The sequence below is a fragment of the Neovison vison genome, chromosome 1 (assembly GCF_020171115.1).
Source record: "Neovison vison isolate M4711 chromosome 1, ASM_NN_V1, whole genome shotgun sequence".
NCBI classification, from domain to species: domain Eukaryota; kingdom Metazoa; phylum Chordata; class Mammalia; order Carnivora; family Mustelidae; genus Neogale; species Neogale vison.
This window is the reverse complement of record NC_058091.1, coordinates 89,126,279-89,382,102: the sequence shown is the minus strand read 5'-3', so window position 1 is coordinate 89,382,102 and position 255,824 is coordinate 89,126,279. Positions and strand designations below refer to the sequence as shown.

At 40.3% G+C, this 255,824-nt stretch overlaps 3 protein-coding genes and 1 pseudogene across 7 annotated transcripts; 2 read left to right on the top strand and 2 right to left on the bottom strand.

The window, feature by feature from the left end:
• Window positions 1–18,276: 18,276 nt before the first annotated feature.
• On the bottom strand, window positions 18,277–18,991 carry LOC122901068 (annotated as a pseudogene).
• Window positions 18,992–49,455: 30,464 nt separating this feature from the next.
• TBCC (tubulin folding cofactor C) lies at window positions 49,456–52,272 on the top strand. Its single transcript, XM_044250964.1, has one exon. The coding sequence runs from the start codon at window positions 49,520–49,522 to the stop codon at window positions 50,552–50,554; it is 1,035 nt and encodes a 344-aa protein (XP_044106899.1). The 5' UTR covers window positions 49,456–49,519; the 3' UTR covers window positions 50,555–52,272.
• Window positions 52,273–70,443: 18,171 nt separating this feature from the next.
• Window positions 70,444–88,469, top strand: PRPH2 (peripherin 2). The gene is made up of 3 exons (XM_044237324.1): window positions 70,444–71,087; window positions 84,716–84,962; window positions 87,846–88,469. Exons 1-3 carry the CDS (start codon window positions 70,507–70,509, stop codon window positions 88,056–88,058), a joined length of 1,041 nt encoding a protein of 346 aa, XP_044093259.1. The 5' UTR covers window positions 70,444–70,506; the 3' UTR covers window positions 88,059–88,469.
• A 3,487-nt stretch (window positions 88,470–91,956) lies between these two features.
• UBR2 (ubiquitin protein ligase E3 component n-recognin 2) lies at window positions 91,957–218,434 on the bottom strand. 5 transcript variants are annotated; one of them, XM_044250942.1, is made up of 47 exons: window positions 218,036–218,425; window positions 209,613–209,872; window positions 178,787–178,865; window positions 176,834–176,947; window positions 167,805–167,935; window positions 165,210–165,348; window positions 164,251–164,313; window positions 159,832–159,952; window positions 158,002–158,109; window positions 157,520–157,608; window positions 156,332–156,430; window positions 144,160–144,323; window positions 143,971–144,070; window positions 141,680–141,808; window positions 140,391–140,574; window positions 137,763–137,824; window positions 137,009–137,119; window positions 135,927–135,992; window positions 134,225–134,347; window positions 134,054–134,117; window positions 132,946–133,070; window positions 129,440–129,492; window positions 128,383–128,485; window positions 126,974–127,022; window positions 126,427–126,581; window positions 124,649–124,751; window positions 121,804–121,913; window positions 121,616–121,696; window positions 121,104–121,282; window positions 120,180–120,379; window positions 118,139–118,232; window positions 117,315–117,476; window positions 115,731–115,831; window positions 114,973–115,051; window positions 112,282–112,430; window positions 111,883–111,938; window positions 108,431–108,527; window positions 108,131–108,198; window positions 106,819–106,954; window positions 105,634–105,724; window positions 104,252–104,382; window positions 102,920–103,028; window positions 101,200–101,256; window positions 98,974–99,051; window positions 97,882–98,052; window positions 95,785–95,886; window positions 91,957–94,180 (listed from the first exon to the last, which is right to left on the bottom strand). In XM_044250942.1, the coding sequence occupies exons 1-47, from the start codon at window positions 218,111–218,113 to the stop codon at window positions 94,039–94,041; spliced, it is 5,265 nt and encodes a 1,754-aa protein (XP_044106877.1). In that variant the 5' UTR covers window positions 218,114–218,425; the 3' UTR covers window positions 91,957–94,038. The 5 variants fall into 5 exon arrangements, with proteins under 5 accessions (XP_044106877.1, XP_044106861.1, XP_044106852.1 ...); XM_044250926.1 differs by lacking the exon at window positions 156,332–156,430 and adding an exon at window positions 156,501–156,599 and having other exon boundaries at window positions 115,731–115,834; window positions 218,036–218,424; XM_044250917.1 differs by having other exon boundaries at window positions 115,731–115,834; window positions 218,036–218,424.
• Between the last annotated feature and the right edge of the window lie 37,390 nt (window positions 218,435–255,824).

Below are 255,824 nucleotides of genomic sequence, written 5' to 3'. Positions count from 1 at the left end.
CTCCCCCTGCTTGTGTTCCCCCTCTCACTTTGTCTCTCTCTGTCAAATAAATAACTAAAATATTTTTAAAAAATTAAAAAAGAAAAATATTAATATAAACATACTTTAATATTTATTTAATCATTCCAACTTGTAATTAGTATAAAATTAATGAGGTAGTTTACATCTTTTTTTTTTTTTTCCCATACAAAGTCTTTAAAACTCTAGGGCGCTTGGGTGGCTCAGTGGGTTAAACAGCTGCCTTCGGCTCAGGTCATGATCTCAGGGTCATGGGATCGAGTCCCACATCTGGCTCTCTGCTCAGCAGGGGCCTGCTTCCCTCCCTCTCTCTCTGCCTGCCTCTCTGCCTATTTGTGATCTCTCTCTGTCAAATAAATAAATAAGAAATCTTTAATAACAAAAAACAAAAAAACTCCAGTGCAGACTTTACACTAGAGCTTATCACAACTGGTGCTAGTCACATTTCAAGTGCTACTGGTCATATATGGCTAGTGGGCACCATATTGGACAGTCCATGTCTAGAGATGTTTACAGAATCTAGTGTAGGTACAACCTTGGCTTGGGGGGTCATTTTCCCCTTGTAAGCTCTTACGGATAGCCACAAAGTGGAAATCTTTAAGAATTAAGAACAGCTGAAGTAGGGGTACCTGGGTGGCTCAGTGGGTTAAGCCTCTGCCTTCGGCTCAGGTCATGATCTTGGGGGCCTGGGATCAAGCCCTGCACCAGGCTCTCTGCTCAGCAGGGAGCCTGTTTCTCCCTCTCTCTCTGCCTGCATCTCTGCCTACCTGTGATCTCTCTCTTTCTGTCAAATAAATAAATAAAATATATATTTAAAAAAAAAGAACAGCTGAAGTTGTATGAGTAATATTTACCCCAATTATTTACATAGGGTTTCTCAGAGGTTTTGTCATTTTTTTGTGTGTTTTTGTTTGTTTTTTTGTTTTGTTTTTTACAGGCCGGAACGGTGGGAGGGGAGTTGCCATAACCTTATTTTCACCTGCCTGCCATACATACATGGGCAGATTTAGTTTGAAATAAGAAAAGAGTTAATCATTAAATAGATAACCCCAGTCTAGCCATTGGACTGAAATAATCCTAATCTAAGAAACAAAGTTAATGTTACATGCCTGTCACACTGTTATATTTGTAAAAACAAGTTATTTCTGGCTCAGTGGGTAGAGCATGTGACTCTTGATCTTGGGGGTCATGAATTCAAGCCCCATGTAAAGCTTACTAAAAAATAAAGTAAAATAAAAATGAGTGATTTCTTTCTGTTTGTGTAAAATGACCATAATTATTCCCTGGGGTAAAAATCCAAAAATTAAATTATTTGAAAATAAAAACAAGCAAACAATTTGTTAGAAGGAAACTAAAGCTGATGCTGAGAGCTGGAGTGTTCTCACAGAAGCCTCACATCTGACTCACATCTCCATTTTTATAAACCAGGAACGAAGACTTGCTCTTATCCAGTGGTTCTCAACCACCTGGGGGCTTGTTAAAAATGCACATTCTCAGGCCCATCCCAGACCTACTGGATCCGGAACTCAAGGGGTGTTAACCAAGCCATCTGCATAATTCTGATATGAACTCAAGTTTGAGAACCTCTAGACCAACACAGAACTAGTACTTAACCATTTGTTTAACTCCAAAAGCTGTGTATCTGTGTATTTTTTTTAGAAGTTTTTTGTTTTTTTTTCTGATGGAGGGTGTACACATACCATAAAATCTATCATCTTAAGTATTTTTTTAAGATTTTACTTACTTGGGTTAAGCCTCTGCCTTTGGCTCAGGTCATGTTCTCAGGGTCCTGGGATTGAGCCCCGCCTCGGGCTCTCTGCTCAGTGAGAAGCCTGCTCCCCCGTCCCCCTCTGCCTGCCTCTCTGCCTACTTGTGATCTCTCTCTCTGTCAAATAAATAAATAAAATCTTTTTATTTAAGATTGTATTTATTTGAAAGAGAGATGGAGCAAGCCTGATGAGGGAGGCGGGGCAGAGGGAGAGGGAGAAGCAGGCTCCCCCCTGAGCAAGGAACCCGATGTGGGACTTGATGACCTGAGCCGAAGGCAGATGTTTAACTGACTGAGCCACCCAGCCACCCCCATCTTAATTATTTTTAAGTGTACAGTTCAGTGGTATTAAGTACATTTATATCATTGTGCAACTGTCCCACCAGCCGTCTTCTGAAGTCTTCATCTGGAAAACCTGTACACATTCAACATTAATTCCGCTCTCCCCCCAGCCCCTGGCAACCACCACTGTACTTGCTGTCCCTATGAATCTGACTCCTCTAGGTACCTCATATAAATGGAATCTAGAAATACAATCTAGTTTCACTCAACCCCTACAACCACAGAAAGTTTGTAAAGTACAGAAGTGCATAAAGAGGAAAATGAAAATTACTTATGATTCCACTGCCTAGAGGTGTCTGCTATGGACTGAACTGTGTCCCTTCCAAAACTCATGTTCGAAACCCTAACCCCCAGTATGACTGGATTTGAAGACAAGGTGTGTGTGTGTGTGTGTGTGTGTGTGTGTGTATTTTTTAAGAGAGGGAGGGAAAGGAGGTCACAGTGGAGGGGCAGAGGGAGAAAGAGAGAATTTATTAAGATTTTATTTAATCATTTGAGAGCAGAGTGACAGAGAGCAGGAGCAGGGGGAGGGGCAGAGAGAGCAGGAGCAGGGGGAGGGGCAGAGGGAGATGCAGACTTCCCACCGAGGAGGGCGCCAGATGTGGGACTCGATCCCAGGACCCTGGAGTCATGACCTGAGCTGAAGGCAGATGCTTAACTGACTGAGCCACCCAGGTGTCCCAAGAGTGAGAATCTTTTTTTTTTTTTTAATATTTTATTTATTTATTTAACAGACAGAGATTACAAGTAGGCAGAGAGGCAGGCAGAGAGAGAGGAGGAAGCAGGTGCCCTGCTGAGCAGAGAGCCCGATGCGGGGCTTGATCCCACGACACTGGGATCATGACCTGAGCTGAAGGCAGAGTTTTTTTTTTTTTGTTTTAAGATTTTATTTATTTATTTGACAGAGCGAGATCACAAGCAGGCAGAGAGGCAGGCAGAGAGAGAGGAGGAAGCAGGCTCCCTGCTGAGCAGAGAGCCCGATGTGGGCCTCGATCCCAGGACCCTGAGATCATGACCTGAGCCGAAGGCAGCGGCTTAACCACTGAGCCACCCAGGCGCCCAAAGGCAGAGGTTTTAACCCAATGAACCACCCAGATGCCCCCCAAGAGTGAGAATCTTAAGCAGACTCCCTGCACAGTGTGGAACCCGACTCAGGGCTTGATCCCAGGACCCCGAGATCATTACCTGAGTCAAAATCAAGAATCAGATGCTTAACTGACAGAGCAACCCAGGCACCCCAAGGCTGGTGCTTTTATAAGAGGAAGGGACATCAGAGCTCAGGTGAAGAAAAAGCTGTCTGCAAATGAGGAAGAGGGCCCTGCCCAGCAACCAAATTGACTGGGATGCAGACGTTGGACTACCCAGCCTTGAGAACTGTGAGAAAATAAACTTCGGTTGTTTAGGCCACCCATAAGCCTTTGGTATTTTGTTATGGCATCCTGAGCTGATACCATAGAACATCATCTTTCAGTCTTCTTCGTTAGTACATTTTTACATTTAAGGCACATTTTTATATGTAAATGAAATCAAAACCCATATGCTTTTTTTTTTTTTTTTTAACTTTACCAGCATTTTCTAAATCTGTGTTCTGCAGAACAGTGTTCAGCAGGACCTTAATTTTGGGCAACTGGGTTTTAAAATGACATTACGTTTCTGCTGCTACATTCCTCAGAAGCTTTTCTGTACTAAGCTGGGAATATCAAGATGGCAATCTGTTAGATTTGATCTCTAAATGTTTTGGGGGAAATTCTGCATTATATCTCCTGCTGTTTTGATATACTACTGGACAACTAATAGGAATTTCAAGGGGCAATGCCCAGTCTTGGACAGAAATACTGGTTGACAGGAATAATTCACTTTAGACAAAAAGTCCACTTCAGTTCCTAAAGGAACCATTCATTCACTGGTAGCAGACATGTCTAATGAAACACTGTTTTAATGTTACTTTTCACAGCAATAATTATTTTAAATAGCAGTGATAGCTGAGACCCACATGGGTCAGGCACTATGTAAACCTTTATATGCATGATCTCATTTGATGCTTACAAACTTCCTTGGAATGGGAAGTTCTCAATCCAGAGGGAGAAACTGGGCACATTCCTTCAGAGAGGTTATATAATTTACTCAAAGACAGCACAGAAAGGAAAAGAGCGAGGGGTGGAACCCCAATCTGTCTGGTTCCGAAGCTATTATTAACTACAATGCTTCTTTCTTTTTAAGTCGCACCAATGCCTTGTTTGAAAACTCTTATTTTTTCAACATGTAAGGGAAAAATTCATATTCGTGGACTTTGCATTTAGTGCATTTCACAAACTGATTCCAAAGTCCCTTCCCAGCCTTCCTTTCCCCCCCTTTCCTTCCTCTTTTACAAACTTCTCACTCCATCAAAGAACTTTCCTCCCTGTCTTACCCCTTTCTTACACTTCTCACCTAATTTAGTTCCTTCCCACCTAACTTCCTCTAAGTATGCCATCTTCTTGTGGTCAAAAAATTCCTCCAGGCTTCAGCTCAAATTCCATTTACTATATGTAACCCCTGACTGTTCATTCTCTTCTGCTCCACATCCATCAAGAAAGCCCCTTGGCTGTACTCCCAAAATAGATCAGAATCTAACCACATACCACCCTCCACTGCCATCTCCCTGATCTAAGTCATCATCATATCCCACGTGATCTGCTTTCATTCTTTTACCCCCTACAATCTATTCTCATCCCAAGCTCCTGAGTAATACCTTTAAAACATAAGCCAAGGGGCCCCTGAGTAGCACAGTCCATTAAGTGTCTGACTCTTGGTTTTGGCTCAGGTCATGATCTCAGGGACATGGAATCAGGCTCCATGCTCAGTGTGGAGTCTATTAAGGTTTCTCTCTCTCCCTCCCCTTACGCCCCAACCCGTGCTGGTTTGCGATCTCTCTGTAAAATAAATGAATCTTAAAAAAAAATAAAATAAAACACAAGCCCACAGCCTCCAATGAATCCCCGCTTTCTTCACTGTAAAAAACAAAGTTCTTTCCTACACTCAACTGTGGATACCCGCAACGCCCTACACAACTACTCTCTCGGCCCCCCAACCCCTCTGCACCCCCGCTCTGATTCTATCCCTTACTGACTTGCCATGCCCTGAACTCACTTGGGATGCTCATGTCTCAGGTCCTTTGCACTGGCTGTTCTCTGCCTGGAATGCGGTTCCTTTGGATATCCCCAGGCTTGTCCCTTACTTCAAGTCTCTGCTCAGATGGCGGATCCATGACCATGACCACCTTCCCATTCCCCAGCACTCTACATTTTCCTTATCTTGACTTATTTTCTTTCCTGTAACTTACTACAATGTTTACCTGGGTTTACTGTCTGTCTTCATATGAGAGAAGGGCCTTGGTCTTTTGTTCACTGAGGGATCTGGGAGCCCAGAACGGCACCTGACCCAGGTTAGCCCAATCATCGCTGAATGCAGGAGCACAATGCTCTCCCACACTTTGAAGGCTCTCCTTTGCTCTCACTCGTACCACTCACTTGGCACTTCCCATATACCATTGTGTCTTTTTCTATGCGCACCTACTATTCACCTAGCTAGATTATGTGTTTCTGTAACCTCTAAGTGCCCTGTACAAAATCAGCATTTAACAAATATTTGATGATGACATCAGTGCAGTGCCTTTTTCTTTCAGAGCAGATAGAGTAATATTTCCTCAAAAGATTCATTTTTGACATTCCATTTAGAAAAGAAGCATTCTAGAAAGCAGTTAAGAAAATTTAGAATATATCCTTTTTAAAATTATTTATTTATTTATTTATTATGCCAGAGAGACAGACAAGCAGGGGGAACAGCAGGCAGAGGGAGAAGCAGACTTTCTACTGAGCAAGGAGCAAGATGTGGGAGTCGATCCCAGGACCCTGGGATCATGACCTTAGCTGAAGGCAGATGCTTAACCGACTGAGCCACCCAGGCATCCCTAGAATATATACTTCTAAATTAATCTTAAAAGGATGTATTTTATTCGCACATGCACACACACACACACACACACACACAAATCCATTTCATGCTCTGAAAGGAAAATATGTGCTTTGTAACTTTTACAGCATCTTATAACCTGAAGACATTCTTTTTTTTTTTTTTTTTAAGATTTTATTTATTTATTTGACAGAAATCACAAGTAGATGGAGAGGCAGGCAGAGAGAGAGAGAGGGAAGCAGGCTCCCTGCTGAGCAGAGAGCCTGATGCGGGACTCGATCCCAGGACCTGAGATCATGACCTGAGCCGAAGGCAGCGGCTCAACCCACTGAGCCACCCAGGCGCCCACCTGAAGACATTCTTGAGAGTCAAGCTTAAGTAATGTTTTCACAGGCAATATGAAACACAGAACATACTTTAAATGAGAATTATGAGTTGGAAAATTATGTAACATGTGACAAAAATAAAAAGTTAATGTCAAATAGGTTTTATGTCATTTTCTGATCTAATGACAGCAGAAACTCTGGCTGGGAGAATTTCACCGTATTGAAGAAAACTGTTCTATAAAATAATTTATCTAAATTTATATTATACGGTTATTTAGAGAACAGAAGTATTCACCTACACAAACACTTGAGCCTACTCTCTACATTGTGCCTGTTGTGCTGCATACACAACATGTGTGTTTCTGAAAACCCCTGGAGACAACTTTGTAACATTAGCTGCAGATCTTTTCCTTAACTTGACTGCAGGGCCTGCACAAGTCCCTCTGTGAGGGTTGGTGGGGAGCTCTGTACACAGACTCCTGCAGGACATATGGTAATTTCTTAATTGACTGTATGACTAATTTAACTCTAAAACTTGAACATGGCTTTGCAAATGAAAAAAGCATATATAGCAATAGATTTGTACTTGGAAAATACCATCAAAAAGATAAGCAGATTTTCTTTGGGATGCATTAGGTGTTTCACGTGGCATAACGTCAACTTCACATACTTAGGTATGTGAAGGTCCTCCCCAGCCCCCCCCTTTTTTTCCAAACGGCAGGGTTACCCAAATTTTATTTCTTTTTGTATTACTCTCTCTGGACATTTACTTTCAGATTGTTTTATCTACATGATATATGCTGTAACAGAAAAATAGTAAGGATATCACAGGTTGTATAAGTCAGATAAGTAAAACAGTTTTAAAATTTAAAAATAAAAAAAGCCATCTTGAGGTCTATGGATAGAAGAATCTCCAAACATATGCAGTTGTAAATACTCATCTTTTAAGTGTGATCACACCTAGAGAAAAGGATTTGGGCTCTCGTGAATCTCTCCAATCCTGAGATTCTCACAGATCTAGAGAATCAGAATACAAATAGGAAAAATAAAGTGACCTATTTCTAAATATATTTCTTTGCACTTCTAGGAAATGCCAGAGTTAAAACCAATCTAAATATAGCAGCATTCATTTTATTTTAAATCCTAGAAGAAGTACTTCCAAATCAAAACCACACAAAAATAACTTTTACTCTCAGTAATCAGGAGAAGAAAAAATCTGATTTTTTTGTGTGTGGGTAACAGTCTCTACATGGAAATTTTAAGACATTTCTCCACTATAAAAAATATATATATATCTAGTATTCTACTTCTTAGGTTACTTCCAGTTTAAAAAAATTTTTTTTTGCTCTAGAAAACTTTCTTCGATGTGAATTCTAACTTTGTATGTAACAAATGTGTTTGTCAAACACAAAGATTTTAATCTCTCGAAATGGCATCCAGGTTTCTTCAGTTCTATTGTTTATTGAGAAATGAATTTTTTTTTAAAAGATTTTATTTATTTATTTGACAGAGCTCACAAGTAGGCAGAGAGGCAGGCAGAGAGGTGGGGAAGCAGGCTCCCTGCCAAGCAGAGAGCCCCATGTGGGGCTCAATCCCAGGACCCTGGGATCATGACCTGGGCCCAAGGCAGAGGCTTAGCCCACTGAGCCACCCAGGCGCCCGAGAGAAATCAATTTTTTTAAAAGGATTTTCTTTTTTTTTCTTTTTTAAAGATTTTATTTATTTATTTGACAGAGATCACAAGTAGTCGGAGAGGCAGGCAGGGGTGGGGGGCAAGCAGGCTCCTGCTGAGCAGAGAGCCCAATACAGGGCTCAATTCCAGGATCCGGAGATCATGACCTGAGCTGAAGGCAAAGGCTTTAACCCACTGAGCCACCCGGGTGCCCTTTAAAAGATTTTCTGAAGTGAATTCTATACCCAGTGTGGGGCTTGAACTCACAATCCCGAGATTGAGTCACATGCTCTACTGACTGAGCCAGTCAGGCACAATGAAAAATGATTTTTGAAAATAAATAAATAAATAAATAAATATATATATATATATATATATATATATAAACTACCCTAATTTATTTTATATTTATAAAACTACCAGTTTTACTGTACTGAAGCTAGACTTATTCAACATCTATGACTTTTTTTTAAAATTCACGGGAAATGCTTAGGGCTTTAAAACTTATTGCTAAAAATACACTGATGGGAGTGGCCCTAGCAGTAAAAAATTTCCTAGGAGCACTAAACAATTCTAAAACAAAAATTTAACCAGAAAAAAGATAAGCTGATTTATCTTTTGTGTTTTTGGTTTTTTTTTAAGATTTTTATTTATTTATTTGACAGACAGAGATCACAGGTAGGCAGAGAGACGAAGGGAAGCAGGCTCCCTGCTGAGCAGAGAGCCTGATGTGGGGCTCGATCCCAGGACTCTGGGATCATGACTTGAGCCGAAGGCAGAGGGTTTAACCCACTGAGCCACCCAGGCGCCCCCCAAGCTGATTTATCTTTTAAAAACAGGAGTCATATCTGAAATATATTGCAAGCAACTTTTTTTTTTAAGATTTTATTTATCTAGGGGTGCCTGGGTGGCTCAGTGGGTTAAGCCTCTGCCTTCAGCTCAGGTCATGATCTCAAGGTCCTGGAATTGAGCCCCACATCAGGCTCTCTGCTCGGTGGGGAGCCTGCTTCCCCCAGTCTCCGCCTGCCTCCCTGCCTACTTGTGGTCTGTCAAATAAATAACTAAAATTTTTAAAAGAAACAAAACAAAACAAAGATTTTATTTATTTGAGAGAGAGAGCACAAGCAGTGGGAGCAGCAGGCAAAGGGAGAGGGAGAAGCAGGCCCCCTGTGGAGCAGGGAGCCCAATGAAGCGGAACTGGATTCCAGGACCCTGGGATCTTAACCTGAGCCAAAGGCAGATGCTTAACCAACTGAGCCACCCAGGCGCCCCTGCAAGAAACTTGAAGGATGGTTGACTCTGATACATAAAATAGCAGTCTTCTTACTCCTTAGTTATAGTCAAAATATTTACAGTCCACATAACAAATTTTGAAATTCTCTCTGATATTACACTTACCACAAGATTTTGAAATTCTTCATCTCCCCATCCGAGGCTTCCCACTAATACGTAGTGCTACTATGTTGGTTCTCATTGGGCAAGGAGGAAAATTCTAGTCAGTGCTTGCAGCCTTGCATGAAGAGCTCACACACTACTGCAAACTGCTGGGTGAGTGGCATGAGGCTCAAAACCTGCAGGTCAGCCCTGATGAACTCAAACCTACAGTGAGAATGTTACATGATCTTTTCACTCCTGCGGCCTCTCAGGGCTAAGCTTTCTTGCACAGTCAAAAAGAAAAAAAAAAAATTACCTTTGACATGTGATCTTACTGGCCCCACTTAGTAAATGTGCCTTACACTCAATCTACAGTATGGCCTCTTTAAAAGAACATTTCCTTCAAGTGAATCACACTTTGAGCGTTTTAAATACTTTCTCCCCCAAATCTGTACTTCTAATTACTGTGCTTACATCGACATTCCAAGCAAGGGAACAACTTGAGCTGCACTGTATCATCTTTAATTAAGGTCCTAAGTGTTCTCTTTTCTGATTAGGATTTTTTTAAGTGAAAGATATGATTCATAATCTCTGATTGCTACCAAATATAGAGCTAAAATGGTCCCCATGTTTGACTCACCACACTATGCAAATAAAAACTGAATAATCTGCAGGAGTAGAATGACTGCTTTGACCTAGAATTTAACTATTACCAGAAGTTTTTTTGTTTTTTTATTATAATTTTATTTATCGATAAAAACACTCCTTTTCCCCATTCTTTCTACTGACCTAACAGTCATCCAATTTTAAGATATTAAAATGTTTAGCAGGAGGGCGCCTAGGTGGCTCAGTGGGTTAATCCTCTGCCTTCGGCTCAGGTCATGAACCCCACATCAGGCTCTCTGCTCAGCAGGGAGCCTGCTTCCTCCTCTGTCTGCCTGCCTCTCTGCCTGCTTGTGATCTCTCTCTGTCAAATAAATAAATAAAATCTTTAAAAAAAATGTTTAGCAGGCAGCCATCTGTAGATTAAATTTATACACAGCTTGATATCAATGGCAAAATGTATGCTGCACGGATCTACGGTTTGTATTCAAATCCTAGCTCTGACCCTTAGTAAAGCAACCTTGGGTAAGTTATTTATCCTTTGTAAACCTCAGTTTTATATCTATAAAATACTTTTTAAATAACTCTCAAAACCCACCTCCAGAGTTACTGTAAGAATTTAATGATATTAAACACCTATTAGGGCCTGAAATAATGTTAAGGTCTAACAAATATTATTTCCCTTTCCCTCCATTTTCTTCCTTATGAAATGTTTCAATTACGGATCAGGACATAAAACATAATTTTTTTTTTTAAAGATTTTATGTATTTATTTGACAGAGAGAAATCACAAGTAGATGGAGAGGCAGGCAGAGAGAGAGGGAAGCAGGCTCCCCGCTGAGCAGAGAGCCTGATGCGGGACTCGATCCCAGGACCCTGAGATCATGACCTGAGCCGAAGGCAGCGGCTTAACCCACTGATCCACCCAGGCGCCCCAAAACATAATTTCTGATGATGCAAGGAAGCATCTTGGATTTTGGCTGAACTGAGATAAGTCTTTTCTAAAAAGATAACACTTTTTCATGCCTCTCATTCCCTCACATTCTCACATTCAGGGTTTTTATTTCAGGTAATATAGGTGATTAATGTGTTTGCAAGGCAGCCAAAGAACCCACAAAACCAGAAAATGTTCAACTTTACAACTTTATTAAGAAGAAATTTATCATTAAGTCACAACCAGATAAAGTCGATGAGCATTAAAGGGAAGGGGAAACTGGATTTAAGATCTGGTACAGTGAGGCCCCAGGATCTCTTCCTGAGTGCAAGCACAAAGGAGGTAAGGAAAAGAAAAAAAAGAGATCAAAGCCCCCATCTGTTTCTCCCCCAAACATCTTCCACTTTCCCATACAACATGTGGACCCACCCTTGAGCTCTCCTGAACTGCACTAAGAGGGGCAAGCCATCCCCAGCAGAGCCACAGCCTGGGCGGTCCCAGGAGGTACCACATACGATTTCATTGTAGGGCCTTCCTTTAAAGTCCACATCCCATTCCTTTTCTGTCAGCACTCCCACTTTCCCACACTGATTTAACAAACCCTCCCTCTCTGCCATCCTCCTCACTTACTGTATTTTCCATTTCTACTCTAGAGCATTAAGGACCACGGAATCTTGCCCTGCAGATGGATCTGGTATGTTACTTAATTCGATGCTGCCTCCTAACAGCCAAGTACTGTTTCTTTTGTCCATTTCCCCCCACATCTGATACACTCCACAAATTTCCTCCTCTCTCCTTAAACTCAAAGCCTTTTGCCTCTGCCCCTGACAAATGACCTTGCTCTCTTCTCAGGGGAGACCGCAGACATCTATACCCTGTTCTCCTTTTCTCTAATTTCACTTTATTGTTACTCTGTAGGCGAGATGGGGAACAGGGGACCTTATGAAAAGGTCAATGACATCACTCAGAGGAAAGAATGCAGACAGGGAGGTTGAGGGGAGTGCTACACACTTCCACTTGGTATTTGAATCTTTAAAAAATGATTTTCCATGGGTCGCCTGGGTGGCTCACTCGGTTAAGTGTCTGACTCTTGGTTCTGGCTCAGGTTTATGATCTCAGGGTCATGAGATCCAGCCCCAAGTCAGGTTCTGGCTCTGAACTCATCTGCTTGAGATTCTTTCCCCCTTCCTTGCCCTTGTTGCATAGGTGTATGCTCTCGCTCTCTCTCAAAACAAATAAAAATCTTTAAAAAATCATTTGCCCAATACTTATTTTCTCCCTCCTTGCCTGTGATCTTTTTTTTTTTTTTTTTTTTTTAAAAATCACCCATAGAGATCAGAATGTATAAGGCCCTGTAGATCTCAACCTATCTGGAAAAACTTTCCCTTTGGTTACTCTACCTGGGTTGTCAAACCCAGTTGACAACTAGTCAGCAAATGTTTATTGAGTGCTTGGTTTGTTTTAAATGCTATGCTGAAGGGCCAGAACAAGTCACTGAAAAGGGAAAGAAAAAATATAAGGTTTTGTGGTCCCACTCCAGAATCTCTAGGTGACTGTTCTGCACACACAAGATTGGGACCATGATAAGTGGCGATGCTCTCCCTAGCCCCAGGAATTTGAGATTCGATTTTTAAAGCTACTTTCTTCTACAGGAAATACAGTATTCTGCAAAGAGTCCAAGGCAGTGTGCGAATAACATCTGTACCTGCCACAAAATGTTTCGATGCTAACTCATTTTTTTTTTTAAAGATTTTATTTATTTGACAGAGAGAAATCACAAGTAGGCAGAGAGGCAGGCAGAGAGAGAGAGGGGAGAAAGCAGGTTCCCTGCGGAGCAGAGAGCCCAACGTGGGGCTCGATCCCAGAACCCTGGGATCACGACCTGAGCCGAAGGCAGAGGCTTTAACCCACTGAGCCACCCAGGCACCCCTCGATGCTAACTCATTTTTATTGTGGTAAAATACACGTGGTTCCCACCTTTATGTGTATGGCTCAGGGGCCTTCTGTCCACTCACCCTGCGGAGCGGCTGCAGCCACTACCTGACTCCAGGATTTTTCAGCAGCTCATCTTGACATTCTGTACCCATTAACTCATTTTTTTATTAACCAAGACTGATCTTCATGGTTTACCCTCATGGCCCCCACCCCCATTCTCTTGATTTCCTACCCAGCGAACACTCCAAGGTTCCTCATTTTAATTGCCCCCTGCAACCACCTTCAGGTCCCTATCTTCTCTCTTCTATCACACCAGGGTTGAGGGGGTAGGGGGATTCCAATTCTGGTCAAACCAATCCCCTGCCTGCTCTTGGCTTCCCTTGTAACAGGTGGATGTCACTGGTGTAAACCACTCAACTACCTGGATGGACTGGTTTGAAATTCAGACTTGAGAGCCTGGACTCACAGCCAGACAGTCCTGTGAGCAACAGTCCTACCTTGTTTCCCAGTGACTGACTTCACAGTTCTGCTGTCCAAGGCAAGGAGTCCTTCTAACCTGAAACCATCCCCATCGCTCCTTCCTTAACTGCTGGCCATGCCTGACTTCATTGAGAACACAGGACCTAAAGCCCTGTCTTCTACCCTCAATTCATACATGTCCTTGCACAGCACCCATGTTCTCTGCCTTCTCTTCTGCTCAAGCTGTCTTGCTCCCACCAAAGGCAAACCTTCTTCTTGTGTTCTGAGTAGCTTCTCACCTCAAGAATTCTGCACCCTTGGTAGTATTCTCTCTCTTCTCTGTAATAGTCTCTCCCTCCCTATTAGATATTCCCATTAGTCTATTTATTTATTAAAGATTTTATTTTATTTATTTGACAGAGAGATAGAGAACACAAGTAAGCAGAACAGCAGGCACAGGGAGAGAGAGAAGCAGGCTTTTTGCTGAGCAGGGAGCTCGATGCAGGACTCAACCCAGGACCCTGAGCTTAAGGCAACCCCTCAACCAACTGAGCCACCCAGGTGCCCCCCACCATTAGTCTATTTAAACGCTCTTCTATTCCCCATGATTTAAAAAGAAGCTCATCTTTGACCCCACCTCCCTCTCCAGCCTCTGCTGTGCTGTCGCTCTTCTCACCTTACAGTGAGACTTCACCAACAAGTGGGCTCCGTTCACCTCACCGCATCCCATTCTCAGTGCATTCCAATTTGGCTTCCAACCCCATATGCCACAGAAATTACTTGTCAAACAGCCACCTCCATGCTGCCAAATCTTAGCGGTCACTTTTTCATCCTCACTGTTCTTAGCAGCATTTGGCAGAGCCCATTCCTTCTTTCTTGAAAAGAATAATGCACTCTTTCACATTCAGAGCTAAACCTTCTCTGTCTCTTTTGTCCAACCTTGAGCCACTGGATGTGTTTTACGGTTTAATGTTAAGGCTTCCCGGATCACAAACGATCTCAACCAGATCTACGACATGCCATCTGTACCACTAGTGACTTCCACAATTTAAGTCTACTCCTATCAGTCCAATTTGTATATCCACTGCCTAGCTGACATACCATTTGGATGCCTTGCAAGTATCTCAAAAACGTAACAGGCTCCACAAGGAGCTCTTATTACCCACCCATCCCTGACTGTTCCTTCAGTCTTCTCCACCAGCAAATGGCACCGTCAGCCACCAAGGCTTAGGCTAGAACCCTGAAGGCTTCCTTGATTCTTCCTATCTCCACAGCCAAGCCATTAAGTAAATACTTCTAATTCTGGAGCCGGCCATCCACTTTGCTCCATTCCCACTGCCACTGTATTTGCCCAAGGTACCATCAATTTTGAACTGGCCACTGCAATAGCCTCCTAACTCCCCCGACTTTGTTCCTTGCTCCACAGAGGGGCAGTGACTGTTGAAAACAAAAACATCGAGGCCCTAAGGAAAGCCCTTCAACAGCTTATCATTTTGAATAACGTAAACCTCCAAACTCTTGTTCAGCTTCATACAGGAAGCCCCGGAGGCGCTCTCAACTTCCATCTCATTCCATTCTCCTCTTACCTCTCTGTTCTAACACCCATGCCCTTCTGGGCCTTCCAGGTCTTTGCATTGGTTCACAGGCTAGCACTGTCTCCCCTCAAGCTTTAAGCCTCAGCTCAAATAATACCTCTTCAAAGGGATGCGTCTTGACTCTCACTAGCCAAGACATCCATTCCACATACCACGCTTTTAAATCTACCACCAACTTATTAACTTTTTACAAGTTTCTTAATCTGTAATCATCTTGATTATCAGTATTTAACTTATTTCCTGTCTTCCCCACTACACCATAAATTCCATGAAGGCAGAGATCTCACCTGTCTTGAATTCCACCAAAGGTTATTTTATTTTTTATGAATTATTTATTTTTAAAGTAACCTCTACACCCAGTGAGGGGTTTAGACTCACGACCCCAAGATCAAGATGGTCTTGATGACTGAGGTCTACCGACTGAGCCAGCCAGGCACCCCCAATAAAGGCTACTTTAAAATAAAGACGCTACACCTCCTGTCTAAGCAGGTTTTAGATTTCCCCTCCTTTCAAGCTTCACTGGATTTTAGTTAAACAATATAATTACTCTGGCATCTACCACGAGACACGATGGGAGAAAAAGCACACAGGACAGTCAAAGCCTCGACCTCCACCCTCCTACTAATCTGGACTGGACTTGGACTGCACACAGGTATTCAACAGGTGTTCCTGATAAAAATTTTCAAATGTGAAAGGAAAGAAAAATGGAGACGTATGCAAAGATAATATAATTTTGTCATCTGCATCAAAAATCAAAGTTTTTAACCATTCCCCCTAGCAATTACTAAACACAACAGGGATTTGAAAACACAAAATAAGTATATATGGTTCTTGCGGCAGAGAAGTTAAAATGATTTCATCACTGACTTCATTCTCTCTCATTTTGGTCAGGTCAGTTATTCATCACCTGCTCTGGATGTTTCTTCCTGACCTTCTGTGTCCTATATGCATACTCTGTTCTTGAAAGAGTCTCACGTTTAGAATAATTTCACCATCCTAGGTCCCGAAAACTACCTTCACAATTCAAAATTCTGAAAAAAATCCTTCCTTCCAAGGACTTACCTCTAGGTTTCCCCCACCCCAGGATCTTTTCTACCCTATTCCCAATTTCTATCTCAATCCTAGATTCAATTCTATTCTTGTTCCACAGCTATCTAGACTAAACTAGATGGCCCAGCTAGACCTAGATGCCTGCGTGCTTAGTAACTTCTCAGCAGAATGAGATACACTTTTGAAAATGTACTGAGATTTCAAAGTCTTAGACTAGGCAAACCTTTCTCTAAGAAAATTGTTTCATAATCTGATTAACAGTGGTGCCTGGGTGGCTCAGTGGGTTAAGCCTCTGCCTTTGGTTCAGGTCATGATCTCAGGGTCCTGGGATCGAGCCCCACATGGGGCTCTCTGCTCAGCAGGGAGCCTGCTTCCTCCTCTCTCTCTCTGCCTGCCTCTCTGCCTACTTGTGATCTGTCAAATAAATAAAAATTTAGAAAAATTAAAAAAAAATCTGATGAATAGCAGCCAGAGAAAAATGAACTTGAGAATGAGCAATAAACTTTGAAACTTGAAACGATATGGGCTTCAAGTCTTACTCCGATTCAAAAAAGAGCCAGCAGCATAGTGTAGTACAGTGATATTCCCAATCCGCATCTGTCACAGTGGAATGACCTGGAGAGCTTTGGAACAACAGACTCCTACTTCGTCAGATTTAGGGGGTGCTGGGTGGGCCGGAATTTCAAAATTGGGAGTTAGGGGCTTGGGAAAGTTGAAAGTCAGCTTAAAACTGAGACTGTCTAACACAAGAGATGTTTTGAATGAACACAAACACACACAAACCCAACTGGCCTTAACAGATAATGGGGAAAAAAGTGATGTTACAAATCTTTATTTAAAAATCTCTCCCCCCAGTTTGCTTCTGAAACTCAGATTTGGGACACCACAGATGCAGAACCAAGAACATGGCTTTTGGAATCCAATGGCAATTTTACCATTTAAAATGGCAAGACCTTGGGGCGCCTGGGTGGCTCAGTGGGTTAAAGCCTCTGCCTTCAGCTCAGGTCATGATCTCAGGGTCCTGGGAATAGAGCCCCACATCCGGCTCTCTGCTCAGTAGGGAGCCTGCTTCCTCCTCTCTCTCTGCCTGCCTGCCTACTTACTTGTGATCTCTATCTGTCAAATAAATAAATAAAATCTTTTTTAAAAAAATAAATAAAAAATAAAATGGCAAGACCTAGAACAATTTGTGTATCTGGGTGAACACTAGTTCCTTCTCTAGTATAAACATAATAAAACCAGTACTGCAGGACTGCTATAAATAGGAGTTAAATAATGCACCAGGCACAATCTTGCAGCAGCGTTCTAAACACGGTAGGTCTTATTACCATGCCTAAAACAGCCACTATATACATTGTGTTTATATGTGCAAGGACACACCTACTGGTGCCACTATGTTACTTTCACCCAATAGAAGTTAACTACTTACTTTCCATCTCTGTAGACTCCTAAAGAGATCAGTTTTAGGGACTTGTTTCCTCCTCCCAATAATCTTTTCAGTAACAACTGCAAACAGTTAAAACCCACACACATCTCTTCATACAGCTCTAAGAACAGATAAATACTTGTATGGGTGGTTTTAAGGAAACACTTAGGGTGTCAGGGAACTGAAAAGCCTTATTATACTCATGGGAAAGAACAGACACAAACTGCAGGGGTTTTTTTTTAGAAAGGAAAAGGGGGAAAGTGAGTTTCAAAGCGAGTTTAATTTTTCCGATCAGAGTGCTAACGAACTGTTCTAAGTCGCTATCATTTGGAATAATTAGGATGAAAGCCAACAAGATGTTTCAAATCACTGGAACCCATAACCTTCCCACAGTTTGATTAGATCAATGTCTCCCAGGGCTGTTTTATAATAATGCAACTAAAGAAAGAAAACTAAGGTAGGGTGCCTATAGAGAACCGTGTCACCAGAAGGCAGACACTGTCCTCGACTTGCAATTTTATGACCTGGTTTGACTTCACTCTTGAAAACTAACTGGAAGAGGATGAAAAGAAAGCCTCCGTGCCCTGCCCCCTGCCAGGTCTGGGAAGACAAAGCCGTCCAATTTCAAGTCCTAGGAAAGAGGACGAGAACACCCCCCCTCCAATTTTGACCAGAGAGGGACGCGGGCTCAAAGGGGGAACCCACCAGCTGCAAGGCCCGACCCCCGGCCCCCTTTTTCCTCAAACACAAGCGCTAAGGCTCCAGACGGCGCCGGACCCGGCCGCCTCGCCTTTTGGGTCTGGGGGCCTGAGGAAGACCAAGGCTACGCGGCCTCGGCCCCATTTACACACTCCCACACCCCGAGCGAAGCTCCCCGTTGCCCCCGACCTCCCCACGCCTCGGCCGGCAAAGCGTCCACGAAGGGCGCCGCCCGAGCCGCCAGGGAAGATGGCGCCCGCGGAGCAACTGCGCCACCAGCCCTGGCGAAGGGCCAGGCCCAGCGCCATCTTAGCGCCTTCCAGCCGCACCCCCCCAAAGATCCCACATTCGGGGCGACTCGGGGGGCGCGAACCGCGTCGGGCCCGCGCGCTCTCTGCCAAAACAGTGTCGCCACGGCCTCTCGTCTCTTCGGCCCGGCCACGCGGGCCCGGCAAGAGGCCCCTGGCTGGGCCTCGGGTCCTCGGCGCGGCGCGGGGGCTCGTCCGGCCCGGCCGCGGGTCCTCGGCGGAGCTTCGGGGCCAGGCGGCGAGGCGACGGGGAAGGGCCCGTCCGCGGCGGGCGCGCGCCGGTCACCGGGCCGCACCGGGCCCCGCCTGGGACGCGCGGCCGGCTCCGAGCTCTCGCCGCGGCCGCCCGCACGAGCGGCGGGAAGAAGGAAGCCGGGATGAAGAAGAAAGCCGGTCCCAGCCGCCGCCTCTCTCCCCACCCTCTCCCCTCCCCCTCCCGAGACGCGGGGTCCATTTTGCCGAGAAGAAAGAAAATGCGATTCACACCCAAAAGCTGCCGAGAGAGAAAAGAAATGAGGGGGGGAAAACCGAGGGGAGGAGATTGGAAAAGCTTATTTTTCTTCCTCGCCCGCCGTCACTCCTGGCCCTCCCTGCCCCCTGCTCGCGGCCTCGCCGCGCCGTCCTCCCCTTGCCGAGCCCCGCTCCCTCCTTCCCGGCTCCCGGCGGCTCCGGGGGGCGGAAAACACACTCACACTCGCGCACACAACTAATTTTAAACCGGCTCAATCAATGAGTCATTAAAAGGCTTCCCTCCCCTCTCCTCCCCACCACCAACCGCCACGCCACCCCCCTTCCCAGGCTCTCCCTCTCCCCGCTCCAGAAATTTGCATCCGCGGAAAAGGAAAAAAAAAAAAAAAAAAAGGCGCCGAGGCCCCCACCCCGCCGAGGCGCCCCCAGCCCGGCCCCGCCGCCCCCTGCCCGCCCGCGCCCCCGCCCGAGACACTGAACTTGGTCTTCCCGGGGCCCGGGCGGCGCTGGGAAAGGCATAAACACTCGATTCCCCTTTTCTCCGTGTCCATTAAACATCCACCCACCACCACCATCACCCACCCACAAACCCACCCCCCCCAAAAAAAAACACAGCCTTAGCCAATAGCTCTCTGGGCTGAAACCTAATATCCTGGTTTTGGCAACTCGGTGTTTAATTTGCTCCTCTTTCTTTTCTGTCTGTCTGGAGATAGATCTCCAGCCCCCCCCTCCCTCGCTTTTCCCCTCCCCGAAGGAAAGAGGCAGAGGAAGGAGGTTGTGTGTGTTTTTTTTTTCTCCTTGAAATTTTTATCACAAAATTATAATACACTCAAAGGGAAACTCACCGTCATGAAAAAGCAGTGCCTTGTCAACGGGGTTTCTGCGCCATCGCACCAGGGGCGGCGGCGGCGGCGGCGGCGGCGGCGGGCGCGGGGCGCGGGGCGCGGGCGCGGGAGCTCCCGGCCGAGCGGCGCCGGCCACACGCGCTCCGCTCTCTCTCTCGCTCACCCCCGCGCCGGGCGGCGGGCGCCCGCTCCCCGCGCCCGCCCGGCCTTCATGCTCTGCGCCCGGGCAAACCGCTCGCCTGCTCGTCTACCTCCAAACTTCGGTTCTCGCCTAGCAAAAAATGTGGAGATTAGGGTTTTTTTAATTAAAAAAAAAATTTTTTTTTTTTTTAATCAAGCTCCCAAGCTGTCAATTCCTGTTTCCTTCGGGATTCTTTTTAACTTCAGAAATGTATTGGTTTATTCAAGAAACAGGTTTATTTGGCTTTTTTTTTTTTTTTTTTTTTTAAAGATCTACAAGATGCGTGCTATTCTCTGCAGGCGCCCTGCACACATACACACACACACACACACACACACACCCCATAACTCTCTCTCTCCAGTTTTAGCTCTACGGGGGATGGGGGGCGCCGGGAGGTTAAAAACAAAAAGCAAAATATTTGTTTAGAACTCTGATAAGAATCAGTAAATACCTTATTTGCATATGCTTTTGAAAAAAGTAAAACACCACTTTTACTTAGTTATTTGGCAAATAACTGATTCATTCTAACTTTTAAATGTACTAGGCTTTCCTTTGCAACACCCTCTCTTTTCATTCCAGAATCGTGAAACCTTATCTGAAATCTGTAAGTCAGCATTAAAAAGAAAAGAAAAGAAAACAGAACTTTAGCGGCCAAGATGAAGGTGAGGAGCTGATTAAGTCACTGGAAACATCCAATTCCTATTGCCTTCTCTTTACTGGATATCCTTTATCACCACCAATATTCCAAATTTGTGGAATTTTCATTACATGATCCCCAGTCTTAAAAACGGAGCTACCCAATCTTATAAAACTCTTTGGTGCAAGTATATAGTTACTACCCATTCTGAATCACAAATCTCAAATTGTTGAGACCTCTCCATAAATCATCCAGCCCTCAAAGTGTTTATGTAAACGCTAATTATGATAGGGTAGATTGGGAGGGGGTGTCTTTGTGTCTAGGTTAATTGTATTTACTTTTCCTGTAAATGCCAAGGAAAATATAGTGGGGGTCTTGTTATCTTTTAAATAAACATCAAGGGCAGGTAAAAGGTGAATTGTTAGGAATATGACTTAGATTTTTAAAAACTACATACGTAAGCTCCAAAAATTTTCTAAAATTATTTTAAACTAGTTTGTAATACATATAGCAGTGGGGGTCCTGCTGATAAACAGAATGTTCAGACCTATATCCCCGAGATAATTGGTGAGTTTTAAATCAAGTAATCCCTAGATTTAAATTCAAGTGAAATTGTTTAGTTTCTATATCCCCTTAGAATTAAACACAGTAGTAGTACACCTTGCTTGCTTTATAAGGATACTGTAACTATGCTGGGTTGCCCAAGATAAAAATGTCAGTGTTGGCATACAATGTTGTCATACTCAAGATAGAAAATCTTTTTAAAAAACAAACCATATCTTGCTCTAGTAACTGCTGCTCTGTCGTTCACAATGTATGCTTTGTATTTGGACATGCCTTAAAAATATATTCAGTGATTTAGTATCACATAGTATCATCGAGGTGTTTTCTCAGAAAATGTGCTTCACATTCAGCCAAGGCCTTCCTGGAACAGTAGTCTCTGCATAAATTAGCATATTACTCTACACTTGACAGTTGGACCAACCAGTTTTCTAATTGGCTTGGGAAATTTTTAAACACGTTTTAAAGTGCTCTTGGATTGGCTGGAATTTAATTATAATACCCATTTTGAAGAATTACATTTCAAAAGAGTTCATGGATTATTCATTGCAATTAGTACCCACCAAGCAAGTTATACAGCTGTTGCTCCACAGCTCCAATGAAATATTAATGGATTTCAGAATGCTATTCTCCCAAGTCGCCCCAAACCCAAAGACACACAAATTTGACTTTAACAGATGGTCAAACAAAATTGAATTAGTATACTTATAAAGAGTATAGGGCACTGCAGGATTTTTAAAAGAACGTCCACATGGAAGAAAAGCACTGACATTTCCTGAATGCCTACTAACCACCTAGATGCTTATATACATTACTGGATGAACCTTCCTACAAACATGTAGAATAAGGTTTAATCAACCTGACTTTGCAGCTGAGGCTCCCAATGGTTTCAGTAATTTGTCTGAGGTCATCAGTCTAATATGGGCTGGTGAGGGAGCCCAAGTCATGTTGATGCTAAAAGTCACCCTCCTCAAGGCCTGAAAAGGATTTAGGGAACAAGCAGTCCTCCCTGTTTTTTTGTTTTTGTTTTTGTTTTTAAAGATTTTATTTATTTATTTGACAGAAAGAAATCACAAGCAGGCAGAGAGGCGGGCAGAGAGAAAAGGAAGCAGACTCCCTGCCGAGCAGAGAGCCCGATGTGGTGCTCGATCCCAGGACCCTGAGACCATGACCTGAGCCAAAAGCAGAGGCTTTAACCCACTGAGCCACCCAGGCACCCCAATCCTCCCTGTTTTAATATAAACAGAGTTCAGTACTGTGGCATAGGCAGAGGGACAACTGTCTGATTTGTGACGATCTAGTTTGAGAATGCCAGCTGTCAAATCTAATTTTAAATTTTGGGGGGTGTTACAAAATCCTGGGACAGCAGTGGGGAGAATCTCAGATTCACCAGACACCACCAAAACTGATACCACTTAATACTATAACAAAACAAAAGCATCTTTACTTTTTTCCCATGTGATTAAAAAAACCTAACATTTTAAAATAAGGGATATGCCTTTGTATATAAAATTTTAAATTATGGTTTATATAAACAGGATTTTGGTATCTGAATGTGATATCAGGAAACTTTTTAAGAGGAAACTTCTTAAAATGGCTTGATTGTACACAAATAACTTTAATATATTTCCTGTAATTATGTACAACTGAAATGGTCATTCCTATGATTCCCATCTGCATGTGTGACTTAGAAAGAAAGAAGGACAAGTGGATACAGAAGAAAAAAAAAGGAAGTAATTAAATTATAATTGAAATGTTCTAGCATGTGTTTGGGCATATAAATAAACAGGTCCAATGTCCACAAAACACAAGTTGAAATATATCTGTTTTTTTGTCTTTTCCCTCCATATGTTCCCCTTGGTTGGTGGGCCATTCTCAGAAGGGCAGAAGGGGAAGAAAGCAGATGCTGAGATTAAGTGATGATGCGCATGACCAGATGTGCCCCCATCACAGAAATGCCAAAATATACCAGATGAGTTAGTAAATGCTCTATATAGTGTGTGTGAAAGAAAAATGGAAAAATTGCCAATGTGCATAAAAAGGTATATACCTTTATTTGTACCTCTAGAGGTACTTATATTCTGGGGCTTAAGTACACTAGCTCTGTATTCAGGCTGACCTGGGTTCAGATCCTACCTTTGTCACAACCAGGTGTGTGGCTTTGGGCAACTCACTTCACCCTTCAGAGCCTCAACTTCCTCATCTATAAAACGGGGTAATTATAATCATGTCTGAGAGTTATTTTAAGGATTCAGGAACTAGTGCATGCAAAATATTTAGCAAGCTACGTGAAACAGGAAAGGTCACAGTATTTAGCTAATATTATATTGTCTTATTTTAGTTATGCATCAGTAATTTATTTTAGTATGTCCCTTGTAATTTCCCAATGGCAAGCTCATATGATTCAACCTAATTATCTCTCTCTTATGTTCCCTCCCAGATAGGGAGCTCCATAAGGGCTTTCTATTCTCTAAGGGCCTACCAGAGTACTCTGTATAGTTAGCTCGCCATCAGTACCTGTGGGATAAAAGAAAACCAGCCCAGTCTGCAAGAAGCATAAGAACACAAGAAATCAAACTGTATCTAGAGACCTATATATTAAGGGAGTGCAGTAAGTCTCCTAGAACCACATAAAACCATTGCCCAATGGATCACAGGCAGAAGAGGCTAATGGTTTAGAGTTCTTCCTCCCCCTCCCCCCACCTCCCTCTCCTTCTCTTTCTCTCTCTTCCTCTCCCCCTTTCTCTCTCTCTCTCTCTCTCTCACCAGTTAAAGCTGTCATTTCCGGATTTTAGCCCTGTGGTCTCTTTGTCTAATTTTTTAAACTTCTCTCACCTCTGTTTCCTTATCTGTGACATGAAAGTAACAATACCTGTATCTCAGGTTGGTGGAGAGTTAAATGACGTTAGTATGACAAAATCCTTGCTTTAGAACTGGATATATAGTAAATATTCAGTAATAGTTACCCTTAGTGTTGTCACTATTAATACTATCATTAGAAGTAATTGTTTTCAAAGCAATGGTAAACACGCAATTTATTGGAGTCCTTACAACTGTTTTCAAAACCTTACCTACGTTATTTGATACACGAATATAAACACCTTAAATCATCTTTGTAGAGACTAAGGCTATTCTTGTCATGACATATTTCAAGCTGGTTATTTTCCTTGACAGATTTTTAAAAGTCTGAACTCCCACAAGCTTCTAGTACAAGGATAAGGAGTATAACAGAACTGCAAAAAAAAAAAAAAAAGGCAGTCAGCACTCCCACTGGCCTTACTGTCTTACACATCTAGCCTGCTTCCCCACAGAGTTTAAGGGGGGAGGGCAGTCATCAGGTTCAGACACCACATGCCTGGGATGCCTGGGTGGCTCAGTCAGTTAAGCACCTGCCTTCAGCTCAGGTGATGATCCCAGAGTCCTGGGATAGAGCCCTGCATTGGGCTCCCTGCTCACTGGGGAGCCTGCTTCTCCCTCTGCCTGCTCTGCCTGCCACTTCCTCTGCTGTGCTCTCTCTCTCCCCGTCTAACAAATAAATAAATAAAATCTTAAAAAAAAAAAAAAAAAAAGATACCACATGCCAGAGCAACTGGAAGGCATGGCTGGGATGTGTCACTTGCCAAGTCCCCACCCAGCCCCTCTGGTGTTCTGGCAGAATGCCTAACCTGTCCAAAACAGAGCACTCCTTCCCCACCACGCCCAAGGCAGAATAGACACTGTAACTTCTGCGAGTACTTTGATCACTGAAGAGCCACATTTTTATTTGAGTTGAGTAAAGTTAATTAGGCATTTTCACAGCCCACATGCGACACCCCTCAGACTATACAATTCCCTCTCACCTACGTCTTTTAATGATTGCCTCCATTCCCAGGTACTCTGAGACTATAAAGGTGACACCCTATGCAAAGAGGTAAGTACTCTTATACCTCACAAAGTGTATATCTCTCTTCACTGTAAATCATACCAGTCAACTAGAAGGTGGGTAAATGAATCAATCTCTTGTGAGTTAAATGACCTGGAGTCAGGTCTAAGGCAATTAGGATCAGAGATGGGCAGTCTGGGCAAAGGACACATATGCTCTGCAGGTTTAGATGGCGTGGGGGCATGGTGAAAGCTTGATGGGTTATTCTTGCCCTGTCCTAGGGCAAAACCCCAAACTCAAGTCATCCTCTCCCCTTCTGAATTTGGTCTTCCCTCTAGTCTCTGTGTTCACCAACCCCAAATATTTTAGGGTTGTCTACGATTCCTTCTTATTCTCTGATTTCCCTTAGTCCATGCAACCCACCTCCAACATCTCCCTCAAATCCAGTCTCTCCTCTCCACCTCACTTCAGGTCCTCATCTCTCCCTTGCTTGGCCTCCCCATTCAATCTTTATCTAAATTACTGCAAAAACCAGCTTTTGCAAACCCAGCTGGTTATGTCACACCTTTGTTAGCACCGCACTGCCCAGGGAAGCTTATCCAAAATATAGATTCCCAAGGCCGGGACACTTGGAAGTTCTGGGGAGAGATGAGGTGCCAACATTTATATTTTCAAGTGGTCCATAAATTACTGCACTTGCCCCCCAGGAGCACCTCTAACCGCTCTTCTCCCAGTACCCTGCAGTGCAATCATGGAGGACAGCCTGTTCCTGAATAAATTTGCCCGCTGTGAGCAATAAGCTTTCCCCTCTGCCTGGAATGCCCTTCCTCCTCTGGGGCAAGTCCACCATTCTCCCAAACCCAGCTCAAATGCCACCTCCTTGGGGTGCCTTCTTCTATCCCCTACAAGTGGCTTTCAGACATCTTTGTCTGAGACTCACTCACTCTCAAGAAATAGATTTCACATTACCATGCAATAAATATCTAATTAAATCAAAGGTTTTGGAAAACAATATCTAAAAACTTACTATGGAGGTTGCAACTTGAGATGCCCTTTGACCACTGAACAACATGGGGTCGAAGTGTGTGGCTCTCCTATATGCAGAATTTCTTATAACACAGCCCTGTTAATGTATTTTCTCTTCCTTATGAATTTCCTTTTTTTTTTTTTAAAGATTTTATTTATTTATTTGACAGACAGAGATCACAAGTAGGCAGAGAGGCAGGCAGAAAGAGAGGAGGAAGCAGACTCCCTGCTGAGCAGAGAGCCCGATGTGGGGCTCGATCCCAGGACCCTGGGATCATGACCTGAGCTGAAGGCAGAGGCTTTAACCCACTGAGCCACCCAGGCGCTCCCCTTATGAATTTCTTAATAACATTTTCTTTTCCCTAGCTTACTTTATTGTATGAATACAGCATATGGGCGCCTGGGTGGCTCAAGTCAGTTAAGCGTCTTCCTTAGGCTCAGGTTATGATTTCAGGGTCCTAGGATTGAGCCCCATGTGGGACTCCCTGCTCAGCAGGGAGTCTGCTTCTCCCTCTCCCTCTGCCCCTTCCACTGCTCCTTCGCTCTCTCTCTCAAGTAAATAAATAAAATCTTTAAAAAAATCAACATATAATACACATGACATACCAAGTATGTGTTGATCAACTCTATGTTATGGAAGGCTTCCAGTCAACAGTAGACTATGAGTAGCCAAGTTTTGGGGGAGTCAAGTTATGCATGGATTTTTGACTAAGCAGTGGAGGTTGTGGGGGAGTTGGGGCCTCTAGCCCCCATGTTGTTCAAGGGGCAAACTTTCAGTCTATTCTATCTCACTTTTAGAAGGGCTGTTAAGCCACCTTGTAAATGGATTTCATGATCCACTAATGGAGGTGACCCTCATTTGAAAATTGCCGCTTGAAGGGAATAAATGCCCCCTTTCCCTATGCATGCAGTACATACCTCTATCATACTATTTACCATATTCCACAGTAATTATCTGTTTACAGTCTGTCTTCACCCCTACTTTCCCTCCCCCAAATATGCACACACCAGAAACAAGTCAACATATCCTTGGGCAGTTACACAGCCGTTGACAAATGCAGAAATGAGAATACTGGAGAAGGAATAATTTAATTGCCTTTTTTTTTTTTTTCCCCTTTTCTGGTTATGGCTCACAGCATAGCCTATCAGCAACTCCCAAGAGGCTGGGTCTAGGAATCGTATTAGCATCAACCCTTAAGTTAAAAGGAAACAGCCATTGTATTTCAGCACCACTGAACCAAGGTGTCAATTCTTCTTGCCCTCAAAAATAAAAACCACAGAGGCAAAAAACCAGAAAATATTTTGTCAGGTTGCAAGCCTGCCAACATAGTGCAAATATGGGCAAACAAATCTCTTTCTTAGATACTTAGCAGCAAATATTCAAAAACCTCAAAACCCTCCTTCCATACCACTTCAGAAAGGAACCACCCCCTCTCTGGGGCCGGTGCAGAGACCTTTCTATCTGTGCTGCCCGAAGCTCCACTTCTCACTAGGCTGTCTCCATCAACACAAACAAATGAAAAAAAGTAGAAAAAAAAAAAAAACCCAAAACCCGAAACAAGAAAACCCCAGAAAAGCTAAAATGAATCGCAGCAAAGAACCCGGGTGGCAAGTTCTAGTGTGAAATGTACCTGAGCTGCATACACCAGGCGAGACAGTGGCCTGCAGGGGAGGGATCCTGTTTCTGTAGCACGTGGCTCCAGCAACAAGAAACCTGCGTGCGACATCCCCCACCTGCCCGCTGCCCGCTGCCTGCCTGCTTGTTTGCAGCACTGTCATTTGCGTGATGCTAATTTGCTCCATGTCTTGGTAAACATATTTGGAGAGCCTTTATGAAAATGCATTGTGGACTTGGGGAACTGGCCCCAGAGCAGGCTGGAAGGCAGGAAGGATAGTCACCAAGTGAAATGCTCTGAGAGCCTCACAATTCTATGCCAGAAGAGAGGTGAAGAGGAGACACTTTAATGACGGGTTTTAAAGAATGCCTAAGAGTTCTCTAAATGGTGTGGGGAAAGAGAGGAGAGAGCTCTGGGCAGAGGAACTTTATGTGGGGCTTCCGCAGCTCTCGGCAGGGAGTCTGGGTGATTCTTTAGACTGCTGCTTTTCACACTGTAGGTCACAATTCAATGGGTTATAAAATTCATGAAATTGTGACCAGCTTTCATAAAAAACGAAAGAGCCTAGAATAGAAAATATCTGAACATATCACAGGTAGTAAAGTACTGTCAACTTTTTTGTGAAATTTGTTTTCATTATGAACGTGTCTATATATGTGTGTGCTGGTTTGTGATATAAAATAAGTAAGACAGGAGGACACAATGTACAGCATAGGAATATAGTTAAAAATATGTAACAACTTTCTCTGACAGATGGTAGTGAGATGTATCCTGGTGATCACTTCATAATGTTTATCAATGTTGAATCATTGTGTTGTATACCTGAAATTAATATAATACCATATGTCAACTACACTTCAATTAAATATATATATTTATTTATGTATATATGTATTTATTACTGTGGTGGTGACTAAATTTTTAAAAAATTTTTATAATTATTTTTATTGCAATATAGTTGACACACAATGCTACTTTAATTTTTGGTATACAACACACTGATTCAACAACCCTCTAGGTTATGCTGTGCTCACCACAAGTGTAATTGCCATCTGTCACCACACCATATATTATAATTATTACTACAATGCCATTGACTATATTCCTTATGCTGTTCCTTTCATCTCTGTGACTAAGTCTTTCCATAACTGGAAGCTGGTATCTCCCACTCTTTTGCCCATCCCTCCATTCTCCTCCCCTCTGCAACCACTGGTTTGTTCTCTGTATTTATGGTTCTGTTTCTGTTTTTTGTTTGTTTATTCATTTGTTTTATTTTGTAGATTCCACACATAAGTGAAATCAGATGGTACTTTGTCTACGCTTAAGTAAAAAAATGAAAAAAAAGGGCACCTGGGTGGCTCAGTGGGTTAAGCCGCTGCCTTCGGCTCAGGTCATGATCTCAGGGTCCTGGGATCGAGTCCCGCATCGGGCTCTCTGCTCAGCGGGGAGCCTGCTTCCTCCTCTCTCTCTGCCTGCCTCTCTGCCTACTTGTGATCTCTCTCTGTCAAATAAATAAATAAATAAATCTTAAAAAAAAAAAAAAGAAAGAAAAAAAAAGTATTTGTTCCTGTGATGGTGATTAAAATTAAAAAAAAAAAAAAAACAAGCAGGGGGGTGCCTGGGTGGCTCAGTGGTTTAAAGGAATAAATGCCCCCTCAGGGCATCTCAGGGTCCTGGGATCGAACCCCGCATCGGACTCCCTGCTCAGTGGGGAGTCTGCTTCTCCCTCTCCCTCTGCCTCTTCCACTGCTCCTTTGCGCACACGCTCTCTCTCTCTCTCAAATAAATAAATAAAATCTTAAAAAACAAAAACAAACACCGCCCCCCAAACACCTGTCTAGGCAAAAAGGGGTACCATTTGAGGGGTTTAAGCAGCCTTTTAGATTGCTATGAACTGATTGGAATTTTATGAGAATAAGTGCATTGGTAGTGTGAAAGACGGCTGCACAGAAGTGAAAAAAAGCTCAGGGGACACATGGCAGTGTGTTTTATAAGGCTTCCCCACACTAGACATGGAGCTCCTCATGGACAGAACCATCACATAGCTCTGAAATCCTCACACCCGGCATACAAGTAGGCACCAAATACATGTCTGACTGAGTACGGTAAGTCCTGAGTATGACTAATCAAGATGACTCCCAAGAAGCCTTACCACTTCGCAGTCTCACCTTTGTGGACCCCTCTCCCACGTGGACCAGGGGTGGTCTGTGGCTAACAGAACAGGGCGGAAGCGACTGTTTGCCACATCTGAGGGTAGGTTATAAAGGCTGCAGATTCCCTTGGAGGTGCTGTCTCTGGATCACTCACTCTGGGGAAAGCCAGCTGCCCCATCCTAGGACAGTCTGTGGAGAGACCCCTGTGGCCAGGAACTGAGGTCTCTAGCCAGCAGTCAGAGGGGCCCTGAGGCTTTTTACCCATTGTGCAAGCACATCACCCACCTCGCCCACACCTCAGTTTACTGCAACCGCAAAGCACAGCTGGATTACAAGCTCCTGAGAGATCCCGAGGTAGAAACTCCCAGCTAAACTATTCCTGGGTTCCTGACCCACATAACTGTGGTGTAATAAATGCTTGTTGCTTTCAACTGCTAAATTTTGGGGGTGCCTGGCTGGCTCAGGAGATAGAGCGGGTACTTTTCATCTCAGGGTTGTGAGGTCCAGCCAAATGATGGGTGTAGAGATTACTTAAAAAATAAATTAAAATTAAAATTAAACTACTAGGGGCACCTGGGTGGCCTAGTCAGTTAAGCATCTGCCTTCAGCTCAGGTCATGATCTCAGGGTCCTGGGATTGAGTCCTGCATGGGGCTCCTTGCTTAGTGGGAAGCCTGCTTCTCCCTCTCCCTCTGCCCTTCTCCTTGCTTGCGCTCTCTCTCTCTCTCTCTCTCTGTCAATTAAATAAATAAAGTCTTTTAAAAAATTAAACTGGGGTGCCTGAGTGGCTCAGTCATTAAGTGTCTGCCTTCAGCTCAGGTCATGATCCGAAGGTCCTGGGATGGAACCGCACATGGGGCTCCCTGCTCAGTGGGAAGCCTGCTTCTCCCTCTCCTACTTCCCCTGCTTGTGTTCCCTCCCTAGCTGTTTCTCTCTCTGCCAATTAAAAAAATCTTTTTTAAAAATTAAAAAATAAAAAGAAATAAAAATAAACTGCTAAATTTTTTTTAGAGATTTTACTTGTCAGTGAGAGAGAGAGAGAGAGAGAGAGCAAGCAGCACAAGCAGGGGGAGTGACAGGCAGAGGGAGAAGCAGGCTCCCTGCTGAGCAGGGAGCCCGATGTGGGACTCGATCCTAGGACCCCAGGATCATGACCTGAGCTGAAGGCAGATGCTTAACCAACTGAACCACCGAGGCATCCCAAACTGTTAAATTATTATTTTTCTTTTTTTTTTCAAAAATTTTTTTATTAACATAAAATGTATTATTAGCCCCAGGGGTATAGGTCTGTGAATTGCCAGGTTTACACACTTCACAGCACTTACCATAGCATATACCCTCCCCAATGTCGATAACCCAACTAAACTGCTAAATTATAAGGCACTTTGTTATATAGCCATACAAGACTAATACACTGGGTTATTCATAAAGTCTGAAAGAGCTGAACATTTATACCAGCATACTAGAGTTACCCATTGTTTAGTATCATTTTGTTCTTTTCTCCAACAATCTATCACCTCACATCTTCAGCCTAATTAGGGAAAGGCCCATGACCCAACCTGGACCAATTGGGCCCTCTCTGCTCATGTTAGTACCTGGGACACAGAAACTGGCTCAGCTGTGGGGAGCAGATGATATGGCTGGAAAGACTAAGGGTCATGGCCGCCATTTTGGAGCAGTTACAATGGGGCCTATGCCAGTGGGTGGAAACAGGAAGGCCACTGCATCAGGGGGAAAGGATTCTCACTAGGGGTGGAGAGAAGGAAGAGGGTTGGAGAAAGTGCCTGCTGATATTCTAAGCCCCACGAGGCCTCGCTGCCTTTCTAGCATTTGGATTGGAAGACTGTTCTTTAGAATTATTCCTCATTTTACTTGCTCTCCTATGAGTGAATTCCCTCTCTTGCAACCAAAAGAGCCTCGGGTATGCTGCCCAGCAGCCTCTCCAGGGTGCTGTCCAGCGTAGCAGCTCCTTCCACTCCAGCAGGCCAAGTATCCCACTAAGCTTCATTATTACTGCTCTACAGTAACGGCTACGGATTGCGTAAAAGGTCCTTTCGGACCATCCAACTCCTTCTGCCTTAGCTCCATTTTCACCAAGTAATCCTCTGATTATTAATGTACTTCAATTTTAAAAGTTGTTTTCTGGCAGCTGACCTAATCACTCCAGTGGTTGGGTAGGTTCATGCCCATTATAAATTCACAGACTGCCTCTTGGGTACAAATCATTCTTGAGTGACCTCCACTTCATTTCCACTGGCCTCGGTCAAGCCCTGTCACTTAGCCAATGAACCATTTCAGTGGCCCCTGCTCCAATCCATTCTCTTCAAATTCTCTTCCTAATACACAAATCCAGTGTGTCACTCCCTGCTCAAAACCGGCCATGGGGCCCTAGTGCCACTGGAATGATGAAAGTGGGCTCCAGCCCATGGTTCACCACCTCCCTCTCTGTTCCCTCTGACAGCTCTCCGCTCTTCACACGTGGTGTTTACGCCATGTTCTGCAAATACTATTGGTAGCTCCCCTTCCTGCTCACTTTGCCTCAGCCCTCTCTCTGGCCTCTTCCCTCTTCCCATTGTACTCCCAAAGAATTTCCTCTTCCTCCTTCCTTTATAACACAAACTGCAGTTGGCTTGACTTGTAATTAATCATCTTCATGTTCATCCCCAGATCATGAGACTCAAGGAGGTGAGGACTATGCTTTCCTCATTTGCAGCACCCCCCAACCCCAGGACCAACCAGAGCATCTTCATCAATGTTCCATGCTAAAGGAACATTTATTGAGCATTTACTGTATCAGGGCACCTAGCTGGTGTTAGGAGGGACCAGGCACTCCACAAATGGCCACCAAATTTGATTATACTCAGTTGGGGTAGTAGAGACAAGTTCTCCCCGGACCTAATCACATTTAGGTAAGGGGCCACCTAGCCTCACTATGCAGAGCTGGGAGAGCAGAAGCAGGCTCCTGGTGACATCTATGGTGCAAAAATGACTGAATCCCAGCCCCCATTTTTTTTTTTTTTTAATAAAGAAGGAGCTACAATTTCCTGATAAACTAACTTGCTTCTCCCCTTTTCCTCTCTTTCCCCATTTCTACCTTGTATCTGTGACTCACAGGCACATTAAAGAATGCTAGCTTCAGGTTGAAACACTGGAGAATAGGGAGGGGGTGATCCCTCCCCACTTCAGCTATCCAGTTTATACCTTTTAGAGAAAGGGCACATGAGTCGACCCATCAGTGACTTTATTGTAATTCTTTCAAAAGAGTCAGCATCCACACATGAAGGCGGAAGCAGAAACTGGTCCTGATTTATCCACTGACAACCCCTGTCCTATCCCTCCAGAGCTGTGTGAAGGCCTCAGCTCTCAGCAAACCAGAGACAGCCAACGTGGAATCCTAAAGAGCATAACCACTTCAGGTTGTCTCAGAGAACTTTACACAGTCATTCCAAAGCCACTGATGAAGAAACCCTGATCAATAAGCAAAAACCAAACATAGCCCATAGAACATAGAATTGTTCCTCTTTTTAAACAAACATGAAAATTCCTACACACTAAGTCTCTGTCTTTCATAGGATATACAGTAAATGAATACCGCCTCAAATCCGTGCTCACCCCACAGGCTCTACAAAGGCAGCAAAACATAGGGCACAGACCCCTGACCACGGCCAGAGTAACCTCCAGAGACCTCCAGGAGTCGCCAGCTTGGGGAACACAAGGACACTTGTAGTGACTCTGGCTTTCTGGGAAATGGCAGCTTTGTCAAGAAGCTGTCTTCCTCGCTGGGTCTTTACATCTCCAGTTACACCAAGCTTCGCCTTTCACTTCATGGTCATTCTCCAGACAGAATAAAATTTTTAATTACCTTATGGGAATTATGCCCTTAAAGAATAGAGGGCCGCCTGGGTGGCTCAGTTGGTGAAGCAGCCGACTCTTGGTTTCGGCTAAGGTCATGATCTCAGGGTCGTAGAATCGAGCCCCATGTGAGGCTCCTTGCTGAGTGGGGAGTCTGCTTCAGATTCTCTCTTTCCACCTCTCCCCCCACAAAATAAAAATAAATCTTGGAAAAAAAAAAAAAAAAAGACCCAAAGAATAGAAAAAATGGAGATGATGGAGGGCAGGGGGTGTGGCTCCCTTATGAGCTAAATAAAGGACTGTTTCTCTACCCACAGGCCAACTAGGATGTACTCACATTCGTGCCTCAGCACATTTCAAGTTACTACACGACAGGGCCCCTTCCAGAGAGTAAAACTCACAACTGTTAGAGGCAGAAATGCTTCACACTGTGGCCTGTTTCACACTCATATTCCCAAACTTTATGTGCCATTGTTCCCTCCTCCAAATTTTTCACTTTTTATGAGCGAGCCTTCCAGCATTTTTCCAAATGGAAGGAGTAGGAAGCACGAGCGGCACCAACAGGTTCCCACCTAAGAAGATGTTTTGTAGGAATTAGCTCAGTATCCATTTTTCCTTACTGCTATCTCTTCATAATGACACAATGTCCCTTCATCCATGCCAAAGTATACTTTTGAACACGATAATGTCAAGGCATCATTCACTAAACCATTTTATCTTTTAAATATATATATATATTTTTTTAAGGCTCCACACCCAACGTGGGACTTGGACTCACCACTGCAAGATCAAGAGTCACAAGGTCTACCAACTGAGCTGGCCAGGCGCCCCAACAAAACCATCTTCTCAAACTTTTTTGACTGTAACCTATAAAAAGAAATACATTTTATCTTGCAAGTCATGTTGTATATCCATAAAACATACACATGTAATATAAACTCATTTATGCAACACAATGCACTGACATCTTTTTGACATTTTAAAAAGATTATTTATTTATTTATTTATTTGAGAGAACATGAGCAGGGTTGGGGGAAGGGGTAGAGCTGAGCAGGGAGCCTGACATGGGACCTGATCCCAGGACCCTCAGGTCACGACCTGAACCAAAGGCAGACGCTTAGCCAACTAAGCCACCCGAGCACCCAACATTTTTTTTTTAAAGATTTTATTTATTTATTTGATAGTCAGAGAACACAAGTAGGCAGAGAGGCAGGCAGAGAATAAGAAAGGGAAGCAGGCTCCCCACGGAGCAGAGAGCCCGATGTAGGGCTTGATCCCAGGACTCTGGGATCATGACCTGAGCCGAAGGCAGAAGCCCAACCCACTGAGCCACCCAGGCGCCCCACCCAACATTTTAATTTAAAAAGATTTTATTTTTAAGTAATCTCTATACCCAACATGGGGCTCGAACTTAGTCACAAGGTCTACCAACTGAGCCAGCCGGATGCCCCTCTTTTGTCATTTTTAAAAGACCACCATCCACTAAATGGATTTCATGATCTTACTGCATTGGAACATATGACATGAAAACAGTAGTTTATAGTATTTCACAGAAAAGTATCATTTTATGGCAAATAATGAAATCCCACTAAAGAAGGGGGCCTTAAAAATTCCAGGCAGAAGAGTTGACAAAGAGTAAACTTTTTGCTTCTTATTTAACTTTTTGCTTCTTATTTAACTTTCAACGTCCAGGACACTTTACAAGTATTTGATCTTAGTAAATGAACACTTCAACAAAAACTTTTAAACAATCTCAAAACCTTGTGAGTCGCACTATTCTCTTTACACTGAAGAAAGAAAGAAACTGAAGCAGAAAAGTTACCTCCACCTCTCACCCCCCCACAGTCTGTATTAAAAACATATCTGTTCAGGGATTACAATTCAGCAATATCTTTTAAACAATCTTAAAATCGTTGCTTCAAATTATGACATACAGCACAAACAGGTCCTGGCAAGGTTACCATGGAGATTAAGGGAGATAATATAAGGGAAGTACATGGTGGCTCCTGCTACCATTCAGGTTCTCAGGTTATCTTTTCTTGGCCATGTCTGATCTCTACATGGCCAGAGGCTCAATCACTCGCTGAGCACCTGCCCTGCTGGGCAATAGAGAACAGGGTCTCTCACAGAGTCTACTGGCTCCATGAATAAAAACAAATACCATTAACAACTTGGATTCTATGCAAACTACTGCAGCCACTCTGGAAAACAAGATGGAGGTTTCTCAAAAAGTTAAGAATAGAGGCAAGCCTGGGTGGTTAAGCTTCTGAGTCTTGATTTTGGCTTAGGTCATGATCTCAGGGTCATGGGATAGAGCTCTAAGTTGGGTTCCATGCTCAGTGGGCATTCTACTTGAGATTCTCTCTTCCTCTCCTTCTTCTTCTTCTTTTTTTTTTTTTTTTTGATATATTTATTTATTTGTCAGGGAGAGAGCACAAGCATGGGGGATGGCAAAGGGAGAAGGAGAAGTAGACTCCCCACTGAGCAGGGAGCCTGATGCAGGGCTTGATCCCAGGACCCTGGGATCATGACCTGGGTCGAAGGCAGATGCAGAACCGACTGTGAGCCAGCCAGGTGCCCCTCTCCCTCTCTTTCTGACCCTCCCTCTCATGTGCACTCACTCTCTCTCTCTACAATAAACAAATACATCTTTCTTAAAATTTTTTAAAAGTAATTAATTAATTTTTAAAGATTTATTATTTATTTGTCAGAGAGAGAGAGAGAGCAAGCGAGTACAGGCAGAGTGACAGGCAGAGGCAGAGGGAGAAGCAGGCTCCCCGCCGAGCAAGGAGCCCGATGTAGGACTTGATCCCAGGACACTGGGATTACAACCTGAGCCAAAGGCAGCCGCTTAACCAAATGAACCACCCAGGCGTCCCATATCTTTTTTTTTTTTTTTAAAGTTAAACCAGAACTACCCTATGATCCAGCAATTGTACTACTAGGTATTTATTCAGAGAATAAAAAAATACTAATTCAAAGTGATATATGCACCCTGACATTTGCAGCAGCATTATCTACAACAGCCAAATTGTGGAAATAGCCCAAGTGTTCATCAACTGATGAAAGAATGAAGATGTGGTATATATACAATGGGATATTACTCAGCCAAAAAAAAAAAAAATGTAAACTTGCCATGTAGGGTGAATTATCGCTAGCAAGTACAATGCTAAGTGAAATAAGTCAGTCAGAGAAAGGCAAATACCATATGATTTTACTCACATATGAATGAGCAAAGGGACAGAAAGAGAGAGAGAGGCAATCCAAGAAACAGACTCTTAACCTTAGAGAACACACTGATGGCTACCAGAGGGCAGCTGGGTGGGGGAATTAAGGAGGGCTTGTGTTGTGATGAGCACCAGCTGTGGGCTGTTGTATGGAAGTGCTGAACCACTATATGGTACACTTGAAACTAATATTACACTGTATGCTAACTAACTAAAATTTAAATAGTAACTTTATACACATACATGATAAAAAATAAATTGGTTTTTCGGGGCACCTGGGTGGCTCAGTGGGTTAAAGCTTCTGCCTTCCGCTCAGGTCATGATCCCAGGGTCCTGGGATTGAGCCCCACATTGGGCTCTCTGCTCAGTGGGGAGCCTGCTTCCCACTCTCTCTGTCTCTGCCTGCCTCTCTGCCTACTTGTGATCTCTGTCTGTCAAATAAATAAAAAAATAATCTTAAAAAAACTAAATAAATTGGCTTTTGGACCTTGAAAACTACAAATAAACCCCTATAATTCTAGAGTGCCTGAGCTGAACAATTCATTTATTCCTCCAACAGATAATTATTGTCAGCCTCCCATGCTAGGCATGGTGCCATATTCTGGGATTATGGGGTCCAAAAAATAGTAGATACAACCACAGTCCTTAGGGTGTCTACAGTCAAAGAGTTTAGAGTTTGGGAAAATATGACACATTCCATTAGTATTACATAACCTACAACTGTTTGACACTCCCTTATTTATAAAGTGAGGTAAGATCAGTGGTTCCCCAAGGTTAAGATTTCATAGATAGAAAGGCTGTCATAAAAGAAAGACTTAAAAAAAAAAGAAAAAGAAAAAAGAAAAATGATATGCTCTATTAATATAATTCTTTAAACTGAATTAATTGTCAAGAAAAAAGAATCACCACATATCCTTATTTTTCCCTTAAACTATAAGCCAGGGTTTTATCCTGATATATTAAAGGATTCGTCAGAGCTTGCGCAGGTTTCTCTTCCTGGGATTCTCTCCTTTTCTTTTGCAGGACTACTTACATGTAGCATATGCCCAAATATCCCCAGAATTGCAGAAACCCTGGACAGTAAAGGGCCCTTTCTGAGACCCTAGCAAATGCACCTAGCAAATTCTGCTTCTACCACTCACCTTGAGGACTGAGAAATGTTCTGGCACAAAGGTCCAGCAACTGGCAGGCAGAAAGAGACCTGGCAATAGCTGACGGTCTACCATAGGTCTGCCCAATAGTTGGTACTCTTCCCACACATTATTTAACATCACAACAATCCTGGGAGAAATATATTTTTCTTTATCTCCACTTCACAATGGGAGGAAACTGAGCTCAGAGAGGTTGTGCATCATGCTCAGTGTCACAGAGCTAGTAATCAGCATTTAAACTCAGATCTGTCCACTTACTACCAACAACTCTACTTCACTGACAGGAAGAGAAAGAAGAGAAAGGACAGATACAGGAAAGTTTTAAGAGATGTATATGCCTTTGCCACAAAAAGAATTTGAAACGATACTCAAAAGACAATTTAGGTAGCTGACTATATGTCCCTCCTTCTACGAGTCAACAGCTTCGGAGCCTCTAACTCAGCCTCTTTCCTGATCAGCTCAGCAAATACCCTTCTCTGGCCCTGGACTTTGTCTGTCCCTTTCCCTAGAAATGAAAACAAGAAGCCCCTTCCAACTTCTAATCACAGTGCTAGGAGAGCTCTTGCTTCTGGCCTGTCTTCAGCTGTTAACTCATCTATTTAACATCTTTCAATCAGGCACTTCCTGTGTAGCTGGCACTGTGCTAGGCAGACAGCTAGAACAGGACACATCCATGCTTGGAGAAGCCCAAGCTGTAGAATACGTATCTATAAATAGATACTGACCTCACAAATGGATAGGCGTTCACCCAGAGCCAATGGAAGGCAGAATCCGGATAGGCTTCCAGGAAGAGGTGTGTAAAATGGGTATGGTGGGAGGCAAGGCCCCCACGTGGAGATTAGAGAATCACAGGCAGTAGGACAAGGAAGCATGAAGCAGGTCCCAAATGGAGTCACCAGCTCTCTCTCCAAACATGCTCTTACTGGTTCACTATCTCTCGCACCAGGATCACCACGGACCCAGCTCCTCAAGCCAAAACCTTCTACAACTCTCTGCCCTCCTTTATCCCTCACCTCCAGTGAGTCAGAGTCCTGTGTAGTCTCCTAAATCTCTCATATGTTACCCCCTTCCTTCTCTCTCTTCACCCCTCATCGTAGCCTGGGACCTCCGCTTCTCCTTGGCTCCAGAGACAGCCTCCAAACTGGTTATCAGGTTACTTTTGTTCCAAGAGAATCCATTCCACATAGACCATCCAGCCCGATTCTTTCTTAAGGGGCGGTGGGGAGGAAAAGTAATCTGCATCTGTCATTATCCTGCCAGAATCCTTCCCCAGTTCCTAGTGACTTCAATGTTAAGTCCAAACTTCGAGCCCCCTGGTGGTCTGGCCTCCGCTCACTACACCAAGCTCAACTCTGATCACTTACAGCTTCAGTGTGCTGCAGGTCCTCTAACAGGGCAGCTTACAACCCTGGCTGCCCACTAGGACCACATGGAGAGCTTTATAAAACACCAGTGTTGGGGCGCCTGGGTGGCTTAGTGGGTTAAGCCTCTGCCTTTGACTCAGGCCACGATCCCAGGGTCCTGGGGTCGAGCCCCCAATGAGGCTCTCTGCTCAGCAGGGAGCCTGCTTCCCCCTCTCTCTCTGCCTCTCTGTCTGCTTGTGGTCCCTGTCTGTCAAATAAATAGATATAATTTTAAAAAAGTCAACAACAACAACAAAAAAACACCAGTGCCAAAGTCCCATTCCCAGGGATTCCTCCCAGGACTACCAATGTGCAGCCAGGGCAGAGGGCACTGTTCTCATCGAACACATCTTTTTCTCACGTCCGGGTTTACTGCCATGTCTCTGTTGCCAGAGGCACTGGAGCTCTCCTAGCTTCTTGGCCATCAGGCTAGGGACTTCTTGTCTTTCTCACTGTTGTATTTCCAGCACCTAGAATGGTACCCAGATCATAGCTGGTGCTCCAGAAATATCCACAGAAAGGAGTGATAAGTGATTTCTTTCCCCCGCTTCTCCAAGTTAGATCTCACTCGTTTTTTAAGATTCAGCTTAGATTTTCTAAAAGACACCCCCTTACCCACCCCATTCCTCTGGTCTGGATTAGGTTCCTGTGGGTGATCTTAGCACCCAGGATTCCCCCCATTAGAGGGTGTATCATCCCACCACATTGTCTGTATCCCTCACTTGGGCTGTAAACTCAGAGGGGGCCCCTGTCTGTGTGTTCAGCACCTTGCAGAGTGCCTAGCACATGGTTGGGTCTGACTAAGTAAGCGCAGCCGAGGAGGTGAGCTGGTGTTATGGCGAGTGTGGTGTTGCACTGGTGGGAGAGGAGGCTGGGGAGGTACACTTGGAACAGGCTGAGAAGGGCCTGGTAACAGCACTAAGGAATTGGAACAGTACTGGACAATAGGGAGGCAGCAGAAGTTTGAAGTGAAGTGACTTCAACAGTTGAGTTTTAGGGCAGTCACTGACTGAGGCTTGGAGGGCTGGGGGAACACCAGGTGGCACTGGGTAGGGAACCAGCTGGGAGTCTAGAACAATAGCCCAGGGAAAAGAAGATGAGGGGGGTGCCCAGAACTGAGAGAGAGACAGGACAGTACTTGCAGCTGTGAGGCCCCAGGAGGGAGAATGAGGCACCGTTACCTTCTGCTTGGGAGCCTACTGATGTGGCGTTGGGAGCACAGTCGGGTGATGTTAAAAGCTTGGACTCGGGAACCAGGATGGCTCGATTCAAATCTTAGCTCTGCCATTTGCTAGGTCTTGGTCCTGAGGAAATCACTGTCATTTCTTCAATTGTTTGTCTGTTAAATGGAGACAGCAGTAGTTCCTACCTCGCAGGAATGTTAAGACTGAATAAGATAATACATGTAAAAGTTCAGCCACTGCCTGGCACATGGTGAATGTCATGTAAGAGTTAGCAGAACAATTTCTATTATATAGCATGGCGGATTACCCTCCAAGATGGTGGCCCATTCCTTCCATCTCTCTCTAGAGGCCTGCGGCCCCACCCACCAGGAGGCGGAGTCTGTTTCTCCTCCCCTTGAATCTGCGGTGGCTTTGTGATTTGCTTTGACCAAAAGAATGCACTAGAAGTCACACTGTACCAATTTGGTCCAAGCCTAAATGGGCCTAGTGGCCTCTGCTTATACCCCTTTGGAAGTCAGGCACCATGCAAAGTTGAAGTTCAACCACCACAGGCCAAGAGACCAAGCACGAAGGAGAGACCACCAGGAGAAGCGAGGTACACCAGGCAGCAGCTAGCACTAAGGCCCCAGACGTGGGAGGAAGGCTATCCTGAACACTCCAGCCCCAGCTGAGCCCACAGAATTGTGAGAAATAATAAATTATTGTTATTTTAAGCCATTAAGTTTTGGGATGGTTATGCAGCAACAAAGACTCGAAACTTACATAGAGGAGAAAAAGAGTATCACTGGGGCACGGAGGATTTCATTTTAGGCCCTCTACTTCAGATGGGGTATTTTTTGTTTGTTTTATTAAGATGAGGTATTTTGGATAGAAGATAGTTCCGAGGACAATAAATAGTGATTGGCAATGGCTAGAAGGGTGCTGGCAGTTCAGGGTCAGGCTTAGGAGAGAGGTGGAGGAGGCAGGGAATGGAGAGGTGGTCAGCATGTGGACAGGAGTCCTAGGAGAAGGTAAGGTGGCCAAGGAGGCGAGAAGGATGAGGAGGGGGTACCGGGAGAGAATCCTGACCTCACGGGTATTTAACGGGTGGGCAGAGAGAAGTCTATGAAGGAGACAAGAAGCAGCAGTGATAAGAGACAGACACGGAACTAAAAACCAGGAGCTGTGCTTCGAAAAGAGGTACTCAGCTCTTCGAGCTACAAACAGCAACGGGTTTGAAGTTAGAGGGGAAGAGAGCAATCTCGCATTCAAATAAAGTGACAGAGGCAGAAGTCAGAGGAGAAGGGGCTAAGGAGGGACGATAATCAAGAAATGTAGATTATGGTTTTAAGACATAGCAAATGTAGACATAACATATGTAGATTATGGTTTCAAAAGTCTGTGGTTAAAACCAAACTCACAGAAAAAGGGAGTAGGCTGGTGGTTGCCAGGAGCAAGGGATTGTGGAGGGATGGGTGAAGATGGTCAAAACGTACAAACTTCCAGGGGTGCCTGAGTGGCTCAGTTGGTTAAGTGTCTGCCTTTGGCTCAGGTCATGATCCTGGAGTCCTGGGGTCGAGTCCTGCATGGGGCTCCCTGCTTAGAAGGACGTCTGCTTCTCCCTCTGCTGCTGCTTCCCCTGCTTGTGCTCTTTCTCTCTCTCTCCCTCTCATTTTATCTCAAATAAATAAATAAAATCTTAAAAAAAAAAAGTACAAACTTCCAGTTATAAGATGAATAGGTTCTGGAGATGTGACGTACAGCACAGTGGCTATAGTTAACAACACTGTATTGTGTACTGAAAGTTGCTATGAGAGCAGATCTCAAAAGTTCTCACCGGACACACACATGAAAGGTAACTATGTGAAATGATGGATATATTAACTAACTCTTGTGGTGGTTACTTTGCAATACACACATATGTATATCAAACCATCATGCTGTATATCTTAAACTCACACAATGTTATATATCAAATTAAATGTCCACAAAGCTGGGGGGAAAATAAACCTAATTACCTATACCCCAAAAACTGTTCTTAAAAAATAGAAGACTGTAGGGGCGCCTGGGTGGCTCACTTGATTAAGCATCCAACTCTTGATTTCAGCTCAGATCACAATCTCAGGGTCATGAGATTGAGCCCCACACCAGGCTCTGTGCTGGGTGTAGAGCCTGCTTAAGATTCTCTCTCTATCAGGGCGCCTGGATGGCTCAGTGCGTTAAAGCCTCTGCCTTCAGCTCAGGTCATGATCCCAGAGTCCTGGGATCGAGCCCCGCATCGGGATCTCTGCTCAGAGGGAGCCTGCTTCCTCTTCTCTCTCTGCCTGCTTCTCTGTCTACTTGTGATCTCTGTCAAATAAATAAATAAAATCTTTAAAAAAAAAAAAAGAGTATCTCTCTCCCGGGACACCTGGGTGGCTCAGTGGGTTAAGCCTCTGCCTTCAGCTCAGGTCATGATCCCAGGGTCCCAGCATCGGCCCCACATCGGGCTCTCTGCTCAGCAGGGAGCCTGCTTCCTCCTCTCTCTCCCTCTCTCTCTGCCTGCCTCTCTGCCTACTTGTGATCTCTGTCTGTCAAATAAATAAATAAAATCTTAAAAAAAAAAAGAGAGAGAGAGAGAGAAGGAAGAAAGAGCATCCACTTAAGTGGATGATGGGACAAAAAGAAAATTGTTTTAAGTTGAGGGAACGAAGAAGAGAGAGGAAAGATCCTGAAGGAAAAGAGGATGAGTGTGGCTGGAGGTCCCAGAAACATGAAGGGAAGGGATATGGAAACTCAGGTGGATGGCTTTGCTTTGGTTGAGAAGGTAAAGACGAAGAGGTGGATCTTCACAGACAAACTATAATTGAGATGGGAGGCAAGTTCAGGTTCCCAACTGGTGAGCTTTTTCCTCTGTGAAGAGGAGGTAAGCTCATCTGCTGACAGGCAGTGGGGCTCCTGGGAAGTGACAGAACTTTCTTTTTCTTTTCTTCTTCTTCTTTTTTTTTTTTTAAGATTTTATTTATTTGAGAGAGACAGAGCACACACAGGAGGAGTGGGGGACGGGAGGATTCAGAGCAGAAGGAGAGGGAGGAGACTCTCCGCTGAGCAGGGAGTCTGATGTGGTTAGCCACCCCCCATGATGACCTGAGCCTGTTAGGCACTTAACTGAACTACCCAGGCACCCCATGATAGAACTTCCTGAAGAGTCTTATGCGGAATGAACGAGGGACTGCAGGTGACAAGCCTCAGACTCTTCTGGAAAAGTTGCTTTACGTGGATTCCCTGCCTTCTGAGGGTCAGGCTCTCGACACCAGCTTCTTTCCTGGGACCTACCCCACACCCCATGTCCCTTCCCTGAGTTGGTCTCTGGGAGGTTCTCAGTCATTCCCTCATTCATTCTCCAAGTGCTGATAATCTACACCACCCATCCTCACTTCTCTGGGCAACATTCTGATCCTCTTCCCACAAAGCTTTCTTTCTTTCTTTCTTTTTTTTAAAAAGATTTTATTTATTTATTAGACAGAGAGAGAGAGACCACAGTAGGCAGAGAGGCAGGCGGGGGAGGGGGGGGAATAGGCCCCCTGCTGAGCAGAGAGCCGGATGCAGAGCTCCATCCCAGGACCTAAGATCATGACCTGAGCTGAAGGCAGAGGTTTAACCCACTGAGCCACCCAGGTGCACCCCCCCCAACAAAGCTTTCAAACCTTACCCACACTTACAGACAAGCCCAACCCTTCCCTCCCATATCCAGCAGAGGACCTCACTGCCTCCTTTATGGAGAACACAGAAACCATCCGACTCAGCTGCTGATTACCAAACATACAAATTTACCTACAGCTGCACCCTCTCCTGCTGATACAGCATTTTTTTTAAATGCAGTTTAATTTAGGGGGCCTTGATTAGTATTTCTGAAATGCAGTAAGTAGAACAGAAAATAATATCTAGTGTACATTGTAAGCGTATTTACTGTTTCTTACAGCCTCTGTTTCCATCACCATGCATCTGTTACTGTGGGCTGAGGTCAAATAGTTTGTGTATATGGGAAAACATGCAACAATAAAAAGTTTAAACAACAACATTGCAATGTTGCTCTATTTAGGATGGATCCTTGTACCCGTGCCTGTGCTTTGGGACCCACTTCCCCCACCTAGCCTTTTCAGGACCCTTCTACTATGAACCTTATGTTTCTTTGTAAAAAACAAAAACCTCTCACTGGCCTCCTCCTATCCCCCAGTTACTGTCCCTTCCCCTTCACAGGAGAACTTCTCCAAAGAGTTATCTGTGTTTGTCACTAGCTCCATTACCACCACCACCACACCCCGCCCAAGTCTACCGCCCACAACAGTCCTCTGGAATTTTTTCCAGAAAGTCAGCAGTGACTCCATGAGCCCATACATATAGAAGATACTTTGCAGTGCTCACTCACTTCTTACGCTTACTCACCCTTCCAGCCTCACTTAAGCCCCACAGAAGTCTTCACTGACCTCCCCAACAAGGTCAAACCTCCCCCTGGCAGCACTCACTGTTCCTCTTTCTTCTGTAACTGTTGTCAGATGTCACTGTTACACTTTTACATGTTTGTGCCATTATTGGCCCAGTTAGTGCTCCTCAAGAAGGAAAGGGACTCTGTCTTTATTCACCTTGGCAGCCTGAAGGGGTCTGTGGGCTCAGCAGGGGGCTCAGCAAGTGCTTCATAAACTGATGCTAGATTCAAAAATGGTCCTGGGTGTACAATGCTGAAAAGCGTTCCAGAAAACTGAAGGGGGTTGAAGGCGAGGAGAGCTAGGGCCAGAGGTAGAAGGAAGGAGCTGCTCCTGTTGGGCTTCCCAGACCAACCTGGAGCCTTTGCAAGGACAGCACATGCCAAGGACATGCTGTCATCTTTCGGGGTCAGGAAAGTCAGCAACTAAGTTGGGAAATTTGCCTAATGTTAAATACTTGGCATGTAGAGCTCTTTAATGAATGCTTTATATCTGCTATATAGTCAATATTTGCTGAAAGATGTTACCTCCTTTTTGGAATGCAGCTACTAGAAAACAGGGCCTGGACCTCTTTGTTTGCCTGGTATCTCCCATCCACACTGGGTCTCTGCTAAAATCCACAGAACAGCAAAAGGCCTTATTCCTGGCTGTCTGGCCATAACTGAAGACTGCTTCTTGTGCTGAAATGTTTTTTCTTTGGCATACTAATACATAAACATTCACTAATGATATGAAAAGATCAAGTGAATACAACAAATACTTAGCATCCAATACAGTATGGAGATGCGACCGGCAACATCCAGACAGGGAGAAACTCTACTGAACAAATGATCAGGCTCTTCCAACGCAACAATTGCTCAGGCATGGGGGTGGCTTTAGAAGAGATTAAAGTAATTGAAGGAACAGATCAACTAGACACATTGTGTGGAACTTTCTGGGATCCTTAGTCAATAAGTAACTTAAAAGGGAGGAAATTATAGCATAATCAAGGAAATAGGAATACAGACTGGAACTCTGATGATAATAAGGAAACTTCACTATGTTTCGGGAATGTGGTGATGGTATGTGGTCATGTTTTAAAAAGGCAGTCCTCATCCTTTTGAGACATATTGAAATACTCACAGATTGTAAAAGATGAAATGATACAATGTCTAGGATTTGCTGTAAAATAATCAGGGGGATGGGGTGTGTAAGTGGCCCGAGTTTTGGAAGAAACCAGACTGTCAGTTGGTAACTTGAAGCTCGGGTGATGAGAACCCACCCCCTTCACTGTCCCTCTTACTAGGTTTGAAATTTTGAAGATGTTAAAAAATCAATCTCACAACAGAATCATAAACCATAGGGACGCCTGGGTGGCGCAGTTGGTTGGACGACTGCCTTTGGCTCAGGGCGTGATCCTAGAGTCCTGGGATCCAGTCCCACATCAGGCTCCCAGCTCCATGGGGAGTCTGCTTCGCTCTCTGACCTTCTCCTCACTCATGCTCTCTCTCACTGTCTCTCTCTCAAATAAATAAATAAAATCTTTAAAAAAAAAAAAGAATCATAAACCATAAATGTTTGTTACATAATTTTTGAAGTCTGGAACACTTTAGGAGTCTTTCAAGATGTCTCAAAGAGAAGAGCAGTCCTTGATTCACAAGCTCTTTGAAATTTTGAAAGTAGGATTCAGAGTTCTTGTGCTGCTTGCTTTTTGCCACATGTCACATTGTTGTCATGAATCACCCTGCCTCCCGGCATTGGAACAGGCCCTCCCCTCTCAGGAGTCGGGATCCCTTTCAAGGATGCACACTGAGCTGACTGCCCTCAAATGTCAGAAGAAAGACCCCAATACAGCCTGGCACCTGCTAGAGATTTTCTGGCTCTCCTGTTACTTTTGAACATAGAAATGTAGCTTCATGTTCCTGTCTTGGCCACCTACCTTGGCTTGCAGCTCTGCTGGGGGCTGTAGGGAACTGTCAAGCCAATGTTTCATGAGGACCACATCACCAACCCCCACCCGTTCCCACTCAGGCTCCACATCAGTCTCTGAAACTGCCTTCAGTGCGGGGTGGGGGGGTGTTGCCAATAGGCTGACCTGTATGTTTTCATCAAAGGACAAGGAAGGGGCTATTCTTTCTCATAAGAGTTTGAACTGGGGCGCCTGGGTGGCTAAGTGGGTTAAGCCTCTGCCTCAGCTCTGGTTGTGATCTCAGGGTCCTGAGATCCAGCCTCGCATAGGGCTCTCTGCTCAGCAGGGAGACTGCTCCCCCCTGCCCTCCACCCCCATCTCTGCCTGCTTCTCTCCCTACTTGTGATCTCTCTGTCCAATAAATAAATCTTAAAAAAAAAAAAAGAGAGAGAGAGAGAGAGAGAATTTGACCTATTCAGAAACTTCTAAAGTCTACTGGCCTTTATGTCAAAACCTGTTTTGGAGCAGAAATGAAGTTCTCGGGAAGGTCTCACGACGTTCAATTCCACTTATGATAACAGACACTACCAACCACCAACAGATTCACTGTGGCTAACACAGAAGTGTTGCCTCATGCACCTGCAGCTCCAGTAAACCTCATTCTGCTACAAACTTTCTTATTCTGAGTGAGACAAGTTCGATTGCTGAAAAACTTAAGGAAGACAGGTCGGTTTTTGTTTTTTGTTGTTTCCCTAGCAAAATAAACCTTTAAACCTTCCTTGCTTAAATCAACTCTTTACAAAATAAAGCGGCTATTGCATTCCTCTGATTTAGACAAGATAACCAGCTACATCTCATTCACCAGCCTCAGAACCAAACCTCACAAAAAGCAAAAAGCCTCATCCAGCTTGCACATAAAACAAAGCGAACGAAAACGAAGAATATATACTACAAGTACAAGCACAGAAAAATTTTACCACCCAGTTCCTGGTTTCCAGCCGCTGCACACAAATACACACCGGACACCCCCACCCCTCACCCTGGCGAGCAATTTGACGAGCGCTGTGATCTGTGCTTGCTTGCAGTGGAGAAATACAGGAATTTATGTGTTGTGTTTTGTTGTTTTAAATGAGAAGGGAAGGAGGAGAGTGGGGCGTGAAAAACTGGAAATTAATTCTCTCGTTTCTTCCCATCTTTCTCTGCATCCAAATGCAGACGTATCAGTGAAATTTCAAGTGACAGTTTCTTGGACAAATACCCCAATTAGAAACGGTGGAGGCTGGGAACGCGGCGGAAAGCAGGGTGAAACCAAAGCCTTGCAGGGCGGGCGGGGTTAAAGACGCGTCCCGCGCTCGGCGGGCTGCACTTAGCACGCGAGGTCGTGGCGGGCCCGCAGCCGGCGGCGTCTCGGCTCTGAGCCGGCCGGTTGCCCGGCGTTTTGCTAGTGACTACGCCGGCTCGGCGGCCCACTAACACCTCCGCCTGATCCTGACTTTGGGCTAGGCTCATTCACTTCCGGTGACAAATCCCTCCCACCACCTCTAGAAATAATGTAACATTTCCCCCAAGGCTTTCCTAAAGACCGACGGCCCCACGGAGAGCTGCAGAGCCGGGGGATGGCAGTCTCACCCCCGCGCCGCCAGCAGCGCTCAGCTGCGGAGGGAGTGACCGCGAAGTGGGGAGGGGGGGGACGTGGGAGGAAGAGGAAGGGGGTGTGGAATCTCACCCTCCCCCGCCCCCACCCCTCCGACCGCAGCAATTGGCCAAAAAAATAGTAATCCGTTTTTAGACTACCCCTGGGCCCCCGGAACCCGGTTGCAATGAGAAACCCAGTCTCTCCCATCCCGGTGCCCCTCGCCTACTCCCACCCCCGTAAGTGCCTGCGGGAATCCAGGAGACCCCAGGCCACGCCGAACTGCTGCGGCTGAGAGGGGAAGGCGGATAGAATAAGGGTTTGGGGACGGCAGGAATGGGCTGGGGGAGGGGGTGGTGGAAAGGAAAAGAAAAAAACAGAGGCATGCAAGCGGCTCCCTAGCCAGCTGTTCCAGCTGCCGCTTCCTCCGGCGCGGGCCGGGCGGTGCAATATACCCCCCCTCCATCTTTCTCACCACTACCTGTCCCCCCACCCACCATACGCACACATTCCCCCCACCAGTAGCGGATCTCCGGCCCGTAAGGGGGTAGTAGGGAGGAGCCGGGGGGAGGGGGAGGCCTGCGAGTTTCTAACCTTGTTCTTATAAACAAACCCACATGTGCAGCTGCCGCTGCTGCAACTCACCCCACAATCCCGGATATAAGTCCTGCCCCTTTAAGAGGAAAAAAAGCTTCCCCCTCCTGTCTCCCACCCCACCCTTCCACAAGGACCTTTGTCTCCCCACCCCTCTTGTCACTCGGCCCCGCCTCATATCCCCGCCCCCTTCGACGCGGAGGGACCAATGGGCGAAGAAAATAAGGCCGGGGCTGACGTAAGCGTGTCCGGCCAATCACAGGACTCGTTGGTGGGCGGCCCCAGGGAGGGCGCGCCCTGAGGAAGCAAGGTAGGAGAAAGGAAACTGGATGTCAAGATGGAGAGCGCTGGTTGCTCCGCTGCCGCGGCAAGCGGGGCCGTGGGTTCGCCTCGGGACCGGAGCATGGTGCCTGAACGGCTTCAAAGACGAGAACAAGAGCGGCAGCTGGAGGTAGAAAGGCGGAAGCAAAAGCGGCAGAACCAGGAGGTGGAGGAGGAGAAGAGCGACTTTTTCGCCGCCGCCTTCTCTCGGGAGCAAGCGGCGGTGGGAGAGCTTCTGAAGAGCGGGGAATCCATGGAGCAGCTAGAGGAGGCGGCTGTTCGGCTCCAGGGCCTGCAGAAACTTCTCAACGACTCGGTTTTGTTTCTGGCCGCCTACGACCTGCGGCAGGCACAGGAGGCGCTGACGCGGCTGCAGGCGATCCTGGCCGAGCGGCGCCAGGAGCTGCAACCCAAAAAGCGTTTCGCCTTCAAGACCCGGAGGAAGGACGCTGCTTCGGGCACCAAAGTCGACGCAGGTCCTGGCGCCCCGGCCGCTGAAGGCGTCCCGACCTCCCCGCCGCCATTGGAGGAGGAGGGAGGCATCCGCTCCAGCTTTGTCTGCGGCTTCTCCAATGTGGAGTCCCAAGCCTTGGAGAAGCGGGCGGAGGAGCTGCACCAGCGCGACGTCCTTTTGACCGATCTGAGCAAATGCACAATCAAACTGTATGGCAATCCCAACACCCTACGGCTGGCCAAAGCCCGAAGTTGCACACTGCTCTGCGGCCCGGTGTCCACCTCTGTGTTCCTGGAGGACTGCAGTGATTGCGTGCTGGCCGTGGCCTGCCAACAGCTCCGCGTACACACTACGAGAGACACCCGTATCTTTTTGCAGGTGACCAGCAGGGCCATCGTGGAGGACTGCAGCGGGATCCAGTTCGCCCCCTATACCTGGAGCTACCCGGGCATCGACAAGGACTTCGAGGGCTCTGGTTTAGATAGGAGCAGAAATAACTGGAACGACGTCGACGATTTCAACTGGCTGGCCCGGGATATGGCCTCTCCGAACTGGAGTATTCTCCCTGAAGAAGAGCGAATGATCCAGTGGGACTAAACAGTTGTCGCTGTGTTCTTCACTCCTACCAAATACTTCCCGTGTGGGACCAGCTCCTGCTAATGGGACCTCAGAGTTTACTTATTGTTTTCATACTTTGTATTTTTTCAGTATTTTAAGGCATGAGATTGTGATAGGCTCCTACTTGTGATTTCCATTAAATTCACCATAGGTCTAACACTTTGAAGCATTTTTGCTGTTTCAGTAATGTGTAGTAGCTTTGATTTGACCATGATCGTTTGAAGCAGCAAGAGGAAGAGTGTGGGTGTGTGTTGGTTATTAGTGGTTTGTGGCGTTTAAAACTTAATGACAAAGTAGGCCCTCAGTAAATATTTAATTAATGAATTTAGTAGTGCTCTGTTAGGAGCCAGTTAATGTAAAGTATGGTATCAAACCTGTGCAAAACACTAGTAATTGAGAGCTCTTGAATTGAAGGTTTGACTTCCACAGGTATTACTCAGCAGGGCAGTGCGCAGACCGGTGTTCAGACTGGTGTTCAGGTGCACATTCGCTTTGGCTTCTGGAATCCAGCTGTGCATCCAGTTGTTTTGATCCAGAGTTTTGGCATTGACCCCAGGAGGCTCATGAGTCTTACCTACTGTAAAGCAATAATAATTATAGCTACCAGTTTTTTTGTGCCCTTAAAAGGTCATAGACAATGTTCTAAGCACCTTACTCATGTAAACATTTCAAAGTCCAGAAAATCTTATGAGGGAGGTTCTCTTAGTACCATTTTTCAGGTGAGGCAGTTGAGTCGCCTGAGTCACACAGCTTCCGTGGACTAGAATTTGAAACCAGGTGGTGTGGCTTCAGAGCCCACCTTCGCAACCCCTACAACATAGTGATTTTGAATAGTGTTAGTTGAGTTGGAAGGAGAGCTTCCAAAGTCATTAAAGAGGGCAAAATGCTTTTCCTGATAGCTCAGGAATAAATATCCTACATATCCTCACACAAAAACCAACTAGCTGAGTCTTAATTTTTTCCACTCACTTTGCTATAATTTTCAACTATTACATATTTGGCATTCTGCCCTGTTATCACCCATTATTCCTAAGTGGAAATTTAAGAGTTTCAAAAGCTTTTTTGGGTCCAGAGGCCTTATATCTGCAGACATGATTTTAATAATGACCACAGGCATTAAAATGCTTGTAGTACTTTAAGTATTTATATGTTCTATCTTGTTCCAAAAAAGAACTTAAGGTAGCTTTTAGGATATGTGAAATGTAGCAAGATAACAAATGAGAAGGAGGAACAAGGATAGAGTCACCCAGGCATAACTGAGGCTGGTAAAAATTGTGGCCTACCAAGCTCTGTTCTAGCTAGAGAAGAGTCTGAAATTTTTTTCCTTCAACTATCGGCTGACTTGAAATAATCCTAATCATGTCACAATGTGCAACATCTACAAAGGAAAGGGGCAAAAATAAAAATCTGTTGCTTCATAGAATGAATTCTGGTAATAAAAAGAGACAACATGTAATGAAATTCTCAACTATGTGTTCACATAAGAAACTAGGACTGGTATTGTAAAGCAATGCTCCTAAAGATGGATAGTTTAACACCAAGTGCCCTTCAGGAAAAAAAACATGCTTATGGCACTGATGGGCTTGTCATTCCTATTTGCGGACGGAACTTTCACAGGACAGTTAAATAGTTGCATCCAAGAAAAAAGTCCCTGCAGTCTGTAGTAGATAATAAAAACAAAATCATGGCTGTTTGAACCATAGTTGGTGCTTGCTAATCTCAGCTGAGCTTTCCTCTAACTTTTGAAGTTCTCTTTCTGACCTCCATAGCTTTGCTCTACCCTATGTCTCTTAGGACAGTTCTTTTCTTTCATTATGATTCCAACAGCCCTTAAATTTGAGTATTACCCAAGGTTTTACCTTTAGCTTCTTTGTATGCATGTTGTCCAGAACCGCAGCTCTGAACCTCTGTGTGCAGTTCTGACAGTGGGCTCACTTGCCTGTCAAATTCATACGTTCTTAAAATCTCCATTTTCACTTCTTTCCCTCCCAAGTTCCATATTTCTTTTTTTTTTTTTAAAGATTTCATTTATTTATTTGACAGAGGGAGAGAGATCACAAGGAGGAAGAGAGGCAGAGAGGGGAGGCAGGCTCCCTGCTGAGCAGAGAGCCCAATGCGGGACTCGATCCCAGGACCCTGAGATCATGACCTGAGCTGAAGGCAGAGGCTTAACCCACTGAGCCACCCAGGCACCCTCCATATTTCTTTCTATGATGTTGCTCTTTTCCAGGCATTCAATGCTTATGAGAGCCAAGCAGGTAAGGTCAGGTTGTTGGGAGAAAGTCATTAGGGAGTGGGGGACCAAGTCACTTGGCAGACAAATTTAAGCATTTTTAAAAAACAACGTACAAACCAAGCAAAACATTTTTTGTGGTCCGCATCTGGTCCCTGAGCTGGCCGATTTGTAATACCAGACTTCCAAATCCCGTCAGTTCCACCCGCAGCAGATCTTGCCCATTTATCCTATCCTCTCAAGTCTTTCTGGCATTTCAGAAGACTAGACATTGTTACATTTTCCCTAGACTTAAACTGTGATGGTTTTTTTTTTTTTTTTTTAACCAAAAAACAACAACAACAAAAAAAAAAAACACCTGAATCAAAGTCATTGATTGGGAGGCGCTTGGCTGGCTCAGCTGGTAGAGCATGCGACTTTTGGTCTCAGGCTGTGAATTTAAGCCCCATGTTGGGCATAGAGAGAACTTAAAAACAAAAAAAAAGGGACGCCTGGGTGGCTCAGTTGGTTAAGCAGCTGCCTTTGGCTCAGGTCATGATCCCAGCGTCCTGGGATCGAGTCCCACATCGGGCTCCTTGCTCAGCAGGGAGCCTGCTTCTCTCTCTGCCTCTGCTGCCACTCTGTCTGCCTGTGCTCGCTCTCTCCCCGCCCCCGATAAATAAATAAAATCTTAAAAAAAAAAAAAGGTTAATTAGAGTTACTAAGTTTTTATTAAGCAAATTTAATAATGTCATTATAGTGAGGACATATTGCACCAATAAATGTGATAACTATATATTTTCATAAAAAAGTCATTGGGGGTGCCTGGGTGGCTCAGTGGGTTAAGCTTGGACTCTTGATTTCAGCTTAGGTCATGGTCTCAGGGCCTTGGGATAGAACTATATGTCTGCTTGAGATTCTCCCTCTGTGCCCCCTTTTGCTCTCTCTAAAATAATAAATCTTTTTAAAAAGTTAAAAAAAAAAACCTCTAAGGAAGCAATAAAATTACACATTAGTCAAGCAGTCAAGTTTATCAAACTTAATTTATGATTGGCTATGTTAGACATAATTCAGTACAGTATTACATAATTGTAAAGTATCTCTCCAGAGTATCAACCCCATAAAAATAAGAGAAATGGTCAATACATATAAATTCTAATCCTGAAGTTCTGACTGCAATGCAGGAGTTATTGACAAAATAGTTTTAATTGTATTAACTAGGAAATGAACTAAAGCAGCAAGATGTAAAGATTCAACTTTCTATGGGTAATGTTACAAGGTAATACAATGTTTTAGAAACATCATGCAATTACTCTAGTATCAGAGAAATTAGATGACTAAATTGCACTTAATTCCAAAGTCTCGGGGCGCCTGGGTGGCTCAGTCGGTTAAGCCTCTGCCTTCAGCTCAGGTCATGATCTCAGGGTCCTGGGATTGAGTCCCGCATTGGGCTCTCTGCTCTGTGGGGAGCCTGCTTTCTGCCTGCCTCTCTGCCTACTTGTGATCTCTCTGTCAAATAAATAAATAAAATATTTTTAAAAAATAAAAAATAAGAAGTCTCATTAACTCGGAAACTTAGTCACACTACTTGACTATTTTCCTTCTCTTATGAAGAAGATAAGTTAGTCATTGCAATCAAGACGAAGGGAGATGAAGGGTCAATTATTTATCCAGGAAGGGCAGGGGCAATATGACACGGAAAGCCATGTTGTTGTTTTTTTTTTAAAGATTTTATTTATTTATTTGACAGAGAGAGATCACAAGTAGGCAGAGAGTCAGGCAAAGAGAGAGAGGAGGAAGCAGGCTCCCTGCTGAGCAGAGAGCCCCATGCGGGACTCGATTCCAGGACCCTGAGATCATGACCCGAGCCGAAGGCAGCGGCCCAACCCACCGAGCCACCCAGGTGCCCCAGAAAGCCATGTTTGATTCAACTGAACAAATACTTGAGCAACTACGAGGCACCTGCTCAGAGCTGGGCACTAAGAATGCAAAGGCCAACAAGCATGTGGTCTTCCTTTACGGAGCATACAGTTTAGGTGAAGATGAATGAAAGAGCAATCCTGATAGAGAAATTCTGAAAGCTCTGAAAGGGCAGTGCCTTATAACCTCTCCAGTTTAGAAAAGACATTAAGTGAAGCATTTATATCAAACACCCATCCAGGGGTTGAATTCCCTGAATGACCTCTCTGCCCACTACCTACTTGGATCAGCAACCGTCACAAAAGGATGCAGTTACTAGTCACAGACCTGTCTTCCAGTTTTTCAGATACTGTACTCACTCTGAACTTTAAGAACTGACAAGACCAGGCAAGACTATTCAAGGCCATTTACTGACTTGGTAATAAAGCTCAACATTCAACAAATGCTGTATTGTGAAGATAATACTATTATTATTTTTAGTTGAATACCTTGCAGTTGTGTTATTTCGCCAAGAAAGCTATACGTAGCCTGATTTTTTGAACTGTTCTCAAGGTAGAGGTTTGAGTCTAAGATGGCAGTGCAGTGAATTTTTTAACACAGGTAATTTATGCACAGGGACAATAAGATTAGAATGAAAGGAAAATCTCCCTTTGTTTTTTTTTTTAAGATTTTATTTATTTATTTGACAGAGATCACAAGTAGGCAGAGAGAGAGAGGAGGAAACAGATTCCCTGGCGAGCAGAGAGCCCAATGTGGGGCTCGATCCCAGGACCCTGGGATCATGACCTGAGCCGAAGGCAGAGGCTTTAACCCACTGAGCCACCCAGACGCCCCAAAAATCTCCCTTTGTTTGATCCTAGCCATTCAGTTCTCTTCAGAGAGCATCCTGTCCCTGTTTCCTTTATTCTGTTTTTTTTTTGCAATTATAAACTTATGTGAAAAATATCCTTTTATCCTCCCACCCAAATAGAAGCATATTATGTAAACTATTAGGCTATCTTCCCACGTGAAGACATAGTAATTTCATTCTCTTTAACTGCTGCACAGTATTCCATTCCATGGACTGTGCTATGCTATACTTCTTTTTTTTTTTAAGAGTTTATTCATTTATTTGACAGATCACAAGTAGGCAGAGAGGTAGGCAGAGAGAGAGGGGGAAGCAGGCTCCCCACTGAGCAGAGAACCCGATGTGGGGCTCGATCCCAGGACCCTGAGATCATGACCCGAGCCAAAGGCAGAAGCTTTACCCACAGAGCCACTCAGGCGTCCCTGTGCTATACTTGTTTACCAGCCTCTAACGACGGACATTTAGGTTGTTTCAAAATTGAGCCATTAGAAAAATGCTACATAGTCTTACATATAAATTATTTAGCATTTGTGCAATGTTGTCTATAGGTTAAGCACCTAAATGAGGAACTGATGGACCAATAGCTTATGATCATTTACAATATTGATAGATATTATCAAATTGCCTTTCAAAGAGGTTTATCAATTTATGCCCTCACTAGTGATGTCTGAGAGTACTGCTTCTCTACATCCTAATCAATGTGCTGTGCTATCAAATCTTTGGCGCTCTGCCAATCTGATAATTACAAAGTGCACATCTTCCTGTAAGAGCAGTTGTAATCATCTCCTAACTTGTCTTCCTATCTCTGAATGTTAAACTCTTCTACATGCAGCTGCCAAATCAGTTTTCTTAGAGCATGTCACTCCTTGTCTAAAACCCTCTGAGGTTCCCATTCCGTGGCCTGGAAGACAAGCCCCTTCACCATCTGTTCTCCGCCTACTGTTCCTACATAATGTTTTGCTGTTTCATCACACAACACTTCATGCTCCAACTAGTCTGAACTAATACCCATTAATCAAACACAGTGCATCAATCAGGGACCTGGCAGGAAACAGATGGCACACTCAAAATGGATAATTTAAGAAGAGCTTAATACAGCAGCTCTTTCAAAGCTGTGGGTAGAGTTTAGGAAGAGCAGTAAGAAATGGTGTGATACCTGTTAGCACTCCTAGGGCCGAAGGGACAAAACCATTACCTGGCAGGAGCTTTGGTGGAGGGATGCCGCCACAGTGGGAATGAAAAAATGCCACTCTTCTGCTGGTGCCTTCCACTGCCTGCACCCAAACGGAAACTGTAGGACAAGGAGGTTTGTTGGTGCAGTCCCTAACTGTCATCTCCCAGGACGCAGAGCAGGGTGGAGAAAAATGAAGAATGGATTTGGAGGAACAAATGGAACATCATCAGTACAAACACCTGCCATACTTCCTGGCCTTTTCTCAAGCAGTTCCCACACTTAAGTCCCTATACACGTGCCAAAATTTTGCAAAAGCCAATTGTCACCTCCTTTGGGAAGTTTTCTGGGATTCCCCTTAGTTTCTTTGAAAAAGAAGCACGATATTTTAAGATAACAGGGCAAAAAAAGAAAAGTGAATGAGCAAGTCTTCCTGAAGTCGAGTTGCATTCTCTGGTAGGCACAGGTTTTGAGGGAAAGAAAGATTGGAAGGAAGTGGGAGTTGCAAGCCAATGCAGCCAACAATCCTGTGATGGCAACACTTAAGAATGCGTGTCCAGCATAATCAGAGACAGAGAAGCCACTATGCCTCTGACTCAAGAAATGATTTCTGCAAAGTCATTGTCCTTTGGAAACGCTTAAGAGATGAGACATCAGAGGAAACACTTCTCAGAAAGACCACAGAATGAGCTCAGGAGAAAAGAACAGGGTGGGGCACCTGGCTGGCTCCCGGTAGAGCATGCAACTCTTGATCTCAGGGCTGTGAGTTGGAGCCCCACATTGGGTGCAGACATTACTTACAATAAAATCTTAAAAGAAAAAAAAAACACAATTTGTAACATTGCATCTCTAGGAAAGATGGGTTAGACTTGAAGCACCCTGATGGTGTATGACTGACCATAAGAAACATTGACCCTGTTCAGTCCAGCAGCACCTACATGACAGCTGGGTCTCCCTGAGGGCTTTGTGAAAAGTGCTGCTTGTGATTATTCATAACAAAAATTTTCTCCTAATAGAACTTTCTATTATTTTTTTAAGATTTTTTTATTTATTTGACAGAGAGAGGCACGCGAGAGAGGGAACACAAGCAGGAGAGGGAGAAGCAGGCTCCCCACCGAGCAGGGAGCCCGATGTGGGGCTCGATCCCAGGACCCTGAGATCATGACCTGAGCCAAAGGCAGACGCCCAAACGACTGAGCCACCCAGGCGCCCCCACTTTCTATTATTTTAAGTAACAACAGTGTAGCAGGGGGCACTGACCACCCATATCTCTCTTTTTCTTATGTGCCGGTGGACTACTGCAGGATATGGCCAATAGCTAGTGCCAGCATGTTCTGGTTTCCAAGACTGTCAATGAAAGCTGGCCAGGAGCTAGTGAATAAATACCTGGGCTCCGTCAGCGCACATGGCACGACTCAGAGGCGATGCCCTCTGGATTTCCCCAGTGGAAGCTGGCTTGAAAGCATCCTCCCTCGTGGCTGCCTTCCCTCCTGTATCACTTCTTCCCCTCCCCATGGATGCCACATGAACTCTCCAAGTTAACTACTTTCTCTCAGATCCCGGTCTTAGGGTGGTGTTTTTCAATGTTTCTTTCATTATTATCCCCCTAAGGAAACTTTTTAGACATTTCTTTCCCTAATCACCTATATAATTCCCTGTCTATATAATTTTAAGACCACAGATGCACTGTAGATTTCTGTGCTGTGCTGTATCATTCATTATGTATATCTATGCTTTAGCCATAAAAAATAAGATTTTTCTTTTGCCCTTGAATTTCTTATATAAGAAAAAAGTCTAAAGATGAATGAGCTAAGTATCTAACTTAAGAAGTTACAAAAAGAGAGGTGCTTGGGTGCTCAGTCGGTTAAACATCTTTAGCTCAGGTCATGATCTCGGGGTCCAGGAATGGGGCCCTAACTCAGGTTCCGTGCTCCGCAGGGTGTCTGCTTGTCCCTCTCTCTCTCCTTCTGCTCCTCCTCCTTCTCGTGTTCTGTCTGTCTCTTAAATAAATAAATAAATAAAATCTTTTAAAAATTACTAAAAGAATAGCAGAAACAGAAGAAACAAAATACAGAAAAGTGGGGCTACTGGAGGGCTCAGTTGGTTAGGTGTCTGCCTTTGGCTCAGGTCATGATCTCAGGGTCCTGGAATCAGCCCCGCATCGCATCAGGCTTCTTGCTCAGCAGAGAGCCTGCTTCTCTTTCTCCCTCTGCCTGCTGCTTCCCCTACCTGTGCTCTCTCTGTCAAATAAATAAATAAATGAAACCTTAAAAAAAAGATATAGCTTTTGAAGTACAGAACCAGAAACTAGATCTGTCCTGAAGAAAGTTGTTTCTTTACTTTCAGAATTATTGAGGAGGACTGTTGAAATAAGAAACCTGTATCTTTGATGAGAGAGTAAATCACCATTATTTCATATCTTAAAAATTTTCCAGACTAATTGAGCTATAATGACTTATACCTAAGTTATAATAGTTTAAGGTAGACAACATAGGGGTGCCTGGGTGGCTTAGTGGATTAAAGCCTCTGCCTTTGGCTCAGGTCACGATCTCAGGGTTCTGGGATCGAGCCCCTCATCAGGCTCTCTGCTCAGTGGGGAGCCTGCTTCCCTTCCTCTCTCTCTGCCTGCCTCTCTGCCTACTTGTGATTTCTGTCTGTCAAATAAATAAAAATCTTTAAAAAAAAAAGGTAGGCAACATAATGATTTGATGTATGTATATGTTGCAAAATGACTACCCCAATCAGTTTAGTTAACAACTATCACTTCACCTAGCTTCTCCTCTTCTGATGAGAACTTTTAAGATCTACTCTCTTAGCAACCTTCAAATATACAATACAGTAGTTAACTATAGTCACCATGTTGTGCATTGTATCTCCGGAACTTTTCTACCTTTTACCTAAAATTTGCACCTTTTGACCACCTTCACCATTTCCCCTACCCACCACACTTCCCCACCCCCTGCCTCTGACAAGCAATAATTCGTTTTCTGTACCTGAGTTCGGTTTCCTTAGATTCCACATACAAGTGACATCATATAGTACTTGTCTTTCTCTGTCTTACTTATTTTACTTAATATAATGGCTTCAGGGTCTGTCAATGCTGTCATAAATGGCAGAATTTTTTTCTTTTTTAGTGGCTGAATAATCTTTCACTATATATATGTAAATATTTTTATATATACATATATATGCCACATTTTTAAAAAAGATTTTATTTATTTATTTGACAGAGAGACATCACAAGTAGGCAGAGAGGCAGGCAGAGAGAGAGAGGAGGAAGCAGGCTCCCCGCTGAGCAGAGAGCCCGATGCGGGACTCGATCCCAGGACCCTGAGATCATGACCTGAGCCAAAGGCAGCAGCTTAACCCACTGAGCCACCCAGGTGCCCCAATATATGCCACATTTTTTATGGAAAAAACTGGACAGATGAAAAGTGGAATATGTAATAATATTTTGACATAATATTAGATATTTACATGTCTTATGTAAATGAATTATCTATTTATGTCCTTTGCCCATTCTTTTATAGGAGTTTTTTTCTTATTGATTTATAAGTGCTCATTACATTTGAAGGTTATTGACCCCTTTTCATATTTTTCGTTGTCATATATTTTGTAATTTTTATTTTTAGCTCATTGTTTCCCTTTCACTTTTGGTTCATGGGAGATTTCTTTTTTTTTTTTTTTAAGATTTTATTTATTTATTTGACAGAGAGAGAGAGAGATCACAAGTAGGCAGGCAGGAGGAGGGGGGAACAATCTCCCCACTTAGCAGAGAGCCTGATGTAGGGCTTGATCCCAGGACCCTGAGATCATGACCTGAGCCAAAGGCAGAGGCTTAACCCACTGAGCCACCCGGGTGTCCCAGGAGATTTCTTTTTATTGACAAATAAAAGTTTTTTTTTATTTTACATAGCCTTATCTACTGATATTTCCTATAATGACTTCTGGCTTTGAATCATGCCTTGTCCACCTTAAAATTATAAAAGTACTACAAGAAAATGTAGGAAATATTTACAGATGAATGTATTTTATCACCTCGGGAACTTGTTGAAGATGCAGTTTTCTGGGACCTGCCTCAGGGCTTTTCATTCTTCAACTCTGTCATGAGGCACCCCATATCTGCATTTTTAAGAGTACATAAAGTTGGGTGCTTTTTTTTTTTTTAATGTATACATTGTTGGGGCGCCTGGGTGGCTCAGTCATTAAGTGTCTGCCTTCCGCTCAGTCATGATCCCAGGGTCCTGGGATTGAGCCTGGCATTGGGCTCCCTGCTCAGCAGGAAGCCTGCTTCTCCCTCTCCTGCTTCCCTGCTTGTCTTCCCTCTCTGTGTTTCTCTCTGTCAAATGAATAAATAAAATCTTTAAAAGAAGAAAAAAACTGTATACATTGTTACATACCTTTATTCATTATATCATATTAAGTGGGGTTCTAGCTTTACTTTTCTCAATTATCACCCAGAGTTCCCATGGCACTCATTTAACAATCTGTTCGTTCTTTGTCATTCACTTCTCTGCTACAAGCACCCCTTGGCTTGGTTCTTGCACTTCAGAGTATGCCTTATTTTTGTCATTCATGGCCAAAGACTTTCACTGGGATGAAATGGCCCTCAGAATTCTTACAGCTTTTGTCTATGGAAATTCACCTGAGGGCACCTAGGTAGTTCAGTTAGTTAAGCGATTGCTTTCTGTTCAGGTCATGTCCCCAGGATCCTGGGATCGAGTCCCACATCGGGCTCCCCCTGCTCTGCTGGGAGCCTGCTTCTCCCTATGCCTCTCTCTCTCTCTGTGTCTCTCATGAATAAATAAAAAATAAAAATCTTAAAAAAATTAAAAATGCAGCTCTGCTCATAAAAGTAACACTAGAAACCATTAAAAACAAAACAAAACAGGGGTGCCTGGGTGGCTCGAGTCATGATCTCAGGGTTCTAGGATCGAGCCCCGCATCAGGCTCTCTGCTCAGCAGGGAGCCTGCTTCCCCCTCTCTCTCTGCCTGCTTGTGATTTTTTCCTCTCTCTCTGTTAAATAAATAAAATCTTTAAAAAACAAACAAACAAACAATGGAAATCAGTCATATATCCACTGACAGAATGGCCCATGCCATATGATCTATATATGCAAATGAACTATAGTGATCTGCAGCAACACGTGTATGTTTTAAAACATAACGTTGGGGTGTCTGGGTGGCTCAGTCGGCTGAGTGGCTGCCTTCGGCTCGGGTCATGATCCCAGGGTCCTGAGATGGAGCTCCACATCGGGCTGCCTCTCGGTAGAGAGCCTGCTTCTCCCTCTGCCTCTGCCTACTTGTGCTCTCTCTATCTCTCTGTCAAATGAATAAATAAAATCTTCAAAACAAAACAAAACAAAACAACAACAACAACAAAACCCCAAAACATAATGCTGAGTGGAAAAAAAGTTCTGAAGGCTATGTATGGCCTGAGTACAACTTTGTAAATCTCAAAAACACTACATGGTTTTTCTATGAGAAAAAAAAAGTTGACATATCCAGAATAACGGCTACCTCTTTAGCAGGAGGGAAGGTGTCTTGGTCAGCTCGGGCTGCTTTAACAGAAGACAACAGACTGGAGGCGCTTAAACAACAGAAATCTATTTTCTCCCAGTTCTAGAGGTTGGAGGTCCAAGATGAAGGTGTCTGCTGATTTGGTTTCTGTGAAATCTCTCTTCCCGCCTTGTTGCTGAGGCCTCACATGGCTTTTCCTTGGTGTGTGCTGGCGGGAAGAAAGTTCTGGTCTCTCTTCCTTTTCTTTTCTTTTTCTTTCTTTCTTTTTTTTTTTTTAAGAGAACTAATATTTTTTTTTCTCAAAGATTTTATTTATTTGACAGAGAGAGGAAGCGGGCAGAGCAGCAGGCAGAGCAGCAGAGGCAGACGGAGAAGCAGGCTCCCCAGTGAGCAGGGAATCCAATGCGGGACTCCATCCCAGGACCCTGCAATCATGACCTGAGCCAAAGGCAGTCACTTAACCAACTGAGCCACCCAGGCGCCCCTAAAGGAAACTAATATTTATTGAGCACCCACTAAGTGCTAAAAAGCCTTAATGTATTGTTTCTTTTAAAAAATATTAAAAATAAAATATTATTATTATTTTTTAAGATTTTATTTGACATACAGAGATCACAAATAATCAGAGAGGCAGGCAGAGAGAGAGGGGGAAGCAGGCTCCCCGTTGAGCAGAGAGCCGGACGTGGGGCTTGATCCCAGGACCCCGGGATCATGACCCGAGCCCAAGGCAGAGGCTTTAAACCACTGAGCCACCCAGGCACTCCCTAAAATATTATTTTTATTTTTTAAATTCAATTAATTAACATATAATGTATTATTGGTTTAAGGTAGAAGTCAGTGATTCATCAGTCTTATAGAACACCCAGTGCTCATTACATCACCTGCCCTCCTTAATGCCCATCACCCAGTAACCCCTTCCCCCAACCCCACCAGCAACCCTGTTTGTTTCCTATGATTAAGAGTTTCTTATGGTTTGTGTCTCTCTCTGATTTCATCTTGTTTTATTTTCTTATAAGAATACCAGTCTTGGGGCGCCTGGGTGGCTCAGTGGGTTAAGGCCTCTGCCTTCAGCTTGGGTCATGGTCTCGGGGTCCTGGGATCGAGCCCCACGTCAGGCTCTCTGCTCAGCGGGGAGCCTGCTCCCCGCACCCCCCCCTGCCTGCCTCTCTGCCTACTTGTCATCTCTGTTTGTCAAATAAATAAATAAAATCTTAAAAAAAAAAAGGAATACCAGTCTTATCAGATTAGAACCCCGTATGTAAGACTCCATTTAACCTGGGGCTTTTATTTATTTATCTATCTATTCCTATGCTATCATTAACCTGGCATGATCTCAGGGTCCTGGGATTGAGCTCTGTGTCAGGCTCCGCACTCAGTGGGGAGTCTGCTTGAGGATTCTCTATTTCCCTCTCTCCTCTCCTCTTTCTCTCAAGTTAATAAACAAATCTTTAAAAAAAAAAAAAGACTTCATTTAACCTAATTGCCTCCCTATAGGTAACACATACAGTCATGCTGGGGGTTAGGGCTTCCACATACGAATTTTCAGGGGACACAATCAGTCTATGTCAGAGATGAGATGAGAAGTGATGAGAAGAATCATATGTAGGTACAAATTACTTGTGAAATTTCATTTATGGAATAGTATGGAATAAAGTATTTAATTTATTATTATGATTTATATACTTACTGTATTCTTTGTATCAAAAATTTATTTAGGGGCACCTGGCTGGCTCAGTTAACGGAACCTGTGCCTTTTGTTCTCAGGGTTGTGGGTTTGAGCCCCTTGTTGGGTGGATATAGAGATTACTTAAAAATAAAGTGCTAAGGGGCACCTGGGTGGCTCAGGCTGTAATCCCAGGGTCCTGGGATGGAGCCCCACATCGGGCTTCCTGCTCAGCAGGAGGCCTGCTTCTCCCTCTCCCACTCCCCCTGCTTGTGTTCCCTCCCTCACTGTGTCTCTCTCTGTCAAACCAATAAAAATCTTAAAAAAAATAAATAAAGTGTTAAAAATTATATTTAGGGGCCACCTGGGTAGCTCAGTCAGTTAAGTGTCCACCTTCAACTCGGGTCACAATCCTGGGGTCCTGGGATTAAGCCCCAATTTGGGCTCTCTGCTCAGCAGGGAGTCTGCATCTCCCTTTCCCTCTGTCCCTTCCCCTGCTCATGCTCCCTTTCTCTCAAATGAATAAAATCTTTTAAAAAATTATATTTAGGGGTACCTGTGTGGCTCAGTGGGTTGGACCTCTGCCTTCGGCTCAGGTCATGATTCCAGGATCCTGGGATTGAGTCCCGCATCGGGCTCTCTGCTCCGCAGGGAGCCTGCTTCCTCCTCTCTCTCTCTCTCTCTGCCTGCCTCTCTGCCTACTTGTGATCTCTAACTGTCAAATAAATAAATAAAATCTTTTAAAAAATTATATTTAAAGATAAAAAAATAATGAACTTAGAGCTATATATTAATGTTGATGAAATTCAAATGAAAAATTTAATGTTGATTGATCAAGCTGTACACTTATGAGATGTGGGCTTTCTGGAGATACAAAAAAATTTTTTTTAAAGTTCATTTTTTTGGGTGACCTGGGTAGTTCAGTCACTGAAGCATCTGCCTTCAGCTCAGGTCATGATCTCAGGGTCCTGGGATAGAACCCCATGTCAGACTCCCCAGTTCAGTGGGGAGTCTGGTTCTCCTTCCGCCTCTCCCCTACTTGTACTCTCTCTCTCTCAAATTAATTTTAGAAATCTTAAAAAAAAGTAAAGATTTATTTTTTTTAAAAGATTGTATTTATTGACAGACACAGTTCACAAGTAGGCAGAGAGGCAGTCAGAGAGAGAGGAGGAAGCTCCCTGATGAGGAGAGAACCCAACTCAGGGCTGGATCCCAGGACCCTGGGATCATGACCAGAGCTGAAGGCAGAGGCTTTAATCCACTGAGTCACCCAGGTGCCCCAAAGTAAAGATTTATTTATTTATTTGAGAGAGACAGACAAAGTGTGCGTACGAGAATGGGGGAGTGGCAGAGGGAGAGAATCTTCAAGCCAACTTCCCAGGGAGCGCGGAGTCCAATGCGGGGCTCAATCTCATGACCCTGAGATCACTACCTGAGCCAAAACCAAGAGTCAGACACTTGAGCAACTGAGCCATGCAGGCACGCCTGGAGATATGAAAAATTTACATGCAATGTTTGGTTGAAGAAAGCAAGAACAACAAAAAAGGAATACTTATATGATTCTATTTATGTGAAGTTCAAAGTCATGCAAAACTAAATGATATATATTGTCTAAGAATACATGTATAGGTGGTGACACAAAAGAAAATAAAGAGAAGGATAAATACCAAATTCAGGTTACCCCTGAGAATAAAGAAGGAGGGGCACCCAGGTTACTTCATTGGTACTGGTGATATTCTGTTTCTTATGTGGGGGAGAGGATATAAATGTTTATTTAAAAATTATCCTTTTCTCTATGTATGATATATTTAACCAGAAAAGTGAAAGAAAGGAAGGAAAAGAAGGCAGAAAGAGAGAAGGAAAAAGAGTAGAGGGAACAGGGAAGTAAGGATGATGATCAAAGGAGAGAGGTTAAGAAAACAAAAGTCAGTTAATTACTCAAAGCACCAACCCCTGCCTCATTGTTCCTTGGTTCCCAGGCCCAGAGAGATGATCTCTTTGGTTCATTCATCATTTTTTTAACTGCATACTTCTGTTATTTTCATTTCATTATTATAATAGCATTAAAGGAATTCTGAAGAAAAATGAGTCAGCCTTAATTCCATTAACCTAGTCTACTGTCTCTATACCAGATTGATGGCATCTAGACTCATCCATTGGTCCAGTGGGGAGGGAGCCAGCTTTCCCCCCATCCTCCATCCTCCAGCAGAGATTCATTATTCCTTTATCTGCAGTCTACTTTTCTCTGCTTCATCCTCACCATATTCTGCCTTGCTTCTTCCCTGAAAGGTTTGGCCAGGGACATTTCTGATGTCTGTTCTTTCTCTTATTCCTTTCAGATAACAGCCCAAAAGGGGAAATCTCCCCTTTTTCAGATACTGAAGCCATTCTATTTCTGACCACCAGGGGGCATCCCCGCTCAGCTCTGCTCTTCCTCATGCTGTACAACTTGTCAACCAAGGAGAGCGAAGTCCCTGGCTAATCGCTTATAAGGTTATCCCTGTAGAAGTATTTTCAAATTTTTGTTTCTGGCTTCTACATCGACTTTTATATCCTGATTTTGTCTTTTCCACGTGCATGTTCCAAAGAAGTTCTTTGAGATAGCTTCATGGTCACCTACACCCTTTTTCTCTCAAGACAATTGTCTTTAAATTCTGGGTATAAGAAGTCTGGGTCTGGTCATGCTTCTGGTTGCCTGAACATTCTGTCTTGGGAAGAAAAACAAAAACAAAGCCAAACTCCAGAAAATGCAGAACATTCTGTTCAATGTTTCTTCTGATGGTGAAGGGTCGAAATTCTTTGAACATCCGAGGTTTCTTAGCAACCAAGGCTTGTTTATATTTTATTTGTTGTTTGTTTGTTTATTTGTTTATCAGAGGATTGAGAGACAGCACAAGCAGGGGGATTGGCAGGCAGAGGGAGAAGCAGTGCTCCTGCGGAGCAGGGAGCCCGATGTGGGGCTGAACCCCAGGATCATGACCTGAGCCAAAGGCCGACACTTAGCTGACTGAGCTACCCAGGCATCCCCAGGTCTTGGCATGAAGAGAGTGAGAACTCTCTTAATACTAATGTTGTTTTTGACTCACAACATGGTGTAACGATAAAATAATAAGACTGGTTTTCCTATATGTGTTAGAACCAGGCCTTGGCCCCTCCCACATTGGAGTCCAAATTTGGATGGAGCAATGAAATAGATGTCTTGTTCTAAGGTGACTGTGCTGGAGTGGAAAAGCTCATTGCTTTGTTCCCATACCTCCTCTATTTGGAGAAATACTCCTTTGATTCTACTTAGTGACTTAGAGATCTTAAAGAGGGACATGCAAGTGGTGGTTCTGGTATCTAATACATGTAAGGGAAGACGCCAGGTTCCAGGTTGGAGACCGGACCCATTTACTGCCTTGAGCTCATGAGCAGCATAGAGACTTCTTAGGCATTAGGTGGACATGAATTTGAGGACACAATTGGTTTGTTCCTAAAACTCCCCGTGTTATAGGCACGGTTCAGCACTGCTGTGAATTTTAAGTTTTAATGGAGATAGATAAATTATTTTCCCAAAATTTACAGTCTAAAACTCCCAAGCAACCCAGTTAAAAAGAGGACAAAAGTACTGGACAGATACCTCACCAAAGAAGGCCTCTAATCATGAAAAGATGTTCCACATCATATGTCCTCAAGGAAATGCACATTAAAGCAAGTGAGATGCTTAAGATCCAGAATGCTAAGAGTCCCACGCTGGTGAGGGTGTGGAGCAACAGGAACTCTCATCCATTGCTGGGGGGAGCGAAAAATGGTACAGCCACTTTGGAAGATAACTGGGAAGTTTCTTGCAAAGCTAAACATAGTCTTACCATATGACCGAGCAATGCTGCTTCTAGATATTTATTCAATGAGAGTAAAACTTAGGTCCACACAAAAACCTGCATATAGGTGTTTATAGCGGCTTTAGTTATAATTGCCAAAAATTGGAAGCAACCATGATGCCCATTAATAAGTGAATTGATAAATAAACCATGGCACATCCATTTTAATGGAATATTTTTCAGCAATAAAAAGACATGAGCAATCGGGGCGTCTGAGTGGCTCAGTGGGTTAAGCCTCTGCCTTCGGCTCAGGTCATGATCTCAGGGTCCTGGGATCGAGCCCTGCATCAGCCTCTCTAATCAGCAGGGGGCCTCTTCCCCCTCTTTCCTTCTGCCTGCTGCTCTGCCTACTTGTGATCTTTTTCTCTGTCAAATAATAAATAAAATCTTAAAAAAAAAGAAGTGAGCGATCAAGTCACAGAAAGACATGGAGAAATACCAAGTACGTATTGCTAAGAGAAACAAACCAGTTTGAAAATGCTGTAATTCCAATTATACGACGTCCTGGAAAAGGTGAAACTGTAGAGCCTGGTTGCCTGGGGTTGGGCAGGGAGGGAAGGAGGAATGACTGGGTGCAACAGCGGATTGTTGAGAGCAGTGAAATTATCCTGTACGATCTGATAATGGTGGGTACATGACATTATGCCTTTGGCGAAGTTCACAGGATGTACAACAAGCAAACCCTAATGTAAACTATGGGTTGTAATTAATAATGATGATGATGATGATAATACCAATATTTGTTCATCAATTGTAACAAATGTACCACAGAGATGTAAGATGGTACTTACAGGAAAAACTGATTGTGGGAAAGGAATATATGGGAACTCTCCGTACTTTCTGTTTAATTTTTAAAGTATTTTTATTTGTCAGAGAGAGCGAGCCAGCACAGGGGGAGCAGCAGGCAGAGGGAGAAGCAGACTCCTCGCTGAGCAGGGAGCCTGATGAGGGAGGGGATCGATCCCAGGACCCTGGAATCATGACCTGAGCAGAAGGCAGACGTTTAACCAACAGAGCACCCTGGAATCATGACCTGAGCAGAAGGCAGATGTTTAACCAACAGAGTTACCCAGGCGCCCCCCATTTTTTTTTAAACGTAGACCTGCTTTAAGAAATAAAGTCTGCTAGGGACGCCTGGGTGGCGCAGTTGGTTAAACGACTGCCTCCGGCTCAGGGCGTGATCCTGGAGTCCCGGGATCGAGTCCCACATCAGGCTCCCAGCTCCATGGGGAGTCTGCTTCTCCCTCTGACCTTCTCCTCGCTCATGCTCTCTCTCACTGTCTCTCTCTCTCAAATAAATAAAATAAAAAATCTTAAAAAAAAAATAAAAAAAGAAATAAAGTCTGCTAAAAAAAAACAACAAAAAAAAAAGAAAAAAGAAAGAAATAAAGTCTGCTAATTAAAAACATTAAAAAGTTGGGATGCCTGTGTGGCTTAGAGTGTTAAGCGTCTGCCTTTAGCTCAGGTCATGATATCTAGATCCTGGGGTCCTGCCCCATGTCCGGCTCCCAGCTGAGGGAGGAGTCTGCTTCTTCCCCAGCTTGTGTTGTCTCTGTGTCTCTCTCGAATAAATTTTTTAAAATCTTCAAAACATAAAAAATTTATAGACTCATCAAGAGTGTACATCTTCGGGGCGCCTGGGTGGCTCAGTGGGTTAAGCCGCTGCCTTCGGCTCAGGTCATGATCTCAGGGTCCTGGGATCGAGTCCCGCATTGGGCTCTCTGCTCAGCAGGGAGCCTGCTTCCCTCTCTCTCTCTCTCTGCCTGCCTCTCCATCTACTTGTGATTTCTCTCTGTCAAATAAATAAATAAAGTCTTTAAAAAAAAAAAAAGAGTGTACATCTTCATTCCTATCTTTGTTTATACATTTGGTGACAAAATTTTGACAGGTGTTCAATCTGATGGATCAAATTTGGTCTTTTATTATTATCTTAATCACATTTCCCTGTGTTCTACTCAGACTGAACATCTTTTCCAGATTGGACTTTCCAAGTTTGCCTATTATAAATCACCTGTTCCTGCCTCTTACCTGTTTTTCCAGTCAATTGTTGATCTTTTGAAAGTGGAATTGTGGAAGCTTAAAAAAAAAAAAAAAAGGTTTATTCTTTTTTTTTTTTTTTTTTAACATGTTGTAAATATTTTCCCACAGTCTGTCATTTCTTTTTCAACTTAGATAATAATGTCTTTTGTCCCGGAGAAAGCTCTGAATTTGAGAGAGTCTGGCCTGGAAACGGGCCTCCAGGGAGCCACGTGATCTGAGCCAGCCCTCAAGGAGAGCCCACTCCTCTGGCCAGTCTTGTTCTTGGTCCTGGTTCTTCAAGCTGAACCCAGAGCTCTCTGCTCCAGGGTGTCCGTTTAGGCTCCTCTTGGCCATGCTCTGAAACTGGCACAGCTTTATCTAATGGGATGAACCTGGCTAATGAGATTAGCGAGATGTCTTGTGGTCCCCACTTTTAATCTGCAGCGTTCAGGCTCTCTCTGCTTGGCCAGGAAGGAAGCTGTAGGAACATCATAGAGACTGGGCCCCTTCCTGAGCTGCGCCTCTGCAGCCCATTACCACGACTACGTCCCTGGGGGTCCCAGGGGAAGGAGCTCAACATGGGCAGCTCCCAGGGTGGCTCCCTGCAGCGTGGGCCATCTGCTCCCTTCCCAAGGCCCTGAGTTTTCAGCCTCCAGGCTCACGAAGGTCAGGAGTGGGAGCTGTGCTGTGGGAAGCTGCCTGGACTGCACTCGGCAAGCATGGCGCTGCTGAAGGTCAAATTTGACCAGATGAAGCGGGTGAAATTGGCCCAAGGGCTCTGGCTCATGAACTGGCTCTCGGTGTTGGCTGGCATCGTCATCTTCAGCCTAGGGCTATTCCTTAAGATCGAACTGCGGAAGAGGAGTGAAGTGATGAATAATTCAGAGAGCCATTTTGTGCCCAACTCCTTGATAGGGATGGGGATGCTGTCCTGTGTCTTCAACTCTCTGGCGGGCAAGATCTGCTATGACGCCCTGGACCCTGCCAAGTACGCCAAGTGGAAGCCCTGGCTGAAGCCATACTTGGCTGTCTGTGTCCTCTTCAACATTGCCCTCTTGCTGGTGACCCTCTGCTGCTTCCTCATGCGGGGCTCCCTGGAGAGCACCCTGGCCCACGGGCTCAAGAATGGCATGAAGTACTACCGAGACACAGATACCCCTGGCAGGTGTTTCATGAAGAAGACCATCGACATGCTGCAGATTGAGTTCAAATGCTGTGGCAACAATGGCTTTCGAGACTGGTTTGAGATTCAGTGGATCAGCAATCGCTACCTGGACTTCTCCTCCAAAGAAGTCAAAGAGTGAGTGGTCTCTGGTCCTGGGGTCAGAGCTAGATGGGGACTCGGAGGCCCATGGGGGTGCTCTGTGTCACAACTTAGTACGGTGTGTGGGAGGCTGGATTCGCTTGGCCTATAGAAAGTTGCCAATATGCTAACATTTTTTACCTATAAAGATGGCGATGTCATATGTTCCACCTAATGTCTGGCTGAGGAATGGCTGTCGGAGGAAGGTGTCGAGTTATAGAAGTTGCTTGGATAGGAGTCTCCAGGGAGGAAGACACAGCCAGGAATGTGAGTCTGCTTCATTCAGTAGGGATGGGGCACTCACAGATCACAAATACTGAGATGTCACTTGGTTCTTCATCTTATTCACTCAAAGTTCATGCATTCAGTCCCAGAACTTAAATTTCCTGGTTAGTTCCCCTTGTTTTCCAACCTTCTGACTCGGAGCATCTCAAGGTGTTTGTCCTTGGGTGTGGTGGAAAGAGCAGAGGACAGGGCAGTCAGGAGGTCCAGGCTATAGTCTAGGATGTGTTGTAACTTAGCTTGTGACCTTGGGTAAGTCACTTGCCACTCCCGACCCCTGCTTGCCCATCTTTTAAATGAAGGCACTGGAATAGATAATCTTGAGAGGTCACCTCCTAGCTTCATCTAGAGCCTGGCATACAGCAGGTGCCTATTAAATGCCTGCTGGTGTGTACTTCTTGAATCACGATAGTGTGACACAATAATGTTTCTAGAGTATTTGCCGTGTGAATAAAAATAAAATCCTGAGGTGCAACGTAGTACTGGTGAGCTAGAGGTGGAGGTGAGAGCGTCTGACTCTGGCCCGCTGCTCTTCCCGAAAGACCCACCATTATGGGTCTCAAGTCATTTTCCAGGGAAAGGGTGGCCTGCCCTGAGCCTGTGGCTCGTCCTCACCTCTTCTTTCCATCCCATCCAACCCATTCCCTGGCTGAGGCAAGGGGTCAGCTGTTCATCCAGGTTGGTCCTGGGTAAGACTGGTGAGTCCAGGGGGACTTGCACACAGGGTGCTGGGCACGCCGGCCGCAGGGCACGGCTGAAGCCCGGACAACACCCAGGAAGCCCAGATGGGCTAGCTTAGCTGCACCTCAGATGGAAGGAAAGTCAGACTGAAGGTCACTGTTGGGGTTTCTATTTTCTCTGTGGCTGGGGATTACTGCTACAAATCTCCAGTCAAGGAGAGGCTGGTAAATCGCTTTGCCCTTCCTAGGTGAAAGGTCTTGCAGGGACAGCACAAGGCGGCAGGACTCACACAATCTGCTGCAGGAGGGACAAGCAGAATTCCTGGGCATGGGCGTGGGAGAGGGGGTGAAGCGGAAACAGCCTTTGTGAGCAAATAAGAAAGGGCTTTCCTTTTTCCTCTTGTTTTCCTTGATTGCCTTCTGCACAAAGTTAGTTGCAGGAGAGATGTACAAAGTCTCTCTGTAATCCCCAAATCTCCTCTTGGCCCGGAGCAGAGAAATTCTCCAGCTTGTTCTACTCCCAATGGCTGGCTTATCTGCATTGTCGGGCAAACAGCAGGCTTGATCCGAACCACCTCAATGCTTCATACCAACTTGCTGGAGTGAAGCTATCCTAACTCGCTGACTTAAAAAAAAGTTTCTCAGCTACACAAAAAAATGCGGTGACAACATTAAGAGAAACAAAAACAGGAAAAAGAATTCAAGCCAGATTCTCACCCACCACAGACTAATGGCTTTAATTTCCTCCCATTTTGCTTTAGTCTTGTTAACATTTGCATAATAAATAGCGTAACCATGGAATAAATACAACTGAGCGCCCCATTTTGTAATATGATCACGTAATATTTGCATAATGTTCAAAACAACTGTTTTCTCCCCAGCTTTGTTTAAATATAATTGACAAATAGCCTAGCGTGTGTTTAAGGCACAGAACATGTTGATTTGACACACTTAGGTATTGCAAAGTGATTACTACGGTCACGTTAGCTGACACGTGCATCATGGCACGTAATGGCCATTGTTTTTTTTTGTGGCGAGAACTCCCTTAGCAAGTTTCAAGGATCTAACACAGTATAGTTAACTATAATCGCCATGTTGTGCAGGAGATCCCTAGAACTTACTCATCTTATCACTGGAAGTTTGCACCCTTTCACCAACAACTCTCTTTCCCTCTCCCCGCCCCCAGCAACCGCAACCACCAGTCTAGTCTCTGTTTCTATGTGTTTGGTTTTTTAGATTTTACAGGTCAGTGAGATCATCAAGTATTTGTGAAAGGGATCATGTTTCAGTGATGCATCATATTACACTCACTGAAAGGACACCCTTAGGCATTTAGGGTGTTCTAATTTGCCTCTTCTGGTAACACTGGAGTAGGCTTTGGCTTTTGTCTCTTTGTCTCTGTCTCTCTCTTACTTCCCTTAAACTAAGTTTCCAGGTGGAAAGTGTACCTGTTGGCTGTAACTTTCCATAAAGCTAGTCTTAAGACAATGTTAGAACTGAAATGCCTTTCTCCTTTCCAAAACCTCCCACGAGGTCACCCTCCTGTGCTTAGGGTACAGTCTCATAGGGTCACCTTCACAGATAGAGGACCACGTCATTGCTTTCTGCAAATTCTCATGTTTGACCAGTGGACAACACCTGTGAGTGTTGTCATTTCCTCCCTTTCCAGATGCTCACATTTTTTTCATGTCTTGACTTCTTTACTTAGGAGAATTATTAGTTTTCCTGACAAAGCTGGCCCCTGAAAATCCTCCTCTGAACAATCAAGTGTACTTGATTTTGGGGAGGCCAAGTGGTGGGAAGTAGGAAACATTTACTTTCTCTGGGTTTTCTCAGCAGCATCCTCAGTGGAGGGATCCGGAGGCAGCAGACCCAAGAGAGGCAGGGGTGGGTCCTGGCCAGAGGGCAGGACCAGGGAGAAGCGGCATCTTCCACCAAGACTTCTTCTTTTTTTTTTTTTTTTTAAGATTTTATTTATTTATTTGACAGAGATTACAAGTAGGCAAAGAGGCAGGCAGGGAGTGGGGGGAAGCAAGCCCCTCGCGGAGCAGAGAGTAGGGCTTGATCCCAGGACCCTGAGACCATGACCTGAGGCGAAGGCAGAGGCTTAACCCACTGAGCCAGCCAGGTGCCCCAAGACTTTTTTTTTTTTTTTAAAGGGTTTATTTGTTTATTTGACACACAGAGAGAAAGAACAAGCGGGGGGAGTGGGAGAAAGAGAAGCAGACTCCCCACCGAGCAGGGAGCCTGATGGGCTCGATCCCAGGACCCCAGGATCATGACCTGAGCTGAAGGCAGACACTTAATCAACTGAGCCACCTAGACTCTCCTTTCACCAAAAAATTTTTTAAGGAATTCTTCACTTTTTTCTCTTTTTCCTCTCCCCACCAAATTCAGATTAGCCAATAAAAAGGCTGGGGTGGCCTCAGTTTCCTCCTTGACCCTGAAGACTCTGGGAGGTAATCCCAGGAGCAGTGAGCTGGTTGGTGGGAAGACTGCAGAAAATGTACCAAGCTCCTCCAGTGACACTGGTCCTGGGTAGGGCAGTGTCTAGTGCCAATGACTTCTGGTCCTTTCTGGAGGCTCTGCCCCTGGGACATCTCTCTTCATTCCATACGATGCACACCTTGCTGGACTGGGCTACAGAAAACATTTCCAGCCTGGGTGCTGAAAGGTGGAACTGGGTTCCTGCACACAGGGCTCCCTGGGACCTCCCAAGCAATGCCCCTCCTCCAATGGTCCCCTGACAAACTGAGCACAGAGCTTGTGGTCCCGGCAAACATGGAGGGGTGCGGTGCCTGGGTGGCTCAGTCAGTTGGGCGGCTGCCTTCGGCTTGGGTCATGGTCCCAGGGTCCTGGGATAGAGCCCCACGTTGGGCTCCCTGCTCAGCGGGAAGCCTGTTTCTCCCTCTCCCTTTCTCTCTCTGCCTGCTGCTCTGTCCGCTTGTGCTCTCTCTGTCAGATAAATAAATAAAATCTTAAAAAAAAAAAAAACACCATGGAGGGGTGGCTGGTGTTTAGAGATTTCTTAGGGGGATCTTTAAGATCAAAGACTTTCCTGAAGGCTCCTGGACTAAACAATATCAATTGAAGATTTTTTTTTTAAAGATTTTATTTATTTATTTGACAGACGGAGATCACAAGCAGGCAGAGAGGCAGGCAGAGAGAGAGGAGGAAGCAGGCACCCTGCTGAGCAGAGAGCCCGATACGGGGCTTGATCCCAGGACTCTGAGATCACGACCTGAGCCAAAGGCAGCGGCTTAACCCACTGAGCCACCCAGGCGCCCCTCAACTGAAGATTTTTTAAAAAGATTTCTTTTTTTTTTTTGAGAATCTTTTTTTTTTTTTTTAAAGATTTTATTTATTTATTTGACAGAGAGATCACAAGTAGGCAGAGAAGCAGGCAGGGGTGGGGGGGGGAAGCAGGCTCCCTGCCGAGCAGCGAGCCCGATGCGGGGCTCGATCCCAGGACCCTGAGATCATGACCTGAGCCGAAGGCAGAGGCTTAACCTACTGAGCCACCCAGGTGCCCCAAAAAAGATTTCTTTTTTTAATCCACTTGAGAGAGATGGTGAGAAAAAGAGAGAGAGAAAGAGAGAGAGAGAATAGGCAGGGGCTCCGGGTAGAGGGAGAGGGAGAAGTAGACTCCCACTGAGCAGAGAGCCTGAGTGAAGGCAGAAGCCTAACCCACTGAGCCACCCAGGCGCCCCACCCCAGATTTTTATGAGTTTAGAATCTCCCCATCTGCCCCACCCTGGCAGTCCCAGGCAAATAGCCTGCTGGCCACACCCCACCCCCAGTCTGCCCTATCACTCTGTTGTCAGGTCCCACATTCATTCTGCACAAAACCCCTCCCTGGGGAGTTTATAATTCTTTTAGGTGTTGTTCTTCTGTTAGGTATTGTTTTCTCTATTTTATAGAAAATATATATCTATTTTTTTCTATTTCTATTCTATTATTATTACTACTACTATTATTATTCTATTTTTATTTCTATATCTATTTTATTTATAGGAAAAATATATCTATTTTATTTCTATATTTCATAGGATGGGAGCCTCAGGTTGAATCTCACAGCAAGAAGCAGGGGTCGATTTTTAAAAACCAGGCTTATTGATATCATTCACATTCCTTACAACTCACCCACTGAAAGAGGACAGTTCAATGGCATGTCCATAGAGCTGTGCTACCAGTCAATACCATAGCTCACTCTAGAACATTTTCATCATGGGGCAGGGATGGCCTGTATCCTGGCCTCCCATGGCCTACCTCTAAAGAACCACTGTCTCCTCTCTGTCTCTGTATTCCTCCCTCTTCTGGACACCTCATTTGAATGAAATCATACAATATTGGTCCTTTTGGGCCTGGCTCCTCTGACTTAGCATAATGTTTTCGAAGTTCAACCATGTTGCTACATTTGTTAGACTGTCCTTCCCTTTTATGGACAAATGATATCCTGTTGGATGGAGGGCCAGGTTGTAATTCTGCTCCTTCCAGACGACCATGCTGCTTGCCAGTGATGTCGAAGTCACCTTGCATAGCTTCAGTGTTAGATGAATCTGTGCCCTTACCGACTGAAACTTGGAATTATCCAGGCCACGCTGTCTTCTCTCATCCTGTCTTTCTCTGTCTTCTTGTCATCAATGTCGTCCTCCTCCAGAGGGACAGTGAAAGGTGTCGGCAGAGATGACCTAGGCTTGAGAAACTTCTGTGGATTGACTGGATTCCAGTTCTTCTGTGCCCAGGTCCTAGATACTCGTGAGGTGGCCGCACAGAAACCAGAGACACTAGCGAGGCTGCCTGCGGCCTGTGGCAAGCGAGGCTTGGGGCTTGCTCTACCCTGTGTCTACCTTCTCACCAGCTCTGGACTGGTGCTCCTGTGGGTGGGGAGACATGCTCCCTTATAACTGGGGGAAGCCCTCGGAGGGAGAAGCCATGTCCAGGGATGCTGTCCCCCTCAGCCCCTGAATCTTCAGGGTAAGTTATCAAGACAGAGGTTTGTAGTTCCTATCCAGTGCTTGTTTTATTTTATTGCATTTTTGATTTTCATCATGGAAAATTTCAAGCATTCACCAAAGTAGAGAGATGATGGCTTTCTACGTACACCTCTCTTAGCTTCAACAGAACACACATTCTTCTTTTCTTGTTTCATTTCTACCATTCTCCCAAACACACATTATCCCCTCTGAGTATCTTTTTTTTTTTAAAAGATTTTATTTATTTGACAGACAGAGATCACCAGTAGGCAGAGAAGCAGGCAGAGAGAGAGGGAATCAGGCTCCCTGCTGAGCAGAGAGCCCAATGCGGGGCTCGATCCCAGGACCCTGGGACCATGACCTGAGCCGAAGGCAGAGGCTTTAACCCCCTGAGCCACCCAGGCACCACCTCCTGAGTATCTTAAAGCAAATCCTGGGCATGGTTTCCTTTCACCTGTAAATACTTGTGGAGGCATTTCTAACAGGTAAAGAGGGTTTGTTTTTTGTCTTTTTGTTTTTGTTTGATATAAGCACAATAGTAATCATGACCAACAAAACTAGCAAGATCATCTGGTCTGTTCAGTCTTCTCTGATTGCCTCAAACTATCTTTTCCAGTTGGTTTGTTCAAATCAGGAGCAAAACAAAGCCCACATCGCGCATTTCGTTCTTTGATCACCTTTGTTTGTTTCTTTTTTTTTTTTTTAAAGATTTTATTTATTTATTTGACAGGCAGAGATCACAAGTAGGCAGAGAGGCAGGCAGAGAGAGAGAGGAGGAAGCAGGCTCCCTGCTGAGCAGAGAGCCTCATACGGGGGGCTCGTTCCCAGGACTCTGAGATCATGACCTGAGCCAAAGGCAGAGGCTTAATCCACTGAGCCACCCAGGCACCCCCACTTTTGTTTCTTTTACTCTAGAACAGTTACTGTCATGCCATGTGTGTATTGAAGGAATGGGGCTATTCGTCCTAAAGAATTCCTTACATTCTCAGCCGGGCAACAGCAGCCAAGTGGTTTCATCTAAGTTGTTCTTATGTCCCCATAAGCCAGTAGTTAGGGCTGAGGTGGGCTTGGATTCAGGTTTGGTTTTAGCAAGAACACTTCCTGGGGTGCCTTGTATATCTTAGTGCATCACATGAAGAGAGTGAAGTCTTCAGCCAGTTTATAGCAATTCCTTCGAAGTGTCCCCTGATTTCAGGATGAGCAGAGCTTTAGTGTCTTGGGGTAAGAGGCCTTAGCACCAGGCACTGTCACATCCAGGAGGGGTTGGCCTGGAGCCCTCAGTCTGAAGGAGAAGTTGGCACCAAGCTCTCTCAGTTTCCTGTCCCACTCAGGGAATCCACAGGCTACAGACTTCTGTTCACTCTTTCTGCACAATTTACAGAGATTTCATGAAGACCAGACCTTGGCTAGGAGCTCCCTGAAGGCAAGACTGAGTTTCCCCTCGGACTGGGATTCCTTGAGGGCTGTGCTGTGTCTCCTCCTCAGAGTGGTGTTCTCCTGAGGGCAGGACTATGTCTCCTCCCATCAGACTGAGGCTTCCTGAGGGCAGGACTGTATCTCCCCACTCAGACTGGGGCTTCTTGAGGGCTGTGTGGTTTCTTCTCCCCTCATACTGGAAATGCCTGAGGACAACGCCCAGAACAGCATAGGGGAGGCAGGTCTGACTTGATAGAGGGTGAAACTTCCCTGGGCACCCAGCCTAGGATCTGTTGGGGTCTCACACCTCTGGAAGTAGGTCCCACACCCTCCTCTCCTCTAGAAGCATCACCTTGTTTACTTACTGCTTGTCCTGGTTCCAACGACAGATTAAGGCCCCACTCACCCTCTTAAGACAAAGCCAGGCAAGGAGAGCTCCTTAGGTGGTGAGCTGGCTATTTATATCAGAGTATTTCCCAGGCTACAAATCTTGCTCTGCTCAGGGCTCACCAGGGCTTGTAAGGGTCTTGATTAAGATAAGACCTGTTTTCTAGCATACTCAGCCACAGCCAAGTCATATATGACTTGGGAAAATCATCATGTCAGAGTTTTTCTGGAAAAACCAACTTAATTTAGGAGGTAAATCAATAAATGAACAAGGAAAGGCATATGGAAATAAACAGTGGAGGGGAGTAGGGAAGGCAGGAATATAACTGATAATGAATCAGTCCCCAACTGGAATGCTAAGTGATACTTGTGGGAACCTTGGCAATTCACCTGGCCTTTGTCAGACTCAGTTATCTCATCTGAGAAATGACATGACAGGGGCATGGTAGAGAGTAAATGGAACAATACACATATAGCAGTTGATATACAGCAGTACAGTATTAGCATTTCCTTAAAATTTTTTTTTTTGGAATGTTACTGGATATAAAGTACTGCAGGTGGTGAGGGAAGACACAAATGGGAAACACAGCCCTGCTCTCAGGGAGCCCAGTGTGAGAAGGAGTCACAGCCCTGCCCTCAGAGAGCTCCAGTCTGAGGGGAGACACAGCCTTGTCCTCAGGGAACCCCAGTCTGAGGGGGGAGACACAGCCCTGCAGTGGTAGCCCAGTCTGATGGGGAGACACAGCCTTGTCCTCAGGGAGCCCCAGTCTGAGGGGAGACAGAGCCTAGTCCTCAGGGAGCCCCAGTCTGAGGGGGAAGACACAATCCTAACTCAGAGAATCCCAATCTGAGGGGAGACGTAGCTTTGTCTTAACAAGGCTAGCAAGGTGATTTTTCCACTTGGGAGAGTGAGCTAGGTGAGGAGGAAAGATAAGGGCTCTCCAGAAGGCCAGCCTGCAGAGTAAGGGTAGCTCAGAGCCTCACTGGCCTCAGCTCACACAACTGCAAGCCTGGCCTTCACTTCAGATACACATGTAATATGTATGAGGCAGGTCCACAGGTTTTACCCCAGCTTAATACGCCTGGAGAGTGCATAAGGAGCAAGAACCTCCAACAGACAGGAAGGACCTAAGAGACTCTGAAGAATCTCTGAGGGGAGGAGTGGGCAACTGCTATGGGCTAGTATCCCACTTCTTGTTCACCACTTCTTCTGTAGAACAATCTGGTGGATTGCAAGGTCCTGCCTACCTGGCCATGGGCATTCTCTGAGGGCCTGTGTCAAGTGCATTCCACACCTTTCCTCATTTAAAGCTCCCCACAGCTCCCAAGAGGGTAATCCCCAACTCACAGAGGTCCAGAGGATGAAGTTCCACAGATCAGAAAGGCAGACTTGGGACTCAAAGTCTGGGTCCCTCTACTATCTTCACTCTTCTCATGGGGATATTGGGAATGGCCCAGGTGGGATGTTGTGATGGTGGGAGAAAGCTAAAGGGACAGCCTGCAGGTCAGGAAAAAGGACAGACAGAAATTGAGCTCAGAGACCCCCAGCATCAAGAGACTGGGGATGGGAGATTACTGTCTGCTCAGTTGGGCAGGGACTGCTGGCTCAAGAGGGGGACAGGAATCCCAAACTGATAGCCTTTCTGCTTCAGTCTTCCCAACTTGGACCACCCAGGGTCCCACCACCAGATGCTGAGCTGGGTCTGCAGGGAGAGAGCAGAGGGGTTTCTGCTCCCACTGTGCTCTCGGTGCACTCAGTTAGACTCAAGGAAGAACTTCAGTAGCAACCGCTTTAGTCAGCGACAAATGTCTAATAGGGCTTGCCTCAGGTCAGCAGTGAGCTGTGCTCTTACAGACATGGTTGCTGTCCCCACAGAAGACTCTCATAGTCTCTTCTTCTTGGTTGGCAGAAACCCTGCCACCTGCTCCTAAGTGTCTACTGCCCAGTGGTGTTGAGTGGTCTGTTCATTGTCACAGTTGTTTCCTGAGAGCACACAGAGCACATGTGAAGGCTCCTGCTCCATCGCCTCACCTAGGCTTGGCCATGAGTCCATGCTTGTTGCGAATTTACTACGTACCAGCCACTCTTCCAAGACTTTTTACATGCATGCCTTCATACAATCTCATATCAACTCTATTTTACAGATGAGGAAGCTGAGGCCTAGAGAGGCAGAGGAACTTGTCCAGAGGAATGGACTGGGAGTAAGTTCAGGTGATCCTGCTCTTACCACTGTTCTGGATCTCCTGTGTACCCAGACCCACCCTTTCTCTGGGCAAGGGTCCTGCCCAGAGCGTAGAGGTCAGGGACTGGAGAGTGTGTGAAAATATGGTCACCGTAACCCAGGCAAGGACTGTTCTGGAACCAAGGAGGCCACATTGTGCAGAACATTCCTAAAGTCTTAATTATACTGATCAACAGACAGTTCACAGAAATGGAACCACACATGACCCTTCAACATAGCAGAAGATACTCAACTTCATTCAAAATGAGGAAAATGGAAGTTAGATACTATCTTCCAGCTATCAGGTTGGCAAAGGTCAAAAATCAAACCTGTGTGGGTATAGCCATGAAGGATAGGTTGTCTCATGCATGTCTGTTGGGGATGTGATTGTACAAACTCCAGAGTGAAATATGGCAGGGATCTAGGGTAATCACAGATGGACCCACCCTTTGATGCAGGGATACCTCTCTAGGAATTGACCCTCTAGATATATTCACAATACCCAAAATGTTTGTATTGACAGGCCACTGGGAAAACCCTAAATATCCAGCAGTAGGGAACTGACTAGTATCCCATGGATCACCTATACAATGGTGATACCATGCAGCTCATTAAAAACCTGGAAGACAGAGGCACCTAGGTGGCTCAGTAGGTTCAAGCCTGTGCCTTCAGCTCAGGTCATGATCCCAGGGTCCTGGGATCAAGCCCCACATCGGGCTTTCTGCTTGGCAGGGAGCCTGTTTCCCCTTCTCTCTCTGCCTGCTTCTCTGCCTACTTGTGATCTCTGTCAAATAAATAAATAAAACCTTAAAAAAAAAAAAGAATGTCCATCACTAATTAAAAAAAAACACAAAACAAAAAAGCTGGAGAACACTCTTCACTAGTAGACATAAAAAGATCTCAAAGATTCTGCTAAAGGAAAAGAGAAAGGTTCAAGACAGTACATTACCATCGGGGTAAAAAAACAGGAAGAATAAGAATATTTGCAGATTCTGTGTTTACTTTTCATGTATGAAGCCTTTTTATTATTTATTTATTGAAAGATTTTACTTATTTGATAGAGAGAGACACAGCCAAGAGAGGGAACACAAGTGGGGGAGTGGGAGAGGGAGAACCAGGCTTCCTGCCGAACAGGGACCCTGATGCGGGTTTCGATTCCAAGACCCTGGGATTATGACCTGAGCCGAAGGCAGATGCCCAATGACTGAGTCACCCAGATGCCCCGTATGAAACCTTTTTAGAAGGACAGACAGTTGGCTACAGCTGGGTGCACCTGGAGGTCAAGGGACAAGAATGAGTGGCAGACTAAACACGGACATTCAGAAGCTAAAAATTGAAATTACCATTTCAATGAACATTGTTGAAAAGAATTTTTTATTAATGTTTTTTGACAATTTTATTTATTTGAGAGAGCGCATAGAGAGAAAGAGAGCGGGAGCACAAGTGGGGGTAGGGGCAGAGGGTGAGGGAGAAGCAGGCTTCCCACTGAGCAGGGAGCCCCATGCGGGCTCAATCCCAGGACCCTGAGATCGTGACCTGAGCCAAAGGCAGACCTTAACTGAGCCACCCAGGCGCCCCTTGAAAACAATTTCTATTATTTATTTATATATTGTTGAGGTATAGTTGACATGCAACATTATATTAGTTTTGGATACAACATACGATTTTTTGTTTGAATAAAATGCAAAGTTATCACCACAATAAATCTAGCTAGCATCCATCACCATATATAGTTAGAGAATTTTTTTTCTGGTGATAAGAAACTTCAAGATTAACTCTCTTGGCAGCTTTCAAATAGGCTATACAGCATTATTAACTATAGTCACCATGCTGTATATTACATCCCCAGGACTTATTTATTTATAACTGGAAGCATCTACTTTGGTCACCAACAGCCATTTTACCCACCTATCTCACCTGCCTCTGGTAACCACAAAATTTCTCTGTATCTATAAACTTGGTTTTTTGGCTTGTTTTGTTTTTAGAGTCCACATATAAGTGAGATCAAATTGTATTTGTTTTTATTATTTCACTTGGCATAATGTCCTCAAGGTCCATCCGTGTTGTTGCAAATGGCAAGATTTCTTTTTTTATAGATTTCTTTTAAAGATTTTTTTTTATAGCTGAATAATATACCACTGTGTGTGTGTACCAAAGTTTCTTTATCCATTCACTCATCAATGGACATTTAAGTTGTTGCCATGTTTTGGCTTTTATAAATAATGCTGGAGTGAACACAGGGGTACATATATCTTTTCAACTTAATATCTTCTTCTTTCAAGATTTTATTTTTAAATAACCTCTACACTCAATGTGGGGCCTGAACTCACAACCCAGAGATCAAGAGTCACATGCGCCAATGACTGAGACAGCCAGGTGCTCCTCGAGTTAATGTTCTCATTTTCTTTGAATACCCAGTAGTGGAATTATAATTTCTATTTTAAATAATTACATGCTTTCTATTCTTGCGTTGTAAGAATAGAATTCTTACAACGTTGAATTGCGTTGTAATGTATTGTTCATGTGCAAATTAAAAAAAACTTGGTACTCAAGATGACAGGCATACACTCGCACAGATCTTAAGTATGAAGCTTGATGATGTCTCGCACATAAGACACCTAGGTAACTGCACTCAGGTCAGACAGGACATACCCAGATGCCTGAAGAGGATGGGGAGAGCCTTTACTGTAAAGATGTCTGCCCCTTTTGAATTCTCAACCCAGATGAATGTATGGTACGCCCTAACCAAATACATAGTAAAAATGGAAGTGCAGAAATAATGTGTACTGCATCCTTCAGGTGAGTAAGGAGAGCCCACCTGGCCACAGGCAGAGTTCACTGTGGACATCAAGCAAGCTGACGGCAAGGACTGTGACTGTCCAGTCTCATTCCCTGCCTGCACATAGACCCGGGCCAGAGCAGGACTTCTGGAAACATCTCTTGAATAGAACAGGTCTGGCCAGAGGGGGCCTTGGTTCCCAGTGACTTGTTATTGGGAGACAGAAGGTTGGAGACGGGGCTGGGGGCTAAAGGTTGTTGGCAAGTCTTGTCCTAGTCACCACCTGTCCTGTTCCTGTTCCTACCAGCTTGACATGGCTCCAAATAATCCTTGCAGGCCAGGGCCTGGCAGTCCACAGGGTGGTTGGATGAATTTCTACATTTCTTACTGACTTGCTTCTTCATTCATCATCTGTCTCAACCCTGTAGGACATTAGCTCTAGGAAGGCAGGAAGATTGCTTTTCTAGGGTAATTTCTCTCTCTCTCTCTTTTTTTTTTTTTTTTTAAGATTTTATTTATTTGACAGAGAGAGACACAGTGAGAGAGGGAACACAAGCAGGGGGCGGGGTGGGAGAGGGAGAAGCAGGCTTCCTGCTGAGCAGGGAGCCCGATGCGGGGCTCAATCCCAGGACCCTGGAATCATGACCTAAGCTGAAGGCAGACGCTTAACAACTGAGCCACCGAGGCGCCCCATCATTTCTCTCTCTTCAGCTCCTAGAACAGTGGCTGGCACATAGTAGATGCACAACAAATATTTATCAAGAATGAATGAATGAACAAATGGATGAATGAATATTATAGATTTTCAGAGTCAGGGGATGGGGGGAGTTGGCTCCTGGTGAGAAATCCAAGAAGCCTCTCTCAAGCCATCTTTCTCCTCTAGTCGCATCAAGAGCAATGTGGATGGGCGATACCTGGTGGATGGCGTTCCCTTCAGCTGCTGCAACCCCAGCTCACCACGGCCCTGCATTCAGTACCAGCTCACCAACAACTCAGCGCATTACAGCTACGACCACCAGACAGAGGAGCTGAACCTATGGGTGAATGGCTGCAGGGCTGCCCTGCTGAACTACTACAGCAGCCTCATGAACTCCATGGGTGCTGTCGCCCTCCTTGTCTGGATCTTTGAGGTAGGCTTTGGGCCAGGTGGGGGTGAGGAAGTGGGAGCCACCTGCTCCATTTGGATTTCATGGGTGGGGCCTGGCCTGGAGTGCTTGTCTCTCTCCTTGGAACCAGCCCTTAGCCTAGCTGTGGGTCAGGCAGGCCTAAGTTTCAATCCCAGCACCTCCATTATTTTTTGTTTCTTTCCTCTGACTCTAAAAATAGTTTATTGAGGTGAAATTCATGGAACATAAAACGAACAATTTAAAGTGAGCAATTCAGTGGCAGTTAGTACATTCACAATGTTGTGTAACCACGACCTCTATCTAGCTCTAGATTTCCATCACTCCCAAAGAGAAGCTCATACCCATTAAGGAGCATACTCCCCATCTCTTTCCCCCCAGCCCCTGGCAACCATTAATCTGTGCTCTGTTCTTGTGTATTTATCTATTCTGGACATTTTATATAAATGTCATCACAATATGTAACTTTCCTGTCTGGCTTCCTTCACTTTGCATGTTTTAGAGGTTCATCCTGTGCCTTTGTTTTTTTCAGTCTGAGGTCGTGGAAAGTTATTTAACCTCTCTGTTATAGGGTGCCGATAGCATTAGCTTTGGGATTCCTGGGGGGCAAAAGGAGATAATACGTACATTGTGTTCAGGAAATGGGAGCTGTTTGGATTTGTGATTCTCTGGAGACTCTGGTAGCAATTTAGCTGTTATTCTAATTAGTGTGTTCATCTGATCTCACCTGTAAGGCTTAATTCCTCTCTGTACAGAAGAGTTTGGGATGTAGCCATTTATTCATTTATTGAAGAGTTAGTTCTTAAACACTAAGGAGTGCTAGGCGCTGTCCTGGGTGCTGAATGAAAGCAAGTATTAGGGAGTGATAAACCGTGGGGGTAGAGAAGGTGGCTTAGGGGCTCCTGCTTTGTGCTAACAGCAGAAAATCCAGACCCCCAGATTCACAAGTACAAAGCAAGAAGCCTTAGGTGGGGAAAGTTTGTCCATTAGAGAAGATTCACTGAAAGTTTCCTTTAAATAAGTTGTTCTCTTAATGCTATGGAAATTCACACTTAGTTTGCCCTTGGCTGAGATGACTGCTTCTAACTCACTACATCACATTAGAGGTACTGTAAAATCTGGGGATGGGCTGGTTGGGAAGGGAGGTCTTCTTTTATTGTTGAGGCACATGAATATCGTTTTATTGGCCATTGACTCCTTGAGGCACAGTCTTGGGTATGTGTGGGTTGAGCTGGGCGAAAAGCTTACTGCTAGAAGGTCAGAAGGTCGTGTCCCCTGAAAACCCATGAAAAGAAGTCTGAAAGGATAACAGAAGTCAGTGGGAAAACGGGTCCCACTGGTTGCCTCTCAGTTTGCTCACCATTCTAGGGAGCTAGAATGAGATGAGGACGGCTCACTGGAAACAGGGAGCCTCTCTCAAGCCATCTTTCTCCTCTAGTCACATCAAGAGCAATGTGGATGGGCGATTGATTTTGTGCCCTTGATTTTTAGATGAGGTCTTTGGTTAGCCAAACTCTGTGATGGGCACAAGGGTGGCTGAACTACTAACGCTAGGACTCTGGCCTGAGTCTTGCCCTGCTGGGCCTCACAATCCAGTTAGGAGGTGACATCTAACTCATGAACCAAAGGGAGAACCATTACCAAGTGCAAAATTCATAATGCTGCAGTAAGCCCCCTTCAGGAAAGCAGGAGGGGATCAGAGTGGGAGCATGCATACCAGAAGGACCCCCTGGAGGTGAGTTTTTCCACCATAAAAATATTTTTATTAAACTTTCAATAGACAACGACAATAACAAAAACCTAAAGCTATTAGTTACTAATGTCATCTACTATTGCAATGATAAAATACTCCTTGAGCATTGATTCAGTAGATGTTTCTTGAGGCCCTACAGCCATGGGGTGCTGTTCTAGGGGCTAGGAGACTGAATGTATGAGATGGATTAGGGGGTGGACATTCCCTGATAGCAGGCCTCACTACCTCACAGTGTGTAAGAGAATAAAACCAGGAATCTGTGTAGAAACAAGTGGGTAACACAATACATTAGAACAGTGGAAACAGTACTTACCACACTAACAACCAACCAAGGCTGACATGTCTATTCATCCTTACTGCACACCACGTACCGCACTCTACGGCTACTGACATGACACAGCATGCACACGCGGCAGAGACACTCCATCTGAAAACCTGTAAACCAGATGAGTAAACTGAGGCTTCTTAGTCACATGGCTGGCCAAGTGCCAGGACTGAGATTTGAACCCACGCATTTTGGCTCCATAGCCTGCTGCAATGACTGCTAGTGAACAAATGCAAACTAATCACCCACTCATCCCTGCACGAATCAAAACAACAGAAGTAGAGGAAACCACATACAGTGGTACTGTTTGCTGAGAAGGGAGTGACTTTAATTCTGTATAGCAAATAGTTACCCAACACCCAGTAAGGGCCAAGCACTGTGCTAGGAATGGGGTGGTTATGAGGAGAAGCCTGGGACTAATGCCCTCAGAATGTGAAACCTGAGAGGAGGAAGGAGAGTGAGTAGTAGGGCCACTCACAGAAGGCTGAAGCTGACTTAACAGGTGAATGTGGAGAGGAACAATGTTCTAGGCAAACAGCAAACGGTAAAAACTAGAGGGAAGAAGTGTGGATGGGACCCTAAGGAGCCCAGAGTGACCAGAGAGAGAGGAGAATGGGGCTGGAGAAGAGGCAGCTATCTTGAGCGCCAGGCCAGGCTGGTGTGCAGGCCCTCAACCGACCCAGACTCCAGAGATCCTGCCACACTTGTGGGGCCCCGGGGTTGAAGAGGCTGGTGGCCTGCACAGTTTCCTAATAGCTCCAGCCCCCAGCTCCTTCTCCCAGACCTCCTCTAAATCTCTTCTCCCCACCAGGTAACCATCACAATTGGCCTGCGCTACCTACACACAGCACTGGAAAGTGTGTCCAACCCGGAAGATCCTGAGTGTGAGAGTGAGGGCTGGCTTCTGGAAAAGAGTGTGTCGGAGACTTGGAAGGCCTTTTTGGAGAGTCTGAAAAAGTTGGGCAAGAGTAACCAGGTGGAAGCTGAGGGTGCGGATGCGGGCCAGGCCCCAGAGGCTGGCTGATGGCCCCGGGGCGCCCTCCCCTCCTGAACACAGAGAAGTAGCGGACTCCAAAAAGTGGATACACCCCCATCCAATCTGAATCTCCCGAGGAGGATGGCCATTTTACAGAGACTCTTCTGGATGGTGGGATTTAAAGTTTAGGAACCCTAAAAGCACTTGGCAAACATTTGTTGAATGACCTAAAAATGAACGAACCCCTACTCAGGCCCACTACTTTTGGATATGCCCTCACGGTGGACTCTTCACAGCACATGAATTCAGTTCCACCCTGAAGCTACTGGCCACACATGAGGGCAGCTCCCCTTTAAAGTGTATGCCATTACGAGCTCCAAGTTGCTTCATTCTGTATCCAAAGCGTCACTCGGTACACAAGCAGAGAAGTCTAAAAAATGTCATGGCCATGTTGTCATCTTTTTTTTTTTTTTTTTTTAATGTCAAGAGCGACAGGTCAGCCATTTTATTTGTGTAATTGTGGAAGGAGGCGGGGGCATTATACTTTTCTAAGAGTAATGCATTCTCAAAGCACTGAGGGCTTCACAAGAGGAAGTCTTCAATCATGGGGCAAAATAACCTAAAGACAGGGGATTACTTTCTCACCAAAAACACAGTTAAAGGCTACTTTTGTGTCACAGTCCCATGCCCTCACTTAGCCTGGAGCGAGCCATGGGCTGAGGAAGTCAGGTTATTTCCATGTTCCGGCAACATCTCACCCCTCAAGTGCCAGCTGACCTCCTTTGGCTTGTCTGCGGAAGCACTGGGTTAGGTGGCTGCCCTTTACTGGAAGAGGAGCAACAATCAGAGAAGAAGAGTCCATCCTTTGGAGACCAGGCCTCACCTCTTGAGGGGCCCAGGAATACCCACACAGGTGACCATGACAGCCTCCATGGACCACACGTATGGTCTACAGTGGAGCGCAAGGTGTCCTCTGGGAGATTCTTCCTGTTTCTTTTCCAAATACCCATCCTGCAAAGCAGTATTTCTGGAATGCCTCTGTATTAAAGAAGATTCCTTGAGACAGTCCATCTTCCTGAGCTAGGGATGGCAAGAGAAATTTTAACTTCTCTCAGAAAAGAAAAAAAAAAAGGAAGCTTTTAGGGGAAGGAGAGAATGACTTTACTGTTACTGTTACTGTTCTGAAGTGTTCAGTGGGGAGAAAAAAACTTCTGGTGCTGCCTGGGGTATGTTCTGGGGCTCTAATTCTCCCGGGCAGAAGATCAGATCAAAGATATTTGGATACTGTCAGACTTTGGTCCCAGGTTTAATTTAATTAGACTTCTGAGTCTCTTTGAGACCAAAGAATGGTCCACATTGAAAATGCTGAGGGAGTCAGCCACCTCTGACAAGGGGCCTGGAACTCTTTCCCCTCAGGAGTGCTAAGAACCATCGTGAAAGTGCTGCTCTAGGCCCATGTGTAACTATGCTGTTAACAGCTGTATGATAGACATTAAAAATTACATTGTGTGAAAATCATTTGTGTTAATGCCTATCTTAGCCTATTCAACAGTATGTTATCACAGCATTCCCAACTCTAGCTAGTATTTGTTAACAAAGCCAAATTGCACTTGACCCTAAAAGGAAGTGCTTCAACAGGGTAGCTATGTTTCAACAAGATTGGTGTTACCTCTCTCCCTCTTACCATTTCCTGTCTGTAAGTACAGTGATTATAAGATTATCCAAATAATCTTGACATTTGCTAGTTTAGACCAGAGCTGAATTCATTTAATAGGTGGAATTTTAGTTTAATGATTTAAGCAAAAATTCCAAACCATCTTTTTTCCTGCACTGGTCAAAACATATTTTCTCAAACAAGGAAATGTGAGTCTCTTGGGCCAGGTAATAGGGCAGATGTAAATCGGAGAGCTGCTGGGAGGACTAAGGGTTAACTGACCTTACAATGAATATTCCTGGTTGGTTAAGAGCAGACTTAGGGCGACCTGCATTTATCAGGTCCTCTCAGGAAGCTGCTGGCAAGACTGTACCAGGACTTCCTTGTGTCTAACCTCAGTCTTTCCTGGGACAGTGTAAATTCATTTTTCCCCAGGGACTCAGCCAGGTTTTTAAGTCTGGCAGGGCTAGCCCTGGGGTAGGATGAGAGATAAAGGCATCACCTTAGGCCTTCTAAAACACTTACCCCATGGTGAAGTTAAGTACTAGTTACTTATTTTTGAACGTTTAGGAAGACAAGTATCCTAGAATCCGCGGCTTTCAGTTTGAGAACCCACAGCCTCTTGCAACACTGTCCAGCGCAGAGCTGAGCCACCAGCAAATAAACCCCAAGTAACCTCAATACAAGTTAATAAGATTAAGTGCTTGCTCTGCATTGCATGGCCCCCTGCCCCTCCTTGTCCCAGCATCTGTAATGCTAGGCCAGCAGGTTTGCAGCTTAGCCAAGAGCTGAGGTGGGGGAAGGGGGAACCAAGACAGGGCCTCTGACCTACTACTGGGTAAGAACAGGGCTCCTGAAGACAGTGTAGCTGGGGATGGGGTGGGTGGGGACAGTATGTAAGTAAGGGGGAGAGGGGATACCTTCCTGGTCTTCAGTGGGCAGGAAACTAGCTTGAAGGGAGGAAACAACAGTCTTTAACTTTCGATGGTACGCTTTGTCCTCCCAAAAAGAGAATGAGTATAAACAGCAAAGTTAGAGAACAGCAAAGTTAAAGATGGTATACAGTCGCTTAAGATAAAGGGGCAACTTTAAAATAATAAAATATATAAACTATAAAATAGTTTATAAAATATAAAATAGTAAAATTTTATTAACTAGGGGCAACCAGTTATTTACCCAAGGAGAATGGAAATGTAGGTCCACACAAAAACCTGTGCATTAATGTTTTCACTTTCTTCATATCACCAAAAACCACCCAAACATCCTTCACACCTGGTAACTGCATAAACATCTGCACAACGGAATGCGGCTCAGCAACGAAAATCATGTGGATGATTCTCCAATGCATTAGTCTTCTTAGTGAGAGAAGCCAGGCTCAAAAGACTACATGGTATGTATTTATAGACCATTCTGGAAGAGGCAAAACAAAGGGACAGAAAGGTTAGTGGTTGGCTGGGGTGAGGATGGGGCAAGAAGGTGACCACAAAGGGGCTTGAGGGAGCTTCGTGGGGACACAGAACTGTACTATTTGATTGTAGCGGTTGTTAAACAAAGTATGCATTTGTTAAAATGCATAAAACTTTCCATTAAAAATTAGGGTGAATTTTACTGTGTGTAAAATAAACCTTAATAAACTTGGCTTGAAAAAAAAAAGAGTACAGACAGAACAAGCAACATTTTCACAGGGCCCATGCTAACATTAGGACCAGCGAAGGGAGTAAGCTGGGAGCTGCATGAAAGGCCAGGAGACAGGGAAAGTGGATGGAAACCTTGATTTCTTAGTTTATACCTTCCACTTTAAGGCAATTTTGAAAAGCACAGCAGAGCTCTTGTAGGTAGTAACTCTCCTGCAAATGAAGGATATATGTGTTCCTACATGGGTCTCTCATAATCAGTGTCTGGGGACTGTGTAATTACAAGGACACGGAGATTACCAGGGGAAGAAAGAGAAAGAAGAGCATAAACCTGGAGACAAGTCTTGTTCCTGAGAGAGACTTTGAGTGCTCTGTTTTCCCAGAGATTTGAGGTTCAAAATGGTTCAGAAAGGTCATGAGTTGTCATAGCCAATGAATACGGAGATTAATCAGCTGAAATGATGATCCAGCTATCTCTGGGAAGGTCAAGATGGTTTGTCTGGCTAATGGCCATAACTGACACTAATAATATAAGCATCTTAATTTTCAAGCTAATACAGACGTCCCACTTTAGTTGTAGCAAGGTGACATGGGGAGAATTTCCATGGCATTTAAATGTGTGAAACAAAACAGAAAGAAAATGTAGGCAGATCCAAAGTAATGTCAACACCTAAAGCATTTATTTTGATATCTTTAAACTTTTTACATATGATACATTCCAAATTTTACAGTTGTCCACAGATATTAAAGTTATAGCCAATTTATTAAACAGATATGATTTTCCCTGATATGGAAAGCATGTTATATAAACATTTCTACAATAAACATAATACATGCGGAACAAATCATAAAAACTAAGATGATTCATTAGGTAAGGAAGACAATTAGCTTAATGATGCACACACTAGAAAATAAAGGGCATACGTGTGTTGCTACTTCACATAAGTTCATCATCTCTCAGACTCCCCGACATTTTCAGAAAATGAAATCCAGGGACACCCGCTGCTAACCAAGGACTTCTATGAAGTCATTCCTGAAAGCCAGAGTATTGCTATGATTTGGTGGAAAGGTTTATAATCCATTTATAGAGGGAGAAACCTGGTTCTATTTTAAATTTAAGCTTGATGAACATATGGAGAAAGGCCAAAAGGTGGGCTTAAAAGCTAAAGGGATGGGGATGTGACAAATGCCAAAATAAACATTAAAATCACTATGCCATCCACAGCCCCAGATCTTGTGAATGGAAGAAAGGCCAGAAGAAGGGGTAAAGTGCTGGGTTCTAATTTGGATTTTCTTCCTGTTGGTCCTCCTCTCAGCTGGTGAGCCAGTCCCAAGCAAGAAGGGTTATGGTCATCCTTTCAGAAGAGGGCTCTCCTGTCACACACTATCTTGAAAAAGCAGCAGTGAATGTGGATTCTTCATTCCCACCACTTATTCTGACCCAAAGTCTGGATTTCTGACATTCCTCCTGGGTTTATTGCAGTGTACGCAAAGCTGAGTGGAACAGAACTATTAGATGCAGTTCAAAAAAACTGAGTGAAAGGGTTACTTGCACTGGTTAAAAAAAAAATCCAAGAGCCTTTTATTATTCATTTGTCCCTCAGTCCCACATTAGAGAGGCTCAGAATTTCTTCCTCCACTAAATCTGCCATCACTCTCTGTGTGTATTCAAGCTCTCAGCATATATATATCAAACGAGAGTGGCTGTGCAGTATACGAGTTAAGTTATTTTACTAAGCGGCTATCATTCTAGGAAGGCACCTCTTAGTAAGAAAAATAATGTTTAAAAATAATAAAAAGCTTGGGCACACAGGCTGTCCCAGGAATATCTAAGTGAGCCAGCAGGTAAACAGCAATTCATCTAGTCCAGGAAATGCTGGAAGGAGTAGGGGAACCTCAAAACTCTGAGTTCTCATTTTTTCTGCTAGTGTTTGACTGATTCTAGATGCATACGAGCTCTCAGTTTAGACTTAGAAATGGGAATATACTGTCTGAAAAATTAGGATACTCTAAGTTTTCAAAAAGCCCTTTAAATTGAGTTTTTCTCTCAAAGCCAAAAGTCTTGCAAATAAAATAAAATAAAATAAAAATAAAAAAATAAAAATCCAACTTCTATAGCCCTGAAAACCACCCAGCATATGAAACAACCAGGCTCTCCCCTTCATCCCACAGGCTCCTCCTGTGCATGTGCCCCAACCCGCTCGTAACCAGTGGAGACGAGGGATAGCCGCTTTCAAAATCCACTGCTTTGCTCTTAGAGGTAGGGTCCTGTCAGCAGAGGGGACAGCGACCTAGTCCCAGTGTTGAGAGTCACTGAAAGGGACCAGGAAGTGTGACCCCAACAGATTACAGAGACTGTCTCCTGCTGCTGTTGAGTCAGCTTCAGGCCTGGAGTTCCTTGTGATCAGTAACGTAACATGGCTCAGACTACTGGGAACGGTCAAACACAGTCAGATGCCCAAAAAGGGCTGTGCTCAACCTGCGAAGAGAAGCTCCTCGCTGGGTCCTAAAGCTCAAGCAGTTACGTTTGAGGGGCACAGCAAACGGTGCAAGAAAATCCACTGATGGAAGATGACTTTCATCAGTCCCTGGAGCCAGAAACTATGAAAACAAAACTGGGAAGAAAAGCTTAAATAGAGAATTTATTTCCAAATTCAGCAGAATTTATTTCCTATTCTCTTTCCTGAAAAGCCAACTGGGTTACAAAAAATCCAAGTTTATGTTTTTGGTGGTGAAGTAATTATAAATGTTGCCAGTCAATGCCAACCAGTGTCTGATTTGCTTCCTGTGCATGTCCAATCTCCTCCGTGATACTGTGCTGGTGCCAAAGCTTCTGAATCTTCTTAAATCGCTCTTTGCACAAATGTAAAGGATTTCCCCGTCTAGAAGGAAGATGCATGTCACTCAGGATGCATTCTGTTTATTCATCTATTATACCCCAACCTTTCCTGATTTAGGAACAGTTACAAGTTACTGGTTTAAGATCCTTTGCACAATTCCTGTTCGGCACGAGACTGTGGCTATTAACACATTAGCTCTGAAGGCTGGCTAGGAGCAGCTGCGAGTAGGTGCTGAAAAGAAGAGGAAAATGTACACGAGCTACACTTACTCAAGCTGGGGTGAGGGAAGAGAGGGTAGGGTTGAGTAGAAAGGTCTGTGTGGAGAGGCTAGAACTATCCATTCACTGTTCACTTTGTTGGTAAAATGTAAGAAAAAAGGGAGAAGGAAGGGGAGAGGATGCAAGAATTGCAAGGGTAAAAAACACTCCCCAGAGTGTTTCAGCCACAAAGTAGAAGCAAAGCAGCCAAGTGTGAATGACTTCCAGGTCTAATTGAACCAGAGAGAAGGTTTTGGTGAGTTCATGCTGATGGCCTTTGCTCCTGATCAGAGCACATCAATCCTCTTACTCTCTTAACCAGGGCTCTTCCTCCTACAGCCCACATTCCTCAGGGCATTGGGAGAGCCATTACCAGGTGGCATATGCCTGTAAACGTGCGGCCGAGCTCATGGGGCAGGCCCCTACTTATCTTGCCTTGGTTTCCAGGTCTTCATTTTCTGCTCCCCAAGGCTGGATGGTTCTACCTAGGTTAAAATTTTCATCTCCTCTGGACAAAAAGATGGTCTAAAAGAAGTTGCTAGTGCTTGAGGGAACTGCCGTTAGCATTTTCTCATGCTATAATAGAAGCAACCAGAGTAGAAGTGATTAAGCCTCAAATACTGTTGTATTGCTCTATATGTTCTGTATCTTTGTCCCCTGACTCTTAAGTTAAAAGGTATCACATCTCTCTCTCTCTTTTTTAAAAGTAGGCACCACACGCAGCATGGGGCTGGAACTCACGATCCTGAGATCAAGGGCTGCATGCTCCACTGACTGAGCCAGTTGGGCGCCCCAAGCACATCTCTTACCAATTAAGATTTGCTCTTTTACATCATCTGAACAATACTGGGTCTCCTCATACAAAGCAACACAAATCACAACAGGCTATCCCTGCAGTGTTCTGATGCTGTCGATGCCATGTGGCCATTTCAATGGTTCCCTAGACTGATAAATGGAAAAAATTGCACTCCCTCCATTTCTTTTCCCTTATCTGTCCTGATGGTCTTCATGACATTAAAAAAATATACATTTTATTTATTTGAGAGAAGATAGAGAGACAGAGTACAAACAGGCGCAGAGGCAGAGGGACAAGCAGACTCTCTGCTGATCAGGGCTTGATTCCAGAACCCTGAAATCATGACCTGAGCCACGGTCAGATGCTCAACCAACTGAGCAACCCAGGCGCCCCCACTCATGACATTCTGAGGGCTGGGTAAGAAAATCCCCAATGAAGCAGACAGGGTGCCCTTCTTGGAAGATCCATCTCTGCCAAAACAGCTCTATAGCTGCCAGACTATTAGCCTCACTCAGGCTGATCACATTCACTGTGTGCTGACGGCTCTGGAGGCCTAAGGTCAGCCAACCCAGCCCCCTAGGATGGGCTCTTACCTGAGTCCCTGGTCAGTCTCCCCATAGTCATCAAGGTAAGGAGGAGAGTAAAAACAGCCTTTGGTTTTGCCAGCTAAGAATAGCACCTGACATTCCCGCACTCTGTAGAGAGACCATTTACACATTACAATTATTAACCGATGCTTGGATTCAGTTCCTAATGGACTGAAATCTCATAAAACTAAACACCAGTGTTAGAAGAAACATTCAAGCAAAGACACTTCAAGTATCAACACATCTGCCCAAGTTTTAAAATAACTAAAATGATTGTACTGTAACCAATAATTACTGCATTGTAAATCAGTATAGCGAGGGTGAGGAACATTTTGGACTACGAACCAATGGCTCATGTAATACTAGCATTTAAAAACATTATGAAGTGTGAGAGAGATAGTTAGCTTTTTTTTTTTTTTTAAAGATTGTTTAAATCTTTTTTTAAAGATTTATTCATTTGAGAGAGAGAGACAGCACAAGCAGGGGGAGGGGAAGAGGGAGAGAGAGAGAGAAGCAGACTCCCACTGAGCAGGGAGCCTGATGTGGGGCTTGATCCCAGAAACGGAGATCATGACCTGACCAAGGGCAGAGGCTGAACCATCTGAGCTATCCAGAAGCTCTGACAGTTAACTTCTAAACATAAAATAGTTACTGACATTTTAACCACTATTATGAAGAAATTGTTCATTTAAAAAATGTACAAAAACACTGATTGATTTGAAACACAAAGTTACACCATACATGACTGAAACGATTTTGAAATATGCTAGATAAGAGAAACTGCTTTTTGATTTCTCCTAAGGGCTATTTAAAAATGTGTCTCCCAATCCCTTTGAGAGGTTTGCCTGACCTTTTTGGGGTATTAATAATTTGGCTCGGCTCCAGGGCACAAAGCTACCTAAGATACAGACCTAATTAATGCCTCAGGTGAGCTCAAACTCTTGTCACTTCTCTCCTTCAAACCCTGAACAAAGTTTTCTCACTCAGAGATGTCACCAGGACACAGCAAGTCCCAGGACTCCCCGCTTTGTGCACACTATTCCAGTGACACGAGTCTCACTGCTGTTTCCTGAACATAGCAGGCACATTCCCGAGCAATTTTCACAATTGCTGTACCCTCCCTAGAGTGTTCTCTCCACTTCTTGCAGTGTTTATTCAAAGGTCACCTTCGTGGTTCCCTAAATAAAATCCAACTCCCCACCTGCCATTTCATATTCCTTTCTCTGCTTTAGTTTTTCTCTTCTGAGTGTATCACTTTCTAAATTCTTATCAGCCTTATTTTTCATCTCCCACACTAGAAAATGAGCTCCACAAAGGTAGAGATTTTGGTCTGTTTTGCTGACTACTGCGTTCTCAAAGTCCAGTACACAGTAGCCACAGTATTTGTGGTTTGTTGTCTAATATAATCACAGTTGACCCTAGAACACGGCAGTTAGAGATGCTGCCGCTGCCGCCATGCGGCTGAGTATCTGCATTTAACTTCTGACTCTCCCGAAACTTAACTATCAATAGCTCACTGTTGACTAAAAGCTTTACCAATAACACAGACAATTTACGAACACACGTCTCGCATGTTTTATGTATTATGTATTCTTTTAATAAAGCAAGAGAAAAATGTTATTAAGAAACTCAGAAGGAAGAGAAAATACACTTGCAGCACTATACTGATATACTGAAAAAAGTCTATGTATGAGCAGACTTGAATATAGTTCCAAACCATGTTATTCAAGGGTCAACGGTATACACATCAGCCAGTGGTATCTTATGGATTCCAAACCATAAGGATACAACTAAAGAAGTAATTTTGACTGATCTGGGCAGGAAATCAAGGACAACTAAAGTTTCACACTAGAATGAGGCACACAGAAAGTCGAACTGAATTGCCATGGAAGTGGGAAGGATGACAATGGAAGAAGCAGCAAAGAGACAGCATGAGCCAAACAGATGTGAGGAGACAAGGCTCCCATGTTCCTTGAATGAGTAAAACAAGGAGAACAGCGTTCTCAAAATTCTCTGCAACACAGTAGTTTCTTGTGCTATCCCTCAACATGCACATACCATGGCAGATGCAAAGTGAACAAACAGCTCCTGTCAGGGTCTTACCTGAGGAAGATGCCCACCCCAGAACCACAGGAGTAGGTGTGAGCTGTGCAGGCTCCCACGTCTTCCCCTTCCAGTTCAGTCTGACAGCAGTAGCTCTGGGAGCACAACAGAGTTCCACACACAAGGCACAGAGTGGGGGCTCTGCTCTTATCACCACCTGATTTGGGGCACCTCCATGGGACAAAAAAAAGCTCAAGTCATTGCTCTAAAAAAGAGTGGCTGAAGAGCTGATGGTGGTAAAGGCACCCTGGACCAAATTCTGCAACATCAAGCAGAGCTGAAGATGCCTCTATCCTACGGCCCAGACAAATTTACTTCTGGAATTAGGAACATCTCACACAAGCACCATGTACTGCAAACATTCGTTCAACAACTGGAAAAGAGGTAATTTTTTTTTTTTTTTTTGAAAAGAGGTAAATTAAAATCAGTAAGAGAAAAAAAACAGTAAATTCTGTTGTGAAGAAATACTACACAAGATGAAAACTGATGAGTTAATAGTTATATATGTTGAAAGTAAAAAAACCCCTGACAAACAGTGCTGAGTGCAAGAAACTATAGAATATGTACAACAGAGTGCCATTTTTAAAGCTTAGAAAGGCAAAATATACTGCTTGGGAATACAAACATTAGTTGCTAACATATAAATGTAGCAGAAGCTTGATACTCTGCGTAGAACAGGGAGTCTCTGCAGGGGGAGGAGGAGGACAAACACTAGAAGCGTAGAGAAAAGGTACACAAGGCAGCGTCAATTGCCTCGGTATTGTTCCGGTTTTTACACTACCCATTATTATTATGCAGTTTCTGCATCAAACGTTTACAAATACTACTAAGGGCTGTTATTACTTTAAAGTGCAAACAGTTATTTAGATAACCTGTAATGAATCCAATCTGTCACCCATCAGCGTTTCTCATACCTTATTCTGAAGCGTTCTGGAATGGTGCTGTTGTTACAAGATGGGTATTGAAAAACACTACCACATTCTAATTCCCCGACCCAAACAAAATGGAACAACAACAAAATCCCCTCAAATCTGTAGAGAACAATTTCTTCCAGTAGTAAGAAATGCTCAACACTTAAATATCAGAACTTACGAGAAATTAGATGCTTGATTAATGAGGCTGCTGTAATCCTCTGGAAGGTCTATTAATTTGTTGGATTCTCTTGGATAGCTAAAACAAAACAAAACGAATACACAAAAAGCCACATATAAAACCAGTCAGAAGTCATAGTACAACAATGACAAGTAACTCTTAGTTGAAACAAATAAAGGAAGACTCAATCTGAGTGACTGGGTATTATCACAGTGGTAAGAAAAGCCACAATAAAAGATTCAAAAGACACTCTTTTTAAAAAAAGATGCAGTATCTTTATTATTAGTATTTTAAAAATTTTTAGGAAAGCTCTATGCCCAACATGGGGGTTGAACTCACAACCCCAAGATCAAGAGTCCCATGTTCTCCCACTGAGTCATCCAGGGACTTCTAAAAAGGCACTCTTAAATAACACAGGACCCTACTGTTTACATTTTTACTTGAAGAGCCCAGAATACATAATAAAGACAGTAGACAGTATATAGTACCTGCCCCATTTAAGTGAAAATCTGGTTGCTCTGGGAAGAAGGGGAGATTCCTCCCTGGGCTTCTATGGAAAAACAGCACAGTAATGGAGAGTCCAACCATAAAACTCAGGGTAAGACAGAGAAGATACACTTACTAAGGGTGAAATGAGTGGGGAGAAGAGAAGGCAGTAGAAGAACAAATAGATTTTCTTTAAATTCGAGACACCAGGCCATGATGATTCTGTGACAAGTTAATTCATATAATATGTAGTTCCAAATTTAACTGTATGTGAGGATCTCTTCTCAGTGTTCACATACGCCCAACACAGGCTCTGTAACATGGCCTGCCCCTTCTTTCCCTGAGGCAAGACGCACAGCCAAGGGGGAGTGACTGAGACAGCAGATCGTTTTAAGGAAAAAGAGAGAGAGAGAGAGAGAATCCTAAACAGGCTCCATGCCTAGTATGTGAACCCAACATGAGGGCTTGCTCTTACAACACTGAGATCATGACCTGAGCCGAAATCAAGAGTGGGACACTTAATTGACTGAGCCACCCAGGTGTCCCTCAGACAGCAGATCTTATAGCAGAGTCACATGGGGGGAACTTGGGGAGACACATATACCAATGTTAGAGAAATCAGATTTGGTAGGTAAGGCCTAGGTATTTTTTTTTTTTTCCCAAGATTTCTTTAAAGTAATCTCTATACCCAATGAGGGACCCAAACTCACAACCCCAAGAATAAGAGTCACTGAGCCAGTCAGGCACCCTTAGGCCTGAGTATTTTTAAAAACCTGATGGAGATGTTAAGTAGAGAACTACTGTTCCACATGAGTTTTCTGACTGCAGAGTTGAACCATAGGACACTGGTGATACTTAACTATTTTTGACTTAAATTAACTGGAATTTCATGTGGCTCAACTTAATAAAATTAGGGTGCTATCATTTCTAGATTTGGGACAGGATGTGTATAAAATCAAAGAAATAAGAGTGCCTGGGTGGCTCAGTGGGTTAAGTCTCTGCCTTCGGCTCAAGTCATGATCTCAGGGTCTTGGGATTGAGTCCCACATAGGGCTCTCTGCTCAGCGGGGAGTCTGCTTCCCCTCCTCTCTCTGCCTGTTGCTCTGTCTACTTGTGATCTTTCTGTCAAATAAATAAATAAAATCTTTAAAAAAAAAAAATCAAAGAAACAGAACAGATCATTTCCTCTAGCCTTCTGAGTTTTATGAGAGATGTATTTGGTAGAACCAAGGAGCGATTAACAGATGAAATACATCTGTTATCACCACGACAGCACACTTTCCTATGGAATCAGAATAGAGCTAACGTCAAAAAGAATGGGGAAAAAAAAAAAGGTCATGATTTGATAATTACTGAAACTGAGTGATAGGAATGTGGAACCTTATCATACAACCCTTCACACTTTTGGACAGTTTAAAATTTTCCACAATAAACAGAAAAAAAACAGCTAAGAAAAAAATCTGAAAAAGGACCTATATTTTTAAAAAAGCAAACACTTCAAAATACAGTAATTTTGTTATTTTTTTTCCTCTGCCAAGAATAATGCACTATACTTAGATTCATAATTCTTATTCTTTAGAAACTCTCATTGTTAGACTAAGAAAAAAGTATGAAGGCAAGATGTTCTTCCTCTCAGAATCACTGAATGCCTGGGAGGTCAATTTTAAAGGAAAGGCATACTTACATCCTGCTTCTTCCCTACTTCCTGCCCAACCAAATTTCTGATAATCTTTAACTTACCTTATGGCATCTCTTTCACCTTCTAGATATCTCTTCACTTCAATGTTATGGCACCAACTTCAATGTGAATGGGAAAAAGAAAACCAAAATTTAACTTTTGGTTAAGAGAATAGAATTTTTTCCTATTTCTCTATCCAGTAAGAAAAAAACAAATCTTCTTGGCTTAATATATTCACCCACATCAAAAGGAGGAAGACATATTTTGCTGTAATTTTTAAATTCAGAAGAATATGACCTGTGATTTCCTAAAAGCATACACTATTATCCCAATAATTTGGGCATTCTGAAAAATGCAGTATGAATTAATGACAAGCTCTTATTATTTGGAGCTAGAATAGTCATTATAAAATATTTTTTTAAAATTGTGGCAAAAAATACATAACATGAAGCTTACTATTTTAACCATTTTAAAGCATATAGTTCTGTGGCATTAAGTACATTCACACAGTTGGGCAACCATCCCTAGCATCCATCTCCACAACTTTTTCAACATTCCCAAATGAAATTCTGTACTCGTTAAACACTAACCCCTTCCTCCTTCCCTCTGGCCTCTGACAATCACTGTTTTCTGTCTCTATGAATTTGACTACCGAAGATACCTCAGGTAAATAGAAACATATAATATTCATTCTTTTGTGACTGGCTTCTACTCAGCATGTTTTCTAGCTTCATCCCTATTGTAGCAGGGACCAGAATTTCCTTCTTCTTTGAAGCCAAAAGAGTATGTCATATAGTATATGTATATACTATATATTGTTTATCTACTCATTTGTTACACAGGTTGCTCTACCTTTTGGCTATTATGACTAATGCTGCTATGAACACAGTTGTACAACTATCTATCTAGTCCCTGATTTCGAATCTTTTGCAATATATACCAGGAAGGTGAACTACTGCATCATACGATAATTCTATGTTTAACTTTTTGAGGAAATGCCGTACTATTTTCCAGAGCAACTGCCCTATTTTCTATTCCTATGAGCAATGCACAAGGACTTCAATTTCTTTCATTTCTAAAAAGCATGTGTTATTATTGTCTGTCTTTTATTACAACCATCCTAATAAGTGTGAAGTAGTACCTCACTGTGGCCCTTATTTGTGTTTTCTTAACGTCTAGGGATGTGAGCATGTTTTCATGTGCTTATTGGCCTCTATCTTCTTTGGAGAAGTCCTTTGCTCCTTTTTAAATGGGAGGTTGCTTTTTTGGTTGAGATGTAAGAATTCTGGCCATATACTCATTCATTCTGAATACTGATCCCTTACCAGATACATGATTTGCAACCCCCCATTCGGTGGGTGAAACAGCCAAATTCTAATCTTAACTCACTAACTTGACATGACTGACAAACAACTTTCTCTAGACTTCAATTTTCTCAAATATAAAGTGAGGGCATTGGACTAGATAACACTCAAGGTTTTTCAGTTCCAAAAATTTATGTAACAGAATCCTTAACAAGTAAGTTAATATGAGGAAATAAACATTCCTATCACTATCCTCCTTCTGAGCAAATTTGCTTATGCTATTCTAGCTTGGCAAAAACCTTTCCACAAAGGTAGATTCTTAACTACCTTAACTAGAAGGCCTAATCCTTACAGGATGAATTATACAGATTGAATTCTGCCAGGCTCCCTACCTGAGAATTCTGTAATATGTGAAAAAACCTAAGTTTGTTTCCACAGAACTATTCAACATAAGGGAAGAAAAGCATATAATCCTTACCTTTCAATCAGTAATTTTGTTATCTCATTATTTTCTTGAAAAAGGCAAATGAGGTTGTTTGGCAGGGAAAGGTAGTTACACAAATGCTCAAAATGGCTTGTTCCAGAAACTGCAAACGGGGCAGAGAAGAGTGGTGCATGTAACAACTGAGAGTGCATCCTGCAGGACAGTAAGCACTAGCAGAACTTAAAAGCATGATGAAAGAGTGTGGATTTACTAGATACATAACTCATAGGAAGTTCACAAGGGGCATATGGAAGGGGTCCGTAGAAAATGGGAGAACTGAGAACAGAACCACGCAGCTCCCACACCAAACTGGTCACGATTTCTTGGTGTCTCAATGTAACCATTTGAAAAATTATGTACCAGACCAGTCTACTTCATTCGAGTTATGTGTGAACAAATAGATGATAATAAAAAGTATGAATGCTATAGAAAAGTATAAAGCAGCACAGAAACAGAAAATGATTTTATCATAGGAGATGGATTTAAGCACTACCCTTAATCATCACTGCAAATGATTAGGAAGTCTACACTGTTAGCTGAACGAAGGTGCTAGTCAACATACTTTAAGAGGACAATCTCACTGGTGGGCACCCCTTGCCCTGTACCAGACACTATGAGGTACAGAGACAAAGTAAACTTTAAGTCTGTCTTGATGCTACAATTTTATGAGATGAATCAAAATAGTACATAGAAAATAACTGTAAAACAGCAAATGAATTTCTAAATTAAAATAATATATGTGCAATTACAGGTATTCTGAACATTAACGCCACACATTTCAAAACATTTCAAGTTAACAAACACCTGACATTACGAGTTTTCCCTTTTTATTACCTGAAGAACCCAGTTGATGAATAACATATAATTGAACACTCTAACTCTGAAGAAAAACTAGTATGTTTTTGTACATAAAAACAATACATTCATGAGAGCTAAATAAAATCAGTCATATATACATATATATGCATTTTTATTCTATAATTGTGTACCTCACAACAGTCAATTAGCTACGTTCTATGTTTTCTTTCCTTCTTTTTTTTTTTTTTTTTTTGAGAGAGAGCGAGAGGGCACCCAAGTTGGGGGGAGAGGACAGACAGAGAGAGGGAGAATCTTAAGCAGGCTCCATAACCAGCATGAAGCCCACACAGGGTTTGATCTCATGACACCGAGATAATGACCTGAGTCAAAATGAAAAGTTGGATGCTTGACCGACTGAGCCACCCAGGTGCCCCCTAAGCTTTCATTTTTGTAAGTAACTTTAATTATATACTGCTAGAGTAAAAGACTACATACATTTCCTACATTTTGAAAGAAATTAGAAATTACCTTGAATTTCAGGTGGGGAAGGAACTCCATTTAAGTAGTGAAAAAACAAAGCAGAACACTTCAGGAAAGGCATGATTCCATTCCTGACATTCCTCCACAGATGCCAGCCAGATGGTGTTTCTTTCAAGGCACTAAAAAGAGAAAAATGGTAATTGGGAAATCTGTGAGGAAAGGTCATTCTAGTTATAGCACATCATGAAAACGGGGAAAACTGCTATTTGGAATCAGTGGCAGAGGCTTAAAAGGAGTGGGGCAGCCCCATTATGGGATGTCAGGTATAAATGGTGCTATAGCCATTATTACGCTGTTATTAAATACAGAATGCTGTTATTAAAATATAAAAAAGTATAACTATGTAAAGTTTGAAAAAAAACAAAACACTATTCTAGAAACTTACCAGCACCATTACTCTAGCTATTTTTATTTTCACACTCATCTATGTCTTATGTAGTTATAGTAGAAACATATGAAATATAAAATTCTTTTTCAGAACATCATAAAACATAACTTTTTATCAGAACTGTAATATTCCAGAATACATCAATCATAATATTCAGAAAATTATTCCCCTATAAGCAAACACTGTGACTGCTTTAAATTCTTTGTCACAGTGTATATCTTTATGGCGATAGGTTTTTCTGTATGTTGAATTATTTTATTAGAGTGCATTCTCAGAAATGGGAAAAAGAATAAAATTTAAAGAATAAAATTATGGTTTTTGACACACACTGTTAGAAAGCTAAGTGAAACTGCCGTAACAAATCCAAATGACTCCAACAATATGTGGAATTCTAATAATTCCCCTGCACTCCAGCCAGTCCTGGATATTACCTTAAAAATATATTATGCTGACTTAACTTGCATTTAAAAACTCCTAGTGAGACAACATATATTTTATTTTATTTTTTTAAGATTTTATTTATTTATTTGACAGACAGAGATCACAAGTAGGCAGAGAGGCAGGCAGAGAGAGGGGGAAGCAGACTTCCTACTGAGCAGAGAGCCCGATGCCGGGCTCGATCCCAGGACCCTGAGACCATGACCTGAGCCGAAGGCAGAAGCTTAACCCACTGAGCCACCCAGGCGCCCCGACAACATATATTTTAGAAAAATACTTTTCAAAGTAAGTTCCATATTTTCACTAGTCTGTGCCAGATCCTGTGAGCAAAGGTTCCATGACCAAATACATGTGGGAAGCTCTATATATTACTTGTTTCTCAGAGATTTCCAATCATGTTAGCATATTAAAATGTCATCCCTCATTTTCTTTTTTACACATGTCAACAGGCAGCAATGTCTCTTTCCAACAGAGGAATTCCTTTCTAATGCTATCAGCCACTAATATTTGGGGAACTGTGATGATGTAAAGATTATGACCTCACCTTCCTGTATGCTGCTGAAGTGTTTTATACAAAGCAAGAACTGCTAATTCTTCTTCCCCAGCAGGATTTTCTTGATCCATGCCATCCTCTTCTGAAAGATATGAAAATATTAGCAACCCATATTTGCTTATGGATTTTTTTTTTTAAAGATTTTTTATTTATTTATTTGACAGAGAGAGATCACAAGTAGGCAGAGAGGCAGGCAGAGAGAGAGAGAGGAGGAAGCAGGCTCCCTGCTGAGCAGAGAGCCCGATGCGGGACTCGATCCCAGGACCCTGAGATCATGACCTGAGCCGAAGGCAGCGGCTTAACCCACTGAGCCACCCAGGCGCCCTTGCTTATGGATTAATGACATCATTTAAGTCCTCAAATAGATTCCTGTATTTGCACATATCTGAAAATACTCACACGGAATACAAAGAAATTTAGCTCCCAGGTATGAGCACTGTGTCAATCTCCATCATAACAAGGAGCCAGCAGGCTTTGAGGAAATTAGCCAAATACACATTCTATGGTACTCGACTATCACTGAACTTAAGAAATAATAAATAAGTAGAAACATTCACACTGCTAGGGGATTTTACTAGGAGAAAAGAATTGGTTTCAAAATGATCCATGTGAGGATGAACAGAAAAAAGAAGCCTAATTATAATTTATGCTAATTTATGCATTATCCTTGTCTGGGCACCTCTTTTTTTTTTTTTTTTAAAGATTTTATTTGTTTATTTGACAGACAGAGATCACAAATAGACAGAGAGGCAGGCAGAGAGAGAGAGAGGGAAGCAGGCTCCCTGCTGAGCAGAGAACCCGATGCGGGACTCGATCCCAGGACTCTGGGATCATGACCTGAGCTGAAGGCAGCAGCCTAACCCACTGAGCCACCCAGGCACCCCTTGTCTGGGCACCTCTTCCTTTTTTTTTTTTAAAAAGATTTTATTTATTTGTCAGAAAGAGCAAGTGGGTGTGTGTTTGCATGTGGGAGCTCACAAGTAAGGGGAGTGGCAGGAAGAGGGAGAAGCAGGCTCCCCATTGAGCAAGGAGCCCAATGTGGGACTCGATCCCAGGAACCTGAGCTAAAGGCAGATGTTTAACCGACTGAACCACCCAGGTGTCCCACCCTCTTTTTTTTTTTTAAACAGGGTAAACTCAAGTACACCCTTGAAGAAGCTGAAAAAAATGAGTTACCTGTACATGAGGTAAGTAAGATCTGTATGATGTGTGCCATAGTAACCAGATGGAAAATGTGAAGGTCTCCAGTGCCAAGGCTGATCCCAGAGAAATCCTGACACTGCAAAGCAGGGAAAGCGAGCACCAAGCCCACCTAGATACCAAATGCCAAGGGTCAGACAGGTGACCTTTCCTTCCACAGCTGAACACATTTCCATTTTCTTAACATGATCTCCTTCTGAGCTCAGCCCCTCCCCTTCAGAAATCTTTGTTGTTAAAGGGCACATGCTAAAAATTCCACTGGGATTGGCTAAATGAAACCACTTACGGCCTAATGCCGTCTGCCTAAGTACCATCATTTCATATGTCCAGGAACTCCCTCATACATACCTTATTAGTAGTAAGAAAGATAACACTTGATACCTTTCTAGGGAGTAAGCAGTGGAAAAAAAAAACCAGGGTTCTGGACACACAAAAATCTATATATGAATCCCAGCTCCTCTTACAGGCTTTTTATTCAAGTTAACAACTTTGAGCCTCAGCTTTCCTGCTGGTAAACTAGACCTAATATATATATGCTTTAATACCTCAGCAGTAAGGATGTAAGGGCTAACTGAGAATGGACGAAAGCAGTCAGGTACACAGTAAATGCTAGCTCGCTTTGGAGCCTCCTGCTGCCCATCAGTGGTGCCAGTGGTAGCAGTCTTTACAGGAGTCCTAGAATCAGCAACAATGGCTAACGTTTACTGGGGACGTGGTGCTCTAAGCTCTTTACATTGCTTGTTCCACCGAGTTCTGACACAATCATACGAGATAGGAACTAACTAACTCAAAGGTTCAGAATCTGATGCCCAAAGAGGTTAAGGGGATAGCACATAGGGTTGCTGTGCGTGGTGGCGCACTCAGTGTCCTGTGTAAGGCACCCAGCTGATGCGGTGCTGAAGGTTAGCCACCCACTGCCTGGCTCATGCTGCGTCCTGGCCCTAGAATGCACCTGCTCAGAAGACAAACCTTTCCTTAAATCACAGAAAAGAGCTGTCTGTTGCTAAGCAACATGACCATAGGGTTTATTTGTCCCAAAGCACTTTATGGGTAAAAAACATAAAGAGGTTAAATTACTGACCTCAGTCACAAAGCAAAATAAGAGAGGTCAAGCTTCTCAACTATATTCCTTAACATTTTCTTTTTTGAACCTTCTGGGAGAAGAATTATACTCATAAGTATTAAGAATAATAGATGACAACTCCTCCTGTTTGCCTTTACGCTATTCACCAAGTCTAAGATAGAGTACGATAAAGAGAATTCCAAACACAAATCACAAGATACTCACCAACAAATGGAACATGTCAATATCTAATATGCATGGAAGGTCTCCATGTTTGTCATCTGGCACCAATGCTAAATAGTTAAAGAAAAATATATTAGCACATCTCATATGCCAACATAAAAATGTATACACTCTAGAATTTAAATGTGTTCTTCTCTAAGATATGTATGAATTTACAAGCTAGAACCTGCACATAAACAGTATTACCAAACTATTTTTACTAATGGAGAGAAGTTGCACCACTAAGAAAAAAATCACGGAAGATGAGAAATTACCATATACGGATTAAGTGTTCATACTCACATGCAAAAAGTTTACAGAAGTGTCCTTGCACCACTGAAAGTGATGCCACTGTCCAATGTGCTGCAGCAAATCTTGTTAGTGACCTAAGACAGTCATCCTGAAATAAAGAGATTGATGCAATGAGCAAAGAAGCCAGCATATAAGGTACACTTCATCCTTGAGCAACGATGGGGTTGGAGGAGCTGAGCCCCTCTTCACCACAGCTGAAAATCTGCATATAACTTTTCACTCCCCCAAAACTTAATAGCCTACTGCTGACTAGAAGCCTTACTGATGACATAAACAGTTAACACATTTTTGTATGTTACATGTATTACATACTATATTCTTATAATTGAAGAAGCAAGAAAAAAAGAAAATAGGCCATTATGACTTAGAGAAAATATATTTATGGCCCTGTACACACACACACACACACACACACACACACACACCATGTATAAGTGAACTTGTTCAGTTCAAACCTATGTTGTAGTTCTCTCCTTTCAGGAATTCTAGTTCAGAGCACAGCTAGTCAAAGCAAAGCTGGATGCATAGGAGATCTCTTTTGGATATTTCTAGGTAGTAAGGAACTGACTCCGTCACATCTGTAATGACAGGACTCTAACGTGAAAGGAATGGAATGAAGAATATCTAATTATATGCAGAAAACACTGAAGCTATCTCCTTGCAACCATGCTGCTAGTTCTCTAAGGAAACGTACACATGCATCAAGACAAACTGTGAATAACCAAGACTCCCAAGGTGATGTGGTATTTTATTCTAAAAAGATATTCGAAAATGTGGGAAATCCTCCGAATAGTGGGGAAACTATGGGCAAGAAGATGGATGTAACAAATCAGGGTGTCTGCAGCTCATCAAAATTATTATAGTGACTACGTAGCAACATTGAGAAAAAAAAAATTTTTTTTTTTTAAGATTTTATTTATTTGACAGAGGGAATACAAGGAGGGGGAGTGGGAGAGGGAGAAGCAGGCTTTCTGCTGAGCAGGGAGCCCAATGTGGGCCTCGATTCCAGGACCCTGGGATCATGACCTGAGCTGAAGGCAGACGCTCAACGACTGAGCCACCCAGGTGCCCCAACAATGAGAAAAATCTTGATGTAAAGTGAAGAATATAGCAAGACCAAAACTACATGTTAAGTATCAACTGTAATCAAGTTTCAACATGCTAATGAAAAAGGTGGTGAACTGATGAGTTTTTCCCTTCCTGCTTAATTCTGTTTTCTGAATTCCTGTAACACTGGTTCACCAGATATTGAGGACTACTAATATATGTCAGTCTCGGTTTTGAAGATCTTAAATGAACACTTACCCCACTTCTCCTGCACTCAAGAATCTCGTGGTCCTGGCTGGGGGTGGATGGATGGGGGATTGGGGTGAGCAGAAGTGGGGAAGGAAATGGGGAGGAAATGACTGTAGGAGGCAGTATCACAGAAGAGGGATATCCCCCTCATTGGGCACGGCTCAGAGGTTTCCCAGGGATGGCAGAGCTTGAAGAGCCATCAAAAAGAGGAGTCTATTTGGGGCACTCTAACAGAGAGGAAGGCCTGGGAATTAGCATTTGGGGACTGGCAGTAATTCTGTCAGCTTGGACCATGGATGTGGGGATTGGCAGGAAGTGACAATGGAGAAACAGGTTAAGAAGTTTCAGAGTGGGGCGCCTGGGTGGCTCAGTGAGTTAAAGCCTCTGCCTCGGCTCGGGTCATGATTCCAGGATCCTGGGATCGAGCCCCGCATCGGGCTCTCTGCTCAGCAGGGAGCCTGCTTCCTCCTTTCTCTCTGCCTACTTGTGATCTCTGTCTGTCAAATAAATAAATAAAATCTTAAAAAAAAAAAAAAAAAGAAGTTTCAGAGAGGGGTGCCAGGGTGGCTCAGTTGGTTAAGCAACTGCTTTCAGCTCAGGTCATAATCCTAGGTTCCTGAGTTTGAGCCCCACATCAGGCTGCCTGCTTTGTGGGAAGCCTATTTCTCTCTCCCATTTCCCCTGCTTGTGTTCCCTCTCTTGCTGTGTCTCTGTCAAATAAATAAATAAAATCTAAAAAAAAAAAAAGAAGCTTAAGAGATAGGGGTGTCTGACTGGCTCAATCAGTAGTAGAGCATGCAACTCTTGATCTTGGAGTTTGAGTTTGAGCCCCACATTGGGTGCAGAGATTACTTAAATAAATAACTAAATATACTTAAAAAAAAAAGTTTAAGAGATATAGTCGCTGTTTGGAGGAACCCTCTGATATTGTATTAGGAAAAAGATTCAGGGTAGAGACTGATATAATAATCTAGGCCAGAAATGGTATGAACCAAATGAGCGGGAGTACGAATGAAAGGGACAGGACAAATACAAAGAAGAGGAATTCAACAAACTCTGCTGATCAACTAGATGGCTACTTAGATTGCCTTTTTAATAATCAACATATTACCAACTCTTATTTACTGTAAGAAAAATGTCACAGTCAACTCTGATATATCATATCATTATATCATCATATATCTGATAGTTAAGAACTACCATTCTGCTGATTTACTATAAAGATACAATTCAGGATGGTTTTAATACTAGGTCTACCTCCAGATTTTCCAAGTGCAAAGCAGTTTAGATACTTCTATTTTTAAAATGTTCCAAAGAGGATTTGAATGTACAACCCTAAGCTGAGTACTTCTAATACACAAACTATATTCTTTAAATGATAAGAAAGGGTCCTGAGACTCTAGTGTTTACAATGAAAACAAAAGTCAGCAAATTCACTAGTTGTTGAGTGATCATGCTTAATTGTATTTTCTATACTGTTTGTTTCTTTGTTAGGCTCTTACATCTGTGTTGTCAATCTTGGCACCTAAGAAATTAAAAAAAAAATCCTAATGCCTGGGGCCCATCTCCAGAGACTCTAATTGACCCATGTAGAGCCCAGGCATTTTTTAAACTCCCCAAGTGATTCTACATGAATAAAATTACATGACTTTGTTCTTAAGTGCAATTTTATGATTTTAAACTTGGATAGCAGGGCGGTCTATCACACTAACTACACAATAAAAATTAGCAAGCTTTGTATATTCCTTCTTCATTCTTAGTATTAAATGTATTATTTTCACATCAATCTGTACTACATAATGCTCATAAAAGGTAGTCAAATGTGGTAGAGAGTATGTTCTGTTTTATATTTCTAATTACTGCATTAAAAATTCAAGAACAAGAACTCTTTTTAGTTTTTTTCCACTTTTCATGTGTTTAACCAAGATCTCTGGATGTGAAGAGCTCAAGTCTATTTAAAAGAAAGTCATGAAAAATTAAACAACAAGCATGACTTCTTCACTACTGTTAAAGAAAATGGGTTTTACTATGAAAGGAGTGATAAACCTATGCTTAAATAACCAGTTCAGGTTTTTAAAATTAAAAAAAGCAGAACTTCTGAATTTCTATTCCCACCATTCTGTGAACTGAGCAAACTGACAACTTACCAGTCTGCAAGGCAAAGGACCAAATAATGGTTTATCTTCATCACTTAAAATTCTTTCTGCAGATTAAAAATGGTTAAGATGGTAAATAAACTGGATATTATGTATATTTGAAAGCACGATATTGTTACATTTTGAAATCTTTTAATTTCACAAGAATTAACTCTGAATTAAAAGTAAAACTGAAAATACATCCTCTCAACCAACAAGAATAAGTTGTTTCTGTGCTTAATTTACAAGCTGTCAGTCTAATATTTTGTCCATATATACTTCCTGCTTCAAAGTCTTTATATCCTCAGACTATTGCCACTTTAAACAACTCATTTAAATAGAGGCTTCTACACATAACTCATGTTAGCACATGCTTGTGACTTAATGTTGAGACAATTGTAAATCTCTTACCTATGCTTTGGATGGTGTATGCACAACTACCCCAACACATTATGGGTACACGGGGATCCTCCTCATTGGGATGAACCTTTAGTCCCACCTTGTAAGTAGCAGTTCCAAATGTTGTTAGCATTTCTTTTATGCTCTCAGAATAAGGGTTCCTGAAGTGAACATGTATAGAATTAGCTCAAAACAATGTGCTCGTGTTAATCAAATGGTTTAGTTTCTTAACAGCCATTTGCTATGCTGGAATTGAAACACTTAAACTACTTAAAAACAGAGTGTGCGAAGTGGGAATTAGAGACTTGCAAACTGTCTCTGCCTGAAAGGAGTTATACTTTATTTCGGTGGGCAGGGGTGAAGCCCAGGGCTGAAAATAAGCTATCCAGTGGAAGCCTACATACTGAATCATAACAAAGGTTAAAGTTAACCCTTGAACTCTTTCTCCATCTACAGAACATTGGCAGTGTATATCCACTGCCACAAATTTTAGTTTCTTCAGGGAAGAATTCTCAGAGGGAAGCTGTTTTACACACTGGCATTTGGGGATCCCAAGTAAAGGACCGGTGGGGGCCTGATCATTTCACTGTGAAGTTAACAGGTCAGCAAGCTCCAGCCTGCCCACCAGGAATCCAATGAGCTTTTGAATAGCCACCTGAGGAACAGTAAACATTTAAGGAAAGAATCAAACATCAAAGAGATAAATTCAAACGAACAGGCAGAAACAAAAAATACAGGGATAACAGAAACAGTACAGAACTCAGCAAACTTGTGAGAAATTTAGAGGATCAGTCCAAGAGCTCCAACACTGAGGTAACAGTAGGACTATCTTGAAGAACCGAAAAACCAAAAGGAGAAGACTGTCGAAGAAACAGACAACTCTCATAGCTAAAGGATGGAAATCTCCAAAGAGCCTACTAAAAATGTAGCAAAATGGGATGAGGAAAAGATTCACGTACCAAGGAACAACACAGAGAAATTTTTAGAACACTGGGAATTGGGGCGCCTGGGTGGCTCAGTTGTTAAGTGTCTGCCTTCAGCTCAGGTCATGATCCCAGGGTCCTCGATTGAGTCCTGTGTTGGGCTCCCTGCTCAGCCGAAGCCTGCTTCTCCCTCTCCCACTCCTCGTGCTTGTGTTCCCTCTCTCCCTGTCTCTCTCTCTGCCAAATAAATAAAATCTTAACAACAACAACAAAGCACCACTGAGAATTAAAGGGAAGATCCCACAGCTTCCAGAAGTAATAACTACAAAGGAAAAGGAGTCAGAATAGTGTTAATTTCTCAACAGACGCTAGAATTTGGTAAAACGATACTTTCAAAGTCTAGATGAAAAATTACTTCTAACCTATCTATAGTTCTACACCCAAGCCATCAACCAAGTAAATAAATAAATGTATTTTCAAACATGAAAATTTAACACCCAGGCACCCTTTCTTAGGAATCAGAAGTAAATCGAGAAAAAGCATGATATGAGATTCAGGGAAGTATGAAGGGCATGGCGAGGGGAAGTCTCAGGATGACAGCTGGACCTTGTCCTGATAAGTACAGGAGGACGCAGGCTGTGGGGGGGGGGGGGTAGGTGGTGGTAGTCCAGGACAGAAAATCATCTGATTCATCTGAGCATTTTCGAAAAGCTACAGCTAGACACCATGGGTGTCTGTGGGGGAAAGTAATATACACATAGAAAACCAAGCACGTGAAAGATATGAGGTGATTATTAGTCACCAGAAAGGCAAAATTATATAAGTAAATAAAATCGTAACACATAACTTCTATCAGCAGAGACAATTACAATGTAAAAACTGCCAACTGATTTAACTAAAACCTGAAGTAACTTTACCTACGCACTGGTGAGGGGCAGTGGATACAACAGACATGAGGGATGAATTAACTGCCAGTTAGTCAACAGAGAGGTAATTGTTTAAAAATGATAAATCAAGAGACAGTCGACTAAGCATTTTAACTAGATATATGGAAGTAAATGGCAGAAGAAATAAACAATATCATAGGACTGGTGATGGGGACGGAAGTAGGGGATGTGGAAGGCAAAGGACTGAGGCTTTTCTTGAGTTAACATAGTACATGCCAGGCGTGGCAACCAGGTGGCTTTACCTACAGCATGTCACTTTACCCTCACAACACTGACAAGGGGAATATTAGTACTCTCACTTTACAGATAAGGAAATTGAAGCACAGAGAGGTTATGCATTTGGAAAAAAAAGTCACACAGCTAGTAGGTAGGTAGTGCTGCTGGAGATTGAATCAAGCAGTCGCAGTTTGGCTCTATAATCTATACTACACTTCACAATTAATTTGCTTAAAACAGGGCTGAAAATATTGTGGTTTGATCCTGGGTTACTAAGACACTGGTGGGGCCCACAATAGAAATATGAGAGTCAGAAGGAAAGCACAGGACTTCGTGGGGAAGCTGAACAGTTCAGATTTAGATGTACTGTTTAGTTGTTGCTGGGGAGAACCAGACAAAGGGTAGAGCAGGGAGTCAGCAATGCAAACTAAAAGAGGCTGGGAGTAGTAAAGCATGTCATATGGCTCTTTGGTTTTTATCATGTAATCCTTAAACCTCAGATTTCAAGATCAATGTCTCATAATATTTTGCTCCCTAGTTTGATAAATCATATTCTAACAATTAAATTTTTCATTTTAACTGGAACAAGTGTGAATGAAATCAAATAATATACTCACTTAGGATGAAAATCAGGCCTAAACCCTTCAGGGAGCTGCAGTTCATCCATATTTTCTGAATTCTTTGAAGAAGCGGTATCTAAAGAAATAAGCATTTTATATTATTAATCATCGGTTTATAGTAGTTCTGTAAATTTCAGTCATAAATTTCATTCTAAATATAAGTAGGTCAAAGAAATTAAAAAATGACAGGGGAGAGTCCCATTAACAAAAACTGTCCTAAGGTACATTCAAAGCATGAGAAATAGTAGCTGACTGACCAAGGCACCTTTCACAGTCAACTACGCTTTCCTAATAGTAGAGCTACTAGAACACAGCTAGGGAAGGTAAGGAGAGTATGCTATTTTGTTTTAATAAAACCCAATGATAGAAATTCTGCTCAGACTGCTTTCTTGCAAGGTCATTAAATGCCGTACATATTTATGAAACTTGGGAAGTCTCTGGTAATACCAACAATAAAGTGAGTCGGCTCGCCACGAACTAAAGTTGGCTCTCCAACACTCAGTTACATTCCCCCACCCCCAGAAGCTCTTCAATAAAATGGGGGAATAAGTGAGAAGTATTTATTATAAACATCACATGGGCTTGTATGTTTGTAGTAAAGTCAAAATTAGTTCATTAAGACAAAGAAAATTAGAATAAATCAAATTTTAAAATGAGAGGTTTCACTTTTAAAATATTCTTAAATAATTTCTTGTGGAGCTACATTTTCCAACAATCTCAGACTTTAGGGGAAAAATGAACTTATCAGAACTTACTAGGAATACTTTCTTCTTTCCTAAGAACCTGTAATGCTTTTATTTGCTGAGAGATTGTTCTAATCCACTGAGTCAGTTTTGGTTGGTCTGAAATATTTAACCTGCTAGAGAAGATTATAGAAACTGTTTAGTATTCTGTTGCTGCTTAGTTTAAGATACAAAAAGACTCTTCAAATGCTTATGAGCATAATAATTTAAACACATTTCAAATACTTAAAAAAAAAAGGTAGGGGAAAATTTGGTGCCTTAAAAAAATAATAGGTATTTGCCAATGGAAATGAGAAGATACTATTTGTTACTATAATGCTAACAACATTATTTGTCAAAAATTTCACTTTTTTTGCAGTACTGGAATTTGCTAATAATTCTTAGACAATCATAGCACCACTACTAGTATTTATTATGTGACAAATACTAAAAGCATTTTACAGTATTAGACTTATTAAAATACTCTTATGTGATAGGTTATGTTATTTTCCCCATTTTACAGATGAGGAAACTGAGGTTTAGAGCTATGTAACTTGACTAAGACCACATAAAGTACAGATCTGGCATTCAAACCCAGTTATACAGACTCCAAAAAAAGCCTGAGTTCTTCAGGACTATGATATAATTGGCCTCCATGAGAAAACAAAACAAAACAAAAGTGATGTGTGAAACACAACAAAGGTAATTTTTTTACTTCTTATATGCAGTGAATCCTTAATCTAACAATGACTAATTTATTAGTTCAAATACAGATGTAAGTCACCATGACTTCCTGTTATGATTAAAAAGCATGACCTTACACTCAAATCTACTGGTGTGTTTTTTTTTTTCTACTGGTATTTTAAGAAGATTTTGTGGTAGCATAAATAAGACACCATAGTTTGAATTCTTAAAACTGAAAAGAACTTTGCTTCAAGTTGAATCCAAACAGCACAGAAATTAATGGATGATTCCTATTCACAAAACTTAAATTAGTATTTGTGCATGTAAGGTAGATAGCATAATTGTATACTGAAATATAAAAATCAGATCTGAAGAGCAGACAGTATGAAATTCATATTTGAAATGAAAATATCCAATACTTCTATTAACTAGAAGCATCCTACAAATTATGAAATAACATAAAAACAACAAAAATTTTCCATTTTAAAAACATCAACAGATTTTAATTTTTTTGGCCCAACTCTTGAAGATATTATCAGCCAGTAAATTGTAAAAAATTATATTTGTTAGAATATTCAATAAATTCAGTTTGAGCGGCTCCTCCATCCCCTACCAATTTACCAAGCATATCTTGCAAAGTATGAGGAAGATACTTAAAGTAGGGTCCTAGAAATAAAGGAAAACAGTTTTCATAAACATACGGGCATTTTATACCTTCTATAATGGATGACCATGAAACTGAAGTATGGCCTATTCCTTTCTAAAAACCAAAATTGTATTTCACAAGTCTATCAGAAGAAATGACCACAAAAAATGTATCGGGAAAACAATGTGATTACCTGGAGTGAATTCTCCCCTCTCTGGTTTATCATCTCATTATCTTTAATGGAAAACTGCAGCTTAAATACAAAGGTTTCATGGGCCCAAGCTTACCTGTTAAAAATATTTCGTGGAGGAAGCAGCAGAGGAATTACAGTATTACTCAAGCACTCACAGAGGGGACAAAGGAATTCTCCATTTTCCACATCGTAGCTGGTATGTAAGCGCAATCTCTGTTGCCTTCGCTGTTCTTTAGCTTGAACGGAATCAAAATACCTTTACAATTAGAGAACATGAGGTATCAAAAACAACGGTAATTTTTCTCAATGAGAGCCACAAGCTTCTACGTTTTAACTATTTTGTTTCCACAATACAATAAAATCTTCACAGTTCTTGGTGCCAGTGCTGTCTTGTCACTTTCCCAGGGCTGGTGGCTACTTGCTAGTGGAAGTGCATGATCACTGAATGAGCACAGTGCTACAGTAACAACACTGACTTGTTGGCTTTGCAGGAGAATAGACCAAAGTAGAACAAATTTGAGGTTATCCCATCTTAGGTCGGGGAGCCAGGACAATCTCAGGAAGTAACAAGGTAAGTACTAATACCTTTAGAGTTAAGAGTATACACCCTGGCAAGACATTACTCATCTAGTTTTTATGCCACCATAAAAATCTTTTTTCTTTGTCCAACTTGTTAGTTAATATAGATCCCCATATTAAAAGATATATCTGATATACTATGAAATTTCTAAGTTATTCCTTTAACACGTACAACAAAGCAGCTCAATTTTAATTGTTATTAGGTAGTGATATGCAGGTTTTTCTTCAGCATCTCTCATTCTTTCTCCCTTTTTCTAGAATGATATGTCCTTTACTTAAAAGGTTAATTTTGAGCATTCAGATAAGCTTTTCTTGACTAATATTAAGAATATAAATTACCTTTGCCAACAATGGGCATGCATAATGTGCCCACAGCTACCAGTGTGTGTTCCGCAAGACAGATCAGGGTGCATGAATAATGGATCATATTTTTCTGCATTAGAAAACAAAGAAACAAAAAACAAAAAACCAAGCATTTAATCTTCCTATAATAAATGTACAACTTTAAATTGTGAAATCCTCAATAAGGGCTTGTAAACTTGAAATGTAATGCTAGTTTATTCCTTCGAGATATCAGTCATTTATGCAAGACCCTGGATTATTTAGAAAGCAGGACTCTAATTTTTATCACCCTGAGCAAATGAAACATCCCTAAGTTGTTAACTGAAACTGGAATTCTGTATTATGTACATCTACTCTTTTGAACATTCCATGCTTTCAGGGCACTAAGAGACTCCCATACCCTGCAAAAGCCCAGAACTCGTTCTTCATGGGGCTGCCTTTAATACTTTGGCGGGGCTGGGTCAAGGTATCTGCAACAAGAAGGTGTTTTGGCAGTAATGGGACGCCCCCTAGAGGAGATTCTGCCCAAAGACTCTTGGGCAAAGAAAAGTCCCAATCAGTACCAGACAGAGTCAAAGTGGGAACAGAATGCCCAGGACAGCAGCCCAGATGGGGAATAAGATAATTTAGACAGTCGTCCGATCTAGTGCTAATTTTTTATATTCAAAGAAGATGAAAACATGAAGACAAACTTAAGATGGCTCCCTGGCTTTATAGAATTTTTCAAATTCTCTATATTAATTAGTATGATCTTAGAAATTCTATAGCATTCTATAAAGAATTACTCAAGTTTCAATTTGCTTTACATAGCATAAAGAAAATATTTCCAATATAAGTTGTGAAAGCATTTGGAAAACCTATTAGCCCAAGTTTTTTCTTCACAAAATAACTATTTAAATAAAACTGTTAACTTTAATCTTTGGTCTGGAATGAAATTTACAAATCGTGGAGTTCAAAGGACCATTTTTTAAGATGAAGCAGACTAATCTTTATCAACTAGGTGCTTGAGAGCCACACTGTGAAGACTTTCCTTATGGAGAAAGAGCTATCGTACCAGTGGCTTTTTAATTCTACCATGTAAAAGGCACTTGTTAAATAAGTGCTTTGGAAATTCTAAGACACAGTTCCCACTCTCAAGAAGTTTACTGGAATTGTCGAGGCATATGCACATATAAACGAGTCTAAGAGTAGAGATATGAAAATGTCTGTGGTGGAAACAATAATGTGCGGCTTAGATGCCCGTGGAGGAATGAATGACTTACTCCCTCCTTAGCAGTTGGAAGAGGGCACTTTACTCTTATTCGTAAGTGGCAACTGCTTTGCTCAAAGTCACACCTCTTTCCAGAGGTGGCCCACAGTCACTGATCACTGTTGGGGTTTAAAGACCCTATTCCCCTTGCTCTGACTCCAAAGGGCCATCAGCTAGAGAGCTCCAGTGGGGTGGGATGAAGCCTTTGGGGGATTGCATGAAAGCTCAACTTCTCCCTTTGCCCAAACCTGCTCTCTTCCTCTCCATTCCACAGATGTTTATTCCAAGGCTATCCCGAATAAATGTCCTGCATGGTAATCTTTATTTTAAGAGTCTGTTTTCTGGGGAACCCTATCAGTGATATTATTACTACTTTCCATCAGAATCTGGCTCAAGGACTGCTTCTCACATAGGTAACTCACACAACTGTTCCCAAGAGATCACACTTTGGATCTATTCAGGAGACAAAATTATTATTATTTCCATGTGCCAACTAATTATTAGGACTTTCCAAGTGTATTGAAGAATGGGACTGTTAAGAACCAATTATATTAATGTTATATCACAAAGAAAAGCTTCCTTTTGAATCCCTGTTATTTACCAGCTATCTAATTCATGACTGATACTTAACTTTCTGGAGTGTCTCCACACCTGTCAACTGGAAAATTTCTGTCTACGACAGCTGCCTAAGACACCACCAACCCTATGGAGTTACTATTAGCTTAATAAAATTTCTATGCCACACTGAGTGGCAATCATTAAGAGGGAGGAGATCTGGCTATGACTTACCTGGATCCTGAATGAATTTACTCCTGTTTTTTGATAATACAGTTGATCTTTGAACAAATGCTGCCAGAACCATTGCCTTGCTCTCCACCTTCACCTCTTGCTCCTCTTGACACAATATACAAGTAACAAACTGTCTCTGTTCAGGGACCTGAGTTTGTGCTGGGCCCAACGCTGTAAGTGCCGTATCTGAAACCATAGGGCTGCGATAAAATAGTAGATGTTTCATTAACGAGCCTAAGAAGTCTCCATTTAATCATAAAACAGTGGACTTCAGGTATGCACATATTGAACACGTGGTATGATTTGAACTGGCAGAAGTCATTCGTATTTCTCAAACCTTCTCCTATAATCCTCACAGCAATCCAAAATGCAAAACAGAAGCCACTCAGTTAACTGAACCTAGTGCACTCATTCTTTTTTTTTTTTTTTCCTTTCCTTCTTAAGACTTATTTATTTGAAAAAGAGAGCGAGCGAGCATGGGTAAGTGCATAGGGAGAGGGAGAGGATCTCTAGCAGACTCCCTGTTAAGTGTGAAGCCTGATGCAGGGCTCGATCTCATGACCCTGAGATCACGACCTGAGCCGAAATCAAGAGTTGGATGATCAACAAACTGAGCCATCCAGATGCCCCTGTGCACCCATGCTTTTTATGAATGTCAAGGGTGTTCTGTGAGACAGATCATTCTGAGTGTGCACATGGTATCTCATCTACAGTTAAGAGATATACTCATAAACATATACTAATAAACTCAAATTCTAAGACTAATTCCTCTAGTTGGAGATTGTAAAATTTACCTACCAATCCTTCTAAATTACTTTAAGACTAAACATGTACTTTTAAGGCAAAAAAGCAACATCTTTCCCATTTGAGAACCAAGAGTCAAGAGATTTAAAAATGTTGATTTTTTTTTTTTTTAACTTTTACCTATTATCAAGAACAGCAGAGGTAGAGGCATCCAGTTCTAATGTCTGCTGAAAGAGTTCTTTGTTCTCATCAATAAAGTGTCTTTGCATCTCAGACATCTGGGCCATGATCTTTTCTCTGCGCAGTCTGGCAATCTCAGCTTTTCTCTTCCTCTCAGCCTTGTCTTTGTCTCTTGAACTCTGAAAGTATACTTCATTTAGTTAGACCATTAGATGCCAAATGCATATTTTTCCCCCAAAGCAGAACTACCCTGATTGTAAATACTAATTAAAAAACTGTTTTATAATGTCACTTATAAAACAAGAGAAAAGATTTTGTTGACTTGTTTTAAAAAAAAGAACAGGGAGCAAAAAAAATTTGCTACAACAAATAAAGATAAATAGTGGCACATTTTTTGGAATTCACATTTTTTTTGTGAGTATTATCAAGTATCAACTTATTACAGATAAAATCAATTGTGTGTAGTGAACTTGCTACAATCCTTCAGTAGGACCACATCTTGCTTCTCATACCTCTTCCATTATGGTTCCTTCAGTCTCTGCCACGGGACTGGTGGATGAGCTTTCTCTTATCTTCTTAATAGCATTAAAAGTCTATGACAGAAAGTATCAGTTATTTGGAAGCTATGAAATATTACAAAAATTTAAAGATAACAAACACTGAGTGTTTATCACAAAAACAGTGATGCCGGAAATTGTACCTTTAATATCCACCTAATCATATCTTTGTGTACATCTAGGTAGGGAGCGCTCTGTAGTGTTTCCAGCATAGCTAGTATACTCGGGGAGTTGTTTGGTGCTTCACCAGGTTCTAAGGCAGAAAAAAAATAAAAGGCACAATAACAACAGCTAAGACTTCACAGTGCTTATTACTATGCACGAGAAGATAATGTTGCTTATAACATTATCTGCCCATCATTTAATTATAGCTCTACTTATTAGAGATTTTCAATACTTCTTGAGAACATGATGTATCTGTACTTAACAAACAAGTTAACAACCAGAATGCTTTAATCATTCAAAACGGACACTTTACACCAAATGATTATTTAACATAGCCTTTAGCTATTAAATAAAAATCCAGCTAAAAGATCTACCTGAGATTTTACCAAGTCTAAGAAATGAACTGCATTTATAAGGATGTGTGTGTAAAGATATATTTTGTTTTCCTTTTAAATAAAACCTAGATTTAAAATAAAGTGCATTTTAGGGTACATAGGTGGCTCAGTTGGTTGAGAGTCTGCTTTTGGCTCAAGTCATAATCCCAGGGTTCTGGGATTGAGCCCTTTGTCAGGCTCCCTACTCGCCTGGCAGCTTACTTCTCCCTCTCCTCGCCACTTGTGTTTTCTCTCACTCTCTGTTGCTTTCTCTGCCTCTTTCTCTTAAACAAACAAAGAAATAAAATCTTTATAAAAATAAAAAAAATACATTTCTTCCTCTGTAAATTTATTTCTTCATCTGAGGAAAAAACATACAAGTCAAGTTCAGTGTTTCAAGAGTACATGTAATTTAATGTTTGCAATTTAATTCTATAGTCAGAAACGTCCAGTTACTGATTTTCTTGGTTTAAGTGTCATCATTTGGCAAAATATTCTTAAGAGGGGAAGAGACTGAACTATGTGATCTTTAATATTCTTTCAGATGTAAAGTTCTATGCCTATAGTTTAGGGATTTCGCTCTGAACAGTGTGCTTTAATTAAATAAAATGTTTAAAGAGAAATAGGAGGAATGTCTAAAGAAAAAGGTTGCTTGTTCAAAGAAAGAAAGAGAGACAAAAAAAAAAAAGGAGAGAGAATCTGGGATTGTATAGTGGTAAGTGGATGAAATCAGGCAGTTTTCTGTGTGGTTATCCTAAAGTAAAAGCCCTGGAGATGAAGGGGGCAAAACATACAATGCTAATCCACAGGAAGAAATACTGAGAGAAAAGAGCAGGGAAAGGCTGGCACCTAAGAACATAATCTTCAGTATGGAAAGGCAGTTTCCCCTCATCCTCCTACTTTTCTATCTGAGGGCAAAAAGGGGAAAAATAGAGATCCAGCAGCAAACAAGACCATATTATCCATTACACTACCTCTACTGGGTCATATTACCCATTATATACTGACTGCTGTAACTCCTAGTATACCAGCATAAATTCATAAGTCTCTCAGCAAATGCTTGATTGCACATCTGTCTGGGGCAGGGTATAAGATGAGTCTGGGTTATCTTTTGTGCCAGAAAGCAAGGTGGTGCTCAAATACTAGTGGGCTTGGGTCAAAAGGGTAGTGAAGCCAACTGAACAGATTCCCAGTGACCAAAATTGGCAGTTTGAGTATCAAAAAGATTTTTTTTTTAAAGGAGACTTGATCATGTGACTCAAAGACAGAGAATAAAAACACAAGAGTAATATTAAAAAAATAAAGCATAACAATCCTAAGCAAACGAAAAAGATTCACAGTTGTCCCCACTGAAGTTAACTACTAAACCAACTGCTTATTCTGAAAATCAGTAGAGTTTTAAAAAAAATTTATTTATTTGACAGAGAGAGAGAGAGAGAGAGAGACAGCAAGAGAGGGAATACAAGGAGAGAGAAGCAGGCTCTCAGCTGAGGAGGGAGACTGAAGCAGGGCTTGATCCCAGAACCCTGGGATTATGACCTGAGCCAAAGGCAGATGCTGAACCACTAAGCCACCCAGGCACCCTGGAAAAGCTTTTCTTCAGAGGTGAAATATGATGGCTAAAACAAATGGTTTAAAGAAGTGTGCAAATATTAAAGCAAATATAGCAAAATACTAACTACTGAATCTAGGTGGCAGGTGTATGGGTGTTTGCTTTACCAACTCTTGCCTGTATGTTTAAACTTCTTAATAATAAAAAGATAGGAAAAAATGTCTCCTGGCCTTCTAAAAAAGCCATGTTACTTTATGTACAAAATGATAATCTAATCCACTACAGTTAATTTTCTTAACCGACTGAGCCACCCAGGTGCCCCCTATAGCTAATTCTCTTATTTTCATTATGTCTTTATAAGGTAACAGCAATAATTTTAAAAGTGAAATCCTGATAGCATACTTTTTGTTTTTAAAGCGCATCTGAGAATTATTTAAATGCATGTGCCATATTGACTTCAAGCTAGTGACTCCTCATTAATGTTTGCAGTTTACGAATTAAAACTATATGTTTTTATGAAAATACATCAGGATCTCATATAGTACCTTTAACACAGATAAATACATATAATCTCAGAAATCTGGATTAAAATTTATTTTGAAACTGTAGGAGCAAATAAGAGGTTATAGTACATATTTATTAAAAAATTTTTCTTTCTAAGTATTTATTTGACAGGGAGAGAGCAAGCGAGCATAGTTTACGGAGTAGCAGGCAGAGGGGGAAGGACAAGCAGGCTTTCCATTAAGTGGGAAGCCTGACGTGGGGCTCAATTCCAGGACTCTGGGATCATGACCTGAGCTGAAGGTAGTCACTTAACTTAGCCACCCAGGTGCCCCTATATTACATATTTAAAATCACTAGTATCTTGAATTAATTTAGTAAAAGGTGTATACATACTTGATATCTTCTGAGTGAAGGTAAATGTTACTACATGCTCTTCCGTGACATTGTCTAAATGCTGTTTTTCTTCTTGTAGTGCCATTCCAATTAAATGTAACACCTCGAATAAAATGTTTTGTAACTTTTAGTAAATCAAAAACCAAGTTTATAGTAACAAAAATGAATTCACCACTGGAAAAAGATAAAGCAAACTACTATAGTAAAGACTAACTATTAAACTCAAACTCTAAATTTCATTTTCTGATAAAAAAATTCTCAGTAAGGAAACAAAAATTTCCACATCAGGTAGGAAGAAAATTCAACCGTATATTCTTAGGGTAAGTTCATACACATCCCTACACTACAGTCTTTAAAAAAAAAATCTTCTAAGAATTGGTGGCCAAATAATTAGAGCTGAAAGCATCTATTAGGAAATGATCTGGTCTATAATACTCTCTAGTTAAATTTCTCTAAGGACTAAAAATCTTAATTGTCTCAGAAAGATACATACTTTCAATTTAATGCCACATAATTATTGAAGATGTTTACAGTTATTCCCTATATCTCACAAAAAATTCCTTACCAGATTTCTAAGAAAATATAAAATTACACTGATCTTATTTGCATTTTTATTGCTCTTATCCTGCTTCCTAATTTTGGAAGGAGATATCGGTGTGGTGTCTCTATGTTTCCCCATACAAAAAGCTACTGTAGATGTCAGAGAGTTGGATGAACTAGGTTAGCTTGAAGGACATAAAACAAATGTACACAAGAGGTAAAAGCTGTTCTTTTTTTCTCCATCATTTCCTACAACTCCTCTGCTCACATAATGATGTTCTCTAGTAGACCAAAGCTCTGTTTTTACATTTTAAGTGTCTGTTTATAAATGGGAGGGGTGTGTAAGTATATATGTATCTTAGCCAAAGAGACACTTGAGCCTGCTAAGACAATGGAAAGAAAAATAGTTTTGGAGGATGACTCTGGAAGAATGCGTGCTTTCATTTACATCCCGGCTTTACAGCTTTCAAGGTAACACACCTTCAGGGAATCTGAGCCTAACTTCATCAACTTTAAAACGGAAAAAAAAAGCTTCCCTTTAGAGTTTTGAGAATTGCAAACATTGTACGAATATAAAAGTACATACCACAGAATAAGGCACAGAACAGGCTAATTCTATTAACTGATTAATTACTATTATGTTACTAACTAGTTGAATAACATGGACAAGTTACATGAATCTCACTGAAACCTGACTTCCTCATCTATACAACGGAAAAAGTTGTATCTACCCAAATGGGTATTGTGTGAATTCAATGAAATAAACAGTAGAAGAATGACTCACATCAAGGCTACAAAATAAAATACAAACAAGGTTCTAGACGTGCCACTTATTAGCTACAGACCGTATGTGTCTGAGTTTCAATTTCTTCAACTGTAAAGTATAGATACTGATGAGCCCACAGGGTTTTTGAGGGGATTCAATTTAAAAAAATGTTGAAGATTAAGACATTATACAAATATCAGAGTACTGCATAAACAGAGACATATCATTAACAATCAATGAGAAGAAGACTGGCCAGTAAGACCAAGGTAATTACAACCAACTGGTATAAAAAGTATCTGCCAGACTACCATTTTCAATGTCAGACACAAAAGCAGTAATAATATTACTGTATTTCAAATTTAAACATCACTACATTTAGTGCTTAGTTGTCTGTATCTAGATACTGACAAGAATACTTTGGCTTTTACTAAAAAAGCACTAAAATTTAAACAATAAATGTTTTTAAACCTACCCTTTGCAGCATGGACTCAGACCAGGCATATCCATTATGTTCTACAGCCCACTGGAGGACTGTCCTCATGATGCACAACATCACATCTGATTGCAAAATGTTTACCAGACTTGCAAATAGAGGGCAGAATGGAGGCAAAACTGGAGGTGGAAGTGCTGAAAATAAGGTTATTATTGGTTTCTTTTTAGAACACGCTTAAAAAAAAAAGACCCCATCTTTAGATAGTCTTCACTCAAAGAATATTAATACATCTTAAAGCTGTATTTTACCTTCTCAAGGTCAAATGCATAAAAACAGCTACATTAACAGTAGCAGTACAAAGAGAAGACTTTTCCCTAGGAATATCCTAGGATCTGAGATAAAACCATTAACCCAGAGATGACTCAGTATAGCCTGTTTCTATATATGCATATTTATGAGTCTTGTGAATGTTCACTTGGAAAGCATACATTTACATCTTCCACTTCACCAAGGATAATCATAGTCAACAGAAAATAGCATTTAACACATAGAAGAGACAAGAGATTTTTAGAAAGATTAAAAATACCTGTATCTTCCCGGTTTTGTCTTTTCAATTTTCGTTGAGCTTCCTCTGCCTAATAAAAAAGAAATTTGGTTTTGGGTAAATTGGAAGGGGAGGTGAACCATGAGAGACTATGGACTCTGAAAAACAATCTGAGGGGTTTGAAGTGGCGGGGTGGGAGGTTGGGGTACCAGGTGGTGGGTATTATAGAGGGCACGGCTTGCATGGAGCACTGGGTGTGGTGAAAAAATAATGAATACTGTTTTTCTGAAAATAAATAAATTGGAAAAAAAAAAAAAAAGAAATTTGGACAGGGAATTAGTAATACACAACAACCTAATATCCAAAACATTAAGTTAATCTTTGTCATATTATCTTCTGATATTTACTCTTAGTTTTATAGTGCTCTCCCCAGCCCCCAAATAACACATCTAAGTTATTTCCCCCCCCCCACTACTCCCCGCCACCAAGCCCCAAGGAGTTCTTTCTTATTTTAAAACGCAGGGGAAACACGTACAAATCAAATCAAAATATTATTTAGTATTATTTAGGCTTAAACTCTATGACATGCATCTAAAACTAAACAAAGCTTCATGTTTAAATTTAATTAATGCCATTTATGAAAAAGTATTTTATTTATTTATTTTAAAGATTTATTTATTTATTTGACAGAGATCACAAGTAGGCAGAGAGAGAAGTGGGGGCAGAGGGGCGGGGGGAAAGCAGGCTCCCCGCTGAGCAGAGAGCCCAATGCAGGACTCGATCTCAGGACCCTGGGATCATGACCTCTGCTGAAGGCAGAGGCTTTAACCCACTGAGCCACCCAGGTGCCCTGAAAAAGTATTTTAAAAGTAGACTGTGAGGGCGCCTGCGTGGCTCAGTCAGTTAAGTGCCAGACTCTGTGCTCTGTGGGGACTCCGCCTAAGATTCTCTTCCACACCCTTTCCCCTCTAGCTCCCATGTGTGTGTGCAGTCTACCGCTCTAATAATAAGCAAATCTTAAAACAAAGCAGAATGCTAAAAGACAAAATTTAGCCAAGAATCAAGAGGAAAATTCCATAAAGTACTATGGAAAAGCAGTGTTAGGTAGTAGCAATTCTGAAATGAGCATAAAATAGCTTAACTATTATACACATTGAAAATTTCTTTTCAAAAGCCAATAAAATATAATTATATATGTATGGTTTATGATACAATTATACAGATCTTATATATGTATGTAGTATACATGGGGGGAGGGAGGTGTTAGGTGGTGGTATTTTAGGTAATCTCTACTTTCTTCATTATAGCTTTTTATACTTTTCAAATTTCCTACAATAAAAATGTATCATTTTTTAATCTCTGAAAGACAGTAAAAGTTGTACAGGAGAAACAAATCAAATCAACAAACACACACAGCTCTTCCCCAGTATACTTTTTATTTTCCCATTTACCTTGGACTGCTCTGCCCTTGAAAAGTGATAGAAATACAAATTGAACTCTTTGGCACACTCTGGTTTCAGTTCATACATGCCTCGTCCTGTTAATCCAGGTTTTCTATGGGGAAAAAAGTCCTTAAAATATTATTACTAAAGTCATACCCTAACTTATGAGATAGTCTTAGATAACATAATAAAAAAGCAGAGTTCTCATTTACTGCTGATGAACGTAAACTGGTACTATTTTCTGTGGGCTAATCTGGTAACCTACATGCAAAGCTCTACATGCATCGTCCTATCGGACACATCCACTTTGAATTTATCCTAACTGGACAGGTGAATGTGATGGTCATTATAGTGACAATTCAAAGGCTAACAACAGGAAATATGTTATACACATTATGACACTGCCACACAGTTGACCATCACTAAAAGTGATAATAATATCTAAATTTTGACGTATAAAGATGTCTCTGTTAAGTTCTACCAGGTGGAAAAAGTAGGTACAATTTTAAGGGTTAGGGAATGTTTATATATATATTTTTCTGTATTTTCTCTAAAAGCATTACTGTATCTTTATAATGAACAAAAACAGTCATCACGGGTGGGGTGGGAGCAAAGACAAAGCAGGAGTGAGGAACTGCCTCAATCACCCTCAGGGGGATCAACTAATTTACCTACTGGGCAGCACCCTGGCCTCCAGAGAGTGAAGGCAGTACTGAGAGAGGGTTCTGCAACTTAGGAGGCAAATTCAGATGGAAACAAAGAAAGCAGTTTTAAGAAAACTCAATGCATTGACTTTTGTCACCTGCCAGTTTAATGTCAATTATCTGGAACTATCAGGAATATTGGTTCTGAGCACAGTGAAGATTCTCGTAAACCGGTTTAGGTTGCTGAGTGCAGAGCTAGATCAGAAGAGTGAAATGACAGAAATCTAGTTCAGAACTAAGTATCTGAAAATGTCTGTCACTCTCTGAAAGGAACAATTTCATTCTCACTTCCATCAAAACACTAAGAAAAATTAATTTGTATTAAAAAAATGGGACAGGAAAAAAACAGGAAATAAACTCACTTGAAATGGGCAACTGCTTCAATTACGCTCTCCATGCCAGTCTCCTTGTTCTCCTAACAGTACGAGAAACAAGTAAGTGCGTTTCATGTTAACAGTATCGGCTAGCACTTTGAACATGGTGTTTTTCTCTCCTTAACGACTTACAGCAATCTTATGAAGCAGATACACTATGTTCCCCAAATTTTTTACAGATGAGGATTCCACAGTAAACATAATTTTTAATATATAGCCAGGGAAACCTATTTTGTCACCTAACATTCATTCAGACTCATATAATTAAAAACAAGTCATTACCATATGGACTCAAGGCAACAGCTTTCAAAAGGAATTAGGCTAAAAACACAAAGTACACATAATATTTAAACAAAATTTATGTAAGATATTTATACTATTTTGTGAAAGTTACACTGATTCCTGATCTATTTTTAGTACAACAGCATTTCCTAAGTCATATCTTATTTATAAAAAGATGTTAATACCAATTCTGATTAAAGAATTCTCTGGTCAAAGATGTTTGGTAAATATAGTTGCCACTGTGTTGTACCAGATGTACTTTAAAATGCTGTTTAGCATATATTCCTCTTGGGGTGCCTGGGTGGCTCGCTTAAGTGTTTGATTCTTAACTTTTGGCTCAGGTCATGATCAGTGTCCTGGGATCGAGCCCTGTGCTGGGCTCTGTGCTGGACATGGAGCTTGCCTGAGATTCTCTCTCTCCTACTCCCTCTGCCTCTCCTCCCACCCCTAAATTATATTCTTCTTTATTCTAAGTGAATAAAGTCTAAGTGAAACTATAATTGCTTCCTCATCTAACAACTCAGGATTCATATCCTGTATAAAAAAGTAGGAGCAATTTTTATCCTGACCAGATATTTAGTGATATTAAGAAATTATTAATTATTGTTCTTTCATCATGGCATAGGGATAGATAGGTTTTTCTAAAAGTCCTTTTAGGCCAGTTTCTCAACCTTGGCACTGCTGATGTTTGCATCAGATAATTCTGATGTTGTTGTGAGGGTCTGCCCTATGCATTGCAGGATATTTAGCTGTACCCCTGGCCTCTGCTCACTGGCTGCCAGGAGCACTACACAGCCCTGCCCTGAGCAGTGACACTGCCAAATGTCTCCTGGAGGGCAAAACTATCCCTGGTTGAGAACCACTGTTTTAACCTATAACAGTTCTATTTATAGATGAAATGGTAAGCCTTGCATTCTGGTTTTTTAATTTTTTGGGGGAAGGATAGTGGTTAGAACAACTCAGCAAAATAAAATTCTGGCTTATTGTTGTATAGCACTGTTTTACACATACATCAAACAGGCCAACCATCCCCCACCCCCGGCCAGGAAACTTCATAAGCAAAAAAAGGGAAAAAAAAAAGAAATCTTCATCTTTGACCTTTTTAACCATCTCATATAAACCAACTACTTATATTATAACTAAGCACATACCAAAAAAGTTACTGCTATGCTTGGAATAAGACTGGTTTTTATGTTGCTGGGAATTTTTAAAATTTTTAAAATTTTTAAATTTTTAAATTTTTTAAAAGATTTTATTCATTTATTTGACAGAGAGAGATCACAAGTAGGCAGAGAGGCAGGCAGAGAGAGAGGGGAGGAAGCAGGCTCCCTGCTGAGCAGAGAGCCCAATGCGGGACTCAATCCCAGGACCCAGAGATCATGACCTGAGCCAAAGGCAGTGGCTTAACCCACTGAGCCACCCAGGCGCCCCTGGGTTTTTTTTTTAATAAGATATTTTTTCTCTCCTTTGAAATGATAATGAACATGGTCACACACAAGTAAAGTCAGAAGCAGGACAGAAGATACTTTGAAGGCTGGTTTGGTCACCCAAGATCATTAAACATGGCTGAGCACTAGCAATATGTACATAAAATATAAAATATAATAAAAAATACAAATTTTCTTTTTTAAGGTACTTTAAGAAAAAACGTAGGGTCTTAGAAGTTTTGGTTCATTTTTCCTCCCTTGTGGCAAATTCATTTTGTGGTTTTGGTTGGGTGGTGGAGACTGTGTGTCATTTGCGGGCAAACTTTGTTTTTGTTTTTTTTTTTAGATTTTTATTTATTTATCAGAGAGAGAGAGGGAGAGAGCGAGCACAGGCAGACAGAGTGGGAGGCAGAAGCAGAGGCAGAGGGAGAAGCAGGCTCCCCGCCGAGCAAGGAGCCCGATGTGGGACTCGATCCCAGGACACTGGGATCATGACCTGAGCCGAAGGCAGCTGCTTAACCAACTGAGCCACCCAGGCGTCCCCAAACTTTGTTTTTTTTTAAGATTTTATTTATTTATTTGACAGAGACACAGCAAGAGAAGGAACACAAGCAGGGGCAGTGGAAGAGGGAGAAGCAGTCTTCCTGCTGAGCAGGGAGCCCGATGTAGGGCTCGATCCCAGGACCCTGGGATCATGACCTGAGCTAAAGGCAGATACTTAATGACTGAGCCACCCAAGTGTCCCTAAACCAAGTATTCTTAACAAAATAATCCAGTGGGCATGCAGGGATTAGTGGTTTGGGTATAGATAAAACCAGACTGGTTAAAACTGGTGATGGGTTTTGTTATACTATGTTTTCTATTTCTATAGATATTTAAAACTTTTCATAATATATAGTTTAAAGGAAGTATTATGCAACAAATACAGGTTTAAATCCCAGAAGAATGAACATTAAAGTTGAAAGTTTTGATCTATGTTTCAAATTTGGGGAAGCATTTTGAAAAGCCTCAAGGAAATAAGGACCTCTCCTAACTATAAGTATTGGGTATCTATCTGAAAAGCCCTGTGGCTGAAAAACAGGTGGCCAGGGAACTTGAGATCCGAGGTCGGTAAACAGTTACAATTAGCCCATGAATGCTCATGTGAACATTACTTTACATTCACTAAAATGAAAGAGATGGCTCCCTAAAGAGAGTTTTTGGATGCTTCAGAAGGAAAAAGTTCTGAAAAACGTTAGTATCCTCAATACAGATGAACAGATATTTTTCACTTCCTTCTCCAATATATGAAGTTGTAAAGCATTATCTCCACCCATGGCAACTTTGTAGTAAGGACTCAATACTAAACCCTATCTACTGGATAAATAAATTCAGTTTTCAAGATCAGGTTTACTTTTATTTAGCATCCTTACCTCTTCTAAGAATTCACTGTAAAAGACTCTACTCTTATGCTGCTGTCTATTCCCAGTCACTAGTATTCTTTTGTTTCCCCCATACAAAAAAAAAAAGAAAAGAAAAGAAAAAGAAAAAAAATGGAAGTAACCTCTACACCCAGTGTGGGGCTCAAACCCAAAACTCTAAGATCAGAGAGTCTCGTGCTCTACTAACTGAACCAGCCAAGTGCCCCTCTAATTATTTCTAATAAGAGTGACTGGGAATTACAGTTGTCCTAGAACTGCAATCTTTACCACTGTGGAAAAGGTATACAGAAGTAAATCTAAACACACTAGCCTGTCAGGAAAGGAAGAATTTCCATAATTTCTTTTGTAAGATGTAGGTACTTACATCTTCAGGTAAAGACTTCACCAATTCACTATGGGCCATTGGTTTGATGCTTAATTGATGGATAATCTCTCGCTTAATTTCATCTGTAGCATTTACCTGTCCAACTCCAGGACTAAATCTCTCTCCTGTTAGTGCAAAGGTACATATTCACACATTTAACATAGTCACAATACTTAAGCAGCATACACTTTTAATCGGTGCAATACAATAATGTATTTTTCTTTCTGTGCACTAGGAAAGTAATAACTGGTTTGGAAACAAGCTAGGGTGAGAGCAGCTCCTAACCATACTTCTGAGGCTCAGACACAACAGGTGAGTACAGGCTTTGGGTAGCACAGAGAAAACTCTGGATGCTATTTTGAAAAAATGGGATAAGAAGGCAGGAAGGGACTAGATGTAGTCAGTAACTGGTAGAGCAGTAGTTGTAACCAGAGGACTAGGAAACTGCTTTCACACCATCTGCCACAGGTAGCAGGGAGGGAGAGCCTTCCTCTGTCCTATCTAGTGGCAAATAAGATCTCACCTTCTGAGACCTCTGTTAGTATCACCCCCTAACAGAAGCCAGGGTGCTCTGTCGTACGGACTACAGAGTCTAAAATAGTAGAGGAGGTAGAGAAGGTAAAGAAATAGAATAGGAAAGATGGCGGTGACAGGACTGAAAATACAGGCAATAAGAGAAGAAATCTGCATCTGTTAGCCACAGGTCTCTATTAACTTATTTTTATCCTATCTAAAAGCCAAGATGACAGTTCTGCAACACAAAACCACAGAAAGAAACATGCTTAAGATATGAAGTAACAGTAAATAGCTCAAATAGCTCCTAAACATCTTATTTTTACTTGATAAACTCTTCTGTCCTACTTTTTTCTCAACAAAGAGCCTTTCAGATTATTCTGCTTCAGCACTTTCACTCTCTTCTTCCAAAGCACCAAGGCATTATCACTCTCAGTGCTACAGTAACTGGAAGGGAGAAAGAGATGGCTGCTCTAATCTTCCCCTGAAACTGAAGAACTGCTCAAACAAAAGAACTGCAGCTTAGAAACTTGGAACTATTTCTTATCACAAAAGTCAATATAATTGATAAATGTCGCAAACAATCCAAACTTACCAACAAGCATTATAATGAGGTACAACATCTCTTCTATTAAAGTGTTGTTTTGCTGAACTACATCCTGTAACAAGTGGAAGGGAAGTTCAGAGATACAAATACAAATACATCCAAAAAGAATGAAAGATATTTTTTAATAATGTATTGTGGCCTTATAAAACATGCTCTTACCTTATGGGTAATCTCAGAGCTAAATCTTTTTCCATAGTCTGGAGTACTGAAAATCTGGTAAAGTTCAAAGCGGCTGAGCATTATCATCAGGAAATGATTTGGATCCATCATGGAGACACCTGTCTTTTGTTTTGTTTTGTTTTGTTAAATGTTTGAGATAAAGGAAAAGAGGGAGGTTAAAAGGGTTACTAAACAATTAGTGAAAGATATTTTGGGCTGAGTAAGTGAAAAGAGCTTACTTATTCACCAATCCCTATAAAAGATGAACCCCCCCCCCCCCGGGGTCAATTCCCTACCTGTTGAAGCTACAAGTGTAGACAAGAATCTAAGCTGGTAAAACAAAATAAAGTATAGACAAAACAAAAACACCCTAACCCTACCCACTGGAATAACACAGACTATATATTCTCTTGTCTTTTAATGCTCTGACTTAACTCCAATCCCATAAATTCCGTTCTGAAATTTTATCTCTGGGCTCTCTTATCACTCTCTAGTAGTGCATGGACTCTGAGAGAAATGTGCTATTGCAATTAAGCTTCTAGTACTTCTTATTTACCTAATACTAAGTTCTTAAGGAGAACTCTCAAACTAATTTTTGGTGATAAAAACTATACTAACTGAAAGTTGGTTTTTTTTTTTTTTTTAAGATTATTTATTTATTTATTTGACAGACAGAGATCACAAGTAGGCAGAGAGGCAGGCAGAAAGAGAGGGGAGGAAGCAGTCTCCCTGCCTAGCAGAGAGCCCGATTCGGGGCTTGATCCCCGAACCCTGAGATCATGACCTAAGCCAAAGGCAGAGGCTTTAACCCACTGAGCCATCCAGGTGCTCCTGAAACAGCTTTTAAATATTAGGTTTAATTCTTCTTTAATTAAATCAACTCGAATTTTATTTTGAGCCAATCATTTTTGAAATTTACATTTCATAACCTTTTGTATCACTTTTAAATCTATTCAGCAATAATATGGAACAACTACTATGTGATTATGCTATCTGCACAATGGACAAAAAGGGACTAAGATACAGTTGCCATAGCTTAGTGGAAGGGACAAAAAGTAAATTGGCAACTGAGGATCCAGAGCTGTAAATGCTATGGTGGGGATGAACACCATGTTAGGACCTTCCCAAATGGGATATTTAGCTACATTTCTGTGTGTTGGGGAAGCCTTCTGGTGAAAGTGACACTAAACACTAAGACATGCAGGAAGACAAGCTGCAAGGTGAACAGAAAAGGAAGGGGATGGGGTGGGCAAACTGGGGAGCAAAAGAAACAGATGGAATTTAAGACTTAAGAGAGCATGGCAATTTCAGGGAATTTTAACATAGTTAAGTTTCATAAGCCTTGGGGTCTGGGGTCTCTAACCAGAGGACAATGAAGAAAAAGATGGCTTTCAGGTTTCTGACTCAACTATACGACTGTATAGATTGTTAAACAATATACTGAGGTAGGAAACCCAAGACAGGAGGAAGGTATGGAGGAAATAAGAGGAGTTAGTTTGAATATACTAAATCTGAAACATGTCCAAGAAATCTAGATGGAAATGTTCTACAGGCTGTTAGCCATATGAGTTTAGAGCTCAGTAGACAGGGCTAGGCTAAAGCTACAGATTTGGGAGTAATCATAAGTGACTGGGTTCTGTGGAAATGACAAGAAGAAAAACATTTCCTACAACCTCTAAGTTTAATGCTTTTAATTCATTACCTGAAGCATTATTATATCCTTGTCAAACATTTCACGTCTGCATTTCACATTATGGTAGTAATATATCTAAAAAAAAATTGATTATATTGGGTAAATAGGTTTTTATTTGTGCAGCTCCCTCCCCTCCCCAATCCCCAATAGCACATGGGTTTAATGCAAGTGTGAACGCAGATGCACACACACATGCATGCATGTACGCAAATACACACACACACACACACACACACACACACACCTGGTTCTCTCAACAGTTAATACTATCCTCACAGAGATTAATTAATTAGAAATTTCCAGATTTCAGTATTCACTCTATAGCCCACATTTTGCAACCAACTTTCTGGTTTTCCCAACAAAATTACTTTTCTATAAGGTTTATGGCTATGAAGAATGAAAACAAAACCAAACCAAACCCTATACCAAGCCTTGATAAGGTCTAAAAATAAAACCTCAATTTCAGAGCTATAGTAATAGAACTTTTTTTTTGATTGAAGTACAGCTGACACACAATATTCCATTAGTTTCAGGTGTGCAACATATTGGACAAGTCCATTAAGTTATGCTGTGCTCACAAGTGTAGCTGCCATCTGTCGCCATTTAACACTATCACAATACCACTGACTAGAGTCCCTATGCTGTGCCTTTCATCTTCATGACTTACTCACTCTGTAATTGGAAACTTATACTCCTCACTCTGCTTCACCCATTTCACCCATTCCCCATACCCCTTCCCCTCTGGTAACCATTAGTTTCTAAGAGAATTTTCAACTTTTAGCACAATTTTATTTAAATAGATGAAATCTGGATTTTTACTACATTATGTTTTGTTAAACTGTTCTAAAAATGATCTCAAGTTAAAAAAAATCAAGTAACTTAAGTTCATTTCTATTTTTGATACTGTTTCTTGACAAAGTATAAATAAGAGTTCTAAGAAACTTTTTGGTTTAACATTACTTTTATCCTCTTGAACAATTTAATATAGATACTCAACTTTCCATGACTTAAGTACAGTGAAAATTACAACCTTCTCAGAAGCCAAAGGAATAGATGGATTGAAATCTCTTCATGAACTAAAAAACACTTACCTGGTTTACTAGAGAGAACCCATTTCTTCTCCACATGCCTGCATGTACTTGGGCACATAAAACAAGACATCTAAGAGGGTGTTCTATCAACATGGGTGGGCTAAGTTCACTCTGTATATAAAAAAAAATTGTTTTAATCCATAAAAATCTCAACTGTATAAAGAAGATAGGGTAATAGTGATGGAAACTATATAAAACAGCAGTCAAAATTACTTAAAAGTATGTTTGCCTGATGGTTAATTTTATGTGTTAACTTGGCTACGCCATGGTACCCAGCTTTTGATTAAGTCCAGTCCACATGCTGCTGTGAAAATATTTTGTAGATGTGATTAGCATTTAAATCACCATACTTTGAGTAAAGCATATTACCCTCCGTAATGTAGGTGGACCTCATCCTTAATTAAGTTCAAGGCCTTAAGAGAAACACTGAGGTCCCCCAACCACAGCTGAAGAAATTTGGTTTCCAGAATGCCTTTGGACCTCAGACAACAATATGAACTCTTCCTTGGGTCTCCATATTTCAGACTTGCCAGACCCCATAATCTGCATAAGCCAATTCCTTACAATAAATCAATTTTTTGTCTTTTTCTCTCTCCACACTTACACACCCCTGTGAACATGCACGTATGCACAATCTTCTATTGGTTCTGTTTTTTAGTCCAGAACCCTGATTAATAAAGTTTGTTTCAAAGTAATTTCAAGTACATGAAAAATAATAAATAGGCATTTACTTTTAAATGTTAAAATTACTTACCAGAGGTAGGAGTTCTGGAAATTTGTATGCCACTTCGCTTTTGCTTAATAATACATGTAAACCTGCATAGGAGAACAAACAAAAAAGCATTTCTACAAATGCAAATCATTTAGAAAAAAGTCCTAAATATTCACTCAACTTCGTATCTACTCTTTCTCTTTGGGAACCTATCTTATTACAAAGTAAGATAAAAAATGAATTGAATCTATAAATGAAGCTTTTTGAATTGATATTCTCATGAACCTCTGTATCAAAGGTACACTTAGAGCTAGAGTCCTAATTACATTTACTAATACACACTGATGATGTTTTATAGAAGTAAATGTTAGACGTACAAATATAGCAAAAGCAGTTCTGTAATTATCAAAGCAATTTATATATGTTATCCTCACTTTAAGGGTCATATTTCACTGTCCCCATTTAAAGTATAGCAGGAGATCCTTCTGGCAAGTGAACAGAGAGATGAGTCCTGGGATTCATGGTCCATGCCAATCCTGATCTCAGATTTAAGTTCCCTTAGAACTTTAAGATCAAAGCCTCTCTAGTTCCTAACTGCAAAGGGCTCTTGTATTGCTCAACCTTGCTTAATTCTGTTAACTAAGAACTAATTCTCCTATTTATGTTGCTGTCTACATAGAGACTGTTTTTCTACAATCTTATCAATAGATATGGCTGACCACTTGGTCAATACTGGCTTGAGGCTTTTATACCCGAGAAGACCTGAATCATGAGTCTCATTCTAATGACCTGCACTTGACATCTGCCACTCAAGCTCCATTAGTACAAACCCCAGGTTGTTGTTGAACCGTTTTATGTGTGTTTACTTAGTAAGCTCTTCAATTAGATTATAAGCATTTAGGCCAAGTTTTATCAAATACAGTCAGGAGAATGCTCAAAAAGGTTCACTGAGGTCTGAAAGCGGTAAAGACCTAGGCAGAAATGAGTACAACTCTCAGAGTACTGACTGTTTTCCTTGTGGATAACTATCAGCACTGGCCTCCAACATAAAACCAGAATTTTTAAAGGCAGCAAAGATCAGCAGCAACTGAGTTGTAAATAGGACCAACATTCCTACATCCCAGCTGAAAGCTTTCCCACAACACTGTTCTATCACCTGCTCACAAGTATCAATAGGTTGAGTATGCTCAAAGCACTTGTGGAAACAAAACAGGGCCTCAACAAGTTTCATACTAAGTACTTCTTTGTTGTTCTATTTGTTGCATTACTGATATTTAGATGTCTAAGTTATCTTTAATCTCCACAACTTCCATAAGACTGCTGGAATGCTAGGCTCTAGCATCAAGAAAATGTAACAATGCTCAGAGCAGTCAAAGAAAAATGCACTCAGAAAAGAAGAGGATTATTATTCCTGATCCCATGGAATGGGACATGGGATCAGGAATAGTAAGAATAATAAAGAATAATAAAGGAATACTTTACATACTTCATGTATGGAAAGAATAATAAAGGAATAATAAAGAATAGAATACTTAAAGGAATACTAGGAAGAGCTCTATGCCCATAAATTTGATAACTTAGATGAAATGTAACAATTTCTTGAAAAACACAAGACTACCAAAGCTCCTAGAAGGAGAAACAGATAACTAGAACTAACCTATATCCATTAAAGAAACTGAGCCAGTAATTAATGACCTTCCAAAAAAGAAACTATCAAGCCCGTATGGTTTCACTGAGGAATTCTACCAAACATTTAAAGTAGAAATGATATCAATTCTCCACGATCTCTTACACGAACCACTTTTACATCATAATAAATTATTCAGCCACATACTTAAGATAAACTACAAATTCTGCAGTGGGTAAAAATAGCTACCTTCAGAACTTCTTTCTACTCTCAAAAGTTAAAAATGTAACTAAAGGGAACAGTAGTAAAGTTAAAAATGTTACTAAAGGGAACAGTAGTATGTGAGCAGGATAAGAATTCCTGTGATTAAGAAATATGGAAGGAAGCAACACTGAAATGAGTCTGAAGGTAGAGATGGACAAGTGAATATTCGAAGTTTTTGGCTGCTACAAGGTGGTGGCTTCAAATATTCCACCAAGTATAAAGGGCTTGTAAATCAACTACTTATGATTAAAAAACTGTCATTCCAATGTGGGACTCACTCTGGACCTGCTGCTTAAAAGGTTATCAATAAATGAGTAAGAAACAGTTCAGAGGAGAAGAAAAAAAATTAGGGTGGTTCCAATTTATCAGCAATCACTTAAGTGACAGGGTGATTTGAATGGTAACAACACAGACTCTGAATGTGGGCTGAGTTAACCATGTGGTATACAACACGTGGTATGTGCAGTTTAGAAGCCTGAGGCAGCACTATGGTACTGTCCTTATAAAATTGGCTTCTGGGACCAAAGCACCTTACAATTCCTACTCTGACTCTTTCTTGCTGCATGACACTAAGAAGTCACCTCTGTGTCTCAGTCTTCCCTTCTGTGAAGCAAATGTAATAGTAATAATACCTACCTCATAGGCCGATGTGGTGATTAAGTAAGTCAATGCTTATAAAACTCTCAATATAATGTACAGAAAGTATTCAATAAATATTAACCACAAACAACAACTTAAAAGATAATTTCAGGGTTCTCTTTTGGGGAGAAATGCTTTACCTGCAAGTAAGCGAGAAACTGGGAGGTGAATGCTAACTTTTTCTTGGGAAACACAGTATCTGATAGTTTCCACTGAATGTCCACAAATGCTTAACGTGATTGGCTGTTCACCATCAGTGAAACCACCATGACACTGCATCAATACAGCAAGGCATTTCTTGTAAGCTTCAATTAACACTTTTTCCTAAAAAAGAGGGTTTTCTGTAAGTGACTTAAAAAGTTGGGTTTCTACAACACTGAATAAGCCCTCTTACTTACTTACTAAGTACCTCAGATATCAATCTAGGCAAGACCAAACTCAATCTTCCCTCCCCCAATATGGTCCCTCTTCCAGTGCCCTATCTCAGGGAACACCATCTCCATACAGCTGTGGAAATCTAGAAATTATTCCAATACTCTCCTTTCCCTCATTTCCCACTGTCCAATCTATTACTAAGTTACAATTTCATCTCCTAAATTTCTCTCAAAACTGGCCACTTATCATCTCCAGTAACTCAAAGGAAAGCCAACCACTTATTAAATCCCCTGCTTCTATTTTGACCTCTCCTCTATCTATTCTCACACAGAGTAATTAAAAAAAAAGAAAACAACAACATGTAACCTGTATCATGTCACCTTTTCTGCACAGTAGCCACTAGTGGCATCCCAACTCTATTAGAATAAAACCCAAATTTCTCTCCATGGCCTCCAAGGCCCTGCAATATCTGGTCCCTGTCCAGTTCTCTACCTTCAACTACAGTGCTCCAACCTGAGCCTTCTCATGGCCCCTGGACCAATCATACTCTTTCTCATCAACAGAGCATGCTGCAGCTGTCTCACAGTCAGGAGTATTCTTTGCTCTTTGACCAGTTAACTCTGACACATAGTTCAGATCTCATAGAAGTCTTCTCTTACCTCTTAACTTACACAGGCTCTCACCTAGACTTTATAGCCAAAGGAGAGCAAAGTAATTTTAAGACAGAGAACAAATGAAATAGTTGTAAAGCTTCATTTTTGAATAAATCTCTAAACTCTTTTTATATGCTCCAAATCTAGATGAGATTATGGGGGGAAAATGTAGATAGTAACAGAAGAGAGAGTGGATCATTTCTTCCTCTGTTTTCCAAGTTTCTTCCTAAGGCTTCAGAATTTTAATGTTTATGGAATTTGTAGGTAAGAGAAGAAAAAAATGTTATTTCACGAGTTAAGTATCACCACTATCCTCTCCAAATGTCCTCAGAAATCTTAGGAATCTGTCTACAGCCCCTCTCCATTTATCTCCTTCCCCACTACCCCTCGAAGAAACTCACGTCTAAAGCACACCAGTCCTGCATCATTGAAATGACATGTGTTAATTTCATTTGTAGCGTGAAGGCTGCCTCCCATTCTGGTTCCATTTCAATATGCTGTCCTACTTGACGTGTAATTGGATCCATTCCCTTAGAAGAAGCAAAAAAATGTTATTTTTAAAATATTTTATGCATTTATTTGAGAAAAAGAGCGCACAAGCAGGCAGAATGGCAGGCAGAAGGAGAGAGAAAAACAGGTTCCCTGCTGAATGGAGAGCCCGACAGGGGACTCATTACCTGAGCCAAAGGCAGATGCTTTACTGACTGAGCCACCCAGGTGCCCCAAAAGCAGAGAAAAGATTTTAAATGGATTAAAATTATGCTTGTCCTCTTACACTGAAACTTAAGAAATAGTATAGAATATATTTTGATTATAAAAACACATAAAATGCAAGTTTTAACAAGAAGCTTCAAGTAGTATAAGAAGTCCAACTCCCTAACTTACATGTTTCCATATTAACACTCTCTAAAATACGGAATTAAAAAAAATTAGAACAAATAATTTTGAGGCAATCTTGTATATGTTTTAAACAATAAAATGTATACTTCACTCCAATGATCCTTCAAGTTATATTTTTAGCTCTATCATTTACGGACTAAACTGTTGAAAGAAATTAGAAAGGTTTTTAAAATAGTAATGAATTTATATTTTATAATATAATAGAATAAAGTTTTCATAATATTGCTAATCTGCAACTAAAAGTTCTCACAGAATAAAGAAAGCAAAACAATAAAAGCCCCTCCAAAACAGAAACAAAAAACAAAAAGATAAACAAAATAGTTATATAAGAATATACTTAAAAAAAAAAAAAGATTTTATTTATTTGAGGGAAAGAGAGAGAAGGGGAGAGAGGCAGAGGGAGAGGAAAAGCAGGCTCCCTGCTGAGGAGGGAGCCCAACCTAGCTTGATCCCAGAACCCTGGGATCGTGACCTGTGCCTAAAGCAGATGCTTAACCGACTGAGCCATGCTGGGCGCCCCAAAATATATAGTTTTAGAAGAATTTTAAGTAAGAATATAATGTTTTAGAAATTAGCTTAACAGGGTGTCTGGGTGGCTGAGTTGGTTAAGCATCTGTCTTTGGCTCAGGTCATGATCTCAGAGTCCTGGGACTGAGCCTTGCATTGGGCTCCCATGCTCAGTGGGTGGCGTGCTTCTCCTTTTCCCTCTGCCTGCTGCTCTGTCTGCTTGTGTGCTCTGTCAAATAAATAAGTAAAATCTAAAAAAAAAAAAAAAAGAGAGAGAGAGAAAAAAGTAAAAAAAGAAACTAGCCTAACTACCCTCTTGGTGCATCAGAACTGATTACAGAAATAGAGGATAGCTCTAATACTTAAAATGGCCAAAGTTTCTACAGATAGAAAAGCAGAAAAGTATTGTAATAAATTAAACATCCTAACCCAATACAGAAATGAGAATATTTTCCAAAAATGATAAGTTGATTTTATTTCTTGGTTAAGGAAGCCAGATAGCTACTAAAAGAATTATAATGGGGGTGTCTGGGAAGCCTCTGCCTTCGGCCCAGGTCATGATCTCAGGGTCCTGGGATCGAGCCCCGCATCAGGCTCTCTGCTCGACAAGGGAGCCTGCTTCTCCCTCTCTCTCTGCCTGCCTGCCTACTTGTGATCTATCAAATGAATAAATAAAATCTTAAAAAAAAATAAATAAAAGAATTATAATAGTATGGCTCAGATATTTTGGCATGATATCAACCTTCTTACAGTTAAAACCATACCAGTTAGCTTCTGCTTCTAGATTCTGTTCTGTATATGACAGTGTTTCCAAAAAAACAGAATTAAACAGAGGGCAGTAAGTTCTATACTGTATTATATAAATATACCAAGGAGAGAAAAAGAATTATGGAAACATTAAACAAAAAAATTAAATATTATAGTTTCTTAAATAAACATTATAGTTTCTTAACTTCACAATATTTCCATGTAAGCATATTAAAAACAGTAAACTTGGAATCCTCAAAAAAAACCCGTTAATGGTAACCAAAAGAACAGCCAAATACAAAAGAATAGCAGATGCCAGAACTTTTGCTTGGATGTCATTCATTCTACACCATTCTAAGAGTTTCTAACTCTTAGAAAGAAACTCTTCCAAAGAGTTTCTTTGTCCAAATTATAGTCATCTAAATTATTCTTTTGGAAATGTGCCCCAAATGAAAACACAAAATATGTTCAGTGCAATAAACCAAAAAAAAAGAGAAGAAGAAAGTTCTTCTCTTTAAAATGTTCCATTTATACATACCTGCATACATTTGAGTAATTCCAAAAAGGCATCAAATCCTTCTAGGAATTTCTCCCTCAGATCATCTGACCACTCGGTTGGTTTGCTAATTAACACATACCTGAACAAGATAAAAATAGCAATGAACATATGGGTAAACACTGACATATTACAAGTTGCAAGTGGTTGGATAATTAAACAAAAACTTACTTGAGATCTAAAATAAGGCTCTGAACTCTCCTAAACTTGAAGGCTTGTAAAGCAGTATATCGTTCAAACTGAAATCTACCCTGGGCATCTCGATGTCTCAAATGATCCATAAAAGTCTTAATGATGATGGTCATCAGGTTTTCTTCTGTGATAAGCATCCGAGCCTACAAAAAAGTATATCAGGGTACACTGGTGATTAAAACCTGTTTACTAGAAAGCTAAAAAAAGTCACCAACAATGGTTAGCTCTTTGAAGTTTAAACCTCTTTCACTGTAACTATGTATCATAAATGCATTATTTCTAAATAACAATTACTTACTCCAACTGCCACGTGTATGAAGCAACAATTATATCATGGAGAAAGATGCCAGAATTTTAGGAGACAGATCCAAGGCTCATTATTCAAAGACAATTCAGGGTGGGGGATCTGAACCAGGCTGCAAATTTTCCTTAACTGAGACATTTAGACACCTATAATGGTATGGTATAATTATTCTAGGATCCAGAGGTTCATATCAGATTCTGCAGAACTCCGTATGAAACTGTATTTCCTCTTAATCTCCTTTTAAAATTTATTTTTTGTTTCTATGTATATACATATCTATGTATTTTTGAATAAGCAAATACATTTAAATGACTAAAAAAAAAAAAAAAGGGTAAAAAGTTTCCTAGCTCCCAAGGTCCCCCTTGCAAAGGCAATCTCTTTGAGCAGTTTTCTTGCATATTCTTCCAGAGATGGTGTGTGTGTGTATAATACATATATATATGTACCAACACACACACACACACACACACGTATGTACATTTATAATATATGGGTTAAGTGTTATTAAGTAGATAGAAGTATACATATATTTAACTATACCTATTTCTCTACATATATTTAATTATACCTATTTCTGACCCTCAAAGGATAGCATATTATAAACACTGTTCTGCACTTGTTTTTTTAACATCATGTATTTTAGAGATTGTTCCATATCAGTTCATATAAATTCCCTCAATCGTCTTAACTATCACCAGGTTATTTTTTTCTATCATACTTTATTTAGCCAGGCAGGCCCTTAATGGTGAGACATGAGACATCTGGGTTTTTTCCAGTCTTCTGCTATTTATTACAAAAGATGTTGCAATGAATATTAGCTGTGTACAACTGCAAGGATATTTATAGAATAATTTTCTAGAAGTGGAATTACTGGGTTAAAGTGTACGTACATTATAAATTTGACTGATATCACCAAACTGTCTCCACAAAGAAGCTCACCAATTTATATGTCCATCTACAGTGTGTGACCTTCCCCTATTGCTTTCAGTAACACAATGAAACTTTAAACATTTGATCTCTGCCATTCTGATGATTTTAGATTTCATCTTACTTTGAATGAGGTTGGACATTATTTTATAACAATTTGCATTTCCTTTTCTGCTCCATAATAAAGTCAGAAGGTCTAATATTATTTGAATACCTCATTATTACTGTGCTATAAATATAAATGATCATGGTTTTCCCCTACCTTTCTAGCCTAACTAGGCTCAAGGGTATTACTGGAGTTGGGGGGGACCTACTTAACTAGGTCTCCCACTACTCAATTAGCAATATAGAAAGTTGCATCAAAAAGTAGGACAGGGTGCTTGGGTGGCTCCGTTGGTTAAGTGTCCAACTTCTTGATTTCAGCTCAGGTGGTCATGATCTCAGGGTCATGGGATCGAGCCACATGCCAGGCTCCATACTTCTCTCCCTCTCTCTGCCCCTCCCCCTGCCCACATGTGCTCTCTTTCTCTAAAATAATAAATAAATCTTTTTTAAAAAAGTAGGACAAAAAAGTGCAGAAGATATAAGTCTAAGAATATAGCAAGGCTGTGTTCTAATGTAAAAGTTCTGAGGTTATCAGATAAAGAGAAAATCTATGTAGTTAAATATTCCTTTGAAAAACTCAAGTCATCATCACATTGTCAAAACATAGGACCTAAGACCTCAAAAATCAACAGGATTAAGTTCTGCTCATTTTCCTACACAGTGAAGACTAAGGTCAACTTTGAAGAAAGAGGAGGTATTGACAGGTTAAGATAAAAGGTTGGGGCAACTGGGTGGCTCAGTTGGTTAAGCAACTGCCTTCGGCTCAAGTCATGATCCTGGAGTCCCTGGAGACTGAGACCCACATCAGGGTCCCTGCTTGGCAGGGAGTCTGCTTCTCTGACCCTCCCTCTTCTCATGCTCTCTCTCTCATTCTCTCTCAAATAAATAAATAAAACCTTTTAAAAAAACAAAACAAAACAGTCCTTTTCTTTGTTTGCTGAATTAGTTGATTTTGAGAAAGTAAAATGATTCTGATGGTCATGCGTGCCAACTTAAAAAAAAAAATCACTAAGACGTCCATTAGTAATGTCCCATTAAGAGAGAGGAGTTATTCAGGCATTTCCACTTCTAAAATGAAAATCAGAGAAAGCAAGAGCAAAAGTTCAGGAAAGAAGAACAAAAAAGTTCAGAAAAGAATAAAAAACTTTAAGTGCTTGGCTTTATCACCTCTTGCCTAGCTTGTTGCTAACCTTTCAAGGTTACCTTCAACATTAAATATCTAACATTATTATACAGTTCTAGAACTTCTTATTATCCTAAAAGTGCTTAATTTTAATTTTTATTTATTTATTTTTAAAAAAGATTTTATTTATTTGAGAGAGAGAGAAAGCAAGACAGCACAGGCAGAGGGAGTGGCAGAAGGAGAGGGAGGTGGGCCTCGACGTGACCTGAGCCAAAGGCAGTCACTTAACCAACTGAGCCACCCAGGCATCCCCAAACTGCTTAATTTTTAAATGCCTACAATTCGCTTTGCTTTAAATTTTACTACTGCTACTTACCTTAATTACAATTTTATTCAGTTTATGTAATTTGTATTCAATCTTGTGTTGCAAGGCTCATTACATATCTAACAGCATATTCAAAATGGGTCATAGTCTCCCAAGACTCTGAAAAACTTTATTTTTAATTTTTAATTTTTTAATTTTTAATTTTTTAAAAAGATTTTTTATTTGAGTTATTTGACAGAGATAGTGAGAGAGGGAATACAAGCAGGGGGAGTGGGAGAGGGAGAAGGCCACTTCCCATGGAGCAGGGAGCCCAATGCAGGGCTTGATCCCAAGACTCTGGGATCACGTCCTCAGCCAAAGGCTGAGGCTTAAAGCCTGAGCCACCCAGGGGCCCCCATTTTATTTTTTAAGATTTTTTATACAGATCTTATTTATTATTTTGAGAGCAAGAGAGTGTGAGCATCAGGAGGGGCAGGGGCAGAGGGAGAGAAAGAATCTCAAGCAGATTCCACAATGAGCACAGAGCCTGACATGGGGGTCAATCTCACCTCTCTGAGATCAGGACATGAGCTGAAATCAAGTCGGATGACCAACTGACTGAACCACCCACACACTCCGCTGAAAAACTTTACTGAATAATAATGGCCTGTGTACACACTTTTAGTTAAGCTAAACATGATACAGCATACAGGAGTAATGCTGACTATAAATTAGGGCACATCTAATAAAAACAAATTAGAACAAATAAGATACTGTCATCACTTGAATTACTAGTTTTGGTTTTTGACCAGGTTATTTAAAAACGAAGACTGAATTTTCAGTTAACCCAAAAGATCAATCAATATATGGAGTTCTATCATGGATATATTAACATTTCACTAATATCTAGGTAACTGATTTTTTAAAAAGATTTTATTTATTTATTTGACAAAAAGAGACACAGCGAGAGAGGGAACACAAGAAGGGGTAGTGAGAGAGTGGAGAAGCAGGCTCCCCACTGAGCAGAGAGCGGGTCTCGATCCCAGGACCATGGGATCATGACCTGAGTTGAAGGCAGACGCTTAATGACTGAGCCGCCCAGGCGCCCCTAAGCAATTGATTTTTAAGCAGGGATAGGCAGATGAATTACTAACGGTGCTTTTTCAAGAAATGATACATGTGAGTCTTCTGCATCCAGTCATGATGGAAGCTTGAGGCTGACCAACATTTCCCCCTAAGAACAACCAGAAAAGATCAGTTAGGAAGAAATGTTTGAAATCATGAGAGAGCTGCTGAGACAATAAGGACTCGAGGGGATAAAACCATGAGAAGGGGCATGGCAGAAGGAGGTGAGCCAACATTCTGGAGCTGCTCTTCCTTCAGCATCTGACTCTTCTGGGAACTGGACAAAATGAGACAGAGTCTGACAAAACTGCTAACAGGAAGAAAAACCAAAGATTTTATCTGGTGTGGGGAGTGGGGTAGCCAGGACTCTAGTAAGAACAGAAGAGTAGGAATGGAGTCCAATTTTCTTCCATTTTCCCCCATAAGATACCTGCAAAATTCTGAAGCTATGCAGGCCAGAAGTCTAAGAGCAGAAAGACTAGAAGAGCAGAGAAGCAATGTGGCATTTTTAGCAAGTGGAGGAAATAAAACGAGTTCAGGACCCTAGAGAGGGGAGGACTCTTGTGAACCCTCTAGGCTCTCGATTGGGAGATCTTAGAGGATAATGTTGCAGGGGTGAGGATGACTCAGAAGACAGAGTCTTGCCAAAACAACCTGGAGTCATGTCAATTCCTAACTGGACTAAGGTGAGAGGCCTCTCTCCAGCTGCCTAACATTAAGGAGAATCTTCTTAGGAGAAAGATATCATGCAGTATCTAAGATTTTGTAATAAAGAACATCCTATCAGAAGGCAATGAGAAAGAGAATGGACAGAAACCATATTTGAGAAGAGAATGACTCCAAAATTTCCAAATCTGAGAAAGCCACCAGCATAGGGATACAATATCTACATCCAGTATCTATAAAGAAAATCAAAGCTATATAAATCATAAGTCAAGACTGCTGAAATCTAAGACAAATGTCAATAAAAAGTTATTAAGCATTTTAAAGAACTAAAAATCAAAGTGAGAGAGAGCCTGACGCGTGTCTAGATCCCAGGACCCTGGGATCATGACCTGAGCCAAAGGCAGATGCTTAATGACTGAGCCACCCAGGCGCCCCTAGGCAATTGATTTTTAAGCAGGGATAGGCAGATGAATTACTAATGGTGCTTTTTCAAGAAATGATACATGTGAGTCTTCTGCATCCAGTCATGATGGAAGCTTGAGGCTGACCAACATTTCCCCCTAAGAACAACCAGAAAAGATCAGTTAGGAAGAAATGTTTGAAATCATGAGAGAGCTGCTGAGACAATAAGGACTCGAGGGATAAAACCATGGAGAAGGGGCATGGCACAGGGAGGTGAGCCAACATTCTGGAGCTGCTTTTCCTTCAGCATCTGAAGGAAAACATCTGAAGCAAAAACATAAAAAAAAAAAAATAGGAATAGACCTACAAATGATCTAGAGAATGACATTATCAGACTATGACTTTAAGATGTATTTATTTATCCACTTTACAGAGACAGAGAGAGCAGGGGCAGGGGGAGAGGAAGAGGGAGAGAATCCCAAGCAGAATTCACACTGAGCACAGAGCCTGACACGGGGCCTCAAAGCCATGACCCTGAGATCATGATCTGAGCTGAAATCAAGAATTGAAAGCTCAACTGACTGAGCCACCCAGGGACTCCCAGATCAGACCATGACTTTAAAATAACTACAATTTACATGGTCAGAAAACTGAGGAAAAAATGGGAGTATTTCACCAGAAAACTGAAATCCATTAAAAAAAAATGGATTTTTTTGTTCCAGTGATCAGGTTAGAGGGAGTAGGTTAGTTTTCTCTAGTTTTCTAAGTACACCTAAAAATCCTGGATATTATATGCAAAAGAACATCAGACGATTTCAGAGAGGTGGCTAGAAGGCAGACTGGCTAGGGACCTCAGAGAACCCCAAAAATCACATGGCAGAGTTCTAAGAAGCTGGTAACCTGAAAATGCCAATGGACACAGATTTTTTTTTTAAAGCCCCAATAAAAGCCAGCTCTCTCAGCTACAGGAAAGAAGTAACCCAGCAGGAGAGAAAACTTTCAGACAAGAACCCCTCTACTCTAGGCAACTGCTACAGGAATAACTATAGCTCCAGTCCCATCTACACCAGCAAAAGCTGAGTGGGGATGTCTAGACTTCCACCCTTCAGGGGCTGAAACATAGCGCTGGCCTGCAGTATCAGGGATGCATGCGTAATCTCTAGGGCAGTGCTCCTCAAAGTACAGTCCATGGACCAGCGGCATACAAACTGCTTGTTATGACAAGAAGATAAATCAACTAGTAACAGTTTAATTTAGCTGACTTTTTTTTCTCACAGCAAGAGTTTTTGTTTTTGTTTTTTAAGATTTTAATTCTTTATTTGACAGAGAGAGAGAGATTACAAGTAGACAGAGGCAGGCGGGGCGGGGGGCGGGGGAAAAGCAGGCTCCCTGCTGAGCAGAGGGCCTGATGCGGGGCTCATCCCAGGACCCTGAGATCATGACCTGAGCCCAAGGCAGAGAGGCTTAACCCACGGAGCCACCCAGGCGCCCTTCTCATAGTAAGAGTTTTGCTGAGATCAACAACGTGTTGGTTCACATTCTGGTACAAGTTGTTTATCCTGTCATTACTAACACGTCGGAGTAAAACTGCTTTAGAGTCACCCTTACAAGAGTAGTAAGTGAATGTAAGACAAGTTAATAAAGGGTGGGGGAAAGAAGTAACTAATTAATCCAAAAGAAGGTAAGAAAGAAGAGAAAAAGAAAGGAAATAGGTGATTCAAACAACAACAAAAAAATCACAAGGTAATCTTTTTTTTTTTTTTAAAGATTTTATTTATTTATTTGACAGAGAGATTACAAGTAGGCAGAGAGGCAAGCAGAGAGAGAGGAGGAAGCAGGCTCCCTGCTGAGCAGAGAGCCCGATGCGGGACTCGATCCCAGGACCCTGATATCATGACCTGAGCCGAAGGCAGCGGCTTAACCCACTGAGCCACCCAGGCGCCCACAAGGTAATCTTTAAAGCCAAATATACCAGTAATTACATTAAATGAGCAGTAATCTGATTATATCATCAGGTGTGACAGACTGGGTAAAAAACAAAACCTAAATACATGCTTTAAAAAAGTGGTGTTAAAAAAAAAAAAAGTGGTGTTAAATTTAATATGAAGGTACAAAAAAGTTAAAAATGTGAGATGTCTGGATGGCTCAGCTGGTTAAGCATCCAACTCTTAATTTCAGCTCAGGTCATGATCTCTGGGTTGTGAGATTGAACCCCATGTCAGGCTCTGCGTTGGGAGTAGGGGCTGCTTGAGATTCTCTCCTACTCCCACTGCCCCTCCCCACCAACTCCCAACTCTCTCTCTCTTAAAAAAAAAAAAAAAATGGAAAAGACATATTATGCAAACACTAACCAATAAAAAGGAGTTGTTGCTGTAATATCAGATAAATTACTTTAAGTCAGCAGTATTATCTGAGATAAAAAAATAACTCATAATGATAAAAGGATTAATCTATCAGGTACAATTCTAAATTTGTATGTGTTCAGTAACATAAAGATATATAAAACAGGTATATAGAAACAGAAGTAGGGGCGCCTGGGTGGCTCAGTGGATTAAGCTGCTGCCTTCGGCTCGGGTCATGATCTCAGTGTCCTGGGATCAAGCCCCGCATCGGGCTCTTTGCTTGGCGGGAGCCTGCTTCTCTCTCTCTCTCTCTGCCTGACTCTCCGCCTGCTTGTGATCTCTATCTCTGTCAAATAAATAAATAAAATCTTAAAAAAAAAAAAAGAAAAAAAAGAAACAGAAATAAAAGGAGAAAGACAAATCTAACAATCACTGTGGGAAACCCTAAGATGCTTCAACAGTTGATGGAACAAGCAGGCAGAAGATTAGTAAATATGTAAGACTTACAAAATGAAAATGAACAAACTTACACCAAGTGACATACAGAAACACTGTACCCAATGATAAGAGAATATACATTATTTTCAAGTTCGTATGGGATATTTATCAAAACTGAAAATATTCTGGGCCATAAAGCTAAACAACTGAAATCAGCAAGTTCTCCAACCACAGTAAAATTAAACTAGAATTCGTAACAAAATAATTATTAGAAAATGCCCGAGTGTTTTGAAATTTAGCAATGTATCTCTAAGGAGTATAACCACAAAGAAGAAAAAATGGATCAAGGAAGAAGAGGTTCCCAAAGGAACTCAGTGGATTTTTTGAACTGTATAATAAAAATAGGACATTACAAAATTGTGGGATGCAGCTAACGTTATTGCTTAGATGGAAACTTAAGCCTTAAATGCACTTATCAGGAGAGAAAGGCTGAAAGCCAACAACTTAAACATCTATCTTAAGAAATTACAGAAAGAATGGTTGTCATCATGTGGTGAATAAAAGCAGGAATCTTTCTCATTCCTCATCTCAGGGGAAAAGCTTTTAACACTTAGCATTAAATAGAATGTTTGCTTGAGGTTTTTACTTTTTGTTTTGTTCTTAGGTACTCTCAGATTAAAGTTCTCTTTCATTTCTAAGTATGAGGTATTTTGTTTTAAATTATGAGTAAGTGTTGAATTTTCATTAATTCAGAAAAAACATTTGATACAATTTTTTTCTCCCATCTGTTAATAAGGTGAATTATTCCAGCTGACTTTTTTCCCCAAATGTTATACTACTTTTGCATTAAGGAAAAAAACCAAAGTTGGTGTGATATATTATCCTTTTTCTATATTGCCTGATTTGATTTGTGCAACCTCATCTGTGAGAGGGAGTGGGTGGTTATTTTCTTGTAAATTGCCTTGCTGGGTTTTGGTATCAAGATAACAGAGAACTCAATTAAATTGGCCAGTATATTCTCTTTCTCTGTTTTCCAGAAAAATTAATGTAAGGCAGGTGTTATTTCTTCCTTAAATATTTGGAAGGATTCTCCATTGTAGCCACTTGGGCCTGGGGACTTGTGAGAAGATTTTTATAATAATTAAAAATTTCTGTTCCTTATTTCTCTTTTAATAACCTGTGGGCTTTCTTAGGAATCTGTTCATTTCATCCAAACTTCCAATTATACTGATTTAAGTTGGTCCCAATACTGTCTTATTTTCTACTTAATAACTGTAAGGCCTGTGCTTTTTTGCAGCCCCTTTCACAATAAAATTTTTCTATTTTTATTAGTCTTTCTAAATATCTATTCCTTTTTTCCTTGGTGTTTTAAAAGAACCAACTTTTGGTTGTACTGATTTATTACATATATTTGCTTTGTTTTATTAATTTCTGTTCTTTTATCATTTCCCTTATTAAACTTTCTTTAGACAAAAGACCTAAGCTCTTACAATGGCCCTTGCCATTCCATCTTCAACCCTATACCTCAGTGATGTCACTGACCATTTTCCTCATTTATCTTGCAACACTGGCCTGTTTGGGATTCTTTCTTCCAAAATGTCAAGTGCACATTCATCTCAGAACTTTTGTACTTGCTGTTCTCTCTGACCAGGAGGCTCTTCCACCAGTTAGTCACATTACTCATCTCTTACTTTCTTCAGTTTCCTGTTCAAACACTACTTCTCTAAGAGGCCTTCTGATAACCTTGTATAAAGTATGATCCCTTAAGTGTCACTCTCTATCCATTCAACCTGCTTTTCTACTTCATAGCACTCATCCACACTGGATTCATAAATGGTATCAACTGTTTGTATATCTGTCTCTTCCCAATGAGACTAAATTCCATAGGATCAGGGACTTTTGTCTGCTTTGTTTACTGCAATATTTTTCTCCAGAGTCCACAACAGTACCTGCTCAGTGAAGGTGCTAAATAAGTAAGTTCTGAATAAATGAGTACATACGCTATTTGTCTAGTGTTTCTTTTTTTTAAGATTTTATTTATTCATTTGACAGAGAGATTATAAGTAGGCAGAGAGGCAGGCAGAGAGAGAGAGAGGAGGAAGCAGGCTCCCTGCTGAGCAGAGAGCCCGATGCGGGACTCGATCCCAGGACCCTGAGATCATGACCTGAGCCGAAGGCAGCGGCTTAACCCACTGAGCCACCCAGGCGCCCCTTGTCTAGTGTTTCTAACTAAAAGAATCAGACAAGAAAAAATAGAAGATGAAATAGTAGAACAAAAATTACTTGTAGATTACTCAAAATTCCAAGGACTCAACACAAAATATTATTTTGTTATTTAATACAAAATTATTTAACACAAAACCTAACATTTAAATGTTAATTAAGAGGACCAGAAAGATTTAAGATGAATATGTAAGTAACAGTGCTTTTTCTACATGCCAGACATAGCCAGATTAAAAATGTGTAAGACCCACAAGAAGAGAAGGGTTAAGTTTGTAATAAGAACATAAAATAAGACTTAATAAATGAGGACAGACTATGTTCCTGGACAGGGATATTTGATATTGCAAAGATATCAGTTTTTCCCAAAGTATCTTTAAATACATTTTCAATCAAAATCCTAATGTGTTTTTTTGTGATTTTTAGTTCATTTAAAAAAAAATATTTAATTTATTTATTTATCTGTCAGAGACATAGAGAGAGAAAGAGAGAGAGCGTGAGAACATGCACAAGTAGGCCTAGTGGCAGGCAGAGGCTCCCTGCTGAGCAAGGAGCCCAATGCAGGACTTGATCCCAGGATCCTGGGATCATGACCTGAGCCAAAGGCAGCAGCTTAACCAACTGAGCCACCCAGGTGTCCCAATTTTAGTTCATCTTAAAAAAAAAAAAAAAAGAAAAAAAAGAAGAAGCCTGAGAACATTAAAGAAATTATTAGAACTGGGTACAGTCATGGAAATGGATAATAATGGAGGAAGCAGAGATTATGAACACATATGGGATATCTCAGAGGCTTCTCAAACATCCCTGACTAAAAATGAAAGCATCATTTTCTCTCTTCACAAATACTACTCGTTTTCCAAAATCCCCTGTGCAAGACATCCACTGGGCTGCAAGTCACAAACCTGGGAGTCATCTTTACTCTTTCTCTCCAATTGAACAACCAATCACCAACTGATCTTCCAAACCCAAGTCTGGCCAATTCTGTAGCTTTTACTATTTAAATCTCTCTCACAACTCACATCTACTGCCACAATCCCAGACTGAGTTACCACCAATTTTTGTCTGGATCACAGCATCAGCTTCTAATTAGGTTCCTCACGCTCACTTTTGCCCCCTGTCAATTTGTTCTCCAAATTACAAACAGCACCATCTTTTAAAAATCACAAACATGATGATGTAAATGCCACTTTTAAAATCTTCACTGATCTCCCATTGAACCAAAATCCTTCTCCTGGCTTATAATATTTCATTAATGGATACAGACAGCTTCAACCAGACTAGAATATATCCTTTAACATAAAGGTAATCCTAAGAAAAACACTCACTATAAACAAACAAAAAAACTGGAAAATGCACCTCTGTAGGAAAATAACCCTAGAATACTATACAATTAGGCACCGGCCTTCTATTTTATTCCATCTTTAAGGATCTTCAACTGTGCTGGCTTTCCTTCTGTTTCCTGGATAGGAACTTTTCTAACTCAGGACCTGCTCAAGTGCTGGTCCATTTAAATGAACTTTCCTTCATGACCCCACATAAAGGTGCTTTCCCTACAGAACACTTCTCGGAAATTTGGGAATAGGTTAGATCTCTCTCTGATTCTCTCTCAAAACAATGAAATTCTTGAGTTTTCATTACAGTTTTAATTAACTAATTCTGTGAGTCCCTCCCATTATTTTAAGTTCACCGCTGTACTCCCAAAGCTTAGAACTGTGTCCAAGAAATAAAAGATCTCAACACATTTTTGTCAAATAAATTAAATGTGAATTTCAATTACTGAATAGCACTAAAACATAGTGATGCCTTCCTGGGCAACTAGTGAAACTTAGTATGAGACCACCTCCAACCACTGTGATTCTTTTGCCTTAATGGGGGGGAAGGAAGCTTCTCAAAATGTGAGATTGTATACAAAATGCTATTTCTAATGGATACATTTGTTAAACCAATCAGCTAAATTTTTAACTTACCAGTTCAAAACCTTGGGGAAGTGTGTGACAAGTTTAAATGACTTTTTCTTTCTAGATTACATACTGAAGGCTATGTTCTAGTATGGCTGAAGGTGTCTGAAGTCTGATCACCCATTAATAAAATATTATTCTATTCAGGAATATACAGATCTTTATTCTCTAGTATTTTAAGGCTTTATTTCTGTCAATGGCAAACAAGAAAGTTCTTCTTAGTCTTTCAGTACTTACAAGTGAAGGAACCGTGAATATCTGAACCGAGAGGTCTGCGATTGAAAACTCTCTGTCGTGGTCATCTGTCACATAATCACTCTGCAAACGCTCATAGTTCTATTAAGAAGGCAAAAAAAGGCAAGGAGTGCCAGCTATCAGTTACAAAGAAAAGGCAAGCACTACTCACCAGAGTAGGTGCGGTGAAGAACTGGACAGACAGAGCAGTCACGGACACTGCTCGCTCGTGATCATCCTCCATAAAATCTCTCTGCAACTGCTGGTAATTCTAAACAACAAGGGGGAGATTCACCTCTAATCCACATCGACCAAATGTTTAAGGATTATAATGAAAAGTCAGGGTTGGAGGAGTCAGTAAGATAACACTGCTATGAGAATGATAACTGAAATAATTTCTATCAATGAAATTTTGTATAAATACTGATTCACTATACAATCTTTACAACCTCAAACAGGAGTAACAGCTTCTAAAATCTTGGGATGTTATTGTACACTGGTAGGGCTAAATCACAGCAGCTCTACATGGTCTCTGATGAAAACAGACTTTTATTTCTTATGGATGTATATCAGAATCACCTGATGGCTCTTTCCAAGTACACATGCTTGGATACCATTCTTGGTGAATCTGCCTAATTAAGTTTGAGAATGGGACAGAGAGATGTATTTTGAAAGAGCTCCTCAAACGATCCTTACATTCTTCCTTGATTAAGAACTCCTAATTCAGGTGAATTAAAAAAAAAAAAAAAACCACATACTACAAAACAGGAGAAGAATATAATTCAACAATATCAACAACCAAGAGTTCACGATTCTTAAATCACATCCACATATACATGTCATTTCACCTAAGATCTTTTCCTTATACAAATTTTAATGGGTATAATACCATACATAATACACAATGGCATAGGTTTAAATTCTTCATTTATCATTTGATATCATATACATCTCACAGGTGGATGTTTTTATTATCATGGGAGGTGACGCAAAAGAAAAGCCTTACTGCTGGAATTTTACTCTATTTATAAAAGATAAAAAGATCATCTATTTAAGTTTCTGAGAACTTAAAATCAACACGGTGACATATTACTATTGGTTGCTAATAGTATAAAGCCTGGATATAATCATGGGATATATTTACTCTGTATATACCCATTTCGTTAAATTTCAAACTGAGAGACTACTTACCTTTGCAAATCGAACAGCAAACAATTTCTTGTATTTCAAATCCATAAGGAGACTGCTCATAAACAACTGGTGATACACACTCCTAGCACCTTTTACAAGAAGAGTAGATGTAAAATAATGATGTATCAAACAAGCCAAAAATTACAATTGCAAGGTTTTTATATGTCAAACTATATTTCAAGTCTTCAGAGCAGAACTCTAAATGTGTTCCTTCAGTATAAAACACTTGCAATCTGCTTAAAAATTTTTTTCTAAAAATAGTTTTCTACCAAAATATAAAGGCCATTTAATTTGGGTCATGGACTCCAAAATCTGTTGATGTTTTTTCCAAAGAATGAGACTGCATGTGTTAATTCTAAAATCTATAAATATATTTATTAAATACCTTCACAAATGAAAACAAAACAAAACAAAACCAAAAAACCTTTTCCCATTTACTTATTTAAGGTTCTCCTATACCCTGAAAGTAGTTAAAAGATTACCTTTCCACAATTTGGAATCATTAAGCATCAATCTATCCACTAGAGAAGAATTTTCACCATCTGGCCCTTCTTGTAAACCAACTTGACATAAAATTCGACGAAGCCCATCTTAAAACAGGAAGGAAAGTAGTCAGTGAAATAGAAACTTCAAGTATTAAAATAAAATGACATTTTAAAAGAAATGTTCCAGTGAATCTATAGAGCTTTATATGTTTGTTAATGGTCAACTTTATTCAGAAAAAGTAAACATATTAACTATTTTATTAGCATTTTCACAAAAAGAGAAAAATTCCAAATCTCACATTCTACACCAACACTCATTCCAGAATACCAAAATATAAGCCTATCAGAAGGGCAACGACCTCTTACGTTGTAAAGAACTTAAATACAGTTCTTTAAGGACCTATGTTAATTAAACCAGATTATAATAAAACTGTTACATCCATGACAAGTGAAGGTAGGTATAATTGTGCTGCCATTTAAAAAAAAAGTAAGCATGGCCTCTGTACTATAATAAGCACCAGTCCACTTGTCAGTGCTATGCAAAATGTTTCCACTCATTAAATAAATGTTCCCTGTGAACCTATGTGTACCTACTATGTGAAAGGCCCTGGAAGACAAATTCCTGTATCTTCTAAATGCTGAACTTAAAAAAAAAAGTTTTTCAAATATTAACATAAGCATTAACATAACCAAAACTTTAATACCTTATGTTTCATACTTTATGATTTTTAAAATCAGTTTTTAGTCTTCTATAAGCAAGCAAAATAATCGGAAAGAAATGGAGTAATTTTAAAATTATAAAAGCTACTGAACAGGAATTGTTTATAAGACTAAAGAGAAATATGTATATAGTATTAAATAAGAGACAAGGTCTTTAAATAATTAAGGGTAAATATCTCAAAAAAATTTTTGGCAGGAAATGGCTTCCATGATACTATTTATTACTACTCTAGTGGAGAACTTGGTGAACAGGTATCCAATGGAAAACACCAAAACTAAAAAGACTGAGGATAAGAAAAATAATGGAAAAACATTTAAAAAGACAAGCAAACATGGTTTCCTAAATTTCTGTACCTCCATATTTTTTCAACTGTCATGTTCATAGTGTGGCAATGCTCTTTTAATACAAAACTTTAGAACTTCTCTTTATAATAAACATCACAATGTCATTTATCCAAACCACCACTCTTGCTTTCTGAAGAACAGTATAACAGATAGCTTAGATCTGTTCCTATTTTTCTCTTTAGTATTCTATTTTATACATCAAACTTGTATTTCTGGCATTAGCCATGTGGGTTCTTCATTCTGCTACCACATTAAAAAGATTATCTAATTTGTGGAATGTGGAAAGACAAAAAATACCAAATATAAATCATTAACTTCAAATCTGCAAGTGTTTGGAGTTGCAAATTATTAGTAACCAGAAGTTGGAAGAGTCAAAACAAAGATATCAACATTAGTGTTGTATCCTTTAAACTGCTAATCACTTATGTTTTATTTATAGTAGTATTTCCTAGCTTGCTCTGTGGAATAGAGTTCCACAGGATGGGGTTAAAAAAAAAAAAAAAAAGGGTTCTTTTATTAAGTCTGTAAGATTTGTATTTCATTAGCATATTAAAGTCATTTATTATTGTTTAGTCCAGTATTTCCTGCATTTATTTGAACACAAAATCCTTTGTATGCATATAAAAAATCCTGTGGAGCAAAATTTGAGAAACATGGGTTTTGTGTACATAAATATATTCTGAGATGGTATTTTAAAATGTGACAATAAAGAAAGAAATTATTTCACTTGATATTTTTTCCAAAATAGTTTTTTGAACCTACCTGAATATCCAATAATACTTCCCAGCCAAGACAAAAGTTTCAAACCAAAATTCTGATGTGCGACAATAGACGAATGCATAACTTGAACTTTGAGTGGCTTTGTCTGTCTACTGGTATTTCTCTTAAAAAGAAATGGCAGAAAGAAAAAAACAAACTTAAAAAGGCTGTCTTATAGAAAAAAGATAGCATTTTTATTTGATGTAACTATTCTCTCATCATACAGGAGAATTTTTTTTTCATGTATGAGTGTAAGAAAAATACCACTTGGCTTGACTTACTCAGATCCTAATTTAGGGTCTAGAAAGAATCTTAGGATTCCTCCAAAAAAGTAAGAAGTTACAGCTTATGAGTAACCTGGGTCTTTGGTCCTCTATTTGAAAATCTGTCCCACCAATTAGAAATTACTTAAATGCTGACATTTGTTTTAGGTTTTCAATTTCTTAAATGCAATTACATATTTATTTAAGTAATTTGCTTCACTGTATAGAAGTGATGTTATCCATACTTAGAAAAAAAGAAAAACTCTGCTGTATAATAAACTATAATTTCCAACATAACCATTTTTAAATATATAGAAGTCTTAAGTCTTAAATGTAGAAGTCTTAAGTACATTCACACTGTGGTGTAACCAATCTCCAGAACTCTTTTTTTCTCTCCAGAATTCTTTTCATCTTGAAGAACCCAAACTTTATACCCACCAAACACTGTAGGTATCATATAAATGGAATCATACACTATTTATCTTTTGGTGACTGGCTTATTTCTCTCAGAATAATATCCTCAAGGTTTACCTATGTTGTAGCATGCACCAGCAATTCCTTCCTTTTTAAGGCTGAATGATATTCTATTGTATGTATATAGATTTTATTTATCCATTCATCCATCAATAGACACTTGAGTTGCTCTTTTGCCTATTGTGAATAACAATGCTGCTTTGAACATAGGTGTACAAATATCTCCTAGACCTTGCTTTCAATTCTTTTGTGCATATACCCAGAAGCAAAACTGCTGGATCATATGGTAATTCCCTTTTAATTTTTAGAGGAATTACATTACAATTTTCCATAGTAGCTGTACCATTTTACATTCCCACCAGTAATGTGCCCAAGGGTTGCAATTTCTCCATATCCTTGCCAACTCTTTTGAAGCTGTTATGTTTTTTGTTTATAACAGCCATCCAAATGGGTAACAGGTGGTATCTCATCATGGTTTTTATTTGCATTTCCCTAACAATTAGTGATTATTGAGGATGTTTTCATGTGCTTACTGGTAATTTATATACCTTTTTGAAGAAAGGTCTACTTAAGTCCATTATAATTTTTGGTTTGGATCATCTTTCTACCCCCAACTTCATCCTATCCCCATAATCCACATTAACACAGTATGCCTCTGCATATTTTCTCTATCTATATATTATATATGTATACATTTATAAAGATTTTTATTTGATCTACAAAAATGGGATACTATACATTCTCTTGTGCATCTTTGCGTTAACCAATTTTTTTGGGTTAATGACTCATGATATTCTGTGGAGTGGATTTGTTCAAACATCCTCTAGAGAAGGGCATTCATATTCCCTTTGTTTTCAGTCTCCTGTGACTACAAAAAAAGCAGCACTGAACATCTTTGTATACACATTTGCTAGTGCTTACATTTCTATGAGATAAATTCTTAGGAAAGATAAAACTTTAGTAATAGATGCTACTAAGTTATTTCCCCAAATGCTGTAGCAATTTATTTTACACCAGCTTTCAAATTCTCTGCATCTCTGCCAGTAAGGTATTTTACCACTCTAACCTCTCCAACCTGTTGAATATGAAATCTCCCCATCATTTTACTGATTACCAATGAGTGAGTCTCTTCATGTATACTGACTGCCTAGATTTTTTTCTCTGCTGTAATTGCCTTTCCATATCCTCTGTCCATTTTTCTATTTTGTTATTTGTTCCCTACTTGATAATCTATGAGTATTCTGTTTATCATAAACATTAAATGTCTATCTTCTATGTTAGAAATAATTTTGCCTAAATCTACTGTTTGTCTCTTGACTTTGTTTATGGAGTATTTTCTTATGCTAATTTTTTATGTAGCCAAAAAATACATTTCTTTATTAACTCCTGGGGTTCTAGTATATGTTAAGAAGCTCTCCTCCTCCCTTAGAACGTACCTATAGTTACTTCTAGCTAGTATCTATTTCTGGACTTTCTTTTCTGTATTATGAATATATCTACATAAATGCCACCAGAGATTACAAATACTAATTTTCTTAAAAAGGAAAAATTGAAATGACAGTACTACAAATAAGAAGTTATAAAGTAACCAATATAAGAAAAAAAATACCTCTTTGCTTTACTCAGATTCATCTACTATAATTTTGATCCCGATTGCTTTATCATTTCCACCTTATTTTTCCTCTCTCCACACAGATATACATATATGAACTTAAATTTAAAAAAAAAAAAGAAAAAACCCCCAAGAACTACTGAGGGTGTGGTTATATGCATCATCCCTCCTTATCCCTTAATATTCAATCTGCATTTCCTAAAAATGGAAATATTCTTCTACCCAACCATGATATAGTTCCTCATGTATTATTATCTAGACAGATATTAAGAATTTTTAAAATAAAACATCAAATGTACGAATCATAAAGAAAAAGATGTATTTTGCTACATTAAAATTTAAAGTTTTTGCTCAATGAAAGGAACCAGAGACAAATGTAAATTAAGTCATATCATGGGAAAAGATATTTCTAACAAAAGGCCACAATTCGGGTTACATAAAGAACCCCTAACAAAAAAGTAAGAAAAAGACAAAACCCCCCCAAATGGGTAAAGGATATGAATAGGAAATTCACAGAAAACATAAATAAATATGAAATAAAATGGGGTGCCTTGGTGGCTCAGTCAGTGTCAGTTAAAGTGTCTGCTTTCAGCTCAGGTCATCATCCTAGGGTCCTGGGATCCAGCCCTACAAAAGGCCCTCTGCTCAATGAGCAACCTGCTTCTCCCTCTCCCTACTGCTCTGCCTACCTGTGCGCTCTCTCTCTCTTCATCAAATAAATAAATAAATAAATAAATAAATAAAATCTTAAAGAAAATATAAAGATACTCATAATTAAGACAATGTAAATTTAATTGACAAGATGCCATCCATACACATGAAATTGGCAAAAATTTAAAAACCTGACAATATACAGTTTTGACAAAGTTGTGGAGAAATGGGAAATCTCTATACACCTCTGGTGGGCATGCATATTAGTACCACCATTTTGGAGACTAACTTAGCAAACTCGAGTAAAGATGAAAATGCTCTGAAATCCTATTTCTTGGTATATACACTAGAGAAACTTTTACATCTATGCAACAAGGAGACAAAACAATGTCCATAGCAGGATTTTCAGTCATAGCAAAAGAAGGAAAAAAAAAAAAAGGAATTCTCCTAATTGTCCATCAGTAGGAAAATGGCAAAATTATGGTAAAGTTATTAATCAAATACTTCACAGGTACACGCATCAACACACACAAACCTAGTATCAACACTGAAATAGAAAGCTGCAGTATAAATACATCCAGTATGAACCTTGTTATGAAACATTATAAATTAATGTTTAAAGGCCTCCAAATCAATACATATAATGTTAACAGATTTAATAAATGGAAGCATAAAGGTACGCACAAGAATGAACAAACAAATTAGTAAAAGTCGTTATCTATCTCTAGGGTAGGAGAAAAGGGAATAGGATAAAGAAGGGATAATACAGGGTCCTCTACACTATTTTATTTACATTTAAAAAGTGTGAGGAAAAAAAAAATGTGAGGAAAAAGCTGTATAATGTGGGCATACAGGCATTTGCTATGTTATCTCTATTTTTATCTGCATATTTAAAATACTTAACAAAAAGGACATTTACATAAAATTCATTTACATGGAAGAGTTTAAAATAATTCTTACTTTTTAAAATAAATATAAATGTGGGGAATAGTTTTCTTTTAGAGAAATACTACATTAAGTGCTATTATTATATGCAGCATACTTTGGTATAAGTTACTAAGAAACAACCTCCCTTGAATTCTGATCTTGGTGCTAGGTCAGTTAAAGTCCTAAAAAGTAATGTGACATGCTATCAAAAACAAAACAAAAATGATACACTTTCTAAGATGTTTCTGACAGAGAAATAGGAAGGCAGAAAATCTGTATTTCATGTAAATGTTCATTTTCAATATTAATCTTGCCTTGAAAAAACAGAGCAATAATACAATGCTCAAGAAACATATCATTAAACATGACTTTTGGCTGATGCTGGCTTTACATTCATGAAGACAGAAATATGTGTTCATAAATGCCAAAACATGGAATGAGTTTTAAACTAATTAAAAAAAAATAATAGTGTAGGCATGTTTTTAAATTACTTACAACAATCACTGATTTTGCTTGTTCACAATACTGGAAATCTCCATATCGAACAGACCTACGACCCTGGTAAATGAAGATATTTTAAATTAACATGTAAAAATATTATATTCAGTATTAATAACTTTTCATCCAGTAAACAAATAAACATATTTGAGCATATAACAACTCCAGTCAACTTTAATATTTACAACATTCATTCTATTCAATGATGAAAAGTAAATTATCTTCCTTCAAAACCATCCTAATATTTTCAACTCACTAATAAGTATATTTCCTTAAATGACATAACATTTATTCTTCTAGGTTGCTATAATTCCTGTTTTCATAAATAAATATTTTTTTTTTTTTAAGATTTTATTTCTTTGAGACAGAGTGAGTTAGAGAGAGAGAAAGAGCACAAGTTGTGGGAAGGAGCAGAGGGAGAAGATGACTCCCCACTGAGCAGGGATCCTGCTCCCCACTAAGCAGGGACCCTGGAATCATGACCTGAGCTGAAGGGAGATGCTTAACCGATTGAGCCACCCATGTGCCCCATAAATGATATTTCTAATCACTGGGTAGAATGAGGGCAACTCCATCTACATTTCCTTCTAAACTTTCTGACAACAGCTTACATTTATACCCAATATGTATCTGTCCCAATATTCAAATGAAATTAAAAAATAAAATAGCCTAAGAACACCTGGGTGGCTCAGTTGGTTAAGTGTCTGCCTTTGTCTCAGGTCATGATTCCAGAGTCCCGGGATCAAGCCCTACATTGGGCTCCCTGCTCAGTTGGGAGTCTGCTTCCCCCTCTCCCTCTGCTCCTCCCCTCTACTTGTGTTCTTTCTCTCTCTCAAATAAATAAATAAAATCCTTAAAACAAAAACAGCCTAGACTATTCAATTTTCCCAGAATAGCTTATCTGTAATAAAGGTTCAAATTTATTATGTGACATTAATATAATGAAAATTACTTACATCTCGATCTACTGTAGTTGCAAAGCCAATGGCTTCTTTTTGTGTACAGTTAACAGCTTTCTGAAGGGTATAAATAACCTGTTCATAAGTATGCACCTCATCATTAAACAGCATGCAATAGTAGGTATCCCTCTTCTCTCTGTGGGGTAAAACATAAATTATATATTATCTAACTGCATATTCTTTAGCTCTAGGCTGATTAAGTAAGAGCACACTTGGTTCTAGTGCTAGGGGATGTGCTAGGTGCGTGCTAGGTACTGGGCACGTATCTGTAGCAAAGTCATCTGTGGTCCCCGTGCTCCATGACACCACTATCTGTTGGGGAAGATATGTATTTGACATGTAATTCTAAGTGAACTGGCTTTTATCAAAGAAGAACAAAGAAACTGCAACAGGGTAAAATAGGTCTGGGACTTCAAAGAACTGCCAGAGAAGTAATCTGAGACCCAAAGTCAAATTGAGTATCAATGGCTCTAAACTAGAGGCACTTCTCCACTAACTACCATAGAGGACCACTTGGCAATGTCTAGAGACATTTTCTGTTGTCATGACTGGGGCAGGAGTGCCACTGGCATCTAGCAGTTAAGGGCCAGGGATCCTGCTAAATATTTCACAATACACTGGGGTACCTGGCTGGTTCGGTTGGAAGAGCATGTGACTCTTGATCTCGGGGTCATGAGTTCAAGCCCCACTTGGGATTTATATCAGAGATCCTTAAAAAAATAAGTAACAGTCAGGTTTGTCTTAAAGTTCACTTTGCTACCATGTGGAGAATGAATCGTTGAGGGACAAGAATAGATATAGCAATTCAGCTAGGGAAGCAATGTTGTCAATGATGAAATTAATTAATTTGGAGTAGGACAGCAGTAATGGAGAAGAACAAAAGTTTTATGATTTGATGGAGGAAGAACCAGCTGGGTTTGAAATCTAAATGGGTATAGGCGATTCAGGTTTCTGTGTAGATGGAATGCCATCTACTAAGACAGGAAAATAGTATAAGAGAAGCAAGTTACATTCTTTTCTCTTCTATACTGATGATTTTGAACCTACAATGAAACAAAAAGATAAAAACAAAACTCTTCTATTCTCTAGGGTCTAAATTTGTATCTTTGATCAACGGTTCCCAGCTTGAAGTACATCTTGTTTTACTGTGCTTTGTAGATATTGTGGGTTTTGTTTTTTTGTTTGTTTTTACAAACTGAAGGTTTGTGGCAATGCTGTGTTGAGCAAGCCTCTTCAGTGCCATCTTTCTAACAGCATTTGCTCATGTTATGTCTCTGCTCTCTGCATCACGTTTTGGTAATTCTTGCAATACTTCAAACATCTTCATCATTATTATATTTGTTACGGTGATCTGTGCTCAGTCATCAGTGATTTTTAATGTTACGGTCATAATTGTTTTGGAGCACCAGGAACCACATCCATTTAATACTGCAAACTTAGGTATAAATGTTGTATGTGTTCTGACTGCTCCACTGAGCAGCTGTTTCCTGTTTCTCTCCCTCTCCCTGGGCCTCTGTATTCTGAGACAACTGAAACTGTAATGATCTCTAAGTGTTCAAGTGAAAGGAAGAGTCGACTGATGTAGCAACCTTCACTGTTGTCTTGTTTTAAGAAACGGCCACAGCCACTCCCTACCTGCTCAGTCAGCAGCCAACAACATTGAGGCAGGACCCTCGATTATGACTCCCTGAAATCTCAGATGATGGTCAGCATCTTTTAGCAATGAAGTATTTTTAAGTTAAGGTTATGTACTTTGTTTTTTATACATAATGTTATTAGACTACAGCACGATGTAAATCTAACTTTCATGTGTACTGGGAAACCAAAAAATTCATTTGACTTGCTTTATTGCAGTGGTCTAGAAACCAACCTGCAATACCTGCAAGATATTGGGAAGATACATTTATACGACATATATGGGTATGTGTGGATATATGTGAAGATTCATATGGCAATATGGATACATGTGAAGATAGATTCATAAGGCACTATTTTCAACATTTCCAAAAAAGTATAATTAACATCTCACTTTATTAAAAAACACTGAAGAGTCTAAGTGTCTAGAACAGTACTGAAAAAGCAAAAAAGAAACCACTGATGTTCACCAGACCCTCACTTCAACTTGTAATCAACCTTAAATATGAACAGGACTCCAATAAACTTGGTTAGAATTAAAAGTTAAAGGGAAGGTTGTTTGAGGCAGGCACATCACACGGAAAAGTAAGCCCTGAGCCTTAATACAACTATGGCAGAATCCAAACTCTCTGGTCACAAGTTTGCAACCTCAATAATCAAAACGCAAACAGTAAAAATGTGAGAGTTATCAGGTTTATCACACAAAGAACAGAAAAGTGCCTGTGCCTGAAATACGAGGCTAAAGTAAACTAACCAATGAACAGGGAGAAATCTCTACCAACTAAGTGGATCACACATATTTAAAAACTCTGAAATAAAGTATTCTGAAAACTAATTACTAAAAGAGAGTATGTTCGATCTTAGCTGTATTAAACTTAATTTGAGGAATCAGAATCAAAATGCTTAAAACAGAGTTTGAGCAAATACAAATACAAAGAATAAAAGGGCTGTACTTACATTATCTCTAAATCTGCTGGCAATTCACTTTCTTTTTCCCAGGTTAGTATCTCCACTGCATATCTAAACATAATAGCAAAAATGTTGTAGGTTCTTGCTATCACATCTTCTGATAAATGCACAAGAGGATCCTGTTAAGAACAGAAAATAAAAATTGCAACCATCTTAAATGCATATTAATTCTCCTCTTTCCTGTTCTGCCTCCACCCCTCAAAATACTACTGTGAACAGCTGACTGATCTTCCAGCTTTGGCTTCTCTTCAGGCTGATCCTGTATGTCCTACCAAATCAAGCTTCCTGAACCATTCTGTTTATAATGATTCCAATTACTGGATAATCTAAACATAATCGATGGCATCCCAAGGCCATTGATGAATAAATCTAAAAATTTTAGAATGGCATTCCAGGATCTTTAAAACCTTAACATCAAACCATCTTTATAGCTTCATATCCTACTAATCCCCAATTTCCAGAATAAACAAAGTAATGATACCTAAGGACAGATAATTTAGTTTATAGTTATAAAGGAGAGCCTCATTTTCAGCCCGACTCTAAACGGTCAGAAAACAAGGTCAGAAAACCGCCCCTTGATGCTGTAAGTATCACTCCTTTGTCTACTTTGTTTCAGCAGTGCATGTCATGTATGTATGGAAGGGGAACTTTGCACCTTATACTTAACAGGGAATAAGTCACAAAAATTCTAGGTTAATGTGAAAAACTATTACTGTAAATATACACTAAGTTTATCATACCTTTTAGGCAAAATGTTGTACACAATTTTAATCTTAATGCTTTGCTTGTTACCTAGCTTAATGGCTAAGTAATATTATATTCATTCCTCAAATAATAAAATAGTATGTTCTGGGGCACCTGGGTGGCTCAGTCAGTTCAGCATCCAACTCTTGACTTTGGGCCATGTCCTCATCTCAGGGTTGTGATACTGAGCCCAGCAGCGGGCTCCCTGGTGAGCAGGGAGTCTCCTTGAGAGATTCTCTCTTCCTCTCCCTCTGCCCCTCCTCTCTCTTGTACACAAGCTCTTTAAAATAAATATATCTTTACGAAAAAGGGAAAATCAGTATGCTCCAACATCATGGAATGGGAATTGACACATTACTGCAAATATACATAAAGGATACAGATTTTTTTGTACATCCTCACCAAAAATAAGCCTAGTGGAACTGATACAAAACACATGAAGACGGGGAATAAAAAGAACGGAAGAAAAAAGACTCTAAAGGAGATGGGTATAGAGTGTGAAGAACATAAGAAAAAGTAAGAAGAGTAAGAAGATTTTTGTCTTACAGGACTTTTTATCTACAATCTTCTCAATGGTCTGCTTTATATGTCCCATGGGAAAAAAATTTTTTATCCTACTAGCAAAGTTTATTTTACTATTTCTTTCAGAGACTAGAAGTCACTAACATAGTGAAACCATCCATACAAAGAAGGAACTAGAACTGGTAACTCCTGGAGATTCATAAAAGAATGGGTATTAATAATAATATGAACCTCCGGAGGCCTGTGTGGCTTAGTCAGTTAAATGCTTGCCTTTGGCTCAGGTCAGGATCTCAGGGTCCTGGGATGGAGTCTTACATCAGGCTCCTTTCTCAGCAGGGAGCCTGCTTTTCCTTCCGCCTGCCACTCTCCCTGCTTGTGTGTGCTTTGACAAATAAATAAATAAAATCCTAAGAAATGGGGGGAGGGCCGCCTGGGTGGCTCAGATGGTTGAGTGCCTACTTCTGGCTCGGGTTGTGATCCCAGGGTCCTGGGATGGGGCCCTGCATTGGGCCGTCTGCTAAGTGGAGAGCCTGTTTCTCCCTCTACTGTTCCCCCTGCTTGTGCTCTCTTGTTTTGTCAAATAAATAAATAAAATCTTAAAAAAAAAAAATATATATATATATATATATACACCTCTTTCTACACCAAAATAGAAAGTAGAATCAAAGCTCAGTTTGCTTGGTGATATTACCCTGCTATATAGTCACTCATTTCTCACAATTATGTCCCATAATACAAGACATTTAGAGAATGAATTACAATAAACAGAATTTATAAGAACAAAACAGGTCCTGAAACAGAAACAAATTCTTGAGAATCCAAGACAGTAGTATTCAAACTGTTCTATAAAATCCGAGGGCCTGGTAAAGCTGTTTCCTGTTTAAATTACACACTGGCTTAAAAATATATAATTATCTATATTTTAAAATGGAATGTAAAAATACACTCTAAGATGTGTAATATTACATATTGAGGATCACCAACTAGTAATTTTGCCATTACATTAACCCAGTTTGGGGCAGGGCTAGGAATAAAGATTTTTCTGCCATCTCTGCATACAAGTTAACGTCTTCAAAGATGGTCACTCATTAAGAAGAATTATTTCTGGTGACACCTGGGGGCAGAGTCAGTTAAGCGTCTGACTCTTGGTTTCAGCTCAGGTTACGATGTCAGGGTCATGAGACCGAGTCCCCCATTGGGCTTCATGCACACTGCAGAGTCTGCTTAAGATTCTTATTAAATGCTAAGAAAGACTTCTGCTCAAAGTGCTCTTATGATAGCATAAGTCAGTTGGAATTTGTAAATAAATGATCATCTCACCCTATACTGTATTATCAATTAAGACTTATAATTGTAGTTCTTTGATTACATTTATTTTATAGAATGCAAACTCTGGTCAGTGAGTCAACTGTGAGTTACTCTTCTTTCAAACTAGAAGAACACAAGACATATTACTAAAAAGGATATCTGCTTACATTAGAAGGCAGTGGGAATTATGGAAAACTAGTTTTTTATGTCATACGCTTTTTATTTATTTATTTTTTTAAAAAGATTTTATTTATTTGACAGACAGAGATCACAAGTAGGCAGAGAGGCAGGCAGAGAGAGGAAGGGAAGCAGGCTCCCTGCCGAGCAGAGAGCCCGATGCGGGGCTCGATCCCAGGACCCTGGGATCATGACCTGAGCCGAAGGCAGAGGCTTTAACCCACTGAGCCACCCAGGCACCCCTGTCATACACTTTTTAAAAAAATATTTTATTTATTTATTTGACAGACAGACAACAAGAGTAGGAACAAGCAGGGGGAGGGGCAGAGGGAGAAGTAGGCTTCCCTCTGAGCAGGGAGCCTGACACAGGGCTCGATCCCAGGACCCTGGGATCATGACCTGAGCCAAAGGCAGATGCTTAACATCTGAACCACCCAGGCACCCCTGTGTCATTTTTTAAAGTGTAAGCATACACTGCATTACAATAACAATTTTAACTGTTGTCATATGCAAATAAGCTATGAATAAGGACTTTTCCTATACTCCCCAACTGAAACTAGTAATAAACTAGAAACTAAATAATTATCGAAACCACCTCCCTTATTTCAAAGTTGACTTTCAAGCAAGTAATTAATACACATTTCAACTGATAAAAAGTAAATTCATTAATAATACCGCTTTTAGTGTCCACTGATAAATGGATAAAGCAGCTGTGGCCTATATATACGATGGAATATTACTCAGCCATAAAAAAAGAATAAATCTTGCCATTTGCAACAACATGTATGGATCTACAGGGTATAATGCTAAGTGAAATAAGTCAGAGAAAGACAAATACCACATGATTTCAATTATGTGGAATTTAAGAAACAAAACAAATGAGCAAAGAAAAAAGAGATAAACAAAAAACAGACTCTTAAATTAATATATGGAATCAAACTGGTGTTTACCAGAGGGGAAGTAGGTGGGGAATGGGTGAAACAGTTGAAAGGAATTAAGAGTACACTTATCCTAGGGGGGCCTGGGGGGCCCAGTGGTTTAAAGCCTCTGCCTTCAGCTGAGGTCATGATCCCAGGGTCCTGGGATGGAGCCCCACATTGGGCTCTCTGCTCGGCAGGGAGCCTGCTTTCCTTCCTCTCTCTGCCTGCCTCTCTACCTACTTGTGATCTGTCTCTGTCAAATAAATAAATAAAATCTTAAAAAAATAAAAAAAGAACTCATCCATTAAAAAAAAAAAAAAAAAAGAAAAGAGTACACTTATCCTGATGAGCAGTGAGTGATGTAAAGAACTGGTGAAACGTTATATTTTGTACCTGAAGCTAATATAACATTGTATGCTAATTACACTGGAATAAAAAAATTCTTTATTCTCTTTTATTATTGGGATTTTAAAATTAGAATTTTATTGGGGAAAAAAAAGCAATTCCACTGCTGAATATTTATAAAATCAGTGTAATGTAGCATCATCAACAGCCAAATTACAGAAGGAGCCCAAATGTCCACTAATGTATGGATAAGGAAGATGTGAGATACACACACACACACACACACACACACACACACACTAATATTACTCAGCAAAAAAAAATGAATGAAATCTTGCCATTTGCAACAATGTGGATGAAGCTGGAGAGTATTATGCTAACTGAAATAAGTCAGTCAAAGAAAGACAAATACCGTATGACTTCACTCATATGATGGAATTTAAGAAATGAAACAATAAATAAATGAACACTGGGGGAAAAGAGTGGCAAACCAAGAAACAGACTCTTAACCAGAGAACATACTGATGGTTACTGGAGGAGAGGTGGGGGGGGATGGGTTAAGTAGGTAATGGTAGGAGGGCACTTGCTCTGATGAGCACCGGGTATTGTATTTAAGTGATGAATCACTAAAATCTACACTGAAACTAATATTACACTGTATGTTAAATAAAAATTTGGAGAATAAAATAAAATAAAATCAGTGCAAAATACTGTTAAAGAATTCCATTACTGGAGCCCATACTACCATTAAGACACTTTGGGCAAATTTTTAACTCCTAAAACTCAAGCTTCTGCACCTATAAAATATTCATTAACAGCAGTATTTATCTTATAGGGCTGTTCTGAGAATTAAAGAAATAAACAAAATACTTAGCATAATATTTAGCTAATAATCACAAATCTATGTTTGAGATGGGAGCAGCACTGATGAGTGAAAATTTCAGGTAAAAGAAAGTCTTCACTGATGTTGTTCACTCAAGTGCATTTGTTACTGAATTAAATCTCACTTCAGAAAGGATTTATAGCAATTTAAGAATACATCCAAAGCATAATATTAAAAAAAAATAGATGTACAAAGAGGGCAAAACCAGAATAAAGGTAGGAAAATGAAATCAAGATAACATGTTTATTATACAGACATATCATACAATTTCCGAACAGCTACTATAGATAGGCACGTTTCCAAACATTTGACTCTATTTCCCAAAAGCTTCAATAAGAGGAAACAATCAGTTACCAGACCCATAGAAAGAGAAAGTAACATTTCCTAATGCAGAGACCTAAGAGAAGTTTCTTATAGTTCCTGTGAAGATTACCAAAGGGGACACTCTAGCCTTCTTACTCACCTCCCATGCCCAAAGGGCCCATTTGGAAACCTGGTCTGGCATTTACTATCGTCACAGTGATGGGAGATGCTATTGCCATTTAGTGAGGGGGAAGCAGGTACAATAAACACAATGCTTCTGACAGCATACACATGGGGTCCACAAACTCTTCTGTGAAGAGTCAGATACTGTCTCTTAGTTTTTGTAGACTATAGGGTATTTGTTGTAGCTACTCAATTTTTCTGTTGTAGTGGAAAAGCAATTTTGGACAATAAACACAAGCATTGCTGTGTTGCAATAAAATTGTTTTATAGACACAAAAATTTGAATTTCCTATCATTTTCACATGCCACAGATATCATCCTATTGACTTTTTCCAAGTATTTAAAAATATAAAATCCATTTTTAGCTTATGGTGGTGCCAGCAACAGGTTGAAGATAAGATCTGGCCTGTGGGGCCACAGTTTGCTGACCCTTGGCCTATACAATAAAAAAATGTCCCATCCCATATGCAATGAGTTGAGAAGACCCGTGGAAGTGCTAAGCATTATCCCTATAGAAGTGTATTAATTTTTTTCTAACTTTTTCTTAAGATGCAGGCCAAATGTATAACAAAAATTACATTCAATAAAAACAATCCTATGACAGATTTTTTTTAAAAAGTACACTGCAAATATTATATAGCTTTCTTCCTTTTCAAGCACAAAATATTAAAAACCTAGATATATGTATAAATTTAATGAGTGGGGCCCAGCAATGCTAAACATAATGCTATTTTAAAAATAGCTTTTCTTACAGTCTTATCCTTGAGGACTTCATTTCTCTTAGCTGAATTCTTAAACAGGAATTAAATGGCAGAGTCTGGAGGTTTTATTTTCTGCCAAGTTGCTGAAGTATGAATTCTCTAGGCAGGACCATATAATTTCAGCCAGGAAGGTGATCTTGGTAACATCTTCCTAAAATTCAGGAAATTAACTCAAGACTGCACTATTAGATAGCAACCCTACTAATGTATGAGGATAAGGTCAACAGAATAAAATAAAGCAAATTTTCTTAGAAAGTGATTTAAGTCTACTCTAAAACAAAGACTGAAAGATAACAAAAGTCCTAAGGTTTTTCTTTGCAAATTTATTGAGATAAAAATCAAAGTACCTAAACTTAACCATTTTAAAGTAAACTACTTTGTGGTATTTGCTACATTCATAATGTTGCTCCACTACCACGCTATAGAATTCCAAAACATTTCTATTACTTCAAAGTAAAACCCCTTACCCATTAAGCAGTTTCCCCCCATTCTCCCCCTCCCCCTCCCTTGGCAATCACCAGTATGAGTTCTGTCTACAGATTTACCTCTTTCCGATATTTTTATCAATGGAATCATACAATATGTGGTATTTTGTGCCTGGCTTCTTTCACTTAGCATGTTTTGGCAGGTTCATCCAAGTTGTACCATGTATCAGTATTTCATTCCTTTTTACCTCGGAGTAATATTACACTATTGCTATATACCACAATTCCATCCATCCACCCATAGATGTTATGGGTGATACTTATTTGAATACTTGTTTTCAGTTCTTTGGGGTATATATCCAAGAGTGAAATTAAAGGTTCATATAGAAATTCTGTTTAATTTTTGGAGGAACAGTAAAATTGTCAAATTGTTCCAAGCACTGGATCATTTTGCATCCCATTTAAGCAATGTACAAGGGCTCTAACTTTTCTACATCCTCGCCAACACACACATTCTTTCTTTCTGATTATAGCCATCTTAGTGGGTGTGAAGTGGTTTCAATGTGCATTTCCTTAGTAACTAATGATGCTGAACATGTTTTCATGTGTTTGTTGGTCATTTGTATTGTATCTTCTTTGGAGAAAGGTCTATTCAAGTCCTTTGCCCATTTTTAACAGGGTTATTTGTGGTTTTGTTGTTGAGTTCTTACATGTTCTGGATACTAGACCCTTGTCAGATACATTAAATTTCCCCTTATCCACAGCTTCAGGCACTCCTAGGGCAACTGCAGACTAGAAGCTGACAGTCCTTCTTCTCACGTACACTCAGAAGCTCAACAGTAGCTTAACATTATCTTACGATGCCTGTGGCATTCACCTTACTTCATCTCATCAAAGTAGGCATTTCACTATCTCATATCATCACAGCACAATATTATAAGAACAAATTAGTGATTGCACATTCACATAACTTTTATTGTAATGTTACTATCAGTCTTTTACTGTGCTTAATTCATAAATTAAATTTTGTCATAGGTATGTATGCATAAGAAAAAAAACACAGTCTATGCAGGGTGTGGTACCATCCATGATGTCAGGCATTAACGGGGGGTCTTAGAACATATCCTCCATGGATAAGGTGGGACTACTGTATACAAATTTGTAAATATTTTCTCCCATAGTTTTATACCGGTTTTCAATTTTTTTTTAGAAGCACAGCTCTTTTTGTCAAATACAGCTTTTCTATTTGTAGTTTTACAAATGGAACTCCAATACAGTATATAAAAGAGATAACAACAGAGCTCCCTCAATATAAGTGGAGAGCTCTGAAATCCTGATCACTGGGCATCTGTCACAAATCCTAAAACACTTACACAAAGCAAATGAAACACAAAATATGTTTTCCATAGCACTCAATCACTTCATACAAATTTTAATCTGTCCTGAGCGTTCCATACTATAAAATCTTAGTCAAATTTTGAGACCTGTAAGGTTATGTGCACCAGAAGCACTATTAATGTTCGCCTGTCGTAGATCTATAGCAGACTTACTAACAATGCATAAGTACTTCAAATGTACCTATCTCTCTGCATTTAAAAATAATATGTGAGGGACGCCTGGGTGGCTCAGTTGGTTGGACGACTGCCTTCGGCTCAGGGCGTGATCCTGGAGTCCCGGGATCGAGTCCCACATCGGGCTCCCAGCTCCATGGGGAGTCTGCTTCGCTCTCTGACCTTCTCCTCGCTCATGCTCTCTCTCACTGTCTCTCTCTCTCAAATAAATAAATAAAATCTTTAAAAAAAATAATAATAATATGTGAAATAAGGATCCTGAATCAAACATTAAACTGTCAGAAATAGCAGAGATTTATATATTTATTTAGTAAGAGTCCACTACATTGTTACAAATATCATTTAGAGAAAAATAATGCAGAATCAATTACTTAAAAAAGCACATATTAACAGCTGGAGTGATTATAATGGGTACTGAGCAGCATACTGTCTTTATACTTGGTCTCATCACTTATCCGAAGGTCGTGATAAGCAAGCTAGTGATTAGGCCTGGCTACCATGTACGCTTAGAGAAAAGAAAGGTATCTAGCCTATAAAATCTTAATCACAACACAACTATACAAAAACCAACCAAATTAACTAGTCTCTATATATGGGAAAAATATCCTTCAATGATAAATGAGGACTTAAAGCAAAACCTCAAATAATAAGTCCAAATTAAATTAAATTTCCAGAATTTCAAGTGAGTACCACCAGCAATGGTATGGCATCTATAAAATGCAAAAAACTTACAAAGTATATCTGGCCACTGGTTATAGTGACAGGACTATTTTGCTTACCCATATCTCATAAGCTAATTCCTATGTCTGAAAATATTTCAAATTTGTGGTTAAAACAGTGTATCCTTAAAAACAACTTAGCGAAAATGTTTTTACCTCTTCTTCCTCAATTTCAGAGGTGTTAAGTTCATGTTTTTGACAGTAAGGACCCTCTTTCCAAGCTTCAGTATCACCACAGTCACAGAAACCTCCACCTCCTGATGTTGTCATCTTAAAAAAAAATTGTAAAGTATCTTGTCAATAAGTGTTTCCTGAGGGCTATCAGATTATAAATAAGAATATCAAGTGCTAAGGAAGTAACATTACTAAAGTGCTTAGTTCCTTTGGAGGAGTTAAAATTAAATAAAAGGCCAAAACTCTCAATGTTTTAAAGCTTAAATAAGCCTACACTAATTTAAGCAATTTCAAAATAAAATAAACTACTTTGTAATGTCTAATAAACTACAGATATTTTAAAGAGGTAAAATGTGTCCACCTATAGGATTTCCTTAATTAAGGAAATCATGAGGGTTTTCCTGCTGGGTTTGGTAAAATGTCAGTATCAATGCCCTCAGGTTATAGTGCTTAATGTAACACAACAGACTCCAGTAATAAAGGTAACTACAGTTGCTTTCCCTCAGGAACAGTCTCATGAGAGTGCTACAACTGCGTTAGATAATGTGACCAACAAAAACCACAGAAATAGTTTGTTTTTCTTTTCTAACACCCTCTTAATAGTCTTCTTTGACAAGGAAAGAAATGTACAAGTAAGACTGTCCAGTGAGACAGTTTTCACAACCTGCAGGGTTCAAGAATTATTCATACTTCCCTGATTTGGCAATGATTCAAGGAATCTGGCAAGACAGATTTTTTATTTAATTATCAGAAATTCTGCTTAAAAAAAAAGTACTGTGAGAGTTTAGGAGTGGGTATTTGATGCAAACTTTAGAATGAGCCCTATTATATTCTGCCCCCCCAAAAGTTATCTGTGTGTTATATATCAAAATATAATTAATGTAAACCCACAAATGACAGTTATTCCCAGGAGCTGCAAGGATATATGCCAAGAAACACGGGCAACCAACCATTTGGAAAATGATAGCCCTGTAGCTTCTGTGCTTCTTATGGTTACCCAAGATAGGTAAGGCAGCTTAAGGGAAACGGGGATTCTCTTACTGATTTAGGAAAATAAAGAGAACATACAAAGATCCAAGGGGTCCAATTTTGTATGTTTTAGCTCATTATTATCAATACTCAGGTAGAGTGAAGAAAAACAGGAGTAAAAGTCCTGAGCCAATAGGGCTCCTGAATTAATAACAAGACTGCAATATTCCCTCTCCATGATTTGAGAATAGGGTGCCAAGTTCTAGCTACTAACACTTCCCTAACTTTTAAATGTCCAAGGCTTTGTCTTCAATATCCAGTAAAGGAATCAACCAGGATAAGCTTAGCAATAATCTGCCTTTGGTCAGATCCCTGATTTAAAAGCAAACATACATGATTTTTGGAAAAGTACTGGTTGCATTACAGCAGTAGAAAAATAATAAAATTCGTGGGTGTCATGTTCTGGGGTTGGGCCCTCTTTCACAATGCAGAAGATGCCTTTTTAATATTAAGAAATGATAAATTTTCTGTAGAAGATGACCAATAGATAGAATATTTCTTAAATTTCCTGACACTTTTCCTTACTCCTTTTCTCACACATCCTTCCCTTCAGAACCTCCCTCCTGGTTTTACCTCTCACCTTTACCCTCTAATTTTTGATAACCTTCTGCATAAACAGAGAATTATGACAATAATAAACATAAGGAAATAGCAAAACAGACTAGTTAAAAACCAATATGCAGAAACTGGTATCTGTGCTGTCGTTCCTAAACCATGTGTTCAAGAAGTCTGGATTCACAATTCATTTCTATACTGCTATCATATGTTTAACAGGATTTAAATAACACATTTATTAAACCACTCTCCTCCATTATAATGTTAAATCTTGGAATTTAAAAAAGGCATAAAAGGTATCTAACATAAAATTTAATAGTTGGCTATGGTTATTATCTGGACATTACTAACCCTATATCGATGGTCTCTGTGAATACTTCCCAAAAAGCACTCCATGCATAAAACACAAGTTGGATCAACTGCACAGTCTCTGTAAAGTTAAAGAAAAAAAAAATCAGGGTGTCATTAAAAAAACTGTATTTCACAACATAATATTTCAGTTGGAATCCATCCTAGAAAAGCCAGAATAGTGAACTGCCTTGGTGTTATAAGAAAGGAAGTATTATTTCCAAAGATCTGTTAGATCTTTGGGCAATGAAGTCAGCTTAAGAACCTGATTCTTACACTACTGGATATGTATTATCTTGTACTAGATTTGGGTAAATCACATTTTCATCTCACTTCAGTTGTCTCATTTGCTTTCCTCATACTGCCAGTTAGATACGTTTATAGATCATATCTTATACAAGAGACCCCCTATACTTCCATGGAATGAGATAGGGAATTACAAAAATCTTTATATTTCCCCTTATCCTAGTTACTGTAACCTGATAGGCAACCATTCCTCCATGCTTACTCTGTGTTCTTTTAAGTGCATGTATTTTTAATGCATATAACTCTTATTATATCATATATCTCATTCTGTTACTTTTTTACTTCTATAACATAATTCATTCATTTTGTAAGTGAACATCTGATTTGCTGCTTCTAATCACTACATAATATGCCATGGCATTTTTCCAAAATATTTTATCTCTCTACTCTCCCTGTACTGGACACATGGATTAACTCCAATGCCTTTCTACCATATATAATGCTGTAATAAAAGCAGTATAAATGTGTTCTTATATATGTGTCTGAGACTTTCTTTGGCACATAACTCAGGAGCAGAATTGCTGGGTCATATACATGTCAATGTCAATGTAATTTGAATGCCATGCTACTGTCCAGAGTGGCTACATATCCCCTACCAGTGTAGGAGTATTTTTATAGCCCTGCATCTGCAATGCATTTGGTTTTATCTAGTTTTCTAATATGCGCAAGGCCAACATATTTGAAATGGTGTATTACTGTTTTAATTTGCATGTCCTGATTGTTAATATGTTTGATCAACTCTTCAAACGCTTATTGCATTTGGGGTTTCCTTTTCTATATTGTCTTCGCCCATTTTCCTGCTGGGATTGCTTTATTTTATTTGCACAATCTAATCTAGAGGATATAATCACTTGGCAATATCGAACACTGCAAATATTGTCTCTCATTTGTTACCTGTATATTAATTTTGCCTATGGGTCCTTTGTTAAACAGATGTACCTGTTTTCATGCAATTAAATTCATACATACACCTTCAACTGGTTTGTATTTTGAGGTTTTAAGAAGTTCTTTCCTGGGGCGCCTGGCTGGTCAGTCGGTTAAATGGCTGCCTTTGGCTAGGATCATGATCCCAGGGTCCTGGGATTGAGCCCCACAATCAGGCTCCCTGCTCAGCAGGAAGCCTGCTTCTCCCTCTGCCTCTCCTGCTCCCACTGCTTGTGTTCTGTCAAATAAATTAATTAAATCTTTAAAAAAAAAAATAGTTCTTCCCCAAACCCAGGTCACAAAAATATTCTTTATTTTCTTCTGTTAACCTTTTGGTTTTATCTTCCACATTTAGGTAGAATACATTATGCCTTTGCATATGATGTAGAATAAAGTTTAACTTCTCAATACTGAACTCTTTTTTTCTCAACACCATCTACTAAACGATCTTTTAGTAGTTGTGGTGTCATCTTTGTAATATATTAAGTTCCTACACCTCCTTGGGTCTACATCTCAGCTAATATGTGCAAGTAGTCTATTCCTACACCATACCACGTTACATTACTATAGCTTTGTAGTATATCTGAGTATCTGCTGGAAGTTCCCTTTTTTCTCTTTTTTAAAAATGTTGACGTAGCTATTCAAAAACTCTTCTTTATTCTTCCACACATCACTTAGGATTAAGTGTATAGAACCTCTCAAAAATATCTAGCTAAAATTCTGACAAAGGTTACTTAGAATTTATTGACAAACTTCAGGAATAAGAACACTATTATAAGAGAAAATTACCATGTCCTTGATTATTTCTTTTTTTTTTTTTGTCCTTGATTATTTCTTAAGTTTTCTACTGAAGTTACAAAGTTTTCTTCAGATGAATTCTTTATATTCTTGATTAGATTAATATTTAGATACTCTCTAGGTTTTAAGTGAAAACACATTTTTTAAAAATACTTTTCTAGTTGCTTAAGGATGATGAAAAGTAGCACCACTGATTTTTAGGACCCTTGATGAAACTCAAGGCAGTTCTTACAGTTTGTTGAATTGTGTTTTGTTTTTCTCCCAAGGTAAATGAATATATATAGTCTGCATATGGCAATTTTATCTCTTTCCTTATAATATTAATGCATTTTATTTTTCTTCCTTTATATTGTTGACAAGGACCTCCAATGATATAATAAACAGCAGCAGTAAAAGTAGGCACCCTTGCCTTGCTTTAGATATTAAAGAAAAACATATCTAAAGGTTCTCCATTAGTATTATGTTCACAGTAGGTTTACTAAGAATGTGACCTTCTGGGGGGGGAAAAATGAAGCATGTATCTTGCCTTTTCTTTCCTATCTAAACTAAATCTGAAGCTAATCAGAGGATTAAGGAAGGACTGTGCTTCTTTTATAAAAGACAAGCTAATAAAGGAAATGACAAGTTAGAATATTTTGCTACCTCCTAATAATATAATGATTTAAACAACAAGCATCAGTGACATTAAATAAAAAGGTTAAAGAAGACATTTTTAATGGTTGCACCTGCCATGTACCTAAAACCCACTGATCATCTTAACAAATAAAAAAAACCAAGCAAGCATCATCATGTGCTTCCTGACATTAAGAATTAAGCACATCAATATTTATGAAGTTATAATTCACCCCCAATACCAAATAACAATTTAATCATGCCTAACTACCTGTTTAGAGGACATACAAGGAATGAAAAAACATGTTAAGCAACACCATGGGAACACAATAAACAAATCCAGACTGTGGGAAATTCCAGGAAATACCTGGTTTCTTAGTGATATAAATGGAAAAAAGAAGAAAAGAAAAAAAAATAAGAGAGAGAAGAACTATTACAGATTAAAAGAAAAAATGAGGAATAACAGCCAATGCAATGTGTGGACTTTGAATCCACCTGTGAGTCAATCAGGACAATTCCACTCAGCCTAGGTATTACATAATGTTAAGAAATTAGTGTTAATTTTTTTAGGATGTTAATGGTTGTAGAGAAAAAAAGCTATATTCTGAGTTAAAAGGCATGCTGCTGGAATTTGCTTTAAAGTAATCTGGCAGATAGGGTGCCTGGGTGGCTCACTCAGTCAAGCATCAGACTCTTGACTTTGGCTCATGTCATGATCTCAGGGTCGTAAGATTGAGTCCCTTGCATCAGGATCAGCACAGGCCGTGGAGCCTGATTAATATTCTCTCTCTGCAACACCCTCTCCTCCCGCCACCACAATGTTCTTGCTCTCTCTCTCCCAGAATCCTGGGATCATGACTTGAGCCAAAAGCAGATGCTTAACTGATAAGCCACCCAGGTGTCTCTGCTTGCTCTCTCTTAAAAAAAAAAAAATCTTGCAGGGCAAGAGAAAGAAGTGTGTGAGTATATGTGTGTGCATAAAAAGAGTTGTGATATGTTGGTAATAGCTGAAGCTGAGCAGTAAGTACATTTAAGATTCATCATACCATTCATTCACTCTATTTTTAATGTTTGAAAATGTCCATAACAAAAAGTTTCTAAAAATCCAACACCAAATTATTCAGTAGTATGCTAAGAATTTACATCATAAACAATCACTGAAATTTATATAATGCTTTCCAGAATCAACTCAGAAAGTTTTCTTCTCTATTAAAATGGTGAATTACACTAATAATTGTTATAAAGACAAACTATTTAGATTCCTGAACTAAACTCCATTTGATTATGATGCATTATTCTTTTAGTATATTCCTGGATTCAGATAGCTAATATTTTATTTAAGATACTTTTGGTTACATTAGTAAGAGCAATGGCTTTAGAATCTCTTAAATTTATCAGGGATTGAAAACAAGATTATATTAGGCTCATAAAGAGTTAAGGCAGTTTTCACATTTTCTATTTTTTATAGTAACCTGTGTAAAAGGGGAATTAATTTTCCTTTGAAATTTGGTAAAATTTACCTATACAGTCATATCTAATTTGTGGGAGGGAAGATTTTTGATTACCATTCCGATGTTTTTCATTCAAGCTGCCTATTATTTTTCTATGAATTTATCCATTTCATTGAAGTTTTTGAATTTTTTTAGCATTTAGTTGTTTATAACCCTTATATTTCAGAGGTTGCCAAGTTCTTTAGTGTCTCCATAGTTTTTTTTTTTTCAGGGTACCCCTAGACTAAAAGAAACAATTGTTCTGTTTATCAAATAAGGCCCAAACAACTTAGTAACTATTGGTCACTGAACAATATTTTAATGCTTTGGAATCAAGTTGGACACTGTTACCTTCATTGCCTATTCCACAAAGTATCTGCTTTTCAATCACAGCAATGTTGAGGACCTTGCTTGGTTAAGACATAACACCACCAAAAGGAATGCGTAAATGTGTTTCCCAGTTTTTCATTCTGAATTTTATGTATCTGCATTCTTTTTATTCAGTCTTGCAAGGAAATTGGCTTAATTACAAAGAGTCAGTATATTTCAATTTTTTACTTTTATTTTCTGATCATTTCTCTTCTCTCTCCTTTGAGTGTGCTCAATTGTTCTAACCTACTGAGCTGGATGTTTACTCTATTTATTTTTATTTTTTCTTTGAAATAACTTTATTCATAGGAAAGGTGCAAAAATAGTAGAATTCCTTTATATCCTAAACAAATCTTTCCTCATGTTAACAATAATACAAATAAATAAATATTGGCACAATATTATTAACTACAGCCCTTAATCAGAAGTAATCAGTTTTCCCACTATGGTCCCTTTTTCTCTTTCAGGATACAATACAAGATCCCACATTGTATTAGACGTCATGGCTCCTTAAGTCTCCTCCAAATTCTAACAGTTCCTCAGCCTTCTCTCGATTTTTGTGACCATACCCTTTTGAAAAATGTTGGTTAGTTATTCTGTAGAGGTCCCACAATTTGGGTTTGTCTGACATGTTCATAGTTAAATTAAGTTAGGTATTTTTGGCAAAGATACTACAGAAGTGATGTTGCAGGAAGTGATGCTCTGTCCTCAGTACATTGTAACATGGGGCACATGATGCTGATCTGATATGCCGTAGTACTGGTGGCATTAACTTTGCTTACTTTGTTAAGATGGTGTCTGCCACAATGTCCACAATAACCAAACTATGGAAAAGAGCCTAGATGTCCATTAACAGACGAATGGATAAAGAAGATGTGGTTTATACATACAATGGAATATTATGCAGCCATCAAAAAACACCAAAATCTTTGCCATTTGCAATGACATGGATGGAACTAGAGGGCATTATGCTAAGCAAAGTAAGTCTATCAGAGAAAGACAATTATCACATGATCTCTCTGATATGAGGAATCTGAGAAACAAGACATAAGATCATAGTGGAAAGGAGGGAAAAATGAAACAATGAAAGCAGAGGAGACAAAACACAAGAAACTCTTCATCTCAGGAAACAAACTGAAGGTTGCTGGAGTGGAGGGGGGGGTGGGAGGGATGGACTTGGGGAGGGTATGTGCTGTGGTGAGCATTCAGAATTGTGTAAAACTGGGCACCTGGGTGGCTCAGTGGGTTCAAGCCTCTGCCTTCAGCTCAGGTCACGATCCTAGCATTCTAGGATCGAGCCCTCCATTGGGCTCTCTGCTCAGCAGGGAGCCTGCTCCCCTTCCTCTCTCTCTGCCTACTTGTGATCTGTCTGTCAAATAAAGAAATAAAATTTAAAAAAAAAAACTATTGTATAAAACTGATGAATCATAGACCTGTACCCCTGAAACAAATAATACATGTTAATTTTAAAAAATGATATCTGCCAGATTCCTTCACTATAAATTTGCTACTGTACCTTTTATAATTAAATATATTTGGGGAGATACTTTGAGACTATGCAAATATCCTACTATTTCTCAAACTTGCATCTACTACTTTTAGCATTTATCAATGAATCTTGTCTACAGTTACTGATATGTTATTTGCCTAATGATAACTTTCTATTTTCTGCATTCCTGTCTTATTTATTAATTGGAATTTTTCAGTATGGAAAACTACTGAAAACATCCCTTCTCTCCCATTTATTTATTCATCCAAATACTTCTATCAGTGTGGTCTCATGAGTATTTATTTGAGTCTATGGGTTAGAGTTTAATCCAATCATTTTACTGTTCAAATGGTTTCAACTGTGACCACCAGGAGCTCTTTCAGGTTGGCTCCTGTGCCCTTTCAACATGTTCCCTCTTTTTCTTGGGGGAAGAGAGCAACACAACATGTTCCAAACTTAATTTGTATTTTCTCTGTCCTAGCCCTGGAATCAATCATTTCATCATGGAGCTCTAATTCCTTTTATTGGACACTGGAATTAAGAAACCAGTATCTGGGTATTAGATGTGCTCACTGCTACAGGAGTTCCATTGTTCTAGATCCTTTCAGCAGACAAAACCAGGAAATGTATAGCTATTTTTTAGTATTTTATTTTTTAGTATTTTATATTTAGTATTTTATTTTTATTTTATTTTATTTTTAGTATTTTATCATGATAAATGTACTCTTTAAACCCCATCCCCTATTTCCCCCATCTCCCACCAACCTACCCTCCGGTAACCATCAGTTCATTCTCTATAGTTATGGTCTGTTTCTTAGCTTCTCTCTCTCTTTTCTCTGCTTGTCTGCTTTATTTCTTAAATTCCACAGGAGTATGATCATACAATATTTGTCTTTGACTTACTTCCCTTAGCAGTATACTTTCTAGCTTTATCCACATTGTTGCAAATAGCAAGATTTCTTTTTTTTTTTTTTTTAATGGCCAAATAATAGCCCACTGTGTAATATATGCCACATCCTCTTTACCCATTTCACCTATTGATGGACACTTGGGCTCTTCCACAGTCTGGCCATTGTGAATAATGCTGCAATAAACCGGGGTACATGAATCCTTTGAATGAGTGTTTTTGTACTTTGGGGGCAAATATCTGGTAGTATGATTACTGGATCATTAGGCAGTTCTATTTTTAAGTTGTTTTGTTTTCCAGAGTGGGTGTACCAGTTTGCATTCCTACAAATTGCTTTTTCTTCACATCCTCATCAACACTTGGTTGTTTGTTTTGATTTTGGTCATTCTGACAGGTGTGAGGTGGTATTTCACTGTACTTTTGATTTGTAATTCCCTGATGAATGATGTTGGGCTTCTTTTTCATGTGTCAGCCATCTATATGTTTTCTTTGGAGAAATGTCTGTTCATGTCTTCTGCCCATTTTTAAATTGGATTACTTGTCTTTTGGATATTGAGTTGTAGGAGTTCTTTACAGGTTTTGGATACCAATCCTTTATCAGTTATGTCATTTGCAAAGAGCTTCTCCCATTCATAGGCTGCCTTTAGTTTTGTTGACTGTTTCCTTCACTGTGTTTAAGTTTTATTTTCTCTTGCCTCAGGAAATGTATCTAGAAAAACACTGTTACGGCTGATATCAAAGAGATTACTGCTGATGCTTTTTACTGCTGATGCTCTTTACTGCTGATGCTCTTCTCAAGGATTTTTATGGTTTCAGGTCTCACATGTAGGTGTTCAATCCATTTTCAATTTATTTTTGTATATGATGAAAGAAAGTGGTCTAGTTTCATTCTTTTGCACGTGGCGGTCCAATTTTTCCAACACCATTTGTTGAAGAGACTGTTTTTCCCCATTGTATATTCATTCCTCCTTTCTTGAAAATTAATTGATCATACTCTTAACGGTTTATTTCTGGGTTTTCTATTCTGTTCCATTGATCTGTGTGTCTATTTTTATGCTAGTACTATATACCGTTTGGGGCACCTGGGTGGCTCAGTCAGTTGAGCATCCAACTCTTGAGTCTGGCTCAGGTCATGATATCAGGGTCCCGGGACTGAGCGCTGATTTGGGCTCCATGCTCAGTGGGGAGTGTGCTTGAGGATTTCTCTCCCTCTGCTCATGTAAGCATATACGCTTCCCTCTCTCTCTGATAAATAAATCTTTAAAAAAAATTATTACCATTTTGTGTTTTTTTTTTTTTAATTTTAAAACTTTTTTTTTCCCCCAAAGATTCTATTCATTCATTTGACAGAGATCACAAGTAGGCAGAGAGGCAGGCATAGAGAGAAGAGAAAGCAGGCTCCCCGCTGAGCAGAGAGCCAGATGCGGGGCTCGATTCCAGGACACCCGGATCACGACCTGAGCCAAAGGCAGAGGCTTTAACCCACTGAGCCACCCAGGCTCCCCCCATTTTGTGTTTTTTTAAGATTTTACTTGCTTATTTATGAAAGAGAGCAGAGAGCAAGCGAGCAAATGCGCGAAAGTACAAGGAGAGGGGAGGGGCAAAGGGAGACGCAGACTTCCTTCTCAGCAGGGAGCCTGACGTGGGACTCAATCCCCACCCTGGATCGTGACCGAATCAAAGGCAGATGCTTAAAGGACTGAGCCACCCAGGCGCCCTGTTTTGTAATGTAACTTGAAATTTGGGATTCTGATACCTTCATTTTTGTTTTTCTTTTTCAAGACTGCTTTGGCTATTCAAGGTCTTTTGGGCTTCTATACAGATTTTATGATTGTTCTAGTTCTGTGAAAAATGTGTTGGTATTTTGATAGGGATTCCAGAGACTATGGATTGCTTTAGGTAGTACAGACATTTTAATACTTGTTCTTCCAACCCATGAACATTTCATAGAATGTCTTTCCCATTTCCTTGCATTGTCTTGAATTTCTTTTATCAGTCTTTTATAGTGTTCAGAGTACATGTCTTTTACCTCTTTAGTTAAGTTTATTCCTAGATATTTTATTGTTTTTGGTGCAATTGTAAATGGGATTGCTTTCTTAATTCACTTTCCGCTGCTTCATTATTAGTGTACAAGAATGCAACAGATTTCTGTTCACTGATTTTGTAAACTGTGACTTTACTGAATTTGTTTTATCAATTCTAGTAGCTTTTTGGACAAGTCTTTAGGTTCTTCTATATATATGACTTCTATATGTCACCTACAAACACTGTGAGTTTTACTTCTTCCTTACCAATTGAGATGCCTTTAATTTATGTTCTCTAAATTGCTCTGGCTAGGACTTCCAGTACTGTGTTGAATAAAAGTGGTGAGAGTAGACATCCTTGTCTTGTTCCTGACCTTAGGGGAAAAGCTCTCAGTTTTTCACCATTAAATAGGATGTTGGCTGTGCGTGTTTTGTATAAGGCCTTTATTGCGCTGAGATATGTTCCCTCTAGGTCTCCTTTGCAGAGGGTTTTTTTCTCATGAATGGATGTTGTACTTTGTTAAATGCTTTTTCTGCATCTACAGAAATGATTATATGGTTTCCATCCTTCCTCTTACTGATGTGACATATCATGTAGATTATTTTGTGAACACCGAACCACTTGATTGTGGTGTACAATTTTTTAAATGTATTTTTTGATTCGGTTTGCTGTTATGTTGTTGTGGATTTTTCCATCTATCTGGCCTGTGGTTCTCTTTTTTTGTGGTGTCTTTATCTAGTTTTGATATACTGGCCTCACAGAATGAATATGAAAGTTTTCCTTTCTTTCGTGTTTTCTTCAGATTAGTTTGAGAAAATGTGTGACGGAATTCACCTGTGAACCCATCTGGTCCTGGACTTTTGTTTTTTGGAATTTTTAAATCACAAATTCAATTTAATTGCTGGTAATCGGTCTGTCCAAATTTTCTATTTATTTCTGTTTAAGTTTTGGTAGGTTGTATGTTTCTAGTAATTTATCCATTCCTTCTAAGTTGTCCAATTCATTGGCATATAGGTTTTTATGATATTCTGTAACAACTGTTTGTACTTCTATTGTGTTGGTTGTTGTTTCTTTCACTAGTGATTTTGTTTATTTGGGTTTTCCCTCTTTTTTTTTTTTTTAAAGATTTTATTTATTTATTAGACAGAGAGAGAAATCACAAGCAGGCAGAGAGGCAGGCAGAGAGAGAGAAGGGGGAAGCAGGCTCCCTGCTGAGCAGAGAGCCCGATGCGGGACTCGATCCCAGGACTCTGAGATCATGACCTGGGCCGAAGGCAGCGGCTTAACCCACTGAGCCACCCAGGCGCCCTGGGTTTTCCCTCTTTTTAAAAATGAGTTTTGATACGGATTTGCCAATTTTGTCAATCTTTTCAAAGAACCATGTCCTGGTTTCATTGATCTGTTTATTTTGTTGTTGTTTTAGTTTCTATATCATTTATTTCTGCTTTACTCATTATTTCCTTCCTTTTGCTGGGTTTGGGTTTTGTTCTTTTTCTAGCTCCTTTAGGTAAAAGGTTTGGTTGAGATTTTTCTTGCTTCTTAAGGCAGGCCTGTATTGCTATAAACTTCCCTCTTAGAATCACTTTGGCTATATCCCAAAGATTCTGGACTGTTTTGTTTTTGTTTTCATTTGTTTTCCACCACATAGCTTATTTTTAACCTTTCTTTCTTCTTGGCAAATATTTTTTAAGTATGTATTTCTTACTGAACGAATACTCCCTTAGCTATGTCCCCAAAATTTCAACACGTGTTTATCATTCAGTTCTATTTCTAAATTTTCTTAGTGCTTTCAGTGATATTCTTTTACTTAACATTAGCAATGTTAGTTTCCAAACATAAAATTTATTTACCTACTCTTTCGTAGTTTCGAATTTTATTAAACATAGGGGGAAAACAATCTGTATGGCTCTGAGCCTCAAGAATTAACTGAAGTTTCCTTTATGTTAAATAAACAGATTGCTTTTCAAAAATTAAGATCTAATTAACATATAAAATTCATCTTTTAAAAAATGTCCACCTTAGGGGCATCTGGCTGTCTCAGTCAGTGAAGCATGTAACTCTTGATCTCAGGATCATGAGTTCAAGCCCCATGTTGGATGTAGGACTTATGTAAAAAAAAAAACAAAAAAAAACCCCAAAAAACAAAACAAAAAAAGGGACGCCTGGGTGGCTTAGTGGGTTAAGCATCTGCCTTTGGCTCAGGTCATGATCCCACAGTCTGGGAACGAGTCCTGTATCTGGCTCCTTGCTCAGCAGGGAGCCTGTGTCTTCCTCTACTTGCCTCTCCCCTTGCTTGTGCTTGTGTGCTCTCTCTCTGACAAATAAATAAAGTCTTTAAAAAACACAAAAACAAATACAATGGCTTATTAATTTTCTAAAAAGTGTCCAACTTGGTAGCTTTGTAATATTACAAGGTTGCACAAACATAACCAACCAAAATGTTTGGAGAAATGTCTATTCAGATCCTTTGCACATTTTAAAAATTTGGTTGTCTTTCTGTGTCCTTTAGTTTTCTATGATAAATTCTATTTGTCAGATATAAAAATTGTTATTCCAGCCTTCTACTGTATAGTAGTTTTGGCTGGCAGTTTTTTCTCCATTTCTATTCCTATTTTTGGTGACTTTCAGTTTTACTTTGCCTTTCATAAACAGAATTTTTGAGTTTCTAAAAATCGACCTGGGAGCCTCTCTCTTTACATAACTAAAAAGAAAAGTAAAGCCAGACCCTTGTTCTCTAAGAGCCCATCATTTAACAGAAAAGACAAATGTGTACAGTTACAGGACCAGTTGTTAATTGCCATATTAAAGGTATGCTGGTTTGGTGAAAGCACACAAAGATCCCTGAGATTTTAGAGCGTTAGCAAAAGCAGTCATCTCCAATCGCTCTTGAATCACACATTTCTTATTAAAATATTTAAAGCACGCACTATGTAAATACATTTGTATTACACACATATCTCCATAGTAATTTTACATATATTTTTAAGTTATATTTATGCTTTACTACTATGTAGTAAAATCTGTCCCTCACTTACACTACTGTGTAACTGGAGTCCCAGTGGAAAATATGAGGCAGAAAGTTTATTTGAAAAAGTAATAACCTGAACTTTCCAAATTTGGTTAAAGACATCAACTTATGATCCAAGAAACTCAAGGATACAAAAAAAGAACATACAGCCAGGCATATCACAGTCACACTGCTGACATCCAACAATAAAGAATCTTGAAAAGCCAGCTAGAGAAAAACCAGCACACTTAATACAGAGCCACATACATATGCTAATAAAAACGGACATCATCAAAGCTAACAGAGGTCAGAAGACAATGGAACAAGATCTTTAAAATGCTGAAGGGTGGGGAGGGGGGAATCAACCCAGAATTCTATATTCAGGAAAATATCCCTAAAAAATGAGAGCAGACTTCCAGTTTCTAGTGAGCATGTAAGTTTAGAGGTTGCCACACTGTCCTCACAAGTAAAAAAGTTAAACAAACTGAAAAGCCAACAATACTACTTAGATTTCCAAAGGAGTAAAGTCACAGTCTACCCCTGAAATTACACAGACCAATAAATGAATACAGAGACACAACTTGTGAGAGCAGAAACCCACAAACACAAACCTCTACAGGAACCAGTGCTGAGGTAGGGAAACCTGAACTGTACCTGCCAAACTGCTGGAGGCTCAGTGTGAATGTTTGAGAGATTAAAACTCCAGTCACTGGGAACCAGAGGGGTACCCAGTCACTGGGGGCCCTAACATTTTGGTGAGTTTTATTTCCTGGAATTCTACTAGGTTTTTCACAGTGAACATCAGAAAAAAAATCTCAAATTTCCGGCAGGTAGGGAAAAAAAGGAACCATTCTGAAATATGCAAGGGCATTCTGTTCTTAAAAAGTCTGCCCTCAGAAGAAACCATAATCAGAGCTTAACCAGCTGGGGTTTTATCAGCATCTAACTGACCTGGAAAAGAGAACTATCCACTTCCAGCCCACTATAGCCATCTTGTCCCACATAAAGACCAGGGGAGCGGGGCGGCGGGGTAATGAAAGGCACCTGAGAAGTTCAGAGTCCAGAGGTACAGACTCACTAGAAGACTGAGACCTGATCATAGGATAGAAAATGTTTCCCCTTTCCCATACCTTACTACCACTTCACTAAAAGCTTATGGCATTCCTTTTACCTGGTATATCATATGCCTGGCTATCAAAAAAAAAAAAAAAAATTGTAAGACTAAAAGGCAAAAATTTAGCTTGAAGAGACAGAGCAAGCATCAAAATCAGACTCACTTTATGCCAGAAATGTTGGATTTATGGGGTGCCTGGGTGGCTCAGAGGGTTAATAAAACAGAGAGTTGCTGGAGGGGAGGGTGGTGGGAAGGATGGGGTGGCTGGGTGATGGTATGTGCTATGGTGAGTGCTGTGAATTATGTAAGACTGATGAATCACAGACCTGTACCCCTGAAACAAATAATACAATTTTAAAAAATTTAAAAGATAAGATACTCACAAATGACACTACATGTCCATGTCCAAATGATATCCAAGATCTATAAAGAATTCCTCAAATTCAACACTCAAAAAACAGATAATCACGTCAAAAAATGGGCAGAAGACATGAACAGCCACTTCTCCAAAAGACATACAAATGGTTAACAGACACATGAAGAAAACATTGTCATTAGCCATCAGGGAAATTCAAATCAAAACCACAGTGAGATATCACCTTATACCAGTTAGAATGGCCAAAATCAGTAAGACAATAAACAACGTGTGTTGGAAACGATGTGGATAAAGTGGAACCCTCTTACACTGTTGGTGAGAATGCAAGTTCTCACCAAAACAGTGTGGAGATTCCTTAAGAAATTAACAAGAGAGATACCCTATGACCCTGCAATTGCACTACTGGGTATTAATCCCAAAGATACAGATGTAGTGAAAAGAAGGGCCAACTGTACCCCAATGTTCATAGCAGCAATGGCCACAGTCGCCAAACTGTGGAAAGAGCCAAGATGCCCTTCAATAGAAAAAACGATAAAAAAGATACGGTCCATATATACAATGGAGTATTATGCCTCCATCAGAAAGGCGCCTGGGTGGCTCAGTGGGGTTAAGCCTATGCCTTCATTCAGGTCATGATCTTGGGGTCCTGGGATCGAGCCCCACATTGGGCTCTCTGCTCAGCGGGGAGCCTGCTTCCCTGCCCCCTCTCTCTGCCTGCCTCTCTGCCTAGTTGTGATCTGTGTCAAATAAATAAATAAAATCTTTAAAAAAATGTTGGATTTATCAGATCTGAAATTGAAAACAATTCTAACTAATATATTAGAGTCTCTAATGAATATAGTAGACAGCATGCAAGAACATAAGGGCAATGTAAGCAGAGATGGAAATGTTAAGAAAGAACCAAAAAGAAAACCTAGAGATCAAAACGATGTAAAAGAATGAAGAATGCCTTTGATGGGCTTATTAGTAGACTGGACAAAGTTGGGCAAAGAATCCTTGAGTTGAGAATATCTCAACAATCTGAGAAGCAAACAGAAAAAGACAAAAAAAAAAAAAAGTACAAAATATCCACAAAATGTGAGACAACTATGAAAGATATGAATGTATGTTTAAAAGGAATACCAGAGAAGAGAAATAGAAGAAAGAAAAAGGAGGGATGCCTGAGTGGCTCAGTTGGTTAAGTGTCTGCCTTTGGCTCAGGTCATGATCCCAGGGTCCCGGGATGGAGTCCTGCATGGGGGAGGAGGGAGGCCTTACTCAGCTGGGAGTCTACTTTTCCCTCTGTCTGGTGCTCCCCCAGCTTGTTTGCTCTCTCTGACAAGTAAATGAGTAAAATCTTAAAGAAAAAAAAAAGGCAAGAAAGAAAAGGGGACAGAAGAATTCTTTGAAACAGAAATTACAGAAACAGAAATTCTCAGAATTTCCCTAAAATAACATCAGACATCAAACTACAGATCCAGAAAGCTCAGAGAACATCAAGACTAATGCCAAAAAGATGATTCCTAGGTATATTATTTTCAGATTACAGAAAGTGAAAGATAAAAGCCACAAAAGGAGAAAAAACACTTTACCTACAGAGGAATAAAGATAAGAATTATATCTGGATTTCTCAGAAGCCATGCAAGTTAGAGGAGGGTAGAGTGGAACACTTCAAATGTTGAAGGATATGGGTGCCTGGGTGGCTCAGTCCTTCATTGTCTGCCTTTGGTTTAGGTTATGATCCCAGGATTCTAGGATCAAGCCCTGCATAGGGCTCCCTGTTCAGCAGGAAGCCCACTTCTTCCTCTCCCACTCCCACAGCTTGTGTTCCCTCTCTGTCTCTCTCTGTCAAATAAATAAATAAAATCTTAAAAAAAAAAAAAAAAGTTGAAGGATAAACCCCACCAACCTACAGCTCTGTATTTGCAAAATTATCTTTCAAAAGTGAAGGAGAAAGAAAAAATTTTCTCAGATGAAGAAACTTAGATTAACTGTAAATATATACTGCAAATTCTAGGGCAACCACAGAATAAAGTAGAAAAAAAAAGTATAACAAATGTTATAATAGGTAGGAATGACTATATTAACATCTGATAAAATAGACCTGAGGCAAGGAATATTACCAGAATTAATAAAGGACACTGACAATTCATAATGATAAAAGGGTCAATATGAAAGGAAGTCACAGCAATTATGAACATCTATGTATGTGGCTTATAAAAGAGCTGAAAGATAATTGAAAAATAAACTGACAGAACTCGAAGAAATAAATAAATCCACAATCACATTAGAGTATTTTCATACCCTTTTCTCAGTAATTGATAAAAACAACTAGTCATAAAAATCACTAAATAAGCACAAGGACGACCTGATCAGCACTACCAACCACCTTGTTCTAATTGACATTTATAGAATATTATAACCAACAACTGCCAAATACACCTTCTTTTCAAGTGCATACGGAATGTTCAAGACTGGCCGTGGTCCTGAATCATAAAACAAGTTTTGTTTTGTTAAGATTTTTTAAACTTGTAGGGAGCCAGCCCTGGGGCTCGATCCTAGGACCCTGAGATCAGACCTGAGCTGAAAGCAGACCCTTAACTGACTGAGCCACCCAGGCGCTCCTCATAAAACAAGTCTTAATAAATTTCAAGAATGAAACCTTACAGAACATTTGTGTTAGAAATAAGTTACAGTATCTAGGAAAGCCTCAAGTTTATGGAAATTAAACAATATACTTCTAAGTAACTGAGAGATTAAAGAATAAAATATAAGCACATTAAATCTAAAGTAAGCAGAAAGGAGAGTAACAACAGGAGCAAAAATCAATGAAACAGGGGCGCCTGGGTGGCTCAGTGGGTAAAAGCCTCTGCCTTCGGCTCAGGTCATGATCCCGGGGTCCTGGGATCGAGTCCCGCACTGGGCTCTCTGCTCGGCCGGGAGCCTGCTTCCTCCTCTCTCTCTGCCTGCCTCTCTGCCCACTTGGGATCTCTGTCTGTCAAATAAATAAAATCTTAAAAAAAAAAAAAATCAATGAAACAAAACACATAAAAGAGAACATTAACAAAGCCAAAAATGGATTCTTTGGAAAGATTTATAAAACTGATTAACAACAGAAAATACAAATCACTAATATCAGGAATTAAAGAGGGGACCTCACTACAGATACTACAGACATCAATAGCATAAGAAAATACTATGTATAACTTTATATCAATAAATTTGAATTATACAATCAAACATATTTCTTGACACAAGATGACAGTTCTGAACAACTATAATAAGTATGAAAGAAATTTGTCATCAAAAACTTCCTTCAACAGGGGCACCTGGGTGGCTCAGTGGGTTAAAGCCTCTGTCTTCAGTTCAAGTCATGATCCCAGGGTCCTGGGACCGAGCCCCGCATCAAGCTCTCTGCTCGGCAGGGAGCCTGCTTCCCCCTCTCTCTGCCTACCTCTCTGCCTACTTGTGATCTCTGTCAAATAAATAAATAGAATCTTAAAAAATAAACAAACAAACAAAAACTGCCTTCAACAAAAACACCAGGTTTTGACAGTTTTACTGAAAAATTTTATCAAACACTTAAGCAAGAAATCCTATCAATTTTACATAGATTCTTCAGAAAATGTAGAAAAAATACTTCTTAATTCATTTTATAAGGCCAGCACTAAATCAGATATAAAAACCAAAGTCAACTGTAGAAGGTGACAGACTGGTATACTGCATAGAACACAATCACAAAAGTCTTTAACACAGTATTAGCAAACGGAATCAAGTAATACATAAAAGTTATAATACATGATAATCAAGTTGGGTTTATCTCAGTAATGAAAAACATCTGGGGGTGCCTGGGTGGCTCAGTGAGTTAAAGCCTCTGCCTTCAGCTCAGGTCATGATCCCAGGGTCCTGGGACAGAGCCCAGATAGAGCTGTCTGCTCAGCAGGGAGCCTGCTTCCTCCTCTCTCTTTGCCTGCTTCTCTGCCTACTTGTGATCTCTGTCCAATAATTAAATAAATTAATTTTTAAAAAAAGAAAAAAATCTGAAAAATCAATTAATGCAATCACTAATGGAATAAAAAAGGAAAATAATGACAATTCTGAAAGCTGCAATATAAAAGCAGTTGACAATATTCAACAGTCATTTATAATACTTTTTAAACTCTACAAACTAGAAATAAGAACTTCCTCAATGTGATCAAGGGAATGTAAGAGAAAACTATACCTAACATTATACTTAATAGTTTAAGACTGAATACCTTCCCCCCTTCCCCTAAGATTGGGAACAAGGCAAGGATGTCCCACTTTCACCAATAAGGTACAAAAAAGAAATAAAAGGTTGAAAAGGAAAAAGTAAAACTGTCCCCACTTAAAAATGACCTGATTATGTAAAAATCCTAAGAACAAAAAACAAAACAAAAACTACTAAGCCAATTTAAGCAAGGTCACAAGACATAAATTCAGTATTAGAAACCAACAGTATTTCTTTACACTCACAGAAAAAAATGGAAACTAAGAAAAAAACTTAAAATACGTAGAAATAAACACAACCAAAGGTGTACAGAACTTCTACATAAAACCTTTAACATACTGTTAAAGAGATTAAAGAAGACCTTAATAAATGGAGAAATACTATGATGTTCATGGACTGGAAAATTCAATATTGTTAAAATGTCAACTCTCCCCAACTGATTTACAGATTAAACACAATGCTAGGGGCACCTGGGTGGTTCAGTCAGTTAAGTGTTCCAACTCTTGTCTTCAGCTGAACTCATGATTTCATGGTATGGGATTGAGCCCCGCATCAGGCGCTGTGCTCAGTGCGGAATCTGCTTGATTCTTTCTCCCTCTCCCTCCTACAAATTCTATCTCTCTCAAACAAATAAAATCTTTAAAAATCAAAATGAAACAAAACCACAATCCTAATCATAACCTCAGCAGTTTTTCTTAAACAATAACAACTGACAAGCTATAATTCTGAAATTCATAAAATGCAAATGATTTAAACTAGACAAAATTTAAAGGAACAGAAATTCAGGATGCCTGGGTGGCTCAGTCAGTTAAGCCTCTGTCTTTCAGGGATCAGGTCATGATCCCAGAGTCTTGGGATCAAGTCCCACATCAGGCTCCTTGCTCAGCTGGGAGCCTATTTCTCCCTCTGCCTGCTGCTTCCCCTGGTTGTGGTCTCTTGCGCTTTCTGACAAATAAATAAAATCCTAAAAATAAATTAATTAATTTTAAAAAATAAAGGAACAGAATTTTAAGATTTATACTAATCAGTTTAAAGCTAACTATGGCAAGACCAGCAAGATAATATGGTTATTGCTGTAAGAATAGCTAGCTCAGTGAATGGAATACAGTAGTCCCCCCTTATCTGTGGTTTTGTTTTCAGCAGTTTCAGTTACCTGTGGTCAACCAAAGTCTGGAAGCAGATGATCATCTTTCTATTATGGTCAGAAGATAAATAATGGCCTAATGCTATATCACAATGTTTATGTTATTCACCTCACTTCATTTCATCATGCAGGCATTTTATCATTTCACGTCATCACAAAAAAGGGTGAATACATACAATAAAATATTCTGAGAGACGACATTCACATACCTTTTATTACAGTACAGTTATCATTGTTGTGTTTTGTTAATCTCTTACTGTGCCTAATTTATAATTTCAACTTTACAACAGGTATGTATATACAAAAAAAACCACAGTATATATAGGGTTTGGTATTGTGCATGGTTTCAGGCATCCACTGGGGGTCTAGGAACATATCCCATGTGGATAAAAGAGGGCTACGATAGATTAGGGTGTTCTGAAATAGACCAACACTTATATGGTCAAATGTTTTTTCATAAGGTACCAAAGCAATTCACTAGGAAAAAGAAAAAATGGTGCTGGAACAACTGGATATTCACATATAAATACGTGAAGCTCAACTCCTCAAACCTCAACAGGTAGTTGTTTGAAATGTTTACAAACATTTCAAAAAAATGTTTGAAAAAGATCATAAACCCAGACATAAAATCTAACATATCAAAGTTTATAAAAGAAAATATACAGACTATGCTACCTGGGAGAAGGCAGACATTTCTTAAATCATCAGAAAAGAAAAAAAACTGGTAAAAAGACATCATTATTAAAAACGTCTATCATTAAAACACCATACAGGCAAGCCACAGACTGTGAGAAAATATTCACAAAACACAGCTAACCCAGAGTATCTAAAGAACTCCAACACCCAATAACAGAAAGACAAACAATCCAATAAAAAATAGACAAAAGACTGGAACAAAAACTTTGGAAGTTAGATGAATGAGCAAAGAGTACTTGTAAAATTCCATCAACATCATTCATCATTAGGGGTAATTAAAAACATAATGAGAGGGGCGCCTGGGTGGCTCAGTGGGTTAAGCTTCTGCCTTCGGCTCAGGTCATGATCTCAGGGACCTGGGATAGAGCCCCACATCGGGCTCTCTGCACAGCAGGGAGCCTGCTTCCTCCTCTCTCTGCCTGCCTCTCTGCCTACTTGTGTTCTCTCTCTCTCTGTTGAATAAATAAATAAAATCTTTAAGAAAAAATCTTTAAGAAAAATCTTTAAGATTTTTAAGAAAATCTTTAAGAAAAAAATCTTGAAGAAATCTTTAAGAAAAATCTTTAAGAAAAAATCTTTAAGGAAAAAAAAAACAACCATAATGAGATACCACTACACAGAATGGCTATAATTTAAAAAACTAACATCATCAAATGTTGATGAGGATATGGAGCAAACAGTTTTCACACATTACTGGTGGAAACAAAAACCATTTTGGAGAAAGTTTTTGGCAGTTGAACATATATCTGCCCTTTGATTCAGCAATTCCACTCCTAAGGATTATCCATGAAAAAATTAAACATTAAGTCTAGAAAAAGACTTGTTTGCAAATGGTAATTGTAACTAATGTATCAGATAAGAATGCTCACTGTATTAGATTACTGTCCAGAAAGGCCTATTTTAATGGTATCTTAATATTCCTAAAATGTGTCATAAAAAGCTGAAGATTTTTAATAGTCCAAGATTTATGTTATTTGGCCTATTAAACACATATAAGTATGTTTAAGTACAGAATAATAACACCCAGTACTTTAGTATGCTGCATTTAAAATAATGCTGGCATAAACTGATATGATTTAGGGGAACCTGGGTGGCTCAGCTGGGTAAGTGGCATCAGCTCGGGTCATGATCTCAATGTCCTGGGATGGATCCTTGGTTGGGATCCACCCTCAGTCTGTATATGTCTCTCCCTCTGCGCTCCTCTCCCGGCTCGTGGTCACACTCTCTCTCAAATGGATAAAGAAAAAAAAAATAAAAATAAAAACTGATATGATATGATTTATGAAAGAAAATTACAATTTTCTTTCCTTTAAATTTAGAAAATTTTCACACACAAAAAATAGAATTGTTAAAAAAAAAAAAAAAAAAGGGAAAAGGAAATAAAAGGTGGCCACCTGGGTGGCCCTGTAGGTTAACTCTCTGCCTTCAGCTCAGGTCATGATCCTAGAGTCCTGGGATTGAGTGCTGCACTGAGCTCCCTGCTCAGTGGAGGGTTTGTGTCTCCCTCTCCCTCCGCCTCTCCCCCTGCTCAGGCTTGCGCTCTCTCTCTCTCTCTCTCAAAAATAAATAAAAAATCTTACTTACAAAAAAGCAATTAAAAAAAAAGTCATAGAAACTTTACTCATGATAGCCTCTAACTGGAAACCATCCAAATGTTCATCAGCAGGCCAATGGATTATGGGCAAATATAAGGACATTCATACAATGGACTACTACTCAGCAATTGAAGTGGAACCAATTTCCCACAATTGTACCAATATGGATAAATCTGATAGACATTATGTGAGTAAAAGAAGCCAGGCACAAAAGAATGATTTCATTTTTATGAAGTTCTAGAACAGGCAAAATAAGGTGAAATTATCAGAATAGTGGTTACCTAGAGGCTGGAGCTATTCAGAGGGAAATTTCTAGGCAGATGGAAATATTCATATCCTAAAGGCATGTGAGTTACATGAAGTTAACTACTGCCAAAAATGTGTAATTAAGATTTGTGCCTTTTGAAATATGTAAATTTTTGCTTAAAACACACACACACACACACACACACACACACACACAAAACTCGATTGTGCATCAAAAGGAAAATTTTAGATATAAATCTGAGTTTCTGCACTTGAAAGGATCAGGCCATAGTAATCTAGTCATAGTTCTACTGTTTCCTAACATCTAGACAAAGGTATACATATAAAGTTGATATTATACCCCATGCATGCCTATATTCGATCCTGCAATAAACCGGCACAGAGTAGTTAAAAACAATCACAGATATCTAAAACAAGAATACAGGACTCATTTTAGACAACTACAGGAATCCAAACTATTTAGAAGGAATCAACTGCCCACTCTCTGTCATTTTCCTGGGGACAAAGACAGCAGTGCAGACAAGGCAATTTCCTATACATTGAAGCTCACAATGACAACACGCAGCACTGAAATTCTACTTCAAGATATGTACCTTGAGAAATACTGGGACATATATAAAAAGAGATGTGTACAAATATGTACAGGGTATTCTTTGCAGCAGTTTATTATGGGGAAAAAATCCCAGAAGTTCCCCATTTATAATTTCATTAACAGAGCAGTGAAATAAATAATGGCCTGAACTTACTATAGAAACACAGCAGTTAGAAGAGTGATGATTTACATACATCAACAGGGAAAGTTCTCTGAGACAAACTGTTAAACGGAAAAAAGTCACAAATGCAATATACATAGTATAATTTCATTCATGCAGCACATCGTAATTAGAGGTAAACAGTATTTTTTAAAACTAACATGGCATTGATTTCAATGTCTAGACTATTCGAGACAAAAACAGTCTTAAATTATAACTCAGCTAAAAAAGAGATCAAGTTTTCAAATTTTTTAAAAGTCAAGAAACTAAACAAACTCTTCTTATTGGAAATAAGAGGTTCTTTCTTCCACATTAGACCGTTATATTTCCATACAGAATAGAAATGAAATTATCTCTACCCCTCTGCTTGAGATATTACTCATGGCTCAGTAACTCATTAGAAGGCTCCGTGTTTGGTTTAAAAATTCTTACCTATATAATTCCTCGAGTGCTGTATTTACGTATTACCTCATTTTTCCTAACTGCTCTGTGAGGAAGGAAAAATAACCCCAAAACCTAAAAAAAAACCATTGAAGATACTTCTAATGTTCATCCATAGAGTTTACCATCTCTTCTAGACACAGGAGAATTATGCCTCCCCACCCTGTTTTGTAGTTAGACAGAGGCCTTCAGATTAGTTCTAGCTAAAGGGATATGGCACGGTTGATAATTCTGAGGAGTGCAATTTATTTGCAGGGCAAGACTCTCCAGTCCTACTCTTCCCTTGCTGTGCTGAACCCTAAAAAGCATTATGTTAAGTTTATGAAGACTTAATATGGTGTTAAGTAACTAACCAATATAGAACCCTTGACTCATCGCCTTCACCAATCTGAATGGGTCACAGTCTGAGTGATAAATACATTTTAGGTAGTTCAAATCTTCAAGACCGCAGGTTGGTTTGTTATTTTTAGCGTAACTTCATCTATCACGACTAACAGAATCAAAGTTAAGAAAAAAAGTTAAACCTGAGCAAAACCATTTAATAATTTATAATAAAGCATCATAAAGCATTATCTGGAAACACACAGTAAGAATATTCTTGATGGCAGCATAACTCCCCAACCATAACTTCTGGTTATCTGCAACATTTATGCAGTAAGTTTTTAAAACTATTAGCTAAAAAAAAATGTTGTCAGGGTGCCTGGCTGGCTCAGATGGAAGAGCATGTGACTCGATCTTGCATGATGAGTTTGAGCTACAACTGTATCGGGTGTAGAGATTATTTAAATAAATAAAACCAATTAAAAAAATGTTCTCAACTTAACTATGCAAAGAAATCACTAAAGCTTATTTCTTTACATCTAACAGAAGTGTTAAACTCAAATTAAAATTTATACCACACTAAAGTATGATTTCATATTCTACTAATATTTTATTTCTGTTAATGGTTATAAAATGGTAAATAGTTATGATCAATACTAAGATTACTGTCCCTAATAACCATCCCTATTTAGAAAGGAATAACAAGTATTAAATTTGACTACACTTTTCCTAATAGATAACTGAGTGCAGACAAATATAAAATACTAGCCTACTGCCTGAAAACAGGTTTTTCTGGTATCACAGCGGCTTTAGCAAGGTAATTTGGGACCTATACAAATTTAGAAACTATGAACCAATCACTACAGAAAAACTAACCTAATTTCCTTCACAAATCCCTTTCCTAAGTAACACACATAAAAGACTCCGGAATATCATTTTTTCTAGTTCAAGAAAACCTCTATCCTGTAGACATGAATCATTTTTATCCTTGAAGGATCTAGTTTAGAAACTCCCCTAGAATTTCAATAATCGTACTTCATCTTTCCAAATGATAGGCTCCATGTTATTTTACCAGGAACACATGAGACATGGGAGTAACAGGAGACATTCATCCCCAGGACCCCAGCGCGTAACCATGTGCTAAGAATTGTGGAAAGCAATATACAATGAATCTCTTCTACTTTCTCAACAACTCTGTAACTGAAGAATGTGGCTGGCTTTTGTCCCAGGATTTCTGCAGGGAACTCTTAAATCCTTACAATTTCCTGTGATAGGAGTATCTTTGTTATTCATGCTGTCCCCTCCTTGTGATAGTTTATGCTAATGAATGAGAGAGTGGAGATAGGTCATACTAGAAAGACAAACCATGTGACTGGAGGGATGGGGTTTTCAGCAGCATAATAGTAGCCCTACCTCTGGGAAGGAAAGTGGAGCTAGATATTAAGTCCATGGGCAATGATTCAGTTAGTCATTTCTACATAATGAAAACCCAACAGAACTCTGGACACCAAAGCCTGGATGAGAGTCCCTAGTTGCCAATACTATGTGTGGATCGTCATGCATTAACGTGTCCAGAAGATAATGTGTCCCTGAGGAAAACACGAGCTTTGCATTTGGAAATCTTCCCACGTTATCTCCCTGGCTAATTCTGATTTGTATCCTTTTTCTGTAATAAAACTTTAATCATAAGTACAGCATTTTCCTCAGTTCTGGGAGTTGTTCTAATGAATTATGTAACCTCTGGTAGCCCGAGATACCTGAAATTTGCAGCCAGCTGATTAGAATTGAAGGTGCCTCTGAGAAGATGAAATACGATGCATCTGTATCTTGAACAGTCTTGAAGGACAGTACCTTTAATCTGGAGTGTGGCTAACTTCAGGTATCAGCAAAGTTTACAAAGATCTGTTAAGAGTGTAGTCCAAACTTAGGACCTACTGGACCCTTTACAGATTAAATCTTTTACTCCCACCCCAGGGAGAAAGATTTCTGTTCTTTCACGTGAGATTCTCACCAGACACTGCTTTCTTTCCTCTACAGCTCAGGTAACTGACCAATCTGCTTCCTCTTTCAGTGGGTCGCACACTGTTCTGTTCTGCCTGGTTTCTTATCCCTGTAAGGCTGGCTAGAAGACAGATCTTCCAAACTTTCTCATCATTTCCATTGCAGTGTCTGTTGTTTGCCTCCCACCCTGCCTCCCTTCCTCAAACTAGCACATCACCTTTCTTTTTTGTTTTTAAGATTTTATTTATATATTTGTCAGAGAGAGAGAGAGAGAGAGAGAGAGCTCAAGCAGGGGGAGCTGCAGGCAGAGGGAGAAGCAGGTGGGAACCGATGTGGGACTGGATCTTAGCACCCCCTGGGATCATGACCCAAGCCAAATGTAGCTGCTTAACTGACAAGCCACCCAGGTGTCCCCATCTCTTTCCCATTTTATAGGTTTTTACTACTGATCACGAAAAGAGAAATAAAAGTATTCATCCTTTGACCCAGAAATCGACTTACAGGAATGTATACTGTGATCTACTTCTACATGTGCACAAAGACATACAAAGATATTTAGTGTGTTATTATTTCTAATACTACAAACCACCTAAATATCTATTAATAGAAGGCTAGTAAGTAAAGGATAGACTATTTTGCAATAGAATAATCAGCCATTAAAAACATAAGACAAAGTTGGCATACTTACTCTCTCTCTAATGTTATGTAACAATTTTAAGGACAAATTTGAAAAGATATAAATGAGGTGAAAACAGTATATATGATACGTGATATGCTAGCATTCACTGACTAAAATACAAATGCTTGCAAATGCATAGGATATCTGGAAGAATACACAAGAAACTACTAATGGTGGCCACTTCTGGATAAGGAAACCAGGAAATTAAGGGACGGAGGAGGAAGGTTATTTTTCATGGCATATACTTCTGTACCTTTTGAAAGATATAACCAAATGCATGTTTTGCCTGTTAGGTTTTTAATTTCTAAAAAGCAGTAGCTAAAGCTGTTCTTCTATGTTCTGTCCTTAATATACCCTCGTGACTCTCCTGAGATAATGTCAACGAAGTAATTTTCTCCTCATAACATGAGGCATTCCCCTTACCAATTGTGCCTTCCTTCCACCGATTATATACAACCTCTTAATACAGTTAGAATATCCAGAACAGGGACGATGGATTAACCTAAACACCTGGACTATAGTGAAAAGAATTTATATCTCAGAGAAACTCCAGGCTGACGTACCCAAGTTCAAACTTGACCACATGTAATAAAGAAAAAAAATCTACTAACATCATCTCTGACTTAGTTTCCCCCACAAACCTTTACACACACCTAACCTTCCAATACAGGAAAATAGCTTTTCAGTGCACCATTTTCATTGAGGGAATAAATATATTCCTCTTCCTGCCATCCCACTCCATGCCTCCAAGCTCCCAAAAGTCTATTCCACAGTCACTTTTGAAGACAAGGTTCTTCTTACTTCCTCTTCTTCTAGTAATGGAAGATCCCAGAACCCTGTCAATTTAAACAAGATCTCCGTATAAAGCATTCAAACCTGTACCCAATCTCTTCTCCCGTGGGATGGGCCCACATTGACACATATGAATTCCTGGTACTAACAAAATTTCTGAATACTGTGCCTATGGTTAAAAGATAAATGAGATGGCAATAAATTCATAAGAGAGATTAAAGTGCTATGTACTGGTAGCACCAGCTGTCCTATTAATGATTTGACTGGATAGAAGAATGAATAGTCAAAGTTGTAAAATCTAGAATGGGAAGGATTTCTTATACATAATCATTAATAACACCTCCCAAAGTACTGGCTTACAATAAATATGATATTGCCACCAGGCAGGTATGGAAATAGGCAAAAAATAAGAACACTCAAACAATTTAACTAAAGTAGGAAAAGCAGAGTATCTTTAAAACTGTCCTCTGTACTTTGAACAATATAACAGACATTTTCTTAATAAATTGTTGCTAAGCACCTAATATGTATGAGGCTATTATTAGTGCCAAGCATCTGCAATGGGGAAAGAGTATCTTATAGACTAGTCTAACTGGGAATAATGAGGGGAAAAAAGATTCAGGCCCAGTTCACAATACCGTCACCAAAAGCTCCTTCTCCAGCCCAAATAAGTTTATTTAATATTCTTTGCAGGTACTTTGTAGTACAGCAGTACTATAGAGCAACTTGATTTTCTGCTTAGGAATCAAGTGCTAGTGAGTTCCTGGGACCAGTGGAATGACCACAAAAAGGATTGCTGATTTTTTGTCTAAAATCAATAAAAAATAAAACTACCTAGTTCATTGTCTTCATTTTATATACTAATATCTTAGCAACAAAGAACATTTCCCAGAATTTGGGAACTAGACAGATTTAGTTGCAAGAAAAACAACATTCTTCCTATTTTTTCCTCTTTTATTGAATATGAATAAAAAGTTCATAAGAGACCAACAGAAGAGAATCGATCAAAGGTAAAATGAAAAGATAATGGATTTTACAGTCTGAGAGCCCCCTGGTTTCAATTTTTATGACTGCAAGTTAAGTCACTTAACCACTCTGACCCTTAGTCTCCTCAGGGATATTATCTCAGAAGTTTGTAGACAGATTAAACATGATTTCATATTAAACACTTAGCATTAAATGTGGAGCCTTAAAGGTGCTCAACAAACATAAGCCACATTGTTAAAATAAATATTAGAACTTCCACTTCTGGTTTCAACAGAATACTCTACACAGCCATAAAACTGGATGAATACATAAGGCTCTCTCATTGAGGCGGTAAATTCCCACCTGTGGCACAGTGAGCTAGAATCTAAGTAGTACAGGAAGGTCCCACTGAGCTGAGATTAGATCAAATTTGGGGGCAGGTAAAAGAGCTAGAATCTTGGGTCAGGGTCCAAGAGTGGAAATGTACACTGGTCGGGTGGGGCCAGGAAAGGACAGAAGTCTATATGGAGGTCACCTACAGATGAGTTCTTGGCTGAGGGTTAAGTAGCACACACAGAGAGTAACACTCTTCAGGGAATGGCTGCTAGGGAATCAAGAGTGCCACAGAGATAACTCAAGTCCAGCCAACAGTGCTAAAGGACTCTGGACTTCTTGTCAAGGTAGACATCCAGCTGATTCAACACCATGTGTCTTGAAGACTTCTTTTAGATCTGTCCTAATGAGGGGTGAGGGAAGGCTACCATGACCTAGCATAGAGTATGGAGCCCAAGGATAAGGCATTGGCGGGAGCAGCGGTTGTACGTAAGTAAATGATCAAATTAAAAAAAATTTTTTTAAGATTTTATTTATTTATTTGACAGAGACAGAGAAAGGGCACAAGCAGGCAGAGGGAGAGAGAGAAGCAGGCTCCCCACCAAGCAAGGAGCCTGATGTGGCACTCTATCCCAGGACCCCAGGATCATGACCTGAGACTAAGACAGCCACTTAACCAAGTGAGCCACCCAGGTGTCCCTCAAATAAGTATTTTTAGGATAATGAGAATCAGATTCATCAGAGATAGAAGTTAAAAATATGCAAAGGGATGGGACACCTGGGTGGCTCAGTGGGTTAAAGCCTCTGCCTTCGGCTCAGGTCATGATCCCAGGGTCCTGGGCTCGAGCTCTGCATCGGACTCTCTGCTCAGCCGGGAGCCTGTTTCCCTTCCTCTCTCTCTGCCTGCCTCTCTGTCTACTTGTGATCTCTGTCTGCAAATAAATAAATAAATAATCTTAAAAAAAAAAAAAAAAAAGAATATATATATATATATATATATGCGCAAAGGGAGAAAACAAGAGAGAAGGCTGTGGCATTGGACTAGAGAGATTACTGCAAATCTAGATTTTCAGTACTTCTTTCAATATGTATCTAAAGACATCTATAAATTACAGATCCACTGAGATGGCCTGGAATTAATGACATACCAATAGCAATAAGCACACCTAGTATTTTATTTCTTAATACTAATGTCTACTGAAAAGGAACAAGGCTCCCTGAATAAATGACTGATTTCAGGTCTGGGACAAGAGAAAGTTCAAGATGTGCCCTAAACATCTTGTGACAGACCAAGAAGTGTTCAAAAAATGATGGGGATGTGAAAAGAACAAAGAAGACAGCTTGAATGGCCTCCCACTGGTCAAATACAGAACTATTTGAACATAAGAATGGGATTCCATGAACATATACGGAGATAAATAAATGACTAAAATGAATGTTTAATAAGAAACAGGACATTAAATATCTTAGAGTACCTCCCCACAAAATACTTGACTACAAAGAGCAAAAGAGTAACTTCACAGCAGAGAAGTCTTGTCGACATCCTTTAATCAAGCGATCAAAATTAATATCACGTTATCAAACAAATCAAAATCACATGCTACTTGACAGGGTAAAATGAAAATGAGAACACGTGATTTCTGTGATATTCCTGTGACAGATGCAACCGAACTCCAACATAAAGTGGGCCAGACAAACCTAAATGGACATTTAAAAAATAACTGGCTTGTAAACTTCAAAAGTATCAAGATCATGAAAGTTAAAAAAAAAAAAACCCACACCAAAACAACAACAAAAAACTCCGAGAAAACATTCCAGATCAAAGATCAAAAGATACGACATTCAAATACATGTGCTGAAAATGGATCTTTTTGCTACAAAAGACATTAGTGGAACAAGTGTGTCTTGGGTTCCTCGTCTGTACATCGTGATGTTAAACTAAATCTATTGCAAACATCAATAGAGAACTCAATGAAGTTTTTATAAAGACAAACAAAAAACTAAATCTAACAGTATTTCAAAATATAAAAAGACCTCCACTGGTATTCTAACTATGCTTATAAAGGAAGACTACCATAGACGCTTATAGGCCTTAACCAAAACTGGTCTTTTTTTTTTTTAGATTTTATTTATTTTTTTGTCAGAGAGAAAGACAGTACAGGCAGGCAGAATGGCAGGCAGAGGCAGAGGGAGAAGCAGGCTCCCTGTGGAGCAAGGAGCCCCCAATGTGGGACTCAGTCCCAGGATGCTGGGATCATGACCTGAGCCGAAGGCAGCTGCTCAACCAACTGAGCCACGCAGGCATCCCGATCTTATTAAATTTAAGACTTATAGAAAAAAGTGAGGAAAAGAAATGGTACATAATGCCTCTATAAATAGTACAACCATGCAGTGGAATATTACCTAGCTATACCAACTGATATGGACAGAAGTCGAGACTTTGTTAAACACAGAAAGGAAAATTCAGCCCAGAATATATAACACATAGGTATGTTTGTATATATGTATAAGATAGCCATATATATGGGACTGACTATGCATTAAAAATTGCTGGAAAGATACATAAGAAACTGTTGACAATGACTAGTTCTGTGAAAAGGAATAGATGGTTTTAAAGGAGACAGGGCACCTTCCTCTCCATCTTCTGCCCTCAATTCTCAACATTTAAAAAAAAAGAAATCACCAGCTAGAAAACTATCAAGAAAAGCAAAGAAATGATTATTTTAAGTCAGGGCAGCAGTTAAATACAGGGCAGGAGGAAAATATACTGTGGTTTTCTGGAAAGCTGATGATGTTCTATTTCTTTTTCTTTTCTTTTTTTTTTTTTTTTTAAAGATTTTTTATTTATTTATTTGACAGACAGAGATCACAAGTAGGCAGAGAGGCAGGCAGGGGGGGGGGGGGAGAAGGCTCCCCGGTAAGCAGAGAGCCTAATGTGGGGCTCCATCCCACATTAGGCCCTGAGGCGGAGGTTTAGGTTTAACTCACTGAGCCACCCAGGCGCCCCTGATGTTCTGTATCTTGACCTGGAAAATAATTACATGAATATTTGTTTCATGATTATTTAATAAGCCATATATATTTGTGCAGACTTTCTTAATATGTACATATTTCATAATTTTAAAACAAAAACATGAAAATTGCAGGAAAAAAAGTAAAAACAAGAGCCTTTTAGAAAGAAAACTACAGTATTTTACCTGCAAGAGTATGTAGGTTCTCCTACTTTAAAAACACGACCACAAAGATGAGAAGGTTTGTTTGCTTGTTCAAGTTTTGGAAATCCAAATGCAGGATCTTCACCACAAAGGTACCATTCCATTGGTCCCAACAAAACATGCTGTGCCAGCATGTCCTCCTTCTGTGGAAAAGGGTTGGGACCCCTGCAGTAGATTTTGGGTACATAGTGGGCTAAATGCTGGTAGACTTCTCTAGTGAGGTCAGTTGCTTGCAGCCATTTCTTTAAAAAAAAAAAAAGAAAAGAAAAAAGAAAAATTAGGTTTAAACAATGTCAAACTGCTAATGGGGATAAACCTACTACATATTCCTTTAGTACAAAAACAGTGATTAAGATAATCACATAAATTATTTTATTGACTTAATTCATAACCATGTTTTCTTTCCAAAAAGGGTAAAACTCATTCAGAACTTTACTAAAATGCCACTATTTAAGAATTCTACTTTACTTAAAGTAAAATGATCCCTCTCCTCAAAATTACTCTTGAAGCAACCTTCTATAGGCAGTTATAGGAAAATGACCACAACAAATCATCATGTAAGACACAAACCATTATGCCCATCTGACTTCCATTCTAACCCTTTGCTCAAATGATATACTGATTGTAATTTGCATTCTCATGTCCGCTTGCTAACAGGAAGAGTAGGCAATGAACATGAACTGCCTTATACTATGCCTACTTACACTGCTCATTAATTAATAAGTAATATACCAGTCTCTTATGAATAGAAATCTACAAGGGACTTTGTTCTATCAATTATGCCTTCTTTCCCTGATTAACCACTCTGTAAACCCTTTCCCCTTTGCTCTCCCTGCTCAAAAACAAAAGCTACTTTTCTGTCCCAAACTCTGATGTCCAACTACCTGTGATAATTAATTTCCTTTCAACTGAACTAGAACTGAACTGAGGTTAATAAGATGACTTTTGGAAAGCCCCTAGGGATGGATACCTGGTTGCCAGGGGAACATAGCATGTGATAAGAAGATTGGAAATAATAGCCTCCACCCCCAACCTCAGGGAGGGGAGAGGTGCTCCCGGTTGAGCTAATCATTAACGGCCAATGATTTACTAATTATGCTTACATAATGAAGCTTCCATAAAAATTTCTATGCTGCGGTTCAAAGAGCTTCTGGAATGGTGAACCCAGAAGGGCTGGTGCACCCAGATCCAGCATGGAAGCTCTGCACCCCTTCCCACATATATTGCTCTATGCATCTCTTCCATCTGCTGATTCTGAGTTGTATCATTTTACAATAAACCAGTAATTTATTAAATAAACCTTCTGTGAGCCAATCTAGCAAATTATTGAACCCGAAGAGGGGATCATGGGAACCCTCAATTTGTAGCCAAGTCAGACAGAAGTTCTATGTAACCTGAGGACCCACTGTTTGTGACTGGCATCTTAAGTGGTGAGTGGGGTCAGTCTTGTGGGATCGTACCCTTAATCTGTGAGATCTGATTCTAATTCCAGGTGTATGGTGTCAGAATTGTAGGACACCCACTTGGCGTCTGTAGGGAATTAGAGAACTTAATATGGGGAAAAAACTCACACATTCAGTGGCCACAGGTATTGTTAAGTGTAGAGAGAAACAGAAGCCAGTTTCTCTTGATTCAAACACCAACTCAACAGGTCTAAAATTGAACTTAAGATCTCCATTACCCCTTCTCAAAAACCTATTGCCTCCACTTCCCTATTTTAGATACAAGCATCTACCTAAGTAACCACACCAACATAAAGTGGGCCAGAAAAACCTGAAAATCTTCCTTCATCCCCGTTAGTCTTGCCCTTGTACAGCCCATTTTCCAACCTCACTACCAGAGTGATTCTTGCAAAGCGTCCATTTGATCATGTCATTCGGCTTCCCCTTGCATTTAGGATCAAGTGAAGTCCCCAACAGGATCTCTAAGTTCCTCTGCCTCTGTCATACTTGTCTCCTCCACCTGAGTAGTGCTCTTCTCTCTGCTTTACAGGTTATTTTCTACTCATTCTTCAGAACTCCATGTTTCACATTCTCTAAGATGCCTGCTCAGCCCATTCCTCATTCCTATCACCCGTTCCCAATTCTCCTAGGTCTAAAATAGAACCCAGCGTCAGTGGGGATTTAGTAAAATCTTTTACCGGAGTGACTATAAACATGTTTATACTACTTACTATCATACGTATTGATACTACAGAAAGATGCTACTTGTGGCTTTAATGAAAGCAGAGATAATAGATCCAGGCCTGCAATCTCTAAAAACCCAACCAATAAGCCCTAGATAAGGCATCCTTCAAAACACCTTCTTTCCTTTCCATTTTTACTTCCTTATATCTAAGTCTCTTCCCTGTATTGTCATCGATCCCCATCAATTCTGTCTGTATGTTTATTTATCCCCCATACTGCTTTGTGTATTTGCCACTTATTTTGGCTCTAAACCAGGCAAAAATTTAAAATCAGAACACATGAAAGGACTCACTTCTACAAAGATGCAGTTAACAGAGCTGCTAACTCACATGCCCCATGTTTACTTATGGATTACAATCAAAGTTTACATTACATCCTTGTCAAAAGAGTTTACATTTTAGTGATGTCTAACACCGTAAGACAACAGTATAAGGTCTTCATTTTAACTCTTACTTGTACAGTCTTTACCCACTTCCTTCCTTTTAAAAATAACTATATAGAGAGAGAAATTTTAAATATTTCTGAGGTGGTATATATTAACTTTCTAGTCAGCTTCATATTTTCATGTGTACTAAAAATGTAAAAATTTTGTTTGTAAATTAAAGGACTGAACTGAAGCTTCTTAGAGAGCGCAGTGAAAAAAGTTTTTATCCTGAAGAGAAACTATCTTTTTCAAATGTTACCAATTTAGTTGTTTGCTTTATGCAAGGAGAAAGACTAAACTACTCTTGAAAGCACTTCTTGGGAGATAATCCCACAGGATTAAGGATTACCGCTCTTTAGAGAAGTGACTTGCAATCAAAATTATACACACACACACACACACACACTAAATTCAGCAATTATAAAAGGATGAGTTAAAAAAAAAAAGTAGTCAATAGTATAAGGCAAAGAGTCATCAATCAATAAGCAACCTAAAATCTAATTCTCTGGGCTAAAAAATACCTTTGGGCCATATCTAAGGATAAATGCCCAGTTTTTCACCCATTGTCAGAAACCCTATTTCAGGGTGCCTGGGTGGCTCAGTGGGTTAAGCCCCTGCCTTCGGCTCAGGTCATGATCTCGGGGTCCCGGGATCGAGTCCCACATTGGGCTCTTTGCTCAGCGGGGAGCCTGCTTCCTCCTCTCTCTCTCTCTCTGCCTGCCTCTCTGCCTACTTGTGATCTCTGTCTGTCAAATAAATAAATAAAAAATCTTAAAAAAAAAAAAAAAAAAAAGAAACCCTATTTCAAAATCTGAATGAAGATAGTAAAATTATCCTAAGTAACTTCTTTCTGGATAAAAAAGCTTTAAGATTCAAAGAATTCACTCATATGTTGCTAGAAAGTTACACTTCAGGCAATGTTAATTTACAGCACATTTAAAGGTTTTATTTTAACAACAATTTGTTTTTTTATAGTTTATGTTCCCATTTTCTTAAAACCACTTTTGCAGCATTTTCATCCAGGGAGAATAAAAGGTGATGATTTCTAAAATAAATTATATGTTTTGTGGCTCCAACAACACTGACAGGTCAAATCTGTTCATAATTTTTTTTTTTTTTAAAAGTAGACTCCATGCCCAACATGGGGGCTTGAACTCATACCCTGAGATTAAGAGTTGTATGCTCTACCAAAGGAGCCAGCAAGGCACACCCTGTTCATAGATTCCTTAAACAAAAAATTCAGAAACTAATACCAACTTTTGGTTAAGAAAAAAAATCAGCACTCTTATATGAAATATTTTCTATATTATAATATTAACTACATGTTGTTATATATTTATACTATATCACTGTTAATACTTGTATATTGTTATATATAAAATAATATATTACTGTATATAATATCTGCTGATAATATATCACATATTAGTAAACCATTTCAGTCTGAATACTGTTTGTAATATATTATTATAAATTACTAAGAAGATACAAATATCTGGTTTAAAAAACACAGGCATATGCTTCAAATTTAAAATCACCTAACAGATATGAGATCTGAAATGGGCATTTCAAACTTCTTTAAATTTAAACAACATAAAAAGCAAAGTACCTTTACATGAGAATTCTATACCAGAAATACTGAATTAGTGACTGGCAACAGTATAGATTAAAAAAAAAAATTGTAAAGAGAAACTGAGTAGGAGGTAAAAATTTTTTGGCCACCCTTCACAATAACAGCTCGTATTTCTCAAAAGAATAAAATCAATAGCCTTTCCTCTCCTCACTAACATAAGCTAACGGTAACTGTTTCTTCAACAGGAAAAACTATTGATTTCTAACTTGGTTGCATGTTAATATTTCAGACACTTGTGGCTGTCACACCAATGTGCACAACAAAGTAATAAGCACTATCTTATTATAAGTCCTCCATAAGGGAAGTAAAGAAACTTGTCAACTCATTCCTCTAAAGTAAACATGTTATGACAATGTTTCCAGGAGCTTTCCTTTTTTGAATGCTAAATTTAAGCGTTGGGATAGAGAGCAAGTACTATAAACACAAAAATGAAAGAATCCCTAGAGGTTAGCCTTTTATTACAGTATCTAATTATTATTCTATACCCAATTAAAACTGTATCCTTCAACCACATTTGATTTGTTTTCAAACAAGAACCACCAACATGTAAGTTAATTACAAAACAATAATCACTAGTGCTAAAATGAAAATTTTAAGATTATATTAGAAAAATTTTAAACAAATCATATTGAGTTCCAGAAATGAAGCATTCACAAATCAAAATAATACAGAAACTCAGTAATAAAAGAAAAAAAGTCAAATTTTAAAAATAAGAAAAGACCTGAATTGACACTTCTTAAGATGTACAGTCAATAAGATCATGAAGATGTTCAGCATGAACAGTCATGAGGGAAATACAAATCAAAACTACAATGAGATACCACTTTACATTCAACAGAATGGCTATAATCAAAAAGATAATAGGGTTAGAAAGGATACAGAGAAATTCAATAGAACCCTCGCATACTGCTGGTTAAAGTGTAAAAGGATGCAGTCACTCTGAAGAACAGCTGAGTGGTTCCCCAAGACATTAAGCATAAAACTACCATAGAACCCAGCAATTCTATGCCTGGGTATATATGCCCAAGAGAAATTAAAACGTATGTTCCCATAAAAACAAACACAAATGTTCACAGCAGCATAATTCCTAATATCCAAAAAGTGTTAACAACCCAAATGTCCATCAACTGATGAATGGATAAATAAAATACAGTATAGTCATATAATGAACTATCATTTGGCAATAAAAAGGAATGAAGTATTGATATATGCTAGAAGGATGAACCTTTTTGTAAACATCTGCTAAGTGAAAGAAGTCAAAAAGACAACATATTGTTACGCTTCCATCTATATGAAATTTCCAGAATAGGGGTGCCTGAGTGCCTCAGTGGGTTAAACCTCTGCCTGTGGCTCAGGTCATGCCCCTAGGATTGAGATCCACATCGGGTTTTCTGCTCAGCAGGGAGCCTGCCCCCCCCTACTTGTGATCTATCACTGTCAAATAAATAAATAAAATCTTAAAAAAAAAAAAAAGAAAGAAAAAGAAATTTCCAGAATAAGCAAATTAATGGCGGCAGAAAATAGATACGCAGTTTAGTTGGGAGTTTAAAGGAAAACAGAAGTGACTACTGATAGGTATAGGATTTCTTTTTTGGGATGATGAAATGTTCTAAAATTGTAGTGAACGTCACACAACTGTGAATATACTAAAAACACACTAAACTGAATTTATATATCTGAATTATGTATAAAACTGTCAAAATTTAAAAGCAAAAAGTATCCAATACAGACATAAAACTCAACATAAAACTTCTATAATGAATATGTATTTTAGGTTTGGGGAAAAACAATATATGTACTTCTTAAGTCACAATCATCCACTAGAACACATGATAATAAAATCTGTGCAGTAAAAAATGTAGGTAGACTCAAGAAGCGCTGGGAAAGTCATATTGTTGTGCAATCAAGTCTACCAAGAAAAGGAGAAACTGAGAAAAGAGGACCACTGTAAGATAATTGATAAAGCTTACAATTATCACAGAGAGCGCTTAAAGGCTTTTATTTGTGAGGATGCTTGTCAGGATATACAAAATCACAAAAATCCTTCCTCCTTGTAACAGAAATTTAAAAAGCAGTGTGTAAATAAAGTGTGGGAAAAGCTTAATAAGTAATTTTAAGTGGATGTGATCCCACAAATTACCAGTAACAAAGGTCTAAAGGCTGCAATTACTGCTGTTTACTCTAAAATTTACTTTTAACTTGAGAAAACTTTATTAATTCATTTAAATTTGTGATACAGAGCTGTGCTACAGCCCAAGCTGAAAGAACAGCTATAAGTGTTATGTCATTTTAACTAAATACAGACAATTTCTCACAAAGTAAAGGCAGGTTATTTAGCTGGAAGAGCCTTCTATTTTAATATTAGTGTGCATCTTCTTTAAGGACTTTTGTTGGTCTTTAGACTAAATATTTTTTCATATTATTGTTCAGAAAGCCATTCAAAAGTAAACAGAACAAAAGTAAAATGTGGCTCAGACTGTGATCTTCACAAACTCAAATTAATAAATTTTTACTGCTTTTCCCTTAATTTCTCCCTCTGCATCTGCCTGAGAATTTCCCTGCACAAGAATTATTACACTGCCCTCTAACACCGTTTATAACTTGTCTTCGCAGGAACTTCAACAAGTTGGTGAAACTCCCAATTACTTGATAGCTTGCACTTTCAGAACTGCAAAAATGAAGCACACAGCCTGTATCGCTGGGCCAACACACACATAATTTGGTGGGTGTAAAAACAACACTCTGAGGTAGACAACAGATTAAAATATCAACATGGATACTAACACAGTGACAGATTGGGAATAGCTGTTATTCTGACCATTTTACTGTTTACTTGTAACACTTTTTCTTTTTTCACATCTCATAGATAAGGGACGAAAACCCTCAGGTTGCTGCGATATTAAGTAGGAAGTAAATGAAAACAGACCTACACTAAACAAGTTGGTTTCAAAATAATAAAATGCAAGAGTCATCATTCAACAACATATTAAACTCTTTACCTCTACTCCTGTCAACTGCTTCCACTCTGCCTCTAGTGTCTTCATCAAGTCACACAAATAACTCCTCACTGACCAACAGCTCCAAAGGGCCCCACTAAAATTTTGTTCCTAACATTAGAGTTGTTGACAAGTGTTCAAAGATCCCTCCCTCCCCAGAAACTAAGCTTCTTAAATCAGAGACCTTAGAGGTGAGGCCTAGGTTGTTTTGGTCCTTATAGCCATCCTGGACTATTTGTTCTAATGGTGTTCCCTGTCCTTCTTCAGCAAAAATGCCATCAAGTTTATTAAAGTAATCACTTTACAACTCTGCTACTTACAAGAGCATATTCATAATACACTTTCGTTACAATACTGGGTTTGAATGTTTAAGTTTGGGATTTAACTGCTCCCACTAGGCTGTGACCAAAACTCACTTTATTGGCTTCTATTTGTTGAAAGCTGCTCTCTCAAAGTTACATAACAATTCTTTCCACCCGACTAACCCCAACTCCTAAAAATTATTCTTTTACTCTCCCAGCCTCCACTATTGCTTTCTCACACTCAGTAAACCCGCCCAGACACTACTTTCCGCACATTCATCAACGCTGTCGACTGACCAAACCGGAGCAAAAATGCACTGAACAGGGGATGAAGGGAAAACAGCGCCGTTTGCATCCTCTGGTGCCCAGGGCAATCCCAGAACAAAGTAGGAACCCGGTTCGGGTAGCATGTTTCGGTGGAGGAGGCAATGCTCCGCTAATCTGCGGAAAAGGAATTAGGCAGATGAAGTAGGACGATTATACCCCCAAACCAGGAAGCGTCTCCCCTTCCCTCTTCCAGGAGCTAGCAAAAAGGGCAAATGCCCTCGTGCTGGGGACCTAATGAGAGCTTGGGGGCAAAAGAGGAATAGTGGAGGAGCTGTCGGTTCTCGCAGGCAGAAAGGGAAGCGCAAAGGTGGCTGGCGCCCAGCACGGCTCTGCCGCCTATTAGAAGATAAAAGAAGGAAGAAGCGGGGCAGGCACGGTGGCCTCCCCGGGCCGTTACCCACAAGGCGAGGACAGAGAGCCGGCGAGGTCGTAGCCCCAAGTCAGGGCAGGGCTGCTCCAAGATTTCCAAGAGTCGGTTCCTCCCCCGGGACGCGGCCTGCGAGGGCCGAAAGTCCCCGCTCGGGTCTCGGCACTCACCCCTGCAATCTCCTCAGCCGAACATTCCAGCAAACTCCGGTCGATGGCCTGCACCTCAGGCTCCAGCTCCGACGCCATCTTCCCTCCTCCTCCTCACCAGCGCTGACGCCGCGACCGCCGTCCCGAGGGCCGCGGCCTCGCCACAGCCCTGTCTGCCGAGACTGCCACCCGTGCCCCAGGCAGTCAGTCCGGAGTCGTCCAGGCGGCCGCGGGTGGGGAAGAGGAAGAGTAGTCTGAGGTAAACCGGACAGAAGGAAAAGCGGCCTCCCGCGCTCCCTCCGAGCTCGGCGCCCAAAAGTCAAGTCACTGCCTCGTCCTGGCCCCGGAGAAGGACACGGAGAACCCAGGACCTGGCACTCTCGCTAGCTTCTACCGCGTCCGGCACCGGGAAAGGGGCAACAACACCCAAAAGAGGAAGCAGAGCATTCTGGGAGCTGTAGTCCTCCGCCACACGGCCGGGATGCAGGTGGAGCCCTTATAGGGTGCCCCACGAAGGCATTTTGGGAGTTGTAGTCCATCTTTTAAGCAGAACATGGGCAAATGGCAGCTAAGCGGGCGGGGCTTTCCTGTACTACCAGGGTCCTGGGAAGAGACTGGCGGAAAGAATCCCTCACCTGGGAAGAAGCCGAAGAGCAAGACATTGTGGGAACTGTAGTTTTATTCCCTCAGTCTATTTGTTCCTGTTTGTATCTGCAGATCCTAGAACGGTGCCTGGCACGTGGCAACCACTCAAGTACTTTTCAAAGCCTGACATAGGTAGACAGATAATCGTGGAAAGAATGGAAGAATCACATTCTATTCCCATAGTTCTATGGCCCTGTCATTCATCATGCCCTCATCTTTCAGACTGTAAGTGAGGTGGACATTACCCAGATTCTTTAAGGGTTTGAAACATACTTAAACACTAGGCAAGAAAATATTTCCAATTAATTTAGTTATGACCACTTATCTCAAAGTTTATTATAAATGTTGCTGGAAAGGAAAAGTAGCCTGTAAGCCAAATCTATCAAGATTTACTCTTGATAGGGACATTTTATAAAAATAGATTAGGTACAAAAGAAAATTATGTTAGGTTAGAGGTAATTAGGGTTTTGACTGACAGGTGAATGGGTTTCTTAGAACAAGTCTTCAGTTCTTTTGGAGTTTATCAGAAAATTGCTTACACATTTTATCAAGCATGCTAGTTAATTCCGAGAAACAGATTGTGAATTAAGTGGGGGGGAGATCTGACACAATCCAGGCCTGGGAAATGTTTTTGTTTTTATTGTTTTAATAATAATATTAACCAAGTATCTTTTTGTTTTTGCTTTTTTGATTAGGAAATAAAAATTACCTATAATCTCATAGATCAAATAAGTCTTGCTATTGCTTTTGAAAATAAAAGATTAGAAATTCAAACTTAATAGGAATATATTTTTAAAGGTTTTATCTATTTATTTGAGAAAGAGCAGGAAAAATCACACATGAGCAGGGAGGAGGGGCAGAAGGAGAAGAGGAAGCAGGCTCATCACTGAGCAGGGAGCCGGACTTGGCTCTCCATCTCAGGATCCCAAGATCATGACCTGAGCCAAGGCAGATGCTTAAATGATTGAGCCACCCAGGTGCCCTGGTAGGAATATTTTATTTATTTCTCTATTTATTTTTAAAGTAAGTGCTATGCCCAACATGGGGATTGAACTCACGACCCCAAGATCAAAAGTCCTATCTCCACCAACTGAGTCAGCCAGGTGCCCATGTAGAAATATTTTAAAAGGAAAAATGAGGGGTGCCTGGGTGACTCAGCTGGTTAATCGTCTGTCTTCAACTTAGTTCATGATCCCAGCATCCTGGGATCAAGTCCTTCATTGGGCTCCCTGCTCAGTGGGGAGTCGGCTTCTCCCTCCATCTCTCTCTGTCACCCTCTCCCGCTTGTGTGTGCATGCTCTCTCTCTCTGTCTCAAATAAATAAGTAAAATCATTAAAAATTTTTTAAAAAGAAAAATGAAAACTACTCCACTTACTCCCAGTCCCTCCTCCCCCAAGAAAATAATTTTTAATACTTTCTTATGACTTGGTCTAGACATATATCTAGATAGATATCTAGAATGAATTATCTTGAAATGTTGTTCTATATGTTACTTTCTTTTTTACCCAATTTCCTTGACTGTTACTCTATCTAGTCAGAGTCAAGCTGGAGGAAAACTGGGATTGTTACAACCTGGAAGCAAAGGTAATGCCTCTTTAAGGGTCCTAATACAGAATTAAAGCCATTTAAATAGATTATAAAGAAAATGTCTGCTCTTAACATTATTTCCTTCCTTCTATTACTTTTAGACTGATTTTAATATTTTTTCTAAATTCTTGAGTTGGGTGTTTGCTATTAATATTTCTCTTTGTTTCAATATATACATTTAAGGCAGTGGTTCTCAAACTTAAGCATGCATCAGAATCACCTGGAGGTCTTGATAAAATACAGATTTCTAGATCCCACCTTCAAAATTTCTAATTCAGTAGGTTTTGGGTGGAGACAGAAAATTGCATTTCTGTCAAGTTCCTGGGTCATCCTGCTGGCCTGTGACCAACTTTAGAACCAAAAGATTTATTAAGGCAATACATTTCTGTATCTACTGCTTTGACTGCATTACACACATTTTGCTATGTAGTGATTTCATTATCATCCATTGCTAAATATTTTCTGATTTTATTATAATTTCTTCCTTGGCCCATATAGTATAGGTTAAATTTTTCAAATATGTGTGGTATTGTTATTGTTTGTTACTGCTTTCTCATTGTATCATATTGTGGGGAGAGAACATGGTCTATATGATGTACATTCTGTAGTATAAAATGACATTTGGTTTGCAGACTAAAGTATATGGCCAACAAATTCTTCAAAGTCATTATTTTTTCAAATATTACCTTCAACTATTTCTTCAGATATTACCATACTATTTTCTCCTTCTGGGACTTCTGTCTGACTCCTTTTTCTATTCTTTATTAATCTTTTTCATTCTTCCATACTTTTAAAAAAATTTTATTTGCTTATTTGACAGACAGAGATCACAAGTAGGCAGAGAGGCAGGCAGAGAGAGAGGAGGGGAAGCAGGCTCCCTGCTGAGCAGAGAGCGATGAGGGGCTCAATCCTAGGACCCTGGGATCATGACCTGAGCTGAAGGCAGAGGCTTTAAACCACTGAGTCACCCAGGTGCCCCACATTCTTCCATACTTTTAACTGTCTGTGCTGCATTCTGGATATATCTTCTAGTATGCAAACTCTCTCGTCAGCTGTGTCTAATCTGATATTGAACAATCTGCTAAGTTATTTTCAGTGATTTCCTTTGTCATTGCTAGAAATTACATTTAATTCATTTCAAAGATTCTTGTTCTTTCATAATGTCATGTTACTTATGTATGGTTCTAAATATTTTTATATCTCTCATACTTTTAAATAGGCATATTCAGTATTCACTAGATTGTTGGAGTTATGAAGATCTTCAGAATCTAATCTTACTGTGTGTGTTTATGTGTTAATCACTTAAATGATTGTTTCCTTTCCACTTTGTAATTGTGAATTTTGAGATCATCTTCATTAAACATTAGCCATGAGAAACTTGAGAGGCTTCTGTTGAGAGCATGTACTTTCAAAGTGGTTTTGCATTGGCCTCTGCAAAGCCAAGCATTCTAGAAGCTTCATAAACTCAGGACCAGGCCCTCTGGGAGTATCATATACATAGGGACCAATTTTTATGTCAGTTTCTTGTCTTGGAATTCCCTAATAATATAAATTCAATTGTGTGACATTGTCCCTGTTTGTAAATTCTTAAGGGAGAATACTTTTTCCTTCTCAGAGTCAAGGTTAAAATCTTCCTTGTCATTTCCCTCTTCAGGTCAGTGTGTGTTTTTCTAGTCTATGTTTTCACTGATGTTACTTTCCTTTGAAAGCCTTGGCTTTATGTAGGGATCACAGTTTCAATTAGTGTTCCTTGGATCCAAGGTCTTATCTTATGTTCCCATGTGGGCATTTAAAACATCTGGTTAGACAGGACGTATTGAATACTCATAGTAGTGAAAGGTAGGGGGTGGGGAAGAGGCTAGGGAATGGCAACATCAAAATTTTGGAAGATGGGAAGCAAATGGATGAGAAATAACTGGCTTAGCAATTAGAGAATGCTGAAACCTAAGTTAGCAGCAGGAAAACCCAGAATCAAGTGAATTCATGTACAGAACTCTGAAAGACTTAGAAATTTGAAGCACTATCTTGCTCTGAGAGTGGGTGAAGATGATCTTAAAAGCAAGAATATTGTTTGAAAGTCTGTATGGGGGCACCTGGGTGGCTCAGTGGTTTAAGCCTCTGTTTTTGGATCAGGTCATGATCCCAGCATCCTGGGATTGAGCCCACATCAGGCTTTCTCCTCAGCAGAGAGCCTGCTCCCACCCCACCACCTGCCTCTCTGCCTGCATGTGATCTCTGTCTGTCAAATAAATAAATAAAATCTTAAAAAAAAAAAAGTCTATATAGCAGGAAGTTAGATCACCCCATCTTCTACCCTGGAAGAAGACTGGAGGCTTTTCCTCTAGAGAGGCTGCTCCTGAGTTCTTTGGATTGTGAGACACCAGGCACAGCTAAGGACAGTAACACTGTACTAAATACTGGGGCATTAATTCAAAGTCTCTCCACTGAACAGGCTTACTCCAGTGCATTTCCCCCCACTTGACTCTGAGAACATCAGTGACTGGCTTATAACTCCCAGGCAGGAGTTTGAGAAAGTCTTCTGAAGAGAAACTGACCAGCTCAAAAGAAAGAAAATCTACCAGAGGAGTGGAACCCTATATTAGACAGCTCAGGCAGCCATAACAAAATACTACCAACTGGGTGGCTTAAATAACAGAAATTTATTTTCTCATGGTTTTGGATTTTCAGAATGTCAGGAACAAAGAGAGAATCCTAAAAATTTCCAGAAAGAGAAAACAAAAAGGCAACTGAATCAGAATTGCACTAACCTTTAAAATATTCAGAGTAAAAATTGAATAACAGGAGTTCTAGAAAGAACAACAACAAAAATGGATGAGTATAAATTATCGAGAAAATTTTTCAAGGAAACTTGCAAAAACTGAAATATATGAGATTCTAGACTGAATAAGCCCATCCAGTACACAGAACAATTGCTTTAAATATAGCAATGTTGGGGTGCCTGGCTAGCTCAGTTGGAAGAACATGTGACTCTTGATCTTAGGGTTGTTGCTTCAAGCTCCACATTAGGTATAGAGATTACTTAAAAACAAGATATTTTTATTTAATAAATAAATGTAGCAACATCATGACAAATCATAAGGACCTTTTAGAACATCAGGAACAAAGAAGAAGTCTACCAACTTCCAGAAAGAGACAACACAAAGGCAACAGAATCAAATGGAACCCATCTTTAAAATATGCATTTATGATCATATTTATTATATTTTTATTCAACATTTCTAGGTATTTGTCTTGGAAGTGGTGGTTATTGAGGTGATAAAGTTTGTCATATTTTCAGAATTGCTAAAATGTGGGTTGAATGAAGGCAAGGACCCTGTTTTTATGCATGTATCCATGTTTCTAGAAGAGTTTTTGGAACATACTAGATGCTCAATAAATATTTACCAGATGAATGAGTAAACCACAAATCCACATTGATCTTTTTTAAAGATCAATTTGTTTGTTTGTTTAATATAGAGAAAGAAAACGTGCAAATCAGGGAGGAGCAAAGGGAGAGAGAGAAGGAGAACAGACTCTTCACTGAGAACAGAGCCTGACATGGGGCTCGATCTCATGATCCTGAGATCATGACCTAAGCCAAAATCAACAGTCAGACACTCAACTGACTGAGTCACCCAGGTGACTCACTTCATGTTGTTTTTATTAAACCCCATAATGCTTCATCATTTTTCATAGCTACATAGTATTCTATGATATGAATGCATCATAATGTATTTAGCCTTACTGATAAACTCATTGGCTTTTTTCAGTGTTTCATGTAATTAAAATAATAATGAAATTCCTTGCTCATATAGATTGGCAAACTCTTTTTAAGTATAGACAGGTCAGGGAAGCATATGTGAGTTGGGGGTGCGGGTAAGAATTGAGTTGAGCCCTGGGGCGCCTGGGTGGCTCAGTGGGTTAAGCCGCTGCCTCCGGCTCAGGTCATGATTTCAGGGTCCTGGGATTGAGCCCTGCATCAGGCTCTTTGCTCAACAGCGAGCCTGCTTCTCTCTCTCTCTGCCTGCCTCTCTGCTGACTTGTGATCTTTCTCTTTCAAATAAATAAATAAAATCTTTTTAAAAAAGGAAGAATTGAGTTGAGCCCTAAGTGAAAAGAATACTCATGTTAGGATCTGAGATGAGAGCATTCTAGACAAAGGATGTGGCAAATGCAAAGGCCCTGAGGCTGAAACAAACTTGAAATGAATCAAGAAAAATATGAAAGCTATGACTTTATTGCAGAAACTTTTCAGATGGGGTGCCTAGGTGGCTCAGTCGGTTGGGCATCTGACTCTTGATTTCAGGTCAGGTCGTGATCTCAGGGTTATGGGGTCAAGCCCTGTGTAGGGGCTCTGCATTGGATGTGGGGCCTGCTTGGGATTCTCTCTTGCCTTCTCTCTTTGCCCATCCGCCCCTAAAAATATATTTTAAAAGTTTTCAGATAAGTAAATGCTGTGCTTACTAGTGATTGGAACAGGTGTATTATTCTTATTTACTAAAACCCTTTCAGATGTTACTTTACTTTCATTTCATTAAATGAAATGAAAAGTTACTTTACTTTCATTTAAGACATGATGAAACTTAGGCTCATATAGATAAGTAACTTACTCAAAGTCACTGTGATAGATTGATTGCAATTTTTTTTTTTTTTTTAGATTTCATTTATTTATTTGAGAGTGCGAGAGAGAAAGCAAGAGAGAGTACAAGCAGGGTGAAGGACAGAGGGAGAATCAGATTCCCTGCTGAGCAGGGAGCCCAGCATGGGACTTGATCCTGATACTCTGGGATCATGACCTGAACTGAAGACAGATGCTTAACCAACTGAGCCACCCGGGCACCCTTGATTGCAGTTTTATGGACCTAACTAATGCCCCCCCATACTACTTCCACTACAATGTGACTCTGTCAGTCTTTGAGTCTATTTTCCTATCCTTTGAAACTGGAATGACCTTGTGATTTGCTTTAGTAAATAGAATGCAATGAAAATGATGGTATGCCAGTTCCAAGCCTAGATCCCCAGATGTGGTCTTGCACATTGCAACCCTCTTTCTTGGACCTCTGCTTTCCCCATGGCAACAAAGTTGGGCTGGCCTGCTGGAGGGAGACCACATGGAGGAGAATAGTGGTACACAGGTTAGCAGCTAGCCAACTCCTAGAAGCAGAGTCACCTTGCTGACCTGTAGGTAGCTGCAAGCACGTGAAGGAGTCCAGGGAGACCAAGGTACCTTCATATTTTCTTCATCTGTTGTCACTGAGGTAAATGATGTCTTGGAAACAGAACATTAGGAGCCTTCTGCTCCCTAAAGACAGCTTATCAAGACAGTCTTTTTTCCAGATTGGCAAGGATTATCACATGGCATACCATAAGGAAAAATTGTTCAGCTAGCACATTTCATCCCTCCCCAATTATTTCTGTCCATTGAGTGTGGAGGGATGTGACAAAGACTTTGCTCTCGACCTACCTCTAGTCAGGCTCCTCTGAGTCCCGTTTTTGACTAGGCCTTGGGATCTGTCCTTGGCCTGCTTTTTCAAGTTTAGCAAGAATTCTGCTGGGTCAGTTTGGCAAGAATCTCCCACCTTTGGTCTGATTGACTTGATATTTAATCAAATTCCTCATCCCTCATCCTTGATATTTTATAACCCTAGCCTGCCTTCAGCAGGAATCTGGTTGAGTTGGGCTAACAAGAATCCTGCTAGTTTTGATGTTTCCTCTTAACAATCGTCCACCCTGTGAGCCCATCCTGCTCCTTGGCTATAAATCTCTATTTGTCTTTGTTGTATTCTGAACCTGATCTTTCTCCTTGATCACAAAACCCCATTCTGTAGTAGCCTCTTTGAATAAAGTCTTCTTTATCATCTTTAAACAAGTATCATGAAATTTTTTTTTCTTGACAGGTACAATATACTCTTTAAAGTGTATAAATGATTATACTTGGTCACTGTGTCAGTGAAAGAAATGATCTCTATCCACCTGGCTTTGCAAAGGCATTAGTAAGCCAATGACTTCCAACCCAAAAAGCACAAAGGCTTAAGGCTGCTAGGAAGGGTACTAATCTACTGGCCTCTCAGGAACCATCATTCACAAGTTTAGTTGCTGCAGGAAATGCTGTGGATTGGTTTGCCAGCCAATTTCATCAAGGGTATGCTTTCACACGCTACAAAGTGTGGTAAGCTAAACACTACATTTCCCACCTCCCTTTGCAATGAGGGCTCTAAGACAAATCAGTTATATGTGCTCTGGTGAGATTTAGAAGTTGAAAGTGAGTTGGCGGCTGTCTTTCTGTTTCCATGGCTATTAGGGATATCAAGCATGATCATGGAGATGTTGAGTTATCTACACCATCTGTAGATTATAGACTATAGTTTCTAAAATATTAAGAGTCCATTATTGTGGCAGTAAATTTAGCAGTTCCAGGATCAATCTCCTAGATGCTCATTCTAAAATTGCACCTTTGTGAGCATCTACTTTCTTGTATCAAATACCTACTTTCTTAAAAAAAAAAAAAAAAACCTGCATAGCAATTTCAATGCTTTGCAACTCGACCTTCATTGATGGTTACTCTGATGGTTAATTTTAGGTGTTAATTTGGTTGAGTTATGGTGCCCAGTTGTTTGGTCAAACACTAGTGTAGATATTGCTGTGAAAGTATCTTGCAGATGTGATGAACATTTATAATCAGTTGACTTTAAGTAAAGAAGATTACTCTTGATAATGTGGGTGGGCCCCATCCAGTCAATTGAAGGCCTTAAAAACAAAAACTAAGGTTTCCTGGAGAAAAAGGAATTTGCTTCAAACTGTAACAGAGATCTTATTTGAGTTTCTAGCCTGTTGGCCTGCCCCACATTTTCCAGACTTGCCAGCCCTCTTGATCGTGAGAGCCAGTTCCTTAAAATAAATCTGTCTCTGTATATATAAATTGGTTCTATTTCTCTGGAGAATCCTCATTGATACTGTTACTAATTAGCAAATACACATTTATTTTGTTGTTTGGCTCCTTTAATTAACTGTATGGTTTTGGCATTTTGTATTAAAATTTTTCTAATTAAAAATTCATTTTTAATAGGTAATATTATCACACAGCCTGCGATTTTAAAAGTATGAAAGGGTATAGTAGTGAAAAGTAATTCACACTCCTACCCTTTCCATTAGCCATCAAGTTCTCTCTCCTAGAGACAACTACTTTTGCCTTTTTTTTTTTTTTTGGTATGTCTTTCTAGAGTTTCTTTTCTTTTCTTTTTTTTTTTCCTTTAAGATTTTATTTATTTATTTGACAGACAAAGATCACAAGTAGGCAGACAGGCAGACAGAGAGAGGGGGAAGGAGAGGCCCTGATGCGGGGCTTGATCCCAGGACCCTGAGACTATGACCTGAGCCGAAGAAAGAGGCTTGAACCAATGAGCCACCTAGGTGGCCCTACCTTCTAGAGTTTCTATTCAAGTATTTTCTTGTTCCTATTCCAGTGGTAGGCTCCATGCACATTTTCTGCATTTTTCTTTTTCAATTAGGAGATACTTCCACATGTATATAAAGTCACCTCTTTTTAAAAATAGGCAATCTAGTATTGCAATGAATATACTTCATTTATTTAATGAGCCCTTGTTGATGGTATTTAAATCATTTCTTATAGATCATGTTGCAATCAATAACTGTAAAAATGTCATTATGCAGATATGTAAATCTATCTGTGGGATAGATAAATTCTCAAAGCTAGAATCCCTCGATTTCAGGATATGAGTGTTCTTTAATTTTTAATTTTTATCAAAATTACTCATGCACAAATTTCAAGAGTTATAGGGTTCTGCAAAGCAGTGCTTAGTCTCCTTTCTCCCATTTCTGCCTTCTGAGAGGCAATCACTTTGAATTATTTTAGCTGCTTCCATATCTCAAAATAGCTTCCCTGTACTGCTTCTTGATTTTTTTTTTCCATTTTAGGTATCGTTTATGCACTTCCTGTACCGAAAGATGAGAATTTCACTCTCTTTCAGCCCCTGCCCCCACCACATACAGGCTCCTTTCTTATTCCTCTATCGTCCTAATATAGTCATGTGACAGTGATTTTGTGATATTTTTCTCTAGAGAGAATAGGGAGATAATTCAATCTTTTCTTGAGCGTGGTTAGTCACAATTTGTTTTTATTATTACCAGTAGAGATGTATAAAATAAGCAACTTTATATACACATAGTATTGTTCTGCTATAGGCTTAAGCAAAATTCTGATAAATTTCATATATGTATTCTCCCAAAAGAGAAAAACTGTACAGTGCATTTATAATTGTATGTGTGGCATTATCCAGTATATTCCTGATAGGAGAAAACTGAATTGCTGAGAATCGAATCTGTTGCTTGCAATTTCCTATATCTGATTAATGAAAAATGTTTTCCACAGACTAGCTTCTGGCTCCTTACATTCAATCTTTGTCTCTCTGCCCCTACTCACCCTGCTGCCAGGCACCATAGCACATCTTGCTATAACCTCTGACCCAGCACTTTCATGTAATAGCTCTAGGTGAGCTGGGTACAGTAGGAGGTAGAAATACTCCTGAAGCAATTCCTACTGGAATGGTTGACCATAAGCTAACTGTATACAGATGTGACTGCAAGCTACAGAAATAAATCCAACTAAATCTAAACTGAAGGGATCTCCAATTTACTTTCCCTTAACAGCAGTGTGAGAACAAGTATGACAGAGGGAAAGTTGAATAGAAAAGAAACAGTGAATTTAACCAATCACAGTTAAAATATCTTACTTCGCAAATTTTACCCAATTCATGATTGTGTGGAGGGTTCCGGTAGCTTAGGCTTCATTAGCTTCATGAGAAGTCCACTTCCGGCTCTAAGCTAACAGGGCAGTCAGCCCATTTTGGAGTAGGTCAGAAAACTCCAGGAGAGATCTCAACGAGCTAAAATTATAGGCAACTGCATGTGTCTCAGTATAATGAAAGATTTAGCCAATTGGTGGAGAGGAGACTTGGGAGTTGAACATTCTGATGTGTTCAGAGAGAAGTGAAAATAAGAAACAAGACAATTTTTTTTTTAAAGATTTTATTTATTTATTTGACAGAGAGAAATCACAAGTAGGACAAGTAGGCAGAGAGGCAGGCAGAGAGAGGAAGGAAAGCAGGCCCCCTGCTGAGCAGAGAGCCCGACGCGGGACTCGATCCCAGGACCCTGAGATCATGACCTGAGCTGAAGGCAGCGGCTTAACTCACTGAGCCACCCAGGCGCCCCAACAAGACAATTTTTAATGCCATGGAAAACAAAGAGCTGTTCAGGAAAAGTCACCGTAATTTACCATATGGTTCAGCTATAATTAATTTTCATCAGCATAATAATGTAAACTCTGAGGAATGGATAGATGGACAGATTGGTGATAAAATAAGCATAATAAAATGTTAAGTGTAGGATTTAGGAGGTAGTGTTTATCGTGAAGTTTTTGGGGTCTTTCCTATAGTTTAAAATTTTTGCACAATAGATTGTGGGGAGGAAAATTATGCACCTGAAAAATATAGAGAAAAAAAGATATTAAAGACATGGATCAGGGGCACCTAGAGGGCTCAGTCTGTTAAGCATCCGACTCTTGATTTTGGTTTCGTCTTTTGCCTGGATGGTAAAATGTTCCAATCTTTTCCCACTGTCAGTGGAGTAGTCCAATATGGCACCCACTGCCAGAACCTGCAGGAACACAATTCCCAGGCTCCCAAGTTGAGTCAGTTAAACAAACTCATTGTAGACTGGAAGGGATGAATGTGCTCATTTTTTATTGTTAAAAGGATATCAGTATACTTTTAAAAAAGTCATGTTCTGATCTTGGATCTATACATATGGATTACTTACTGTTGGCTTTTATTTCCATTCATTATTTATTTTTGCCAGTGGCTACAATAGTTGAATCCTTCCATAATTGAGCTTACCTCCCATATCGTCTTCTATCTGCAAACACTCAAATAATTGGATGTTATTAATTAGAGTATGTGACTATTTTTTTTCTTTTTTTAAAAGATGGGAGCCTCCTTCCTCCTCTCTCTATCTGTCTGCCTCTCTGCCTACTTCTGCCTACTTGTGATTTCTCTCTCTGTCAAATGAATAAATAAATAATCTTTAAAAAAAAAAAAAAGATTTTATTTATTTATTTGACAGAAAGAGATCACAAGTAGGCAGAGAGTCGGGGGAAGCAGGCTCCCTGCTGAGCACAGAGGCCAATGCGGGGCTCAATCCCAGGACCCTGGGATCATGACCTGAGCCGAAGGCAGCAGCTTAATCCACTGAGCCACCCAGGCACCCCATGACTGTTCTTTTTATACATCCCATCCTGGCTTGGGAGAGTCTTACATGTCCAGTCTGTCTGCAATTGATGGATGAGGAGTCACCTTATGCTGGAGGTTGTGTTGCTTCCCAGTAGAGGGAATAATCCCACATACATAAAGGGCTGCTCTTTGAGCAACAGGAGCCATAATGAAAAGAAACAAGATCAGAGCAGCTACACTAGAAAAGGAAAATTCAATCAAAGACCTCATCACATGATTTGGGAGTGCTGAATTTATGTTTATGATCATATTCAGTCTTTTCTGGCCCTCCCTTCTTCTCCCGTTCATGGTTTGATTCCAAGGTAGTAAGTTCATAATGCACCTACCATTTAGTTAAAGCGAGTTTTCATTTTTACTTTAATCTTTCTGATGAATTGTGAAATCATAAGTTCCTGTCCCACTTTACCCAGTAAACGATCATCAGATTGGTCACCCACATTGTGTAAAACCCAAAAGATAGAGGGAAATTTCATCTGAGACTCATATGTTTAGTTGTTATTTTTTCCAATTCATAGTTCTTTTCTCACTTTTTGCCCACATCCTTCACTTGTGCTTTATCAAAGCCGTTTATTATTTTTTAAATTTTTTTAAAGATTTTTTTTTAGAGAGAGAACAAATGTGAGCATGAGCAGGGGGAGGGCAGAAGGAGAGGGAGAGGCAGAGAATCTCAAGCAACACTGCACTGAGCCCAGAGCCCGATGTGGGGCTCAATCTCACGACCTTGAGATCAAGACCCAAGCCAAAACCCAGAGTGGAACACTTAACTGACTGAGCTGCTCAGGCACCCCTATCAAAGCTAAGTTTAAAACTCCTTATTTGGGGGATGCCTGGGTGGCTCAGTTGGTTAAGCACTGCCTTCGGCTCAGGTCATGATCCCAGTGTCCTGGGATTGAGTCCCACATCCGGCTCCTTGCTTGGCAGGAAACCTGCTTCTCCCTCTGCCTCTGCCTGCCTCTCTGTCTGCCTGTGCTCACTCGTGCTCTCTCTCCCTCTATCCCTCATAAATAAATAAATAAAATCTTAAAAAAAAAATTAAAAAAAACTCCTGATTTGGGAGTGACTCAGTCCATTAGGTGTCTGGCTTCAGCTCAGGTCATGATCTCAGGGTTCTGGGATCAAGCCTCACATTGGACTCTGAGCTCAGTGGGGAATCTGCTTTTCCCTCTCTCTCTCTGTCCCTTCCTCTGGTTGTGCTCTCTCGCTCCCTCAAATAAATAAATAAAATGTTTTTAAGAAAACCTCCTTATTTGTATTTATCAGGTCCTTTCATAAGTGACATCGCCAGATATATTTGGGGATTTGGCCCATATATTAGGACCCTTACTATACCTCATTATTTTTACTCATTCCTTGGTGCTACCAACAGGTGGAATGTGGTAGAGAACAATTAGCATGAGAGTGACTGGCATATCATAGAATTGTAAACCTTCTAATGCATGTTCCTAACCTAATAAATATCCTCAGCAATGAAATGAGGGGTCAATTCCTTTGATCCCTGAGGGGGTCTTTTCTTACCTGCTGCTTGGGAGAGATGGATACGTGGGAAGGTTGTTTTATACTTAGATTATAAAACCATTCTTGAATCACAGTTGTGAAGCTGTGTTTCCAAATCAGATGCTAAGAAATCAGGAATGTTGGGGACGCTGGGTGGCTCAGTCGGTTAAACCTCTGACTCTTGGTTTCCGCTCAGGTCATGATCTCAGGGTTGTGAGATTGAGCCCTTGTGGGGCTCTGAGCTGGGCATGGAGCCTTCTTGGGATTCTCTCTCTCCCTCTGCTTCTCCCCTCACCTCTCTATCACTCCCTCTTAAAAAAAAAAAAGAAAGAAATCAGGACTGTCATATTCTTTTTTTTTTTAAAAGATTCTATTTATTTATTTGACAGATGGAGATCACAAGTAGGCAGAGAGGCAAGCAGAGAGAGAGGGGGAAGCAGATACCCCACTGAGCAGAGAGCCCGATGAAGGGCTCAATCCCAGGACCCTGAGATCATGACCTGAGCCGAAAGCAGAGGCCCAACCCACTGAGCCACCCAGGCACCCCAGGAATGTCATATTTTTGTACAACTTCTTAGGAAAGCTTCTAAAGACTTAATTCCATAATGGCTGATTTCACTTAATTAAGCATTAACTGATGTGACAACACTCTTGTGGGTTTGATAGCCTGAGTAGCAGTGAAATTTCAGCAATGGGCAGGATGTTATCTCTAGGCACAGTAGTATGGAGGGGAAGGACAACCTCCTCCCAGGGTTGTTGAAAATAGCATGTTAGTTGTTATATATGTTGGACCCTTGTCTTTGCCTGGGCTGTATCCATTTCTCTGTGATCACTCTGTTCATGTGTCTCTTGCCTGCCTCCCTCATCTTGTAAGAACAAGGATTCCTCACCAGGGATTTGGTGGCATCCACACAAAGAACCAGGAGTTTAATTTTCTCAGAATTGCCAGTCAACTGAAGTCAGTTGTTGCCAGACAACTGACTTTGTACCAGCAAAGTGAATTGTCAACATCCATCACAGCCCAGGGCTTTGAAACCATGAGAGGATATCCAGTTTATCTCCAGAGTCCAGAGTCATGTCATTTGTACTGCCTTTAATCGGCCCCCACTGTGATAAGACCCCTCATTCTCCTTTTCAAGTGCAGTGTCCCCACCCCCCAACCCAAGCTACGTGTAAGAGGACTACCACCTAAGCAGGTTTTAGATGTGAGTCAAGGCCATGCGCTTACCTGGCTGAGGTTCTGAATTAGACTGCGCTCCCTGGCAATGATGCTGGGTGCCTGCAGGGGGCGCTCTTGCCCAGGGCTGGCCTCTGCAGCGCGTCGGGGAGGGCAGACTCCGCGGGGCTGGGCTTTCCTATCCCTGGGGTTCCTCTTCTTTAACAATGGAGCTTGCATTTGTTTGAACATGAGCGATTCCCGTTGCACAGCTTGGGACGCAGAAGTACTTGATGTCCCTTTGTTGTTTTACATTCAATAAGCGGTTGGTAACTGACATTCAAAGGAGCGTGGTGTTCCGCCTCCTCAGGACCGGAAGCTTGGGGCCAATTCCTTCCCCTCCCTGAGGAATCCCAGAGAGGATCTAGCCTCTATGGGTCAAGGAGACACACCTCCTATTCTGGTTTGTGATATGGACCCAGCGGAAGGGCGGCGTGTGTGGCTGTCTGTGAGGCTTCCGAAGCTGTGTGTGGTTCAGACCCCATACAACTTCCGATACTGTACCCAGATGTGGAGTTGCTTTCTCTAGAGCCCCAAATTCCCATTAATAGATGTCTGCTTTTTTATTGGCAGGGCACTTGAACAAAAGCCTCTTCTGCTCGCTCTTGGGGTTAGAGATAGAGCCAAACCGTGTCATGGAGGGCTCCTGAGGTGTTTTGTGGTTCACAACTCATCCCTTTTCAGTAAAAAAAAAAAAAAAAAAAATCAAGGGAAGGCAGAATTTCAGGCACAGTTGTTTCTGAATCATCCTAATTAATATGTTGTAATTGAATTGAGTAATTTCAATATCTGCGTTATGCCACCTGTTGAAATCCTATCTTAATCAGATTGAGGCATGTTGTGGGATCATTGGTATTTCACTGTGGCAGGAGCAAGGGAATTTCTGGCCTTGCCAAATGAAGAATCCTGACTACCTCAGTTGTTAGCTGGGTGACTTCAAAGGGTTACTTCATTTATCTGGATCTTAGTTCCCTTATCTGTAACATGAGGATAATAATAGTATCCACTTAATAGGGTTTTAATGGAGGTTAAATGAGTCTGGCACATATAAGGCACTGAATGACAGTCTATTATCAATAATGATAATTATTATCATTGATATTAAATATCCTGTGTTGCAAATTCATATGGAGACATATAGTAGTCCCCTCTTATCCATGGGGGTATGTTCCATGACTCCAGTGGATACCTAAAACAGCACCAAACCCTATGTATACTGTTTTTCTGGGCACATGGGTGGTTCAGTCGGTTAAATGGTTATGTGCCTGACCCCAAGGTCCTGGGATGGAGATGCTGGTTGGGATCCCTGCTGAGCTGGTAGCCTATTTCTCCTTCTCCCTCTGCCTGCCACTCCCCTTGCCTGTGCTCTCTCAATCTGTCAAATAAATAAATAAAATCTTAAAAAAATATATACTATTTTTCCTGTGCATGCATACCTATAATAAAGTTTAATTTATAAATTAGACACAATAAAAGATTAACAATAATAAAATTATACAATTATAACAATATACTTTAATAAAAGTGAATGTGTGGACTCGGGTGGCTCAGTCAGTTGGGCATCTGCCTTCAGCTCAGGTCATGATCCCAGGACACTCCTTCCTCAGTGGGGAGCCTGCTTCTCTCTCTGCCTACTTCTCCCCCTGCTTGCACTCTCATGCTCTCTTGCTCGCTCTCTGGCAAATAAATAAATAAATAAATAAATTCTTTTTTAAAAAAGTGAGGCAAATGTGGTTTCTCTCAAAATATCTTATTGTACTGTATTCACCTCTTTTTTCTTGTGATAACGTGAGGTGATAATATACCTACGTGATAAGAGGAAGTGAGGGGGATTGACATACGCATTGTGATACAGTATTAGGCTATACTGACCTTATGATAATACGTCAGAAGGAAGACCGTTTTCTTCCAGATCACAGTTTACCACGAGTAGCTGAAACTGCGGGAATCAAAACCCTGGATTAAGGCGGAACCACTGTACTACATGAATCGTTGTATAGCTTGCTTTTATTCACCTTATAAGTCTTGCTTATTTTTTTCAGAGATCCGTAGAAATCATTTATTTATTTATCGAGAAGATTTATTTATTTATTTATTTATTGAAAAGATAAATTTATTTATTTCATTTATTTATTGAAAAGATTTTATTTACTTATTTGACAGCGAGAGATACAGTTAAGCAGTAACACGAGCAAAGGGAGTAAGAGAGGGAGAAGCAGGCTCCCCGCCGAGCAGGGAGCCAGATGTGGGGCTCCATCCTGGGACCATGGGACCTGGCTCCATCCAGGACCCTGGGATCATGACCTGAGCCAAAGGCAGATACTTAACCGACTTAGCCACCCAGGCACCCCTAGAAATCCTTTTAAAAAATTAATTTGCTTCTATTGATGGTCATTTGGTTTATTTTCAACCCTATTCTAGCTGATTACTGCTTCGGTGAACATCTTTGTGGTGCAATGATTGTCCTCAAGTGTTTCTCCCAAGTGGTCTAGAAAACGAGCGAGCTGGAACTTGGAGTCTCCCTCCACTCTACTTTTATCAGTGGACAGGGCTGCACCTGAACTCCGTCAGTAATACTGAGAGCTCCTTCATCCAGGTGCAGGGTTGGGGGCGCTGGCTTTCCCAGACGGCATAGCCAATAATGGCAAAATGGCTGAGACTATGGTGCTTGGATGCAACTTTTAAGAGGGATGTCAAATCTCAGTAATTAAAAAAAAAGATATTTGATGCAATATTTAAAAATCAATATTAATCCAAAAAATCCATGATGAACAAAATATCAACATTTTAAATAAAGACAGAATCAGTAACAGTGCTGTGCCAAGTCATTTTGGCTTATATATTGATTTTTATTTTAATATATTTCATTAAAATATAAATTATCTTGCTTACTGAGGTATGGGTGGCTTCTTAAATTTTGCACCTGAAATAGGTGGCTCTTTTGCCTCGCCCTGTGTCTAAATTCGCTGGCACCATATCTAGATGGGAGAGCATCCAAGCTTGTGCTTCATTGGTAAGGTGGTTCTCATGTTTCCCCTGAAAGATGGGATTCTGTCAGGGAACTGAAGTCCCTCCCATGAAACACAAATGTGCATTGCATATCCAGTAGACTGCAGGGTCCGAGTACATTTCTCCAGGGGCAAATATATTGATGGGGATCATGGGCCTTCTCTTGTTGACCCCAACCGTCCCTCATTAAAGTCTATTCTTTATTTTTTTCTAAGATTTATTTATTTATTAGAGAGAGAGAGAGAGAGAGAGAGAGGAAGCCAGAGAGCAGGGGAGGGGCAGAGGGTAGAGAGGGAGGGAGAGGGACAGAATTTCCTGCAGACTCCCCTCTGAACATGGAGCCTAACACAGGGCTCAATTTCATGACCCTGAGATCTGACATCACCCAAATTCAAGAGTCGGACGCCCAACCAGCTGAGCTGCCCAGGTACCCCTGAAGTTTATTCTTTAACCCACACTATGCCGCTTGTGGAATTTTTCTTGAATCCTATTACACAAACAGGAGTCCCCAAAGTGATATGTTTAACATGACAAATCTTGTATATACGATTTGGTAAACATATGAGAATATATGTTTAGTATAAATTGCTAGAAGTAGAACTGCTGGTCCAAATAGTATTTACACTACAAGTTTTGATATATATAGCCAATTTCCCTTTTTAAGACAATATATTGATTTACACTCCCACGAAAAGTATGTGAGAATTAACGTTTCCCCATATTCTTAGCAACATTGAGGATTATAGCACTTTTTAATCTTTGCCAATCTTACAGATAAAATAGCATTTTATTTTTGTTTTATGTCTCTTAATTATGACCAAAATTAAACACTTCTTATGTCTTTTAAAAACACAATTATGTTCCCTATAAGTAAATTCCCTAGTTCCATTTTTCAAGTAGATTTTTGGTCCTTTTTATTGGTTTGTTAATACTCTTTATATGTTAAGGAAAATAATTCTCTGGTCATTATATGTGTTGCAACTATTATCTCTGTCTTTTGACTTTTTCATGGTTTTTCCCCCTGAAAAGGAGTGATTTACATTTTTACGTAGTCAAAGTTATTAATCTTTTCCTTTACAGTATTAGATTTTGTCTTAAAAAAAAAAAGATTATTTATTTATTTATTTATTTGAGAGAGAGAGAGAGAGAGAGAGAGGAGCAGAGGGAGAGGGAGAAGCAGATTCTCTACATGCGGCTCTATCCTTGGACCCTGAAATCATGACCTGAGCTGAAAGCAGACATTTTACTGACGGACCCACTCAGGCACCCCAGATTTCATACCTTTTTTTAAAAAAAGATTTATTTATTTATTTATTTGACAGAGAAAGAGAGCACACATGCATGAGCATAAGAAAGGAGGGGCAGAGGGAGAGGGAGGAGAAAGCAGACTGTCTGCTGAGTGCAGAGCCTGTTGTGGGGCTTGATCTTACAACCCTGAAATTCTGACATGAGCTGAAACCAAGAGTTGGACACTTAACCGTCTAAGCCACCCAGGCATCCCTAGATTTTGTTTTTTATTTAAAAGTTCTTTTTCACAATAAGTTTATAAAGTATTTACCCATGTTTTCTCAATACCTATTATGACTTTATTTCTTCTGTTTAAATCCATCTAAAATTTACTTCGGAATGGAGAGTAAGAAAGACATCTACCTTTTTTTTTTTTTTTCCCCTAAATGGCAAGCCAACATGATTTATTGAGAAACTATCTTTTCCCCCACTGATTGGGAATACCAACCAAATTACACTTTATTTTATTTTTTTAAAGATTTTTTATTTATGTATTTGACAGACAGAGATCACAAGTAGGCAGAGAGGCAGGCAGAGAGAGAGGAAGGGAAGCAGGCTCCCTGCTGAGCAGAGAGCCCAATGCGGGACTCAATCCTAGGACCCTGAGATCATGACCTGAGCCAAAGGTAGAGGCTTTAACCCACTGAGCCACCCAGGCGCCCCTCTGTTTATTTCTTCTGTTTATGATCGATTCCACTTCAAATTCTTTGCTAGTTTCTAAATCTCTTCTCAAGGTTTACTATTTTATCAACTTTTTTCTTCCTAAAAAACATGTGGACTTGGTCTCTATGCCTGGTACATATTTTCCTCTCTTGGTCATTTCTTCTGGAGAGCCCCTCAGCCTGTCTCCTGTGAAAGAGCTCTAGTTTTTGGATGTTAGATTTTCCTTTTCTTTCTTTCTTCTTTTTTTTTTTTTTTTTTTTTTGGTTTACTCTCATGTTTTGGTGAAGCATATCCTTCAATAGCTTTATAAGGAAGGGTGCTTTAGAGGTACATTTTCTCACATCTAAAAATGTCCCTAGGGGTGCCTGGGTGGTTCAGTCACTAAGCCTCTGCCTTCAGCCCAAGTCATGATCCCAGAGTCCTGGGATTGAGCCCCACATTGGGCTCCCTGCTCAGCGGGAAGCCTGCTTCTCCCTCTCCCACTCTCCCTGCTTGTGTTCCCTCTTCTGTCTCTCTCTGTCAGATAAATAAATAAAATCTTTAAAAAAAAATAAAAATAAAAATAAAACGTCCCTGTTTGACTCCTGTACTTCAGTAATGGCATCATGAACATGGATCTCTAAGTTGAAAGCCACTCTGGAATTTTGATAACATCATTCTGTTGCTTTCTAGATTCCTGTGGTAGAAGTCAGAAACCATCTCTATTCCCAGATCATTTTTATTTGAGTCTTTTGTTTACCTCACCAGAAATTTGGAGGATTTTTTGTTTGTCTTCGTTGCTCTGAAATTTTACGATGATAAATGTGAGCACAGGTCTATTTTAATTCTTTGTGTAGAACACTTTTAATTTGGAAACTCATGCTCTCCAGTTCTGGGAAATTTTCTCAAATTATTTCTTTAATAATTCCCTCCCTTTTATGTTCATTGTTTATTCTTTCTTGAACTCCTGCGTTTCAGGTATTGGACCTCTGGGACCAAGCTGCTAACTTTCTTATATGTTCTCTCCTATTTGCCATATTTTTTTCTCTTTGTCTTTGGGCTTTACACTCTGAGAGATTTTCTCCACACCAACTTCCAACATTTCTGTAGATTAAAACCAAATCTCTCATATCATGTATTTAAATTCCAAAAGCTACGGAGTGGGAGTGCCGGGGTGCCTCAGTTGGTTAAACATCTGTGTTTGGCTCAGGTCATGACCACCAGGATCTTGGCTCCCCACTCAGTGGGAAGTTTGCTTGTCCCTCTGTCCGTGCATGTGCACGTGCTTTCTCTCTGTCTCTCTCAAATAAAATCTTTTTTTTTTTAAGGTTTTATTTATTTATTTGACAGACAGAGATCACAAGTAGACAGAGAGGCAGGCAGAGAGAGAGGAGGAAGCAGGCTCCCTGAGGAGCAGAGAGCCCAATGCGGGGCTTGATCCCAGGACCCTGGAATCATGACCTGAGCTGAAGACAGAGGCTTTAACCCACTGAGCCACCCAGGCGCCCCTCAAATAAAATCTTTTTAAAAAAATTTTGAAAGCTCTCTCTCGCTCTTTTTTTTTTTCGTATTTTTTTAGAGCATTCTATTCTTATTTTGTGGATGCAATGTCACAATAGCTTCTTATGTTCCTAAGGATATTAATAATGGTTTTTGTTGTCTTTGTTTTTGTGCTCTTCTCCTTGCATAATTGCATAATCCATTTCCTCCAACTTCCTTTTTCTCTTTCCGCATTTGGTTTCCGCATGTTAGAAGTTTTCCTCAGATGCTTGGCGATCTTTGGTCATCTGCTCCTATTTAAGCTGATTGGAAGGTTTGCAGGTGTAGGGAAGGATTTGTGACGTATTCCAGGTGGATGGTTTCACTGGGGGGACCTTTGTCTATACCTTTATGTCTTTCCATGTGAGCTGGTTGGATTCCCCAGGTAAGTCTTTTCCAACCTCCTTCTGCAAGGGAGAAAGGCAGGCTGCTATCTCCCAGGAGCAGTGGTGGTGGAAGAGGGCAGAAGTTTCAGCAACCAATACTTAACACCTAGTCCTGTTTTCCAACTGGTACCCCTGCCCTCAAGTGTGCCTAATGTCCTCCAAGCCAGAGACCTCCCCGGTATTCCCTTTTCAGAGTATAAACCTCCAGTCTTCTGCTGTGGCGAGGCAGGAAGGTGAGAGGATCCTTGGGATTCTAACTGCTTCTCAAACAATATTTCCATCAGTTCTCTTTGCTTTAATTCTTCCTCCACTTCCGAAGGGAACTGGTCCCACCAATTCCTGAGCCTGTGGGATTCTGCGGTGCAAACTGGTTTGAGTCTTATCTTTCCCACTGCCATCTTACAATTCTATTTTCTCAGGTCTGAGTCGTTTACTGATAGAACTGTACATTCTGTTGTATTTATTTTGCAATTAGACACTGTAGTGCAGTTTCTTACCCTTAAGTTTTCAAAATACCATCATAGCATCATAAATAATGAAAATTGTCTTTCCCTTAATGATTTTTATATTTCCCATTTCTTTCTCTTCTATAATTGCATTGGCCTATACATCTACTACAACATGAAAAATATAATAGTGGCAATGAGGGCATCTTTTTTAAAAAAATTAACATATAATGTATTATTTGTTTCAGGGGTACAGGTCTGTGAATCATCACTCTTACACATTTCGCATCACTCACCATAGCACATACCCTCCCCAATATCCATCACCCAGCCATCCCATCCCTCCCAACCCTCTCCCCTCCAGTATCCAAATGAGGGCCTCTTTGTCTTTTGTTAGGTTTACTGGGTGTCCTTTTATTATTTCACGATTAAGCATGATGCTAGCTTTGGTGTGACTGAATACGTTTCTTATGTTACGGGGATATCCTTCTTTTTTATTAAGAGATTTTATCAGAAATCAATGTCGTATCTTCCAGGTTTTTAAAATCTCTATTCAGGAGTGAAATTTGTGGTTTTCTTCTGGGTGCTGTATTTTTCAGGTTTTGATATCAGTGTAATACTGGTTTTGTAAAAAAAAAAAAAAAAAAAAGTCTGAAAGCTTGCTTTCTCTCTTATGCTTCTAAATTGCCTAACAGCATTGGAACCATCTGGTGAGTAAATTTGAAAAATAATAGTGTCCAGCACTTGGACAGATTGGCCCTTCCCCATCCTTCAAATCAAATCACAGTTGGTAGGGTGAGGCCCATCTCTAAGCACACGTACCCTGTAAGCTGTAGTCTCAGCGGCGCAGAAGTAATATTGAATGAAAGATGTAAAATTTACTTTCTGGAAGCTTCAGGGAGCCGGAAAAGGAGGAGAAGGAAAAGGAAAAGGAGGAGGAGGAAGTTAATTGTATTGTTTGGATAAGAATTTAGTTCAACAGACCATGTTTCTCTTCGGCAGCCCTGATAAAATAGGACAAAATAAAAGGAATTTCTACCACTCCTTTCTCCACAGTCCTCAGACTTGGCCCCACACTCCCGTGGTCTCACCAGTCACCTTTGTAGACACTTCCCCAGAGGAAATATGTGAGGCCCTCTCTGCACCATTGGAATAAGATCTGGAGTTGCTACTTGCTGATAAACAGTTAAGCTCTGTGCCGGTTTGGGGACTTACTGATCCTTTTCTCTGATGAAAGATGGTGTTTAGTTCACTGTACCAGCTCGATTTGCCTGTGTGATTCAAGACCTAATGGCTTTTCAGGGTTTTCTACGTCCAGGAGAAATGCTGAGGTGGAAGGTTCTGGAAAGGGTTCAGTACACTATAAAGAGAAATGTTTGGCCATATTTGCAAATGAAAGTCGCTGCCTCTAGGTGCTTGACTTCACCACCTATTGCCAGACTGGGTGCCTGGGTTACTCTTGTAATTTTCCAAGCTCACCACTCTATGAAATCGGGAGGTTTTGAACATGTTTTCCTATTTTAAATGGAGTTTTGAATTTAGATCATGACCATACTCCCTTTCAATATCATAATTGATTAGAGAGTCTGTATGACTCAAGTGACCAAGAGCACAGACTCTGGATTCGGACATACAGTGGGAATCCCATTTCTGCTCTAACTAGCTGTATGACATTGGTCAAACTAACCAGTGTCTTGGAGCATAAGCTTATCTGTAAAGTGGGGAGAGTCTTTGTGCCTACTTCATAAGGGTGATATAAAAATCAAATGAGATAATGGGTTTGAGGCTTCTATCATGGCATCTGGCCCACATTAAGGATTTACCACACAACAGAAATACTATTATTCTTATGTCACTAAATAGGAGCTTTGGGAGAGATGCATGTAAAATTGAAGCTTCTCCCGGAGTTCGATGGTAGCCAGTCAGCCCACTGCTCACAAGAGACTGCTGACCTCTGACTCTCCAGTTCTTGGTGCGTATCTTTTGTCTTAGGGGAAATGGTGGGGACTTTCTGGATGCCTAAGTTCTGTCCTCTGGAAGTGCACTAGGGTATTTGTTCTTGTTCCGATGGAACGACTGGACTCTGGGTGGGCAAATCTGGTTGCTATTTCTGACCAATCCTCAACAGACCAAAGGCGACTTTAGGGAGTCCCTGCTTCCTGCACACTTTGGCCTGCTCTGGTCACCACACTGTCCCCTGAGCACCTTATGGACAACACTGCAGCCCAGTTTCCCTTCCCTCTGACTCTGGCCACCAGTTGGGTCCTCTTTCTGACCAGACAGTCGAACATTCCAGGAATAGTCTAGACTGGCTACTGATGGAAAAGTCTGTTCCCATCTCCCCCTCTTCTACCCTTCCCACAATGTCTTCCCTCTCTTGCTTCTGCAGAGATCCCCCAGTCTCCACCTCATTCAGTCACCCTGCTTTCATTCTTCTTCCCATTAAAAAAAAATCAGATTTTACATTTTTTTCACAAAATGTAAGAAATGGGTCAAATTATGAGGAGTGTGTGTTAGACACTTTTGCTTGTAAGGAAGTCTTTTCTGTTTTACCTTAAATAATTCCCCTCCTTTGTTGGGCAGGAGGCTACATAATTATTGTGAAGAGTCCCTATAGTAATTGTGGGGCTCAGGGCCCCAGAAGCACCAGGGGTGGCTTCCCAGCTGGCTTCACTGGAACACAGCTCAAGGATGGGGAGGAGCTCTGGGAACTAGAGCCTGAAGGACAGTGTCTTGTTCCCACCTTGGCAAGACAGTGTCCATTTCGCGGCATGACACAGCCTTCTTCTGCTTCCGCTTCTCACACTTCTGTTGCTGTCAGCCCACCTCTCACACCTCTTTTCTCTGCCTCATGGCTTCTGCTCTCTCTTAGCTTCTGCTTTTCAAGAGTTCTGGGCCTCTACAGCTTCTGTGTCTCATGGTGCTACTGCCTGCCTCCAGTCTGCTGAGCCAGCGGTTTTATAGCAGAGCTCCTGGTAGGCGGCTGGCTTGACCTGCATTGTTTTCCCTGGTCTTTTGGCCTTTGCCCATGGAGACCTGTGGCTTTGTCTGGGGTCTTTCCCTCCATGGAGGGATCTGGCAGGGCTGTGGGTGTGCCCAGCACTCTGAGCTTGGCTTTGTCTAGGAAACACTGTTGTCCTTCCCACAAGTACAAAAGGGTAAAATTAGAATTTTGACGATTCTCAAACCAAGTGAATAGCGGAATCTAACGGGCAAATTTTTACACACAAAAATTTTACTTATTTGTAAAATGGAGACAGTAATAACACTTCATAAGAGCGATGTGATCTACCCTTTTTTCCCCTGACTTTTTTTTTTTTTTTTTAAGCTATGTTTACCTGAAAAGCAGTTGGAAGTTTAGTGCATATAAAATAGGGAAGTGTTAAGTCAGTGGCTCTCAAGGTCTGGAAAGAAGAGAGAGGGATAGTATATAAGAGTTGTTTGTGGAGGGGCGCCTGGGTGCCTCAGTCAGTTAAGCATCTGCCTTCAGCTCAAGTCATGATCCCAGGGTCCCAGGATTGAGCCCCCTGCCGGGCTCCCTGCTCAGCAGGGGAGTCTGCTTCTCCCTCTGCCTCTGTCCCTTCTTGTGCTCTCTCTCTTATTTAGTCTCTCAAATAAATAACAAAAATATTAAAAAAAAAAAAAAAAGAACCTGGCCTCCACTCTAGAGATATTCAAGCAGAATCTGCATTTTGACGAAGTCACCACGATTGGTGTGCACATTAAAGTCTGAGACTCGCTGCTCTTGAACACTGGTTCTTATCTTGGTTGCTCATTAGAGCTCACTTGGGGAGCATTTATTTATTTTTTATTTTTTAAAGATTTTATTTTTAATTAATCTCTTTACCCAGTGTGGGACTCGAACTTAAAACCCTGATATCAAGTGTTGCCTGCTCCACCAACTGAGCCAGCTAGGTCCATTAAAAAAAAATCCTGGTGCCCAGGTGGCACCCAATCCAATTAAATCACAGTCTCTGGGCGGGGAGGGAGAGAGGGAGAGAGGAAGAGAGAGAGGGAGGGGGATGGGTGGTGGGCATCCTATAGCTTAGAAAGCCCAGGTGATCCTGATGAACAGCCAGGATTGGAAACAGCTGCTTCAAAGATCTCTCACTGGTGTTAGTGTACACTCCCTGTGGATGGTGCAGATCTAGCGGTTCCAACATTATACTTTCTGCTTTTCTGCATTTTCTCATTTTGTTTAGGGAACATGTATCATTTTTGTAATGATAAAGAACTTATTTTAAACATGAATGTAAGGCTCATCTGAAGTTTAGACAGCAGACTTGAAATGAGAAAGATGTTTAGAGCAGGATTCACAATAGAAAAGGGAAGGGAGGGGACGCCTGGGTGGCTCAGAGGGTTAAGCCTCTGCCTTTGGCTCCGGTCAAGGTATCGGGGTCCTGGGATAGAGCCCAGCATCAGGCTCTCTGCTCTGTGGGGAGCCTGCTTCCCCCTCTCTCTCTGCCTGCCTCTCTACCTACTTGTGATCTCTATCTGTCAAATAAATAAATAAAATCTTAAAAAAAGAGAGAGAAGAAAAGGGAAGGAAGGGCTCATGCTTCCAGGTCTAGAAGAGGGAGAATGACGACAAAGCAGTCTTTGTGCTATCTCTTTTATTTTTAGTCACAATATTGAATTTTTTAAATTATATTTTGAGATAAATAGTAATCACAAAGGAAACCATGAGCTTTTTGTGGTTAGCAAAAGGGAAGATGGGTTAAGCATACTGAAAAAAACCCTGTTTTAAAAAGAGTCTGTCCATCTACCTCCTACCAGTGCATCTCTTTCCCTTAGCATAAGAGAAACTAAACATTGCTGAGAGCTCACTGGTCACCCTGCACTGTAACAGGCATTTCACTGATCCTTGTGACAATGTCAAGGAGGAGCGCTACAAATATTGCCATTTTAGGGAAGGCTGAGCCCTAGCGAGGTGACTTCATTTGCATTTAATTCCTAGCCCTGTGCTGTCCAATATGGCAACAACTAGCCACATACGGCTTTTGAACACTTCAAATGGCCAGTTCGAAGTGATATGTACCTTAAGTGTAATATTTCACCAGATTTCTAAGACCTAGTATAAAAAAAAGTAAAAGCTCATAATAATAGTGCTCTAAGTATAATAATGTGTAAAGTGTGTATATATATAATGTATATAACAATGTATAATAACATAGTAATGTTATCTATTAATTATACGTTGAAATGACATTGGTTTAGATATGTTTGGGTTAAATAAAGCATATTATTGAAATTATTTCACCTGTTTCTTTTTCCCTGGGTAAATGTAGCTACTCAGAAAATTTTAAATTACTTATGTAGCTCACACTTTATTTCTAACCAGGTAGAGGCAATGGGAAGTTAGACCCAGGGGGTTTATTCACACTTGTTCTTTATTCTCTTTGGAACACTCCTAAGAGTAGAGGAATTGGAAGAGAAGAAGCAAATCCTCTGTAGCTTGTCTGGTTGAAGAATGGGTGGAGGTTTAGATGAATTTGAGGGCATTCTTGCCAAATGTCTTTAGCCTCAGCTGAACATTAGAATTTCTTGGAGAGCTTTTTAAAATTCTGATACTCAGCCACACTGTTGTCTGATTAAATCAGGATCTCTGGAGAATCTCTATTTTTCAGGATGCTGAGGCTCAGCCAAGATGGAGAACCCCTGCTTTAGCCAGATTTATTCTTCTTTAACAGGGACAAACTACAGCTATCTGGGAAAGTAGGCTAGCAGCTTTCAGAAGGTAGAGAGACCTGATATTATCTTTGGGCCATGACAAATTTTCTATTAAAAAGAAATTGGGGCACCTAGGTGGCTCAGTCAGTTAAACACCTGTCTTCAGCTTGGGTTATGATCCCAGGGTCCTGGGATGGAGTCTCAGCATTGGGCTGCCTGCTTGGCCGGGAGTCCGCTTCTGCCTCTCCCTTCTGCTGCTTCCCCTGCTTGAGCTTGTGCCCTCCCTCTCTCTCTCAAATAAATAAATAAAATCTTAAAAAAAAAATCAAGGTTGTTTTATTTCCCCTTTGTGAATTAACCTTGAAAGAACAGGATTAGTTTAGTTATTGTGAAAATTCAGCCCTGGGGCACCTGGGTGGCTCAGTGGGTTAAGCCTCTACCCTTGGCTCGGGTCATGATCTCAGGGTCCTGGGATGGAGCCCCGCATCGGGCTCTCTGCTCAGCGGGGAGCCTGCTTCCCCCCACCCCGCCGCCTTTCTCCCTGTCTCTCTGCCTACTTGTGATCTTTCTTTTTGCAGAATAAGTAAATAAAATCTTTAAAAAATAAAAAAAAATTTAAAAAAAAAAAGGAAAATTCAGCCCCTTGGCCACTAGGGGGACTGGATTAAAACACTCTGGGAAGGATAGGCTGACGTTCTTGGGGACATTGCTCAGTGTCATCCTAGTGGGCAAAGGACCAGCATGTATTGCTACTTTTTAACTTTTATTTGAGTTAAATCTTATCTGCTCCCTCAAAGGCCATTGATCTTTGTTATCAGTGCAAACTGATGCTATCTTTCTGGAGATCACTTTAGCAAAATAATTATAGAAGGCATTTAGTGCTCACTCTGGTCAGATGCAGTGCTGAGTGCTTCACATATATCATATCATTTGAATCCTCACAACAGCCCCAGTTGGTGGGTACGGTTATGATCTTAATATCAGATGAAAAACAAGGTTTAGAAGGATTCAAGAAGAGACTTATGGCCACAGAGCTGGAAAATAGAGGCTTTAAACCTAGGCAATCTGTCCCAAGAACTGGCCTCTTCACCTGCAAGTGATACTATATAAAATACACTTAGATTTTGCCCATTGATGTTAGTTCTAGGACTTTATTCAAGGAAATGACCAGACAGCTGCATAATGCAGAGCAAAAGTAGGCAGACTAGGAGACTAGTTCATAAATTAATGAATCACCACGAAGTGAAATGATATGTAACAGCTAAGACTACTGATACAGAGGCAATTTATTGAAATGGAAAGAATCTTCATGAAGTCTTAAGTTAAAAAAGTAAGTTAGAGGGCACCTGGGTGGCTCATTGGGTTAAGCCTCTGCTTTTGGCTCAGGTCATGATCTCAGGATCCTGGGATCGAGTCCCACTTTAGGCTCTCTGCTCCGCAGGGAGCCTGCTTCCTCCTGTCTCTCTCTCTCTCTCTCTCTCTCTGCCTGCCTCTCTGCCTACTTGTGATCCCTCTCTGTCAAATAAATAAATAAAATCTTTAAAAAAAAAAAAGTAAGTTAGAAAACTATTTCAAGACACCTGGGTGGCTCAGTCAGTTAAGTAGCTGCCTTCAGCTCAGGTCATAATCTCAGGGTTCTGGGATGGAGACTCATGTTGGGAATCCCTCTTCAGCAGGCAGTCTGCTTCTTCTTCTCCGGCTGACCTTCCACCTGCTCATGCTCTCTCTCTCTCAAATAAATAAATAAAACCTTTAAAATAATAATAATAAAAAATAAAACAGACTCAGTTCAATATCCAGAAAGAATAATTTGGTGGGAGTGTGTGTGTGTGTGTGTGTGGGGAAGGAACACTAAAATATTAACAGTGGCTATACTTAGAGGGTATATCAGAAATTTTGGCTTTCATCTTCAACTTTTTCTTTATATTCTAATTTTTTTCATAGTGTATTTTTCAGGTAGTAAGTTTTTTTAAACATAATCTCTACACCCAACATGGGGTTCAACTTAAAACCCTGAGGTCAAGAGTCAAGTTACTTCACTGTCTGAGCCAGTCGGGTCCCCCCTCCCACACCCCCACCACAAAGTAGAAATTTTTTTTAAAGCAATGCAAACTGTGATATTTCAGGATATGAAAGAACAATGCCTGATTGAAGGAAGTGGAAGGAGTAAATGGGAACTAGTTCTTGAAGTTGTCCTGAGCACTAAATTTAGCATTAAAACTGCATGCCAAAGGAAAAAGAGAAACGTACTTGTTGTATAAATTTCCCGTGATTTCACTTAGCATTTTAGAAGAGAGCTTCTTAGGGGGTGCTCTGCATTTCCAGTTGTTCACAGTGCAAACTTGAGGGTGCACAACCCTGAGCAGATGCTCCATGCATAATCCAGTTCGTGTCACCAGGTCCATCAAAAGCGACCGAACTTGTGTTCATTGAGTACCACCCTTGTGTTAGGCCGGGGGCAGAATGCTCAATCATGTCTTCCATGCAATCGAACTCTGATTCCTACCTTCTGTTCCCTCCTCATCTGGAGTCCCATCCCCCACACATGCTCTTGTTCTTAGGTCTAATTCGGGCACCTCCAGTGGAGTCTCCAGTCCAAACCAGTCACCTGCTTTGGAGCCCTATTCCTCCACCAGCCCTCATGGAACAACTCTATGTGTACACATTTCCTCATCATGCCATAGGCAGACACTAGAACTCCACTACTACTAGACTGGAAACACCTTGCGAGCACAGGCCTGTTTTGTCCCCGGAACTGTAACCTCTTAGAGTTCGAAGGGAATCCCTGCCTGCTAGCATGACCAATGCATTCTGGTTTGCTGAGACTTTTCCTGGTCTTAACACCGAAGGTAACATGTCCAGAAAACAAAACAAAACAAAACAAAACAAACTTGGTTCTGGCAAAATAGTTGGGCACTTTACTGGGTAATTATTTCTTGATTGGTTGGATTGCTTTATATGGTAAAATCCCTCCTAGCTTGTCCCCATTGTTAGCTATATACTGGTAAAAAAATAACTGTTGTATTAACATGGCTTTCTCTATTGAAGTGTTTGTATGATCCTCAGACCAAATCTGAAAGTAGGAACAGGTAAGGATTATTAGTCTAGTTGAGGAAACTGAGGGTGAGGAAAGTTTTGTGAATTTTTCTAAGTTTTAAGTGAATGCCTAAAACCTATCTTTCAAGGATTTTTTCTTAAAAAAAAAAAAGGATTTTTTCTTTCCTTTTCTTTTCTTTCCCTTCCCTTTTTTTCCTTTCTCTTTCTTTCCCTTCCCTTTCCTTCCTTTTGTTTCCTTTCCTTTCTCATTTCCTTTCCTTTCCTTTCCCTCCTTCCCTTTCCTTTCCTCTTCTCTTCCATTCTCTTCTTTTCTCTTCTCTTCTCTCTCTTCTCCTCTCTTTTCTTGTAGGCTCCACACCCAGTGTGGAGCTTGTTCTACCAACTGAGACAGCCAGGCACCCCAAGATGACTCTTTAAAGGAATACCCACACCCAACATGGGGCTTGAATTTACAACTCCAAGATCAAGAGTCGAATACTCTACTGACTAAGCCAGTCTCTTTTAGATCTTTTGGCTTCTAATCAGGGCTCCCTGGAATTTGAAAACCACTATAGAGCTTCAACTTCCCATATCTTTCAACATCTAAAATAATTGCACGGGATTTTTGTGAAAACAAAACAAAACAAAAAACACACACACACAAACTGTACTTTGATGTTCCCAAAGGACCTGCATAAGTGGAACATGGAATATTGTCTTTCTAAATGGAACAATTAAATATTGCAAAGATAGGCTCCTCAAAATTATTTAAACATTGAATGCAGTTTTAACTTAAAATTTCAGGGGGTGGCTGGTGGCTCAGTAGGTTGAGCACCTTATTCTTATAAGGTTGAGCACCTTATTGGTTACAGTCAGGATCTCAGGGTCATGATCTCAGTGTTGTGAGATTGAGACCCACATTGGGCTCCACATTCAGTGGGAAATCTGCTGGAGATTCTCTCTCTCCATTTCTCTCTGTCCCTCCCACTCCCCCTCTCAAAATAAATAAATAAATCTTTAAAAGATTTCAGTAAATTTTTTTTTTTGAACAAGGCAAAAGTGATCCCAAGTTCATCTGCTAGAATACTTCCTGAAGAAAAGTGTGAGAAATTTTTGAAAAAGAACAATTATGAATGAAGTGTTGTGTTACTAGCTACTAGTTATTAAAAGTTATTAAACCTTAGGGGCGCCTGGGTGGTTCAGTGGTTAAAGCCTCTGCCTTCGGTCAGGTCATGATCTCAGAGTCCTGGGATCTAGCCCCACATCAGGCGCTCTGCTCAGCAAGGGGCCTGCCCCCCCTTTCTCTCTGCCTGCCTCTCTGCCTACTTGTGATCACTCTCTCTTTGTCAAATAAACAAATAAATGAAATCTTTTAAAAAAAAGTTATTAAACCTTGGTACTTTGGGGGCATCTGGGTGGCTCTGTTGATTAAGCATCGGACTCTTAATCTCAGCTTGGGTCTTGATCTCGGGGTTATGAGTTTGAGGCCCAAGTTGGCGTCCAGTGCTCGCTTCGGCAGCACATATACCAAGTTGGCGTCCACACTCAGCATGGAGTCGACTTAAAAATAAAAATAGGGGCCCCTGGGTGGTTTAGTCAGTTAAGCGCCCAACTCTTAGTTTTAGCTCACATCATGATCTCAGGGTCATGAGATTGAGCCCCACAGGGAACTCTGCACTCAGTGAGGAGTCTGCTTGAGATTCTATCCCCCTCACTCTCCCTTCCCCCCTCCGCCTTCATGCTTGCTCTTTAATAAATAAATAAATAAATAAATAAATCTTTAAAAATAAAATAAAATAATAATAAACTTTGGTATTTTAAGCAGTGAGGTATTGGCATAGAATTATTGAACCAATGAAACAAAATAAAAAGCCCAGGAAATATACCAAAACTTGGTATATGATAAATTTGGTATATGGTAAATATGATAAAGGTGGTTCAGGTCAATTGGGAAAGGATGGTTTACTTTGTAAATGATATTGGGAGAATAGACTGATCATTTGAACACACATTTTTTTTTTAAAGATTTTATTTATTTATTTATTTATTTATTTGACAGACAGAGATCACAAGTAGGCAGAGAGGCAGGCAGAGAGAGAGGAAGAAGCAGGCTCCCCGCTGAGCAGAGAGCCCTATATGGGGCTCGATCCCAGGACCCTGACATCATGACCTGAAATGAAGGTAGAGGCCTACCCCACTGAGCCACCCAGGCACCCCATCATTTGAACACAACTTAAACTAGGTTCCTATCTCTCCAAAATACCAAAATAAATTTCAGATGGCTTACAACTTTTAACATAAAAAAAAGTAAAACCACAGAAGAATTAGAAGAAGGATCAATGATTACATGATTTTTGGGTGAAGAAAAACTTTCTAATTATAACGTGAAAGGCAGACACCATAAACGTAGAAGCAGATAAAATCTGACTGCATGAAAAATCCATTTCAAAAAAGTACAGTAGAAATGACAATGCGGAAAAAACCTTTGTGGCATATATGATAATTTAAGAGAATTCTTACAAATCATTAAGAAAAGAATTAACATGCTAACAGAAAAATGGGAAAGTACATGATTTACCACAGAAGTACAAATGACAACAAAATTGAGAAATGCTCTATCTTCTTAGTTAGCAAATGAGAGTAAATAATGACCCTGAAGATCTCCTCCTCCCCGTTTTTTAAAAAACTTAATCATACTGACAAAAAAATTTTAAACAATAGTATCCTTTGTTGGGAGACGAAATTGGCAGCCCTTCTGTAAAGCCAGTTATATTATAAATCAAAAGCCGTATCAACGTGCATTCATTTTGATTCAGCAATTGCTAATCTAGAAATTTTTTCTAAAGGAATAACCAGAAGTATGTGTAAGTATCTTTTTGTAATTATGTTCATGGGAATTGTATTTATTGTACTTAAAAGGGAGAAAAAACTTAAATGTCTATTTCTAGGGAATTGGTTGCACAAATGCCAGTGTTTTATATTATTCAGTAAAATAGGAGGTAGAGATAGAAGGTACTACACAGCTGATATTGTAGAAGAATATTCAATGACATGATAAATATTCATGAAAATGTGTATTGCAGAGTGAAAAATGCATGTTACTGGGTTATATTCACAATATGGTCCTATATTTGTTTACACACACACACAGCATGAACTGTACATTACAAAATATTTTTTTCCTTTTCTTTTTTTGCATTTCCACAGAACGTATTTGTTGGTTTTCCCATAAGAAAAATTGATAATTACTATTCATTGTTACTAAAGAGAATGTAATGAATCCTAGACCAATGGTTTTCTGGGGGCATGGAATTACAGGGTTGTTCATGTCCTACAAGATACACTTGTGTTATGATTGACCTATGCTTATCAAATCTGGTCATTTTTATAGTAAAAAAGAACCAATTTTAAAAACAAAGAAAGAGTTAGAGAACAGAGAAGTTCATGTTCTTTAATTCAATAATATCACTTTTAAATATGCTCTTAACCCTGAGGCGCCTGGGTGGGGCAGTCAGTTAAGCATCTGACTCTCACTCTCACGGTGATCTCCGGGTGGTGAGATAGAGCCCTGGCTGGGCTTTGCGCTCAGCTCAGACTTGGCTTAAGATTTCCTCTCCCTCTGCCCTGTCCCCCTACACATGCATGTGCTCTGTCTCTCTCAAATAAATAAATAAATAAATAAATAAATAAATCTTAAAACAGAAATGCTCTTAACCCTGAAAATGAACAAATACTTATGCAGAGATTGCTCACACCAACAGTATGTACAACAGAAAAAAACAAACAAAAAACCTGATAGCAAACATATAAACACCATCTAAATGTTCGACAACAGGGAGCTAGATAAATAAACTGTGATATGGGTCCATTAGGTGGACTGATAGTCCTGGAGTGAAGTCAGTTAGATTCAAATCTTCTCCACTTACCTGCTCTGTGACCTTGTACAAGGTGTGTGTGACCTTGAACAAGGTCATCAGTAAAGTGGGGATAGCAATAATTACCTGCCTTGTAGGATAGTTATGAGGATGTTTCTCCGTTAGGGTGCACAGGGAAAACCAATGACACACTGAAATTGGGTAATTTGAGGAGAATTTAACAAAGGGACTCTTTATAGAGGTGGGGGCAGGGTGTCACTGCAAACAATGACAGTGCAGTACCCTGGGCTAGTAAAGTATGCAGTCATAGGAAGCAGTTGGGCAGTGATTGGAACCTGGTGAGAGAGAAAAAGAAGGGGAGAGAGAGGGAGAGGGAGAAAGAGGTCAATCTAGGAGGAGCTGTGCTTTTTGAAGAAAGTCTACTGAGCCTTCATAAATACCTTGACCTCACTCTCTAGGGTCCTTCTGAGACACCTGTGATGAGTCTGCCATTTCTGCCGTAGTGCTATATACAAACAACTCCAAATTTCAGTGGCTACCAACTGCAAACATTTGTTTTTCTCACTCCTAGGTTGAGGGGTGGCTCTGCTTCAGGTTTTGGATTGGTTGGGATCTGGTCAGCTTTGAAGGCCTTTTATTTTGGGGCCAGAAGTCAAGAGGACAAACCAGACAGACAAGTCCATTTCAGGCCTCTGATTGCCCCCAGTCTACAACCATCCCATTGGCCAAAGCATGTCACATGACTGAGCCCAAGATCAACAGAGTAGAAATATTTATGTTCCGTGTATTCTACGAGAAGGCACATTGACATGGTAAATGCTAACACAGGAAGAGAGGCAGGGAGTGGAGTTGGGAATGACAATCCAGTCTACCACAATTTGTCACTGGCCAAACCCAAGGGAAGTGAGATGGTACAGAAGCTTGTTGACCTACGCAGTTTGGCCTTCTGGGGCACAGAGCAGGGTGGAAAAAGGTAGAGGTGACTGGAGAGGCAAACGAAGGTATCTGTGCAGCATTATATGAGTTAATATTTTTAATGAGTTTAGGATAGTGACTAGTATGTAGAAAATACTGTAGGGGGTGCCTAGTTAGCTGAGGTGACTCTTGATTTTGACTCAGATCATGATCTCAGGGTTATGAGATCAAGTCCTGTGTCTGGCTCTGAGCTCAGCAATGTCTTTTAAGATTTTCTCCCTGTCCCTCTGCCCCTGTCACTGTGCACTCTCTGTCTCTCTCAACAAAACAAAACAAACAAACAAACAAAAACAAACTAAGAAAGTACTGTTCAGGGGCACCTGGGTGGCTCAGGTGGTTAAGCGGTTGCCTTTGGCTCAGGTCATGATCCCAGGGTCTTGGGAACGAGCCCCACCTCAGGATTTCTGCTCAGCGGGGAGCCTGCTTCTCTCTCTCCCTCTGCCCCTGCTGCTCTCCCAGCTTATGCTTTCTTTCTCATTCTGTGAACTAACTAACTAACTAACTAAATAAATAAATAAATTCTTTTTTTAAAAAAGGAAATACTATACAGTTAACCTTGAACAACATGGGGTTAAACTACATGAGTCCATTTATACAGATTTTTTTGTTTTGATAAATACTGTACTGTAAATGTATTTTCTCTTCCATATGAGTTTCTTAATAATATTTTCTTTTCTCTAGCTTATTTTATTGTAAGAACAGATATAACATACAAAATATGTGTTGTTTATGTTATTAGTAAGTCTTCCTGTCAACAGTAGGCTATTAGTAATCAAGTTTTGAGGGAATCACAAGTTATATGTGGATTTTCAACTGCATGGGAGAGTTGGTGCCCCTAACCACCATGTTTGGGGCACTTGTGTGGCCCAGTGGGTTAAAGCCTCTGCCTTCAGCTCGGGTCATGATCCCAGTTTTCTGGGATTGAGCCCCACATCGGGTTCTCTGCTTAGTAGGGAGCCTGCTTCCCCCTCTCTCTCTGCCTACTTGTGATCTCTCTCTCTCTCTGTCAAATAAATAAATAAATAAATAACCTTAAAAATTTTTTTTTAAATTTAAAAATTTAACCACCATGTTTTTCAAGGGTCAACTGTGCAAGTGTTTGTTAAATGAAATAATAAAATATGGCACAATGGCACAATTGAGAATGATGTTTTTAAGAAATTTAAATATGGAAAAGTTCATAATTAATTGTTAAGTGAAGGAGGTTACAAAACAGATGTACATTATAATATTTAAAAACACAATGTACCTAGAAGAAAGACTGGAAGTAAACTTATAAAAATATTAATATTGTTGCTAGAAGGTAGAATCATGGGGAATTGTTTCACTTATGTGCTATGTGTTCAGAAATAAGTTGCTATATACTGTCTCATAGGATGTGCACTGTACAACTCCAGGGGACTCCATTTGTCCCTCTTCACACCTCTGGCTCATACAACCTCCTTTATTGCCTATAGTTTCTAAAACGTATGTGTATTACTCTTGTGTAATCAAATAAATAAACAAATGCAGTTTTAATAAATGGCAACCTTGCTTTTTCTCCCTAGAACATTTAAAAGGCAACTGATATTGACCTAGTTCAGCATTTTTACTAGAATGGGAGAGAAATTATCCTGGTCCTCTAAAATGATTGTTACAAGGGACACTCACCAATGCTTGAGACAAGTGGGGCATTCAGTCACTGCTGCAAAACTG

Bases quoted from the DNA above. Each gene is read 5' to 3' on its own strand.
- TBCC (XM_044250964.1), top strand. From the start codon at position 49,520: ATGGAGAGCGCTGGTTGCTCCGCTGCCGCGGCAAGCGGGGCCGTGGGT.
- UBR2 (XM_044250926.1), bottom strand. From the start codon at position 218,113: ATGGCGTCGGAGCTGGAGCCTGAGGTGCAGGCCATCGACCGGAGTTTG. The intron at 159,953-164,250 runs GTAAGTAATTTA...TTTCTTTTTAAG, and splicing joins AAGCAAAATCAGTGATTGTT to AGAAATACCAGTAGACAGAC. The intron at 99,052-101,199 runs GTAAGTTAAAGA...GTTTTGTTTTAG, and splicing joins GGTGAAAGAGATGCCATAAG to CTATCCAAGAGAATCCAACA.
- PRPH2 (XM_044237324.1), top strand. From the start codon at position 70,507: ATGGCGCTGCTGAAGGTCAAATTTGACCAGATGAAGCGGGTGAAATTG. The intron at 71,088-84,715 runs GTGAGTGGTCTC...TTTCTCCTCTAG, and splicing joins TCCTCCAAAGAAGTCAAAGA to TCGCATCAAGAGCAATGTGG. The intron at 84,963-87,845 runs GTAGGCTTTGGG...TCTCCCCACCAG, and splicing joins TCCTTGTCTGGATCTTTGAG to GTAACCATCACAATTGGCCT.